The 259275-nt window shown below is 26.8% G+C and overlaps 5 protein-coding genes, 1 long non-coding RNA gene and 1 pseudogene across 20 annotated transcripts; 3 read left to right on the forward strand and 4 right to left on the reverse strand.

The window, feature by feature from the left end:
* The first annotated feature begins 13223 nt into the window (after positions 1-13223).
* On the forward strand, positions 13224-20172 carry LOC107065358 (uncharacterized). The gene is made up of 5 exons (XM_015318976.2): positions 13224-13320; positions 14276-14506; positions 15490-15759; positions 16434-16527; positions 16913-20172. Exons 1-5 carry the CDS (start codon positions 13240-13242, stop codon positions 18271-18273), a joined length of 2037 nt encoding a protein of 678 aa, XP_015174462.2. The 5' UTR covers positions 13224-13239; the 3' UTR covers positions 18274-20172.
* Atg17 (autophagy-related 17) lies at positions 18856-132279 on the reverse strand. Of its 5 annotated transcripts, none has more exons than XM_089176093.1 (11): positions 131818-132279; positions 127253-128386; positions 76237-76445; positions 32448-32736; positions 31171-32113; positions 30873-31090; positions 30138-30774; positions 28278-29018; positions 27913-28212; positions 27037-27819; positions 18856-26848 (listed from the first exon to the last, which is right to left on the reverse strand). In XM_089176093.1, the coding sequence occupies exons 2-11, from the start codon at positions 127318-127320 to the stop codon at positions 26726-26728; spliced, it is 4311 nt and encodes a 1436-aa protein (XP_089032219.1). In that variant the 5' UTR covers positions 127321-128386; positions 131818-132279; the 3' UTR covers positions 18856-26725. The 5 variants fall into 5 exon arrangements, with proteins under 5 accessions (XP_089032219.1, XP_015174449.1, XP_015174450.1 ...); XM_015318963.2 differs by lacking the exon at positions 131818-132279 and adding an exon at positions 131507-131809; XM_015318964.2 differs by lacking the exon at positions 131818-132279 and adding an exon at positions 131507-131807 and having other exon boundaries at positions 30657-30774.
* Positions 71037-71231, reverse strand: LOC149031420 (small nucleolar RNA U3; annotated as a pseudogene).
* Positions 132280-132328: 49 nt separating the features above from the next.
* Positions 132329-138610, forward strand: LOC107065364 (uncharacterized). Its single transcript, XR_016177799.1, has 2 exons — positions 132329-135621; positions 137828-138610. It is a non-coding gene; the product is annotated as an uncharacterized LOC107065364 (long non-coding RNA).
* Positions 138611-157435: 18825 nt separating this feature from the next.
* On the reverse strand, positions 157436-181101 carry LOC149031421 (uncharacterized). Its single transcript, XM_015318968.2, has 3 exons — positions 180448-181101; positions 178859-179068; positions 157436-162473 (listed from the first exon to the last, which is right to left on the reverse strand). The coding sequence occupies exons 1-3, from the start codon at positions 180550-180552 to the stop codon at positions 162387-162389; spliced, it is 402 nt and encodes a 133-aa protein (XP_015174454.1). The 5' UTR covers positions 180553-181101; the 3' UTR covers positions 157436-162386.
* Positions 167867-170336, forward strand: LOC149031422 (uncharacterized). Its single transcript, XM_089176063.1, is given in 2 exon segments — positions 167867-168293; positions 168296-170336. Coding segments are annotated over 2 exon segments (621 nt in total). The 3' UTR covers positions 168490-170336.
* A 10596-nt stretch (positions 181102-191697) lies between the features above and the next one.
* On the reverse strand, positions 191698-259042 carry LOC107065355 (uncharacterized). 11 transcript variants are annotated; one of them, XM_089176096.1, is made up of 13 exons: positions 252321-252914; positions 251831-252162; positions 251545-251700; positions 250098-250899; positions 244004-244215; positions 201766-202061; positions 200409-200576; positions 199020-200123; positions 198741-198821; positions 197733-198010; positions 196316-196453; positions 195070-195370; positions 191698-193565 (listed from the first exon to the last, which is right to left on the reverse strand). In XM_089176096.1, the coding sequence occupies exons 4-13, from the start codon at positions 250409-250411 to the stop codon at positions 193506-193508; spliced, it is 2952 nt and encodes a 983-aa protein (XP_089032222.1). In that variant the 5' UTR covers positions 250412-250899; positions 251545-251700; positions 251831-252162; positions 252321-252914; the 3' UTR covers positions 191698-193505. The 11 variants fall into 11 exon arrangements, with proteins under 11 accessions (XP_089032222.1, XP_089032223.1, XP_089032221.1 ...); XM_089176097.1 differs by lacking the exons at positions 251831-252162; positions 252321-252914 and adding an exon at positions 257356-257945; XM_089176095.1 differs by having other exon boundaries at positions 250098-250856; positions 251545-252162.
* Between the last annotated feature and the right edge of the window lie 233 nt (positions 259043-259275).

The raw sequence follows: 259275 nt of genomic DNA on the forward strand, positions 1-259275 counted from the left end.
AGAAAATACTCAGAAGGATTTTGAAATTGATATTAGTTTAATAATAATTTTAAAATAAGTTGGTTCAAGAAAGTTCTTATTGTATAATTCTTTGTTTCTTATTTTGGAAGTTAATTTTCTTACTTAATGTTAAATACTTGTTTTCAATTAATCAGTTGAAGACATTCTTTATTTTTTTACAATATTCGAAAAATAAAAAAAAATAAAAATAATATAGAAAATGTTTTAATTAACTCATTACGCGCCACAATATGAAAATGCAAACAAAAATTAAATTAACTGTATAATAATATTCATACTAATCAAATAGAACTATTTTTCTAACGATTGTTTATTTTTACAATATTTAAATATAAGAATTATTTTATATCATTAATTATCTATTTAAAATAAAATAGTGAGAATTTTTAATATTTTCATGTCGCGAGAGGTACGATCTCATGATTTTAACGAATATATTTCATTGTAAAGTTGCAATTCTTAAAAAAAAATTTTTAAATGCGTCCCAAAAAAGACTATCAGCGAGTAATGGGTTAAGACTAATTTTAAAAATATTTTTGGGGATTCTTAAATGGTATTAACGAACTAGAAATAAATTTGGCAATTTAAAAATTGGTAAATTGAATAAAATTCTGAATTTTTATTAATTATATCACTATAATAATAAAACTGGTATAGGCTTAATTTAGAAATGTAATGAATGATCCTGAAATTAATTTATTGAACTTGAAATAAATATGAAAATTCAAAATTTGATCTGTTGAACAAAGTTCGTAATTTTTTTTCAACCGTGTTGAAATATAAAATAGAAATTTTATATAATAATATTTCAATTGAATCTAATTTTTTTAATATTCATAAAGATCATAAAATTTGTGACTAAATTTAAAATTAGATTAAAAGTCCTAAAATTTTTGTGTAATAAATAAATTCCTATGCGTTTTCCATATCAGTCGAATAAAAATAAAAATTATTATACATTTGAAATGTTTGAAATTAATTTAAAATTTAAAATATATGCATAAAAATCATAACATTAATTACAAAATTTAGAATAAGTTTGTAGATTTTGAAAATTAATTGTTTAATTGAAGTCCCGTATTTTTTTTATTTTACAGTGTCCAAATAAAAATTAACATTATATATGAAAAACATTTCAATTAAATTTAATTCTTAAGATATTCATACAAATCATAAAATTGCTAATTAAATTTCAACTAAATTCGATAGTTTTAAATATAGTGTGTTACAGAAAATTATTATGTATCCGAATAAAAAAGTAGAAACTGCATAAAAAAACATTTGAATTGCTAATTAAATTTCAACTAAATTCGATAGTTTTAAATATAGTGTGTTACAGAAAATTGTTATGTATCCGAATAAAAAAGTAGAAACTGCATAAAAAAACGTTTGAATTAATTGTAATTCTTACGATATGCATGAGAATTCTGTAAATTCGTTAACGAGTTTAAAACAGTCTAAATACTTTCTTTCCTAAAGAAAATTGTGTACTATTTTCTATTCTATTTGATAATCGTCTTAACACACCTGTGGGCACGTGGTAGGAAGTAACGCTAGGGTTATCAAGAGCACACGTGCCATCATATCAAAAAGCACGTGTACGCGAACTAAGGGAACACGTCGTTAAGACGTTATTACGTTAACATCGTTGTTACATTAACAAAAACGCAAATATTCAGAATATTTTAAAATTCCATATGTACATGAAAATTCATCATCATTTTTAACATTTCTTCTATCCATTATATGCACATGTATAATTCAAAATGTAAAAAAAAGTTATATAATATTTGATCAAAAAAAAATTTATTTTTAAAATTAAGAAAAAGGGTTGCACAATTTTAATAAAAACAAAATAAAAAATTGAACTTCACAATTTGATTATCTCTTATCTTTTAGATCAAAATCGTATATTATTCCTTAAAAGCATGAAATGATGAGTTAGTTTCTATTCTATAAACCATCCTCTATATATTTCTTTTTTTAAACGAGAATCGTAGGAACCCGACAATTTTGAGGACGTGTTCACCTCGACGGATATGTTTGCGTCGTGGGTTCAGGTTCGATCGAAGCGTAACGGGCCGTTGTCTTGAATGCGGGTACCTGGGGTTGGGGGAGGCAGAAGGGATGAAGAAAAGGTAGGAGGTAGGTGGTACTTACAAGGGACATCCCGACCCTATTTCGAACTCGTAAATATGTGATGTAATATATCCATGTATGTTAAACTCATATATTTATATTCACTTACCTAACATAATAAACATTACATTTTTAGAAACATATTTTTTTCTTCGATCAATTTATTCCAGTGTATTAAATAAAAAAATTGTCTAATCATTACATTTTTAATAATTATAATTAATATACGTATTTTTTTCTTCAATCAATTTAATTCGTTGTTTTAAATTTAAAAAAACTGTCAAACGTATATTAATTATAATTATTAAATTTTTAAAAGTATTCTGAAATTAACAATTACAGTAACCAAAACAAAAAAAACAAATGTGTGTGATACGATCAATAATAGTGACTTTTTTTAACTCTTTAGGGCACGGGTGGACATTTTTAGTCTTACCCCGATATATTGCAACAGTTATGCTCTTAAATTTATATTTCGTCTTATTTACGTAAAACAAATGGTAGAAATATTTTCAACAAATATAACAAATGTAATTAAATTATTACTCTTTTTTCTTCATGTTTTTACATCATGTAATACCCCTATTTAATAAAAATATACCAATTTTGTTTCATTTAAAACTCAATAACATTTCTATGCAACACAGAGCTATGTTTATTATTCAAAATTCTGTGCTGCAAAGAATTAATCGATTTAAATGAAAATTTTGATTTTATAAGAAAGAAGATTCTCTCTCAACACAGAAAGGAAATTTACCGATATTATAGACAATTTGATAGCTCAACGTTGCGACCTCTTTTAGGTGAGGAAAAAGAGAGATGTAGGAGGAGTACGAAAGGATCGATTGATGCAGAGGTCGAGAGGGGTGTACTACCAACGATTAGATACACTCGAAAACGTAAGCAGACGTTTATTGGTTAAGTTAAACTCCACCCATGGGCGGAGCTACGTATATACTCGTCAGAGAAAGGGCAACTGAGGTGGATTCTCGAGAAGCTTGGAGTATGCAACGTGCTGCCTGTCTCCAGCCTAGCCTGTTTCAACTATGTAAAAGCACATTCAGTTCACGACGTGACTTCGTGTCGTACGCATCGACACACATATGTGTAAACATATACATATAATACATGTACATATATATATAGATACATAGATACATATAGATATGTATAGATATACATATATGTACATATATTTAATTTATATTCGCTGAATAAAGTCAACGAGAAGAATAGAAAATACGTATAATATAAATACGTAGGATTTATTTTTTTGTTTGTTTTTAAAAAAAAAAAGTATTTTTAATTTATCAGACTGTGTAGATACTGTGATATATACATAAATATATATTGGTTATAATATACGCTGGTGTAGTTTTAAAAAAAATTTAAGTACCATAAGAAAATCGTGGTTTTATCTTTCCTATGATACTTTTGGTTTATCAGTCAGTGAAGTGTCTCTTATTAACTATCGAATGAACAAATTTCAAACGATATCAACGAAGAAGAGTAAACAATCTGATTAGATTTTTCTGTAAGGTCATTGCGACATCATTTACGAAACAACCTCGACTATGGTGGTGTTGTAAGTATGATAAAGTGTAAATATATAATTAAACTTTTGACGATTTTTAAAAAATATTTTAAAAGTTTTTATATTTTGATTTACATATATAAATGAGGTACGAACTTTTTGAATAAAAATGTCATTTTTGTATGAATTACTATACGTTCAAATTTTTCTGACAAGTAAACTCTCTCCCTCTATTTTGAATAATTTAGAGTTTTATTTTTGACATTAGCTAATTCAATAATGACATTTATGAAAATTGAATTTATGGTCGAAATCGATGATTTAAAAGCAAACGTCAACCATTGTCAGCATCGATCTCTTTTCGCGAAAAAAAAGAGAGAATTTCCATGGTATCTAATCAGTGGGCGTATTGCGGGTTTCTCATTGGCGTGTGGGCGTTATCACGTAACCTGATTGGTCGGTCGGTTTTCTATAGAAAGCTTCCTATGTGCATGCGCACAGCCTTCGTTAAACTTTATTAATTTTGAGATTGCGTACACGTACGTTCGATAATTTTTATCATAATTAAAGAATATTTCGATAAAAATCAAACTTCATTTAATATTCTTTTATATTATCAGCAGTGAATTCAATTTAATAAACGTTCTTAAATATATTACCTGATCTAAATTATATTTTTTTACGAATAAAACTTTATAAAATTGATTTCAATTCGAATTGTCGTAATACCTATTTAAATGACGTTAAATAATTGCTTTAAGGTTATTATTTTTGTTTAAAAAATATTTAACCAAAAAAAATTAAACAGTGAAAGATTTGTCTTTTGAATTCGTAAAATACCGATTACGAATATACTTAAAGTCTCACCATTGATCACGACCCAACACCCCAGAAGACAGATTTAAATGAATGTTCGTGAGTAAGACGATCCTCTTTTATCTCGAATCTCGAGAGTATTTCTTTCTCATTCTCTCTTTTTGTGTCCTTTCGAAAAGAGGAACTCTTTGAGCAAACGATTCACCTCGTTCACGTCGTACCAGCCCTTTTATAACGATTTAATAGGACATCCGAATTGGATCAGACAATTTACCGTGTACTAATTTTTTTCTTTCGAATGAATCATTGTATAACAATTATGACGTAAGATCAAATAATTATTCGTCTAACGATTATATTATTTTATAATGATTCAGAATAAGATAATTATACTAATAAGATATATTTATTAGAATATATCTTATAGAAATATTAGATAATTAGAATTAACAGAATAAGATAATTATTTATTCTACTACAATACGATTGACAACATTATTTTTATTCCAATTAATAATATATAAAATTATATGTAAAAAATACAGAAAGTTAGGTTAGTTGTTTCAAAAAGATGTGACGTGAAACAAATTGAAGTAATTGAATTGTAATACACCATCATCTATTGAAAACTTACAGAACCTAGAAACTTATATAACCTCTAAATAATAAATATTTAAATTAGCAATACAAAATAAAAAATAATCTTGATAAAAACTATCCTACATTCTAAGTTGGAAAAAATCACACGAAATAAAGAAAAAATGTCATTAAGATCAGTTGAGTAGTTTCGAGTAGTCCATATCAAACAAACAAATGTGACACACAATTTTTATATAAAAAAAAACTAGGATGATCTGGCCAAGCGTTTATGTGAGTTTGTTATAAAACTTTGATTTAATATAATTCTAAACTATTTAATATACACACGAAAACATACCAAAATTAAAATGGAATACATAAAATAATAATATTTGAAAAAATATAAAAAAACAATGTTAGGTTATTCCATATATAAATCTGAAAAAAAAACGTATGACGGGAATATATCGAAATAATTGAATTGTAATATAGAGCCATCTATTGAAAGCTTACAGAACCTAGAAATTTAGATAACCTCTAAATAACAAATCTTTAAATTAGCAATACAAAATAAAAAATAATCTTGATAAAAACTATTTTATATTCTAAGTTGGAAAAAATCCCATAAAAAAAAAAAGAAAAATTTCATTAAGATAGGTTGAGTAGTTTCAAAGAATATAGCAAAGCAACAAATGTGACACTGAATTTTTATATATAAAGAAGATATATATATATATATATATATATATATACACAATTCTGCGGCACAGAATCTAAAAAGACCTTACGAGAAAAAGAATTAAAATAAAAACAAAGAGAGAAAGAGAGAGAGAGAGAGAATGAGTGAGAGAAAAGAAAAAAAAGGATTGGATAGGAAGAAGGTAAATAAAGGGTTAACAAAAAAAGAAAAAAACGTAAAGAAAGGGAAAGAGATAAAGCAAAAGAGACATAGAGATAGAAAGAGATAGAAAAAGAAATTTCTTTCTCCTTTTCATCGGTACCTTTCGTGATATTTAATCGCTTCACCGCGTCTCGTATCTCCCTTAATATCTGAATGCACCCATACCAACAGGAACCAACAGTTCTTCCTTCATTCTCTCTCTCTCTCTCTCTCTCTCCCTTTTTCTTCGAGTTCAGGATAACTTTAAAAATATTCTCTTGGGGTGTTTTCACTGTTTCTCTCTCTTTCTCTCTTTTTGTCTGTTTCTTTATTTGTTTCTTTTCTTTATTTATCTACCTCGGTTTTGGTGTCGCTCTCAATCTACCTCATTTTTCTGTTTCTCTCTCTCTCTCTAACTGTCTCTTTCTTTATTCTTATTTCTCTCTCTCTCTCTCTCTCTCTCTCTCTCTCTCTCTCTAACTATTTAATTTTTCTGTTTCTCTTATTCTTCTTCCTTTCTCTCTCTTTCAGTATTCTTTTCCTTGCGCTTTTTTTTCCTCTTACAATCTCACTCTTTTTCTTTCCTCCTCTTTCTATTTTTTAATTTTTCTTTCTTTTTCTATTTTTCTCTTCTCTTTTTTTTACTTTCGTACTCTTTTAATCTATTTCACTTTCTCTCTTTCTGTTTTTTATTTCTTCTCTCACTCTCTTTCTCTCTTTCTTTCTAATTCACTTTCTAGTTCTAACTTTTTCCATTTTTTTCTTCACACTTTCTGACTTTTATTCTTCGTCTCTCTTTCTCTCTCTCTCTCTCTCTCACACACACACACACACACACACATACACACATTAACACATTCTCTTTTGTTTTTCATTTTTATTTTTATGTTTCTTTTTTTCACTCTTTCAGTCTCACTTTGAGTATGCCTACGTCTTCGACTTGGGACAATCTCGACGCAGCATCGTCCGCCGATGTATCATCTTACTCGGTGCTAAAGGCGATGACTTTATCGCCGATCCGGGCAATCATTCACCTAAGCCGACTCTTCTCTCTATCTCTTTTACTCTTTACTTACTCAAGTACGGCTTTCTCTCTTACTCGCGTCGTTCTTCTCAAAGGTGTCGACGTAACATATAGTAAACGCCCGCGTGCCTGACTCTCTCTCTCACTCTCTCACTATGTTACTTGTTCTGTCTCCCTCTCTCATACTTTCTCTCTTTCTCTCTCATTCTTTCTCTTTTTCATTTTACTCTTGTTTTAAAATAATAGAATAGTAAACAAAAATGAGTATATAGTTATTATACTTTTTCATTCTTCCTTATCAAAGAAATTTGATCAAAAATTTGCATGATAAAAGAAGCTAGTGATATCATAGTAATTAATAATGTTGATGTATATACAATGAGTTTTACTTAAAATCGTAAAACGTAACTCTTTACTAGATTTGTGCTTGAAAACTATTAATGTTGTTCTAATATTTAATTTAGAATGAAAATGATTTAGAAATAGATACATTATTATATATTAATTACATATTTTTATTAAGTTTAATTTGATAATTTTACTTTTCATTTAATTTAATACGAAAATAATATACAGAAAAAGCCTGTACTTTAAAATTGTTCATGTTTGTATACCCGTAAAAATAGAAGGAATACTCCGTTTTTTCGACATGTTATTCTTTGTTTTTACTGTTATTTAAATTTTTAATATCAATATTAGTTTAATACCAGTTAAAGTAAAAATAATACAAATTACATTTATTTCAAAAATTTATATATATATATATATATATATATATATATATATATATATATATATATATATATATATATATATAATTAGAATATTAAACAATCTCTATCTGATATTTTATTAGATGCAAATTTTCAATTAAAATCATCATTGGTGAGGAGTGTTAAAATAAGTATATTTTAATCTAAACAATTCAAAATATTATTAGAAGCATATTAGAATATTCTATATACCTTAAATAATTGATAATATTGATAATTAATTGAAAGAAATGTGTATTATAATCTAAAAACACAGAGTAAAAGTAAGACGCACCCGTTCTCTTCGAAATCCAACGTTAGACTGGTTATTTGTCCTTTATGAAAGCCAGTTCAAATGTTTATGTTTTTTGATCCTTGTTTATATGATTTCCCGAAAGAGGGTTACATTTATATATAAAGAAAACAAATATACATAATTAATAGAATTTATTCTTCTTAAAGTCATATAAACAACAATCAATAAAAGAAATTTAACCGATCTTGATAAGTGAAAAAAAAGTTTCAGTCTAACGGTGGATGTCACGTTGAACTCATACTCCGTGTTTCTAGACAGCAATAATTATTTTCTTTTATTTATTATTAATCAATTAAGGTATACATTTAACATTTTAATATACTTTACTGATATTTCGAATTTTTTTAATTAAAATATAATACATTTATTTTAACGTTCCTGACTAGTAATGATTTTGAGTTAAAAATCTTCATATAATTAAATATCTGATTGAAATTGTTTAGTATTGTAAGTATATTAATTGATATGTAATTATTAAAGAATTGTTATTTTGCATTAATCTTACTCTATTGATTTTAAACGTATTCTTCTCCTAAAAAACAGGTATTCCCCTTATTATTACAGTTATACTAACGTATTATTTTAAGGTACTAGTGTTTCCAGTACATTATTTTTATATTTGCTTAATTCACCTGTTATAAATAAACGTTTCAAATTAAGCTCATTAAAATATATAGTTAAAATATACTAATGTATTTATTTCTAAATTTGCTTCATCCTAACTACATTTATCAATAATTTTCAAACAAAAATCTTGTATAAACATAATGTTGCACAATTTTAAGAGACACTCACTGTATATGTAAATTATTTGAAATATAATTAAATGTGACTTTTATATCTACATTATGAAATTAATAAATTTTTAGGTTAATAAGTTCATAAGGTTCTTGTCGTTGTACTTAGAAAAAATATCAGAAAATTATTAGATTAATAGTTTACAGTAATTTCAATATTAATTCAAAAATATACTGATATAGAATTGAAGAAAGTATCACGATTAAAAATGAATTATGGTATGGTATAATATTTAATGTATTTAAATATCATTGAAAATGCGATTGAGCAAAATTTTATGAGTCGAAAACGTGCACGCGAAGTGGTCTGATCGTTTTTACGAGAAAAGAAAAACCACCTCACGAGTAGGTGTCCAAGGATCGTAAACATCCGAATAAGTGTGCGACTCGATAAAACCCACGGAAAGTAAACGTAACACGTAATTCATACTTAGATACCTACAAGCTCGCTCCGTAGGTGTAGAGAACGTGAAAAGCTTCGGAACAACCGTACCACAAACGGTTCTTCTTCTTTTCAAATATATTTAAATCGCAAGAGAAATGACCAAATGAAGAAAACGAAAAGAAATTCAAATATATTTTAACCAAATAGTTTAATATCGATGACTAAGACTAGTAACAAAAAGAAAAACATTTCATTTTTACCAAAAATTAATAAAATTAGGAACAAATTTTAATTATACAAAAATCACAACTTTTCTTTTAAAATACTCTATGATACTTCAACTTTTTAATATATTCAATTATTGTCAAATCTATTTAATATTATCAAAATTATGAGTATAATTTTTGAAATTATTTATCAAATAATTTTCTGCAAAATTATATAATTTATTGTGTATACCTTATTTTTAATATAAAAAGAACAAAAATACAAAAAATTATTGCTAGATAGAAAAATTAATGTACTAAAATCAGTCAATTTATTATATATTAAAATATAATAAATAATATATTAATTATATTTTGAAAAATTCAATAAAAATAATATGTTCTTATTTGGAAAATAATAATAACATTTATCTAACTTAGAAATTTAGCACCGTACATGAAGATCCTTGCTTATCCTCCACCACATCTTATTTTGATTCTGAATTAAGAAATAGTCGGCTTTTCTTCCTGTCTGTAATCTTAGCCAGCAGGTTGAGCACGTGGGTGTCTCACTACAATCTCTTCTATGGGTATTGCTCTCGTGTCGTTGACACGTTACCTCGCTACGAATAACACGTTAACCATATGAAAATTTCAATATATATATATATATATATACTAGGATGCTTCGGACACGCATTGCTGTGGCTTTGTTATAAAATGTTGACTTAATATAATTCTAAACAATTTAGTAAATTATAACAACGCACAAAATAATACCACAATTATAATGGAAAACATAAAATAATAATTCTCAAAAAAATATAAAAAGCAAGGTTAGTTATGTCATATGAAAACCTGAAAAAATGTACGACGTGAATATATCAAAATAATTGAATTGTAATATAGAGCCATCTATTGAAGACTTATAGTACCTAGAGAGCTAGATAACCTTTAAATAATAAATCCCTAAATTAGCAATAAAACATAAAAAAATAATTGCGATAAAAACTATCCTATATTTTAAGTTAAAGAACACCAAGTTCATTTTTATTCAGAGGAATACAACCCCATAATAATAACATAGATAAAATTTGTTGGAAATAAATAATACTAAATAAAATGTAAAACGTATTTACTGATCAAATTTTTCTATAAAAATTCAATATACAGTTAAATAAATAAAATGTTCAATTTACTCATCGTTAAAATTAAGGAAATGTGATATAATGTTCTGTACCTTCAAGGTACGGACATATACTAATCGAATAATTACATCTGTAGTTGAAAAATTATCTTGATCAGTGACAAATCGTTTCTTAAATTAAATTTAAATATCGTGTATATTTTATTAATTATTTATCAGTGAAGTATCAGACCAATCAATTATATTTAATTAATTATATTTAACATCACAATATCAGTTGTGTATCTGACTATTTGTCAAACATAATTAGAGCAGATAACAGCATCATAAATAAATTGAGAGATTCAAGAGATATATAGGAGGACAAGAAGAGTAAAAGGTAATATAAGAAAAAGAGAAAATAACAGATAAAGATTCGAGAAGAAAAAGAACGAAGGTAGGTATAAAACAAAAACAGTAATTTTAGCAGATAAAATAATTGTAATAAGAATAAGAATTCTATTTTTCTGTTTATAATATAAAATATTGCATTTTTATTATAACCAATTACTACGATTGTTAATTTCAATACCATTCTCAAAAACAATTGTTAATATCTAATATCTTTGAATCCTAGCAACATTTCTCTCCTAATCTTTAATATAAAATAAATATAAGATAATTAATTTTCTAAACTAAATTACAACGTAATATAAAAAGTTTGTATAAATGAGAACAATATTTTCCACGTGTAAAAAATTATAAATATAAAAAATACCGTGTAATTCGAAAAATGATTCATTTGTTATAAAAATATATATGTATTGCTCGTAATAAAAGAAGTTGCATGAAACAGATAACTCGCATAAATCAAAAGACAGGTTTTTGTATTAAACTCGTTTATGACATTAATATCAATTGTAATTATCAAATAATTTCTCTATTGGTATTTTAAAATTAATTCAAATTACCAAAACTTTGTAAAGAAATTTAATTAATAAATAATATATCGACAATTTTCTATTTATTAAACAATAATTAAATTTTTCCAATTAAAACAATATTTTTCTTTTCTTTGTAAACGTAAAAAAAAATCAGAAAACCCATAATAAAAAACATTCTATAACTAGTTAATATTTTTGATAACAAATCAGTTTTGTATTATCGACGTATTTTCCTGCTCGGTTGGCAAAGACATATCAGTAAAAAGAGTTCGAAACGAACGAACGAACGAACGAAGGAAGGAAGGAAAGATTCCGGAAAGAGAGGCTGCGAGCGTGCCCGTTGTCAGGCCACCCACGGGCTCCCATAACTATGGTGGACAAGGTACTGCCAGGAACGTACCATAAATCGGGATTTTATCTCGAGGCTGCCGTGCTCTCCTGGCGAATGCCGCGGACTATTGCGCAACACTAAATTGGTTCTCAGTTTCGATTCGACGAGATTCCGATTTCAGGGTCTTCAAGGTCACACGACCACGACGATTTGTCTCGCCAAGTTTTTTTTATTTTAACCTCCCCCTTCTCTTCAACCTTTTCCATTTCTTTGCTCATCGTATTTTCTTCCTCTTCTTCTCCTTCTTCTTCTTTTCATTATTATTATTATTATTATTTCACTAAGATTGTCACACTGATCAACAACGTTCCATAGTTACGGTCCTGTTCTCTGAGAAGATAAAGATTGCAGGTGTCAACGCATCTTAATACTTGTGTACCACAATTTAATTCTTACTATTTTTATGCGTCACATGTTTTGCTACCTACGTGCATCAAATTTCTACTCTTACGATACAAATAACATGCTCATTTTAAAGAAACAAGGTCGAATTTTGAGTACTTGTTCGAAAAAAAATAAAATAAAAGAAACTAATTTGAAAATCAAAACTAACGTCACGATCAATGAAATATCATTCTATTAAATATAACATACGATAATGTAATAATTTTGTAAAGCGTTTCGAAAACGAACTATAAAATTAGGATCGCTATTGTGAATGAAAATACCAGGGTGGGAGAGCTGGGAGAGGGGAGGGGTTGTAATCGTTCATTTGTACCGTTCAAGGAGAATGATTTTTCTCGTTGTTATCGAAATACCAAAGGGCCAGTCTCTGAGGGTTATTGCTTTTTATAAAATGATCTACGATTATATATCGTTGTGGTAATAGATCCAAAGAAAAAGAAAACGATGAAATTGTGATTCTTTTGCAGAAACCATGTACGACATGGCAAGGGCAAGCTTCCATTTACGTGTAAACCTGACGTTTACTGTCGTTCACCTTAGAGTCAATTAAATTTTGAATAACAACGCATCTGTATAAGTGAATATATATGTATATATACTCATATAATGTTCAATCGGTAGGCGTTGCTCGTATCCATTGTCGATTTTACCTTGACGCCTACCCCTTTTATTTACTAATAGATTTTCAAAGGGTGATGTGATTTTACTGCGAACCTAAGGAAATCTTCAATGCGAATAAATCGACTTCGTCTGTAAAATTTGTGAAAAAAAAGAATATATATGTGAGAGAGAGAGAGAGAGAGAGAGAGAGAGAGAGAGAGAGAGAGAGAAAATAATCATCAATAGAATAAATCTAAGTTATATTTATGGTAATAATAAAATATTCATCGATATTTTTTCAGGAGTCGCGTTGGGTCGCCGACGATGTCAGCGACTGTCGCCGGCAATCAGCAACAACAACATCCCCATCAGGAATGGGATATCAATGATTCTAATGTTCCAAGGGTAATTATATAATTCTTATATTCTTAATATTAGAATTAACGATTAAATGTTTAATAAAAATTATTCAATTAACACTTGATCTGTTCATGTATAATGTGATCCAATTACATTCTGTTAGATTAGTCATATGACTGATCATTGATAAAAATATGTTATGCAAATAAATTAAATCATTATTCATATTTTTTGATAATTTTTATTTTGAAAATAGTAATAATAAAAAAAAATCACTTTATTTTATTACTATAACCAGTCATTTTGACCAGTTTTAGTAGTTTTACTTTTAATGATGTTTTTATTATTGTGATACTTCAACCCTTTCACTGACGAGAAATTTATGGAAACTTTGCGTTAGGTGCTAAATTTATTTTTAAATTTATTTAAATAGAACGTTAATTTAATCTAAATATAATCCTTGAATGATATTTATAATGATTTTCAAAATAACATACAAAATATTTCGCAGTTGATACACCAATGAATAAAATAAAATCCAAAAATCTTGATGCAACCAAACAAGGTTTCTCGTAGTTTGCAGTGAATGGGTTAACACATCATATACCTGCCTAATTTTTTAAGCTACATGGGTAATATAAACTCTAACACATATGAAAAAAAAATATTTCAAATTACCCTAAATAGAAAATTCAGTTAAATATGCGATCCATGTAACACGAAAGGTTAACAAAATCAAATAAAGTCTTATATAATTATCAACAATCTTCTCAGAGAACTTACAATTAGATAAAAACGATTAAATGATTGAATTATATTGAATATTATTGAGTTTTGTTTCTAAACTTATTTGATATCTTACGATTAGCCAATAATTCGATCTCCTTCTTCTTTTTCTTCTTCTTTATTATTGTATTACTTTGGAACATTAACTTTGAACGAAAAGTTGTCCACGAGGGCACGTAAAAACATAAATCAATGACGCGAATACCGCTTTTAGGTCGTGGAATACGATCCTTGGTGCGAATGGGCGGATGGCCACGTAAGAAGGGTATATGGACCGGATTGCGAAGAAGCAAGAAGGCATGCATCTGGTTGGGCTATGAGAAATACAAACAATCACAACGTCAGCATACTGAAAAAGTCTTGCCTCGGAGTTTTGGTCTGCTCTCAGGAATGCATATTGCCTGGTGGCGGAAGGGTACACCTCCGACCGGCGATTTGCGACAAGGTACGAACCTTTTTGAGATCTCTACGATATATTTCCAAGCGGTTACTGATAAATCAGTAAAAGTATTTTACGAACTTGCTTCATTCAACACGCTATAAGTCTTCCCGCGATTTTTCGTAATTTTAAGATTTTACAAATTTGGAATTAACGGTGATAGTATTCTATTCTTATATTCAAATCTAAATAAAATCTAGCGCAATAGAATATTAGAGAATTATTATAATAATTATAAGTAATGAATTGTTTTTATTTTTAAAGTGGTATAAGTTCACTTGCGGCCCAATAAAATTTTTTCTTTTTTTATTATTTTATTTATTGTTATTTTGAATGATACAAAATATTTTTATTATTATCGATTTGATAATATTTTTTGATCAATTCTACAGTAAACTTTTATATATCTCCAAATAAAAATAAATGAATATATAAAACTTTGCACAAAATATGGACTCATATATTTATTTCTGCTAAATCTATTAAAATAATTGATTACTAATAAAATACATTAAGCAACAAAAAACAATTTTTATTCAATGTTAATTTCGAATTAAAATAATATTGTTAAAAAATATGGGCTTAATTCTCTACAAAGTATTTCTAAGATTTTTAGAAATTTAACTCTAAAAAATTCCAATAAAATAAAACTTTTGTAATATATAAAAAAATATTTAGTATATATAGTATAATAAATAATATGTTTTATTAAACAAGAAATAAATTTTAATTTTCTTTACTTTAATCAATCATTTTAATCGGTTTTAATAGTTCACATGTTCATTCGAAATATGAAACAATTAAATAATTAAAATATTACAAAACTATTATCATCTTAGCTAAAAAAAAAAAAAACAAATAGACCTAATAAATATTAAAAAAAAAGACCCCCCAACACAAATAAAATCACCCAGAATTTCATATGTGTTTACTCTTCAAATAAAAAATAAATAATCATGCTAGTATTAAACCTAGGATCATGTTTTCAGGCTAGAAAAAAGCAACAAGGTAAACCCTGCCCAAACAGACAATGCACCGGCCGTTTAGAAATTTTGTCCTGTCGTGGACATTGCGGTTATCCTGTTACACATTTTTGGCGACACACCGAACACGCAATATTCTTTCAAGCTAAAGGACAACACGATCATCCACGACCAGAAGCAAAATCCACTTCCGAAGCTAGAAGAAGCGTAGGTGCTGGTAAAAGAGTCAGAGGATTGGCTGTTTTACTCGCAAGAGAAGCTGCTTTAGGTTCCAAGGTTTGTTTCAATTAATAAATCATTTGTTGATATATATATGTCAACAAAACTTTTGATATTAAAGATTTTAATTAGAGATAACTACATTACCGACACTCGGATGTAAATGTTAAGATCAAGTAGAATTCTGTTACCGGTCGTTAAAGTAGTTACCTACAGAAAATAAATTAACTAAATCTAAATTAACTGTAAAAACGTAAATTGTCATTATCGATTATTTCCAATTAAAATATAAAATATAAATCTCTATCTATATATTTCATCGCGTATATTAAATACTATCTGTTATATATTACATATAAATAGGGTGGACCAAATAGAAGAAATGTTCGCGCCATCTAGTGACAAAAGTACAAACAACTTATAATTTGCTTTTATGATAATAGACAACTTCTTTTAAAATTAGACAACAATCTTCATAAATATACTACATATACATTATTATATTAAAATAATGCTAAACAGTAAAACATGATAGTTATTTATTCATTCATATAGCAAAATATTTTATCAGTTTAGTTTATAAGATAAAGAAAATTGATTACATTGTAAAATCTTACTTGGATAGATGAATTTAACTTGTCCAACGAATTCCTTCTTACTTTTCAACCTCTTTTAATAATGATGAATTACTGGAATTAAGAAATAACTTTCGTTGTTTCACTATTTTGCAGTTAATGTCATTGAGAGGAACAAAAAGATCGAATACTGAATCTACTGAACAACCTCCAAGAACTACAGCACCACCACCATTGATCTCAGATAAAGGTATGAAACTTATTCAAAGATAGTTAATAATTATTTAATTTTATATTCACTAATAATAATAAATAGTCACACTTTTTACTTAAAATACAAATATATTTACAACAAATTTCAAACTTTTTTCGCGTTAAATTTTGGTGCATATAGCGCGAACGAAACGAACAAAAATTTGAATGATCCAATTATTTTTAGCTACCAAAATTGGCCACATTGCGGCGCAATCGTTGCAACAGATCATATTGATTGGACGATTTACACGTTTTAAATTACTAACGCTGTTATTGGTCAAATGAAATAAAAGCGCGAATTTCATTTTATTTCAAAATTTCTAAGCATCTTATAGAACTTATAAATAATATATTATATATATATATTATTTCTTTTTTAGGATATTCCTGTTCATGTCCACCTTTCGAATGCATGTGTGGTATGCAAACGAACGTTTCATCGTATCAGCAACCACATCATCATCAAACTAATATATATAATCAACAAACATCATCGACTGAGTCATACTGGTTACCCGATACAGTACCAATGCAAGAAAATACCGTAGGATATTGTTTACCAAATCAAATACCTCAAGAAGCATCTTATCCAGAATTTCCATCATTTACAAGTGATCTCTTTCAACCTGAAGAAATTTTTCAATTGGATCAACCACTGCGACCAGACTTTCCAGTAAATTCCCAAGACGTAGCAAGGTCTCCACCCACTTTACTCGACCTTGGAAGTGGCACTATCAAATATGAAGTGAAACAACACAATCAAGAACAAACTTATTGGAACCAATTCTTGAGCGAAGATTCCAGTAGCAGTCATCTTAGCATGCAACAGGATGAAAGACTTCAATTTCCTGCTTTTGACACAGACAAAGATACGGGATTTGTCTCAAGAAAAACTATACATCAATACGTATCAGAAAAAGATCAAAATCAAGGTCATTCTCTGGAAGATGCATTGAATTTTCCGGGATACGATAGAACGCAAACTCCTAAACCCTTTACAAACGATCGCATTAAGAACGATCAGGATCATCAGCCTTATTGGACTCAACCTCAACAGGATGATCGACTTCATTTCCCTGGTTTCGATGGACACAAAGAAAACATTTTATCGTCCAGGAGGGACGTTGATTGTTTCAACAAAGACTGTCATCAAAATACCATGATCGACAGAACGAATTACGGAACTTATCAAAGACCCAAAAATGATATGGCATTAACTGATCCTGATCGTTCCGATCGAAGTCCCATATCCGAAAACAGACATCCTTATTCCTTCGACGGTTATCAACTATTTGACGACACGAACGCGAAAAATCATCAACCTATCGTTAGACAATCTCATCCAAGGCCGAATCACATGGTTCTTGAGGAAAGATCTCAAAATGCTTATGGAACGCACGAAACGAATCCTGAAGTGACCGAAAGACTTTTTTCAGATACCGCAACGATCGAATCCTCTGTACAACCTCAAAACAGTCCGGAACCATTTTTCTATCCCAATAACGATCGTTGTCATTACACGTGTGAGGTTCTTGATACTCGATTACCTCAAATGACGATGAACACAGCTCCCGTACATCATTCTGGACTTAACGGTTACAGTGACGTCCCTGATATCGATCTCCCACCTTTTGTAGACTATACATTAGTTGGAATGTTGTGCAGTTCTACGGAAGATAACTCAACAAGTATGATGACCGGTTGTCCTCCGAATTCTCAAACTTTCGTTCCTCATCATTAAAAAAGAAATTTTGAAATTTTAAATAAAGAAAAAGGAAAAATAATAACACTTTCCTTCGTCCGAAATATGAATTTGTATTATAAATAAATATATTACGTTAGTTGCACCACGAATAACTGTGCAATAGAAATTGAATCCTCTATTTAATCGAACACATCATCATATATGATAAGAAACTTAAAATATGTTAGATATAGCAATTAATTCGGTGCGTTAAAAAACAAATTTAGTTTATATATATATAAATTAATCATATATATGTATGTTATTATTCAAAATAGTTTTCATGATTTTCGATGATTTCGGTTCATCTTTCGGACAACTATTGAATTTCTTGATGAACAAAATATGACAATTTTGATTCAATGAATTTTACAATAATAATAATAATAATAATAATAATAATAATAATAATAATAATAATAATAATAATAATAATAATAATAATAATAATAATAATATAAAGAAGCACCGAATTAATTGTTACATCTAATACGTTATTGCGTAGTTAAATTAAGAAAAGTTTAGGAAAGGATTTTAAATGGAGGGATGGATGAGTTCCTAAACGAAAGTACACTCGAGTCCTCTATAACTTTGAAAAAAGTCACATAGTTTATTTGTAATTGTGTTTATTCGTAACAGATACTCTCACGATCACAATTGTATGTGTATATTATATAATATTATTGTATTACCTATATGGGTTACACTTTCTCGATTACATACGTAATATCTTTTTTTCATCATTTTTCTTTCTTTCTTTCTTTCTTTTTTCTTCTCTTTTTCTTCTTCTTATAATTTGTTTTGTTCATTTAAATCTCTATAATTATCGATAATTAGCAAAACGTAAATAAAAAAAAGAGGATGCACGAACGAAATGGGTGCGAATTAGTCTACGCAAACAACGCACGTCAACCAACGAGAGAGGATACCCCCCCATAAGAATATTTAAACCAATCATATATTTACTTGTATTTCATAGTTTTCTCGATATGAAAAAGTTCTACAACAACAACAAAAAATCTATCCAAGCAGATAGATTAAGAAAATAATTAAATAGAAAAAGTCACAGGTACGAAACAGGGTGTGCCTGTGTTTCATTTACAATTCTTCAATGACAATAAAGATAACGGACAAAAATAAATAGTATATATATTTTTATTCTCTCGTTGATACGTTTTCTCGTTACACTAATTGTGTTCGCTTATCATCATCATCATCATCATCATCATCATCATCATCATCATCATCATCATCATCATCATCATCATCATCATCATCATCATCATTATCATTATCATCATCATCATCATTGCGAACTTTCTTTTGTTATTTAAAATTTTGTAAATTGCCACAGCTCATGTCACAGATATAATTAACCTTTTAGGCACGGCTGAATTTTGCGCGGAGCTGTTTCTCTGTATGGCAGGGTTCAACAGACAATGTCGTTCTCTATGCGAGTACATTAAAATAAAATATTTAATGATTAAATTATAATTTTTCTTTAAAATATATTGCATATACTTTAACTTTAACAATTTACTTTAATAATTAATAATACAATTAGGTATGATATATTTTTAAAAATGTCATCCGCGAAAGCCACTATAGTGACGCGTCGTACTGGAAGATGGCATCCGCGAAAGTCACTATAGTGGCGCGTAGTGCCTAAGAGGTTAATCTTACTTTTCGTAAAGATTTCTTTTTACGAAATTATGATTTATTGTCAAAAAGAAAAAGAGACAAACAACAAATTAGTAAACTAATAGATTAATATATTAATCTGTCTCTCATCGATTTTCTATCCCTTATACTATTTAGAGTTCCTTTCTCGTGGTTTTTCTTTTCCAAAAATTTCAAGAGGAAAGAAAAAGAGAGAGAGAGAGAAAAAGAAAAAGAGTGAGAGAGAGAGAGAGGACGGGGGGGGGGGTTAATTAAAAATAGAACAAAAAAAGAAAGAAATAATCTTACATCAATCGAATAATATTCATAACACATTACGTCACAAACAAACACACACAACGTTATATATTTATCTCTACATACTTTTGTTGGATATTTAATCGTAAGTAAAAAATAAAAAAAAGTAAAAGACAAAAATTCAAACATTAGTAGTCGTAGGATCGCTAAAAAATAAAGAAAAAGTATGAGCGAGGGAATAGCTCTTTCTCCTATTTTTTAATCTAATTTATTTTATTTTATTTTATTTTATTTTATTTTATTCTTTTCTCGAACTTTACATCGGTCGGATTAAAAAAAATCGAGATTGCGTCGTTTTTTTTGTTTTTCTTTATTATTATTTATTTATTTAATTAGTTATTTACTTATTTATTTATTTTTGTTTAGAATTCACACTTCTCGTTTTGGGTCTTTACTTCTTTTTTCTCTTTGGAATATAAATATATCTATATTGTTTTGGTGTGTTTTATTTTTTTATTTGTTTTTTTTTTTTTTTATGTGTGTGTCCGTGCCTTTTTTTTTTACTATACGCAATGTCATTTACAAAATATTTCTGAAAACTGTGGCTCCGAGACCATACTTCGCACCCATCCACGCAATAACTTAATTTTCTTAATATTTTTTTTTCTTTTAAATAACTTATTTTACTATTTTTTTTTGTTTTTCTATAGGTTGGAAAGAAGATTCACAAAACTTTTTCCTCCGTGTATTTTATATAATTTTTGTTTATTTTTTTTTTTTTTTGTCATTTTATTACGAGAGTGTATCGTATATTTAACGATAAGGACAATACAATATTATTCTGATTTTATTATCGTCTCTCGTATTATGTGCCCTCCCCCCACCCCTCCTCTTTATTTTGTATTTTTAATAATCTTTTTTTTTCTTTTTCGTTTTAATTTTATCCTCGTTTAAATGGTCCACAACGTTGAATAATGATCGCGCTCGTAACACGTTAATTTTATTTTATTCTTTTTTTTTAAATTTAATTTTTGTTTATTTCTTGCTGATTAATTAAACTCGATTGATCGGCCATTTTTGATCAGGCACACGAGTCGTTGTCTCTCTCTCGACAATTTAGGAAATAATTCTACCTTTTTTTATTTTCATTTTCTTTTTTTTTTTCTTTTTTTTTCTTATCGGTAATGTAATACTCGTGCATTTACGTGCTCGTTACAGGCACGTTACTACGATATTCAAAATTTGATAAAACATGACTTTAATTAAAAAAGTCATTATTTTGTCTCGACGAGTTCGCGATCAAAGATTTATCAAGAAAACTAATGATAGCAGAATTACGAACGTTTGAATTGAAGTAAATAAAATAATAGTAGTAGTAATAGTAATAGTAATAATAATAATAATAATAATAATAATAATAATAATAATAATAATAGAAAGAAAGAGAAAATAAAAATACAAAAGCTTGTTATCAAACGTTCGTAATTCTCCTCGCAATGAAAATATCGATGTATCTTCGAAAAGCAAACAAACAAACAAACAAACAATCAAACAAAAACATCATTTGTTTTTCTCATTCATTCTTAATTAAATATTTCCGATTCGTTCAAATTATCTAATTTCCATTGGAAATATTCGTTAGTTTAGCGAGCTAACGTGTCGATAAAATTAAACAAAAAGAAAATAAATAAAAAAAAAAAAAAAAAAAAAAGAAAAGTCGAAGCGTAATCGAAATTTCTATTCGAAGAAAGAAAGAAAGAATTAACAAAAAAATAATAATAATATCTACTAATAAATAAATAACATTGAGAAGAGAGATAACGTTATTATTCAATAAGATTCATTCTCTTCGACATCGTTATTTTTTTCAACAATTTTTTCACAAAGTGATTGTATAGTGCATTAAAAATGATTATTATTATTTTAAAAAATTAATTCATTCGTTCCACGATGGAAAACGTAAAGCGCAACGACGAGTGACCGTCAACGACGTTGCGATTAAACGTTTGCCAAAGTGTATGTGTGTGTACGTATATTCTAATACGTGTGCGTGGTTGCAATGAAAATTTCGCACAATGCTATAATTAATCTAACAATGATTCCGTAATTATATGAAGGTTAAATACGTCATCAAATAAATATTATGGACCAGCAAAAGAAACCAACATTAAAAAAGAATCAAACAAACAAATAATGGCCTTGATGATCAACAACACATATTTAATTGCAATCGTCGAAGTGCAATTCCTCTTATTAAATAAATACATCTCTTGCTAATTGTAAATAATATAAATCAATAGAATGCAATCAATCCTATAGTTTGACGTATACTATTTCGATGAGATCCATTTAAAATAATACGATAAGAAGTGATTAGCAGACATTGAAAAGGAAACTAATGGAACAATGAAATATCTGCTCTTCGATCATCATAATTATCATTATTATCATCATCATCACTATCATCATCATTCTCTCCGATCAACTTTTTTTCCCCCTCTTTATTCAATTAATTTGTAATTAAGCTTATCATCGTCAGACGTACATATATCATTGACATCTAAACGGATCTATAAGCTAAATTAGTAAAGACCATCTTCTTTCAACCTTTAAAATATTACGTAGCATTTTGAATAAACCTTAGCCCGTAGCAGCGAGTTAAATTCTTTCGGAAAGTTAATATATTATTTAAACATAGATGAGAGAGAAGAGACGGTGTATGATAACGTGCGTGTCTGCGTATTTTCTACTTGTTAGAGGTTCTTTTTAATATTAATTATTATTATTATTATTGTTATTATTAGTATTATTATTATTAGTATTATTATTATTAATAATGTTAATATTATTTCAATAATAAAAGCCGAGCGAACGGTTGTCCTTTTTCTTTCTTTCTTTCTTTCTATTATTCTTTTTTTTCCCTTTTTATTATTTATTTATTTTTTTGCATTTTTTAACAGATCGAAAAAATAGGGCTAATAGGAACCGTAGATCGCGTGCACGTGAATAATCAACTATTTGTTTATAATATATATTCTCGTGCAACATCGATATTATAATTAATGATAGATTGTTTCTTTTTCTCATTTTCTTTTTTTTTTCTTTAAATGAAAGAAAAAAATATATATGTATATATAACAAAGCCTCGTTGTCAAATATTCATCTCAGCCACGACGAGAACAAGAGAGGAAAAATATTATTTTATTTTATAACGATTCGTTGAAGAGACTAAGAGTGTCGGAGATATAAATATGTATATATATATATTATATAATGTAATTGAAAATGTGATAGATAATGAAAGAATAGTGAAAGAAGAGAGAAATATAGGTCATCCATTGCTCCTCAACGAAATTCATACTAAATTCCTGCTATGCTATTCCATTTATTTAAGAATAAGCATTTATTATTCATGCTCGAGCACGAATATGTTTGTTTGTTTGTTTTTTATTTATTTTTTTATTCATTTATTTCTTTCTTTCTTCTTGACGAGTCGAGAGAGTGATTATGTAGCTATCATCATCATCATCATTATCTTCATCATTATCATCATTGTCATCATCATTATCTTCATCATCATCATCATCATTATCATCATTATCATCATCATTATCTTCATCATCATCATCATCGTTATCATCATCATTATCTTCATCATCATTATCATCGTTATCATTATCATTATCTTCATCATCATCATCATCATCATCATCATCATCATCATCAATGAGCTAAAAATCGAAGTCGACGAATCGTTTTTCTCGATTACAAATTCGAGCTTACGATTTTTAGGACAAACGGCGTCATTTTGAAATCTTTAGCACATATTTTTACAAACAATATGTCATTCATTTTCTACATCTACGTTTGCTTCGTTTAAAAAAAAAAAAAAATAATAATGATCCTTCGCTTATGTTTTTATATGTTTACATACGCAAAGAACACCTTCCCCCTCCCCACCGATACATTCGAATGAGTTTAATTGGTTCTTTCCTCTTGTACAAGAAATTAAAAAAAAAAAAAGAAAGAAAAATTACTTTGTTTAGTTTCATTTCTTTTTCTTTCTTTTTTTTCTATTCTTTTAAATCTAACTGTAAGGGAGAGAACAACGCACTCGAACGATCGATCAATTATGTTATTCTATTTTATTTTATTGTTTTTTTATTTTTATTTTTTTTCCTTTATTTCTGACAATTGGAATTAACGTTTAATTAATTATAATAATAAGAATAAGTAAGTAGAAGTGAAAATATTTTGAGAAACTAACGATCACAGCTACTTGTAGCGATACTACCAAGAATATCATCTTTTTTTTTTGTAAATGTGTACACGGACAAACAAATAATATAATCGACGGCAGGTAAGTAACGATAGGATAATTGTAATTAATAAAAAAAAAATACATATATGTTTTTATATATATTTATATATATATATATACGAGTTGCCAAGTGAGAAATTCCGCTTCTTTTTTCTCTAAGAGACTTAAATTTCATTTTGCAATTATCATCTATTTTTTTTATTATTAATATTATTATTATTATTATTATTATTATTATTATTATTAATATTAATATTATTATCATTATAATTATCATATAAGGTAAATGACCTCGATCGCATGGACATCGATCAGATTAATAGAAAAAAATATACGCGAATGTACGTGTGTATGTGTATACATACATACATTTATAAAATTCATTCTATAATGCGCACAATAGTTTTTTTTTCATTTTGTTTTTTTTTTCTTCTTTCTAGTATTTTCTGGTTTCATTTTTTTTTCTTTTTTTTTTCTTTTTTCATAGTTTAGTTTTTTATTTGCGTTCGTTATCAGAAAAATCCAGAAAAAAATTGCAAAAAACTCGCGCGTTGTTTAAGTTAAATTATCTTCTTCTATGAGTTTTCTTGTCTATCTTTTTTTTTTTTTTGTTCTCTTTTAAATAAACCTAAGGATATAACGATTGTAAGAGACATTGTAATTCTTTTCTTCTGTTCAAAAGAAGCAGTGGGAAATATTTCGCGATAAAAAAATTCACGAAACAGGCCGGTTATCGAAAGAGGTCGCGGGAAAGGAAAAGTAATAGAAAGAAAAAAAAGAGTAAAAAAAAGGAATAAAAAGAACGACTCTAATAGGTCATCTTATACGTAAAGAGTTACCGAAAATCTTTATGAAGAGAATATTACGAAATTGCATTGTGTATAAACACATTTACGAGAGAGGATTATTTTTGTTTACAAAATTTTTCTTTACTATATTCTCTTAGGACCTACTATGATGTTTTCGTATGCAAATATTGCACGTTTCTTACAACGTTATATGTATATGTATATATACATAAATAGATGTATATATGCATACGGACATACATACATACACGCATACATTATACATATATATATATACATATGTAATATTCGAGATATACTATTTTATTATACACACACACACATATAATTATAAATATAAACATACATATATATATATTATATATAGTATAATATATATAGTACAATATGTATATATATGTATAATATGTATGCATATATATATATATATATATATATATAAATTATGTAATGCGATAATGTATATAATATAAACTATATATACAAAATGTCTTCTTTGTAAAACTTACAACTAAGCTTTTCACATAGTGCAAAGATAATTTAATCGTTCGAATGCGGAAGTTTCAAAGCGAAATTACCGAACACTAATACAACTCTCGCTTTTTCACTTATATCCGCATCGGGTATTTGTTTCATTTTTGATGTTGTATTTCTTATTTTTTTTTTGTTTTTTGGTTTTTTTTTTATTTTTTTTTTTTTACTAAAGTTTTAAGCTCTAATTTTACTTTTCTTCCTATATATCGTCAAATTACAGAAAATTGTTATTGATGTCATTCATACAATATGCTGTTTTCTCCTTCTTTTTCTTATTCTTCTTTTTCTTCTTTTGCTATTTATTATGTTTATGAAGATGATAAATAAATGAAAGAAATAAAGAAGAAATTGAACAAACAAACAAATTAAAAAAGAAAATAATTCATTACTGGATAAGTTTAGGGACACAGAAGAATATTTAAATGTAGTGACATTTCATAGCTAATTCACCACCCACCACTGCATTTAGCAATTTATGTTTCACTTATTTAAAAATTATTTATATCACAGTGAAACTCCAATGCGCGGAGACGCACGCATCCATTCACGTTATAATAATAATTTTTTTTTCTTTTTTTCTCTTCCTGCTTTTTTTTTTTATTATTATCACATTCACTTATCCTTGCATGTGTAGTTTATATATATATATATTTATGTATCTATATGTTCACAAACGATGAGGATATATCCTTGAGACTCTGGTAAATTTAAATCTTGATTTGAGTTTTCACAGATACAGTTGGAGAATTTATTATCTCGCTTTCCTTCTTCTACTCATTAAACATGTAACGCACCACATCTGGTTGTATTTCATGCATAACCACAGCTTTATTAAAAACTGAGGACCAAAGGATGCGTTAAATTGAAATTATTCTGCTGCATTGCCTCTTTTCGACATCTGAGATTTAGATTTCTCAGCAGTCTCATCTACTGGCTTTATACGCACTTGGTAGAACTTAGTGCCTTGGGTTACACGATAACGATTGGTTGACTAAAACAAACAAATTTTTTTTATTAATATATAATTTATAAAAGATAGCAAACTTTGGAACAGTTTTAAATCTATTTTTTTAGATTATTAAAATTGTAATTTTTTTTATCTTGGAATAGATAAATTTCAAATAAATGCATTATAATTGTGAAATAAATCATGAAAATCCTATAAAAAGATTTATTTACCTTTCTTGCTATGCAGTATTCCTTATTGATAACTTCAGCGATAGCTTCGATTACTTGCGGAAGTCCATCGACAGTCCATCCTAGAGATTCTAGACAATCTGAATTTACAAAATAAAGTGTCGAAGATTCCTGAAGCAACGCATAACTCCAATGAAGGGGATCATAAATAACAAGAACCGTGTCACCGGGATTACACGAGGTTACCGTAATACGTCTCTGTTGAATTAATTTCGGAATGTTTCTCTTCTGACACAGTTGGATCAAGTGAAAGTAAGGTACGAGACCATCTCGACTGGTCGTAGATTCACGACAAGATGACGATCCAGAAACAATAGCAACGGATGTGTTCATATCTTTTTCACGAATATCGGAGGTGGAGGACGATGACTCAGCAAAATCTCTTCTGCTGCGTTCCTTAACTAATTCAATTTCCAAACGAACCTTATCGGCTTCCAATGCTTCGATCTTAGCATCTGAGACTATTTTACTTTCCATTATCATTTTTAATTCCGTGGATAATCTCTTATTGTCGTTTTCAAGAATTTCGAGTCTTCTTGATAAACGCGAATAATCATCGTCAGTTTCCAAACGTACTTTTTTTGATTCCGATGCTTCAGCTTCGTCCTTATCACTTTCCAAACTTTTCATAGCTTCTCCTAAATTACTTTGACTCATATCCAAACAATCTTGATCAAATTCCTTATGCGATGATGAATCCATTAAAAGAACTACCTTCTCTTTTTGATCTCGACTCTTCTTATCTGCTTCTACTAAATTTTCTACCTATTTTTAAATAAAATAATAATAACGTTTAATTTATTAAGTATTGATTTTAATCTAAAATAATGGAATCTATTTAGTATCTTAATTTATTACCTTTTCATTGAGCGCATGCCTGGATACATTTTTTGATTTGGCTAATTGTTTAATCGTACGTTTCTGCCATTCGTATTCGTCTGATAAATTTGTGAACTTTTGTCTTAGAAACTCGAGCTCTCTTTCCCTACCTTCTATCACTTGCCTGGCCATTAAAAGTTCGTGATCTAATTTAGCCTCGCAATCGGCACGTTCTTTTTCAATTGCATTACGTATGGCTGCTGTGTTTTCTAATTTCATTTCTTCTTTTGCTTTTGCTAATATAGCTTCGTGATTAACAAGTTTGATGAAATCAGGTCGCTGAAAAATAATAACGATAAAACGTGACCGAACCGATGATACTTATATAACTAAAATGAAATTACCTCTATCTTTTCCAAACTGGAATCACTAGGACTCCTTTCCATAGTATTACCCGCAGTTGATTTTAAACGTGTTCTAATAGAATCTAATTCCTTTTTATACTCCAATTCCAATTTTTCCGTAGCTTCCTTTACCATTCTGTGTTGTTCCACACGAGCAGAGCTCAAACTATCTTCGAGTTCTTTTATACGTTTCTGACATTGATTTAATGAATTGGTAAGAGAAGCTATTTTCACATACTTCTCATCATTTACCTTTTCAACAGCCGTTTCCTTGTCGATACGAGCCTGTTCCAAAGTCTCATCCATTTGTTGATGATAACGCGATTGCAAATTCCTTAAGTCGGTTTGTTCGGTATCCATTTTTTGACGCATTGTACTAATCAAATGTTGTTGTTCCGCTACTTCGGTTTCCTTCTCAAAGAGTTTTTCTTTTACAATACGTATCTCTTCATCTTGGGTATGCATTATTTTTTTTATATCACTCATTTCAAGCTCGTGACTAACGGTTAGTTCTTGTTCGCGTTCTTGCAAACGATGATCGTATTCGTTCGAGTACAATGTTAAAGCTTGACGAATACGTTCGGTTAATTCTGTAATACCGCTGTTTTCAAAATCTGATCGATTTCGTAAAACTGTTAATTCTTCTCGAACGGATGTTAAGGCTTCGTTTACGACCACTTTCATACTCCTCAAAATCGAACGTAATCTTTCCACCTCTTCGCGTGCGTTCCCAAGACTTTCCTGAAATAATTGATGTCATGGAAAATCCAATTTATATTTTTACCATAAATTCATATTACTTTTTAACATAAAGAATCCATAATACCCAATTAAATAAATATATATATAAAAAATGTAATAGTTCTCTATTAATTTGTTAATCAAGAATAGGATTTGTTTTGGAGGATAATGTCTAATGTCATGAAAATTTATTTTATTTCATTGATAAATGTTGTTAATATAACAAATGTCATATTTATATGAAAAGCAACCGTGTTTTTGATCTCTGAATATATATATACGTGTATGTATATATGTATATATGTATATGTGTATGTATATAAATATATATACATTTATGTATATATATATATATATATATATATATTCAGTGTTCTGAACAAGGTAAGGAATTAGGATACGAGAGTGCGACGGCAGCTATCCTGAAAAATTGAAAAGATGCACGTACCCACGCACAGATATCCGACCATTACTATTTCTTCAAGCTACATACATGACACAAACAGACAGACAGACAGACAGACAGACAGACAGACAGACAGACAGACAGACAGACAGACAAACAGACAGACATACACACATTCCTCGATTAAAAGCAAATTTAAATTTTAATAAAACACAAAATTATAATAACGACTGCATTACATATTTAGGATAAAATAATTAGGATAAAAATAAGATCAAACATCAATTTTCTATATTTCATAAATTTACCCTTAACGGTCGTAAGTCACCTCTCACGTGACAACAGTACTTTGTCGTTGCGGTCGCATGTCACGTGGGAGGTGACAACCAGTGAACCAGTCAAAATTGCAACAGAAAATCATTCCTTCATGTTGGAGATTGTTTCAAAAAATAGATAATTTCTAATAAAAATGTTTTTCTGCATATTTACCGAAACCATCTACAAATAATCGTATTTGAAACGTTACCTATGGAATGGATCAAAATGTAAAACAAGAACCAACGTAAAATAAATGAGAACATAAAAGATTGTACAGAATATAATTCAGATGAGGGCACTTTTTTTGCTTTTCCGGGATGATGGAATGGGTTGAGTAATGAAAAGTTTACGGCTACGACTACAAGGTCTTTTTTGAGCTGTGAGTCGTCCCGTACCTGAAGAAAGGAAACGACAGCCGGATGCCCGTCGACGGGAGGTTCGCTGAGGCTGCTCGGCAAAGAATCGTCCATGTAAAACTCGGTACCCACGAAGTCAGTAGCACCAACTCCGATGGAAGGGCTGCTAGCCCCGCTACCAGAGAATGACTGTAGTTGCTGTTGCTGGCCGTCGCACACCACGGAGTTAGAAGGTAAGGTAGGAGGATTCGGACTCAAGGAATTAGATGCCTCGGTCTTGTCAGAGGATACGGACGGAGTTATTGTAGGATTCTTTGGGTACCCGTTTGCAGCAGCAGCACTTTGCAACTGACTGGAAGAAGATTCACCGTTTTCCGCGCACTCGGTGAGAGGACTTAGCTGAGTGGGTCGTTCACTGACGGTAAGACTAGGAAAATGGAAGGAACTGGGTTCGTTCGATGTACATAATCGACTTGTTAGATCTGCGATCTTCGTGTTTAATGGTGAGACGTTAGTCGAACTGGAAGAAGCAGGGGACACGCTTCGCGAGGCACCAACCTCCAATTGTTTCTGCTTTTTCTGTTGGGTGCCATCGAAGGAACTAGGTTTAGAATCTGTCGCGCCTTGTCCTATTTTCTCGAACTCTTCCGTATCCGTTTCCGATTCAAATCCACCTCTGAAATAATGCAAACATATTCATAACACCTTGCACAAATTAAATCTTGATTGGAAATAGATTAAAGTATTTATATATAGCAAATGTTATATATTTACCTGTCACCCAGCGCAGGTGCTCTAATACGGTCTTGCTCTTTAGAAGAATCCTCTACGCGAGTCGACATAATTTTTTTCTCTTGGTTCCCTTCCGTGCTTGCTTCAGTCAAATTTTTAGATAAAAAGAATTCCGTTATACTGTTTAAATCTGGCATAGAGATACTAAGTGCTATATCAGGTAATTGTGATCTAAGGGACTCCATATCGCTCGCAGTTAACTGAAACGATGTTAACCATGGTAACAATGTAGTCTTTATTTTTTTCTATTATAAAAAGAAATTGTATATAAACGTTTTACCTTTGGTAATGCGTTGTCAAAAACCGAAGGTGCTTCGGTTGCAAAAGGCGGTGGGGTGTCATCTAAACCAGGAAATAGCGTGTTCAAGAAATGACCTTCAAATTTATTATGAAACTCGCGTCTACGAGCTAGTTCTTCAGTATGGGCGGTCAACAACTGGCAAGCAAGATTACTGGCCCATACAAGAAAAGATTGAGAAAAGGTTCGCCTCCTGACAACCTCGGCGACAGCATTTATATACATTTGGGGTGCCAAGTGAATTTGCTGCAATACTTCGAGATGACGTCTTAAACGTTTCAGACTTTCGTGATACATAACAAGTTTGCTATCAACCTCCATCATTTTATTTTCCACGTACATTACCCATTTTAAACGTACGTGAATATTACCGGACAATTCTTCTTTTGCTTTGGTACACTTGCGCCTAATGTCACGTATTTGATTATGATTGCTAAGCATTACCGCTAATTGATTTTGATGCGACCTGCAGAGATCGGGTAAAATACTCTTATCACCGATATGCTTTGCGCGTTTTTCATTTTGAAGAAATCCTTGTGAGAGCTCGCTTTGATCGACCACACATCTCCTCGCTGTTGTCAGTAGGGTTTCCAAAGCAAAAAGCCTCTGACCAAGACCCTTTATTTCTTTCATGTCCGTTTTGTTCGAATTCGTAATAGCTGTAGTTATTTCAGCCTTTAACGAAGCCATTGCCTTTTCATCGAATTGTTCCAAACCTCGACTACATTGCTCAGCCACTTGTTCTAAACTACTCTGATTGTCCTTCGCGGAAATCCATCTAAGCAGACTCAAAACTTCCTCATTCTTCTCCAACTGCTGTTCCAAGTTGTCTTCTTGATCTTCCGGACTCAAAAGACCTTCCGCGTGAGCCCTTAACGCAGGTAATATTGGAATTTTTGCCAAAGTTTCCAAATCTTGTTGGAAGCTATATCAACAAAGTTTTTATTTTTAAAATAATATTTTTGTTAAATCCACGTATATTATTATTATTATTATTATTATTATTATTATTATTATTATTATTATTATTATTATTATTATTATTATTATTATTATTATTATTATTATTAAATGGTGTTAGGAACTGAAAAATCCATTGCTACAAATATAAAATTTTAATAATGATTTCATCCCTGAACAAGATTCAATTCGTCACTATTTAACCTTATTTCGTTAACCCTTCAATTCTAAGTGTTATTATTAATTATTAGTGTTTTTATTAACACATATTAGCAATTTCAAATTATAAGTTAACTTACTTATTAAGAAGCTGCATATGTTGTTGCCTCTCGGCAAGGTAAACATCGAAACTTTGTTGCAATATTTCGGCTCTTGTTTGAAACATTTTTGTAATATCCTCAAGATTGGCAACAACCGCAAACCAACCCTGTTGCTGGAGATGTTGATCGTGAACCAATTTCTCACAAATTCTCGTTTGTTCGCGTGCCAATGCGCAACAATGTTGTGCAAGTTGAGCACGTGCAGTGACAGTACCTTGAGAAGGTGGCATTCCCATAGATACTTCGATTTGCTGCTGAAGATCGACATCTAAAACAAACAAAACATTGTCACAATTATAGTATTATTACATACGAATGTAAAATATGTCAATTGCATATATATAAGTGTATGTTAAGTTTTATACAAATTCTCGAATTATTTACTATACTCGGCATGATTGTAACATTACATGAAGTTGATAGTACAATATAGTACATGTGAAAAAAATCACACATATTTGTTCATTTAAATTATTATAATAAATAAAGACAAGTAACCTATTTCAGACAAATATATAAGAAAGATTTTGTTAAGTGTATTTTTTATTTAATATTCTTTAAATGAATGTACTTGTTCATCTTCGGTTGTTGGAATTTCGTTGTTTGATATTAAAAATTCGTTGGTAGAATTATTTAATTAAAGTTAATTCAATCGTAAAATTTAGTACAATCTATAATCTTACAATTGTTACAATTTTTTAAAGTAGATGAAGTAATTAAATATATGTAGGGGAAATATTTATATTATTGGATTTATGAAAAGTTTATGTTGGTTTATAAATATACAGACTCAAATTTTATTTAAATATATTGAATATATTTTTATTCAAATATATGTAAAAAAATTTCAGAAAATCATAAAATTATGCATTTGAATGCTTGGAAAGTTTTTGCCGATTTAGAGAAAAACTCTGTGTACCTAGACTAATTTTTTCAATTACGCTAATTCACTTTAACGTGCCTAAGTTACTAGAAGAACCCAGATATTTCATCAAGATTTGTTATGTGAAAACAACAATTCAGGAATTCCTTACTATTAGTATAATTTTTAATCGTGATTGTATAAATTTATCAGCAGGTTTATAATGAAAATTAATAGTGCAATAAAAAAGATGTCATATCAATAAATAATGACATAAGCAAACTGTTAATAAAATGATTAACTAAAGTGCAAGAATCAAGGATAAGTTTAAAAGTTAAATTTATAATATTCCAGACATATTAGACCCGTCATTTTTTTACGACATTCAAAAACAGTATAATGTTATTCGATTGTATTATTTAAATGAAACTACAATTCACACGATTAAAAAATATTCTGACAACTCTCCATGGTTCCTTTTACGCGTTTAAGGGGGAAATTGAGGGATTACTAAATATTAAAAATATCAATCAGATGGCAGAAACTTTTCATGCTACTCAAAATATTTTTAAATCAGTAAAGAAAAATTATTCAAGTTATTTTATTGTATATTTATAAATATATATTTATTGAATATATAATTTAATATGTATGTATGTATTCGAAATGTCATTTTTCAATATACAATCAAAATTTATATTAATATCAATTATATATTTTTAGATATTTAACGCATTAAATTTAAACTATCTCCTTTAAATTATAAATATACCCCTAAATTTATCCTAATTTTGAGCATAGTACATAAAATACGATTAGATTGAATTCATAATGTACCACATATTTCAATGACAATTTTTATTACAGTAAAGAAAAAACATAAAATTTTTTTTTTCATAATTTTATAATTATAAAATTAAAAAAAAAAAAAGAACAAAAAAGAATTGTTACAAAAATCGTTAATACTTAAGAGGAAAATGAAGAAAAAGAGTAAGAGGAAAAAGAAGAAGAAGAAAAAGAAGAAGAAGAAAAAGAAGAAGTAGCTATATATAATTGTTTGAGACTCGAACGTAATGGACGTAATCTTGGCACGCGAGGAAAATTCAAGGTCACTAGCATGCCTCAAGCTGTTTCAGTGCACTTACGTCACAGATGATCGTGGATCTCAAGATCAAGAAAGGAATTATGTTATCGAGACTCTCATCGTCTTCTCCTTCTTCTTTTTCTTTTTCTTCGTATCGTGATAATTACCCCGGAATTGCAATGAACAAAAAATATATGACAAACATAACGAGAAGAAAACGGACAGAGAGATAGACAGACAGACAGACAGATAGACAAACAAACAATCAGATAAGGAAGGGTGTTGATGTTGTAAAAGGAAACGTAAACATCAAACTTATCTGACGACTTTTCAGATGTAATCAAGTATGTCATAGTTATAACAAAAAAAAATATTATACAATAATATCAACCATTTGAATATTATCAACATACATACGAGATTATGTATATTTTCCGATTAATATGTAAACGTTATTATTGGTTCACGACTCTTTTGACCACGACCAACTGACCTTTTCGTGATTTGCAAATTAACAAAAAAATAATAAATGCAACATAAAAACTGTAGATGGAATAGTTTCATTAAACATTACTATTTTGCGTTGTTTAAAAATGTTTCCACGGTCGAAATCTATTTCTTCATTTCCTTATGCGATTATGTTGTTATCGGTATAAGATAACGGGAGGTTATACTCGACCAATTAAACTTCTTTGTGGAAAAATAAACGCTATTGTAAACAAAAATTATAATAAATTGTATATATATATATATATATGTATTAGGGTGAATCAAAAGTTCGTGAGTTTATTGTGTTATAAATTTTGGTAAAAGATTGTTTTTGTATATGATTTACTTTTGAAAATATTAATTTAAAAATTCACGAACTTTTGATTGACCTTAAAATACATTTATAAAATATATATTTAATATATAATTATAAATATAAATATAATACATATTTTTTTATTGTAATATATATATATATATATATATATATATATATATATATATATATATATATATATATATATAATAAATAATATAAAAATAAATATATAATATAATTAACATATATATATGAGAGCATTCATGAGATCTGTTTGCTTGCGTATGAATTAAAATCGTACAGTAGAGTGTGGCGTAAGTTAACAATGAATATAATATGAAAATTATATAAGGAGCGAATTTGCCACGCGTCGAAACGGGCCAAGAATTTCAAAACACGGCACTGAATTCCCAGAATATCTTAACTTAGCCTAATGTGTTCCCTTTTTCTAATTATATACGATCTTCGTGCAACAAGTTACATGTATTATACTCTGTACACATTTTTTATCATTGTATAATGATGTGCCAATATTGTAAATGATTTTATTATCATCATCATTTTTAAGAACGATGAGATTTTTCACCCTTTTTAAAAGTAAACGAACGAATGATAATAAATAGTTTTATTTTCACTGAAATAGATTAATAAATTGCATCATGTGGTTGGTTAGATTTATCATATGTGCATTTATTGCATCATCATTAATATATTATACAAGACTTTATCACGAAATCGTTGGAATCATAGTTAAAAATTGCACAGGAAGATTATATTAATAGTCATATATGTATGTAGAAATTGCATTTATATTATTAACCATGTCGCAATGTATCGCGGAAGCGAGAATATCTTAACACTAAATTAACCAACAGTTTGTGCATAACTATGTTATACTGTAATTATAATCGAATGATAAGTATTCGATAAAAGATAATATAGTTTTTGTGTGTGTCTTTTTAATTGAAATGTAAATAATAATTAACTTCTTAATGGTTTTGATCGAATAAGCAAATTATTTTTTTTATTTTTACTTTTCACAAAATAATAAAATAATATTTATAATTTTAATCATATAATAAAAATCTAATTAATGGAAAACAACAAATTATATGTTTTACAATTCTATCAAAATATAATAATTAATTTGGTACTGAATAATAAATAAAATATATAATTTCTTTTTTATATATCAAATTAATATTCGTAATCATAATTGGAAAGTAAAATCTAACGATGAAAAGTTAAAATTTATATTTCCCATAATTTAATTCAAATAATAATTGATTATGTATTCGTTTGAATAATAAATAAAATAGATCTTGTTTTTTCTAAGAAAACAATAAAATCAATATTTATAATTACAATCGTACAATAAAAGAAAATGAAACAAAAAAAGACCAATATAAAATACAAAGTAAAATTTTAATTAAAAAAAAAAAAAAAAAAGAAATATCGAACCATTTCTTTGATATAGTCCTTATTAAAATTTATGTATTTCTATCAAAAAAAAAAAAAAAAAAAAAAAAAAAAAAAAATTATGTTTAACTAAACGTCAAAATAATGAGAATTAATGAATAAAACGAGACAAAATTTCTACAATACGTTGTCTGAATTATGATGAATTATTAAAAGCTCGTGCGAGGTTAAAATGAACTTCACAGTTGATCGAATTACCTTTTCTATGTTGAGTTGTTGTAATAAACGCGTGCATACAATGTTACACTTCGCGAGAATGCACACACACACACACACAAACACATATACACACATAGTAGTAGACATTTATACGTATTTCTTTAAGAGCAAGAAATAAACTATCAGTTAAAATAATTTAACAACTGGTAGAAAACTTCATAACTTTTCGAAATAAATGGAGAAAATAAATTGACGGTAATATATATTTTCGTGACAAATTTACAAAAACAAATCGGTTTTACTAGAAATCTAAATTTAGAAAATTAGAAAATTAAAATTAAAAAAAATATATGAAACTTACAGAATATTTATATAATATTAAAATCTTTGTTTCATTGAAATAGTCACCATTTCTTACTTTCAGTGCAGTTATACATATTTTTTTGCATTTGTAATAAAAATTTCTGCAATATTGTAAAAATAATTCATTTTATAAAGTAATTATTAGTGAATAGAGAATTAGGATTAATTATAATAATTAATAGAAATATATATTTACGTTATTATGCACATTATAATATATAGAATTAAAATATTTAATATAAATATTATAAATAAAATATAAATAAATTATGTATATTACAAAATATATATTAATATATGCTCAATTTTTTAAGTTACTATTACCAGAGATAAATTACTATTTTATATAATTAATTTAATTTGATCAATTTATATTAATTATATTTATATTAATTATTAATAAATTAAATAATATAATTTTACGTTCAATTATATATAAATATATTTATTTACTTTACTATGCAAATTATAATATATATCATTAAAATAGTATAAATAAAATAATATAAATAAAAATATATATATATATATATATATATATATATATATTAATTGTATATATTGTATATATTTATACGTATTCCTAATTTTAAATTACTATTACTAAAGAGTATAAATACGTTCAATTTTATTATTTTTTATAAAAAAAAATAGAATTGAGCGTTACATGAAATTTAATGATAAAAAATTTATTTTTCTCTTTCTTCTTTATAATGCAAATGAGTTAACGAATCAATATCAAATTTGTTTGTTCAATTTTTTCTGTTCTCTGTGAATCAACTTTTGAGACACATTCTATATGATTTTATATCATCCTATAGTCGGTGAGTACTTTCGATAACATTGTCAAACGAAAAGTGATGCGACGACAAGTTTCGCATATTTTTTCGAGTTTCCCTCCCGTTTAAAGGCAAACACGCTTTAATCGAAAGCTCGTACTGAAATGTCACGCTTTTGAATTTCGATATGATACATGCAATTGAATACATTCTTTCCTTTATTCTATTCTCTCTCAATGTGTCGTTTATTCGTCTCGTTGAAAGAACAATTTTTATTCTTCAAAAGGTTAAAGTTATTTTTTTTTCTTTTTCCCTGTTTATTTTTTTTATTTTTTTTTTTTATTAGCAAATTGATAAATAATCCACGACTTTTGTACAGTATTTATTTTTTTCAACAATTTGGATATATTGCACAATATAAATAATTAATCATAATAATTTAAATTAAAATACGATCAAATTTGGAAGAGATAGTGTAATATTTTTAAGTTAACATAAGTTTCATCACATCAGGTTGGATACTTAATGCTTATTAACAGACTTTCGAATACAAATTTGTAATTAAAATAAAAACACAATTTATTTTAAAATCTTTTTAAATTCTTCATCCTCAACAATAATTACTGGACTTTAATTCCATAAAAAATAACTTATAGGATGAATTAGATAAGAAGATTCGGAAATTTTCAATTGTGTGTTTCAATAGTTGAATTAAAATAAACATTTGCAAATGAATAGACAAACATATCACTAAGATATTTTTAAAAATTATAAATAATGAGGTAAACTAATTAAGAAATTATCTAAAACAAAATGTTTATGTCAGAAAGTATTAGAAGTGTTTTTTTTTTTACTATTAAATTAAATTTAATTAACATTATATTCGATTATTTATGTAAGCAACAATAAAACAATATTTACTCATTATGCAATATACGTAAATTTGGAAAATAAATAATTTTTATATATAAAAATTTAGTGTCACATTGTTGGTTTACAATAAATTTCGAAACTATTGAACTGATGAATTTAATTATTAATGAAATTAATTAAATTTTTTATTTATTTTGTGTGATTTTTTTCAATTTAGTATATAGGATTATTTAAAGGTTATCTAGATCTCTAGATATTATAAATTTTCAATAGATAACTCAGTATTACAATTCAATTATTTTGAACATTGTACATTTTTTTCAGGTTTTTATATGACATAACAAACTTTGCTTTTTCTATTTTTTTCGTGTATTATTATTTTATATATTCCATTGTAATTATGATATTATTTTGTGTGTTGTTATTTCTATATTATATATTATATATATTAAAAATTTATGTTGTTTTATGCCAAATTTGAATTCCCAAAAATTATTAGGGGTACAGAAAAGTATTCAAAATTTCTTCGATGAGTATACTCACATTGAGTTTGTGTCAATAAAAAATTAAAAGATTTTTTAGAAAGAAAATTGAACAATTTCTTTTACGTAAGATAAAAAAATATTAGAAAATGATGAAAAAATTTTTTGTTGATTACCATTTAAAATTTCTTTAATAAATTAATGTTTTTCGTCAGTAAAGAAAAATTTTGATTACTTTTCGGTCTCCCTAATATTAGTGAATATTAATTTGACTGCATTAAATATTTTACAATTATATTAAATCAACGTTTTATATATAAACGCAAATATATATAAATCAATTGCTTTATAAACAATCGACATATGAAATTATAAAACTGATTATACTGTAATATTGAAATATTTTTTGGAAGTCACTTAATATATTAGCATTATAAGAAATATATTGCTTATATATATATATATATATAATTTGGAATGAATCTTATTGACTTGTAGAGAATATAAAAAAAAAAAAAACGATAGAAAATATATCTTTACGACGTGGTGAGACAATAAGCTTATTGTCGATCGATTGAAGTAGAGGGAGAAAGAGAAATAGAAAGTAAGAGAGATAGAAAAAATAATAAAATAAAAAAGTAGAGAAAAATAAATGCTTCCACAAGACTAACATTATTTTTTTTTTTTTTTTTTTATATTTTTCCTCTTTTACAAAGATAGAAAATCACTCGCACGAAGGTGAACGATTAAGAGAAGAACATTATTAAAAAAACATATTTTTCAGTCGAATAATCTTCGAGAGACATAATCGATGAAAAGGGGGGCAAAATACTTACTCTAAATATTGATAAAATTTCATAAAAAAAAGAAAAGATAAAAAAAAAGGATTGATATTATTGAATTTTTTTCCCCTATTTTCTCAAGAAAGAAACACGTTTTTAAATGGCAATCGTCGATAATAGGAGAAAAAAGGAAAAAAAAAAGGTTTTGATATCAGGCTTGAAATAAAAGACGTCGTGTATAATAAACTGATATCGAATTCTAAATAAGGAATATATCGTGTAGCTTCTTGAACCGATAAAATAATACTCGCGTATGATCATCACAAGTAACAAATAATTCGTAGCAAGTATTTTCTGGGGGTTTTTTTTTCTTTTTTATCCCTTTCGTACAATCATTAATCTCTTGTAAATATCATTAACACCGAAGCAGTTTAAACGATTTACCGTTATTTGTAACGGGGCTTTTAATTAGCAGAATTTGATGCAAAAAAAGAAATAATAATAATAAAAGGAAGAATTAAAATGGAAAGTAGAACGAGTTAATACGTTTTATATATATTTTCTTTTCTCCTTTGAACCTAACACAAAACGGTGTGTTAAAAAGTCTTGAACCTAACTAAAGACTATGAAAAGTTTTGAAGTTTAATAAAAGGATGGCTGAAAAGTTTTGAATCTAAGACGGGAATGAGATTGAAAAATTTGGAGTCATCCTTTTGTTCAAGATTCTTTAATAAAAAAAAAAAAATAAAAAAAAAACAAATGTTAATATTTTGTGAAAATATCAATTGTATTAATTGCTCTATTAATTTGTTTTTTTACATTAAATTATACAAAATTTATTGTTTTCATCTAAAACGAATTGATATACAAGAATGCAAATTTAATATGTGAGAATGCAACTTCTTCTTTTAACAATTTTTTTTATACAGTCAATTATTTGGTTTTATTGTTCGAACTGTATATTGTCTTAATGGAACCTTACTATTGTATAGAATTTAAGAAAAATTGGTATTAACGTTTGACGATGATGCCCTTGTAAGTAAAAATTACCGTGAAGTCCTTATTTATTTATTTATTTATTAAGTCTTATTTATTTATCGTAAATGTAAAAATAGAAAATTTGTATTTCCATTTAATCGGAATAAGAAATTACAAATCAATCAACGTAACAATTAATGCATAATTAGATAATTATATTGAATTCATTTTTCATTTTTTAACGGAAAAAACGTATTAATTATGTAAAAATAGAAAATTTATATTTCCATTTAATCAGAATAAGAAATTACAAATTAATCAATGTAACAATTAATGCATAATTAGATTATTACATTGAATTCATTTTTCATTTTTTAACAAAGAAAACGTATTAACCTACTTCAAAAACACTCTTATATGCAAAATTAATAATACAATAGAAATTTACACAAGTAAACAATATAAAAACATATAAATAATATTTTCTAATATAAATATTAATTACAATAAATTTATAGGTATAAAGATTTATATTATTATAAAATAAGACTGAAAAAAATAAGCTTATTTTGCAAATTCAGAAACATATTTAATAAAATTTGTATTCTAATATCGATTATCCATCGAACCTCGATTTAAAAAAGTTTATTCATTAAAGATCTTACAAATAGAAAAAAAAAACAAGAAGAATATTATTTACTTTGTTTAATTTTAAAATAAAATGATTAAATAACAATTGTTATTATCATGAACTAACGTTACAAATAGATATATAAGAAAAAAGTAAACTTACATTAGAATAATTAATAAATGATCAATTTATTTACATATACTTTACATATACACGGTGAATAAATAAATTTCAATGTATCAACATTCCCTTGGTATCCTTTAATGAATACTTTCATCAAAATGGATTGTAGTTAATTCAGCATATGCCAACGGTATATTGAATCAAATACCAAAATAGTTTGAGACATGCGCCCCTGCATGATACAGTGTTGAACAAAATCGCAATTTACTCGCGAGTTCGCATATATCCACGTCCCCGTCATATATATCTATATATATATAGAGAGAGAGGGAGAGAAAGAGAGAGAGAGAGAGAGAGAGAGAGAGATAAAAACCAGTGCACATATGTGCATTCCCCGATATGTCACTATGTGTTAATATAATCGTGACAGAGAAATGTATCCAGCATCCGAGTTGAGTAATATCGTTATGTAATTTATTTGAATTTTATCTATCGTATTAAAATAGACTATTAGATTGGTTTATTAGTTTTTCAAATTTTGTAAAAATTCTCCTTCAATATTTTAATATAAAATCATTTATATTAATATATATTACATTATAATATCAATAGATTATTCATATTGTTATAGTTTACATTATATTATAATAATATTATAAAAATATAATATTATTATCATAGTATTGGTATTATATATATATATAATACAAATTAATATTATATATAATAAATATTAATAGTGTATAATATTAAATTTAGCAATTAATTCGATGCTTTTTAAATAAATTGAATATTTATTTTGAAGTAATTATACTTCTATTATTCTTCAAAATGATATCAATTATGTTCAATGACTTGGATGAATCTTTTAGACAACTGCTAAATTCCTTGGAAAAAAAAAAAAAAAAAAAAAAGAAAAAAAAACTATACCAATTTTGATGCAATGAATAATCAAATATTACGAAACCGAAAAATAATTGCTATATTTAATATTAAAATATAAATTAATTATTAAACATATTTCATTCTAATTGTCTTATCTAATCGTTATTTTATTTAACACAAAATATATAAAAAATAAAAAAGAAAAGGATTATTAATAAACAAAGAAATAAAATTATCATGCTGCGTGTGGTTTCATTGTTAAAACAAAGTCAGATTATGCGACCTAATGTAAAATCATTGCTATTTAATGAACTTTGATTCGCAAATATACTTAGAGAAGGAGAAGAATTATGATTCATTCGTTAGGAAAAAAAAATAAAATAAAATAAAAAAAGGAAGAAAAGAAAACGACCTCTAACTCTTGGCAAATCGATAAAATCGAAAAAAATGCAATTCGACTTGGTAACTCATACACGGTAAACGTTGTAACGGTTACACGCCTTTCTATCGATTACTTTTTATCGAGTGCATCTACGTGAAAGTTCGTCTTTTAAAGTGGATCATCAGGGAGTTCTCTGGAGGGTCGTAGTAAATTCAACCTAAGCTATTACCACTATTACTAATACTAACACTATTCTAATATCACTTACACATACAATTCTGTGAGAGTTAATGGACGAGCAAACATCATTGATGTGAGGAGCCATTAAAATACTCCACCAATTCTTTTCCTAGATAATCGTTAAAGATGATGAGATATCAGGGAATACATTTTTTTTTTATAATTAACAAAAGAAATAAACAAATATATAAATAAAGTGATCGAACAATAAATCAAATTTTAAAATGTTATTTTAATATTTTAATAATTTACCAAGGGAAATCGTTTTGAAATATTGTTTGCATTTTTTCTTTCTTTTTTTTTTACAATAATTCTATTTATCTGTATATCTACTTATATATCTATCCATTTATTTATATGTATTTATTATAATGACTAGTAAAGTATAGCATATCATTGAAATAAATATATTTTATATTAAGATTATTTGTATTATAAATTAAATGATAAAATAAATTTGTATAATTTGTTTATCTTTCTATATTTGTATATTTGTTTAATTTATCTATTTATTTATATGTATCGGTTATAATGACAATGAAGCATATAAAAAAATTGAAAAAACAAAAAGAATTCTTTTTCCTGATTAATTTTATATTACGATTATTTGTATTATAAAATAAATAATAAAATATAAATTTATATACTTCATTGACTTACAATTAAGTAGCCTTCACAGTTATATTTTGTTCTTTTCATTTGTATTTTTAATTTAATTTGATTTCATTTCTTTTACTTCGATTAAAATCAACCTTGAACCTCTGACAACTATTTCTATGACAAATCGATTGCTTCGATTAAACCGGAAATAGAGATAACGAATTAACAATCGATCCTGCAAGGAATTTAGTTTAACCGATGTGGGAAATTATTGATGGCAATGGTGTTAATTAAAATTGATGTGTGGATCTTGAATAAATAATTAATTATTTAACTTTCTTCTATTTAAATTTGTTTTTAGATTTACGATTAGTCACAGGAGTATTCGTACTTGTTCTAAATCTCAATTGTAAATAATTAATATTTGCTCATAATACAAAACTCCATAATTTTTATAAATATTTATATATTATTTTTTTAATTGATATAAATTTTATTACAGAGAAGAATATTATATTTATACTGACAATTAAAACAATTATAATGTAATTCATTTACAATTACAAAAAAAATAAAATCAATACATTTCAGGGTTGGACTTAAAAGCGTGGAAACCCTCTTTGATTGTTCGATATAATTTCAAATAATCATTTATTCTCATTTAATTATTATTTAGAAGTTAATAAAAGCTTCTTTTCAAAATTTCACGTTATTATTTTAAATATGTTTATAACGAATTGAAAGAAAAAAAATCCCCAAGAAAATATCAAATTTGTGGAGGCTTAAAAATAGATAAATTTTGGAAACCCCTGGGGATTCTTCTCATGTTACTCTTCTCTAAATCCATCCATAATTTTTTTTATAAATGATATTTAGTCCTTCTTTGAATGTTATCATATTTTTTGGTTTATACTCTTGTGAGAGACACATTTTCTTATATTTTATTTTAAATTATACTTTTCTTAAAAGAAAATAATTTTTAACAATAAAACATATATACATATATATATATATATATATATATATATATATATATATATATATATCAATTTAATAATATTAATAATAATTAATTACTAATTATTAATAAATTGAACCTACTATGTGAAGTCAAATGACCGAGTACAGTAATTTTTTTTTAAATATTTTGCAATTTGTGTAAAAAAGAATGCATAAATGTACATTACTGACTTAACAACAAAAACAAAAATATTTTATTCATTATCCTAAATTAGTTAAAAAAATATCATTCTATATTAAAATATATATATATATATATTTTTTTAAAACGATCAAAATAGGAATAAGTATACATGAAATTAATTTAATAAGTTTTTATTTTATAAAAGAAAGTGAAAAGCGTTGCATTATAAGAAAATTCTTTTTAAATTGACAGTATTAGTACGAATACTTCTGTGATTCATTGAATATTTTTTCTATAACTGGAGTTTACTATTTTATAATAGTATTATTTAATATGTTGTTTTTTTTTTGGTATTTCTTACACAACATAATCATGTAGATCTTGTTACTTAACATATAACTAGATCATTGTTGCTTTACTTCAACTTAACAAAAAAAAAATCATAGCTAGATGAGCGAGTATGAATAATCGTTTTTTTTTTTTTTTAATTCATTTCTACGTAACGAATGTAACTCACATTTGAACTCTTTTGACACAGAATATATGAAAGATATATCATTTCCTATATTGAACGGGATAAAAAATAATTTTTTATATAATATTACATAATTTTTTGGCATTAATATTATACAACACGCTCGTTAAATATTTAGCGATGCAAATATTATATTTTTTTTTTATTTTAAAACTTACGCATAGATATTTAATTGAGTCAAATTTAATACAAAAATAACAGTATTTTAAAAATAAAATATAAAGAGATATTAATGAATTATGAATTATTCGATTTTTATGTTGATATCTTTTGTATATTTTATTCATTTTTTTTTTTAAACAAAATTGTGTTTGGTTAATTTCATGTAAATATATATATTTGTGACATATTGAGATATTGAGATATATGTGTGACATTTACATATAGGAAATATTAATATATATGCAATAATATTGTCAAAGAATCTTCTTCAAGGTTTTCAAGGTTTTCAAGGTTTTCCACTTGTTAACACCTTCGCGACCAGTAAACGCATTTCTACCTCATTTTAAAGTTTAAACGAGAGTACTGGAAACCTAGTTCTACGTTATTAAAAAATTCTTTCTTGCAGATGAGGTAAGTTAATCTCTCGTGTGTTATATTTAAAATACGTAAACGAGTTGAATTATAAACAGGAAATAATTATAAAATATACATATTATTTACGTTTATTTAAATAGAATGAAAAAAAAACCATAGCAGTATCAAGCTATGTAAATTAAAAAAAAAAATAAATAAATAAAAATCGTACGCAAAGGTTTAAGTTAAATGATAATAAATTGTCATGCACCAATGCACTCGTAATCAACATTGTATATATGTATATCTGTATATTTATACAAGTTTAGATATAATCAAATCAGTTTAATTTATGTTTTATACTTTAAGAGAAACGAGTTTTCTTTAATCGTTGATAAAACATTGAAATAAATCATATTACGTATGAAAATAATATGATGTTGCTAGTAACAAAAGTAAACTTTGAAAAATTCATACGAGACTTTCTTGGATTAAACTGTAAAAAAATTATGACAATTTTTGGAAATATTTTTGGAAGATTTATTAAGGTAAACCACAAATTCGTGCATTTATTGTTTATTGTTTCACATAGTGCAATTTTTTTTTTTTATTGAAAATTACTTTATATGCGAGTGAAATATTTACTTTAAAAAAACGCACGAATTTTGTGTTCACCCTAACAGTAACGAGAGTAGAAAAATAGTTCTTTTTTTTTTCTTTTTTTTTTTTTTTTTGAGTTAAAGGCATAGCTTGACGAGACAACACAACATCCGACGAACGATACGGATTTTAATTCAAAGCGGATGAGTCGGCTACCGCAATCAGCTGCCACTTGTCACCGTGAATTCGCATACGTATACGTATACATACACATACACGCGCGCACACGCATTTATTTCACCGTACGAACTGGATTCTACGTTTGTATGTAAGTATACCCATAACTGCGAGTATAGTATTTTATACAATCTCTCGTTCGTGATATTTCAAAGCAGCTGCACGTGTACACCTACATTAGGTGTTCGTATATATATCTACATATGTATACAGGATGTTCCACAAATTATTTTTGTTGTAAAAAAAAGAGTAAAATAATATTAATTTTATATACTGTTATTAATAACAGTAATATAATATTTTGTATTTCATTTAAATAGATAAATTGATGTTGCTAATTTAAATATTGTGTTGGTTGAAAAATCTGTGTGCAGATTTTTAAATAAATTTTTTTACATATTATTATCCTATATATTATATTTTTTTATTATATTATTTTATAATAAATATAAATATATAAAAAAAATATTATAATTTATATAAAATATCTTTTATTATAAAATATTTAATATATTTTAATTAAATAATAATATAGATAATATTAATAATAAATTTAATTTCATAAATTTTAATACATACACGTTTAAAAATACATATCCATAATCCAATTCTAAAATGTTGTTTTAATAATTTACTAAAATATAAGTGAAATAATACGAAACATTGTTTGACTTCGAAATACAATATCTATTTATCTTTATATTCATTTATCATTTGTTCTGTATATATATATAATTATATAGAATGAAGGAGATTTCGGTACGAAATTTTAGAACAATCCTATAACTATTTAAAAAAATATATATTTTTTCAGTTTGGTAAAAACAAATTTTGAAGTAACCTGTATATATTGTATATATATATGAAATACGGTATATATACGGTTAATGCTGCGATGGAAAAAAGATTATCTACTTCGTACGCTTCTCAATATCTCTACTACTACTACTACTACTACTACTACTACTACTACTACTACTACTACTACTACTACTACTACTACTATTACTACTACACTACTACTACTACTATTACAACTATTACCACTACTACTACTACTATTGCCATTTACAGCGTGACTCTTTCGTTTATAACCATGTTCTATTCAATCTAACGATGAACCGTTGTAATACAAATTTTTCTATATGTCTAAATTTCTTTTTCTGGTAATAAATTGATTATTATTACTATTTATTCTTAGTAATAATAAAGGAATATTCACAAATTTATTTCTCTTATGTTTTGATAATTCGCTATGCTTTCTATTTCTCTCTCTCTATGTGTGTCTCTCTCTCTCTCTCTCTCTCTCTCTCTCTCTGTCTCTCTTTTTCTCTTTTCAATTTTCTCTTCTTCGTATTATATTCATTATAGTTTATTTTGAAGTATATATTTAATCACAATGACTATTACAATAATTTTTTTTCCTTATATTTCGCAAAAAATATTGCTAGATATATTCATTTCTATTATCATAAAAAGAAAATAAAATAAAACGCGATGTTAACTTAATTTTGGTAATTGTTATGCAATACATTATCTACAGGAAGTTTATTGTTTATTCTGTTTTATCGCGACCACTAATGCTACCAATTAATCTTTCCTTATCATTCCGACAAAACTTTTATCGCGTAATGAATGAAAAAGAAAGAAAGAAAGAAAAAAAGAAAGAAGAAAAGGAAAAAAAAGGAAAAACCACACGCATTTCCTTGCAGAGACAGTCATCATCAACAGTTCGAAAAAATTAAAAGAACTTCTAGAGAGTGAGATTGGGTGGAAGGATTAAGGAGAGGACAGGGAAAAAATAATTAATGCAGTTGCAAAGTTGTAAGTTTGTTTTATATCGATCATTTGTTATAAATAACAATAAAAGAAAAGATATAGAAAGAGAAAGATATATTTGGATGTTCGGAAAGTTCATTAAAAAAAAAATAAAAAAAAACATTTAAAAACATTGGATAATTCAATATTTAAATGTTTATATTTATTTATATTTCGATAAGACTTTTCTGAACGTATAAATAGATGTAATTTTGAACGATAAAATCTCACAAAGCTTACATTGTTCTTTTGTTATGCAACTTTGTTTACTAAAAAAAAAAAAAAAATGAGAGGAAAAGAAAAGAAAGAGAAAGAAGATTGTGTACTCATACGATTTACGATATATTAACTTTACCAGTATGCAATTATTGTGTAAACGAGGCCAAACCACAGCGGTTCTTCTCTTTGTTCTTTCAAAGTTCTACTATTAAATGATATATCTTTCTTTCTCTCTTTCTCTTTCTTTATTCGTGTTTTCAGATTGGAAGAAACATCGGACAACAAGAACGATGGAAAGTCACTGTACTTTAAATTTGTATATTAGTTGTGTCACGTACTATTTCCAACTGATTCTTTTGTGTATGTTATTTAGTTCAACACGTTTCGCGTATTGAAGTGATTTTCGGTGATTTTTCGTTGAAGTTACATGGGTTGTATGTGACCCACGTATAAATAAAATGAATGTGTAGTGCTATGAATGAAAAGTTCATAGTTGAACGTATATTTTAACCAATGTGACATGGAAGAAAAATTCTTCTTTTTAAAACTTTTAATATTTAATATTTAAAATGTCAATGTATCTTGTTATATAACAATGAAAAAAAAAATAGAATAATGTATATAGCATAACATATACTATATATAGTAAATAAATAATAGTAAGTTGATCGTGCAATAATAAAATTTATTTAGAAATAAGAAAAATAATATATTCGAGATGAAGAATTGTTTGATAGTTTAATTTGTTCTTTTAACAATTATTGGTAAATAATCAATTTACCTCAAATTCGAGTAATAATCAAAAATTTTTAATAAAATCTCATCATTTGAATTTTATTATTTACCATTATTTATATACAATATATATTATACTATATAAATTATTCTATTTTTTTCTTGTTATTATAACGAGTTACGTGTACATCTTAAATATTAAATATTACAAGTTAAAGAATAAAAATTTGTTAATAAATATAAAATTTGTTAGAATACTATTGGGTTTTATATTGCACGATCGAATTATTATTATTTATATATTATATATAGAATATATAAAATTAAATAATAATTCTAATTTAAATACTATACAAATTATGATATATATATATATATATATATCATACTCGTTGCTATGACGAGTTACGTTTATACATTAAATATTAAAAATTTTTACGTTTGTCGAGTAAAACGTATAAGTATAAGATAAAAAAAAAAATCTTTCGACGCACATATGCGTCCATAATCCATACAGATAACTTTCACTAGACGCTTATGTGTCCATAGCAATTAAATGGTTATATCTAAAAATAACTTTATTGTAAACATTATTCAGAATATATCATTTAATATATATATTATTCATAATAAAAAATTAAGAGCATGGTTTGAAAATGTTTTCCTTGTACTTTTCGCGTAGCAGTAACGTTAATATTTAATTCGTGTTGAAAAAGTAATTTCTTTCTGAGATTCTGTCAGGGACCTTCAAAGAAAAACAAACATCTCATTTATATTATATCTTTTGAGATAGACTTATCCAATTCGAGAGAAATAAGATAGAAATGAAAAAATAACGTAGTAAATGAGAAACTAGGAAAAAGAACAAACGAAAAGAAGTGAAATCGAAAAAAGAAAAAAAACATAACTATTAAGTTAAATAAACAATAGCAAAGTAAATAATGTGACAGATAATTTGTCTATGAAGTTGTCACGTAATATTCTTTTTTTACTTTTATTACATTTCTTAATATATGAAATATTTCAATCGCAAATATGTGCTTTTTATTAAATTCATTAGATTGAAATAGTTAATATTGTATAAGAAAACTAGAAATATTTATATGAATTTTATATTTTTATGATTTAATTTCGAAAAAATGTAGTAAGAAAGTAACTTATGATTGTTTCAGAATCTTGTTGCCAACCAATGAAAAAAATCAAGAAAGAAAGAAATAAAGATTACAAGAAAGAAACATCTTCCATTCTTTGAAACACGTTCACACGGATACCTTATTCGCTCATATGTGTGATAAACTATAAGATTGTATCAGTGAAAACTAGTCTTTCTCGTTTTCACGAAGTGCAGACGATGAGTTTGTTGGTAATCTGGCCCACTAGTTTTATATATATATTTTTTTTTCTACTAAAATCTGATTCACACACACATAATATAAATTGTTTAAAATTTTTTTTATTAATATGTAATAAAGTAATAAATATAATAAATAAAAATTATTTGAAAACTTTTTCGAAAAGTTTGGCAAACATAAAGGATTCAAATAAATGAATACAATTTCTATTGTTTATTAACAAAAGTCACAAAGTAATCTTTCTTCTTTAAATGAAATATTTAAAATATATTTCATTATAGTGTTTTATTATAATCTTTTTCATGTTTAAGTTGATACACACCATTTTTTTTTGTAGGTCATAAAAAGTGAAACCGTAATATTTATTTTCATAAACAATAAATATTTATAATAAGTTTTTATTTTTTATTATTACAACTTCTTATATTGGATTTCTCAACAAATAATTTCCTTTTTTACGTTTATTCATATCTAACTTTACTTTAAAATTCAAAATCATTTTACAATACAGAAGAAAATAATTTCAAACGCGATTTAAAATCCTATTGATTTTCAATTTGTCAAGTATAATTTTTGTTGGTATCAAGTTAGTAAATACAAAATCAAAGGTACTATTTTCGTCATATTTTATTTTCTTTTTAGTACACACATATTCCATACACCAATTTTCAAATTATTATGAATTTATCTCGAAAAACAAAGCTTTATTTATACATGTGAATAAATTGTATTCTACATTTTAAACGTCAGTGTTTTTTTTTTTTAACATAAAATTACTTTCTGTTCACTTATAGCACCATTTACAGACCACCCAGTGTATTTTATCTATTGTGAAAAAAATAATATATTCCTTAACGTATACAGTAAAGTAGACGCAACAGATGACATAATAAATTCGTTATGTATATCTTTTTCGTATAATGAAAATCGTGAGGAGATCAAATTACCCTCAGGGAAGCCATAATACTATTACCATTTTCCCTATATATTTCACAAGTTACTAACACAAAATCTGAACAAAAGAACTAAACTATGGACCCTACTACTAAAAGCTCGTAGACCAAATAATAATAAAAATAAAAAAAATAATAATAAAAATATAGAAAGAAGGAAACTCCTGTCAGATTATAAGAAGAAAAAAACTGTCTACAATTTTTTACAATACGTTTCCCACCCCCCACCCTATACAGCTTCGTGACTAACGTACATGAATGATAAACTATACGATAAAAGTGAACAATAGTTTTTCTCATTTTCACGAAAAGTAAGTAACCAACAAACATCGATCTATGGGTTTTTCCAATCCTCTCATTTTCTATTTTGGCTCATGTTTTCATACTTAACATCATAGAAACGTCAAGTTTACGCTCTCTTTCGTTTTTTTCTCTTTTTTTTTCTTATCTCGTATTCCGTGCCTACCGGACTTTCATATAACAGCACGCAACTATTACTCACACTTTTAAAATTGTATGCAAAACAAAGATATATAAATACAATGAAAGAGAAACAGAGAAAGAGAAAGAGAGAGATAAATAGAGAGAAATGAAAAGGAAATGTGGGGGAAGAGAAGGGAGGGGGAAGTTCCAACACAGTTACCTTTTTACTTCTTCCCTTTTACCATTTTCTCACTTTCTCTATTTCTTATTCGTGCGCATGAATAATAGGAAGAGTTCAGATCGATAACGAAAAGACAAACGATTAAAGGTAACAACACAACTGAAGTTGAATTTATTTCTATAGTTTCGGTATACTATATATAATACTCTTGGGAAATCAATCTTATGATATACGTCAAATCTACTTTTAAGAGACTAACAACAAAACGTATCTTATAGTCCAAATGTACTCAACCTGCGACCCATCACGCATAGTCATGAATTTATTATTATTATTATTATTATTATTATTATTATTATTATTATTTTGTGGAAATGGGTATTACTTTCTCAGCATTAAGATGGTATTTAATAATAATACCAATGGTAATTAATTATAATGTTATTATTAATATTTTTTTTGAACTAAAATTCACTGATGACCAATTAATCCCCTTTCCATAACACCCTGCTACTCTTGGGACCGGTTGTTTTTATAAACAAAACCAAAAATCGCATTATTTTATAAATACATCTATTGTTTTCCAACCAGATGATTTTTTTTTCTTTTTGGTCATCAATTTTCAATACAGGAAATGAATGTATGCAGCACACGAAAGTTGAGCAGCCCTGGTTTTGCAGTGTTATTCAAATTAAATATATCACTATATATTAATATATATTTATAAATTGTTTATCACGATAAATTTGTAGAATTACAGTACCATTTTTAACTAACGAATAGACACAAAGATCACAGTGACAATAGTCGCACTCTGACTAAATCCCGTTATTATTATTATTATATTCATTTTTGTGTAATCTGTGAATATTGTAGGTTGTATTCAACCAACCGTAAACTACCAAAACATTTGTTTGTATATTTTACTCTATTTTGCAATAAAATGACAAGACCAAAATAACCAAGTTCAACCTGACTAGATGGTATTGTAAAAATACATATCAACAATATTAACAATTCTAACGCAAAATTAAAATAAAAACAACGAGAAAAAAATTAAAAGACAAAAAACAATTATGAATAATTAACTCAACAAAAAATCAATATATTTTTTATTATTGTTTATTTTATCTCATTTATATTGCAAAAATATTAAGATGAACGCAAAGTTAATGCAATTATTGTATTATAAATTATGTTAACAAACTTGAATAATGAATTGTTTTTTGTAAAATTTAATTTTGAAATATTAATTTAAAAACGCACGCGCGAACTTTTGATTAACCTCAAAATTGCAAAAGTTCCAAAATGTTACGAAGACGCTAACTAGGCGGCGCTGAATGTCGTATACATTTCCTGTAGTAAGAACTATATTTTCTTCACACAGTGGCACTCGATCGTGCGCCAGATCGTCAGCTTTAAATTAAAGCTAAACCGAGCACACACACACACACACATATATATACTGTGTGTGTAGGTAGTACCGTTAGCAGCAGTACCGACCGTTTTCTCCTTCCTCTTTACCTCTCTTTCTCTGTCTTCCTCTTTCGATAGCAAACTAACATAAGAGAAGTCCTATAGTTCCGCCATGAAACCATCTTCGTTCGACGATTATCTTTCCTACCTAGACTCGATCGATATTTTCTTTTTGATATATTTTAACGTTCCCGTACTGAGATTTATTGAAAAAAAAAAAAAAATTACATTAGATTGATAAGATTATTATGATTATATTATTATTATTATTCGTATAATTTAATTATTTGATTAGAGTCAATTATGTTAGATGTAATATGATTTTTCGTGAGAAACTGTATATATATTCGAAACTTTCTGTAAGTAAACAATGCAATATTGCGATATGTGTCGGATAATGCTTATCAATAAGCAAGTACGTTAGAACAGTGTTTCTCAACCAGCAATCTGTTGAAAAATTGTAATGGTTATTAAAAAGTATAACTCAACTTTTTAGGTTCTAATTATAAAATTATACGAAAATGTTTTAACCCTGTGCAATCCCATTTATTTTTATTCAATATTATTACTATTTCTTATTACTTATTATTTACTATCTATTATTATGTTTATTATATTATTTATTTTGTATTTTGAATTATATTATTGAATTCGTTTAATTTATTGTCAGAATTTTGGAACAAACATGAATATAATGAATATGACTCGTTGTTTTAATTTCAGACAAGATATGATTATTAATATAATATAATTTTTATCATTTTCTCTTTTAAAATAACCAATATATTTTGTTATGGCAAAGAAAAAAAACCAGTAAGGATTAATTTAACTGAAGAATAGTTTCAATAGTATTTCACCGCAATTTTGGTTCCTTTGTTGAACATTTCTGATCGTCACTTTGGTTCAAATTTATCCCATTTGAATGATACGGTAATGAGTTTGGAGTATTATTACAGTTTTCGATTACATACTTATATGAATCGATATTTTCGGAAATGTTGCTTGCAAATGAATAACAAAGAAAGGGTTTTTTAATGTTTGAATTTAGTTTTGAACTTATTGTTAGCGATAACAAATATATTTTTAAGACTTTGAAAATTAATTATGAAACAACCGTATATATTAGTTTATGATTTCATAATTATAATTATATTTCGTTCAATTATTTAAATATTATAATTAATTATTTTTCAGAATTTTTATATTAAAACTTTAATATTTTACTAGTTAATTTATTTTAATATTGTTTTGTCGATTATTATTATATATTTCTTTTATCATCTCAAATCGAAACTAGCGTGTGAAAAAAACGTTTCATTTCCAACTGTTCTACGATCTTCCACTTCTTCAAATTTTCATTTATCTCATCACGTGTTATTCTCATTCCAATAATTTAATATTACATTAATAAATAATCTGTATATTACGCTACAAAATATTTCTTATGAAACAATATTCGTTCTGTTATGCGAAAAATGCGGACACGTTTATATTCTCGAGAAATTCCTCTTTAATTAAGAATTTAATTTAATAAATTTTTATTTAACACCGTATTAGAGATAGACGAAAAAATAATGAAAAATATTTTAAATAAATATTTAAGTATATATAAAAAACTACAAAATAAATAATAATAATAAGAACAACAATAGTTACTACATAATAAGTAATAATAAATACTAATAATATTGGAACAAAATAAATAATAAATAAAAAATACGTAATAATCAAGAAGTAAATAAGATAAATAATATGTAATAATAAATAATAATAATATTGAAAAAAAAATAATGAAAAAATACGTAATAATCCGGAAGTAAATATAAGAGTTTCATTATTAAAAAAAAAAAAGGAAAACTAAACAAATTAAAGGAAGAATTTTTTACAACCGAACAATTTATTAGGTATCTTGATATTTATCTTAAGAATTTAGAGCCTAAGATCATAAGATATGAAGTTTCAGGTATATCCTAACAATACAAAAAAAAACACATTCCACAAAAAGGGTCTAAAGGGTCCAAGTGGTTTTCAAACTGTACACCTTGATGCATTTGAGTTTCTTTACTTCTTCACAAGAATACCGCGAAATATTACACAATTTTCATCATTTCAATTCCACTAGCAAATTCTCATCTCATTCGAAACTACATTTTCGACAATTGCTGTGATAAAATCTAACTATAGAGTGAAAAATCATTAAGAAAAATAAAATGAGAACGACTGTGTCACAGTTTAATTACACCATATGAGAAAATAATAAAACAATCAACAAGATCATTCATTTCACTAATTGTTACAATTAATTAAATTTGTTAACTTATTCGCGATCTGCAATGTGTTTTAATTAATTTTACTTAAATAAACTCTATTGTCTATTTCGCAAAATATACTTGTTTAAATTTGACATAGATTTGAATTATTTTTATTTAACATTTGCAAATAATTATTGACTATATTTCGCAAAATGTACTCGTTAAAATATGTCATAGAACGGAAAATTTGAAAAAAAAAAAAAAAAATAATAAAATTGAATAAATACAATAAAAAACAAAAAACAAATGTAGATTCAACGAAAGTTAAAATGTAAATTGGAAAAATTTTGGGAACCACTGGTTTAAAGAATTCTTTCCGTAACTAAAGATTAGGATCTACAGCTGTGTAAACTCTGAATGTTAGGGAAGGTTAAGGTTTCGAATTTATCGTTGAGAAACTTTAGAAAATAGTATTTGTGGCCTTGGGTTCTGGTGCACTAGACGAGAAGCGCCAATTCGTCGGATACGAGAGAATTAGGACAGCTATTCCTATATATTTTAAAGGAGAGAGGGCCAGAAGGAAAAATAAATTTATCTCGAACGCAGGATCTCTTCTACGTTTATATTTTTCTGTATTCTATATACTTCAGGTGAAGAAACGAACCTCTGGAAAACGAAAATATAAGGGTGCGTGGGATAACGTCACAGTTGGACGATTATCCTCGTACATAGGAGACCGATCAATACTTTGATATATCAACGATTCCATATGTGCTCGTCAAAGTATAGAAAATCCCCATGAATAACAAGATTTATATATAATAACTAGGATGATCCAGCCACTCGTTGCTGTTGCTTTGTTATAAAATGTTGATTTAATTTAATTCTAGACTATTTAGTAAATTATAACAACAAACAAAATAGCACCACAATTAGAATGAAATACATAATATAATAATACTCGAAAAAATATAAAAAGCATGGTTAGTTATGTCATATGTAAATGTGAAAGAAACGTATGACGTGAATACATCGAAATAATTGAATTGTAATAAAGCGCCATCTACTGAAAATGTACAATACCTAGAGACCTAGATCACCTTTAAATAATAAATCCTTAAATTGGCAATAAAAAATTGAAATAATCGCGATGGAAACAATCCTATGTACTAAGTTGAAAATATTCACACAAATTTTACACAAAACAAATTTCATTAAGTTCGGTTCAGTAGTTTCGAAGTTCATTGGAAATCAACAATGAAATTTTATATATAAAGATGTTATTTAATATATATATATATTATATAATCAATTGTAGGATTAGTTACGTTTACAATTAAAAAAATGAATGACGAGTAGTATATTAAAAGTTATTTTACGAAGTTGGAAAATTCGAAATTTTGTTTATTGGTAGTTATATTTAAAATAGGATAATTATAAACCTATATTTTCATAACGACACACTAATTAGAGATTTATATTTGAAATAATAAATAAAATATTGTAATTGAGTGGCTGAAGAAAGATATAAGTACAAGTAAAATTTTTTGTTTAATTTGAGATAAGTTTTTAATGTTAATGTTAACCTGTTAAAGTTATCATACAAATTAAAATAAAAAATAAAGTTAATTAATTTTTTATGTTGTAATTATCTATTTATTTTTGAAAAAGCGATTTTTGCGATATTTTTATTGTATGAAATATTAGAAAAATTAATAAAACCATGATGAAACTTCTTCAATAAAAAAAAAATGTATATATAAACTAATAGGTCATTTAATGATACCAAAAATTATTATAATGGTAAAAGATCGTTAATTTGCGATATAAATTGTAAATAAAAAAGTACAATTATACTTTTTTTTTGTATAATCTAATAAATCGATTAATTTATTACATTCCAAGTTTTAAAGTAAATAGAAGTAACAACGACAACAAGAACAACACGAGTTAGTTTTCAAATATAATAAATAATTAAGAAACTTATAAGTTTAGATGTGTATTTTGTTTCGTTCAAAAAGTAAAAGTTAGCGTGAAAGAAAATTTTGTTCTAACAATAAGTTTAGTAGAGTAGATATTTGAGTAGTATAGTTTGGTTGAAAATCGAAATGTATCATCTCTCTGGTTTTTGGACAAAGGGAAACTAATGCAATGGAAGAGTTTGTTTAGGGAGTTAGTGAGGGTTAGAAAAGAAGAGGGTTGTGAAAGAAAGCGAGAAAGTATAGGGAGAGATAAGAAGGGTTCTGTGATAGGAAAAAGGGGATGTCAATCTTACCATGATATATTATAACTTGGGTCAAAAATAATGATCAAAATAATAATAACAATAAAAATAATGATGGTGATGATGATAATACTAACAATACGATGAAAATAACCCTATTATATTGATAATGATACTACGTTATTGATATACTATGAACAATTGGTGAAAATCATAAATTCATTTGGTATTAAATGTTTGCAGAAGTATTTATAAATAAAGTATGTTTTATTTATTTTCTACTAATCTTTTAATACAACAAATCCTTTTACTTCTTTGCAAGGTGATGAATTTGTTTGATTTTCACATAGGGCAAAGAGAATAAAAGGTTTGAGAACCACTGTACTAAAGTATAAACAACTATATGGCTTCATATTTCTGTTATTTATAAATCAATAAGCCTGATTGTTATTTCTAATAATAGATTATTTATTAATCTTGATAAGAATAAATTAAATTATTTTCAACATTTATTTACATTGCCTAATAAAAATTATTAAACGAAATAATGTTCCATTTTTGTTTACATATATTATTTAATCTAATATTAAAAAAAAAAAAAAAAAAAAAAAACAATTTTAATACTTCATTACGTAAACATTTTGTTTTAAAATACGTCTTGATTTGCTTAACATATTTAGAAATATAGATTTAGAATATTATAACTTTTCCAAATTTTACTACATCATAATTTTATATTATTTTGTTTAATCATTTTTATTACACAATATATGCAAATTGTTAAAACAAATTATATTATATATAATATATAAAATATGTAATATATAAAATATAATATATATATAATAATATATAAAATACATAAAATAATAATATTAATTATATAATATTTAATATAAAATTTATTTTTTAACAATTTGTGTGTATTGTTTATTATTTTTATTAATCGCGCGATAATATTGTTTTATTATTTATTGCATATTATGTTTACCAAATGACCAATTACTGAAACCAATAAACAATCGAAATATATGAATTAGAAAAATTCTATCTAATCATACTATATAATGTTTGAATATTTGTGTCATTATATAAAAAACATGATAAACACAACTATGTAGAATTAACATAAAGGAAAAAATCAATTCTGTTCAAGTGCTGATAAGAGGGGTCAACGAACTCTAGCTCAGAGATAAACTTTATCCTAAACACATCGGAGATCTGTCTTGAACAAGGAAAAAGAAAAGAAATAATAAAATGGGGAGAAAAAAGCTTAGAATAAAATGGAAGGGAGAAACTAAGAGAAGGAGCAAAAGAAAAAACATAGGAAGTAAATAAATAGTTTCGAGAAACAGAAAATTGGTGATTTTCGGAAGGGTCGAAATGAGAAAGAGAGAGAGAGAGAGAGAGAAATAGAGAGAGTGAAAATCCAATTTCGTTCCCATGTTGTTGTGCCAAAAAAAAAAAAATAAATAAAAAGAAGGAAAATCAAATCGATCGTGAACGGAACGGAAAGCAATCAAATTCAATCGATCGGATATACAAAAAATATTTTTAAAGATCGTGATAGTAAATCCGTGAGAAACGATTTCGATATATCTCGTATAAAAATATGGATTGAAAAATTTCGAAAATTAACCAAATAAAAGTAGAAATAAAGAAATTCATTGAGAAAAGTAAAATTCAAATTATTTAATGGAATAAGTTCCTATAAAAAATATCAAATTCAATCGATCTTATCAATTACCATTTTTAGCGAATAGAAAAAAAAAATTATTAAAGAAATATATCAACATAAATGATATTAAAGATCGAATTATTAAAGATGTCGAATGAAATTCGTTTAAATATTGACATATTTATAAATAACATAACCCAGTTAGCAACGAATTGTTCGTAAATTATTCATTCGTTAGTATTAAAATCAAATTAAAATAAAATGAATTGAAAATACATTTTGTTCGCCTAAAAACATAAATCATTTTGTTCAAATTGTGTCAAAAATTTAAACTTTCGATGGAATACGAATGTGGGATGCATTAAAAGTCAGATAATTTGCACGAAATGGAATGGATTTATCTATCTAACGACAGATAATAAATTCAATTTTGGAAATGTCCAAATTCGGTGAGTGGAATTGATAGGATGACTATTATTATATTCAATGCGTGTATGTATGTATGTGTATATCTGCATATATATATGGGGTGAGTTGAAGAATGTCCTAGAGAGATTACATATACTTTCACACAGAAGACAACAAACACATCTCAACGACGCACGTACGATCGATTGACGAGTTCATTTCTGAAGTTTCCCGACAGCTGACGATGAAAACGTCACTGCTGCTACTACTACTACTACCAATGTGACACGGATTTTTTTATATATAACACGACACGACACGACACGATATGATACAACATACGACAACATAACGCAACAATTTGATAATCTTCTTTCTTATTGTATTGTATTTAGAACGTGATGACTTTTGGTTAACACTAACCTACCTAAACACTTTATATAAGGCCCCGAGATATTCGAAAGTATGCTTTGGTTGACCTTCAGATCAGTTTCATTATTATCATTTGATTATAATTTTTTATATATATTTTTATATTTATATAAATAGTATTACACCATTACGTGAACTAAAATAAGTAAACTGAAGATAAATATTTAAAAATTGATAGAAAAATATTATTAGAATATTTTAAATTATTATAAATCGAAGACAAATATTTAAAAATTATTAAAATATTTAAAATTATTATAAACTAATAGACAATTATTTAAAAATTATTAGACTATACAATATGACTTTTAGAGGAAACAGATTTTGAATGGTTTTATTCTTTTCATATTTTTTAAATATTATTACTTTGTTTTATAATGTTGTTATTTTAAAGCTATTACTAGCCTAAGTTATAACAAACAATGATCGTAGAACCGTACTTTTGAGTGTCCCTGTACTTATTTATAATTTAATTGGTCAAATGATTAATTTTTAACGAAAGATTCCTTTTGACATTTGAATGTTAATATTACACAATTTTACAATATAGATTAATAATATAAATAGATTTATATTTGTAATTAAAATTGTGAAGTAAAATCAAATAATGGAAAAAAAGACAAAAGTAATAATATCGAATGTACCGATTTGTTTGAATTTTTAATTAACACTAAACCTATTTACAGTTTTTATTGAGTCCCGAGATATACTCCTAGGTATGTGCTGACCTTAGACCAGTTTCATTATTAACGTTTGATTATAATTTTTAATATATATATTTTTTTTCATTTTATTCAAAATAGTACACTATACGGTAAGCAAAATTAAATAGGTTAACTATTATTATTATTAGGTAGCATTAAGAACTCGAATGCTAGTTGGCGTAGATACCAAATTTCGCCAATTTTCCCGTTGTTTCTGCGCAAAATTAAATAGGTTAATTGAAAACAAAAATTAAATTGTTTAAAACAACAATGCAATATGACTTTTAGGAAAAACACGAATTCCAAATGGTATAACTTTCTCCGTTTTTTTTTTTATTTTTATTTTTAATAATATTACTTTATTTTATGATGTTGGTACCCTTTTAAAACTATTGCGAGTTTAGATTAACTGTGCAATATGGCTTTTAAAAAAACACGAATTGGTCAAACCAAATGATTTGACTTTCTCAGTTTCTTTTTATTTTTTTATTTTTTTAATAATATTACTTTGTTTTATGATGTTGGTACCTTACAACTGTTACGATTGTAGGTTAATAACATTTGTGACTAACAATGAGAGTTTAAAATCAGTCATGAGTGTAACTATACCAATTTATACTCGAAGCGTTCAAATGTGTTCAATCTTTAACAAAAATTATTTCTCTTGCAATTGAATATTAATATTACTCACATCAATATTAAAAGATAGATTTTTAAATTATAAATAAAATAATATTTATAAATAAAATTGTAAAAAATATAATCTCAAAAAAAGAACAAAAGTAATATTATTGAATGCAAAATTTGTATTTCAAATTTATAATCTGCCATTTTATCCAATATAATCGTACATTTACTCTTAAATAATATACACGTATATTTTTAAACAAATATTACTTAAAGCTCTAAATCGAAATGCTTTTTACTTATTCTTTTTTATAACATTTAAAATTATTTGAAATTAAGAAATGATGAGTATTTGTGTACGCATTAAACGAATTAAATTCGTTGCAATCAGACAAATCATGACCAAATAAGTAATGATTAAAATGAGTTCGAGTATTAAAAGAAAAAAAAAAAAAAGACAACCGCAAGGACGACATATAAAGAAGAAGAAATGAATTGCAGATTAGAAGGATACAATTACGAATCCATCAACCGAGCGAGTATAATTTTAAATTGCTGATCAGCTAGAGCGGTTTACCACATCTACATATGACTTTACCAAGGTTAAAAAGAAAGTTCTACTACTAGTTCTTAGATGTTACTCGTTTCGTAACTATGAAAATAAAAATAGTAAGATAAAAAGAGAGGGGGAGATAAAGATAAAGAGACAAAGAGACAGACAGAGAGAGAGAGAGAGAGAGAGAGAGAGAGTGGGAGAGGGAGTAGGAAGGAAAAGAAAGAAAATAAATAGAAAGATAGTTTTCTCACAGATAAGATAATCAAATCATTACGGTAAGATCTTAAGACTCGTTGGAATAGGTCAAAGTTTTTTCTTACATCTAAAAGAATAAAATTAAAAAAAGAAAAAACAATAATGAAAGTAATTTCGTTTTGTGGAATAATTATGGGAATTGTCATAATAAAAGTGTTACAACTGTTACAGTTATAACGGTTCTCTCTCGTATTAGTTTCGGTTTGGATTAATTAGAACTGATATTAAATTGGTTTTATACACGTACTATAATATAATTGTTATTTTTTTCTCTTTTGTATTACGAATCGATTTTATATAAAAGCAATACGATACAGTAGTAACATAAAACGATTATATAAACAATATGGAATTGAGATAATATATAATGGGTTTTTTGTTTTAAGTATTACAATGGAAACTGATATAGAATGGATAAATAACAATAGTTATAGAGAATTTTATTTTGAAATCCACAGAATATTGGTTATAAAGAGTTAAAATCGTAATTGATATTCATACCAACTACAAAGAGATAATAATAATTTCCGTTTATTTTAATAGGATCCTAAAAATCATTGAAATTGATTTTCTACTGCGATTCTGAATTTGCAAGTTAACGATTATATATTATTATCTTTATTATATAACATATTATTATTCAACCTTATTTTTTTAACTGCAATCCACTTAACACTTTTTGTATTGATAACAGTAATCAAATTTGAAACCGATACAGAACCAAAAACACGAGCAATTATATAGAAACAATATGAAACTGATTTAATAACGAAATCTTAAGAATTGAAAACGATACAGTATAAAAGCGAAATATAATAATTATATTAATTAGGACTAATTATATTAATTGGAACTAATATAAAAATCGATTTTTAAGAATTAAAATTGTACCCGATATACTTGAGCAGGACAAACAATAAATATTAAACATTTATATTACGTATATATCGATATAAATCGATATAATATTAATTTAAAAGAACCGAAATTGAAACTGATACAAAACTGAAACATATATTATTATTTTATATTTATTATTTATAATATAATATTATATTTTTAATATTGTTTTTATTATTCTCTGCCCTTTGATGGGGTTTGAGGGGTCCTCTCATTCCCTTTATAATCGTGTAACAGAAATGATTACAATCTATCCTGACATTATTGCTATACAATAATATTTTTGTTAATATAAAACTGTAATATATATATACCAAAATCAAAAATAAATAATATATGAAAAAATTGGAGCTGCTGGAATTAGACTGAACCAGAATTTGAAACCCAGGATCTTTCGATTTATATGCAACTGCTTTATCCATTGAGCTATTCATTGCTCATAGTCAACCCACTCACAAATATCTATTTATATATTTGAAATGGAGGCAATCAATCATACATTTAATATACATATATTATTATATTACGGATATGGAATTGATGTAATATTCATTTGAAAGAATAAAAAAAATAAATAATAGATTAAGTGAATGAAAATGATATAAATTTGAATTAAAATAAAAATTAAAATGGAAACTCGTACAAAGTCAAGTAATAAAAATGAAAATAAAATCAATATATATATATATGGAACTAATATATAAAACCGATTTTAATATTTATTCTAAAAAAGTGAAATTTTTCGATACAGAACAAAAAATTAACAATCATACAATCAATATGAAACCGATATATTAAATATTGGTATAATATAAAAAATAAAACATATATCAAAAAAAAATATGAAACCAAAATCGAAACCGATAGAGAATCAAACAATAATTTCATGGTAGAATTAATATAATTTCGTTCTTAGACAAATTAAAATTGAAAATAAATACAATAATTTAAAAATCCCTTTTATTCATACCAATTATACCATTTTTTCACTATTCCTAACTATTTTAAAACAAGATCTTTAAAAATATAATAAATGTGTAAAACAATTGTAAAACTTAATAGTATAAATAATTTTTCTAACAAAGGTAAAATTAACTTAAATCGTTTCTCGTTTATTTTATCAATCTTTTGTAACTTTATCCGAATACAAAAGATTTCAAATAATAGGAAAATCGAACATGCTTCGTAACAAAAGCAAAGAATATTAAACATCTTCTTCCTACTTATTCACAGAACTTAAATACTTATTCGTTATATTTAAACTTTAAAGCGTGAGAAAATGAATGCTGAATGGACTATGCAACTTGAGAAACGTTGCAAAGCCTAAAGGATTTGATTTCTCGTGAAGATTAATCACATTCTTAGTTTCCAAGTTTCATCTTCTTCCTGACTAAATGACGAAAGAAACTGTTTCGTTATTCCAAAGAATGAGTCTAATTAAGAACGTTGTTGTTGTTGTTGTTGTTGTTATTGATGCATACATGTGCACACATGTGCAACTTTTGTCGATTATTAGAACTTTCTCTTAAGAACTCATATATCATTAGAAAAGACAATTTATCTTCGAGAGATTTATTCATGGTAACAACATATTGTATTACAAAGATATACTTCACTTATGATTATTTTTTTTGTTCCTACGAACATCTTAAAATTAACAAAATTAATTATTTCTGTGCGAAAGTTTATTATTACATTATTATTTTCATTATATAAAATTTTATTAAATTATTTATCAATAATTTAAATTATATTACATTATATTAAATAATTTTAAATTAAGTATTTAATTAGTATTTAATTATATTACATAATTTTAAATTATATTAAATTATATTAAATAATTTTAAATTATATTAGATTATATTAGATTATATAATATAATTTTGTTTAAATTATATATTAAATTATATTAAATAATTGAAACATTTTTGGTACCAATGTACCCTATAAAGTTTGATGAACATGTAAAAATTATATAATTTTAGCTTTGTTTTTTAATATATTTTTTTGTTTACTAGCAATTTATTTATTGGTAGAATATATGTTGAAATTACGTAATGTATTATATAATAAACAAGAAACATTATAGATAACAGTAAACAAAACACTTTATTTTCGTAATTTTGTTTTTTTTTCTTTTACGAGCTTCTTAAGATCAAAGTTCATTATTTAGTAATTTTTTAAATAATTTTAAAATAGAATCTTTTTCAACAGCACTTCATGAAATATTTTTTTTTTTGTTTTTCAGTCGTTTTTAAACCAATTTTATTACAGAATTCAATAAATATACAAGTGATACAAAATGAGGGAGTGAGGTGAGAATTTGAAAAACAAAATTATTTCGTATTTTTCAAAATAGATTAACTTTAGTATCGTATAATATATTATAAAATAATTAAAATAATAAATCGTGATATTTGTTAGATCAGTTAAAAGTTATTGTCTTTTAAAAATGAATGAAAATAAAGAAGAAATTCGATAAATTTTGAAAATAATGCAGATCAATAGGTTTCACGCAAAACTGTATAAAACGTTTTCAATCTTGAAATTTATATGTCACTTTAGTCGACTGGCCAATGAAAAAGTCGATGAAATGATGGATTACAGAGAGTGACGGGTTTTACATTAAAAACGTTAAAAATAAAAAGTGGTAAAATAATACTGGGATATATGTTTGATTTAATAAATTTCATTCAAAATATAGAAAAAAAAAATAACTAAATTATTCTCTTATTTTTACATTAAAATAATTTTTTCGTTATCAATACGTATTTATTCGTAGAATAATTGTTGTAAGTATAATAACATACATTTGAAAACATTTAAATAACATTATTTATATCCAATTATAAATGTTAACGATTGTTTTTAATGTATCTTATATGTCACTGATAAAAATATTACTTATTAATCAGTAAAGACAAAAAGAAGATGCAGATATCCATTAAAAATTTATATACGTATTACGAAACGTGTAAAGCGAAAAAGAAAGAGAAGAGAAAAATAATATTTCACCATAAAAAGCAGTAGGTATTACGTGAATCTTTCAACTTGAAATATCTTTTGAAGAAAAGAAAAAAATTAAAAAGAAAAAAATTACTCTCATGATCAAAAATATCGAATAAAAAATGCTATCACTCGTTGGATACATTTTGTAACGCGAGTTATACTCGAACATGACTATGAAGGGAAAAAAGGAAAAAAAAAAGAAAAATAATGAAATTATTAAGCTTAAGGTTTTAATAATGTGTGTTTGTTAACATAAAACACGTGCAAAAGTTCAACACGCGTGAAGTTCATGAAATCTGCTAGACCTCTGAGCTGCGGTTGCGTTACCGGTGTGATGGAAACGTAAATTACCGCAGGAAATATGAAACAGGAGATTTAAAAAAAAAAAAAAAAAAAAAAAGAAAAATATAGTAAAGGAATAAAAATCAAGGAAACGTATATAAATAAGAAAAAAAAAACCTCTTGCACTTTCTCGTGAATATTATTCTTATGGTTGGTCGAACATTACTTAAACATTTCTGTTATTATTGAACAACTACTACAAATTACTCGCATTAAAACATTGTTAATATATAACACGCAATTGATTAATTAGAAATGCAAATATATGATTATTAATTATAATGAATTGAAATCAGCATGCTAATGTATTATTTAAATATATATATATATATATATAAGTACATAATGGTAATACAAAATTAAGTATATTTTAATAAAGGTGACTATTAAATAAAGAATTTAATATAAAAAGAATATATAAATGTTTACTCGTGAATTTTATTTATAACATATTATTCATTGTTTTATTATTCTTTTATTTTCCATGACCTTTATTTTAATTATTTTATGAAAATAATTTTCTTCAAAGATGTAAAATACAATTGTTTTTTCAACAAATTTTATGCTACATGGATTTATTGATGCATTAATAATTTATTTTATGTATATTATTGATTTTTTTATGTTCTTCTTTTTTGATCTTTATAACCGTGATTTTAATTTTTATTATCAAAGAAACTCTCCCCATGGGGAATGACAATTTTTTATGAAAACATGTAAACAAAATTTAATACTACGCGTATTAATTGTTGTATCAATACTTTATCCTTTAATATTCCCATTGATTAGAGGATTTTTATTGCATTATCCATTAAACAATATTATTTATTTTTAATACAAAATATTCTTTTCAATAACGTAAAAAGAATTGTCGAGAAGTATTTTTTCTATTATGGCAAAAACCTTCGTTCAGAAGTTCTTCCGTTAGTATTGCATGATGATTAATAATGCAGTTGTAAATACGTTAACTCATAACTCGCACACAAACACACACATATAATTCCCATCATAAAAAGTCAGCAGGTAATATTTCAAAATATAAAAATCTCACACAACACGTCGACTTTAACCATTTTTAAATAAAACATGAATATTCCGTTTAAGAAAATTACATTGACCTTGATATGACTCAGACCTTTTTAAAACGAGAACACAGTAGTATATATCTTCGTTTGACAGATCTTTCAAAATAATATAAAATTAATTTGAAATATTTTCTGTATTATTGTATTATTTAAATATATATATATATATATATAACAAATAATATAAGTAATCGTAATATAAAATTAGATACATTTAGTAAAGAATCTATAAAAAGTTGTTTTATTATCCTTTTTCTTTATGACCATTATTTTAATCATTTTACGAAAGAAATTTTCTTCAAAGACGTAAGAAAAACTCATTTTTCAAAAAATTCTGTACTGTTTCTTTTTTTGTTTTGTAATATTTTATTTAACATCAAAATTGTCGAAATAATAAATAATAAAATAATAATATTGTTGATTTTCTATTTTTGTTTTATTTTTTTACTTTTATCAGAATTTATCGATTGAACTCGATCATAGATTCGCAATATTTATTCACAACACTTGTCATTACCGATAATCAATGAATTATATAACTAACGTAATCAATTGTTCATTGATGTAATTGTAAAAAAAAAAAACGTTTACGAATCAGCTGGAAAACAAAAGGAATTCTCCGATCAAATTTGAAATACGTTTCTGTTAATCTTTATGAATTTTTCTATTCGTCTTTACGTTTCCGATCATATATACATAAAATTGTGCATAGGAAAGCACACACAACGGTACGTACCACTTCGTGACACGCGTTGGTTGGATGAATTTGCGGTCGAACACACGACTGTGCTCCAGAAAATCGAATTACCGCAAGGAATACGCGAGTAATTTAAATTGTAGAACTTATAGGCATGAACTAAACTCATTTTCAGTGGTGAATCGAATCAAAAGGGGTGGGGAAAGGGGACTATAAACTGTAAATATTGCGAGGCCCTTCGAACTCAAGTTAGAAAAAAAAAAGAAAAGAAAAAAACAAAAACCTTCCAGTTATTAACAATAGATTAACCTACTGAGTCAATTAATTTCAAATTTTTTTACTACACATGAATATATAAAGTTTAAATATTATTTTTTAAAAGTATATGTTGATTTTTTTAATGCTATAATGAAATATACGTTAATATTAATTTCTCCTCTCTAATCATTTCTTCATTTCAAGTATATTTGTAAGTTTTTAAGAAATACAGTGAACAAAACTAAATAAAAATAAATAAACTAATAACATAACTCCTTCCGCAGTTTGTGATATGATTTTTACAATATTTTGTTTTTAAAATGTTTATAATATTTACAATATTACACACACACACATATATATGAATAAATATATATTCATAAAAATATTCATAAAATGACTATAAGAAAATAGATTTATATTTATTAAAAAGTAACATTTTTAAAGGAATAAAATGTTAAAGGATGGTGTTAAAGCATAAAATTGGTTACCAATAAATAATGTATGTGTTATGTCATGTTTCGCATGGATAACGTGTTTATTTATCATGGGGCACATACGACTCACGCAATCTAAATGGAAAATATGGTTAGAATGGGAAAAAAATGGGAAGAATGGGTACATGCATAATTTTTATTTCTTTTTATATTAATTAGATGCAATACGAATGAAAAATAAATTATTTACATTGTATTATTATATAATAAATTGAAAGACCAATTTTCACTTTAACATTACATTTTCACTTAACATAACCTCTCCGTAAACTGCACATAATTTTATTCTCGCTTTCACTGTATTTTTAGCCTAACAGTAATAAAATAAAATATCATGTGTACAGATCACACATGTTAGAAGTGAAACCTTCAAAAATCCAAGCTTCGAAAGAATGAGACAAATGCACAGTATCAAAAGTAGAATAATTTAGGGTTTATTTATTATAATATTGTTACCATATGTAACAAAGAGCACCAATATGATCTTGGAGTGATCAAACTATGACTGCTAGCTGACAAAAACTACCACTTTTCAAATTTTAGCAATCAAAATGGAATACTGAATTCAATAACCACAGGTAGACACAAAAATCGTAGAATGTTTGAAGGAAAGGTACTCCGTCCTCTAACCTATGTAAATATAAAATATCCTTTTGTGAAACTCAGGTATATGCGAACCTTTCTGTGAATTTGAAATATTTTAATGATGGGTCAACACAACCAGGTATTTTTTTTTTTGTTGGAAATAATCTTTTCTTTAGATGTCTTGACAAAGAACGCAAAAATTTTGGTCGTATTTTGTTCATTTCATCAAGTATTGAATAAAAACGATTCTAACGAAATTTTCTCTTCTAAAAACCATTGTAAAAGACACATATTATTATTCAATATTATTATTTATTAAAAATGTGTGTGTATTAAATTTTAAATGTTCGTTTAATATCTACTGTAAAAGCTCCGTTTCTCCTACTTCCCAATTAGTAAAAGATGCGAACGACCATTTACCAATAAAATTCTGAATCTTCGTGACATTTACAAAAGAGAGCTACAACTCCTCATTGCAGTTGCATTGACTCAGCCTTACGCTGCAAATATTTGAAGATATATTACAGATATGATCCTGTAAATGGAGATCTTAAATTCTTCTGATGCTCAAATCTTATGTAGAGAATATAATACAGTTTTGCATGTGAAAAATGTGAATAGTTTAGTGGCCAGTCGAAAAACTAACTTATATTTGTAAGTGTATCTATTGAAATAATGTGAGTCTACGTTTCGTAGTATGCAGTAGCACACAAACACCCATTGATACAAAGCTTAGCATCCAAGAGTGGGGACTAAAAAGCACCGTACAAAGGGGAGACCGAGAATAGGAAAAATTGTATAACTATATTCTGTCTCATTCTCTCGCAGACACAATCCTATAAATGTATATATGCTTGTCTCTTTTTCTCTTCAATACAGTAGCCGTTTCATCATTTATGTCCCGTTTCATGAAAAAAACCTCTGGATTTTTGTTCGCTTTTTTCAAATCACCCCCATTCTAAATGAAGTTACTTGACAGATCGAAACACAAAGGAGTTTGAAACGTCCGTTGTTGGAATGTAAAGTGATTTTGAGATTAGTTATTACTAAAATCTTTTCGTAGAATACAAAATAATTTTCCGTATGGGTAATATACAAATGTATAATATACAATGTATAATATATAAATGTATAAAAAAAAAAAAAAAAAAATCGAGATAACTTTAATAACTTCTGTACACACTTTCATCTACTTAAAAAATATTTACACAACCTTATCTTTTCACGCCATATACGTTTCGTATATAATTATTTTATATATTATAACAATTATCGGAAATATTTAGATACTGATAATAGGTGGTTAACCCTGTATACTATGATGTATAAGTTTCGGATGAAAGATATCGTTTCTCTAGACGGGAATATATGTGTTTGTTTGGTTATCCACTTGAAAGAGTCTGTCGTCTGATGTCTCGTCGCACCATAACCTCTCAAATATTCCTTATCGAAAGTTAATGTTTGAGAATCGTCGAAAAGTTTCGAGAAGAACAGAAAAAAAAAAAGAAAAACGTTTCGTAATATAAGGGTGTTAGCGACAGTTCTGTTTAAATCAATTCTAACTAATAAATGGTAAGCTAATAGATTTGTAGAATTATATTTGTGTAATAAAATAATATAATATTTGTGTAAAAAAATCTTACTTTTTACTATCACTTTTATCATATAATCAAACAAGAGTAAATAAAATATTTCAAAAAATGTTTCCTATATGTTTAAATAAATTTGTTATATAATTAATAACAGCAATTTTTAATAACATCGTGTTGTTTTTTGTTATATTTTATGCTAGGATTTTTTCTTTTTTTTTTATACGATCTCTATTCATCGTATGAACAATTTTTTTTAATTTTTTTTTTAATATATTGCGAACGATATTTTTTTTTATAGCTACTTACGAAGTTTCGAAATATTTCCTTTTTTTTGTGCATTTTAATTTATAAGGTTCCTATCATTCGCACATAAAAAAAAATAACAGGTTCCAGTATATTTCTTTTATTTTTGTCCTACATAGAATAATATTAAAAGCTACGACGATTAAAAATGCTCGATGAAAAATAGTTAAATTCAGGACCTTAAAAAAAAGTCGAGCAAAAAAACGAATTGAAACGGTTGAAAGTACTCGTTTTTCTCTAACCTTCGTAAAGTTAAATAATAGATAAGAAGTAGTCATTGTGTAAAGATGATACTAGGTACATTACGTATTATTTAAAATACGAATGATACTGTACCGCCACTGCGTAATGTATGAATTATTCATGCAGAATAGCAGCAGCTTTTTAAATTTTCCTTTTTTTTTTTCATTTCTCATCTTTCTTTTGTTAACAATTTTTCTTTTTTTTTCTCTCCGTTTCTTTTAATCCTACAAATTATTTATACAATCCACGACAATAGGTATTGTGATCTATTAATTATTATATCGTTCACAAATTTTCAAATAGCCTTTTAAGTTTTTTTGTTTTCCTTTTCTTTTGTGCTTATTTTACCTTTATGGTAATAAAAGGGGAATAGAAAAACAAAAAAGTTGAATTTGATTTTTTTTCTCCTACTATGCCTTAAAAAATCTGTTTTATAGATCTAAACACAAAAAACGTTTCATAAAATAAGTCTGAAATGTCTGTTGTTAGAATGTAAAATGATTTTGAAATTTAGAATAAGGTCGGGTATTGGTAAATGTGGACTAATGTAATATCTATATGCATAAAATGATATTACTTTCCAAGTAAATCTAATAATTATCCTAAAGCCATGTTGAAATCAAAAATTCTACTAAGAAACGTTTGAAATTCTAATAATATAATAAATAGTTTAATTATAACTAAATTATAATATAAAATAACAAAAAAAAAAACATATTTTTAATGATAAAAATAGTTCTAATTATATCACGCTAAAAGGTATTTCAAACATCTATCAATTTGTTTTATAGTGAAACAAATTCATAAAAGTTGGTTTAAACAAGTAAATATTTTCTCATTTATTTTATATGAATTTTTTCCGAAAATTTAATTACGATGTATAAAAGGAAAAAATCAAAATATATATATATATATATATATATATAAATTTTTTTTATTAAATTATTAATTAATATTAAAATAGAGAATGAATTTATTCTAATTTCTCTTATTCCGTAATTTTGTAGGTTAGAGTGGTGTTCGTTATTTGGCTTTTTGAAGAAATTTTGACGAGTACATCTCTCTTTCTCTCAGTTAATCCCAAAAATAAATAAAAATAAAAATCATCTTTTTATATTTCAGTCGTTTCCTTTAATATTAAAACCGTGCTAATGAGAACGTACGTTTTTTCTCTTCATTCGCGTAACGTAAAAATTTAAAAATATTTTTTAAACAAGCCACGAGAAACCAGACAAAAAATTTTAACTCCTCCACACCAATGACGTAAAGTGGTGGTATTGTTATACCATATATTCTTAAACTCGGAAAATAATTTTTGTTATGTGAAAAAACAAACAAATCGACGAATTAGAATAGATGAAATTTATTATAATAATCATGTAAACATTTCCCGTGTATTTGAATTTTATTTGTTTGTCAAATATTATGAAAGATTTTCTTTAAACTATTGTTTTTCGATAAACTCTCAAAATATTTATTAAAATAGAATTATAGTCTCTATGCGATTTTAGTTCAAAACTGATGAATGTTTTGTTTAACATTGCGAAAATTTAACAACAACAACAACAAAAACAATAAATTTAACAAATTACAAAATTTAATTTACCTTAAATATACGTCATATTTATACAGCAATGAAATTGTTAATATTTTATTTTCTTATTGTAATAAACAATATCTCGTAATATTTGATAAGTTAATTAATTTTAAATGTAACAAAGTAATATATACACTTGGATATGTTTCAAATTAAAATAAATTATAATTAATCCAACAAATTCCAACTGCATAATTGTATCAAATTCTAAAATAGTTGCAGAAACACGCATCATGCGTATTAGAAATGCAATAAATAAATAAATGGTAAATGAACCTAACAATTCATCTACTAGTGACCTAGTTACATATACACGGTGTTCAAATAATTCACTTTATTAACCTACCCCAGTTACATCTACAAAATACATAAACATAATACAACTGCATAAACAAAAAATAGTAAAAAAAATTATTGAATTAAAATAACTTCGTTTTTGATCGTTTTCAAACGCAATAAACTGGTTTCTTGAACACTCCTTCCAGGATAATGATTAATGAGACACACGTTTTTCGAGATTTAAAATGGTCAGTTTCGGTTAAAAAGAAGAACCCATTGTCAGGGTTGACTTTTTTTTTCCTTTTCGTTTGGATACGTTAAATCACAGTCAGCGTTATATAAGAAAAACCACAGAAAAGTAAAAAAAGAAAAAGAAAAAGGAGAAAGAGCAGATGGACGACAGGCGTGGGTTTGAGAAAAAGAAAGAGGGACAGAAAAATACAGAAAAGAAAAAGGAAAAAAAGCATGAAAAATATTCGAAATAGTGCCCTGTCACTTGTCATTGTATTTCTTTGGGACAACGTGTATCCTTCGGATCATGGTTACATACAAAAGATAGGATCCCAACGATATCTGCCCTTTTTTCTTCTCCTTTTCATCCTACCCCTTCTTCTAGCCCCACCCTCACAATTTTTCCATATTATTCTTTTTTCCACTACAACTCACGAATATCATTGGCTACACAGCTTTATTTTGCTGACATCATCTCATTATTTTGTTTCTTTTCCTTTTTCTCGTCCCAATCATAGGAACATTTTGCGAGTCACCGATAAGGATCGTTATTAACATGATTTTCCAGGTAAAAATAATAATACAATGGAAACTATAATAGCCAACAAAGTGTCACGAAAGATTTCTCATCGGTGATTTAAGAATCATAAAAGAATATTATTGTGTGAAAAATGTAATACAATTTAAAAAAAATATACCTGGATCGCATGATCTAGTTGTTGTTAATAAATTGTATGTTTCGATGTTTGTTTGATATCTCTATAAAAAAAAAAAAAAAAAAAAAAAAAATTAAGCACTTTACGACTAAATTTTTTATTATTTTATCTTATTTTTTTATGATAAATAACTACCAGCATTTATCTTATTCAAGAATAATAAAGATTTATATTCTGGTTAGAAAATTTAATAAAATTTGTATTGCATATTTAACTTTAGTCAGAGATATTTGATAAGCAAATAGATTGTTTTTGTTTTAAATAAAATTTATAAATGTATATATATATATATATATATTTTATTTTTTTAAAAATATATTATTTTTTTAAAAATTAAATTTTTTATTGCCGTAATAAAATATATGTAAATAATAATTCTTTCCGTCTAACCATTTTTTCATTCAAACACGATTTTTATATGTCTTTAAAAAATAGCAAACAGAACATCCACGTAAATTTAATATTAAATAAGAATAACATAGAAAAATATTTAAAATTATTATAAAGTCCCGGAATGCGGTAAAATTGAATTAAATGATCCTTTCTTACCGACGGTAGGTAAATAAAATGTACAAATAATAATATTTATCACTTACCACAACCGTAGTCTATGCTTGGTGTTGGTTGAACGTTGCTCTCGATCATAGCCTTACTGAATAAATAAATCGGATTTGTATCGGTTCCAACTGAATAAGTACCCACAAGGGCATTTGGTTCTAAACTATCACCTCCGCTCATCAGGAGCACCTGATGGCACGCCATAACCCCACATTCCCTCTCAATTGCCTCCTTCAAAGAAGAGACACTGAAAAATATACAAATAATAACAAATCAATTATATTTTCATATTTAAAAAAGAAACTTTATAAAAAAAAAAAATTACGTACTATTACATTTTATTATTCTTTTTAAACTACTGTTACTACTATTATTATTATTACTATTATTTAATTGTAAGTAAACCGGTAAGGAACTAAAATTTGACTAAAATACAGTATTGAAATATTTGGAAAAAGCTGGATATAAAATGTGAACAAAATTTATTTAACTTTTACGGTAAAATATGAAGAAAGTTTCTATTCAACTTGAATTATTATTATTACTATTATCATATTTATTGTTGTTATCATACAGATTTTGTATCCCAAATATAACACGGATATTGGGTTCCTAAAAAATACTATGTAATGCGAATAAAATGTTATGTTATATGAAAAATATGTATATATTTATATATGTTATATGAAAGATGAATTAGTATAAAAAAATGAATTAAGTTTTAAAAATTAAAAATCTTTTCTAAAACAACTTCTTTTAGTTAGTTGGTGTGTGACACGAATATCCAAATAGTTCGAAAAATTATAATATAATACTAGTATTATGATATATAATATTAGGTTGTTCCGAAAGTAATTTTTTTTTTTTTTTGAGAAAATGAAGATAAGTTTTGCTTCGAGGTTTAAACCTAGGCCTTTCAAGTACGCATAAATAGTTGAATTTAATAAATTTTACTTCTCACCAATTGTCTCACATGTTGTCCTTTGTCGGTTTGTATCAACTAATGTTTTTATTGTGTCAGGAAAATACGAAATTACTTTCCGAACAACACAATAAAATTAGAAAAATTATAGATTACATTTTTAAAAAACTTTGATATTTGAAATTATTTTTAATATTTAAAGTAAAAATATTTCATTCTTTTCTATTATTAAAATAACATAATTAATATATTATAAAAAATATTATAATTAAAATAGCGTGATTTTTTTTTGCTAACATTTAAGAAACTGAATTTCAAAATTCAAACTTTATTCAAAAAAAATTAAATTTTACTTTAAATATTTACTGATATTTAAAGTAATAATATTTCAATCCATTTGGATTGATAATTACTATTTAGTATGATTTTGTTTTTATTAACATTCAAGAAAACATTTGTTCCCAATTTAATCATCAATAGGGATTAAATTTTGTAAGGGTATATTTAATCCATAGTAATAATAATTAAAAAATAGTGTGTTGGAATACTCAAATATAAATCAGTAAAATTATAAAACTTTTTCCAGAAAAATATGTAAAATATGATTAACCCTGTTTTACTGTGGTATATTTTTATATGGTATCGTTGTTTCATTAATTATCACAATTATATACATATCTGTCTCATTTTATCTAACTGAACAGTATATATTAAGTATAAGCAAAAAAATGTAATATAAATACAGGATCTCGTAAATGTTTTATTAAAAAATTAACAACGAAACGTTTCCATTTATTTGACTTGGCAACGAAACTATGTCAAGTTTTTATTTACAAAAACGGATGACTCTTTTTAAATAAGAACTTTAATATTGATTTAACAAGAATCCAGTCGTGTATAAACTTCATATCTTTTTTTATATGTAAAGATATGAGTAAAATTTTATGAATAAAATATTTACAACCTTAATTTGATATTATTGCATCATTTAATCTTCTTTTTATTTTATATTATAGAATTGATAATATTAATTAGAACAATAAATATAATAATTAAAATAATTAAATATAATATAATATATTTAAATAATAATATAATATAATTTAAATTAATATATTTTTAATATAATAATATTAAATAATATATTATTACAAATAATAATAATAATAATAATAATAATAATAATAATAATAATAATAATAATAATATTTTATATTGAAGAGATTATTTGACTGTATTAAATGAAACACTCTGTATATATTTATGAATAATTCATTAATTGTAAATGTTTCGAGTTTATCATGAACTATACGATCAACATTGTTTGAATACTTGAACACGAAACGACGTAAACTTTGATCTATCAGACGACTGTTACAACACTAAAACGTGATTTACTAACGTGAAGATATTACATGAAATGTGATATAATAACATCGACTGTATCATTAATTTGTAAAATGTTCGAACAATATTCAAAACACGAAGTAATTTATAATTATTTCTTCGGTTTCCTGAATACTATTTAATTATCGGATTTGAGAAAATTTCACAAATTTTGGATACTTCATTATTTGAATTAAACTTACGATATAAAGGAAGTATTATGTTAATTAATGGCTATTCAAATTTAATTAAATTTTCAATTATTCGAACAAATCTAACGTTCAATGTTTCATCTATTTTCTTTTCATTATCTTTCTCTTATCTTTTACTAACAATAAAACTTGACTGTTAGATATAGATATTTTTTTTTAATTTGTCCCTAAAGCATAAGAATTCATTAAAAAAAAAAAAATAGGGTAGTAGAAAAAAAATGTTTTGCGATAATTAACGGTTAATTAGAATTTAATTAAATGTTTAAATGTACAAAGTATCCATTACGTTCTATTTTCCACCTATATTTTATTTTTAAATTTTTGTTTTGAATCTCTTACTCGTTGAAAAAACTGACGTATGACAGATTGTTTTTCTTTTTGTTATTTTTTTTTTTACAAAAACATAAAAAAGTCATGCACAAACGTTTGTTAATCATTATAGATTTGGATAAATAGTAAATGTTAAAATAAAAATCTCTTTTAAAAGAGTTCAGCGACACAAAGAATGTTTCATCGATCTCTCGTTTCGTTTTGTACGAAATAAAAGGAAATTCAAGGAATCCGGAAACGTGCTTGAACCTTATAATCACAAAGATACTCTACCATTTACAATTCCTTACAATTTCTTACAATTCTTTAGAATTCCTTACAATTCCTTACAAATTCCATGCAATCCTGCAATCGTTTATTATAGTATAAAATTTATATATCGAAAAAATACTTTTTGACATAAAATAAATTATTGTATATACGTAATTTGATTTATTAATTGAATAACATGAAATTTTAAAATAACTCGATAAGTGTAAAAAACATCGATACATTTTTAAATTTAAAATTAATACTAATAAAACAATTAAACACAGTATTTTATTATAACATTATTAAAGTCACGAATGATAATCCTAATCTTGTAATAAAGTCATGTTTCTATAGTTTGATTCTAATTTTACAATTGTTTAATAATTTGTTCTCTTTTACATTAGAATATAAATTCTTTTGGAACAAAAATTCATATATAATACAAAACCACATGTTTCCAAATAAAAAGAATATATAAAGAATATAAATTTTTTTGGAAAAAAAAATTCACATATGTAGGGAAATTTATTTAGGGTGAGAGGTGCGAGGTGAACATATACCCAGTTTAATCCTACTAATAAGATATATTTAAAACAGGTATTAAAAAAGTACAATAATAGTTTCACAATCTTATGACTACAACTTAGATAAGCGACTGCGTTCTGATAACAACTTATAATGCAACTGCGATTGATACGACTGGTGACTAACCGAATACTCCTGAACCGACCGACTGACTGCCCTTCTCCTTAAATCTGTGTCCTTTTATATTCGTCTGCGTCGTTCTCGAATTTACCAAACATCTGTTTCGAGAACCTTCTAGATTTTACCGATTCTCACGTCACTTTGATAATTTACAAAGAACAGACCACGCATCGTATTTCTTTATTTCGACCATTGGGTCCTTTCCCTTTAGTCTTTCGTCGCCTACCTACTTATCTATGTTTACTCCTCGATACTTAGAACTCTCCTATATCTATCTTTGACACTTAAAACTCTCCTACATATATAATGAAAAACCACATACTTCCAAAATATTCATTACGAACATACCGACTAAAGATAAATAATACGATGCCTGATTTCAGATTTGCTATGTGCCGTATCAAAATAATAAATAATTAAATAAATTTACAATAAAATAATCAAATAAAATCAAGTTAACCCATTAACTGCCAAATTATTTTTGGTTTCAGAAATATTTAAATTTTTTTTAAAGTCTTAAATGGGGATTGTGGCTGGTTGCACGAAAAAAAAAAACCAATAACAGACTATTACTTATTTCTTTTATTATTATCCTATACATACAAAATAGTTATTATTATACCATTTTTCCATACAGTCCACATAAAACCAAGTGGTGTACGTAAAATTCCAAAATCCCTAAATGGGGATCGTGGCAGCTAATGGGTTAAATGGATACGTTTTACTTATGATTCGCGTAATTTTTGATATTTTTGTTCAAATAACCCTATAATAAATATGCAAAAGCATACTAAATTCCTTTTTTCTTGATTTATTATTTAAAAAATGGAAACTACAAAAAGTTAATGTTTTTTTTTTTCATTAATTACTTTTTAATAAAAATTTTGCTAAAATATAATTCTGGTATTTTCTATTTTATTTATCATAAGTATTAAAATAGAAAATGTGTGTGTGTGTATTTCTATTTAATCGACATAATGAAGAATTTAAAATTTATCCACATAACAATAATTCACAATGCATAATTAGAATATATATAAAAATATTATCTTATATTACATATCCAATACAATGTATTCTTTAACATAAATATGTGTTATTATAAAAATGAAATATAGAATGAAATCGTATTTGACTCAAGAAAAACGTGTTTTAAAAAAATTAAAATCTTTATAATTCTATTCTCGATTAGGTGGATCCTCGAACACACTGATTAATCAAGAAACTATTGTATATATATTTTTATTAATTTTTTATTAACTCTAAATGTTGTTGATGCTACGTTAAATTACCAAAACAAAATATAAAGTAATATTTTTCGTATAATTAATTATTTTTCTATACGTAAAATATATTCAATAAAATTATGTATATATGTAAATTATTTTTTTATAGTATATATATTATTTTTTTATTAAATATATTATTATTATATATATTATATTTATTATATCTGCATATATATAATAATTATAATTAATTATATATAATATAATATATTAACTAATTTTAATTACATTTTATATAAATATATAAAGTATATTAATAAATATATAATGTATATATTTATATATAATATTATATATTATATATAAATATGTAAATTATTATAATAATAAAATACATTACTTATAAATTATTATATTAGAATATATATTAATAATTAAAATTACATATAGATATATAATTTTAATATATAATATATATATTAGAAAATACGTATGCGTAAACGCAAAATATAAATAATAATCGATCAAATAAAATCAATTATAATAGTAATTCATATAAGTTTTATAGAATTTCACATATCTTAAATGGACCACACCCTATTTTTCCGATAAATTCCTTTGTTAAAGGAAACCACCCTTAAGTAATATTGGATCGAAATATAAAAAGGGAAAAAAGATAGAGAGAGAGAAAAAAAGCAAACGATGGCAAGTGAATTCTTCCTCTTCTTTAGATTCTATCATCAGATAAACAGTATTATACTTCGGAGGGAACTTACATCGGTGCTTTTTGAAGTCTCAAATTTCACGAAAGCTTTTGAGTATGATATATGTTACTCTAACACTGCTAAAAATATCGATTTTCTTCGGGAAAATAGGTCAAGACGAATAGAACGAAACGGTTCGAAGAAGCGTAATTAGAAGCATAAGAGGAAAAATCATTTCAGCCCGTAATCGGACGTTGGTAAACTATTACACGACACTGACAAAAATTTTTTAAAGCATGATACAGGTTTTTTTTTATTTACAGGCTCTTTCAAAAGTCGTAAAAAGAAAAAATAAATCAGATGACAATATTGATTTAATAAAATTAGAATATTTTGTTTATCACTTTAAGATACAGTTAGTGTTAATTACAATGATACCCTGGTATATTTAGAAGATTATTATTTGAAAACTATTAATATAGTATGTTTAGGGTAAATACAATTCAGAGATAAATTATTATTATTATTATTATTATTATTATTATTATTATTATTATTATTATTATTATTATTATTATTATTAGTATTATTATTAATTGGCATTAGGAACTTGGAAGTTTATTGCCGCCAATAGCAAATCCCGCCAATGTTCCTGACCCAGAACGAAATCCTTCCATTCGCGGTCTTCGTATCCTATTTCTTTTAGGTCTCTTCTAATATTATCCTCTCGGTCTACCTAGCGGTCTTTTCCCGTTCGGCATACCGACCAATATTTTGTGCGCTGCTCGATCCTTCCCCATGCGTGCCACGTGACCAGTCCATCTTAATCGGCGTGATTTTATGAGGTTAACAATGTCCGGTTTGTTGTACAATCGATGTACTTCTACGTTATGTAGTTTTCTCCATTCGCCCGTTTCCTCATCGCGTTCTGCACCAAAGATTTTACAAAGAACTTTATTCACGAAAACCCTAAATTTCTTTTCGTCCCGTAACGTAAGCGACTACGATTCGCTACCATAAAGGACTACCGGCAGGATGATTGTCCTATATATCCTGATTTTTAATCGTCTAGACAGCAACCGCGAGCTGAGTAATTTGTTAACCGAATAAAAACATGAATTGCCTAAATTGATTCTTTTCTTAAGCTCTTCGTTAATTTCGTTCGTCTGGTTTATGATCGATCCTAAATAGACCTAAAGTTGCTGACCCGTTCGAAAATTTTATCCAGTACGACCAAAGTCCCAGTACTAGGCATATTCTGAACTCTATCGGTTATCATATATCTGGTTTTCTCCACGCTTATTTGCAGTCCCAGATCTTTAGTATTATCTATTAATATTTTTGCGTTATTAATTAATGCCTCTTAATTGTCCCCTAATAAAGCAATATCGTCTGCGTATGTCAACAATTGTGTTGTCCCGTTCAACTGCAGACCATCTTTACCTTTTTGCAATTCTTTGACAGCGAATTCCAGTACTAAATTGAACAAAAGGGATGACAATGCGTCCCCCTGTTTTAACCCGCTATGGATATTAAAATCTTCCGACATTTGGTTACCTAACCTCACTTTACCTCTAGTTTCCTTTAGGCAAAGTTGAACAAGGTTGACCAATTTTCTTGATATCCCGTGTCGTATTAGGATTTCGAGCATTTTTTCTCGTTTTACCGAGTCGTACGCTTTTTGAAAATCTATATAAAGTTGATGTACCGGCTGATTAAATTCCCATTTTTTCTCTAAGATCGGCCGAATAGCAAAGATTTGGTCTGTAGTCGATCTATTTCTCCTAAAACCGCACTGGTGATCTCCTATTATCTCGTTCAGAAATAAATACATTAGTATATATTAATTACATACTTATTAAGTTTCATTTGAAAGTTTTACTATACTGAATTAATTTAATAAGAAAATAATATACAGAAGAAGCGTGTATCTTGAAATTGTTTGTATTACTATAACCGTAAAAATGAAGGGAATACTCAGTTTTTTCGTATCTAACGATATGTCATTATTTGTTTCTACTATTATTTAAATTTTTAATATCAAAATTAGTTTAAGCTCTTATTAGCGGACGGGACGGTTCGAAGTTCGTAGAACCGAGCGCCTATCGCGATAATCACTCAAAAGAGCCTGCGCATATTTTTGTTTAACGCGTTCACGCCGCCGCCGATTTTCAGTGTCTCTGCGCTGTGGGGGGCGCTCGAATCTATGGTGCGCTTCATCTGGCGGCGCGCGATTGTTGCTTGTTCAAACCTGTATACGCGTTGTATATTTGCTCATTTGTACATTGAGTGCTTATTATGCAAGTTGTTTAACTCGTGCAGTCTTTTTATTCTGTTCAGTATTGAACCCTCCGTAGACGATAAACCTTATATTTTGTTATTTTTTTTTTAATATTCAATTTCTGTTAAACAAATCCTGTGATAAGCCTATAAAATAAAACATCATAAAATACGCGATAGGTAGTAGATATAAGGTATCGTTTACTTAAAGTTTAAGAAATTCTGAAGGACCATAAAATCCGAAGCCATCTCAATGATCATAAAAAAATATTGGTTATAAATGTTTTCAATGAATATACGTTAAATTTTCATTAATTTAATTTTCAGCGTCAAGTAGCACTGTCCAATAGCACAATCGAATGCGTAGTACTGGTAGTACACACTGCCCAATGAGAAAATCTAGCGCGGACCACTGGTGGTACGCGACGCCTGATGAAAAAATCTAGTGCTGGGCGGTGGTACGAGCCAGCGTGAACATGTTAAACGTGGTTCAATATCCAATATATGCCTCAATAGCGTGGAAATCCACGCATTTACGTAGGACACATACATGTATATGTGTTTCTCAGCCCTATCAACTGTTTTTCGCGGAACGCATATATGAAATATTCGGCCAATTTGATGATTTACGAAAAACTCATATATGCGGCGCTCGTCCGCAAAGGGTTAATACTTATTAAAGTAAAAATAATCCAAACTACATTTGTTTCAAACATTACATATCTATTATTATCCTTAAAATATTAAACAAACTCTATCTGATATTTTATTACATGCCAATTTTCAATTGAAAATCATCATTGATCAACAGTAATAAGACAAATGTACGTTGATCTAAACAATCTCAAATATTATTTAAAGTATATTACAACACTCGATATACCTGAAACCACTGGTTCCCACGTCCAAGGAGGCGATGATGTCAGGCAAATAATAGAGGAGGGAATAAGATGGATGAAAATTCATTTCTGAGTTACTAAAAAAAAACCAAAAAAAAAGGAAAACCAAGAAATTAATTTTTAGGGGGTAATAAGTAATATTAGGATATTCGATATACCTTAACTGATTGATAATTAATAGAAAGAAATGTGTATTATAATCTAAAAACACAGAGTTAGTCCGAGAGCTAGCAACTGATTTTGGAAAATTTCTTATGGACAGAATTTTTTACCAGAAAAAGGTTGGAACGGTGTCGGGAAAAGTGTAGCCCGATCGTCAGAAGGCGGTCAGGAAGATTAAAGGGTGGTTCAGGCCCCCAAAATTGTTAATTTTGGTAATGAAATAAATGACTAGGAAATGGCTGAAAATTTACGTAGATATCCAGACACATGAGAGAAAGCACGGGGAAAATGTCAGAAGAAAAAGTGGAGGCATTCGTGAGAAATTGTGGTGCAAAGTATAAGAGCGCGAAACATGGTGCGGCGCGCCGGCTAAGGGCTGCTCCAGTTTTCACCCTGTACATGACTCATGCCATTTCTGACGATTTACCAGAATGTTTATAGAGGTACAAAGAACGTATTATTAACATATCAGAAGTCAATTGAGAAGAATTCATACATATATTGTACTTTTAATTTGAACTTTGACAAAATTTTACAAAAATTATTAATCATATTAATTATTTTCTTATACTTTTGAAGTGTAAGAAAATATGAATATATTAAAATAAAAATTTGAATAAGAAATCTTTGTATGAGAAAAGTAGAGATGTACAAATTTCGTTTAGACGTTTACTTGAGTTTAAGGTATACCGAGCGTGCGTTGTACCTGAGCCAGCGCGCCGCGCTGCGTAAGGCATTGTCGTATATTGTAGCTACCTGAATTGCTCACGCAGTATTTATGTGCTCTTCCAAATATCTGATCCTTCGTTTGCTGCCTATTTATTTTTATATTTTTCATCGTTTGCTTCGAAATGAAAGTATCTTATACGTATGTACTATTGGGATCTCTGGCAGGTCGAATAATTAGAATGAGTTGTTCATACAAGGCTGGTTTAAGTGGTTTTGTAAACATGTTTTGGCAGTATTGCAATATCATTAACTGTCACTAATTCAATTGATCTTCTACGTATTCTTTTTTCTCGAGAATCTATTTGATCTACAAGACAAGCACATTCTTTGGATGATCCTAAAGGAAGATTTTGACTAGGAATACTTGTTTTTTTTTTTAAATAAGTTCGAGTTGAATCAATAGCTATAACAATACACAAAAACAATATAAGCATGAATAAATTTATTGATTTAACAATTTATAATAACCAGAAAAAATAATTGTTGAAAATACTCACGTGAAGCTAAAAAATCATCTTTAATAAAATGGAGTGAACAGACTTTCATACTGGGAATTATACTTTTTCCAATTTTTAGCGCTTGTACTCAAGCTATGTGTCTATCAATTATTTCTTTACCACCAAATTTGTTTATTTCATAAACTAATTGTTTTTTACGAGATGTAATTTGAAAAAACCTAATTTTTTCATCACGACAAGCTATGCGTCAGCGATTTCCTAGTCATTTATTTTATTATAAAAATTAACAATTTTGGAGGCCCGACCCCCCCCCCGCCCTTTAATCTTCCTGACTGCCTTCTGACGATCGGGCTACACTTTTGCCGACACCGTTCCAACCTTTTTCAGGTAAAAAATTCGTAAGAAATTTTCCAAAATCGGTTGCTAGCTCTCAGACTATTACCTCGAAGGGGTTACATTTATATATATAAAGAAAATAAATATACGTAATAAATAGAATTTATTCTTCCTAAAGTCAATAAACAACAATCAATAAAAAAAAGTTAGCCGATCTTGATAAGTGAAAAAGTTTCAGTCTAACGGTGGATATCACATTAAACTCATACTCCGTGTTTCTAAATGGAGATAAATATGTTCTTTCATTTATTATTATTCAATTAAGGTATACATTTAACATTTTAATATACTTTACTGATATTTCAAATTTTTTTAATTAAAATACATTTGTTTTAAAGTTCCTGATTAGTGATAGTTTCGAGTTAAAAATCTTCAACTAATAAAATATTTGACTGAAATTATTCAAATTATTCAGTATTGCAAGTATATTAATATATATAATTAATAAGAAAATATATTTTGCAATTATCTTATTCTATTGATTTAAAACGTATTCTGATACTAAAAAAGGGTTATTTCCTTCATTTTTACAGTCATATTAACATGTATACTAGTGTTTCCAGTACATTATTTACATATTTGTTGAATACACTTGTTCTAAGTAATAGTTAAAAATTAAGCTCACTGAAATATATAATTAAATTATACTAATGTATTTATTTCTAAATTGTATTCACTCTAAATAAATCATATCAATAGTTTACAAATAAAAATTTAGTATAAACATAATATTGCACAATTTTAAGGGACACTCACTGTATAAATATCAAATTATAGTGCTGTTGAAAAAGAATATAACACATGGGCTGAAAAGTCCCGGGCCTAACAAAGAAAACACGGTTTTTTTTCGTTCAAAATTGGCTTTATTCATCAATATAATCTCTATCAAGAGCAACCCAATTATTCCAGCGCCGCTCTAACATTTCAATATCACTTTTGTAGAACGATTTATCTTGTACCTCAAAATAGGCCTCAGTTTCAACGATAACCTCTTCATTCAAGCGAAATTTCTTACCGGTTAGTATTTTTTTGAGATCTGCGAACAACCAGTAGACACTGGGAGCCAAATCTGGAGAATACGGTGGATGCGGGAGCAATTCGAAGTTCAATTCATGTAGTTTTTCCATTGTTTTGATTGACTTGTGATACGGTGCGTTGTCTTGATGAAACAAAATTTTTTTCTTTGCCATATGCGGTCGTTTTTTTGCAATTTCAGCCTTCAAACACTCCAATAACGCTATATAATATTCACCGTTGATGTTATTTCCTTTCTCAAGATAGTCGATGAATATTGTACCACGCACATCCCAAAATATCGAGGCCATAACTTTTCCAGCTGATTGTTGTGCTTTCGGGCGCTTTGGATGAGGTTCACCAGTTGCTGTCCACTCAGACGACGATCGTTTTGATTCCGGAGTGAAGTGATGGATCCATGTTTCATCCTTTGTCACATATCGACGCAAAAATTCCGGTTTGTTACGTTTAAACATGGCCAAACACTGCTCAGAATCATCAACACGTTGTTGCTTTTGGTCAACAGTGAGCAAACGCGGCATCCACTTTGAACAGAGCTTTCTCCTGGACAAATACTCATGCAATATAAAGCCAACATGTTCTTTTAATATCTTTACAATGTCAGCTAATTCACACAACTTCACTTTCCGATTATTCAAAATGATTTTGTGGATTTTTTTGATGTTTTCAGGTGTTACCGCCTCATTTGAACGTCCACTACGTTCTGCATCATCGGTGTTTCTACGACCACGTTTGAAGTCAGCAAACCAACGTTTTTTTGTTGTTTCTGATGGAGCGTAGTCCCCATAACACTTTTCAGGCCATTGTGCTTCGCTTGATCGGTATTTTTTCCCATCAAGAAGCAGTGTAAAATTAAAACACAAAATTGCTTTTGATCCATTGTTTTAAAAATAACAAAAGTAGCATCACTCTTAGCACAATAACTCACAAACTAATTAATAGAATATCATGAAATTTTAACAGCTTTCTTTTGAAGGTTAGTACTAACAGAAAATGAGGTGAATGCAATAAAACTAGCGGCATTTATGTGCGAGGCCCGGGACTTTACAACCCATGTGTAATATCGCCATTCTAAATATTTATCAAAAAAACGAATATTTAATTTTTTTTTATTAAATCAAATATCCTTTAAAACAATAATCCATTTAAATTATTAAATTCGGGAAAAAATTTGATTAAATTTATTCTAAGGATCAAAATCAAATGTATACATCATTTCCGAATAAAAAATAATTAAAACAGAAAAAAAGCAATGAAATCAATTGATATTTACGAGAAAATACATTGCATCGTCTCTCTGTAGTAAGTACAAACTTTACGAGCTTTGTAAAAGCACGAGTTATAAGCAGAAATTAACCCTAATTGGTTAATAAGCGTTCATACGTCGACCCTTCCTGATTCAGCATATATGTTACGATCAATGTATTATTGTATAAGCATTGTATACATTGCCCAGAAAATTTTGGGGCCAATCTATAAAATATTTTTCAGTTTGTAGTGTGATTAAAACACGTAGATTTGTGTGTGTATGTGTGTTTTAAAACTTTTTGTAAGTGAACATAATCATGGAAATTAAAGAATTTGTATAAAATATTTCTAACAAGTTTCAATTAATCTATAAAATATACTTCAAAGGGTTTGTTAACAGCATGGAGGTTGGGGAGCGAGGGAGAGGGGATAAAGAGTGAAGCGATCTTAGAAGAAAGAACAGTTAAACTTTTAATTGAGACCGAACACTACGTTGATATTTATAGTAAAGGAATAATAGAATATATCTTTAATTATTAATAATTAAATTCGTGTTTTTTTTTATTCTTTTTTTTTAATTACATATTTCTGTCGTTACAATGTTGTAAGTTTGGAAAATCAAGTTTGTAATAGTACGGAAAGTACTATTAACAATAATATAAGATATACTATAATAATATAATAATATAAGTAAATATAAAATAATATAAGTAATATATTAATATAATTAAAAATAATAGTAATTAAGTAGTAATAGTAGTAAGTAAATTAAGTAAGTAAAAATTAAGTAAGTAAATAGTAGTAATGAAAAGTAGTAATAAGTAAAAATAAAAGAAAGTAAAATAAGAAAATAAAATACTTTAAAATAATAGTTGATATTTGTGAATGAAATGTATTAAAACAATTCTTGAAATATGTAATTATTATTCACAATAAAAAGATTACCAGAAAGAAAACCAAAAAAAAGAAAAAGTGAGAAATTAATTAGATAAAATAAAAGAAACTAAAATAAAGAAAGAAAATATTTTAAAAGACTGATTTGATTTTTGTGAATGAAAGATATTAAAACAATTCTTGAACTATGTAATAATTAACAGATCACAATGTTGTCATAGTGGAATATAAATGACGTGTATGACTAATAGAAACTGAGAGACAAAAAAAAAAGAGAAATTGACAACAAAAGAAAGATGAGAAATGAAAAAAAAAGAACTTGAAAAGCTGTTACTATTCTGCATGAATAATTCATAGATCACGCAGCACCATAGTATATCACTCGTTTTTTTAATTAATACATGATACACCAAGTATCGTTTTAACAAAGACTATTTTTTATCTATTGTTTAACTTTGCGAAAGGTTACAAAAACAAATATTTGAACCATTTTAATTCATTTTATGCCAGACTTTGGGGTCCTGAACTTGTCAGTTTTCTAGCAAACATTTTAATCATTGATGATTTTAATACTAATTGTAAGGTACCTATGGATGTTATGGCTCAATTAAAAACTGTTTTAGAATTTTGGATTAAACAAAAAATTGTTTTTCCTTAACATTTTATGTCCAGTTATCTGACTATCAGGAAAAGGTGGTCCCTCTATAAAAAAAACTATTTTCAATATTCATAAATTGTAATTTGCCAAAAATTTATCTCTACGTCATAACACCTTTAGATACTTTATTTTTCATAGGGAAGAAAAAATACAAGAAATCTATAAAACCAATACTGGTTGACTAATTTTTAACGTAGAAATAATTTCCTACTGGTCATGGGGTGCATCTGAATAATTCATTTTGAAATGTTTAAGAAAATATTCTAATATGCCTGTTCATAAAAATTGATTTATTTTGACATATACTTATAGTTAATGGTTTTAAAAATAAGCTTTCAAAATTTCAAAGTGAAATATATTAAAATAATCTACATACAAATGTTTAGTAAACACCAATCCATATAAACTACGATTGCATGTAAAACTTTAAACGTGTTTTTCTCAAAAAAACATATTTCAAAACTGACATACATTTTTCTCAGAAACTACTAAACCGATGCACTTTTAATTTCGCATACATGTAAAGTACACATCAGGCTATCGTTAAACGTGCTTTTTTTTAGATTATGTCAATATTAATAATTTTTCAGGATGCCATAAGTGAAAGTTTTTTCGTAAAATTTCAAGTTTCCTATTTTAAGCACTACCAATTTGTCAAATTTTATTTCCTTCTAATTTTCCTTTTTTCCTACAATAAACGCATTCGTTATGAATAAAAGAAAAAAAAGTATCATGTGTGTAGATCACACGTGTTAGAAGTGAAACCTTCAAAAAAAACTAAGTTTCGAGAGAATGAGACGAATGCACAGTTTCAAGAGTAAGATAATTGTCGGATTTATTTAATATAATATTATTACCATATATAGCAAAGGGCACCGGTACGATATCTGGGTAGAATAGCTGATAAAAACTACACTTTTCCAAATTCAAGCAATAAAAATGGAATGTTGAATGTGATAGTCATAAATAGATACCAAAATTGTAGGATGTTTTTATCGAGGGAAATATAATTCCTCGTAAACTAAGTAAATATAAAATATCCTTTTGGTGAAACTCAGGTATAAAATTTTATTGGTTACGATGGTTTTCGAATTCTCACTTTCATCTATATTTTTGCGCTGTCTAACCAACATTTTAGGCATGACGAAATAAAGACGTTACGAAAAACATATGAAAAAAACTGCTGGACTGAACGAAGGTTCTGGTAAAGATGTAATGAGAGATCTAATAGAGATCTTTCCGAGAAATGCTTTTTCAACTGCATATCTTGCCACACTTCGAGACCCTTATTATTTACAGGTCTCCCTCGAACAACATGGTAGATAGGTTCCTAGAAAATGCCGTGTTATTTGAAACCGTGTTGTTTGAGACCCAGAGCCAATGTAAAAAGGGGGGTTGCGTTCCGAAAACTTTTTAAAAACAAATATTTTTTTTTTTTAAATGACCAACTTAATTTTTATTAAAAATATAAATGTATGAACAATATAAAACAAAAAATGTTATTTTAATTTAACGCAACTTAAATTTAATAAATTTCTTCATCGTCACTGCTCATTGTCAGTTTAATCAACCGAGAACGTTTTTTCGGTGGAATGATAGAGTCTTCACTTTCAGAACGTTTTTCTTCACTTGAACTTCTTGCATCTTCTTCCCTCTTTAAAAAATCTGTAATTTTACTTTGCTTGTTGTTTCTTACCAGGTCATTGTAAATTTCATGGTATGGAGCTAGACAGTTTTGATGCTCTCTTTTGAATTTTAGGCTTCTTTCTGCGGAAAGGTCTGCATTCAAGACAAATGACTCGAGATTTTCAGCTAAGCTTAGGATTTCTTTTAATTTTTGTAATGTTAATTTATTAATTGCATAATCTTCATCAGTGCTAATGTCCTCAAGATCGATTTGATTTTCAATTTCGGATATCATTTCCATCAAATCTGCTTCATCAACTTCTTCTTTCACTAATAAACCTTGAACGTCCACAATAGCCATTTCCACAAAACCTTCGCTTCCGATTGATTTAGCAAGTTCTGATATGCAACCAATTTCATTTTGTGACAATTCACGCACGTTTTCTATTTCAACTGAAGAGGGCCCTATCTTCTTCCAACACGCATTTAACGTTGATGTTTTCAGTTCATAACAACGTGAGACACTTTTGTTTTCAGGCCATGGAGATGAAAAGAAATACTTTCCGCAACACTGTATCTTTAACCCTTTCGCTACGGGACGGATCTCCGCCTAGGTACTCCCGCAGTACGGCGCGCTACACCGAAACAGTGCACGGTGCACGCAACGTTCGAGCCGGTGTCGTAAGACTTATGATCGAGGCATTTGGTTTATTATTGAAGCCCGTAAAAAACAAATGATGCAAAACGAAAGACTCATGCGGCATGTTTAGAGTGAGATACTCTGTGCATAGCAACTGCAGGCGCTTATCATATATACAATTACGCGACATCTTTAGCGGGAACGACTATAGTCGCCCGTAGTACCTGAGCGGCATCACATGGAAAGCGACTATAGTCGCCCGTAGTACCTGAGTGGCATCACATGGAGAGCGACTATAGTCGCTCGTAGTAGCAAAAAGGGTTAAGACGGTAAGCCTCGCCGCGGCTGTAGAAGTACAGTGTTGTACAAAGGTATTTTAAAAGAAAACAGTTTTATAGAATGCCGTGTTGTAGGAGGGTTCCCGCAATTATGAATCGTGTTATAGCGAAATCGCCTTAGGAAAAACCGGTGTTGTTAGAGGGATTGCCGCAAATTGTAAATCGTGTAATTGCGAAACCGTGTTAGGAGAAACCGTGTTGTTGGAGGGATACCTGTATAACATATCTCGTCTTTATTCTTTGAACCACAAATTTATCTCTTCTCTAAATACTCTTCTCTAAATAAATATCTGAATAATACAACGAGTCTCAAATTTGGGTCCCATAGTAAACTCCACCAATTTACGCTGGGCGTTCAGCGTGTTAAAAATGTTTTTATTTGATTAAAAAATTAACATCAATTTCTTTATTACATACTTTATACATACACTAGAACGCACTCTAAAAGCAAACGCACGTGTGATCGTCCTTTGCATATGGTGATCACATTTACTTTAAAAAAAAAAAATAGTTATTTTAAGGACAGCCTCCAGACAAACCATGCCTTCATTTTGTCTAGGAAATGATATTTTGTGTCTCATTTATTACCCGCTTAACGAATTTCCCGTAAACTATGTGTTTCGTTAAAGTCTAAAAATCCTGACTCTGAGGGGTGACCAATATGATATTTTTCTACAAATTCTCATTCACTTCACGAAAATATAACTAATCCTTAAAACTATATGTATATATATGTATATATAACTAATATAAAATATAATAATTATTATAACATAAATATTATAGTATAAAAAATTATAGTATAATATAAATTTTATTATTGTAATTATAGTCTAAACACATATATAATTTTTATGATTTTAATTATTTTTTTCAGATGAAACATTAATTAGTAAAAAAAAAAACTTATAAAAGAAAAATAATAATAATAATACGTAATTAGCTAGATAATGTTATAATGTGTAGTTATGCACTTGTCTCAAATTATATAATAATATATAATTATATCTATGTATTATTATCTATAATGTAAAAAATTTATATAACTATATACATTAATATTTTGTGTTGTAGAAACAAAATTTTAACAAGTACAAAAAGTGCGAACGTGTGTATATATATATATATCATAAAATTATTATTAGAATTATTTTAAAGGACCGGGCACTTTCTTCATGCCTTCATGCATAAAAGAATAAAAATGATTAATTTACATTTTAAATAACAATTTTAACAAATTATTTCCACTTGATAAATTCGCAGATTCTTTTTTTTTATGTAGAGTAATTAATTCATATATAATTTAATACAAATGTTAATGAATCATTAGTTAAAACAATTTTAAAAATGAGAATCTAATTAATTTTATACAAAGTACATTCTTAAAGTGAAAATAAGAAAAGAAAAAAAATATGCATAAAAATTACGAATTACCAGTTATAATAATTTTGATCTTGACATATGTTAAGATCATTATAGTTTGTTACAATTAAAAGATTTTATTAGTTATTTCATTTTTCCATTACTAAAAAAAGAAATATTAACATATATGTTTACCAAATAGAATGTAATTTTTATTAACATCACTTACGCGTTAAACAAGCGTACTTTGGTATATTAATTTATTTATGTATAGTTTAATAGAACCCTCGAGGCCAGTATTCTCACCTTGGAGTAAAATATGACCCTAGCCCAAAGCATAAATAATTAAATTCCTATTATAACAGGAAGTCATGTTTGATACACACACACATAAAGACATCAGGATTCATTATTTATTCAAATTACTATATTGTATATGTAACGAGGATATAGCAAATGTTTTATTACAACCATGAGTGTGTTGTTTATTCCGGATAATATTTCGTTAATCCTATCATAAGTGTTTAGAAGGAAACCATAGAACGTTTCTGACGTCAAATAAAAATCAGTAATACTATACTACAAAACACATAAGTATATCAATAGTATTTAATTATTATTAAGTAATTAATAATAATTTTATTATTATTGTTATTTAATTTATATTATTATTAAATAATCTTTTTTTTAAATTTAAATTACATTTTATTATTATTAATTTCATGCCATTTTTATTCATTCAAAAAATATGTTTAAACCTATTTCGTATTTTTATTTAATTTTTTCCATAGCAAATAAAACTTTTTGAAAATACCATTAGAGTAACGTTTAACATTTGTGAAAATTCTAAAAACATTTGAAATGAATTTTTATGGAATAATTGTTGATTTGAATATTTCTAATTGTTTTTTTTCAGCTATTTAGAAAGTTTTCCTTGTTTCTTACGTCAAAATCATCGTTTCGAAGGCATTCAAAACAAACTTCACCATGTTTCTTTAAATTCAATTTTATCATTTATACACTTCGAATAATAAACAATGCGTTCGATGTGAGGTTTTCTTGAAATTGAAGTAGTAAAGAATCATATGTTGGAAAAACGGTTTATCGAAGTTTATTTACAATCGATTGATCAATTTCTGTGGCATTCAAAAATCTAATCTGCTGCGAGGATTGAATTCCTTTAGGCGATGTTTAAATTACAAAAGACATGTAATTTTATTACGAAAAGTTGCCAATGTTAAAACCGATAGCTTGAAGAATTATGTTTACTACGAAATAAACGTGAATAATAAAAATTAACACTTATTGAAAATATATTTGTATCTTTTTCGAAATATAAAGTCACAAAGAAAAATTATTCTTGGAAATTTTTTTTATAATTCAGAAATTTTTCTAAAATTAATTTATCAAACTACACGCACAATAATTTATTTTATATATTATAATAATTTATTATATATCTTATTTTTATATTTAAAATTTCTTTTTTAATTTATTATATATTATATTATAAAAATATAAAAATAACTAAAAATTATTTTTATTAACTTTGGAGATTATTAAAAAAAAAAATTCGTACAAAATATATTTGATTAATTTTATTACCAATATATATTATTTATATAAAGAATTTATTTATAATTTATGCAAAATTTTTGATTTATTATTTTAATTTTTTAATAGTCAACGTAAAGTGGTAAAAATAAAACATTTCGATTTATTATTCGAATTTTCATTTTATTTTAACGGTAAGAAGGTACTAGTGGGGGGTCTTTATATGCATTTAAGTTAATTTACATAAATCCATGAACTTGTGTTCAGATATGTTCTATTAAATTAACATATGTCAAGCTCAAAGCCATTAGTACTTGTTCCCCTTGAATTTACACTAGAATTCTTTTGTGTTAATAAATTACTAAGAAACAAGTGACAGGTGTGCATATTTTTTACAAAATTATCTCAGGGTAATGACTTGATAACGTATTTGAAGTTCAAGGTCATTGTTATTAGTTCCTCGTATTCAAAGTTCTTTACTATTGTGAAGATATCACAAATAGCTTTAGAATAGTTTTCTTTTTCTTTTTTTTTTTTTTTTTTTTTACTTTTACTATACTTTATACCCTACATATTATGTAATTATTTTATAAACAATATTATATTAATTTTAAATATAATTTTATCTTTAAATAAAATAATACCTATTAATAATAAACTTAATTTCTTTCTTTTTTTACTATATTTAAACTTATTTCTCATATTACTTTCAAGTACATATTAGTAATATGTATTACAAATTAAACAAATCAAATTATATAAGTAAATAAATTTATTTAAATGAATAATTCAAACATCAATAATATTTATTACAAATTAAACAAATCAAATATATAAGTAAGTAAATTTATTTAAATTAATCATTCAGACATTTAAGAAGTTTCTCAAATATCTTATGTCAATAATTCTGTAGGAACGAAAATAATCATACACCAAAATAAAAAAATAAAAAACTTTAAGATATTGAATATACTCGTCTGTTTTTTAAAATCTATAAAAAAAAAACTCTCAAGACTTTCCAATCTATGATTATTCAAACTTAAAAAAGAGTTTTAAGAGCCGAATCATGTTCGAAATTACAATACTTCATTTTCAATCGAGTAAAGAAACTAACAAAAAAAATTACAGATTTATACTTGGCTGTTAAGGTACTTGAATTTTGATTCGTGAATCGAATCAGCTTTGAAGTGATTCGAATTTGTCATCAGAAAAAAAAAAGAAAAAAAAATTGTAAGTGATTCAAAGTGTTTATGATCCAATAACTGTACACCATGACAATGATGATTTCATGAACGGTTTGATGAATTTTACGAATAATAAGTAAAAAATCTTTTCTTAAATTAATTAATTAATTAATTAAAATTAAAATAATTTTTTTCTTTTCCTAAATTATTTCTGATTAAAAAGTTAATTATTAAATATAAATCATTATTGTATAAATAGAAAAAATTATTTTACAACATTATTATTTTTTAATTGCTACAATGAAGCTTTTAGAATCAAAAAAATGTAAAAAAAAACATTAATTATTTAATCAAAAATGTAAACATTATGATTTGTGTTAGCATCAGGCAAAATATATTCTTGTAAAATTATCTAAAAAATTTTTATTTATTATATATATATATATTTTATTGTTAATATAATACTTATAGATTTTATTAATTCTACATAAAATTATATACAAAAAAAAAGTATAATATTATCATTACTACAAATAAAAATTGTTTTATTTTATATTTTCAAAATATATTATTATAAAAATATATAATTAAATATATTTATTGCAATATGTATTTTTTTAAATATATCAATTTATTTAATGTCATAAATGATAAATAAATTGTGATATTTTAAATTAAAATATAAAAATTTTATCATTGTTTTATTCTTATTTTTTTTTTTTTCTTTAAATGCACAGTCATATGAATTGAAATTTATTTTTTATGTAACATAAAAATAAATAATCTCGAAATAGCAGCAACAATTGATAACTTGTTTTACGTGACATCAATTTTACAGCCCACTTAATGTAACAAACAAATGTATGTCGCCCGAGATAAAAAAAAAGATTGAGTATGACTGGTCTAAATTGAGTGACTGAAAATAAAAAAAGGTAAAAGTAACATTTTTATTAAATTTGAGACAAGTACATAACTATACAATATAACATTGTCTAATTAATAACTTATTATAATTATTATTTTTTTGTTATGAGACTTCTTTTTACTAATTAATGTTTAAAATGAAAAAAGAAATAATTAAAATCATACCAATTAATTCATAAAATCCGATGGTAAAACATCAACACGGTAATTAAAATTATTTTAATTATATGTATTCACGTAAAAAAAGCACACAATTAATAGAATTTTAATGAATCACATTTAATGAAATAAAATTAACACTAATTTTGAACAATGTTTATCAGTTAAAATAAATATCGTCTAATTTGTATTATAGTTATGCATTTATTATAAATTGGAGAAAGAATGTTACACATATCCTTTTTTATTTTCAATCATTCAATTGTAATGTTAATAAATAACAAGATTCAATAAAAATATTATTCTCCTTCTCTCACTCTATATACATATATATAAAATATTAATATTAAATTCATTTTAAATAATATTATATATAATATATAATACATATACTATATATATATGTATATACTATTAAAAAATAATATATATAATTTAATAATAACATATATATATATATATAGACATATAGAATATCTATAATAAATCTTTATAAATATATAGAATAATATATGTATATATTTACAAAGAAATATAAATTTATATATATATATATATATATATATATATATATATATATATATATATAGAGAGAGAGAGAGAGACAGAAAGACAGAGAGAGAAATATATATAAAAAAAACATTTCTAGTTTCTAGTATTATAACATATACTTCCTGAAAAGCATACACGATACACGTCTAATACCTAACTAATACGAACATAACTATCAAGAGAAAAAGATATAAAACAAAAATAAATTATCTTCGTGACGTTAGTTAAACGAAGAAAAAGAAGAAGAAATAAAGAAAAAGAAAAAAATAATTAACTTCCTAAAAATGTGATATCGTAGTTTTCGTAAAATTGGACGTAAATGTGCAATATGAAAAGTGATTAGAGTACATATTTAAGGTTAAAGGTGATCTTTTAGTAAGAAAATGAGAAGCAGTTAGTGTCAGATGAAGGAGAGTAGAGAAACGGCTCACCTCTTATTGCGATTTCGTCATACATTAGTGCGCATTAAAAGCTTGGCCGTGCGGTAGCACACAGACTTCCAAAGGCTCGTGTATAAGCAATAGTGTATATATATATATTCTACGTACGCATGTTTATCTATATATGTATGCATATATGTATGTATGTAAGTAGAAGTAAGAGAATATAGAACACCCACGTGTCGTATGCCAATTATGTACATTATCCTTTATATCGATGTCGCTTGTAACAGAAGTATTGAAACTCGTGCTACGCAATATAACGGTAAATATCAAGTGAACTGTAGGATGAATGTACATATATATGACTTTTTACTCATGGTCAGTACAAATTATACTATATACAATATAAATATTGAATGGTTTTTTTTCGAACACCCTGTATATAATTCGTGTATAATAACTGCTCTAATAAAAAAGTGCATATTAGAGTATTAAAATAATTGTTAATTAAACAAAAGAAATGTTTATTGATGCCCAAAAGCACGAAATATATGTTCCGTGCACCATTTTCTTCTAAATTCACCTTCAGACTGGCACGTTTTCTTCTATGAAAATATTTGAATTTAATATTGTGTTTATATGATTTTCGAAACGTTGCGCATGTGTACTACGGTAGTAATATTAAAGAGAATTTAAGATTATAAAGTTCTGATTTTAACATTTTTGTCATTCTAATGAAATTATTTTATCGCTCCTGTGCAGCGATGAGTTGGAGGGTAAAATTTTCATGTAATGTAAGTAGAGTGCATTAGAATATAAAAATAATTATTAATTTATCAATGAAAATGTCTATTGTTGTGTAATACCTCGGAGTATATGATTTTATATACTGTCTTCCTCGAAATTCACCTTCAGACTGACTGTTTGTCCTCTATGAAATAACTTTTATTAAAATGTTGTTTATACGACTTTCTGAATATTGCGCATTTGTGCAACGGTAATGATATTCGTAATAAATAAAATGGAAGATTAAAACATTTTGATTTTAGTATTTGTTTACCTTTTTATGTAATTCTTTCAACGAAGATATATTTATTTCAATGTATCTGGGCAGAGATGACTTCATGGGTAAAATTTTCATTTAATGAAAGATACGATCAAAATTAATTAATATTCAAAGTATGGTAATAGGTATGTAATGTTTAAAACAATATATATATATATATATATATATATATATATATATATATATATATATATATGTTTAAATAATTATAAGTACTATTAGAAAATAATACTGAGTTCGATATACTTTAATCAATTAATTAATGTAAAAAAATAAATAGAAGTGTATTGTATGTTGTTATATTGTTCGATATATACTATAATAAATTAATTAATATAAAAAGTTCATAAATGTGTATTGTAATTCGGAAACACTTAGTATATGTTCGAAAAACTGTACCTACTCCTCGAAATTCAACTTCAGACTAGCACATTGTTCTGTATCTAAATAATTCTATTAAATGTTGTTTACTTGACTTTCCGAATGTTGTGCATGTGTATAACGATAATACTGTTACTAATAAAGAGAATTTAAGATTAAAATGTTCAAATTTTAACATTTTTTTTATTCTAATGTAATTATTTTATCGCTCCTGTACAGTATTTCTGGGTAAAATATTCCTGTAATATAAGTAAATTGCATTAAAATATTAAAATAATTGTTAATTAATCAAAAGAAATGTCTATTATTGTTTAAAAGCAAAGAATTTATGTTTGGAGCACCGTCCTCTTCGAAATTCACTTTCAGACTGGTACGTTGTTCTGTATGCAAATTATTATATAAAATGTTTACATGACTTTCCGAATATTGCGCATGCGTACTTCAGTAATAATATTCCTATTAAATAGAATTTAGGATTATAACGTTCCAATTTTAGTATTTTTGCACTTGAAATCATTACTGCGCAAATGTGATATAACATTTATATTAGAATGTAAAAAATGCAAAAAATCAGAACATTATAATCCTAATTTCTATTTATTACATATAATATTTCCGTTTTACATATGTGCAACATTCGGAAAGGTATATGGACAATATTTAATAAATGAATTTTCATGCAGGAGAATATGCTAGTCTGAATGTGAATTTTGAAGAGGATGGTACATAGATGATATATTCTGTGCTTCTAAACAACAATATACAATTCTATCGATTAATTAACAATCATTTAAATGTTCTAATACACTCTTTTTATATTAGAATAGTTATTATACATGAATCATATACATGGTGTTCAAAAAAAAGCATTTAATGTTTATATGGTATATAGGATACACCGTAGTGAGTAAAATAATTTTAGTAAACATTTTTCGAAAAGTCAATCGTTTCTGAGATCTCAACATTTTTGTTTGTTGTTATTAATAAAATATTATAATTCCAATTTATTATAACAAAGGAGTACGAGATTATAAAGTGAATCCTTTAAATCATTTTAAAATTTCTATATAAATAAACTAATCCGATTATTTTTACGAGGTCCGAATTATTTGGATTAGTAATATTTTTTGTTTCTATAATATTACGTATACATTCTTGTAAAATGATATTTATTGTTTTAAATTAAAATTTAATTAAAACTAATCACAGATATGATTAAAGGCATGTTTCTGTTGGATATACATATGAGATATTTTATTTATTACAAATTACTTTTATCAGTCTCATGATAATACATAATTATTTATTAAATTAAATAAAGAATTATTTTTTATATATGTGCTCATAATTATGAAAGTGAGTCATGTATCTCTTGTTTCAAGATATTTAAAGATTTCTATTTGAACATTATATGAATTCTATGTATTTAATATTGAAAAAAAAACATTATCAAACGATTCATTTTTGACAATATCGTAAAAATTACATTGAATATATTTAGTTTAAAATAATGTGGTGCTTAATAATTAATAAACTCATTTTTTTTTTAATTTTGACTTAGACCACTTTCATAATTATGGGCACACATATGTTTTTTAGTAATATTTAATTTTCTTTAAATTAAAAGTTGAACAAAAAGTGATAAAAAAACATGAATAAGCCCTTGCATTTCATTAGTCTGATAAAACTAGGTAAACATAAATTATATATAATGTTAAATAATTAATCAGCAATAAAATTTATCGTTTACAAATGTTTCTAGAACATTTTTAGCTTAAAAAAAGAGATATTGATATTATGCCAATAATATTCATTCGTTGTTTCGTATTTAAATGCGTTAAACGTGTTTCAACAACTTTGTACAACCCAGTAACAGGTGAGCTATAGTTATTATTTTTCATCTACGTCACATTGTTATCATTGAATCATCATCGTCATTATCGTCAAAGTTAGTTTAGATTGTTTTGAAGAAATTATCATCTGGGTGCGTCGACATTTATGTTTGTACTCTTGTATAATATTCTATAGTTAGATAACCTCGAACATACACATACATATATATATGTCTGACGTATAAAATACTTGATTATAATTTTGTAATAAAATTGTTATCAAACATATTGTATATCGCTTTAACATCGAGCATTTTCTTTTCTTTTTTTGATCACGTAAAAACAATCTCTTTCCGAATCATTTCTATCGATGATCTAATCATTTTAATCGCAGTTAAACATGTATTTATATTGTATTAGTAATTTCTATTATAATCAATGATTACAAATATGTTATTTTGTACCGGTTGGTTTAGTTTGTAACTTTAAATTGTTAAATTGTACCTTCAACTTTTACAATAGAAATATTTGCACGCTGTAAATTACTTAAGTGTTTGAATTAACACGTTAAATGACAAGTAAATTTTGCACGGCTTGCATGTGACATCTCAACAGGATTTTATTATTATACGTTTAAATATTATATTGAAATATTATTTAGATCAGAAAAATTAACCCTTTACGAAGCTATGTTGCATTTTTACAATATACCATGTTCAGTATCAAATACATTTGTAGACGATAAGCTTTTTTTATTTAGTTCTTTTAATTTATACTTAATTTTCTGTTTGAATACACTTTCGATCTTAGTTCAAAACCCTGCGATAAACATATGAAATAAAATATCATAGTATACGATAAGCAGTACGTATAAAGGTTTCGTTTACAGTTAAGCATGTTTGACGACTATATCCGTCATAGAGATGTAGCAGAATTTTGTGTCATGACGACTATATCCGTTATGCGTAAAAGTTTCTTACAATTTGATGTTTAAATTGTAATTTTGGCGAAAACTAAATTATATTCGTAAATTTTAATATGTTTAAAATGTTTAGAGATCAAGACGAAATGAAACAAGGAAATAAAAATTATAAATAATTTCAGTTGGATTCATAACTTCCTGAGAGCTAACTCGTAAACAGTGCAGTAACACTGGATCTTTGATTATCCTTTAAGAAGATGCACTGTTTGCTATAAAAAAAAAAGATTAAAAAAGAGTCGCGGTATTGGTGTCCAACATGCAAAGTGCTACTATGCGTTGTTCCTTGTTTTCATGAATATCACACGACAGCAACAGTTTAAATTTATAACTTCTATAAATATTCAATTTTTTCTCTAAGTTTTCCGTTTATTATGTATAAATATATGTTCATATTAAGAGACTGTGTGTACATTACTAACAAAATTGTTCATTTTCTAAAATAAAGTCGTCTTTTTGACGATATATTTCAACAGCGCCACTTACTCTGTGTTTGATGACTGTATCCGTCATCGCTTGATTATCGCAACACAAACCGGAGCGCGCTTTGCGCACAAATCGCCACGCTTAACTGGTTAAGAGAAACCGCTAGGCGATAAAATTCGTCACAAGACGATACCGACGATCAAAGACTGCCACTTCCAAAAAGGTTCCGATCTTTTCCGATTTTCAGCCCTACCTCCAATGATACTGGAGACCAATAAGATTCATATATGTGTCGCTTATTTTGAAAGTGGCCTACCTCCATTTTCCAAAAAAATCGAGTTAGCTACCGTAATAGTTACATTTTTACATGTTCTTTTTATTCTGAAGCAATTTGGTACAAATATATTTAAAATCATGAAGATATTGTAACAAGAAAATTTGCCGATCAACAAAATGATGAAAAGTTTATTTTGAAAGTGACTTATCTCCATTCGTCATTTATTATTTTCCGGTTGCACCTGGTTATTATACAACTTTATGTTATGTATCAATAAAGCATTTGATTTTGCATATATTCCGAGTAAATACGATAAAACTTTATTGTAAATAAAATGAGATAAAAAGATTTTGTAGTAACAAAATTATTAGAAGACGCAATTTTTAAAAGAATCAAGAATTCTGATGAAGAATCAATAAAGTGGTTAAAAATATGTTTGATAAGTTTTTTTTTAGAAATAAACCATATCAAATTTTCTATAAGACATCAATGAATGAGAATGAAAATTCGAAAATCCTGAATTTATTACCACGTCGGGGTAGACCAAAAAAGTTCGAAAATATTGTATTGACACCACTATATAAAATATCAGACAAATTACAACAGCAAAATTCAAGGACATAATTGACCTATTACGATATATATCACCAGAACATCATGATCTCTTCAAATCCCTTTCACACACACAAAATGTAGATGAGTATAGTAAATTGTTTCGTAAGTTATATTTGTAATTTTGTACGTTATGTAGTTAAAAAATGTTTTGAATCGCATAAATTATGTTTCTAAAGTGTTTTAAAGATATGTCAAATAAATTGAGTATTGTTTTTTTTTCAATTTGAAGCATCTTAAATTATGTTTAATGGAGTTGGGTCCCTTCGAAATTTTATAACAAATCAGATTGTTAATTTTGAAAGTGGCCTATATCAATTAGTGGTTAGAAAACGCATATTTTATTCAATTAATAATTACTACTGTTTTAATAGGAAATATAAATTTAAAGCCTTTAGATACATTTAAGCAGTATAACTTGTTAGTATCTTGTACGTATATTTTTCATTGCATTGAAATGCAAACCCTTTAATATCTCAATTCGAATATAAATAGAGATAGGCCACTTTCAAAATAGTAATAAAAAATATATTCTATTATACATATTGTGTTTTTTTATGAATTATATATTATTTAATATAATATAATATTTATATTATATTTAAATAATTATTTATTTATTATCTTTTGTAAAAGAAGAAGTTATTTTTTAAATTTATTTTCTTGTCATTTTTATGCGTTATTTGCTAAATGCTACCGAAAAAAAATCACAATTAACGTTTTTGCACCGTAAAGGATTAAAATTTGTAATCATCTGCAACGCATTTATCTTGTTAAAGGCCACCAGTGACCCTCGCGATGCTATGAACAAATTTATTGACGATAAAATAATAGAAATGATTGTTCACGTAGAGAAATATTGATTCTCAAAAATCAATAAGTCAAATTGAATGGTTTAAAGTAAGCAAATATGTTTTTGATAGTAAATACAATTGTAATTCTATTGTCAATAATAGTATTTAAAAAGAACACCTTTTTTTGCTTGTATCACTCTATACAAATATCGGATAATATCGGTGGATAGATAAAATATTTATATTAGGAGATTAATTTTAGAAATATACAATATTTATTTAATAACTACCAATGTATGCTTATTAGTGTGTAAAAGTAAATGAAAGTGATAATGAAAGTGATAATGTATGTGTATTTTTCGTATTAGTGAAATTTTGAGATAATAGATTTAACAAATGTATATAAAAATTGCATTAAAAAACATAATATAAATCTTATCTTTACAAAAAAAAAATGCATTTCTTAATGAAGTAGAGTATAGTATTTAATTTCAACGTCAGTAGAATTAATTATCATAAATTTTATAATGAATTTATTTATGGTAATTTATATATCATTTCTATATCACGTAATATTTTTATAATAGCGAGATTTTTTTTTAGGATTACAAAAAATATACATTTAAACAAAAACAAAAAAAAGCAAGTCAAAACAGAGTCGTAATTTCAGTTTTTATAATTGAAAAATGAAGATTTTTATTTTATTCATTTTTATTTGACTATAACATTTGCGTATATTTTTATATTTCCAATTATTTTTAAATATTAAAAAATAGAAATACTTATTATATAATAATCATTTATACAATTTAAATAAAAAAAAAAATAAAAAGAAAAACAATTTTGTTGATATAATGTAAAAATAAAAAATCAGCCTAAACTTTAAGTTGAATCAACATCCAAGGGTCAAAGTCACGTGAAACAAAACAAAAAAAAAGTAACGTTAGCAAACTTTCTTGAATATTTTTAACAATTATCTACTTTTAAACCACAGGAGTACAATCCTGAAAAAGTTTCATCATATTTCGCGTGAGAAAATTCTTTTCACCAACCCATACCCAACAACTATCTTTTATCTTTTTTATCTTCAAATGTTTACTTTAAATTCTAAGGAATATATATATATATTTATTTATTTATTTATTTATTTACTTATTTATTATTATCATTAATTATTATTTTTTTAAATCTATCATTAATCATTTAGCACATTTATTTCAAATTGATCGAATCTTATGAATAATAATAAATGAATAAAGTAGTACTTTGATTAGCCAACGTGATTGGTTGGTTCAGCGGAACGCGGAACGTGGAATGCGAAACGACGCACTATAGATCTAAATTCCGGAAATGAAGGATGCATATGAAAATGTAGTTTAATTTTTATGAAAATTGATATTTAAAGGTATTTGAGATCGCTTAATATTAATTTAAAGTTATTTTTGTTTTTTAACCAAATGGCGGACAGGAAATGGCTGAGTATTTTTATTAAAAATTAATATCTTTTTAAAAATTAGTATTTAAGGATTTTTGAGATCGTTGATTATTAATCTAATATTATTTTTGTTTTTTAACAAAATGGCGGATAGGAAATGGCTGAGTATTTTTATTAAAAATTGATATCTTTTTAAAAATTAGTATTTAAAGATTTTTGATGTCATAGACTATGAATCTGAAATTACATTTTTTTTTTAAAACATAATAAAATATGGAAATTATTATTAGAATTATTATAAAATAGAAATTTTGTGTTTTAACATAATAATAAGTTCAAAATCAAATTTAATTTTAATTTTTAAAAAACAGATTGAGATAATCGTGATTAAGATTGAATTTTTTAAAACACGTTTCTCATATACAAAAAAAAAAGATTTTTTTTTATAGTTTTTTCTTTCCTTTTTATAATAATATGAATGAATATATATGCAAATATTGTATTGAATACGTATTATAAAATAATATTTGATATGTTTTCATATTATTATCTGTATAAATATTTATTGCAATATTGCTTATTTATGCAAACTTTTCATACATAATTCATAATAAATCTCGTTTTGTTACATCGTTGAATTTTTCTAGATATTATAAAATATGATTTTAAATAACATTATCCTTATGATTCATCTTTTTCCATTTCCCCAGTATTTTCTTCCATTTCTTTGCGATAAAATTTCCTACCTTAAAAATAAAATCAACAAAAATTGAATTGAAGAAGTTGCTTTAATCTATTTTTCTTAACGTTTCAACTTGTTATTCTATCAAAATTACAGATTTGTTTCTTTTTAGAATTCATTTCTGTGTTTTAAATAATATTTTAGTAACAGTAGATATCACTACAGATAACCAAAAGTAAAATAACACTAGAAACAAAATTTAAAAAAAATATAGTTTTTTATTAACATTTTGTTATAAAAAAACATAAGATAACATATAATTTAGGTTAATCGAAGAGGATTCTACATGTGACTAATAAACAAAGTAGAAAATTTACATCTTTGATTTATATCACCCGAATAAATAAATATAATTAAAATATAATTAAGATCTAGTTTATAACATATAAATATATAACCACCCATATTTATTAACTTATATAAGGTTCAATTTTTTATTTTATTATCTATAATATTTGTGTATTTTTTTTTTTTTTTTTATTAATTTCAATTATTTTAAAATGTAAACTTCATTTTTTTTATCATTTGTTTTCTTCATTTACCAGAAAACAAATGTAATAAAAATATTTTAGTAATAATGAAACCTTATTTTCTTATTATTTTACATACAATAAGTTAAAAAATAAAAATATAAAAAGAAATAAAAATTTCACATTGTAGAATTTTGAAAACATCCATATGAAATTTAAAGAAAAATCTTTTTACAAATATATTAATATAATTATATAATAACAATAAAAAAAGACATTTTATTTTAAATTTTATTTGATTCATGTTAAATGGAAAAAAAATTAAATTAAAAGAAACAAAAGTTAACATTTTATTATAAATTTTGTCAGAATAATCTTTAAAAAAAATATTTTAAAAAATAACACGAATATTATAGTAAATAACAGAACAATAAATTAAATACAATTACATATTCGCATATTCAGCAGAAATTCGGAAGAAATTAAATTAGAGATTAAATTTATCGTCGTAATTTTAAGAAATTATATTTGTTCAAAAATAAAATATAAAAAATATTTTTAAAAAATGACAAAATACGTGAAAATAATTTTAAGAAATCGTTTAGGAACAATGCGCTAAAAAAAATATTAAGGAAGATATATTTCTTTAGCGACCAATTTGACCATGGTCATGAATTAGCATAACGAATACACACGTTCTCTACTCCTTTATGACAATCACATTAACCCTCTACGTTCCTGACTCATCGTTGAGACGACATTAGCAATGCAATATATAGCACATTGTGATAAAAATACTTTGGAATATATACTGAATAATATGAGACTTATTAGTTCTTCCATATAAAATAAACATACACTAAACGTCAAAATTATTTCACCATCTTACAAAATTATAAAAAAAAAAAAAAAAGTTAAAAAATTATGCTTAAATTTATCGTATCCGATTGTTCTGAATTATTTTTTATATCAAAATGCAAAATGTAAAATGTTCGTTAAAAAATATAATTATTATTATCTTGTTATTCATCAACAAATATATTTTCATTTGTGTTAAACGTAATTTAAAATACATTGATTACACATATTTTTGATAAAGTTTATAATTCATTTTGAACTATTTCTTACAACAAATGACTTTTATATAATATCAAGAATACTGAAAAACAAGATTTCGATGAAACAAAATTTATAATATTTTATTAACATTTTGTAGATTTTTGTCTCTTTTTTATTTTTCATTTTATCGTGAAATTTCTAATAATACTGATATATTTTGATATAATTTAATTGTTTTTTTATAAATTAACGACTGGTAAATTATTTAATTTAATTTTTCTAAATATCTGTGAATTTTTATACAGAGTAAAATAATTTTGACCGATAATGTACACATTTATTTTCTTTACGTATTATATCACCTTGAAAAATCAATCTTCAAAGAAACGTTTTTCAATTTATGGCTGTGGAATGATACTTGATAATTATCCAATATAATAAAAAAAAGTAATTAATATGTAAAAGATTTCCAGAACATTTTAATAAAATGTTCTTACGAGTGTAGAAAAATATTATGGAACAAAATGATATTTTGAAAATATAATCCACTATGACTCGAATATATTCGATTTTTAAAAGCTATTCTATGAGTCATCCATTTATGAAACTCATTGACACTAAACCTATTGTGCGAAGACTGTAATTTGTAAAAAAAAAAACAAAATGCTGTAAAAAGGCATAAAATGTACATTATCCATTTCTAAATAAAAGTAAATATATTGATTACTATCATCCCATGTAAAGATGTATGATTATTTTTTTTTTTTTTATAATAAATTAATAGAAATAAGTATACATAAAATGTCAGTAAATTTAATGTTAAATCAAATAAAAAATAAAAGGAAATTAATTGAGTTGTACAAATTTCCATATAATTTATTATTCGATGACCAATAAAAATGATTAATGTTTCGTTACGTAAAATGTAATTATTAAGAAATATTATTTTAAATATAAAAAAAAGTTAATTATCGATCAACATCTCTTTGATTATTAAAATTCTTTTATAAATCCATTAATTATTTCGAATTTTCCTTTGAAATATAAAAAAAAAAATTAAATAATCGATTAAGCGCATCGATCATAAACTTTCTAAACAAAACTTTCCAAATAATTAAAGAAAATATTATTTAACAAAAAAATTAAAGTAAAAATATTTGCCGAATACTTCGATAATACAATTTTTAAAACGATATCTAAATTATTACAGAAATTTATTTTAAATAAAAAAATTAAGAAAAAAAAACCAATCCCAAATTAAACTTACAATTGTGACCATAATTATAAATGTATTTTAACAATAAATAATATATCTCTTGTTTGGAAATATTTTAGGGATTACAATAGAATAATACTCTAAATGAATTCTACATAATATTGAAATAACAAACACTATCATGAAAAATATATTGAATGTATTTAGTTTAAAATAATGTAGTTTGATATAACTGATAAATCCTTTTCTTTTTTAATTTGGACTTAGATCATTTTAATAATTATGGGCACAATTAAAAATTTAACACCCTGATAGACACATATCGAACTACGCAATTCATAGGAAAAAAAAAGAAGTTTGAAGATTAAATAATGTAACAAGCAAATAACCAATTTTACTTTAAATAATATAACAAGCAAATAACCAATACCATCCAACGTTAATATCATAACACAGATGCTAGAATATATAATGAAAAAGCCGGTTGTGTGTTAAAGTTTTTATTGTACTATCAATAAGGATAAACTAAAGTATAATATTACCGTGAAAATGAGTCTAACAGAAAATCATTTTCTAGCGAGCTGTTAGTGAGGATCAGGGGCAAGAAAACAAGAAGAAAAAAAAATACGGGAACACCATTACGATACTACCGTAACGGGAAGATTTAAGTACGCGTATCTTCTTAGAACAAAGAAAAGAAAGGGTGGTGTATGAGTAAAAGAAATAGGAAAAAAAAATAAGAAAAAAAAAAAAAGTATGTCGGTTCCAGTAGGCCGAGCAGGTTAAAACTTTCTTCCGTGAAAATTTAATACCTTAATATATATACACAAACACACACGCATATATATATATAGGCGAATGCATACACAGTTAACTAATTATATCCTTTTGCAAGTATATACATAAACACACATATATATATACTAACGATTTAACAGAACCACGAACTATACTCGTACGTTCTACATTCTCTCGATCACGATGAAAGAGAGAAATAGAAATAGAAAAAGAGAGAAAGAGAGATAAATAGACAGATAGATACTAAACAGTATTTCGTTCTCTTGTTTCAAGACTACGGGAAACTAATCGTAGTAAGCGAAAGTCGTTCAACGAAATAAACCGTTTAGTATGGCCAAACATCAGACCTAGACAAATGTTCAACTCGAATGAATAATACTTTAGAGATTGTATGTTACATGGAAGAACGTGTATTCCCCCTTTCTTCGAATTATCCATCTAATTTTCTAACGATTTTCGTAAACTTTGGATATTATTAGATTCAGTAAAAACTTTCTTTCTTGTTTTATCTCTTCCTTTTACAAGTTCGAATAATTTCTTTATTAATGTCTTCTAACGTATATATATTTAATGTTAATGAAGAATATTTTTATCATTTTTCTGAAATTAATGCATGATTTGTGTTTTCTTTTTTTTAAATTAGTCATCAATTCATTTTACTTAACGTGTCCACGTTATTCGATTTTAATGATATTTAACCCATTACACGCCACAATACGAGAATGCAAAAAAGAAATTAAATTACTGTATAACGATATTCATACTAACCAAATAAAAGTATTTTTATAACAATTGGTTTTTTTTATTTAAATATAAAAATGACTTTATATCATTAATTATTGATTTAGAATAAAATAGTGAGAATTTTTAATATTTTCATGAAGCACGATGTATTACCTCATGATTTTAACGAATATATTTTGTTTTGAAGTTACAGTTGTCAAAAAAAAAAAACTTTTAAAATGCGTCCCCAAAAAAGGCAATTAGCGGGTAATGGGTTAAAAGAAATCACTATTTCATATTTTTCTGGAATTAATAATACATGATTTTTGTTTTTTGCTTTAAATTAGTTTTTAATTCATTTTACTTAACGTATTCACGTTACTCGATTTTGCTGATATTTAAAAAATTATTTATTAATTTTATATATTTTATATTTGAATTCATTGTGGCTAGAATGTTGATAAAAAATAATGTTCTATTTTCTTGGTAAATAGATTTAGGATTATATTACTTATGGTAATAATAATAATGGAATAAAAATTAGGCTGTTGGACTAACTGGAATCTAAGTGTTCTGTATTAACCTTTCAAATATTACGAGCCCTCCGGTTAACTTTCTCATCAATGCTTATTTTATTTAACAGGGAAGTACTCGATCTTACATTAATCGAATCTGGCAATACTTGCGTGACTTTAAAAGCTCATATATCATAGTGTAATTAACCCTTTACACTCAAACTAATTTGTAAATATAACCTATCAATAATTCCGTACTATCTCAAATAGATATTAGAAAATGTAATTATATTAAAGAAAAATATCTATAAATTATAATTTGTTATTTTTTTACATTTGTTAAAAATCATAAATGTGAAATTTTATATATATATAATTAAAATATATTTCTATAATAAAATTTTATTATATATTATTTATTAAAAAATAAATGTATTATATAATATTTATTAAAAATAAATATAATAAAATAAAAATTTTATTATATATTATATTAATTATATATTATTAATAATTATTATGGTTACTATCGTAGTGGTATAATAGAGTAAATATGGGTTAAACAAAAAGATATAATATTTATTAATTCGATCAAAAATTATTGCATTTGGAAATAAGTGAACGCAAAGAAAAAATTCCATGCATTTGAATATTTTCTGAAAAAAATAAAAGAAAAAATTCGACTCTGGCTGTACAAAAATTTGTGACGTTTATGAACACGTGTTGAACAAAGCTGATTCAAACGTTTACAATCTGAAAATTGTGATGTCCAAGATGCTCTTTAGTCTGATAGACCAATTATTGGAAAAGCCCAATTAAAATGATGGAAAAAAATTGAACAAAACCAACACATTAACAGTAATGATATCATCAAGGAACTTAACATTGAACAAAAAACCATTCTTGAAAACCATTTGGAGAAGGATGAATGTAAAACATGAAAAAAGACTTGTTTCACTTGTGCATTTAAAATACAACGATGTTTTTTACTCAACTCAATTAATGACTAAATTATGCATAAGAAAGAAACTAATCTTTTTTTGTTTCTTTTTCTTCAGATCAAGGAAACATAATTATGATACGAAAACGTTGCGAACATGTTTCATAAGAATTCTAATCGAAATATAATAGTTTTAAAAGAAAAGTTATATAGTGAAACTTAGAAAAATTTAAAGAATGAAGTTATGATCGATGTGTACTAATTTATAAATGTAAATGTAAATGTAGGTTAAATGATTATTCGTTTCTATTATGTTATTATAATGTCTATACATTCTTACGTTCAACTATGATTATTGTATTATAAGCAGCAGAAATATCAAGGTTATGTGGCAGCAGTTAGATTCTGATAAAATCAATTTAAAAAAAAAAAAAGTAGAAAAAATCAATTATATAATTTTCATTGTACAAACAAATAATTTTAATTAAAAAATAGATTTAATGATTTATTTTTTAATATAATATAATTATAATTGATTAAATGAATTTTATAATGTATCTTATAATATAAATAATTGTAATGAAAAATTAAATCACAAAATTCATTTTATCAATTTATTGATTTATGATTGGTTTACTAATAGTTTTAGTAACAAACAAATTATTTGTAAAGATTGCATTAACAAATAGTAATGAGATTAACAATAAAGTTGTTTGTTTATTCTACAAGAATTTTTCCTAATAATTTACACGATGATCCATAAATTTTAAATTTAGTTTAATTGCGTTAAACAAGTTTTAATGCAAAAAATTGTATAGTTTTATCATTTTTTTTTTAAGCAATTTTTTGCAACTTTAGAACTACACGAAATAGCAATTTGGACATTATTTATTAATTTTCTAGAAAAACAATGTGAATAAGTTGTTTATATATTAATATTCTAACATTACAATCTATATATAAATAAAAATGTAGATTTTAGAAATGTTTGTGCCTAATTGGTAATCACCGAAAATATTTTACAGATTGTTTTGAAAATTTGACACAATGTTGCATTTGCAAACAGCTAGGTTTTTATTACATTAATTTATTTAAAAAATAATTAATTAATTTAAAAAAAAAAAGAAAAAAAGATACAGGTAAGTCCAGCGTCATTTGTTGGCCATAGATTTCGGTGAGTGCGCGAAACATTTGAACATAACCTAACCTTCATCTATACGATAACGTCATATTTTGGCTCATATGAACCACAGTAACGCGTGGCGGGACACAGATAGTCTACTATAATATTACAGACTATTATTATAATTACAATACAGTATAAAACATAAATAATGCAACTTTAATAAGCTTCAATTATCAATGATCCGATAATCATGTTATTATCTGATATACCATGATTCACAAAACAGTTTTACAATTAATTTTTTTTTAATTTTTTTTATCAATTGTTTTGTCTGGCTTTCGAAGATCCTTCGTGATTTTTAAAGTCATCAGTTTTATTCTTTTTTATTTTTTTGTTATATATAACCACATCATCTTTTTACGTCTATCATTTAACAGATATTTAAATTATTTCGACAAGTATAATATTTTCTTTCAATTGATAATGGAGAAAACATTCGTAAACAACTATCCTGATTAAAAAAAAAAAGCACTGAATGACTCATTTAATCAAAACTAACAAATAATACGCAGTTAAAAGCTTTCTAAAGTTGTTGTTAATGGAATAATATTAAATGTCATTGATTGATCTTTCTCACGTTACTGATTGTAAATATTTTCTTCTGTGTATTATGTATTACTAAAAATTTATTGCGATTATCACGAATATGACTCACACGTAAATATTGTTGAGATCTGTTATGAAGATTTTCTATAAAGTAAACCTTGATCTAGAAATCACAAGGTTATATTTGTTTCTATCGCATTACGTACTATTCATCACAAGGATAGAACTTTTCAACAACAAAAAATATAAGTTTTAGCATAATCATTGTACAAAAAATTAAAAAACAATAAAAAAATGAAAAAACTGAAACTGTGTTCTTAAAAATTAACGCAATGTTTATTATAATTACTTTAAAAATCTCTTTAAACAATTTTATACCAGACAAAAGAATTTTCAATAAACCCACTTAAAACTGAATACATCTTAATTGTAAGCTAATCACGTTGCACCAATAATCCTGTATATTTAAACATAATTAAATAATCGTTACTATTGTTCTCAAGAGAAAAAAAAAAGAAAAAGTACTTAATTGTTTTAAAAACGGCAAACAACTTTTAAAAACCGCAATTTGTCCATTTCTGTTATAAAACTTTTGTATCATCCCAAAATCAGATTAAAAATAAATGGAAAAAGATTATAGGTTTTATTAGAAGAAAAAAAAATGCAACAATCAAGGTGACCGTGAAAATTCCTACAAGGAAACATTACGAAAAACTTTGTCACCGCAAAATTTAAAACTTTCCTAAAACAATGTTATACTTAAAAAAAAAAAAAAAAAAAAGAGAAAAAATTTTCATGAACAAAAGAAAAGAAGAAAAGGAAAAAATTAATGAAATACTGTAGGGGCAAAGAAAATAATAAAATAATTATTTATATTCAACATAAATAACCGAATCATTGTAAAATTTTTATTTAATATTATTTATTGTTTATTTAATATTATTTAATATTTATTTAATATTTGTTAAATTTTTGAATATCTCACGTTTTCCATGTTTTATTATTATTAATAGTTTTTTTTTCAAAATCACAGCTTAGTCGGTTATTTTTTTTTTATTATTTATTTTATTTTTTTTATTATTATTATTATTATTATTATTATTATTATTATTATTATTTATGTTTATAATATCAAATTTTATATTTTTTTAAAATTATTATTGTTATTATTTTTTATATTTTTTATATAAAATTTTAAATTTTAAAAATTATTATTATATTATTTTTTTTATATTTATAATATCTAATTTTATATTTTACAAATTATTATTATTATTTTTTATATTTTTAAAATCAAATTTTATATCTTAAAAATTATTATTATGTTTTTTTTATTAGTAATATAAAAAAAAAAAGTAAAGAAAAAAAATATAACAAAAATATTCCGATATTATATCGAAAGATTAATCGTCAGACAACAAAAGAATTTTTTGGGTAGTCAGTTGTTAACTATACACCGAAAAATTTATGGGTTTTTGATCTGCGCATTATGGTCTGTGGAACTGTGTATACGTGTGAGCAGGAATGGTAGACAAAAGATTTTCTTTCTACCTGAAGAGAGCCCCGTTATGCCTTCTTCTCGTCTAACCGAACGAAAGAACCTTCTAAGACCACGACCTATCATCATCATCATCTTGCATACAGTTCGAAATAGGTATAAAATTTTTCTTTTCTCTTCCCCTTCCCTTTTTTCCTTGTTTCTACTCACAGCCTAACCCCTTCTTCTTCTTCTTCTCTTTCTTCACCGTACCTTTTTTTTTTTCCGTTGTTACACGAGAAGCTCCGTTACATTTTATTATTTCCTAGCAAATATCCTGGCAAACTCTATACAAGAGGCTTTTTTTTTTTCTTTTTCTCTCTTACTGGTAGAACAAATTAACGATAGGGAAAATTGGAAAAAAAGGATTAAAAAAAAAAAAAAGGATAACTTCACTTCACCGACCTCTTTTGTAGAAGACCTCTCGCATAAAGAAGCAATTTTATGAATTTTAAGAGATAAAGAAAAGAACGGAATGAGAGAGGAAACGAAAAAAGAAAAAAAAACAAAGAAAAGGAAAGAAAAAAAAAGGAGAAAAATATTAAAGAGAAAAACGTTGATTTATTCCTAACGATGATGAGAAGGAAGAGAAGGAGAAGGAGGAGGAGGGAAAGAGAGAGGAACTAATTAACGTCTTGTTGTATTTTCCGGACATTCAAACTACAGTCATCGTCTTTGGAAAGCTTAGACTTTAGAGTGATCATTATATAATCATTTGTTATATCCACGATTTAACCAAGGACGGTACTTTTGTTATTTTCAAATTAACTTTTGTGTCATTTCTTTTCTATTTTTTTTTTTTATTTTCTTTATATCTTACATCTAGTAATAAACACATATTATTAATGTTTATTAATAAATGATGAAAATTATTGAACAACTTGATAAAATATCGTTAACAATTTTAATGATATATTTTCTTATCTTATCTTTTCCTTTTTTTATCTCTTATAGTATATAGTAATAAACGAATATTATTGTTTATTATTAAATGAAGATAATTATTATTTAGCAATTTGATAAAATATTGATAAAATATCGTTAACAATTTTAAGTATTTTTCCATATTTTTTTTCTTTTCTTTTCTTTTCTTTATGTCTTATATCTAGTAATAAACAAATATTATTAATGTTTATTATTAAGTGATAACAATTATTTATCAATTTGATAAAATATCGTTAACAATTTTAATTATATATTTTTTTATCTTTATTTTTCTGTTAATCTTTTTTTCATAGTCGAATTGTAGAACTACAAGTTTCCGTAGTAGTTGAAAAATGTTGCGATGCATGTATTGATTCCTAAGTTTTATGATGCATGTTGCAATATACATATATACAGTCCTGCGTCAGATGTAACTTCCATCGATTCTGGGAAAAGGAAGGTTTTTCAACGTTGGTATGACACGATTTAACGAAAGGATTGTTAATGCGAAGGTAAAATAAAACTAATCGATGCTTTCATGAAATTTCAAATGTCGATAAATGCACACACGATTTTCTTAATTTTACGATACACACGTTGAAATATAATTATATTATATATTATTATATAAAAAAAATAAAAATATTAATTACTTTTTTCGTCGAATGATTTAATTAGTCGCATTTACTAATTAACTAATCTTTCTGTAAACTTCAAAATCAAGTTTGAATTTGTAAAAATGTAAAAAGAAAAATTTAAAAAAAAAAAGCATATTGTTATATTTCGTATTAAACAATTGACTAAAAAAAGAAAAATTGATAATGTAAATGAAAAATTAGACATGTAAATTTAAGAAAATCATTGATACGTATACCAATATCTAAATTCTTATGATAAATATTTCAATGAATATAAAAAGAACTCTTTACATTAAATTCAGACAAAAAAAAAATATTTCAACATTGATTTTACACGACAAATTGTAAGAGAGTAATATAAACATTTAGAACTTGAAGTATAGTAGAATACTTCTTGATTTCCTTACAATCGTACACACATACACACACATATCTGTGATACCTAAATAAACAAAAAAAGGGCCGCCCTAACAGCAAAGGTATCAGTTCAGCCCTTCAACGAAATGTATTCCGACCTGAGAAACCGATACCATGAATACATATACGCACACATTCATGCATTCATCGTTCTGTTTTTTAAGGACTCACATACTTCCAAACTCCCAGAAAACCGAGTAAATTTGAAACATTATTATGATTGTTATTTATTTTGTGAACCAAAAAATAAATTGTTGATTTTTTTTTTTATTAATTTTTATTAAATCAATTTTTGACATTTTTTTTTTTATTAATTTGTATTATATTTTTAATTAATTTTTATTAAATCAATTGTTGACATTTTTCATTAATTTTTCAACTATAAGAAAAAGAAATTATAAAAAAAAAATTTTATTTTTAAAATTAACATTATCTTTTACGACTTTTTCTCAAAACTATGGTTTTTTATAGACAATGTCAGCACGATAACTCAATGAATTTTTAATATTTTTTAATCTTTCTTTTTTATTGCATACTAAAATTTAAAATAGTGTAAAAAATGTAATTAGTGTTTAATAATTTAACAAAAATTATCCCACCGAAATATTTAAAAAAAAACTGTGGCGGCCGGCGTGGCAACGTCGGGTCAGTAAAGAAGTTAGGGGAAAACGATGAAAAAAATACGAAGGCAACCATAAATAAAATCGAACTCGATACGACGGAAAGTTCTTCTTAGGAAATAATTTTTCTCGACGATATTAGGGTAAGAGAGAGTGTTAGCGTTGAGAATATTCAATCTAAATATATATTTCGAGTTCTCGGTTTTACGAACGCATTGAAGGAGGCTTAACACTTAGCCGACCGATCGGGTAGACCTACCCATTTTGACCTGAGGAACGCTTCTTTCTCTATAGAGCTTCTTATTTCTATAGAGTACAATATATAATAAAATGCACCAATTTTTGAAGTCTTTTATTGCTCTTTATGTTCGGGATTTCCGAAGGTGCCTCTGCCAACCATAAAATTATTTTCTAGAACACTTAGCCGATCGATCGGTGGACAGCGCGGTGGAAACTGTACAGTTCTCTGTGGTGCGTGCGGTTAGCTAAGTGTTAAAAGACGAGAATAAGAGAAACTCAGAATAATAGAAGTCCAGTCGATCCTGAAAAGAGGAAAACGGTCTCGAACAAAATGTTGCACGGGTTACATCTCCCCCTTTCTAAATTAACATGTATCAAATATTAGTTCCTAAATAAATGAAAATTATTATTTATATATATACTATATATAAAAGTGCTATTTATGTATATATATTATATATTCCTATCCCCGCAATGGTGAACCCGACGTAATTTCGTTTAAATTAACGAATACATTACTTGTATGATGACAGAGCAATATGACGAAGACACAGGCGGCAGCGAACAATGCGAACGAAGTTTCTCGCGTAGGCGTTCGAATACCGCAATTTTTCGCGGAAGAACCCGAACTTTAATTTACGCAGTTAGAATCGCAGTTCGCGATCGGTAATATTACAGTGGATGTTATGAAATTCCACTATGCGTTATCGGGATTAGACAAGCGTGCAATGACAGAAGTTCGCGATATTTTGTAGAACCCTCCGATAACAGGCCGTTACGAGAAAAACGGAACTGACTCGACAACTCTGGACATCGCAAAAAGAGAAAATTCGTCAACTTTTAGCTCGCGAAGAAATGGAGGACAGAAAACCATCGTAATTCCCCAGACACCTGGCGAACCTCGCAGGCACGAGCGTACCGGAAACTTTACTTCACAAGATTGGGATCGATCGATTACCTCGCAATTTGTAAGCTATTCTCATTCGACAAACAAAAGGAAAGCTCGACAAAGCTGCAGTACTGGCGGATAGAATATACGACGCGACAACAAATCCGAAAATCGTCAGTTGCCTCTCCATCGTCTGAAATGACGAAGCTCAAGCAAGTAGTACATGAGTTGGTCCAGGAGATGAAACAAATGCGCCGACAAGCACGCCCTAGATTGCGAAGTTATTCTCGCAGCAAGAACGAGAGTAGGACTCGAAGCGCAGAAAAGAGGGCAGGTACGAGTTCATCAGTGGACTGCTAGTACCATCGTACTTTTGGCGATAAGGCTACGTAGTGCCGTTCTCCCTGTGCGCGAAAGTCGGAAAACGAAGTGAACCGTCAGCGAACGCGGCGATCATGGACGGATTGAAAACGCGCCGCATTTTTGTCACCGACCACGAGACGAAAATTCCGTTTCTTATCGCTATTTGGACTTTAAACTTCGGAAATTGGCATTAATTTCCTAGCACATTACAATTTGCTAGTTGATATGTGAAATCAACATTTGGTCGACATCGTGACGTCACTAACGACACAAGGACAAATAGTGCTCGGCGAAATCGGTTTCATTAAGACAGTTACTGGAGGTTCACGATATCTGCAGATATTATTTGAGTATCCCGAACTCACACGTCCACCTGGAATGAACCGTGAAATCAAGCATGGCACGGTGCACAGGATCGAGACGACGCCCGGTAAACCTTTATTTTGTCGGCCACGAAGATTACCACCGAAGCGTTAGCGATTGGTACGCTCTGAATTCGGGCTTATGCTGCAGCAAGGGATTATCAGGCCTTCTAAGAACCCATGGACTTCAGCATTAGATCTCGTCCTAAAGAAAAATGAACCTTTTGGCGATTATCGAGCATTAAATGCATGGACTATTCAAAATAGATATCCTGTGCCGCACATTGAGGATTTTTCGCATTCTCTGAAGAGAAGAAACGATCTTCTTGACTGTTAATTTGGTTAGAACATATCAAATACCGATAGTTGAGGAAGATATACCGAAAACCGCCGTGACGACGCCTTTCGGGTTTTACGAATTCTGCTAGATGCCCTTCGGCCTGTGAAACGCAGCTCAAACCTCTCAGTGGTTTATCGACGAAGCTCTCCGAGGACTAGACTTTTGTTACGTTTACATTGACAACATTCTCGTGGCTTTGAACGTCGACCAACTACACGATGACCACCTACGTACACTCTTCAAACGATTGAGCGAGTACGGAATCGTCGTAAACGCATCGAAGTGTGTATTTGGTCAAGCAAAGGTACAGTTTCTTGGAAACACGATGGATAAGATAGGAACTCGTACTTTAGAAGAAAAAGTGCAAACTATACGTGTGTTTCAGAAACCTCAAACCATCAAGGAGTTACGTCGATATCTCGGAATGATAAACTTTTATCGGAGATATTTATTCGTAATACAGTCTCCCTGCAGTAACCGCTTAACGCTTTATTAGCGGGCACGAAGAAAAAAGGAGACGCTCCCATTAGCTGGACTAAAACAGCAGAAGAAGCTTTCACGGATATAAAGGACACTACGATGCTCGCGCACCCGATACTCGGCGCGCCGTTAGCCATAATCGTGGATGCTTCAGATTTCGCTATCGAAGCAATGCTTCAACAAAGAGTGAACGACACATGGCAACCTCTTGCCTTCTTTACTAAATCTCTCACTGCGGCCCAGCGTAAGTATAGTGCGTACGATAGAGAGCTTTTAACTGTTTATGCTTCCGTTAAGAGATTCCGTTTTGCCGTGGAAGGACGCATTTTCACTGTTTACATAGACCATAAGCCATTGATCTTCGCGTTTAATCAAAAACCCGATAAATGCTCTCCAAGACAATTTCGCCATCTTGATTATATTAAACAATTCAAGACTAATATCCGACATATAGAAGGGTTGAACAATGTCGCTTCGGATGCTCTGTCTCGCATTGGGGAAGTCATGAAGGCAGTGAATCACAATACACAGAAATTGGATCACCAACAACTGCTACGAACCGACAAGTCCCTGCAACTGAAGAAGATCACGCTTCCAGGAACCAAAGCGGAGCTGTATTGCAACGTCTCAAAGGAAAAAGTTCAACCATACGTTCCATGAATTCTCCGCGAACAGATTTTTAACTCGCTTCATGGTTTTTTGCACCCAGGTGCCTGAGCGACGTATAAATTGGTCAGCGACAGATAACGTCTGGTAAGACATTCGTAAAGATTGCAGTACATAGGCAAGGGCTTGTGTACCATGTCAAGGATCGAAGATTGCACGACACACGAAAGCACGCATCGGCACATTCGCGGATACTTCGGGAAGATTCGAACATGTCCACATCAACATCGTGGGATCGTTGCCCGTTTTGCACGAGTACTGGTATTGCATGACTTCGTAGAGCGATTTTCACGTTGGCCAGCTTTTTCGTTCCGAGACATGGAACTGCAAGCGTTGCTCGCTCGTTCGTCAACGGATGGATAGCAAAATTCGGAACACCGTTACGAATAACGACTGATCAAGGTCGCCAATTTGAGTAAAACCTGTTTAAGGAGTTAACACGACTAATAGGAGCAACTCATATCAGAACGACAGTGTATCACCCAACGGTCAACGGTATGGTTCAACTATTTCATCGCCAACTTAAAGCTGCGATTAATTGCTATGAGACTGAAGTGTGGACTGATGTTTTGCCATTAGTCTTGCTGGGCGTAGGAACGGTTTACAAAGAGGATTTGTAATCAAGCCCGGCAGAATTAGTGTATGATACTACACTTCGTTTGCCAGGTGAATTCTTTTTATAGCAAAAAGGGCAAACAACATCTGACTTCGTCTCGAATTTAAGGACGCATTTACGAGCAGTTCGACCAATTTCGGCATCAAGGCACGGATAGGAAAAGACATTAGTGCACAAGGATTTGCAAACTTGCTCGTTCGTTTTTTTCCATCACGATGCAATGAGAGGACCGCGCCAGCCACCATATGACTGATCTTTCAGAGTGATTAACCAATCACCGAAGACTTTTGTTATTCGAGTAAACGAAAAAAACGTACGATTGTCAGTTGATCGTTTGAAACCTGCTCAACATTATGTGCGAACAAACTATACGATGTGATAACAGGGAGGTCGATAACAGGGGACACAAGGACAGAGGAACCTCAATGATTCTAAACTAGATCAGGACGACGTGTACGATTCCCTAAACGAATGCAGGCTGGATTTATTTATAAAAAAAAAAAATGATTAAAAAAAATTTTTGTAAATTAATGATTGTTCTGAACCCTTATCTAATATACCAACTCACACACACACGGCATACCGATACAAGACTGACAAAAATTGACAAAAAATCGAACTAAAACTGATTGCAGGTTTTACTTCAATGTGCAGTACAACAATATGTTTCAAAGTTCTCATAGGGGTTCTAATTGTAAATACTTTGGATTCTAACTTGGTCGATTTATCTCGTTCGACTTATTTTCCAAGTACCCTACCTTTCCTTTTATATTTAGAACCAATAGGGGACACAAAAGCACAAAGCACGTAAAGAAGATACAAAGTATTTCCTTTTAAGTTTCAAATAACTACACTTGTGTTCCAAATGTCATCATAATAATCTAAACGAAACTCGATAAATACGATATTATCAAATTTAATTGACATTTGAACGATTTCTTTCTTTCTTCAATTTTCCTTATTGTTTTTAAATAATTGAAAAACGATTCTATTATTCATTTATGACTAATACATTCATTTATATATATACACACACACAAATATATACCTAATCGATTTTCCTCGACGGCTGACCAACCGAGGCCCTTTAACCGTCTCTAAATCACATCATTGAACGTTATATATATATATATATAGATAGATATGTACTGTGTCCGGCTTTAATCGATCCGCGTTCACGTCATTAAAACCGTTTCTCGTTCGAAAGGCAAACGACACAAAGGAAAACACATTTTATGACTATTGTATAATCTGTTCTTTTCTTTTTCTTTGTATTTTTTTTTTCAAATAAAAATCATTCGAAATATTTTTACAGTTTTAAATCGTAATTGGAGTTTTAATTAATACACACCCAATTTATTGGATTAGTTCGAAAAGTAATTTTGTATTTTGTCAAAAAATTTATAGAGTTAACAAAGCTTATTTTTAAATATCAAAATAGTTTTATATTCCACAAATATTTCGGAAGACGTAGATGGGAAGATATTATTAAAAGAGATCTGAAAGGAATAGGATGGGAAGACCACGAATGGAAGGATCGTGCTCAGGTACGGGAACAATGGCGGGATTTGGTATTTGCGGCAATGAACTTTCAAGTTCCTAATGCCAACTAATAATAATAATAATAATAATAATAATAACAAATATTTCGGACATCATTTAGAACTTTGTTTATATTTTAAAAGTATAATCATTTCAATTCATCAAATTTGATCATTTTTGAACATTCACGATCTTTTCAAATGTCTTGGTTTCTGAAATATTTAATATTTAATATGAAAATAAAATTATTTATTGCAACAACGAAATTACTTTTCAAACAATCTAATAAATACATCCAGTTTATAATTACCCGCTACAATATAAAAATACCAACAAAAAATGAAATTTATTGTATAATAATTTTCATAATAATATACTGCAACTTTTTTGCCATAATTGTTGTTGTTTTTATTTAAATATGGAGCACGTGATACGATTTCATTTTTTTAACGACTATATATTGTTCTGAAGTTGCAGTTATTAAAAGAAAAAAAATTGGAAAATGTATCCATAGGCAGCTAATGGGTTAACATAACACATAAATATAAACAATTAACGCGTCTAATAAAAATATACAAAAAAAACAAAACAGGTTAGATAATAGTTACTCGTTTATCATATATTCATTAAAATTTACAAAATAAAATAGTTAACCGAAGATAAAAATCAGACTAAAGTTCTTTGTTTATTTTTCCGAGTGTGAGAATCTTCATTTTAAAAAGAAAATCTATCGTGATTCACTTATAATAACCTTGAGACATGAAAGTTTTGATAAGAATAAACAGCTGATAAAATTTCGAAAGAAAATAAAATATTATCATTATTAAACGCAAATTAATATCAATAATTGATATTTGTATAATTTAATATTTATCAAATATTGTTCACACTTATTTCAACATTTACGCGTTTATGTCATCTTTTTTTTTCATAACAACAATTTTCGAAAACAACATAAAAATTATCTTAAAAACTTATTAAGCGTTACTTATAAACGTCAAAACAAAGTATATTTACCTATTTTTTATGAATTCTTTATATGCAATTACGTAAAAGATAAAAAATATCTAATTTGGTGAAAAAAGAAAAAAGAAAGATTCGAATAAATGTTTCTTTTAGTAGGAATGCGTTAAATATTCTTATCATTTATTTCCTTTATAATAATTGTCTTGGAATTAATAATATCTATTAAAAATATTTAATTGATAAGGTTATTTTATTCATCAGAAATGGACCCCACTGTTATATAAAAAAATAGAAATATAGTATTTGCACTTCAAATTAATTCTTTTTTTACGTCACAACCACTTTTCCAAACTTTACTTGAACACTTTTGCAGATCACATTTATCTACATATATGCAAATCATGTTTCCCCTTAGCAACAATTAGGGAACGAAATGTTTCCCTAATTGCAGTAATATTAAAGGATTTAAGTGAGCGTTGGGTTACTCCGAATATTTCGTGACAATTTTTTTCGGAGATTACTGTAAAAATTGAGTTAACATAATCCCGGAGGAAGTCTAGTTAGTTTAGGACAATATAAGTTTCTACAAAACTCAGGAAATGCGTAATTTTATTGGTCACACAAAGCACACATAAAACTCACGGAATAAATTCTTTCGAAAATTCAATCTTTCACTTATAAGAAATATTTTTTTAACTCAACGAATAATAAAATAAAATAAACATTTAATCACTTTTTCTGATTTTTCATAATTATTATATGAAAATGTTTAAAAAAAAAAATTACTCGGAGCGTTAACGAAAGAACCTTCATAGATAAAATCACATCAATTTTTTATCGTTTCGAAAAAAAATATTATTATAGTAGAAAAACGCATGATTTTCTGAAAAAAAAGTTAAATTCCGGGATGGATTAACCCTTTGAGTGCTATGAACGTATATGCGTGTTTGTTAATATTAATGTAAAAAAATGTAATTTTTATATTAATTAATTAAATTATATTTTCAGAAAATAAAAACTTTATTATTAAATATAATTTATTATTAGAATCTGATTAATAATAAATTATTCCGTTTCTACAAAACACTTTAGGTAAAAGTATTTAGCACTCGAAAAGTTAAATATGATTTTTAAAACATAACGGAATATTATGTGCACAAAAAAAGCATCATTCGAAATAGAAAAAATGTGTAATAAGCATAATAAAAAATTAATAATAATAAAAAATAAACTTACGTTTCCATGGTTTGGTTGATATTAAAAGTGATGGTGGTGCCGGTATCCACATGAAACACGTAGAGCATCTTTATGCCGTCCAGGTAGAGATCAAAATGAATACTAAAAGTCTTCTTCTTCCTCTCGTTCTTTTTTCCTATTTTCAGGTATCCTCACCGATTTCGATTAGTTCGAAGCATGCGTGCTTTTCCTTTAACAATGATTTCCGAAAGGTTCTCCTAGAGGAAAAGCAGCAACAGCAACAAAAGCAACAGCAGCAGCAGGTACCTTTTTCCCTTTTGGTCCTCTCCCATAAACTACGTGACAGTTGTGTTGCTTTTCTCCTTTGACCTTTTTTCTTCCTTCCCCTCCTCCTCGAGGGACAAATTCCCCCAATAGTCAGCTCGATCGGGGCCGTACCCCAGGTTTCTCGAAGCTCGCGAGTACGGCCCCGGTTTGTCTATGCCGCATCGATCGTTGAAACGATCCCGTTGTTCCTCAAGGACGATGATTTCGACAACAATGACGATGACGATGAAGATGATGATAAAAAATAGGAGAAGGAAAGCCTTGACGAAGAATTTAAACACAACGAGGTGGATGATCTCGTCCCAAGACGAGGATTACAAGGACGATTATCTTGACTTATATTATTATTACTATTGTTATAACTTTTTATTCTATCGGTTCTACCTCGGTTACGACTTTTGATCGCGTCGTAGATCATTCAGAGATTACAGTTGCCTTCTACAACAGGCTCTTTTTTTATTTATAAACGAAAAGATCTCTTTTTAATTTCTTTTCGTAATTTTTTTTTTCGTGTTTTCTTATTATATTAATCTATTTTTATTATTCTTTTGATTTGTTTCTAGATTTGCGTTTGTGTGTATGTTTATTTTTTCTTTTTATTCTATATCTATTTTTATTTTTATTATTATTATTATTATTATTATTATTATTATTATTATTGTGTCTCTTCGTTTCTCTTTCTTTTTGTATTTCCTTTTTATCTAGTAGTAGTAATAGCAGCAGCAGTAATAGGTGATGTGCGATGATATATTATCTTCTTATTCTTTCTCGAGGTATTATCCTTGTATATTTAAATTATGTTTTAGAAGAAGACGTCGGCAACAGTCTGGGGTTCTTCCTCTGCTCCTTCAATCGAATATATACATTTAATTGTAAATTGTGAAGGTATGTAGAAAAAATTGTTGTAGGAGTAAGGATACAAATATAAGTATAATATAAATATATATGTATGTATGCATGTGTATGTGTGTGTATATGTGTGATGAGTGTGTATATATACATTCAAATAATGCGAATAGAAAAGGAGAAGAAAAAGGAGAAAGGTTGCGAACTCGGTAAGATCTTGGTGAACAAAGGCAAAGGATACACATCAGATATAATTCTTGTTTCTCTCTTAAACAACCAACCGGTTCCCTTCTCCTACTCCTCCTTCTCTTTTCCACCTATTTTTTTACTCGAAAACGAACGTCGTTTTAATGGAAGCCGAAAGAAAGATGACGACAACGACAACGACGACGACTAATGTAAGAAGACTAAGACAACTCGAAAGAGCGACGAACGGAAAGGAAAAGGAACAGAGTTGTATCACGCAAGATCATCTCATCTGGTGGCCGACAGAAAGGTCCACGGCCTCTCACGACGTGTTTTTCTGCTTGGGAACAAGTGCGAGAGAGAAAGAGAAAGAAAGAAAAAGAGAGAGAGAGAGAGAGAGTAACCAAGAAAACTGAGGGAGAAAGAAGATAAAGAGAAAAAGAAACTGTGAAACGAGTACGAGGGATAGAGAAAACGAAAAAGAAAATGAGTGAGAGAGAGAAAAGGAAAAAGAAAGAGAGAGAGAACGAAGAGAGTAAAGATAGTAAGAGTGAAAGAGACAGTGTGATAGTAAATAAATAGTAAATTTAAAAGGAGAATAAATAAATAATAAAAAAGAGAGAGAGAAGAGAGAATAAATGAAAAGAGAAATGAAAATAGTAAGAGAATGAGAAAGAGAAAAAGAAAATGAAGAGAGTAAAGATAGTAAGAGTGAAAGAGAAGAAAATAACAGAGAAAGAGAAAATAAATAAAATAGAGAAAGAGACAGAGTATTAGTAAATACATAATAAATTTAACAAGAAAATAAATAAATAAAAAAACAAAAAATAAGAGAGAAGGACGCGCGCACGTACACACCACACGTATATATCACACACACACCACACATAAACACGTAACCAGGGGTACTCGTTTCACGCCCCGAATCTTCGCGAGGGTTCCTTTGTGTTTCTTCGATTGATCGTAACTAACTACTCCATTTCGACCAAGTGAACGAGGACGTGCGAATAGAGTACAAAGAAAAAAAGAAAAAGAGAAAAAAAAATAAAACAAGACCGAACAAGCACACAATTTATTTATCATCTTCTTTTTCTTCACGTACATATGAACACGTACGTAACACACACTCACTCACGCGTGTACAGGAACACGTACACGCATTACTGCTTCATTTAATTTCTTTTCTCTTCGATCGACAACTAATTGTAAGACTATAATTTATTTTCTTTCTCTTTTCAAAGACATAACCTCAAAAATTCGATCCTCCCTTTCTCTTTGATTTCTTTATATATATGTAAAGTAAATAAATAAGAAAGTATATTAGTAAATAAGTAAATATGTGTATACCCGCGAAAACGAGTTTTTCTCGTCGAGAAAGACAAAAACCAGATTACAAAAACACACCTAACAACAACACACCACCAACTATGACGATAATAACAAAGCAAAGAGAGAAGAAGCAAGCAAGCAACTAACCAACCAACCGATCGATCGATTGTCTTTTCTTATCACTAACGTCTAACAGGGAAATTCGTGTAAACGTTTTTTCCAAGGTTGTCAAATCGCGTTAAAACAAAAAAACTTGAGGTATACATTAGACCTCACATTTAAGAATTCACCGTCGCGACGCTCAGCAAATAAAATGCAGTAGTAGTAACAGTCAGTAACAGCATCATCATTACTACCACCACCACCACCACCACCAATCAACACCACGAACCACCACGAACCACCACCAACTACCACCAACCAGCAACAGCAGCAGCAGTAGCAACAACAGCTGCAGGAGAGAAAAGACGACAATTCGCTTTACCAAGCTGTTCTAACAGCTGCTTTATCCTTCTTTTAAAATGCACTGACGTTAGTGTGACATCGTACGAAAAAGAATAAAAAGATCATTTTTAAAGAGAAAGAAAGAGAAAAACAAACATTCATAGCACGACACAGTACGGATCAGCTGCTCGTCAAAACAAAGCACTCGCGCACTCCGCGCGTTCTGATACACACTTCCTTTCTCTCTCTCTCTCTCGATATCTCTATCTTTCTCTTTCTCTTTCTCTTCTATCTGTTTCTCTTTCTAACTTACTCTTTCCCCTTCTCACTCACTCACTCACTCACTCACTCACTCACTCACTCACTCACTCACTCTTTTTCTCTATCCTTTGCACGTTTAATTTTTCTTTTTTTTTGTTTATTACTCCTCGTTACGCACACACACAACACATACATCATACTTATATCATCACATAAAAACAAATATATCACATAACATATATATATGTATGTATAATGTAAATTTCTCACTTTAAGATTGGTGTTTTATTTTGATTTCGTTTTTTCTCTCTTTCCTTTTAGGACATGAAAATGATTTCGGTATCGGATAATAACGTCACCAAAAAGCAAGACAACGACAACAACGATAAGTAACGACAGCGACGAAAACGAGAAAGATGACAACGATGACGGACCAGTGTATCATGCAACGTACAACATAACAAATCGGAGCTGCGCCATCGCACAGGAAACCTATGCGCGCGCGATGCCAATCACGGAACAAAGGGGCACCGCTCGCGCCCTTTTTTACGATTCACCGAGGACGATTCTCTATCTCTCTTTTATTTTCTCTATCTTTCTATTCCTTTTTTCTTTCTTGCTTTCAATCTCTCTCACTCTCACTCTCTCTCTCTCTCTCTCACCCACTCACTCACTTACTCACTCACTCACTCGCTTGCTTGCTTGCTTCTTTAATCCAACTATTCTCCTTTTCTAACATTCGACCCGTATAACATACTCTGGTTACCCATTTCTTTCTTTCTCTTTCTCTCTTTTTTTGTTTTCTGTTGTGCCACTATTCACAATATGATTATTTTATTTCACCGGGAAAAGAAATAATTTAACAACAATTTATTTTTCCATTGATTTGTTTTTCTTTACCTCTTGATTATTGTAATTAACGTATTATTTTATTTTTCGTAACTCCTTTTTGTAGCCAGCACAAGCAAGCGCACTAACCAAAGCAAAATGTTTCGCGATTACGCGCACACTGAACGCTCGACCGAACTGTCAGAGACTGGAGGACTGCTTGCTTCTCGGCTTTACAATACCTCTGCTAGTGCCAATAAGAAAAAGAGAGAAATAGTAGGAGAGAGAGAGAGAGAGAGGGAAAGAACTAGCTGTGGCCAATGGAGGGGGTGGAAAGTCGAAGAAGAAGGAAGAGGGAGAAGAGGACTACTAGCTCAACCCACCACTACTACACTACACCAACGTTGTTAGGTGCTAGCGTCCAATTCTGACGCATCGAGTCGCCAGCTGTTCTTTGTCGACAGTAGACGATTATCCACGGGCACGGCGAATGGAAGGTCCGTTCCTGCTCACCGATTGGTCGATCCTCCCGACTTGCTTTTGCTAAGCGTCGCCAGCGCTAGTAACGCACTAAATGATTGCAGCGACATCTTTAACAACAGCGCCTTCCTTCGAACTATCAAACAGGGACGTATCTAGATATATACGTATGTAGAACAAAGATGAATGATGTCTATGATTAAACCAATAAGAAATTATAAATAACAATTATTAGGATTTTAATATTTAATTGTATTCTATGTACACATTTTTACACATATTGTATATTTCCATTTACAACGAGTTTATCTTTAAACTTATTTTATTACAATTTGTTATTTCAATTTGAAAGAAACAAATCGATGTTTTGGAGCACATTTTTTTTACTTTATCCTTTATATATATATATATATATATATATATATATATTCAAGCTTAAAATTTAAACTAATTATTAATCTTTTTAGTTTTATCTTTTCTAGTAAGATTCAATAAATATGGATATTTGTGTAATAAGTATATCGAAAACAAACAAAAATGTTATAAAATTGAACTTTGATTTCTTTTTTAAATCGAAAACACAATTCTTGTTAATAAAAATCTTTAACCATTATCTTTCATCCCTAGTTTATGCATTTCAAATATATGGAAGCTAACAATAAATCTATAATATTTTTTGTTTATATTAAAGAAAAAGTACAAAATATTTTTTAAAAGACTAATAATACTTCAAAAATAATGTAAAGTTGAATTGTAAAATAAAAATTTTTTTTTATTAGTTATTAGAGATGCCATAGAGATCATTCGTTTTATATCGGTGGATGCTAGCAGACGCCATTAATTCAAGGTATCGTTTTAGTGGATATTTTTATTTAAATTAATTCATGTAGAACCAAAATTTGTAATTATTATACGTATATAATTATCATCTCGTTTTGTGAATTTTAACTTTCTCTTGTCTATGTTTGAAAGTAGTTTAGAAAATAAAATTAAAAAAAATTTAGATCATTCGTTCGATTGTCTGATCGTATGTATATATATTCTTGTATATAAATATGTACAATTGTAGGTATGTATGTCACAATAACAAGAATTTTTAGACATAAATACGCGCCACTGATTGGCCAAATTTGGTCGGCAGGGACGCTCTATTCGTCCATTGTTTTCGCGCCTGATATTCTGATTTTCACGACTCATCACACCGCAATAGTATACGTCTAACTTATTTCTTTTTTAATACGTCGTATTTGAGAATATTTTTCTACGCACAAAATAAACTCCCCTTCCATGTCTTAAATTTTGCGCAACTCAATTCTAATACGTAAAAAAAATTTTCTAAAAGCTTAAAAACAAATTTAAATTTTCATAATTTTGTGAAACAACTTTCAAAATACGATTGCAAGTGAACTGTGAATTCGTATAAAATATGATTATAGCTATTTTTAAAATATATAATTTTTAATTTATTATTTTCTCAATAAGAACAAAAGAGAGTAGCCTATAAGAATATTGTTATCTAATCGTTGGTAGCTTAAAGTATAGCTCCAGTATCTATGTTTATGGAAAAGAAGGGAGAAATAAAGGGGGGTAGATACATCATCACCCACTTGAAACGGGTAGACAAGCAGAAGTGCTGCCATCTTGCGCATGCGCGGAGAACTATCGCGTCTTGTGTCAACGTTCCGTTCACTGGGCGTTACTTCGTTTTTGTCTTACACGTACGGAGGTTATGGTATAGGTAGGAAGAGACCTGTGAATAGTCGATGGATTAAAGAGGTGTAGGATAAAGGGGGAATGTTTCGATTTAAGTAGCACAAAGGCGTGATGTAAGCAAAGTAAATCGTTTGTTTCTGTGTTTCTTCTTATCTTGTATATTTATATATTGTATACTAATACATGTATACTAACATTATATTTATAGAAAATAAGATGTATATTATACAGAGAAAGAATATACATATACAAAGTGTCCTAAAATGTGTTGTACTAAATAATAAATTTTTTTTTTGGACGCATTTGGAATTATAGGCAAGCTTTGTTTTTAAAAGCACAATTATTAAAGAATTATATTTTTTAAATGAGAAAGAAAAAATATCGTATTTCCATTCGATTTGCTTATATTGATTCTTTTGTTTTGTATCTTATCTCTCAGTAAAGAAAGTTTTTAGAACATTCTGTATATATTCACATTTTCTGGTGATTTTTATTTTATCGACTACTTTCTCAATTAAGCCTTCAAAATAATAAATTCCCCTTTTATTTTATTAGAAATTATGAAATTCGCTTTATGTTTTCATTCATATTGAACGATACGTTGAATTTTGTTTACTCTCTCTTTTGTCCCCCTTCTTTTTTGATTTTTTTGCGTACTTCAAAAATAAAATGACGTAATTACGATCAATCGCGTGGCCCAAAATACGAAACAAAGGCATGTCAGTAAAGATGTAAAATAGATTTCTAGTATGCGTATGAGTCATTGAATTTTAATGATACTTAAATCCACCTTATTCCGATAAGTCGTGCCAAGTTTTTCGGTTAATTTTCTACGACGTACATTATTACGTCTCGTTCTAGCAATTATCGTTCATTCGTTACGCTCGATGCGTATCGACGTTTCGTATATCGTGTTCTCGTAAAAAAAAAAAAAAAAAAAAAAAAACATTTATTTACTCGTTTATTTACTTTATATATATATTTTTTTTTAATTTTTTTTTTCAATCATGCTACTAACGTCATTTATGTCCAATAAAATTTTGTGATATTTACGTAAAAAAAAAGTTCTATGTTATTTAAAAAACAAATCGTAAAATCTATTTTCAAAAATAGCATTAGAGATAGTTTTAATAAAGCAATACAAAACTACGAAGAAATTTTACTACTCGCTCACGAAGTTGATAGAAGAAAACTCGTAACATCTGTTTATCATAAAAGAGAGAGAAAAAAAACTTTTCAAAACAAAGTGGGAGAGAGTATTCTGAAACAAATCTTAAAGCTTAAAAGTAAAACTGTCTATAATTAATGTATACTTATTTTTAATAAACCGATTAAAATGATTAGTTATTAATAAAATATATTGTTATAAAATAAAATCCTTGTTTTATATTTTATTTACTCAAGTTTATAATAAAACAAACAATATATTATTTTGAAACATAAATATTTATTATATATATATATATATATATATGAAATTAAATAATAAATAATAATAATGAAGACTCGTTTTATATTAGAACCAATTTAATTTTGAAAGGTAGTAGTGTAGTGTAATAACCGACCTCTTTTGATATTTTTCTTTGTAACCACTTAATATAATACTTTTATTTTAATAGATATTATCTCTTAAATATAATAAAACATTGAGGTTCACCTTGAAACAAGATTTCACTTGAAAAGAAAATAAATAGTCTTATTTTATAAAAGACAAGAGGTCACTTCGCGAACGGATGCACGTTAATTCTTTGAATTCGTAAACGTTCTACTAGATTACATCACGCTGCGTTGACACTTACAATTAGTACAGTGAACGAACGAACGAACGAACGAACGAACGAACGAACGAGCGAACGAACGAATACGCAAAATTTGCTTCGCGATATCGCAATAGAGATAATCAAAGCATAGCTTTTGCTATTCTATCGTTCGTATTGAAAGTTGTTACGACTTCGACATATCCGATGACAACGCTTTCTTGTTAAAAATTTAAGGTAAGACAACGCGAGAAATGAATAATTAAAACGAGTGTTTATTAGTTTTGTCTGCCTGGATACTTTTTCAACGTCGTCATAATAATAATATTATTAGGAAAGAAAAAAATGAAAATACAAACAAAACTTTCTATTCTGCGTCTTATTAAATACCAACAAAAAGCTACGAGTGTACGCGTGCGTATCTATATACGTAATTTTAAATGTAAATATACAATGTTCGTAAAAGTCGCTTATTTTTTTTTTTTTTTGAAAATAAAAACAAAACAATGAATAAATATTTTTTTTTTCACATAATGAATCTTTTCCACGGTTATATGTAAATTTGATATTATTTTAAACGTACGTATATTTATTTTTTAATACAAATTAATTAAATATTAAAATTATAACTTTGTAAAGTAATTAGGTTAAATTCAATAATCATAGAATTAAGTTATATATATAAAACAACTAGAAATAATCTTATTGGTTATTCAAAAATATGGGTTCATGATTTCGCTATTTGAACTATTTTAAATATACACCAAGTGGTAACACAAAATGAAAAAGATAAACAATAATAAGAAAAAAAAAATAAAAAAATTTTACTTCTTATTTATTTACCATTTTTATTTTACTTTCATTTGAAACAAAAAATAAATAAATAAAATATAGAAAGGAACAAACAATATCCGTTCTATCTTTATTTATTTATTTTTTATTTTTGTTTTTATTTTTATTTTTTTTATTTATTGTTAACTTACATGAAAGTCGAAATATTTACAAAATGCTTGAATCATATTGTAACTCATTATGCTGCATGAAGATAACGGTACTGAAGATATATGAAGGTTTTTACGTGTATTTATTACGTGACACAAATTGAATATAATACTGAAAATATAGTTTTTTTTTCTTCGTATTGGAATCATTTATTCACACATACACTTACTTACTCGAGATACTATATTAGTGTTTATCCGTATGTAAATCTTTTAAAATTAATCTTTGAAAATTGTATTATGAATTCGTAGAAACATTACGTGAGCTGAAATTTATTAAAAGTATTAATATTTCTCAGTTGGATAACATGTAATCAATCAAAAATTAATATGAAAATAGAATAGTTATACATGAAAAACGATTTATTATTTATCAAACATTTAATCTATCCAAATTGTCAATATAACTTTTTATGAGCAGTCAGATAATTGATTTTCTACCAAATTTTTTATAAAATGAATAAAAATAATAATAAATATTGCATTGTATTAAATAATAAATAAAATATTTGTATAGAAAAAAAATATAATAATACATATAATTCTAGTTGTAAAGAAACATTAAATAAACAATAGTAATAATATTTAATACAGCATTTGAATATCAAATTTATCCATAGTTTAGTTATACTTATTAATACAGCATCCGATTAAATGATTGATTTGATAAAATTTATATTTCTTATAATAGAATATAGATAATTTTTAATGTAACATTTAATTATGATTAATAATAAATTTAAGAAAGTGAAATCAAATAAAATGAATCAATGTATCATGAATCAATAATATTAAATAGAAAGAATTTAAATAACAAATTTAAAACCAGTCCCATGACATCGGTCTTACCATGCTTATGGTTAGTTAGTGTTAATAAGGTCCACCTGGATTAGCGTAGAATAGTTTTCTCCTTTGTAGGTTATGTTAATGTCTTCGCCATCGTTGAAAAATAAAAGAAATTTTTAACCTCGTTATTTAAGATCAGTTCTATCCTTTTCAAGAATCTAATTTTTTATGTTTTATGTTGTGGTTGTCATAACCAATAAATAGATGAAAAGATTAAACACATATGTACAATGTGTCCCTAAAATATTTGGATACTACGGTATGATTAGGTTTTTGATTGTATATTTCGGTTGTTTATAGAGCAATCATTTTTTTTAATTGTTTTTAGCAATCAAATATTTATCAATTTTTATAAAATAGTATATAATTTAATTTAATAAATTTATACATTTAACATTATTAAAAGAAATGATGTTAATTTACAATATTCTACTGTAAAATTCTTAGAAATCAGCGTAATGTTTTTAGGCCGCATTTCTTCATATGAATTTATATAGTTAGTCTTTGTTGATAAAGTTATAAACTTTTAATTTAAAAATTTGCTTTGAAGTGCTGAAACAATAAGGATTAATGATTGTTTTAAGTTTCTTTCACAGATAAAACACAAGGATAAGGCACCAATTTTACAAGAAAATTTGTTAAATAAATGCTTAGAAACTCTTCATCTTCAATCCCAATCATCGGACTTTAATCCTGTTAAAAATTTATCGTATAAATTAAATAAGAAAATCACCAATATTCGAATTTTTTTAATAACTTAATTAATACGAAAACTCACAAATGAATGCACAAATAAAACAATAGAACATTTTTAAAAAATTATAAATAATATAGCAAACAGATTAAGACATGTTCCAAAACAAAATATTTATCCCTTGAAATATTCAAAGTATTTTGCAAATATTAAATAACATTAAGTAAATGATAAATGAATATTTATCGAATATTTATTTAACCTAAAATGGAACATTGTTTCGTTGAATAAAATTAAGTATGTAATATAAATAAATTTTGAGAAATAAATTGCATACGTTTATCAAAAATAAATAAATAATAAATTGTTAAAAATAATAAATAGGTTTTCTTTGCTGAATTTAAATTTTTCCAGAAGGCTTTATGTCAAGTTCTAATAAGTACACTTTGCGAAATAGCAAATCATTTTTTGCAAAGGTTAGTTAAAAATAAATAAAACACATTTTAGATCACAAAAAAATGTAATTGAACAAGTTCAACAAGTTATAGTAATTAATGAGATAGATGACAATGTTGGTCACTGCACACTTTGGGAACCACTGTGTTATGGGGTCTGAATATTATACTTTGGGGAATCACTGTATATGAGAATGTGAAATAAAGAGAGAGAGAGACAGATAAATGAATCAACCGGTATTCCTTTCCTGTTTTTCTATTGAACCTCCTTCCTCTCTTTTTTCTCCCACTTCTCATTTCAATATCTCAATATCGGCAAGTTAGAAACGTAGGGCAGACAAAAAAAATAAACGCAGAAAATTTATAGGTGAAATTGATCACCGTTTTAATCGAAACGAATGATAAAACTTATCGTTAGAAAATATTTTTCTCTCTAATACATATAAAGTAAGTAAGTAAGTAAATATGAGTATATGTACATAAGTATCATGAGTAGAATGAATTATCGATCAATTGTATGTAAAAATGATGCGTTGTGAATTTAAACTATTAACGACGAATTCACCTCGCATGCATATACATAAAAAAAGTAATAGACGTATTTATGCGACGTATTTATTACTATACCTTCATCAATATCATTGGAAAAATAATATCTTTCATTCGATGAGACTTTTCTTCATTTTCATAAGATGTTAAAAGGTAAAACGTGTATACAAGTAAGTTTATAAATCTAAATAATATAAATAAGTTATGTATGATTGAGCACGCATTAAATTTACATACGTGCAACATTTCGTTATGATAATGCTGCATTGCAGTTAAATTATCAAACACACTGATCAAGAATTATTACCTGCGTATTTTGTATGTTTAATTTATACGAAGTAAATTTAAAGTGCAAAATTATTCGTATATCGAAGTAGATTGATAAAAAGCAAGAGAAAAAGTATATACGTACGTATATTTATTTATTTATTTATTTATTATTGGATTATCAGGAAAACTTTGGCCGAAATTAAAAACTTTTTATTTATATACCACAATCATTTTGATATATAATTTTATTCAAATTTTCTTTCTGTTTATATCAATATTTTTCTATATAATTCTTTTTAATTCTCATTCAATATTTATGAAGATTGGTCGAAAAATTTTAAACCTTGACGAGAAAAAAGTGTTTATATTTTTTATTGTAAATGTTAAAAAAGTTTTACTCACAAAAAAACTCTTTCTATGTCAAGTTCCAAACTTTTTATTCCACTCACGTATTTTAATTTCATTATTGTTTTATTTTTATTTTACTTTATATTTATTTTTATTTAATAAAGAATAAAATTTTATAAATAATTTTTGTATTTTTTCATTCATAGAATATTTACGAAGGTTGGTCGAAAAGTTTTAAACTTTGACGGGGGGAAAAAAAACGTTCACATTTTTTATTGTAAATAAAATGTATTCTTTCTATGTCAAGTTCCTGAACTTCTTAAAATTCACTTAAGTATTTTATTTTTCATATCTCTATTTTATTTTTTATTCTATTTCATATCTTATTTTCCATTTAATAAATGATAAGATATTTATTGAAAACAGTTTTATATACAAATATACTTTATTTATGTGTTTATAAATCGGCACGAGCTTTTTTGATAACACAATACATGAGTAGCATGCATAACTATCCACGTAAAATGAGCTTTTGGTATACCTAAAAATAAAAACTGTTCATTAAATTCTTCCGAACGATCCCCTAGAAATTATACAACGTTATGAGAATATATATATTTCTCATGAGACAAGAAAAAAAAGAAGAAAAATAAAAAAATAAAAAAAAATAAATAAATAAAAAAGAAAAGATAATAATTATTATGTTATTGCGAAAATTCGCTAATGGCCAATGATGTCACTGACATACTCACTTATCACGAGTTAGGTGTCAAGGAAGTATAAGAAATGATAATTAGTCTTTATCATATTTTACAGTCTCAACGAGTTTTCGATAAAAGAACAAAATTATTTCATAATTTTGGAAAAATTTGATAACGATCGAGTAGCTTCATTTGTCAGATCAATGAATTTTATAAACAAAACAAAAAACTATAAAGAACAATATTGCAAACATTGTCATATCATTAACAAAATTTTGTTAATTAGGCTGATTAAATTAAAAAAAAAAAAAAAAAAAAAAAAAAAACAGAAAATGTATTTTAAAGATGAAAGGTTAAGCATAAATTGAGTATTTCGTTATTTAAATATTAACATTCTAAAATTGGAATCAATCAATCGTTTTGGGCCGAATAGTAATTAATGAATCATTTCTTTTAATATTTATTTCTATTTTATTTTTTTTTCACAATTTTGTATCGAATAATCGAATCGTTCGTTAATTCCAACGATTGAAGGGAACTAACGGTTTTAATATAAACGACTCCAATTCATGGCAAATGAAAATTAGATATACTTGGGGTCATACCACTTTAGCCAATTCGCCCTAGGAGATACTGCACGGTTGGAGATCATTAACGATCATCGTTTTCCCCCTCGTGAAAACGCGAGGTTCATTGAGAACCTTGATCGATAACAACACTTTAGTAATCTTTCTTTCGCGAGTACTTCAAATACTTTTTTTCTTTTTTCTTAGTATCAACTCGTAATATAATATCATAAACGTGCCTGAAAGTCTGGTCGTTTTTATTTATCAATTTCCAAGTAAAATAAAAATAGAAAGTAATTTATTATTTTCATTTTTCAAATATGAAAATATGATTTACAAAATTTTACATATATATATATATTATAATTAATAATTTAATTTAATATAATTAATAATATATAAATATATAATAAATAATAAATAAATAAGTAATTATTAATTTTATATTATATATTATATATTACACATAATATTATAATTATATATAATATTAAATTTATATTATTATAAATTTGTTATTATCAATATATATTGATATTTATATACATTATTTTACTACAATTGTACTATTGTACTACAATATAGATTGATATTATAAATATATATATTAATTTATTTTAAAAATATATAATATTATAAATAATATTAAATTATATATATTATAATTAATTAATTATTTCGTATTTGTAATAACGCCTAAACACAAAGTAACTTAATTGCTTTCAATTTTAATTTCTAAGAAAATTATTTTTTAATAAAAATACATGGGTGTATTAAAAGTATAAAGAAGTAAGAGAAACATAATAAAAAATTAATTAATATTGACTTATCAATAGAATTACAATATTTCGTATTTCATTTGAAGATTGAAATATCAAGTTAGAAAGGTTGAAAAATTACAAAAATGTTATTAGAATGGGACCGAGATTTTTCTACTCTAAATTTATGTCCCAAAAAAAAGTACAATTTTTCTAATCGGTACATAAATATTTGGGACACACTATATATAAAAATATATGTCAATTTGTCTTCATAAATTTGAAATAAAAATTGTAATCATTTATTTTTACCATAAATTCAATAGTACGTATAATTACATACCTGTTGAATAATATACATAAAACGTAACTGATTGTAAATCGTATATTTAATAAAATGTAATAATGAAATAATAAATAAAAGAATAACAATTATACAAATATGTATAAATAAATTCAAATCAATTTTCAAAAATTTAGAATAAAAAAATTATTACTAGTTATATCTGTGATTAATCTACTTGGATCAATAATCTAACAATTTTTAAAATGATCTCTTATACACACAGATATTTATTCAAAAAAACAAAAAAAAAACAAAGAGATAAAAATATAATAAGATAACATGACCCATAAATACAATCTTCTTAAAAAACAGAAGTAAAAAAAAAAAGGAAATACCAGACAATACAAACGATTAAACGAAATCAAGTAAGAAGTATTAAAAAAATTAAATAGGCTTATTAAACATTAACGATATTACAACGATTCAATTCTCATTTTATTTTTCATAAAAGAATCGATTTGATTAAATCGTGATAGGAGAAACTCAAGTTAATTTATTATAGAAGTGAAGTGTATTTTCCGTTTATATTTTTTATTTTTTATAGCACGCAAATTACTCGAGCAAGTACGATCATGCACGATTATGTTCGAACCGTATGTATTCTAAATATATTACACATATACATATGTGTGTGTGTACGTGTGAGTGTATGAGAAAGAGAAGGGGAGAATGAGAGAGAGAGAGTGAGTGTGAAGGGGGTGAGGGGAGAGAAAGAAAGAGGCAGATAGAAGGAGAGAGTAAATAATAGTAAAATAGGAGAAGAAAAGTGTGAGGGGAAGGATAAGGAAGGTTGGAGGGGTATAGAAGGGTAACTTGTCGTGCGATTTATTGTTAGAAGGAAGAGAGAGCGTTTTCTACGTCACGATAGAAACGAAAGCGAGGTTTTGCGAGCACGTGGTTATCATTATGCGTTTATCCATATACATATATGTATTTGATTATACATATATATAGTGAGTCAGATAAATATTCTTACCTCTACTATCAATTTTAATTTAATAACGTAATGTAATGTATAAATGTTATGTATAAATTTAAAGTTTTAATTTAATGTTTTTCTTTAACAAGAATTACAAAATTTAATATAAAATCTAATTTAATTAAATTAATTAATTTCGAAAGTTAATGTGTGTACTTTAAACTTGTACAACGTAATGTTTTGCTAATTATTATATGAAGAAACATACTTTTATTTTTAGGATTATTTTAACATTTAAAAGCGAAAAGAATTTAATTTCAAATTTTCAAATGAGTATATTAATGTAAGAGTTTAATTTTACATATCATTATTATTCTCCCTTTTTCTAGGTTTTGAGGGGTCCGTTCTTTTTACAAGCATTTATTACATCCTCCCATTTCTCTGTATTAACACACGACTTAATACAGAAAGTTTAATTTTTACATGAATGTTTAAGAATATTAGTCTTACAAAAAATATATTATAAAATGTAAAGAGAGTAACACTTGAATGAAGTACATTAATATCATATTATTTGTTTACGTAAAGTAATATTTTTCTAAAAGTATAAAAAAATATTTTTTCTTTTGCAATAAAATTAATATCACAGTATGAAAGTTTAACAATCGTAAAAATAGAATTAAGGCGTAGAAAAATTTGAGAAACTTTGCACCATCAATACCAACAAATATAATATATATAAATGTATATTTTACATTTACAATTAGATCCAATACGAATAATTTTATGACATTTTTAATACGTTGTTCAATGTGTCAGTGCAGTCATTTTTTTGTCACGTTATTAGAAAAAAAAAAAAAAGAAAAATAGTAATAAAGTTTGCACGAACTTATTGGCCAACATAATACTGCGTAACTACGTTTGTTTGTATACATAGTATATATACATGTATATAAATATATATTTATATATATATATATATATATATATATATATATATATATATATATATATATATTGTCGTTGAAGGTCTTTCTATCTCTATCTCGATTTTCTTGGTTTCTCCCACTCTATACACAACTAACACTCTCAGTCAGTTGGTTGGAAGACGCGATTCGTTGAAGTAACATGCGGGAGGTGCGTGAACAGAGCGAGGTCAGAACACGCACGTGCACCTCGTGCGTGTCTATCCGTCTAGTAATAAGTATAGTTTGAGTATACGGTACAAGAAAGAACCAGTGGCGTAACAACTATAATTGATCGAACAGGAACACCCCCTTCCGCCTCTACCCCCTTTCGAGCATTTAACGATTTTACGCGAACTTTTTGTTGCTAATTTTTTTCTTTATTTATTCTCTTTTATTGCGTATTTACGAATGTGTATAAATTAATACTTGTTCTTTCATTTTTATTTGTTTATTTTTGCAACTTTATCTTTAATAATTTTTTTTTCTTTCTTTTTTTTTTTCATTGGTCGATTTAAAATGAATTTTGTAATGATAGTTTAATCTTATATTTTTGTATGTATTGTTTTAATTAATAGTTGAATTAATGGTACTAGAAAGACCAGGGGCGTAACACTGTAATCGATCGAACAGAAATTCCCCTTTCTCCTTTTGAACATTTAACGATTTTACACGGCCTTTTTTTTCTAATTTCCTTTTTATTATGTTTTGTTTCTTTTTTCTCTTTTATTACGTATTTACGAGTAAGTATAAATTAATACTTTGTTGATTCATTTTTTTTTGCTCTTTTTTTTCTTTTTCGCTGGTCAATTTAAAGTGAATTTTATAATGGTTTAATCTTATATTTTTTTTATATACATTGTTTCAGTTAATAGTCGAATTACTGAAAATTTATGAACACTTGTCTCTATTATTTAATGTAAGTCAGATTGATTGGTTAATTTAATCGTACATGTTATTGAAAAGGAATTAAATTTTTATTACAATTTTTCTCATTTGTTTTTATATAATGTTAAATTGACAAAAATATTATTTAAAAAATGTGTATCATAATATTATAAGTATTTTTATTATAAAAAAGAAAAATATTGGATACTCGCTTTGTTTTAAGATGTAATTTTTAATTGTCTTAATAATTATTTGAATACTGTCCTTATAGATTAATTAAAATACTTACTACATTGAATAGGCGTATTTATATGTACTTAATAAAAAATAAAATAAAATAAATATCTATCTTTAAATATTGATATATATAATTTTGTTATTTATACTTGAGTAAATTGATAAGTTTGTCAACAATTTTCTTTCGGTCAATTCCTATTTTAGTTAAAAAAAAAAAAGGAAAAAAAAATTAGAAGGTTTTGTTAATTTAAGAATAAAAAATTTGTCAACCCATCCTAGTATAATTTATACTATATATGTATAATAATAAATAAATCAAATTTTGAATTTGATTAGTTGAAATTAAATAAAATATTAAATACGTGAGAATAATATAGAAACATAAACTTACATTTAATTGAGTACTGCGATGTACTACGATAGAATGAATAAATCAAATTTTCAATTTGATTAGTTGAAATTAAATAAAATGTTAAATACGTGAGAATAATAAAGAAACATTAACAAACTTAGATTTAATTGAGCACGTAGAGGTATTAGAATAAAATTCTACTTTGTAGTAATTAGAATGTGATTTCTTGTTGAAACAAATTTTCAACAACTTTAAATATTTTAACCTTTTCCATTATAATGATACTACTTTAACTACGTTACGTTAGAAGTCGTCTAACGGATGTCTTTACAACGATCTTCCCACAACGCACATAAAATCCGTCACGTTTAATTAATTCCGAGGTCGATATATCCTAGACACGAAATTTGTACCATCACGATTTAACGTTCCGTTATTTACATTCTCACTTTACGCCTATGCGATAAAGTATTAGGAATCGGCCTTCCACACGTATAATCGTGTGCAAATACAAACACTTACACACTCGTTAGAAAACTCGGGTTATCGGCCGTTCCTTTTTATCGTTTATTTATTTTATTTTTTTTTTCTGTGTTGTCCCGATAAAATTTCTAAACGTAAAATGTGATCTCCTTTTCATGATAGTCAAACTTATTGTAAAGAAATAGTTTTCTTTTTTTTTTTCTATCTGACATCTCAATCAATTTTTAAATTAATACAAAAATTTAATCTACGTTGTACAGAAGGTATATATTTTTTTTTGTTACTGAAATTTGTTTATTATTTAAATAAATTTATTAATGATCTTCCAAAAAAAAATTTTTTTTCTGAAAAAGAAATTATATTTAATATACAAACTTTTATATGATATTATTTATAATGATATAAAAAGATAGAAAAATAATATTTGTAATCAAATTTTGAAGATGTTATTTTTGATCATGACATAAACACTCGACGCTAAAATTAATTTTATAATAGGAGGATTTGATTAAATTTCACTTTTTATTTTTATTTTTTGTTGCGTTGTGTTATCTTTTTCTATCTTATTTTCCGTATGATGCATACGTAAAGAAAGACTTCCTTGACACTCGATACTATGAAACATAATATTCTTTGTAATCATTTTAAAAGAGATAAGAAGAGACAGCGAGGAGTCTTGTCCGACGATGTTTGACATGATAAGAACGACAACTATTCGTCATGTTCTTATATGATGACCTTAAGAAATTGAGAAACATTTGAAAATACTCTTCGAATATTACGTTGTGATTAACAGGTACGGCTTGTTCATAGACACTTTGGAGAATACACATCAATTTCTTTTTATTTATAAATACTTTTAAAAATTTTTGTTTGTATTATCAAATCTCATCGTTAAAAAATTTTATACGATTTTTTTATTTTATTCAAAAAAAAAATAATAAAAATTTATCCTACATGACTCCCAATTTTATTCTAAATAAGAATACATTTATTATGTTTGTTAAGTATTATGATATTAATTAATTGTATCATTAATAATTTTATATAATTTTTCTATTTAATATGATTTTGTTATTTTCTATAAAAAAATAATAAAAATTTATCCTGCAGTACCCTCAATTTTTCCTTTCATTTATAAATATGTCTACTATTTTTGTTATATTTAGTTGCAATATTTATATTTTATAGTTAACAAATTCAATACAATTTTCTCATTTTGCAAAAAATAAATGATAATAATAAAAATCCATCTTCCAGCACCTATTACTTTTATCTAAATAAAATATAAGTATATTTATTATTATTTTTATGCTTATCTAAGTATAATTAGTAATAATTAATGTTATCGTTAACAATTTCCAATGATTCTTTTATTTTATATAACAAACATACAAAAATTATTTTGAAACAATTAGGATTGCTAATGTTGTTCGTAGTAAATACTATTGTTAACATAGTGTCATATTGCTATATGGGCAAGCATGGATGCGTCAGAGTGAGGTGCACTAACGTCATTCGGTGCAGTATGTTGCGCAATGCTACTATTTTTTTTTTTTTTTATTTGCAGATTTATATGCAGGAAGAAAAGATAAGACATAAAAATTAAATACAACATTTTTTTTGCAATATTTTACTATCTATCGATCACGTATTTAAAAGCAAATTTTTATTACAAAGGAATATTTAGACTCGTTTAAAAGATCGATCATTTGAGTTGATTCTTTTATAAATATAAATATATAATAATATAAACAATAATAATTCTTCAAATAAATTCATTCGAAAAAAAAAAATTAACGGTAATTGGACGAATTGTAAAGATAGAAAATTAAATACAAAATTTTGATAAACACTCATTGATTCATTGGTTTTTTTTATTGATCTCGTTTTATAATGAAAATAGTAAAAAGCACAAGATTTATTCTATAGAAAAATAAATTCGTTCGAGAATGCGTTACTATTAATCAACTCTTTATAAGATTACGAACTCAAAGAACTTATCTTATATAAAAAACTAAAAAATTAAAAAGAAAAATGAACGTCACATCCATTTAAAAAAAGTTCATGCTACTTTGCAAACAATAGTATAAAAAATATCATAGTATTATGTAAATTTCAAATTCCGATCATTAATCCAACTCATGTGACTTCATTTCTGTGAAATTGTTTATTAGAATTTAATGATTTTATATAAGCATTTGTACATGTATTCTTTTTACAATATCATGTAATTCAATATTCAATACAATCTCTCATTAGTTTTAATCAGATTATTCACATATTACATACGTTTGATTCATTAATTTTGATACTTAATGGTAATTATTTATTTGAATTTATACATAAGAGTTTTTTAAATCATTTAATCGTAGTAAAACAATAAAATATGTGAAATAATCAAAATTATTATCAACATTTGACCTTCCTACTGTAATTTAATTTTTGGAAAAGCAAATCTGGCTAAACCTCAAAGTAACATCGAAAATAATTATGATGATTCTTCCTAAATTTCTTTAAGCTTATATCAATTGTGTCTCGTATAATAATGCATATTAATAAGAACGAGGGTTTTTAAGTATTATTACGTATAGTAAAAATAGTGAAAACTATTAAAATTCTAGTCTCTTGGATCGTAACAAATCGTAAGTTCTTACCTTTTTTTAGGTTAGGTAGGACACCAAAAAACACCAGCGTAAAAGTTTGCAAAAATAACATCAAAAACAATTGTGTTTGAGTATTGTTAAGTATAATGAGAATAGCAAAATCTATTAAAATTCTAGTCTCTTGAATCATCCCTAGTAGCACAAAATATTGAAAAATATTGAATAAATGTGTATTTAATATTAAAAAGAGATTCATAATGTCTTTTTATTATTAAATACATATGTATTCAATATTTTTCAATATTTTGTGCTACTAGGGGTGACACATCGTAAGTTCTATGGTAAGTTTTTAGGTTAAGTACAACACCAGAAAATATCAACGTGTCAATTTGCAGAAATAACATCTACAACAATTGTGTTAATTCCTCCTCATTTTCTTTTAATCTTACATCAATCGCATCTAGTATAATAATGTATTGTAATAAACACGAAGGTTTGAGTATTGTTGCGCATAGTGAAAATAGGTTAGAATTAGGTCGATTTAGCTGCGGAACGATTTTATTCATCTGATATAATTTACTAAAGTATATCAATTGTTGTGAATGTGTTTTTTTAACGGTAGGATGGTTTTTGATTTTTTATCTTGTCTTGATTCTAATTTAGGAGTGCTTTATTGCAGTGGTGAAGGTCAAAGAAGCAAAGAAGTTTGTTAAATGCCGAAAAGGATTCCATTAAATTTTGATTCAAGAGGACAACTATATACTATAAATTATTTTTTCACAAATCTTATTGATTACCCATTAATCAATGATTTGTGGTCTTAAAAAACTTTTTTTTTACTTTTTATTATATTGTTTCTTATGTTCATGGGAGTCTTACCTTAGCTGTAATTTGTTCCTGAAAAGAGATGATGAACCATTTTATTTCCTTGTTATGGCGTTTCGTACTTGTGTTTGCTAAAAATTGGGATCCTTTGAATATTAGAATTTGCTATTTCTGTTTAATTAATAGATCATCGCATTATTCTTATTATATTAAATTAAAAGTCGAGTTTTTGTATTTGTTGAAATATAATAATAAAAACTTGGTCACATTGTTTCACATTTTTTATTTAAAAAATTGTTTAAATTGTGTTAACCTCTATGGCTTGCTGTAACTTGCATACAAGGGTGCATTTTAATACCCAAACATGTAGAGTTTTTAATCACAATAATCATGTATTTTTGAATTTTTTAGTGCATCTTTAAATATATTTATTATTTTTAATATCAGCATCTTTTTATTTAGAAGAATTAAGTTTACTCTGATTATTCTAATTATATTGATCATTTAACAAAAATTCAGTTAAAAGAATTTTAAGAATAGGTAAAAATAAAATTATTTATTGAAAACTCGAACGAAGAATTGGCATAAAAAAATGTGAAGTTAAAAGACAAAGTATCCTTACCTTTTTTTATTCAGAAAGAAAAATATATTTTTTCGATTAACCTACAAAATTAATTTTTGTTTAAAGATTATCCACATTAGGAATATCAATCATTGTTTCTAATTTGTGTCTCATAGTAGTTGTGGATAGTGTTGATTTTTGTGTTTAAATGCATGAATATATATTTATGTGTGAACACATATTTCGAATTAATTTAATACGACACTTATACATTTATTTCTAGGATATTTTTATTTAAGTATCGTTGGTAGCTGCTAATTTTTATTGATTCTTATTTAATTTTAAATCTTTTAGATTTTTTCTATTCACAGGTAGTAGTGTTGTTAATAGCATCTGAAGAGGATAAGTCGTAGATAGAATTATATATTAGATGATAAGATGATAAGATGATAAGATAGGTTATCGGTGTATGATGATATGATAATAAGATGAGTAATTGAATAAAAATTTTTTTAACTATTTTACGGAAGATGAAAATGTAAATTTAATGTAATTTTAAATATGATTAAATTATAATAAATATTGTAATATTTTAATATCACGAGAAATTAAAATATTTTTATTTTGTTGTAAATAATATAATGATTATTTTTTATAACATTATATAAATTCTTGTTATTTTTAAAATAATACTCAAAGAAAGTAAGTGTACATCAATGTGTGTTAATGTCAATCAAAATGTTTATATCATTGCATTTGTCATGATGAATGAAAATGAAATGATTATGAATTTGTTAGAAAAATAAACTTACAATTAGATGTAGAATTCAAATCAAATAGTAAATATGACGCTTTATAAATTGAACAAAAATTTTGATTAATTGATTGATTGAACAAAAAAAGTTTATTTGAATTATTGAATATACTTGATTAAAATGATTTCTTAATACGTTCCGTGCCACGTGTACCATCGGTGGTACACTTACCATTAGACATATTTATTTAATGTACTAAAAATATATGTTTATAACAAATTTGATTGTATACAAAAATATTCCTATTAAAATATTATAAACATAATATAAAAAAAGCACATAAGTTTGTTTAATTGTTATATTTAAAATAATTAATAATTACAATTAATGATTGATTTTGTTAAAGCCAATTTTAAATGGCTTGTATGACATGTCAGGTAAAAAAGGCTTGACACGAAATGTGTTAAGTAATTAAAAATAAAACAAAATTGTACAATTTAATCAGATAATTAATAATATTCTTTCATAGAACAATAATAAAGAAGAATATATTTATATTTCTAGATTAATTTTTTAATTATATCAAATTTTATCAGACAATAAATATAATTTTATTTTAATAAATTTTGTTATTTTTTTTTTTATTCAAACACGTATAAATCGTATTTGTAAATGAATATTTGCAAAATTGCAGAATCCCGTAAGATTTTCAGTCACGAGCCGTCACTGATGTATATATATATATAATCATACTATCACTCATGGTTGTATTCTGTTATCAATCAAGATGAACTTTACGTTATATGATAAAATTAAACAAGTGCAAAAAATAGGGGGTGGGGAATAAAAAAAATCAAAAAAAAGAAAAAGCAATGAAGAGATAACGTATGTGGTATATTAATCTACGTATAGTTCTTGAGTGAGAAATCATATCACTTAAGTTTACATTAGATTTCGTATAAGAGAAATAGAATGCTTAGAGAAGAGTTTAGTATAGTATACATACATTCTATATATTCATGGTTATATATGAGTGTATATTTTTGGATCGAAAGACCAATCTGAGAATAGAGCAAACTTACTGCGTATACGAAAGACCAGAAAACTTTCATCTTCTATATTCTATGATATTATATTTATCATTTGTAAATTATAGCAATCGCAGCTGTAGCAATCACTTCCTTCTTTTCTTTCGCTTAAAATATTATCAGATTTGATTTTCTTTTTTTTTCAATTCATTTGTTCTTTTTTTTTTTTAGTTTAGTTTTTAATCGGTTTTAATGTAGAATAATATTGAAAAAATATATTTTAATATTGTACATATCTATATGATACTAAAAAGTAATAAAATAGAACAAAAGAAATTTTAATAGTTGAGATCAAGGTATTTAAAAATGATAGATAATGTAAGAATTGTGTATAAAGAAAAATAAATCAAATATTTTTTTGAATTTTTATACTTTTTGATAAACAGAAGTCATTATACAAGATATTTATTGAAATTTAAAAACACTAGAAATTCAAATATTTATTAATGACATATAAATTGATAATTATTTAAATGAAAAGCAAAATTAAAATTAAAAAACCAAATGTTTTCTTAAAACTCTCGTATCTTTATACAAAAGTAATTGTACACGAAATTAATGTAAATGAAAAAAAAAACGGACGAATTTTGGTATTTATAAACGAAAGATAACGTGATAATTTTTAATGAATAAAAAGAAAAAAATTAAATTAAATTTTTTTTCTGATAATTTTTATACCTTCTGAAAAAAAAAAAAACCAAAACAAAACAAAGATAATTATATCAGATATTTATTTAAATGACGATTACTGGGTGGTATTCATGTATTTGTAAATCACAGATAACAGGGGAAAAAAGTTGTATTAAAAACAAAGAATAAAAGAAATAAAAGGTTAAAAAAAGATTTTGAGTGGGTTAACAATGATTAACTGATAATAAATCATAAGATCACTGATAACATGTGCAGATGTTGAATCACGTGTTTAATCGTCTTTTTTTTTCCTTTGATCATTCCTTTGAAAAAAAAAAAATAGATAACAAAGTTCTTGGTTATAATAATTTGTACCTTTGCCAATAACGAATCAATGTGAGCCCACGATTGTCGACTATAGAAAATTAGAATAAAAATATTTTATACTTTCGTTACATACGTCATATTGCATTATCACACGCCAACTAACACTCAATTGCGATAAAACGATAATACTTTCTGAAGTTTTTCATGATTGTTGTTTTTTATTGTTTTTCCATTATTTTTCTTTTTCTTATGTTTTTTTTTTCGTTTATTCAAAAGTTACTTATTTCAACAACAAAAAATCTTCATGGATGATTTTAAATTCGTCGGTAATAAAATGTTTGGTGTTTGATTGCAAATGTACACGTGCGCGAATAAACGTGCGAGAGAATGTAAAAAGAAAAAAAAAAGAATTAAAAGGATCCAAAAAAAAAAAAAAAGAAACAGGTGATCAAACCGATCGAAAATATGTTGTTTTTATGTTATTAACAAAAATTCACATATACACATATTATCGACATTAATTTTGAATAAAATATTGGACACCAATTATAAGAGACGATATTTATAAACTTAACATCTTTTTTCTTTCATTATTCGATCGTAAAAAATTTATTTCAATCGATCTTATTAAAGTGTGAATTTTATCACAAAAAAAAAAAAGAAAAATAATTCACCTTATCTTTCGACACACGCGAAATAACAGATTATTCGAAATAGTCTAATCTTTGTTTAGAAATAAGGCGTAGAATTCGAAGAAATCGATCGTTTATAGAATAAAGAAGAAATTGTTTTCTTTTTTTTATTTATGTTCTCTTCTCTGGTAACTCATATTTTATTCATGCTTACTGGAAATGTTTTTTCTTCTTTCTTTCTTCTTATTATATAAATAAATAAATAAATACTTCCTTTATTAAACGGCAAGTTTCTTGTTTTACTAATTTTCATAATTACGTGTTAATTATTATTGTTGTACGTTTGTACACAGACCAAAAAAAAAAACAAAAAAACAAAAAATAAAAGAAAATAAGAGAAATTAAAGCAAAAATTGTTTTTATTTATTCTAATTGAAATGTAACGCGTACGTGAGTGAGTGCATGCATTTATGCGCTCGTGCGCACGTACGTTGATCGTACGCGCATCTAATCAAAGTTGTCGCAATTAAATTGATCGTACATTTCATCATGCGAAACTTAAGACTTTATCGTTGGCGACCTTGATTTTTATTTTTTATTTCCTTTCGTCTTTTTTAATCGTACACGGATCAATGAGCGAACGCAACGAGATCATTTCATGATACAAGTTTTATTCAATCATTGCTCTTTTGCAAATCAACAATTGTCACTTATGAACTGATATCAGTTCCGATTTCACATTGGATTGTGTCATTTTTCTTTTTTTTTCTTTTTTTATTCTTCGTTTAGTCATTATTATTATTATTATTATTATTATTATTAGTAATATTATTTTATTTTTTGAGATTATTTTTCTCCTATTTTTTTTATTTTTCTTCTTTTTTTTTTTAATGCTTTATCGAGGTACCAAAATTTTCATTTTGTTTTTAATTATACTCGCACATTGATGGTAATAATGATGATGATGATGATGATGATAATGATAATGATATAGTTTGGTGGTAGTGGTAATTAATTATGGTAATAATCAATAATAGCAATAATAATAGTAATAATTAATCGTAATAATGGTAATATACAATAATAACGAGATATACTAACTGCTATAATAGTCAGAGTCATAACAAGTAAAATATACATATTTTTAATGTGTGTTTGTGTGTATGTGTGTATATATATATTATATATAAATATAATCATATATATATATATATATAAAGATTTGATATAGCAAGTAAACAACAAAATCAATGATTTTTTTTCTTCTTTCCTTTTTTCACATATTCGAGATAAACAATCGAGATAAACCTATAATACATATACATACAATAGGAAAATTTTCTTTGATTAGTGATATGACTCTTTTTGTAATGAAACAGAGTAGTAACGATTTCAACGCTTAGCATGGTTCTGATTTATTTGTTTCTTATTTATTTTATCTCTCTCTCTCTCTCACACACACTCTCTTTTTTTATTTCTTATACATGAACACACTATATGCATACATTTCATTCGCACCCCTTCATGGATAAAAATTGTATAGCTGTTGTTTCTGTTATTATTAACTAATTTTATATATTAGATATATATATATGTATTTATATGTATATACACAATGCAAGATTCGGCACAACATGAGTGTGATACTTGTGCTCGTACATAAATGTGTGTGTGTGTACGTAATTTATATATATAATATTATATATATAATATATAATATATAATATATAATATTGTATATACATTAATATACAATATATATTATATATTATAAATTATATATATAATTATTTATATGTAAATATATGTTTATACTGGGTGTTTTGTAATATTTAGAATCTACTTCTAGAATGAATACGAAATACAAAAATAATGAAAACAATTCATACAAACGTGTTTTATTTTATCTCATATTAAAGTAATAGTGACAGGAAAGTTTATCTTCATAGTAATTGTTTGAAATGATCACCCTTGATTAGTATTCAAGTTTGTAGTAGTGTCTTATCATCAATTTTCATAACTTTTTTCAAAATTCCAAATATCTGTTGACTTTTAAAATTTTCCAATACTAGCAATGGGAGTTGAATACATTCAATAGTGTTCAATTGAACTCAAGAGATCCAAAGAAAATTTAATTATCTACTTGTTAGTTTTTACAGATAACAGATAAAAAATAATAAAGCAATTCTAATAAAATATAACTGAACATTGAAATTGGACTGATTAAGGCAGAAATGATCTAAATTTAATTAACGGAATGTGTACTATTAACAAAGACAACAAATATTTACAAGAAACATTGCAACAATTAAAAATATTAGTCAAAACAAAATCATATCGAACACTTTCTATGAAGATAATCTTTCGTAATAATTAAAATACGACATTTACTATAACTTTAAAAAATGATAAAAAACGATACATATTGATATGAATTTTTGTTTTTAAATATTTTTGTGTTTTCAATTCATTGTTGATGTCGGATACAAATATTACGAAACACATTGTATATACATATATATTTACGAATATGCATATGTGTGTATGCATGAACTTGGCTTATAAGGAAAAAAAAGTCAATTATTCGAATCGTATTACCAATTTTTTCAATACACATACTCTTTATTTTATATTATTTTCACACACATCATTCCACGAAAACACACACACAGACACGCACCATACATACATACGCGCTCGCTCGTACGTTAAACTCATCTTTTTTTTATATTTCTTTTTGCATTCCTATCAATACTCGTGTTCCCACATATGTTTTGTTGTTTCACTTTATTATTCTTAGATTTACAAATCCGAAGAGTCATTAGTGCAAATTGACGCGTTCGGTAAAAAGAAAAACAAGATCGTTTCCTCTATTAAAACTTTTTCATGTTTCCTTTTAAAGTTAGTCTATTTTCTTGTTTTCTCTTTTTCTTTCCTTATCATCACCTATAACTTGTTTTGTTTTTTGTTTTTTTTTTTTCTATAGAAAATGACAACTTTATTAGCGCTTACATTTAAAAGCTATACCATCGAAAATATTCTATATATTATTTATTATTTTACGAATTCAAATTTCCTTTTTATTTTATTTTATTTTTTTTTTTTACTCCAAAATGTTCCGTTCGAGGTGCTCGTCTTGGCAAAACGAGATCATACTCGAAAAAATTATACTAATCTCTTGTGTATAATATCAAATATTAAGTTGGTGTAAAAATAATGATGATTTTTCTTATTCTAATTTTGGCATTAATTTTTCTAAATTTTTTTTTTTAATTTAGTTATCATGGTATTATTAATTCTTGTTTAAATTATAGTTGTTTTTATCTAAAATTATCGAATTTAAGTATTTTAATTAATTATTAAGAAAAAAAATGTTCTAATGATTTTATTGTACAAGTTATGGCTGTTTAAAATGTTACTGAGTGTTTTAAAAGTTGTTTTATTCTACTACATGCTCAGAATCTTATTTTGTACAAATATTTGGATTAATTGCATAGTTGAGCTGTATTTCTTTTTTATCCAAACTATAGTAAATTATAATACAATTTGTATTTTAAAATGAAAAACAATATATTACGATTCTATTCATTGCTCAACATTAATTGTTTTCTTTTTCCTCAGAAAAACAATTTTTGAGATATGAAGTATAAATCATGCTTTTGGAATATAATTGAAAAATAATTAGCTAGGGTAAAATTAAAAATAAGTATAATCAATTTTCTGATTAAAATGAAAATTTTGAAAGTGAAACTAATAGCGAATAGCCTTGAACCATTGAAAGTAATGATATAAAAAATATAATCCATATAAAAAATATGGTCTACGATAAAGTAAATTGACAAATTCCAAAAAAACTAAAGATTGATCATCAAACAGTTATTTAACTTTTAAATCAGTGGTTCCTAATATGTGTAGTAAAATTTTACACAATTTTTATTATTTTAATTAAATTTGAGATTTCTTTGTTATGTAAATCTGAATTGAAGTGTTGCATAAAAAAAATCAATGGTTCAAGAAATAAATGATAAATTATTTGAGAAAACTCGTAGTTGAATGTGTGAAAACCGTTGAATGTGTGAAAACCGTTGAATGTGTTTAATTGCATTTTTTTTTATTTAAAATTAGTTTTATTCATTTTGATGCAACCCTTGGCACAAAATGATTGATTATTTCTTAAAGAATTAAAATAATTTAAAATATAGCATTTTGGGGCAATCTGTATCCAATAAGAGTATCAAGAATTCCAAATTTTTGGTTACCACTGATTTAAAACACAATTTAAAAACTATTCTTTAAGTATTTATATTTAATTAATTATTGTTACACCAACCTAATATTTCTTAATTATTTTTTGTATCTTTAAATACTCAACAATGTTTACATTATCTCTCTATCTCTTCTTTCTCTTTTTTCTTTTTTTTATATCTATTCTGTTTTATGTGTAAGTTTTTTCTTCCTTCAAGAAAATTGATAAATTATGTGCCCGTCGTGTAACATGTTGATCTTTCAACGGTACTAATTAAAATATATTTTAAGATGCGTTTAGGGTGCTCGTTATATTTGTCGAAGAGTCAACCAAATATATATATATAAATATATTATTTTTAAAACACTTCGTGAAAAGATCGATAGATCGAATAACGAGCACAATTTTAAAATATATATGTTAATTTTTTTTTATTTCTTACTTGTTATATCTAAATTTAAATATCTATCGTTTTTAAATATCTCTCAGTTAATACATTCAAAGCTAGAAAAAATGTAATCGCACAAGAAATGGTAGAAAAAAAATTGAATTTAAATTTATCGACATTTTGAAATGATTTACGTAAATGTCGTATTAAAAAAAAAAAAGAGAGACAATATAATTCGTATCGTTTCACTTTTATCTTTTTGTTATATATATATTATATTATATTATATTAATTATTAACTTATCACTGCAAGAGCACGGCGGAGCATATTTTGAAGTAACTATACATATATATATGTACATATATATATATATATATATATATGTTTATTTATTTATCATTGGTTACAAAAAATTGGCGCATTAATTAATTATTTTATTATTTTAATCTTTTTATTTTTATTATTATAATAATAATAATAATAATAATAATAATAATAATAATAATAATAATAGTAATAATATATATAATTATAATATATATATTAATATAATAATATATATATATATATATATATATATATATATATATATATATATATTATTAAATATATATAGAGATATATATAACTCAATATTTCTTTTTTTCTCCTTTTTTTCTTTCTTCTTCTTCTTCTTCTTCTTATTCTTCTTATATCTTCTTTTATTGAGTTCATTTAATTTATTTTGACTTGAGTAACCCAAAGTCAATTTCTTAAACGATCCACACGATAACAAATTAATTCTATTTCGAATTTGACTATCTGAAACATCACGTTGACAAATCGGGATGGACACTTTTACGAGATATTAAATCACGAAACTTATCTGAGCTCGACTGTCTGTCAGTTTAGCCAATAACATTTCTTTCTCTCCTTCTAACATTCAATTTCTTATTTTTTTTTTTTTTAATAATAATTCTTTTATCGTTTTTTTTTTCATTCCCTTGGAAATGTAAACAATCAGATACGCGTATCTATAGAAATTTTTTATTTTATTTTTTTTGTTTATTTTTAAACGCTATTCTCGAAACTAGGAAATTTCGCGTTTGTTTTTGTTTCTTTTCTCAACATATTTAATAAAATTTTCTTTCAAAATACATACGCATGAACAATCGTACCGATATTTTTTAATGTTCTATCAAATTAACAATATTTTTCTATTTTCTTCTGTTCTATCATTTTTTTTTTTATTTTTCTATTTTTTTTTTCATTTTTTCATTTTTTTTTTTTAACAATTTCGTACGATGAGTTTTAACCAGTGGTGTTTTCAAAGTTTTCGTTCGTTTCACGGTAAACCGTGTTACATTTCAGAATTTTCATTTTTTTTTTTCGGAACTTTTTATATTTGGGATTTTAGGTTTTCAACAATTGTTGGGACAAAATCTAAACACATCGTATGAAAATCAATATGGAAAAATGTAATTTTATGATTTAAGAAAATCTATGATTGACCAAAAGGCTCATTTAACTCCATTAATTATTAGAATTATTATTTAATTATTAATTACAATTAATATTTCTTAAATTATATAGTTTTGTGTTCTAAAATTTATTTTATTTATTTATTTTTTTTAATCTTTGCAAAAAAAAATTATTGATTATATCGCAAAATATAGGGCGTCTTGGAAAAATATGGTTTCAGTAAGGACACCAATAATCAAAAAAGTTTAGTCACCACTGGTTAAACAATAACTTTTTTTTTTCTCTCTCTCTCTCTCTTTTTTTTTATTTATTAATAATTCATCTCTCGTTTCTTTATTCCGTCAAGAAATAAATAATCCAGATACGCGTATCAACGAGTTATAAATTTAATTTACAACTTCAAAACGCTATTCTCTTCTTTTGCCTAGAAATTTACGCGTTTTCTTTTATTATTTTTTATTATTTTTTTTTTTTTTTGACAAATTTGACACACGTTTATCAAAATACATTGCACACCGGTGGTTTTGAGACGTTTTATCAGAAGGAAGAAGCAGAATAATTATGTTCTATTTCGTTCTTTCCATTTCTTTTTATCTTTAACGCGTTCTTTTTGTTCTTTTTAATCTTTTGTCTTCTTTTTCAAGCCAGTTCGTACGATTCAAACGACAAAATTATGCAAATGTTTTGCATACATGTGTATATGTATATTTATATATACCAATTGATTAGTTCTCGAATATTATCGACGAATCAGCTCGATAAGTCACGAAAAAAACTTACAAATATGACTAGTGACAATTTTTTTTTCGAAGCACGTATGTTACTCCTAATCATTTTCATTCCATTTCTTTTTCCTATTTTTACAAAATTTGTCTAAATTTCGCGAAAACGCGTTAATCTAATCTTTTTGTTTGTTTTTTTTTTTCGTTTCTAAACGCGTTTCGCTATATTATCATATTTATTTTCATTCAATTACATTTACACGCATTCTCTCTCTCTCTCTCTGTTTTTTTTCTCCGATCGTGTCGTACACGACCGATTGTTTAAAATCTAGCAAAGCTACAAGATAGAAAAACATGTTCGCATTTTTTAATTACGTCCGTATTTTGTATTGATTTCTTTTTTATTTGTTTCTTGTTAAAAAAGATATGACGCTTATGCGATAGCTTTTCAAAAAGTTCGATCGTCTGGCGTTTGCAATATTTCGTTTAAAAAAAAAAATGTTTGTCCGGTTTAACTGTAAAAATATTTTTTTTTTCATTGATAAACCTCGCTCTTGATAATAATAATAATAATAATAATAATAATATTAATAATAATAATAATAATAATTATAATAATAGTAATAACAATAATAATAATAACATTAATATTAATAATAATAATTATTATAATTATAATAATTATAATTTTCTTAATATTTCATACAAATAACGATGCAAAATTTTCTTCATTGCACGTAACGATAAAATTTTTATTTTTTCTTCGATAATTTCTAAAATCCATTTAACAATCTCATCAAATTTGTTTTCCTTCCACTTTCACTCCACTCGTAAATTTTTATTTCTTTTTTTTTTAATTCCTCAAAATTATTTTTTTTTTTTTAATCATAGGAACGTCCAACTCGTTCATCGGTTAAAATGAATTCTAAATATTTTGTTTGTTTCGAATCGATTTGAAATCGTTATGTTTCCAAATGTATATATACACGTATTTACGCGTACATATACGGTACATACACATACAACATAACATACATAGCATACATACATACTTACATACATACATATATACATACAAGATTTATTATCATCATTTTAGCCAATATCTCGCGTATTTAATAATTAAAAGAATAAAATGGAGCTGGAGGAGAGGGGTAGGGGTGTTGAAGAAAAAAATAAAACGACATGTATTTTAGGTTATGTATAATAATTAATTTTAAACGAAGGAGGAATTTGTTTGTTCTTTTTTTTTTTTTTGTTCGTTCGTGTGCGCATAATGGTTCGGCCGCGTATTATTCGGCTTAACTATTATTATTATTACTTTTTTTTTTATAAACAAGACTCGACCCCTACTCTTATAATAATTAGAAGTAGCAGTTGTGTAGTAATAGTAAGTAATCGTAGTAGTAGTAGTAGTAGTAGTAGTAGTAGTAGTAGTAGTAGTAGTAGTAGTAGTAGTAGTAGTAGTAGTAGTAGTAGTAGTCTTATTATTAAAATATCGGTGTAAAAATAGGTATGATAATGGCGCCGAGGGAGGGTGGGGAGATCGCGTTGACGCGACCAATCAAATCGATCTTTCATTTCTATTTTATTATATTATTTTTTTTTTCCATTCCATCATAAATCTCAACGCGCTTGATAAATTATAATATACTTCTCTCTCTCTCTCTCTCTTTCTCTTTCTTTCTTTCTTATTTTTTTTGTTTTTCTCTATTAATCCATTCGTTTGTAATTTTTATTATTTTTATTCCTTTTTTGAAATCTGGACCTCGTGTCTTCGTAAATTCTACCGGGTGTAAAAATAATAATAAGCCCGGAAATTGTTCCTCTATCTCGTATTATCCTCATTTTCGGTATCTCTTTGTATTTATACTTGTATTGTTTGTTTGTTTCTTTGTTTTTTCTATCGACTAGATTGGACAATCTTTCATTAATCGAAAAATTATCCTTTTTTAAATATATAGTTTATCGTTTCGTTTGTTTCAACATCTTCTTTTTTTTCTGTGTGTGGTTTTATTCGTTCTTATTTTCGTAGAAGTTCAAAATTCCTACGATAAAAATTGTCTCACAAAATCGTTCCTCCTCAAGGACACGAAAGGTGAGATACATACTTCTTCCTCGTTTTCATTTATCCATTTCTTAGTTTTCCCTTTTTTTCTTTTATTTCTTTCATTCTCGTCTACTTTTCAGTAACTCGAAAAAAAAACCGTTTTCAACGGTCGGTTGTGTGGCATCGTAAATTTGATTTACCATACTTTCTTGATATTTTCCTTTCTCTTGAAAATTTATGCCACGTTTGATGACGACCCAGGGCGTCAGAATACCCTTTGGTCTCAGGTCACGTCCACCACGAGTCCGTGAACCCGATCATTGGCTGGCTGCTACGTCAGCAACTTGAAGAACATCAGGGCTAGGGATATGTTGATAAAAAGTACCAGCATCACCAACTGTTGCCGGGAGAACCAGTCCTGAAAAAAAAAAAACAATTATAATCATAATTAATTCCATTAATTAACTCGTAGGATTTTTATTTTATTTATCTTTAGCATCTACTTTATATTATTTGCAATATTTAATGGTTAATCAGTATTGTGTCAATTTAATTTAATATTTATAGTAAAACCCTTTAAATTATTAAGCAAGTAATTATTGTATATTTGTATATTGGTATTAAGTGGTATTTGTATTTTGGATTTTTTTACATATTTTAATATCTACATTGTATCATTTGCAATATTTAATGGTTAATCAGAATTGTGTCAATTTAATTTAATATTTATAGTAAAACCCTTTAAATTATTAAGCAAGTAATTATTGTATATTTGTATATTGGTATTAAGTGGTATTTGTATTTTGGATTTTTTTACATATTTTAATATCTACATTGTATCATTTGCAATATTTAATGGTTAATCAGAATTGTGTCAATTTAATTTAATATTTATAGTAAAACCCTTTAAATTATTAAGCAAGTAATTATTGTATATTTGTATATTGGTATTAAGTGGTATTTGTATTTTGGATTTTTTTACATATTTTAATATCTACATTATATGATTTGCAATATTTAATGGTTAAACAGGATTATATTTTAATGTTAATTTAATTTTTATTATTTAACTCCCTATATTTTATCTTCGATGATAAACCTAATTTTTTTCAATTGCCATTGCTAATTCTGGCATGTTGTAATACTAAAGTTTTATGTCTTTTGTAGGTTAGACGTTGCTTATAGGGACAATTAATCTTTATAGGTTAAGTTTTCTTGGTAAAATTCAAATCGTAAGCTTTAGGAACTGTCGAATATATTAAATGTTATTTCAATGATTGTTTTAAGATGCTTGTATGCTATGGGCATAATTTATAAGGATAAAAAATGGTTACTACATATTTTACAGACGAAAAAAAATAGTAGAAATTACGTTTACTGTATAATATATAGATAAGGAAAAATAGAAAGAGAAATAATTAAACAACTTAAAGGTGAGAGGGAGGAGGTATTCGAGTGTAAGCACTCATTTTTAAGTTGATTTTTGAGAATTTAATTTAAAGAAATGTTTTCTTATCTACATTGTTGTTTGCTTGAAGTTATATTAATACATGTTCGAAGTAACATTTGATATTTTTTCAAAACATTTTATTGCAAATTGGTCATATTAGAAAATGTTGAACAAGTCATGTAACGAAAAATGTTTATTATCAGGCATACTGATTACAGCCGTCCTTGGTATACTAAAAAAACATATTTTTAAAAAATTTTTTTCATAACAAATGTATTTATCGTTGGATGGAGAGAAATAAATAAAACAAGAAATATTAACCAAATGGCAGCGCTTGAAATATGGAATTTGAACTTTTGTGAAAAAATGTTCATTTCTTCCGCGACCCAAAAAAATATTAATATTTAAACAATCGAAAAAAATAGCCCATTCAACGATACTCTGTGTGTGTGCGTGCATGACGTACTTTACATGTCTTCTAAATTGCAAGTACATTGGTTAAGTAGTTTCTGTAAAAAATGTATAGCAGTTTTGAAATATATTGTTTTGAGAAAAACACGTTGTAGGTTTTACATGAAGTCATAGTTTCTATGGAATTGTGTCTGATAAATTTTCATATCTTGATTATTATAATGAATTTCACTTTGAAGTTTTTAGAACTCATTTTTGAAGATTACAAGCTAAAAGAATATGCAGAAAAATGAATTTTTATGAATAGATACACTAGAATTTTTTGTTATAATAGAACGATAGAAACAATAATACAGGAACAAACATAATCATTGATAAAAAAAAGGCCAAAATTGAATTTGTATTTGGTAGGTTAATTCGTATACAATTGGTGCTAAAAGTTTAGATGGATTTTCTTGGATTTCTTCTGACATTCGTTAATTCATAAAAGAACCAGCTATTATATGAAATATTTTGTAATAAATTTTATGTTGAAGCAGATGTAATATACATATGCAATAAATATATATATATCATGGTCATCTTCATGGTCACTTAATACGTTAACGAATCATTAGAGAACAAATGTTCCTAGATAAAAATATATTTTTCCTATAAGATATATGGTTCATTAAAGTTCTTTTTACAAATGTTTTGAAATATCCTGTATAATGTGATTTGATGACGATATTCTATTCTTTGTTTCTATTGTTTCTACCTCAACAGTTTATTACTGCATTGATACAGAAAGGTAAGCAGACCTTGGTTTTAATATGAGAAAGATACTCCTAGTATGACATATTCTCTATGACTCATTTTCAAATGAAACACGTAATATATATATACATACATACGTATATATGTATACATATATAATATATACATAATATATACATATGGGGCATTCTACGTCAAATCGATCACCTTAGATCCCGACCCCTTTCGATTTTGTTGAAACTTTTTTATCATTTTTAACTATATTAAAAAGCTTTTTGAGAATTTTTTTAAATTTTTTTGCTCAACACAGAAAAATTTAGGAATTTTTCAAAAATTCAAAATTTTCGTTCCATAACTTTGTCAAAAATAGACTTATCGGAACTCTTCTTTGTTTACATTTTTTTTTTAAATCTACTTTTTGAAAAAAATATTAAAAACATATTTGAACTTAAATTCTATAAAAAATTCCGTTTTTTTGGAAAAAAATCTTAAATTTTTCAAATTTTGGTATTTTTAATTTTTTTTTCTTCCTTTTAAACTTTCGTTCATTTCGAACCTAATACTTTTTCCAGATGAGTCGAACTTATTTTCTATTTTTTTTTTTTTTAATTTAAAAATTATTTCTTTCATTATTTCGGCATTTAATTTTGTTTTAATACTAAAACAAACCTAATTAGGTAAATATAAATATTTCTAAATGTATTTAATGACCTATTTTTTATTATATACTATCGAAAATTATAAATGCAAAAAGATTGCAGTGCATTATTGGTCAATTTTTTAAATAAATATAATTAACAATTTATTAGGATTTTATTGGTCACTTAAATAATTTAAAAATAGTATATTTTTCAAAATAAGAGAATAATATTGTGGGGAGTGTTGAATATCAAAGAGTAAACACAGATAAGTAGGCAGGCAACGAAAGACTATCGAAATAAAGAAAGACGGTGTTTGGACTGCTCTTTTGTAAGCGAAGAAGTTGTGTGTGTAAGTCGGTGTGAGCTGGAAGGTTCTCGAGCGATATCAGTGATTTGTTTATTGGACCGAGCTGCACGTTGGGAAAATTCGAGAACGATTCGAAAATGTTTTGTCCTTTGGGGATGCAGGGTAGGGGAGAAACCTCTTAAGGAGAGGACGGTCACGCGTGCAGTGCGTTTTCGGGTGGAGGGTAGAGAGAACTGAGCGACGGTAGCGAACGATTCGATACGAACGTGATTAGCGAGTGAATAGTGAAAGAATAGCGAGTGAATAGTGACTGTGTGAGGTCTGAGTGAGTGTGAGAAGTTGCGAAGCGTACTTATATTGTAACTGTAATAAACAATAACTTGTGAAAATAAAGAATATCTTTTGTATCTCAAGTAGTGTTGGCAATACGGGAAGATTAGATATCCTTAGCCGGATACAGAACGATTGATTTCCCTACAAATTGGGGGCTCGTCCGGGATTTACATCAAAAGTCCGGTGCTACGGAGATACAGAAGATATAGAGATAGCGGTGAACTTTATAGTGAAATCTTGAGTTTGAAAATGGATACCAATTCATACGGTGAATTAACAGTGATGCAGCTTAAAGAGCGGCTTCGGGAATTGAACCAACCCACGGTAGGCTCAAAGGCGGAGTTGATTTCAAGGCTAATAGACATTGAGTTAAGCGGTGTGCGAGTTTCAAGGAATTTGGAAGAGGAGCTTCAGGATGAAGCGCATACAATCTTTTCGAGAAAGGATAAGAACAACGGGGCTGCTCTCTGCGGCGCAACCACGAGCGCTGAGGAACGAGAAAGTTTGCTTCGTCAGGAGATAAAACAGTTGCAGCAGAAGATTGAGGAGCTCTCTCAACAATCAATGACTGCTCCGGTCGAGAACAGAGTTACAGTGGAACGCAATTCAGTCGCGATGAGGCGTGAGGAATTAAGTCGCCCGCAGATAGGATTGACGACGGTCGCGGAGATGCTAAATTATTACGACGGTGAGACTCCCTACGATCACTGGGAACGGCAGTTCCTTGCCTTAAAAAGGATACACCATTTATCGGACGGAGAAGCTACAGTGCTGTTTAGGCTACGTTTAAAAGGGAAAGCTGCAGAGTGGTTTCACTCGAGAGCGGAGTATGCTGACATGACGAACGAGGAACTGCTATATGAAATAAGGAAGATGTTTCAACATCTCCCTTCTTGTGTCGATAGGAAAAGGGAGTTCATGCGACGACGGTGGAAGCATGGTGAACGCTTCAGTGAATATTTCCATGATATGGTGATCCTGGGGAACTGTGCGTCCGTCAGTGAGGAAGAACTGATCGAATATCTGATCGACGGAATCCCTGACACGACCTTGCAGAACACGGCGAGGATCAGGGGATTCCGAGACAGATCCGAACTTTTTACTGCATTTGAGAAGATACAGCTGCCGACAGGGCCCGAGGCTAACCGGGCATGGAGGAGGTCGGAAGAAGCCGAAGGAAAGTCAACAGGGCGCAGACCTATGGGAATGGTGGGGCAGCAAAGACCGGGTGGACAACAACGAGTCTTCGACGACTGTCACAATTGCGGAGAGAGAGGACATCGAGCGGCATTCTGTCCGTCGAGGGAGAGGGGCATGAGATGTTACAGCTGCCAGGGTTTCGGTCACATTTCTGCTGGGTGTCCTAAAAGGGCACCATCGGTGACGATAGTTCGGGTCGGTGGGGATTTCTCGGGAGATAAGCAGTATGTGAAAAAGGTTGTTATGATAAACAATGCGGAAATTTCTGCGCTAATAAATACGGGTAGTCAGATCACGTTAATAAGGGAAAGCGCCTACGCTGAGATCGGAACTCCGCGAATAATAAATGAACGCGTCAATTTCAGAGGTGTGGGTTCAGGATTGTTTAAAACGCTAGGTCATTTTACGGCCGCTATCGAGGTTGACGGGGAAGCATATGAAACTAAAATACATTTGGTATCTGATTCGTGTGTGCGACATGATCTTATCTTAGAGGAAAATTTCCTAAAAGGCGTGAGATTGGTGATAGACTCTGGAGACATTGAGGTCGGCGTTCGAGTAAAGCGCAACCAACGGATGGTGATCTACCGAACGTATATAACGTAAATGTTTGCGACTCAGAGGGCCGCGTAGGTCTATCTTATTTAGAAGCTTCTAAAATTAAGGAGAGCGTGGTTTCGTCGGTGACAGTACGCACGACGGGAGAAACTGTCATGACTGATATCTCGAAGGACAAGGTTCGTAGGGAAGTCACAGCGATTTTAAAAGATGCAGACTTCATTACAATGTTAACGGAGAAAGTACGACAACGGATAGAAAAAAAATTAGATGTCGATCTCACAGCAAGGAGAGAGGAAGTAGATGATTTAGTCATAGAGTGCTTACAAGACAAGCAAGACAACGAAAAGAAAAGGAACAAGGCCGCCAGTGAAGGATCAGATGACGCAGAGGATGAAGAGGAAGAAGATGCAGAGGAAGAAGAAAGGGAAGAGGAAAAGAAGCCCGCAAGGAGAAGTCCAACTAAGAAAACATCCAGTAAGCGTAAGGAGGATTTTTCTGCTAGTAAGGAAAGTGCTAGTGATAGTGATATTGACAAGGATTGGGATGAAAACAGAAAAGCTCCTGGAAGCGGTGATAAGAAAGTGGCGGTAAGGACAAGGGTGGAGGATATACTAGTGCTATTACTTTGTCCCCTGAAGTAGTAGTGAGAGATAAAAATAGGCAAAACATTGCGAAATGGCCTTTACGTAGTACAAAGTGGGTGAAAGCACTAAGAAATAATACTGTTAGTAGCTTAGTGGTAATTTTCGTTCTTCTTGAGTTAATATTTGATTGACAATTTTTGTTTGCGTAGTAATATAAGTTTTTGCATGATTTAATTATAAGGTTAATTCGATTTATTATTATTAATAGTAGCATTGTGTAGTTGGGTAAGACTTCGTACGATTTTATTGTAAGATGGGAGTGATTGAATGAATTAGAAGTGTATTATGTGGGTGAGAGTCGAAGAACGCGAAGCGAGAAAAGTATGTGAGTATGTATGTGTAGCGTTAACTGTTGTGCCGACAAGGAGGAACGAATATCTGAGGCCAGATATCCTTTTTCAAGGGGAGTGAGTGTGGGGAGTGTTGAATATCAAAGAGTAAACACAGATAAGTAGGCAGGCAACGAAAGACTATCGAAATAAAGAAAGACGGTGTTGGACTGCTCTTTTGTAAGCGAAGAAGTTGTGTGTGTAAGTCGGTGTGAGCTGGAAGGTTCTCGAGCGATATCAGTGATTTTGTTTATTGGACCGAGCTGGACGTTGGGAAAATTCGAGAACGATTCGAAAATGTTTTGTCCCTCGGGGCTGCAGGGTAGGGGAGAAACCTCTTCAGGAGAGGACGGTCACGCGTGCAGTGCGTTTTCGGGTGGAGAGTAGAGAGAACTGAGCGACGATAGCGAGCGATTCGATACGAACGTGATTAGCGAGTGAATAGTGAAAGAATAGCGAGTGAGTAGTGACTGTGTGAGGTCTGAGTGAGTGTGAGAAGTTGCGAAGCGTACTTATATTGTAACTGTAATAAACAATAACTTGTGAAAATAAAGAATATCTTTTGTATCTCAAGTAGTGTCGGTAATACGGGGAGATTAGAAATCCTTAGCCGGATACAGAACGATTGATTTCCCTACAATATCTTACAAATAAATATCCTCTGCAAAAATAACCGTGAAGTTTTCGCCAATTGATAACTACAATAAAGTCACCAATGATCTAGAAAAGCGGTCGCCAAACTTTTTGACCTTACGAATCAGTAAATTCACAATTTAAATCCCACGGATCCGTAATAGGATTTTTTAAGTGTTAAATATATTAATAAAAAAAATTGTGATCTAAGAACACATAAAATGTACCTAGTTAATAAAATGAAACTATTAATTGTAACCAAACTATGAAAGCTATGTATTGTTATGAATTGAATTATGTTTCAATGCATCTTAAAACATAACTTAACGTGATCAGTTAGTATATTCCACATTTTTCTGGGAACCAGTGAAATTTTCTCGCGGACCACCATTTTGGTAACCGCTGATCTAGAAGACCGATTTTTAAAAACACCCATCATTACTTGGTATAAAGCTATACAACTGCTGAGTTCCAGCAATCCTCTTTGTATAATATATATATATATATATTTACAGTGTACCATACAGTTATGTATTTAAGATTTTCCAAGTACTTGCGATAATCTGACAAAAAAATAGTTTAAACAAAAGTTGATCTGTTTTTGATTGACTATACTATGCAATAAAAAAATGGTATACAAGTTCGTTGAATTCATATTAATACAGGCTATACTACTGTAATGACTATGATACTGTAAATAAGAGGGTCATTTAACTCTTTCAATACGGCGAAAAATCAGTCCGAGTGCGCCCCATTACCGGGACCAGTTATTTCCCCCCAAGCGATTTTTTAAATAAATTAACTTTTATGCCTAAAAGGTCGAAGGTCTTGGAGACGCATAAACGCCCCCGTAACAGCGCACCATCTACAATAATGATTTTTCAAGCTTCATTGATGGGACAGCATATGTCCCGCCGTAAACCCAAAGTATCTGAATCCCGGGACAGGGTATGTCCCGGCCGTAATCCTAGACTCAATAGCTCATTTTTATTGACATTTTACTTAACATTTTGATGATTATTCTAGGCAACGTTTTTTTTTATTAACATTTTCATGTACATTTGCGTTAACATATTTATTAACATATTTATTTATAAACATTTTTCAGAATTAACAGTTATAAAATAAGAACGGAAAAAAAATTTTTTAAATTGAAAGCAATGGAGGAGCAACACTATCTAAAGTCTGGGTTTCTTGAGGGTGTGGTAGGGCTGGAAACAGTTCTTGCACAGTGCTACGTTACAAGAGGTACACACTATTTTTGACGTAAAAAATGAGAATTATCAACTGAGCAACCTTGACAGTTTTCGCTTGCTTGATTAGATCGCGAACGATTGAGATGAGAAATTTATGGATTTAGAACAATTGAGACGGCCTTAGAATCAGTTTGGAGGCCTAACTTGGCGTTATTTTTTGTCCTAGATGTTTTACAGTAATTGGGACATATGTTGTCCCAGCCGTAATATCAAAAATTGTCTAGACTGGGACAGCATATGTCCCATCCGGTGCGAAAAGGTTAAAAAAACAAAGGTAGCTTTAAAAAACATGAAAAAAAGTTTTTTTTTATTGCAATGTATAGTTAATCAAAAACAGATTAACTTTTGTTTAAACAATTTTTTTGTCAGATTATTGCAAGTATTTGAAAAATCATGAATACAGTTATGTGAGACACCCTGTATATAAGTTACCATGAAATTACCGAAATTAAAGTATGTCTAGATTCATATTCATCATATCGATATAATATATATAACAATAGGTATTTATATAGTCCTTGATACGTGACATCGTACATGTTCAGTATCAAATCCTTTATAAACGATAAACTTTATATTTAGTTATTTTTCTTTATATTCAATTTCTGTTGAACAAAATCCTGCGATAAACTTATGAAATAAAATATCATAGAATACGATAGGAAGAAGGTATAAGGTATCGTTTACTTAAAGATTAAGAAAATTCTGGAGGGCCTTAAATTCCCAAACCAACTCAACGATCATCGAAACATATTGGTACGACGAAAACCTTTGTGCAGTGTCGTGTCCTTCGAGTGGTATACGATACCTACGTAAGCATGAGATAACACAGAGAAAAAGGACATTACTCGTAAAAAAAATTCTTTATGCTTAACCCCCACTATAACCCTATATATATATATATATATAGGTCTAGAACATCTGAAGCATTATTAATACAGATTGTATTCTAAATTCATATAGAATCTACAGTGATAATCTTATAAAAGAAAACCATCGAAGAAGTAAGGAAAATTATCACAAATTTACATAATAAGTGACGATGGATAATTCAAACTGTAGAACCAAATTTAAAGATAAGTTCAGTTAATATAGATACTAAAATGAAAAATAATCATAATATTAATGTATACATTAGTACAGTGAGTAATTTTTTACGAGTTGCAGGATAGCAATAACAGAGTAGCTTCTAGAAAATATTTCATAAATAAAGTTAATAAAAAGAAACGATTAGAATTTATTAAAAAGTATGTCAATGTTTCTAGTGACTGCAAGAATCGTGTTATATATTATATTTACTATACAATTACAAAAGTAAATTTCAAATATTTAGGTTAGATAAACGATGAACTGTATGGAGAAAAAAAATACCGAATATGAGAAAAAACAATTTGTAAGAATCCGTAAAGCATGAAAGATATTCGGTCACAATTGAGGTTGCATGAATAAAAATGGGAGTTGGATATCTCAATTTGATCGATGGTATAGTGAATCATAAATTGTATAATAATATTTTAAAATAACATTTATAATGTAGTTCAAATAAAATTGGATAATATAGAATAATTATGTGTTTTTACAAGATAATGATTCAAAGTACAATGCTTACAATAAGTGACAATGGATTTTGTATAGTATACTAAATCAAATAAATCTATCCCCTCCCGTTTCTAAATTTAAATGTTTCAGAACACATATGGTATTATCTTGAAAAACAAAATGCATGATTATCACATTTGTTCAAAGAAAGATTTTAAATATGCATTTTTAGAAGTGTAACAATAGTATATTTATAGTAATATTTATAATAATAATATTACTAATATAGTAATATTTATAATAATATAGCAACGTTTATAATAGAGAAATAACATTTATTTTAGAAATTTCTAAGGTATATATATATTTGTTATTAAGTATGTTTTTTAATAAACAAAGTTCAAATTAATAACAATATTTACTGTATATATCATGAATAAATAGTACCTATTAGTAAACGTAAAAAAAAAAACAAGTTAATTTCATACTGTTTAATATTTTGCTCAATACGGGTATATTTCCGAAAGGTCAATGAACTCAATGATAAGTTAAATAAACATATTTTTATACTTAATAAATTCCTATTCCATTTCCTAAACATTTCGTGTAAGATTTTTTGACATGTCATTGTTGATACCTGAACTTATCGTTGATTAAATATTTGTACAAAAATACGTTCGGTTTTTACCTATTGTCAATTATATAAGAGATTTTTTTTTTTTATTATTATTATTATTATTAATGCGTTATTTGTTGCGAAAGAAAAAAAATGTTAATATTATGCGCCGTATAAACAATAGACATTTACGTTTCTTCTTCGTATAAGTTTGTATGTCTAATTAATTATTATTAGCATTGCTAGACATACCCTATTGTTAGCTACAAATAAGATCGCCATTTCTTTTCCAATATGTTCTCACGGTCGAGCCTATATTTGCATTCGTTCGAACGGATATCACGATAACCTTGTCAACGAAATATCTATAGAACTTTGTAATCACATACGTGATACTCGTGATAATGGTGAAGTAGTAAAAAAAAAAAAAAAACAAAATGTAAAAAAAAAAAAATGTAAAACAAAACAAAAGTAAACATCCTGTAGCCAATCAAATTTCAACTAACGAATCTTGATATTCCATAGTTTTATTCGAAAATCTGTTGTTTTTATTTTTTTTTCTAATTATCTAGATAAATAATCTATGATTGACTAATTAGAGGAAATTCAAATACTGAACACATTAATTACGCATACTCGATTAACGATAATTATCGTTAAATTTATTTAAAATAATTTTTTGTTTCTTTTTTATTTTTATATATATATATATATACAAATTTCTATCAAAATTTTTAATGAAATTAGATTAATAATTTTTTTCTTATTTTATTTTAGAATTATTTTCACGATTTGATTAATAAGAGATTTTAATACAAAATTTATAAAATACAATCAATCGATTTTACTTCAAATGAGATTCAAATATTAGCTAATTTAAACTAATTACATGACTTATTAATAATATATTTGATTGAATTACCTTCTAATAATATTCACATAATAATTAATTCGAATCAAATTGTAGTATAATTCTCGAAGTTTAGCAATAAAAATAATTACAAAATATTACCAAAACATATAATCAATTACGACTTAACTTCTAATTGTATTCAAATATAAACTCATTCGTAAAAGTGTATATAATTACATTACAAAATTCAATCGCGATCAATGTTTCTAATGGAATTTTAAATTACGATGACTTTTTTAAAATTTACACAACTGACGACAAAATAAAATAAAATGAAATAAAATAGATCAATTTTATTTCTAATGAAATTCAAATAAGAATTCATATGCCTATATCCGATTCTAGAATTATTTTCGAAACTTGGCAAGGTAAATTAAATCGGAATATGCTTAAAGTTGACGTTAATTGACAAAGTGCATCCTTCAGACTGGCAAACTAGCACATACCGATTCGATTTTGAATCGAAAGATCACACGTTCTAGAAACCGAACGAACATTAGTTACACTTCCTTTCGTAATGTTGCATCATTTCTATTCTCGATATCTTTCGTTATATTATTGCAACGATTACTTTCATGTTTCACAGTCTTCATTTTTACATTTCGTTATTTATTTTTATTATTTATTTAATATTTTTTTTTTTCAACTATTCACATAGCAAAGGCGAGTGACATGTTCCAATTGATAATAATTTCTTTTTTTCTTTTTTACGCACATATATATACTACATATGTATTATGTAAGGTATCTGATTACGTTTGTTTTGATTTACTCCGAACCCCTCACTTCTCTTTCTCCATAAATTTTAACGTCGTAGATTATTTTTTTTCCGTTCTATTGGACTACAGTCAATGATTCCGTATAATTCTATCAATAAAAATGTTTTCGTATCGATTGACGATCATTTATTTTTTAGTACAAAATACACGTATACGTAAACTTGACGTAAGATTTTTGATTATGTTTGTTACGATAATCCCCACCATTTTATAACGTCATAGACCCATTTTTTCTGTTTACATTCTATAAAGGTCAATGATTTTATATGATGAAATTAATAAAAATTTTTTCGAATCAATTGACGATCCTTTTTTAAGTATTACGCATGTTCACGTAAACTTGACGTAAAATTTTTGATTACGCGAGTTATGATAACATCCATCACTTTATAACGTCAAGAATCCTTTTCTTTTATATGTTGAATTACAGTCAGTAAATCAGTGTGATTAGAAAGAAAAAACTTTATTATCACATTTATGTTGATAATAAATATTCCTTTTCTCCTATCATTTTCTGTTTTTCCTTCTTTTACTTTTTCTTATAATAAGACTATAAATTTGAAGTCGTTCAAATGACTATGCAAAATGTTGTGACGATTAGATGAATAAAAATGATTTTACTGTTTCTTAAACTGTTTTTTTTTTTTAAATTAAATTAATTTACCTTCATAATTATGAGTACGAGTTGTTAATGAATGTTTCGATTTGTTTACTTTTAAGTTGCACATATTTAAGTATAGTATAAATATGTTTATACCGAAATATTTGGTCGAGTAAAAATAAAAAGTAAAAAAATAGAATCGTATTTCTTTTATTAATTAATAAATTTATTTAACGATTTATTTTTACTTTTACCACTTTGTGCATAAAACGATAATATTCGATTGGGGAAAGGATATTTTCGTATTTTTTCGATAAATAATTTTAGATAATATTTATTTTAATCTACCAATATTCGAATAAATTTCAAAACTGAATAATTGTATAGTAATTTAAAAATAATTTGTTTATTAATTTACTTAGTCAAAAGTTATTGCGTTTTCAAAATAAATGAAAATAAAGAAAAAATTTGATATATATTTTGAAATTTGTTTACAAAAAAAGAAAGAATGCAAATCAGGCTGATTAAGAAATTTGTGATGTTTATTATTGACATGATGCGCGTAGTTAGTATGCGTAGTATAAAACTGGTTCAAGCGATTTCAATTTGGCAATTTTTATATCAAAGATGAGTTTTGCTCTGATTTATCGATTACTAAAAAAATCGATGAATTGTGAAAAAAATTGAACAAGACCAGCACATTAATATTTATGAAATTGGTAAAGAAATTAAAACAAAACGATTTTAAATACTTCAGAAATAAATTTCGAGCATATTATTTTATTTAAACTATTGATTGATTTAAATAATAGATGATTAAAATATGTATAAGAAAGAAATTGATCTATTTTTGAGATCGAAAAATCATGTCTATGATACGAGCACTTTGATGAATATGTTTTATAAGAGTTTAAATTAAAATGTAATAGTTAAATAAGTTATCTCCTAAGACATTGAGAAAGTTAAAAATAAATTAGGATTAACATGTAATAATTTAATTCATAAATATCGGTTATATGATATTGTAAATTATTAATTTATTATAAGTAATATTATAATAATATAAATTATAATATATATTTTTTTATTTAAAAATAGAATTGTTTATATTATATTTATTTATATTTATAATATATTTAATTATATGTATATGTATTTCTTATATATTTTTTAATATATTTGTCTGTAATACCTAACTGTTATGAATAATGTCAAACAAAATTGGACACCATACTAAATTTCATGTCATCAAGTATTATTTATCATATTGACGGTTCAATAGGTATACTGTTATCATCTGATCGAGTAAAGTGATAATAATGATACCTTTTCGGCAACTTTAGATTGAGTTTAGAAGAGAAGGAATGAAGTATGATACCCAATAAGGTTACGTCATGGCTGAACATTGTGATTAATATTAATGTGACAAATAATTAATCTTGTGGCATATTGGAATTTTATTTCATCTATAAAAAACTTAGTTTTATCAAATTTGTTTATTCTATTGTTTTATATATATACAAACAGATCAAATTTTGAATTCTTTGATTATTTTTTTTTATATAAGCAAACCATAAAGTTTAATTTAAGTAAATAAATAAAAGTATTATTACAAAAAGTAATATTATAATATAAATTGTGATATTATTAAATTAATAATAATTATTCTAATCTTAATATATATAAATTACGTGTCTCGTTGTTTGTCCACAATGGACTCCTAAATTACTGAATCGATTTTAATAGAATTTTGCACATTGTGTGCAGTTCCATCCAACTTGAAAGATAGGATAGTTTATATCTCAATTTCTAATCGCAATATTATTTTAGTGCGAATTATTTGTTTATTAACAAAGAGTCATGATTATCTCGCTTAGTTCGATAAGATTCTAACAGATGGCGGTATAAGGTAGTTCGTTGACTTAAAGACGTGTGTATCGGACTGATTGTGAGCCACAGCAACGTGTGGCGGGGCACCCCTAGATATATATATCAAAAAATACCAAACAAAGTGACTTGAATAAAACTTCATTCAGTTCATTTTTGACGAGTATACTTGTTATCATTGAATTTTTTCTACACAAGTTTTTGTAAACATTTTTTATCTTTGCAAAAAATATATTTTTAAGAACAACTGACTTGTTAATGAAAAGTTGTACCTTTCTATTTTTTAAATCAAATTATTCGAAGAGGAAGTATAGTTTTCCTTATAGTATCTATTAATAAATTAATCAATATTTATCAGGTTATTTTGCTATTCAAGTCATCATTCATAATAGCCGGACATTGTAAATAATAACCTATTAGTCACTTGGCCCATTCAATATATATATAGCTGTATCTGTTTTGAAAGTTATGCAGTTATGCACATTGCGAGATGCCAAGAAAGTGAATTAGCATTTTGTTTTAAAAGCGAACCACCAATGCTCGTAACGATTTGCCTGAGGATAACTTCATTTTCTTCAAGATCTTAGTATAATGATAAACTCTCAAAGAATTATACCTCAGTATTCGCACTTTCATGATTTATGATAAGTATTCAACTATTAATTGCACGAGCATTTAATTTTACCTGTTAACTCGGAAATTTAGAAAAAGAATCTTTTTAATTTTACACAACAACAACAAAATAAAAAAATAAATGTTGTTCCAATATCAATTAAAAAATGTAATGAAAAATGTAAAAAAGTCCATTAGAAAATGTTTAGAATGCAATGGAGGAACATTCGAACACTTATTGTAATAAAATACATTGCTGATATAAAACATCAAATATCTCCTAAACTATTGACATTTTGATGACCTTCATTTGATACTTTTTTACGCACAATAAAAAAAGGAATCGAATAGTGTAAATAAAAAAATAAAGTTCCATTTAAAAAAAAAGTGCAACTGCATCTAGCGGGTGCATCGATGCATTTTCGAAAAAAGTAAGGTCATAGAAAGTTGACATTTTTTATGCCATATAACTTTTTCCTTTATAATTTTTTTTCTATTGTTACTTAACAAAAAGTTATTACTCGTCCTCGTTACAAGAATTACCCTGTATAATTACATATATTATGTAAATAAACATATATATAATATTATACAATTGTATATAAAAAATACATAATATTAGTTATATATGTATAATTAAATTAGTATTATTGATAATAATTTAGTAACATATATATATACTATACCAAAAAAAATATATACATATATGTATGGGATGCTCCTACCACGTGTTGCTGTCGCTTTGTTATAAAATGTTGATCTAATGTAATTCTAAATTATTTATTAAACTATAAAAATAAACAAAATAATACCACAATTAGAATGGAATACATAAAATAATAATACTCGAATTAATATAAAGGATAATGTTAGTTATGTCACATGTAAATCTGAAAAGAACCTATGACGTAAATATATCGAAATAATTGAATTGTAATACAGCGCTATATATTGAAAACTTACAGTATTTAAAGACCTATATAATCTTTATATTAATAAATCATAAAATTAGCAATAAAAAATAAAAATAATTGCGATAAAAACTGTCCTATATACTAAGTTGACAAAAATTACACAAAATAACAAAAATTTCATTAAAATCGATTCAATAGTTTAGAAGTTCATTGGAAATAAACAATGTGGCATTGAATTTTAATATATAAAGATATTTTTAAGATGATAACAATAACTATGTATATATATGTAAATATACACACATATAGTTATCATTTTTTTCTAAGCAGAAGAATATGTTTTTTATTTCAAGATACTTTCTGCCCTCCCTTAAAAAAACTGACACGTACATGACATAGAAAAGATTGAAAAGATACTTACTTTGACCTGAGGACTGACCAGGTAGAGAAAAGGATTGGCCCTGAGCCTTTCTCTCTCATCGATCTGCCTACGGATTTCTTCTCTCCTCATACTACTTAGAACACTAACTTCTTCCCTCGACAATGGTGCTGTTGCCGTTAATTGAATACCTTGTGCCACATCCGGCAGTGACTTCTTTCGTTGAAGGGTCATCGCTGCAACTGGCATCGCCTATTGAAAAGGAAAAGAAAAAAAAGAAAAAAAAAAACGAAAAAACAAAGAGAAAAAGATGAATTATAACTTTAATTACAACAACATACTCGTAACATTAAACTTAATTTAAATTATTTAACAGAATTATTGATTGTTGAATTTTAAAAAGATTGAATCGTATTTTTAATCTTGTTTGTTTTTTCTTTTTGTTGTATATTATTATATTTTGTTTAATTGTTTATTTATGTATGCTACAAATGAGAAGAAATTTAAACGTGTTATAAAAAAGAACAATTACTGGTTAAAGATTTAGTTCTTTTTACTGATTGAAAAAATTATAAAAAACAAAAGAAACATTTATTTTTAATATTTTGTTCAATTATTTATATTTATGTTATTAATGAGAACGTAGATCTGATAAATGAAGATACTTAAATGTGTTAGAAAAAAGATATGCTCGAGGAAGTTTAAAAGAGGCCATCTGGAACAATTCCAGAATCCAAAGTTGGCCTCTTATAAACGTAACACTGGTTGTTCAAGGTCGAGTACTTCGAGCCAGGCTAAAATCATTCCGTTGACCTTCGAAGCCCGTTCGTTCTTCTTACTGATTGACAATAGGAATCGTATACTTTCCTTTTTTTTTTTTAATAAAAAATTGTTAATCATTCCAAAATAGTTTATTATCCTTGTTGGTGTATCATTTTAATTATTAAAAAAAAAAGACAAAATAAATTAAAAAGTAATATTTGTAATATAAATTTTAAATTATATTCGACGATGCTATTTCATTTTAATAATCTTAAATTTATTCTAATAAGTATATTAACATTATCTTATAAGATATAATAAATTATATTTACATACGACGCATATATGTAAATTAATTAACGTTCCCGTTCAAGAAATATTTTCAATCTAGAGAGTGAGTATATAAATTACCACCGGTAATTAAAACAGTATAATGAATGAAAACAAATTAAAGAAAAAAAAATCATCATCATCCTATGATTTACATTTTTAATATGAACACTTGTAAAAAAAAAAAACAGAATAAAAAAAGAATAAATAAATAAATCGTAAAATGAATTTAACGAAATTCTTTACTCACGATCTGTTCACTGTTATATTACTGGGTATTAGAAAAAATATGTGTGAATAGAAAAGATAAAATAAGATAAATAATATTAATAATAATAATAATAAAATTAGAGTGAGCCAAAAAGTCGATGAGTTTATTGCGTTAAAATTTTACTTTGAAACTGCGTAATGTTTTTTGTAGAATTTATGAAATTTTAATAAAAAAAAAAAACCACACGAACTCTTTTGGTTCATCCTAATTATAATAATAATAATAATGTCGTGTCGAAGGGACGAAGGGACATGGGTCCTTTTCGTACCTCGACAGGGGGCGCAACAATCCAGGACTCGGACGCCCTCCTGGCCATTAAAGCCGGGCTGCAAAGAAGCGCTTCCTCCTCCTCGTCGGGTTCGGACCAAAACATTTTTTATTCTCAAAAAAAAAATTGTCATAAAATGAAAAAAAAAAGAAAACCAACACCAAGGAATCCTTACACAATTGTCTAATTACTTATTTAATTAATTTTGTTCTTATTTCATTTTTGCAGTATCATATTAACCTCTCATTTTTGTTTCAATCTATTTAAATTGGTAATTGTTTTTTTTTTTTTAATAATATTTTACATATTTATATTCCGAGATAATTTTGTTATTTATCTTTTCCCTACACCATGTCTTCTCGATTTCAATAACTTCATTTCTTTTTTTATTTCTTTGTAGTATCGTTTTTACCTCTCATTTTTTTCATCTATTTAAATTGGTATTTATTTTAAATATGTATTATTTAAAAAAATAATATTTCACCGATATTTACTCCGAGATAGTTTTTGTCAATTTATCTTTTCCCTACACCAGAGTTCTTTTCGATTTTAATTATTTCATTCCTTTTATTTTGTTGTAGTATAGTTTTAACCTCTCATTTCTGTTTTCATCTATTTAAATTAGTATTTAATTTAAATTTAATTTTTTTTAATTTATTTAAATAATTAATAATAATATTTCACCGATATTTATATTACGAGATAATTTGTGTTATCTTTTTCCTACACCATATCTTCTCGATTTCAGAACTTTCTTGTTTTCTTTTTCTTTTGTCAAATAATTTTAATCAATCTTTCTATTTGAAATCTTTATCTTATCTCATCGAGATACGACGAAATTCGTTTGGAAAACGCGATAAATAAACGATTGGAAAATGCGGATCCACGGGCTCTTGGTTTGAAAGCCAGGCCGCAGACTGATCGGCCCTGGCTCAACGGACCGAAATAGAGCGATGCCCCACTATTTTTGAGTCGAAATAACTTCGACGCGTCCGCGTCGCGACGTACGCATCGTTTCTTTTTTTGCTTTTAGCTTCGATCATTATTTAGCCAACATTTTTCTTTTTTTTTCTTTTTTTTTTTAATTTTTTTCTTTTTTTTCATTTATTTCTTTTTCCTTCTCTTTTTAATCAACGATTAATTACGAATTTTTTTTTTAATTCATTATAATCTAAAATATACAATTTTAATTTTTGTTTATATCGCAAAAATCATGTTTACACTTATTTCCTTTATTTTCTATCATATTCATTGTTATTGTTTTGATGAATTGCGTAGAATTATGCCGTTTCCTGTTTTCCTCCCAGAGTATTTTCACGATCACGAAGGTTATGCGTTAGGCGTAACGATCTCGTATATCACGTTCTGTTAACTTCACGAATTAATGTGTCGTTAATCTTGACTTATATGCGTGTAAGGTATTAATACAATGGGGATAATTATAGTAAATCATAGTTATTAGAAATCTAAGCAAGAATTATTTGGAAATACGTCGAACGTGTTAACATCATATTACAGAAGTGAGTTAATTTGATTCATTTACGGATTTTATTTAGAAAAAATGAAATAATTTTTGTGTTTTATATATAACAAAATTATGAAATTTGTTTATAAATATTAATTCTTCTCCTTCCCCGCTCCTTAATTGTAAGAATTATTATGTGCTATACCTATTTTGACAGATGTGAGTTATTGTAAATTGACGCATTTTTAAAGTTACTCGTTTTATACGTATCTATTGCTTGTGCATAGAAATGAAACTGAAAATACTTTCACGGCTCTATCCAATATTCAAAATCTTGAAAAACGATTGAATAGTCAAGTTCAAGTATCATGGAATAGAAATAGAAGTATGAACGTCTGTGCTAAATATAATAAAACAAATCTACGAAAAAATGTATTTTAAAGACAGAATATATATTTAAAAATTGTTTCTAATAAAAATTTCTTTAAAATAAAATTTTATTTATAAAAAAAAAAAACTTCAATTTTAATTTTTCAGTCAAATTGACTCATTACAGGAAAAATATGAATATATTTTTATATATTATTTATCGAATATAATTTTATATATTATAATTTTATATATTATTTATTAATATAGATTATATATTATAATCTAATGTTAAATATTATTTACAAGAATCAATGTTTATTTATTAAAACGGTTATCTCGAAATATTAAAACTTTTTCTTTAGTTTTTATATGATTTACAATTTCTTTAAATATCACTGTTTAAACCGGAAATACATTTGGGTGGATCCTTGGAGATGTAAAAATTAAAATTGTAAATTCTTATCGAATGATTCACGTTTTTTGGCAAGCAAATGAAGTCATATAGCGATTTTCATGATTCTTCAACTCGTAATTCTCATTTTGTCTCGAGATACTTGAAATGAGCAATAAGAAGAACATGCGAACGATTTAAGGTCTCGACCTTGTATTAAACAAATTTTTTTTCTTTATGAGGTCAATTCAATCGTTTGACCTTACAAGATCGTTGCATACATATTTTCTTTTTTTTTTTTTTATTTTATTATCAAACAATAATAATTGACGATTTGCATTGATAACGAAATTATTTACAAAGACGTAGAGTACTAATTAGGCTTAAAATAATCGACAAAGTTTTATTAACGTGATATCTTGACCTCTTAAAGTTCATTGATATTTACAGATAAATAATATGTTTGATAAATTGTTCGTGTCATTTTTTAGATCGTAATTTTCAGAGGTTCGTTTAAAACAGTGGTTGTCAACCTGTTCCCTACCACCCACTTATGGGCGTTTTGGTTTTCATAATGGGCAATTTGTTTATTGTTCAATATTGAAATACTTTCCTCTTTTCTTTGATTTAATTGATCTTTTAAAAACATTGACAGAAAAATTTCTTTTTATTTTAAACAGGATGTGTCAAGTAATTAGGATATTTTTTAACTTTGTTTTCTTGTTTAACCCTTTCAATATGGCGAAAAATCAGTCCGAGTGCGTTTCATTACAAAGATCTGTTCAATTCTCCTCCAAAAATTATTTGATAATATAACTTTTATGCCTAAAAGATTAAAGGACTTGGAGACGCACAAACGTCCTCATAACAGTGCATCATCAACAACAATGATTTCACAATTGAGTTTTGAATTGATTAAAAGATTTTCTTGACTGGGACAGCATATCTCCCAGCCGGTGCGAAAGGGTTAAAGATTAAAAAAAAATTGTGAATGAAAAGAATTTTTTTCTTCACTTTGTAAATGCACTTTGATATTCTTATAAAAAAAACTCGAAGTACTCGTTAAATAGTACAATATTTTGTTTTAACAATTTTGTTTTAATTTGCAAAAGAAACAAAACTAGAAACCTATATAGTTATTAGACAAACTTTGTATTCATTGAATGATTTCAATTCATGGATTAGATTTAAACAATGATGATTTCATGTATTTAATTCATAGAAATATTAGTTTGTAATTTCAAAGTAAAACAAAAATTAGAAAAATAAATATTTTTATTGCTTTTCTATTTGCAGAAGGAACAGAATTATAATCCGACCAAGTTATTAAATACACTCTTTTATTTGTTGAATAGTTTCAATTTTTGCGTGAAATTAACTGTACGAGTTTTGCTAATTATCTTATTTATGAATTAAATAATTATTTTATATATATATATATATATATATTTTATATGTTTATTCTGTAGTATTATATTTTTATATATTCATCAGTACAAATTATTGTTTGTAATTTAAAAATATGAAAAAATAAAAAATGAACGATATAATAATTATTTTTCTATCTGCTAAAAGACTAAGTTAAATTTTAATTCAGTTAATCTAACTTCACCTTTCATTCGTTAAAGGGTTCTTGGGTATTAAATGATAAACTTAATTCCTGTCGTTTGATACTAAAAGGTGCTAGTTTTAATACTGACAAGTTTCGTCGGTAAGATCACATGTCTTTTATAATTTTAACATTGTTGAAATAAATTCAAACTTCACAAGTAAAATTTCTCAACGCTCTAAAAAGATCGATTAAAAATGAACTGTGATAAACTATTGTTCCGATATATGTTTCTCCAACACTTTGATCTCAATAAAACTGAAGTTGAAATTCATCGTTTATTGTTCGAAGTGCATGCTGATGAAACTACATCGGAAATAACACGAGGAATTCGATTTGGACGCTTTTAAAATTGTGATTTTAAAGTAAGAAACAAAGAAAAGAGTAAAAAATCGAGAAAACTTTGAATTGCAAGAATTGTTCAATGGAAACCTAACTCAAACGCTTTTATAATTATTGAACGTGTTAAATGTTATTTCAATAGCTGTTTTAGGATGCTTACATGTTGTGGAAAAAATTTAAATGAAAGAGAAATAGTTATCACGATAGGAATTAAGTTTACCATCTAAATTTATTCGAAATATGTTTCAAATCAATTTTGTAGAAATTATTTTCTATAATTACAAAAAATAATAAAAAATAGAAAAAGAAAATAAATGAACTGTAAGATTTGTTTCTACATGTTATCTAAAATTAAAAAATTCTACAATAAATTTACGCTCAATATGTTTCACATCAATTTCTTAGAAATTATTTTTTGTAATTGTAACGTAACGAAAAGTAAAAAAAGAAATAAATAAGATGTATAAAATTTTTTTCAATATGTTATCTAAAATTAAAAAACTCTAAAATAAATTTATTCTCAATGTGTTTCACATAAATTTCGTAGAAATTATTTTCTATAATTTAGAAGTAATAAACAATAGAAAAAGAAAAAAAATTAACAGTAAAATTTGGTTTAATGTGTTATTTAAAAGTTGTAGTCAAACTAATTTATAAGATAAATTCAGCATTCGTTAAACGAATTTTTAAACTTCTGTACGAAATTTAAAATACTCGATGTGTTTATCACGTAGACATTTTTTTGATTACATTATGAGGTAAAGAAAAATAAAAGAAATTTATGGTAGATATAAATTAGTAGAAAGAAACACGAGCACGGGCTTTTCTCATTTTGATTGTTCTTTGACTTTCTTGGAACTCAGTCAAGGCTCGATTAAACGATGTTACTTTCTTGCGTAAAGTACAGTTTGGCACAATCATTTCTAACACGATCACGTAACAATGCAGAGCTTCCCAATTCAAAAACACGTGCATAAAGTTTACACAAATTGAGGAATATGTAAACGTAATTATTTGTCGACTAGAAGACAACCCTCTCGGATTCAACTTTGTTTATTTCATTTCATTGCCAAATTTATGTTTATCATTTCTCTTTTGATGAAATTAAATTTAATAAAAGATTTTTCTGATATAAAGTTTTGGATAAATCGATTTTTCTGAAATTTTCTGAGAAAAATTTGGACAAAAAACTATCATTATTTTGACTTTCTTCAATGCATTTTTCTTGGAACATGATTATTCAAATTTGCACAATTACAAATTAAAGAATTAAAAAGCCGAAATTTAAAGAAACTGAAACTTTTGTGAATTGTTTTGTACATCATTATCCATAATCAGGATAAAATTATAGTAATAGATACACAATTAAAAATTTTAAAATATAAAAATATGTTTAGAAAAAGTTACAAATTGTGATATTTTAATTTTAAACGGGAATTATTATTTTTTCAATTTTTAAAGTAATTGTTTTATATGTAATTTTAAACCACAGCTGTGCGATCATACTGTGTAAAGTGTGCTTAAGTTTCACATTTTACATCAATGAAACTGGAGACATCACTTATACGAGTAACAGAAATTTTTTCAGTGTAGTTTCGTTAAATGCATAACTATTTTTGTCTAAAAAAAAAATTAATTTCCTTACAAATTTGTTTTTTTTTTTTTAATTAAAAGTATTATAATGAAACACGAAAAAATTGCAAACTAAAATTCGTTATTTACATTAACAAAATAATTCACGACAATATTCACATGAATAAAAATTCCTGTTATTTCTAATAACGATCTTAGGATTTCGAAGTTGAACGAAATTAAATTCTTGAAATACAATCGATATACTTTAATATCTGTTTTTTTAAACAACAACTCACACACATCGTATACATAAATACATTCAATACATCGAATCAACATTTGGTAACTTCGTTGTCTGATCAAATAAAATTCCGTTAATTATTAATAATCATTTTATTATAATAATCGCTACGCGAAATGTTGATCTGGAATGTTTTAGCTGAAGTGAAAAGTTTCTTTTAGGTTATTTCGTGTCGTTCGCAATGATTTTTAAAAATAATACTTCAATCGAAATAAAATGAAGATTTGTTTTTAGTTTATTTCTTTCTTTTTTTTTGAGTTTTCTTTTTATTTTTGTTAAAATATATTATATTATTATATTATTCTGCCACCCGCACGAGTTTGAAAAAATGTTTATGTTTCAATTCCAACGAGGTTGAAAGACGAGAGAGAGAGTTTCGAGAGAGAAACTTTGGCACTTGAGTAATTATCTTCGTACAATAATTAATTCGTTATTATCAACAACAAGGAGCTTATCCAAATTTTATTTGTAAGCTTGTTACGTAGAGTAGAAAAAAAAAATTCATTGAAAATTACGTAGACTTCGATTTGAATTTTTACGACAATTTTTTTTTCATCCCTCGTTTAAGCTTATTTGTTTTTTTTCTGTTATTATTTCTGTTCTTTTTTTTTTTGTTCTTTTTTATATATTAGAATGCTTCTCCTTTTTTCCCCAGTTATTATCGATCAACTGTATTTATCGTTGGTCCTTGTATGCGCATACAATTTTTTTTAGGCACGACCGTATTTATTTATTTCACGAGTTTAAACTGTGCCACGTTGAATCTAACCTCAAATCAAATCAATTTATATCACGTTTCTATTTTATTTTTTATTATTTTTATTTCTGACTTTGATTCGCAAGAAAAAAAAAGAAAAACATTGTTCGAACGATATTTAATTTTATTTTCTTGACGTAATATACAAAATGCAATAGAAATATTGCATCAAAATTGTAAAATGTTGAAAAAGGTTCAACGTGGCTAACGTATTATTATTATCAATAAACATTGTTATCGATTTATTAATAAAATATATTATAACGCAAAAAGAACATTTCGTGCAGGTGTCAGAAAATCGATGAAAGGAATGAGATGGTTCATGTAAGAATAGCAAAAAATTCATTTCTTTCATCATCCTTAGCACATTTTGATATTTTTCTCGTTTAAAAATTACTCCTTAAATACACATTACTGGAATATATAGGCCTTGATAATTAGAACCAATGGTTATTTATCATTATTAATTAATTAGTTAACAATATCGACCTTTTTGAAAAGTGTCTACCTAAATTGTGTCATTGAAATGAATTGTTATGACTAGTATACTCGTCAATAAACTAATAGTTGTTTTTGTAATATTATAATTAAATTTTTAATTAAATAACTGTTATATATATATATTTGTTATAAAATTAATTGATTTTATATTTTGCTAAAATTTATTAATTTACTTCATTTAAACGTGTAGTTGAAATAGTATTATGTAAATAAAATATCAAAAATCAATTATTTATTGTTAGAAAAATGATTAATTAGAAAATTTAATCTTTCGTTGACGAATGGTATTCAATAAAGAAAGGTACAATACATAATGGCACTTTATAAATCGAACACCAATATCTTCATTCTTTCCGAATATTATTTTAAATAACAATTTAAAAGTCTTCGTGTATGTTTGCTATATCGTTTATGTTCAGTTAAAAGTTATTAACTATTATTTATGCTAATTTGTGTTATAGCTAGTGAAATAAATTTTTCATAAAACAACATTTTTCAAAATTGTGTTCGGAAAAAGTATGCTTTCTAATTTTTAATGGAATAGATAGGAAACTTATCTTGAATTTTTGTATAATTATTAACTTTTGATTGAACATTGACGATATACACAATATTGTCATAATAATTATTTATATATTTTTTCTTCATTTTTTTTCATCATTCATTCATCTTCAAATATTTTCAACATTGTGAAATTTACGAATTTACGAATATAATTAATAACTTTCATAAATTTTTTGATAAATAATTTAAACGCGTGACGTCTACACACGTTATAACACAAAATATTAACATTTCTTCATGACGAGTGTACTCGTCAATTACAACCAATAATATAATCCATCAAATAAATGACTTATTTCGTGAATAGCGTATTTCATCAATTTCCTTCTGTTTTATTCTCTTTTTTATTTATTTTTTATTAAAAAAGTTAATTGGCACGTACTCAAGTACCATAGAGTTGATTTATGCATTTTAATAATCATAATGCATTGAAATAATAATAATAATAATAATAGTAGTAGTAATAGAAGCAGTAGTAGTAGTAGTAGTAGTAGTAGTAGTAGTAACAGTATTAATAATAGTAACAGTGGTAGTAATACTATTAGCAGTAAAAAGCAAACGCGTTAGAAAAATAATGTCTCTGATTTAAAAAACAGGAAAAATAATAAGCGGCGTGGAGGTGGAGGGTTTACGAGATTTATTTGAGAATTTTCTTTTCTTTTTTTTTGATTTATTTTAATTTCATCGATATCGATGTAAATCGTAATATTACGAAAAGAAGATGATATTATCGAAAATAAATATAATAATCAATTGAAATTATTTTTAAGATGAAAGATAATATGATCGAACGTTATATTCCTTAAATGTTGTTTTACTTTTTTTTTTTTTTTCAAGAATTACGAAGAGATGATTGGTGGGGTGTCAACAATTTTACGAAAATAAATTAAGAAAAATCTATGATAAAATGAATGAAATTATTAATAATAAAGTAAAAAACAGAAAAGATAGATAGAAAAAGAAGTAAGAAAAATGGGAATTGTGAATTGGGGTAGGGGGAAGGGGTAGTGGGAGGAAGTTTAAGGATAGGAAAAATGTGTGTGTGTGTGTGTGTGTATGTCAGAGAAAGAAAGAGACAGACAGATAGACAGACAGACAGATAGATAGACAGAAAGAAAGAATTTAAAGTACGGGTAAAAAATCTGGTCCCCGCCTCCACACCGCACCCCTCAATTATTTTCCTTACCTTTTTTTTTTTTTTTAATTTTCTCCTATCTTAATTTTAATTAACGTACATAAGAACAATGAAATCGTGTTTTTATATACGTGTGTGTGTGTGTTTTCTTAAATGTTTCCATTTCTTTTTTGTGCTTGCGACAAAATTCTTTTTTTGTGTAATTTATCGTGTACGTGTATGTGTGTGTGTGTGTGTGTGTGCGTACGTGAGCACGTTTATAATATACGATCATCGGTTTACATACAACAAATTTCTAAAGGTATCTTCTTTCTTTTTAATTTAAGTTCTTTCTTTTTCTTTTTTTTTTTGTCTTTTTACGTTGAAAAAGATGAACGCACAAGAAGAAGACGATACAACGGAAGTCTACTTTTGTTAGTTTATTTTTTTTTTTTTTTTGAAACACATTCGAGACCGGTTAACGTTAATTCAATTTGATCTGTAAAAATTATTTTTATGGGTGAATGTTGGTGTGATAATTTTCAAAATTGATAATTGAATCGTTCGTTAGTATAGTTAGTTCAATTTTGTTTTATTCCGATTAAATTTGATCGTCAATTTGTAGTATTGTTTGTTCATTTAATATTGTCTATTTTATATTTTTATATATATTATTAGATAACACGTGTTATTTAATACAAATTTGTAAAAATGTTATTAAATTTTACGTTAAGGTCAATTTATTATATTTAATTTGGAAAAATATATATATATATATATATATATATATATTGTTTTATTTAAACAGCTCTTGTGCAATTTTTATATCTGCAGAAATTTTTAATCAAATATTTCATTTGTTTATGAATTTTTTTTTTTTAAATAAATGATTATAAACGCGATATTAAGAAGCAATATTTTTAATATTCATACACGTTTAAATAATTTGTTAAAATTATATTCGATTTTCGGTTATTTTATGCTGTTCAACAAACGCCAGTCGCGAATGTGTTTTCATAAATTTAAACTAATTTATAACGAATGTGTGATCCTAAAATATATTTTGTTTCCTTCGTTAAACTATTTAATACGTTATTGTAATTACATTCAGGTAGACATAAAATACAGACACTCGTTTATATTACTTTAACGTTTTATATATATTCTTTAATTATTATTAATATTATTATTATTATTATTATTATTATTATTATTATTATTATTATTATTATTGTTATTGTTATTATTATTATTATTATTTATTCTCGGCAGCAGTCTCTAAAATATTATTTACTTTAATTTATATTTTATAATTATTTATTTCTAAAACCGACCTCTCCTGTTTTATTACTTTCAAGCCAAAAAAATAAATCGGAGGGTATTTTATTGTTTCCTCTTTTGTTTGTTTTTTCTTTTACAAAAGGAACTGTCCAGTATTTATGTTCATATTTCATATAAATATTTCAATTCTCAGCACATTTTTATCTTAGAGAATTAAATACGTGAATATTCATTTTGTTTTATTCCTTATTTTTATTTTTTATTTTTTTGCGACATTATCATAACCTACAACGAATTATAATATAGTACAGATCAGTGGTTCTCAAAGTGTACACTTTGGCGCTCTAGATAGCCGCCATTTTTCTTACAAGTGTATTGCGAAATATTACACAATTTTCATCATTTCAATTCCATTTGCGATTTCTTATTTGTGTGAGATTGGATTTTGATAAAATTAAAGCATCGCATGAAAATCAATATAAAGAAGAAAATCAATATGAAGAAAAAACTGTGTTCAGTAATAAATTTAATTCCACGATTTAAAAAAATGTATACCAATCAATATGATCAATTCATGTCTCTAATTTATATAATTAATTAAATTTATTTATTTTTTTGTGATTTAAAATGTATTTCATTTATGTTAACCTTAACCTAGCATATAATTATTGATTATTTCATAAAGAGTACTCATTAAAACAGCCATATTTAATTTGCGACCTAGAAACCTCTCCAGTATAATCTGACACACCTATTCATGAATTTACAATTTTTTTTAGTCACTAAAATTAACTATTTATCCCTTCCTAAACAGCCACTTATCCCTCATCTTAGAACCCCTTGCCCTCAGAACCGAAAGTTTTAAATACAACAATAGTTTTCCTATCCGATGACCTTCTTTTCACTTTTTTTTAGGTTATCAGCATCAATGTGGGAATCATTTGATACTGAAAATGGATCTTTGAAGTCCTCAAAGTCAAAAAATTGAGTACATTTGCATTAAAATATCATACAAAGTACTTTGGAAAAATTTAGATTCAGCATGGTCGCTAAGAATCGAAAAATTTTAAGAACCACTGCCATTAAGATGGTTACGATTTGTCGCATCCTTTCATTATTATTAATAGAAAAATACGTCTGGTTTTTGTTTATCGGACAAGAAGGCATTTATAAATGGCGTAAATATTATATTTGAGCTTCGTTGCATAAAATAAAATAATTTATCTTTTATGACATTTTGCAAAATACGCATTTTTGTGCCTTCTTTCCTTTATTTCTTCATTTCTTTCATATAAGATAAACGACTAATAACGAACTACAAACAGGTACGTGCGTTCTCTTATATTTTCTTTTTCTTTTTTTTTTTCTTTTTTCTTTTTTCTTTTTTCTTTTTTCACCACAAATAACTCTCGCTAATTAAAATATGGCGAGATTAAGTTTTTCTTTAGCTAAGGCCTCGGTCTAATAACAGCCGTTTAGAAGCAACCTGTCAAAAACATCTAATCTAAAGCATTATCGGAAATATCTTTCATTGTAAGTGTCTTTTTTGTTGTTGTTGTTGATCATTCGATCGTTTGGTTGATCCTTATTTCATATTTTTTTTTTTAATAATTATTTATCAAACTAAATATTTTTATATTTCATTTAATTTTTTCTTCTTGTTTTCCTTGACACATAATTAAAAGTGCCTTTCATCAAAATCGTGATTATAACGAGACAATGAATGAAACAAGTTCATTTTATTTGATCAGTAAATAGATATTTTTCTTTTGTACGTATGGTGTTCAATGTGAACCGTAATTTGCATAAGAAATAACATATAAGTATTTAAGGTATATATATATATGTATATATATTATAATAACATTGGAAAAGCTTCAAAATAAATATGTGTAAGAAATGGATGGATAGTTTATCACGATATTTTAATATGCTTTCAATTACTAATTGTTTTTCAAAATTCGTTCAATGTTTGGTTCAAATAACGCATAACAGGTTTTGCAATATAAATTTGTACCCCTTTTGCATATCATATTCAACATTTTCCATTCCAAATTAACATCTTTCGACAGATTATATTGTGAGCATATTATTTTTAATATTTAAAAAATAATATTTCAAAAAATAGCTTATTTAAAATTTTAAACGTAACAATCAATAATTAATTGTTATGAATTTATATGTATTTCGTTGTTTCTTCAAATTACGTGTTATTTATCTGTAAGAATTTTAATCCTGAGTCTTTTACAGAGATTATAATTTAAAAAAAAATTAAGTCCTTTAATTTTAATTTATTACACAGACAAAAAGAAAAGAGAAATAATAAATAAATAATTAAATATAATATAATTATTATTAGTAAAGAAAATACTGCAATGAATCGAAGATATTCCATGTATAGTAAATAATTAATAATTATAATAATTATAATATATGTAATAATTATAATTATTAATTATTTATTATGGAATAAAGATATTTTGAATTTTGAATTCCCTAATAATAGATTTACATATAATTGTGTTATAATAAAAAAGAAAACATAAAAATACAACAAAAATTCATTTACAAGAGGATAAATTTGATTTTGCGCAAAGATTATGGTTTGGTTGGCAAACGTGCGAATTTGATTAGCAAAAAAGTTTGAATTAAAAGTGTAAAACCTGTATTAACAACGATAATCGTTTGATAATAGTAATGATGTTTTTCCTTTTTTTTTTTTTATACAAATCATATTCTGTAGTATTGTATGTAATACCTACAGCAGATTATTATAATACTTATACTCATAGAGTTGCGCGGCTCTTTGACGTTTCAGCGAAGGCGGGGACCGTCCGGCTTGCGTCCTGGGATGGCATGCACAGAACACAGCACCAAACGCCACACGGTTACACAGAGAAAGACAAAATCCACAAATAGAAGAAAAGATAGAGAAACTTTTGCTAGGATCACATGGGAAAAATGATGGTTTTGTTAAAGGGTTTTAAAATGGATTATAAGAAAAGTTTAGATTGAGAGAAAGAGTAAAAGATCAAAAAAGAAGGAGAAAGAGAGAAAAATAGAAAGAGAGCGAAAGAGAGAGAGAGACAAATGACAAGTGTTTAACATAGACAAAAATTAGGATTAAAAATAAGAAGTATGATAGAATGATTCGATCAACTAAATAAAGTGTTTATCGTTTCGTTAAAACTTTATAATTTAATTTCATTTTAATATTGATGATATTATCCTAATTTGTATCGTTAATTTATTGCAAATTTTTTTATGTTTAATAAAGAAATTATTTTTAATTTCCAAATTGTATAATATACAATTAAATTGGTTATCTTAAATGTCGGGCAATTATGTTTGATTCTTTTGATTATTGGATGATAATATTAAAAATGATTATAATGTTAATAATTTTTTTATTAATTTGAACGATAACACAGTTTAGAATTGATTCTAGTTTTTGAAAGAAAAAATTGTCTTATCTCATAATGTTAATTCGTGATCTTTCTTTTTTTACAGAAGCGAATTTGTCAGAATGGTTTTGATATAATTTTATAAATTAATGAGAGTAATTTTAATGTAATATACTAATAGACAAAAGAATATTTGAATGAATTTATGTTAAAAAAGTGTTTTAACTTTGATTTATGTAAGTTTTAGAAAAATGATCGTATCTGTACGAAACATTTTTTTTTCGATAAGTAAAATTAATTTTTTTCTTATTGTTCATATCGTTTAAATTATTTGTGCATTATTTGATTCTATGGAATTTTTTATTTAATTTTTTCTTGATTTAAGAACATTTTTCCGAGAAAATTCTTATTATTTATCCGAGGATGATGAAACATTAAAGATATTTGTTATATCGACAATAAATTTGTATGTGCTATTAGATCTGATGATCTTAAATAAATTATGCTATAAAATAAATGAAATCCTATAAAAATCGCAATAATATTGTCAATTGTTTCAAACAAAAAATTTCAACGGAAATTTAAAAATTTAAAGAATTGAATCTGTTAAAAAAAGAATCGATATAACAAAATAATTAAAACTGACTAAAATATAAAAATGGAATAATAGTGTATTTCAATGCAGATATAAAATACATTTGATCGTAATGTATTAGACATAAAAATAATAAAAAATAAAAAATATAACAAAACGATTAATTTCAATGTACGAAACAATGTTTGACAATATTTATGTACGATAACCTTTGACTTGTATGAACGACGCAAACAAAAGTAAATGCCATGATTCCTTTTCAAAACCAGATGAATATATTCTCAACAAGTGTAATAATATGTGTGAGAAAGATAGAAAAAAAAGGATAAAATTAATTTGAAAAAAACTCACTTTAGATGCACCGCCTCCTCCAACACCTCCTCCACCACCCCCACCACCACCACCACCTCCACCTCCACCTCCACCACCGGAAATGTTAGGAGTACGTGCTGGTGTAACATAGAGGCTCTCGGTTCGTTTAGGTTGGCCAGGACTCGGTAGGATGTCTTGACCAAGGTTGCGGTTCTTTAGAAGTGCTCCTTCAAATTGACCGGAAGTTGATGCCGCATAAGTCGGTGTCGCCGTTCCGCTTCCTATTACCGAGCCATTCAATGGTGTGCCGGATCGCATAACACTGGGTGCCCTCGTTGATCTTAAATTACAACATTTTATTCATTTTATAATATTATCGTTTAATTATTATTGTCAATAAAATGTTGTTTTCACACACACACACACACACGCACACAATGGAATTGTAAATTTTTACTTAATCCATTCGAAACCAAATGACTTTTTTTGAACACAGTTCCTTAGAGTCATTTTTCTTTTTTTATATTGTTAATTTTTAATAAAAAAAAATAGTGTTTACTATGAAAATTACACAATTCGTAAGTGAATTTGCATAAATAAGTTGATTGCATACCGTGTGAGCAATTCGCTTATCAAAAAAATTTTATTACGAGGAGCTAATTGAACACAATGTGTGCAGTTTAATGTAAAATAAAAATACATCATTTAAAATTGATAAACATTTATTTCTGACATAGTTAGATAGTATAATATCGTTATTGTGCTTTCAATAAAGAAAAACAGAATATAATCTAAAGAATATTTTTAAATACTAGCAAGAAGTAAAAAAAATAAGTTGAATAATAAAAAAAAAATAATATAAATAAAAAATCAAATATTAGAAAAATGTCTAAAGGTAATAAAGTAATGTAACTCAGTAATAAAATAAAAAATATAATTTATAAATAGATTTTTAAGAAATAGTACACTGATTATAAAGTAAATTTGCATTGATATTTTGTAAAAATTTAGATTCCGATAATCTAAACAAAATTTATTGTTTTTTTTTTGGTATGCATGAAAACCAGTACCAAATTTTGTCTTTCTATATTTTAAAGATACTATTCATATAAAAAATTTACTTTGAAAATATTAATTTAAAAAGCACCAACTTTTGGTTAACCCTAATATTAAATGTTAAGTTAATCATTAAATTTAATAAAAGAATTAAATAAGTGTTAAATTAAACAATAATACCTAATTATAACTATTAAATTATTATTGATTAATAATATTAATTGTTTACCTGTCGATTAAATCCGTGGATGGATTTGTTATGGTTTTATCAACAGACGGCTGTCTTGATCCAGTTAATCGGGAATGAGCTCTGGCATAACGATCTACGGAACTGTCACGACTTGGTGGCCTTTTGTAATGATCCAATCTATAATAAATAATAATATTTTATGTTAAAATTATAAATATAAAAAAAACACTTATATCATATATAACAATAATTACGACAATAAACTAAATAAAAATTGGAAAAAAGAATTCATTTCATTATTTATTTTACAATACAATGATTTTAAAAAATAAAATACAAATAAAATATTTATAGAATAAAATCGTGAGATTGTTAGTTAATTAAATGATTGGTAATATATATTAAAATTATTTATATTAAAAAATAAATAAAGAAACAAATTGTTTCAATTCTATTTGAATGAATAAATTGTTTATAATTAATATCATATTTTTAACGATGAATTTTGTTTATCTTATATGATTTAATATGACAATGATAGTATTACTTCCAAGAAAATCATTCTCCCTTGATTGCACGGGAAATTATTTGAACACATTTATTTTTGTTCCTTGACTCATGTAAGTTGAACGTAACGAATAGTGACTTTCTCGAAACCATGAGAGGATACATTTAAGAAGGAACAATTTGACAATTATAACATCGTACGTGGGCATATGTATGTCGATCATTTCTCTGAATTTCATAGACTCAAAATATTTCTTCGAATTCAAACTGAAGAAACTTAGCAACGTTCTAAACACTGTTTCCTTTATAACCACTTTGAATATTTCTAATAATTTCTTTTTTGTCTTTATTAAACTTTGTTTTATTGACTGCCATTAAAATGGCTTTGGATGTATGTCATCTTTTGAAACAGTAAACCATTATAAGAATTCATTTAGTTCTTATATATTATACAATTGTATTATTAACAATTTGTTTTTGTATTTTCACTAGACATATGGATGTCTTATTAATCAGAATTATTTATCGATTGCATTAACTAAAAAGTTATTAATTATCTAAAAATTATAATTAATACTTTTAATATGCAACTATAATTTTACATGCCTTGCTCGTAGCTCTAATATTAATTTGTTAATATGCGGTTAACATTATGTTGCAAATATTGTTTAAAATATAAAAATAAAATGAATGTGTATAATGATATTAAGCGCAATTATCTAACTGTGGAGGGGGAGGGTCATTTGTAACCCCCGTGGCGCTACGATCAAACTTAATATCAGTCATTGATGACCCTCGTGTCATATTTTTTTACTGCATTGTTATTTGACATTTAGAAACAACCATCAAACACAAATCACAGTACTACATCTTATGAAACTTAAAAAGTTAAAAAAAATGGACAACCATAAATAAAAATTCTATAACAATTTAAATAAAAATGTAACACCTGTCGTTCAAAGTTTGTCCAATATTTCCTGGTCTGTCCTGCGGACTTAAAATTCTGCTATTCCTTCGTATACTCGTTGAACTTGGTGGCCTTTGAATATCAGCAATCCCATCAGTATATTGTTGCATAGATTGTTGCGTTTGTTGTGATTGTTGCTGCTGTTGTTGTTGCTGCTGTTGCTGTTGTTGTTGTTGTTGTTGTTGCTGTTGTTGAGATAACATTGACTGTGAATTGTATTGATTCATCGGATTGGGTCCGTACTGATTCGGCACCGTCGTCTGAAAAACAGAAATCAAATCATTTTATACTGCATCAATTCGAAGATAATTTGAAAATCAGTCAATTCAATAGTAAAAAAAGGAACTTTGGGATTCTATCAGAGATCTGTTTACATCGAGTGTAAAGGTTTTAGAAGTACACTTTTGGACATATTTTCAATGACTTCCATCATAGTTTTGTATTTGGTGGAAGAATATCAGAGGGGTGTTGTGTTTTTTTTATGGAAAGACATCTAGCATGATCAGTCATAATGTTGTATCGTTAATACATGTTAATAAAACGTTAAATATTAATTTCAAAAAAAAAAGGTAGGGAATTTAAAAGGGGAAATTTCATTTGTCCATTATAAACCAATTAGAGTCGGACATTTTGTTGTGCAGTGAGGAGCTACGATTACCTAATTAAAAATAGATCAGTGCAAAAGTTTTCAATAACATTATTTCAAAATGCACAGGACGATGAGAGTGGCATCACAAAAATACACGAAACTGACGAGGATTTTTTTTACGAGGTCGGAAAACTGACGCGCAGTAATAAAAATAATATTTTCTGATAGGTTTGAGTAATTATTTTTATCTTTTTATCTTGTCTGTTTTCTTTGTTGTTATTGTTGTTTTCTTTTTTTATACAAAATTATGAATGCATCTCGAAAGCGACAAATAGATGCACAAGTCGATGGATGTGATAACCTAAAAAAAGGTTCAATCGGGGACTCGTCAAGTCGCTTACACCATAAGGCTGAGCTTCGTATTGATTGATTTGGGCGTATGTCATTGGACCGTACATAACCGGGGCTTGCGGATACATGATCTAGAAAGAAACAGAGAAACATAGAGCTTTGACGTTGATGTTTCAAAATCAAAGAATAAACTTTCAAGGATAATCGTCTTTAAATCGTAACATACACACATATTTCCGGAATGAATACGTAACCTAAAATGGTTCCTAACCTTAAAGTTAAATGTATATGTTAAATAATAGCAACAAATATACGTTGATTACAATTACCTGTTGATTTAAATAAGGTTGCATGTTTTGGAATCCTTGTGATTTAGCCGGCGTCTGTTGCTGCTGATATCCAGTATACCCAGGATCCAGCTGGGCTGGGTTAGCAGAAGGAGGATATTGAGCCGGGTTATATGCGTTAGGCTGATTGGTATATTGATTTGGTTGATAAGGACTTTGGGGATACTGATTTGGTATGCTATTAGGATATGGTTGATTCTGTTGAGGCGAGTTTTGTGTCATTGTTGGAACGTATTGCGTCTGATAAGGATTTTGCATTGGAAGAGAAGTATTTTGAGCATTGACCATTTGTGGAATCTGATTGGAAATTTGATTAGGTGTGATCTGATTGGGTATTTGATTCTGCATCATATTTTGCGGCTTCATGCTAGCCCTTCTTATCGACTGCATCACGTTGCTCGCTGTCATCGAGGTAGATGGCATCGTCGTTGTTGTTGCTGTCGTAGTCGTCGTGGTCGTTGTTGTCGTCGTCGTTGCGGTCAAATCGACGTTAGAAATGGCTGACTTCGTAGGGGTCGATCCAATCGTTTGATCAAACGTCGTGCTCTTATGAAGAATACTTTTACCAGGTACAGTGTCCTGAGGTGGCGGTACGTATTTAGGAATTTCCCGATTTTTCAGTCTCTCCAAACCGGGTTGTCTGAAATCTGGAGCAAACTGTTTAGCTGTTTGTTGAGCTAATTCGGAATCGTCTCTAGCATGATCGGCAGCGTGGTCAGCTGACTCGGCTTTCCCTCGTGCCGTTGCTGTCCTTGAAATTGCTATATCCGCTTTTTGTAATGCTATTTTACTCGCCCTTTGAGCTGCACTAACAGCAGCTTCTATCCTTTCGCGAAATTTGGCCGATCTTATCAGAAATAAATGTTTTTTCTTTTGACTAGTAATCAACACGTTGTTCTTGTACTTTCCTTCTTCTTTGGTACCGTCCCTAAATGTTGTCACTCCATAACCGTACTTTCGATTGTTGAACCATTCCCCCTCATAACGCAAACCATCGCTTCTTTCCGATATACCGAAACCAGTTCTCTTGTCGTTTTTCCATTCGCCAAGATAAGTCTCGGTTACAGATGCGTCCATCTGTTCATCCTGTAGAATTAAATTTTCTTATTAGACCACGTTTCATCATCGTTTTCAAATCGTTTGATGTTTCGAATTTAACTTAATGTTTTTAAAATAATTTCATTAGTTTATTTATCGCGAAATCAGCTAGCAAACATCTTGCAATCCGTGTTTAAATGTTAAGCCAATTGTACAGTACTATATTATTTGATAATAAATTATATAGCTTATTTACTTATGTACCTACGTATAGTTTATTTATATATATTTATATGTTCGACAAAATACGATCAAAGTAAGAAGATGATTCACCTCGATGACAAAAGACGCATTACTGTCGGTATGGACGGACGCTGAAGCTTGGCTCTGTGAACTTTCTGTTGACATCCATGATGCTGAACTAGCATTACTTCGAATACTTCCTCCTGTTCCACGTTTTTCCAAATCACCCGTGCTCTTTTGTTTTCGAATCTTTAAACCCTGAACATAAAAATGATTTTGTCAGAAATCTTTTCAATTTTTAAATGAGTTGCTGACATGAAAAAGAGACAAGTAATATTTTTATTCAACGGTATAATCAAATAAAATAAATATCATTAGCGAGTTGTTGAATAACACTCACAATCAGCCTATAATATTCTTACTAAAAGAACAATTTTTGCAATAAATTTCAACTCTGGTTTTTGTTTGTTTTTTTCAAATTGGATATTTATGATAGACTCTTGTTGATTTCCTTTTTAATTACAAAACGTATAAATCAAATAGGTTTTTAAATTAGATATTTTAGAAGTAAATTTGAATTTTTACAAAAAAAAACAAAAAAAAATACAATTAAAAGTTGTTATTTCAATGTGTTCCTTTCGAAGTATAATTATGAAATTTTTATAAAATATTTGTTTTCTAAATATCTTCATTTTCCATTTTTGTTAATTTTATCGACTTAATGCAACATTATGAAAAATTTTTTTATTTAAGCTATAAAATATATGTAAAAAACAAATAATAATACTGGAAAAATAACCTATATTTATGCTTTTTACAATACTACACTAAATCAATAAAATTAAAAAACTGAGAGTAAATAAAAAAATTAATAAACTTATGAAGCCAGTATTTTGCAAAAATTTTATAATTATATCTCGAAAGGAACTCATTGGAAAATGACCATTTTTAATTTTCTTTCCTGTATGAAAATTCAAGCGTAGCTTCGAAATAATTGAAAATGTCTTTGATTCATGTATTTTGTCCATAATTAATTATAAAAAAAGTCAATAAGAGTCGATCACAAATATCCAAATTGAAAACAAATTAAAAACTAGAAATCAAATGTTTTTCCTGACTTCTCAAATAATTGGATTAGAGAGTTAAAATTTTTAACAAAATTTATTCTTTTAGTATAAATATTATAAGATGAATATTATTCTTTTTATTAAAATGATGAATTAATGATGAATTAATTCTTTTTTCTTTTAGTATAAATATTATAAGATGAATATTATTCAACAACTCACTGAAAATATGATCAGTAATTTTACTTGACTTGCCATTCTACATCAAATTAAATTAGAAATTGTTAAAATTTTTGATTATGAACTTATCTGACATAAAATTAAAACAAATAAATGTTACTTGAAAAAAGAATTTTGAATAGAATGCAATAGAAATTTACCGAAAGAATTCCTTTTTTCAATGATTTTTCTGTTAAACTCTTTCTTCGTGCTGGAGGATCATCGCTCCTGGCTTTCAATACAAATCCTCCTCTACTATCGTCCACTCGACGATCTCTTTTATCGGTTGGATCAGGTGTTGGTGCAGTCACTGGACCACCATCCGCACTTCTTAAGGACGTTAAAGATGCTCTTACTTGTTTTGGTGGTTTGTAGTGACTCGCCAAACCAAATGGTGCACTTGCTCTTACTCCATATCCGTGTCTCATACCTCGAAGCCATTGTCCTTGATAGGTACCTATTGGTAAAATAGAAATCATTATAAATTTGTCTCATATATATATTTTATAGAATTAATTATAGAAATATTTTTAATAATCTTAGAATTAGAATTATTTGTTACATTAAGAATTATTTGTTCCCTGTTGTTGTTTTTTTTACATGGAAAAAATATTAAAGAAATTTTAATGATTAATACATTAAAATTATCTCTACAAAAATATATATTATAATTCTTATTTCAATATATTTTATTTTTATATATCAATATATATACACTAAGATGTTCCGGTCATCCATCCGTTGCTGTGGTTTTGTTATAAAATGTTGATCTAATATAATTCTAAATTATTTAGTAAACTATAAGAATAAACAAAATAATACCACAATTAGAATGGAATACATAAAATAATAATACTCGAAAAAATATAAAACGCAAGATTAGTTATGTCATATGTAAATCAGAAAAAAACGTATGACGTGAATATATCGAAATAATTGAATTATAATACAGCGCCATCTATTAGAAACTTACAGTACCTAGAGACTTAGATAACCTCTAAATAGTAAATTTAAATCCTAATTTAAATCCTTAAATTAGCAATAAAAAATGATAATAATCGCGATAATAACTATTCTATATCTTTTGTTGAAAAAAATCACACAAAATAAAAAAATTTCATTAAAATCGGTTTAATAGTTTCGAAGTTCATTGGAAATCAACAATGTAACACTGAAATTTATATATAAATTTATTTATTATTTATTATATATATTATATTTCACACACACACAAATATATTTTATTAAAATAATAATAATTATGGTGAAAAATTGTAATAAATTAATATTATGTCCTAAACAATTTCCTTTTTTTTTTATTTGCTAAGTTCAATATTGTTCTCATCGAAGACTTATATCAAATAACCCAATATTATTTTATTGCTAAATTAAAAAAAACAGATTACCAACATTTCCCACTCATGTGCGGTATTGTTCACGAATAAAAGATACGAATAATCTTAGATAAATATTCTGGAGATTACGTATATTTATTATCATATTTAGGAAATATAAGAAAATTCAATAAAGGATCAGTTTTCTTATCTATAGGAGTAGACTCATAGAAATTCATGAGTCCGAAATCGTTTGAATTTTACCTCTAGTAGATATACTCTTTGTCAATTCTTTAAATCAGTGGTTCCCAAAGTGGGCGACATCGCTTCCTGGTGGGCGATGAAGCGGTCCAGGGGGGCGATGACAAGATCATCACAGGTAAAAACTGGAATTTTAGGTGTACAGGTGTGCAATTAAAAAAAGATCATGAGTGCAATGAGTACAAAATTTTTCTCATTTCTCAGTTTCACCACAGTTTCAGTTATTAAAAAAAACAGGTCACAAATTAAGAAATTAAGAAATTAAATTTTCAAGAGGGCGATTAGCAATATTTTTTCAGGAATGGGGGCGATAAGAGAAAAAAGTTTGAGAACCACTGCTTTAAATTAATGAACCTTGTAGGGGTCAACGTAACTATCCAATAAGGATCTAATTGTAAGTTTTATATTCTATTAACTGATTTGATGTAACGAAGTAATTGGTCTAAGAAGTGAAAGTAGGAATAGGTCTATAAAAAAAATCAGGAAGATAGGTAGATCATTATTGTTATTCATAATTTTTTGTTTTAGCTAGTAAGTCTGTATTTGTTAATAATTCTACATTAGTTAATAAGTTTGTATTAGTTAACACGTTTTGTGTCGTGTGAGGTGTATACGACCTCCAATTTCCGTTCAGGCTACTTGAAAATATCATTGAAAAACAAAAAACTATTATAAAGTCAAATATAGGCAACTTCACACCATTATTGGTTTGTTGCCTAATGCATATTAAAATTTATATCTTTTCCTGCTAATTATAGCTTTGTAATATCGAAAAAATGTAAGGCATGTGTCCTAAACAACTTTTTTAATCTTTAAAGTGTGAGTCATATATGTCCCACGCAGGCTGAATAGAAAATCTTCAATAAGATATTAACAATAAGACTGCATTCAGTTTATGTAATTAAAAACTAGAATTATTCTATTTGTGTTGATCGAAACACAACCAGAAGCCTATCCCACCAATAGCAGAAAAAGATAAATATCTTATTTTAATTCTTAATTATCTATCTTCACTGTAATAGAATTATAATATTCAATAAATTTCATATTTTAACTACTCTACTCCATTCGAGTTTTCACATTCGAATCTCATCACTCGTTAAGTTACTCACAATTCTTTAGGTTCTTTAGGTCATTCTCTGATAAAAGCTTAATTGCTTCACTAAAAACTTACAACACCTTTTATTACATTACATGGCGTAACAATATGTGTATAAATTATAATATTGTAACCCAATTATAATAAGTTTGTTTTTTCTACTTTTTAATACTAGTCACATACACACACGCACATCTTTAATTGTTTGAATGAGAGGTTAATGTAAATAATTTAATTTTCTGTTCGCTTATAAATTAATGTTATACGAATTGTGAATTAAAAGTAATTTAAAGATGTCCTTACAACGAATTAATGGAGCATGAAAAAGAATGTTAATCTTTCTAATTCTATTAATTGAATCAATTTCGTTAGTAGAAAGAGAGAGTGTGTGAGAGAGAGAGAGAGAGAGAGAGAGTTTAAATCAATGTAAATCGACTGTGCAGTCTTATTTAACAATATGCACAATTATTTGTATATATTGTTGACCTAGTTCGCGTTCTTGGCGACACGACGTAACGACGTTTTCTCTAGGAATACTTGATCAAAGTACGATCTCAAATATCCGGCATTAATTCGGTACTACATTTACATATTCGATACATTTATTCTACTTTTTGTTGTTGTTCCTTTCTTTTATTTTTTTTTTATTTGAAAAGAAAGACGACTTTCATGAATCTTAATTTTTATTTTCAACTTTATTGTAAAAAGATGACAAAAACATAGACGGATTTCTTTTTTTTTTTTTTTTTACGTTAATAATACGATAGAAAAAGAAATAGTATATTACATACCTAGGGCGATAAAGTAAGAAATGTCTTGGAGCACATGTAATTGGTTGCCACTTTCCGCCCGGAGGGAAGAAAAATAAATTTATAAGATGGACGATTGTAAGAAAAGAAAAAAAAAATAATGAAAAATACAATAGAAAAAGGAATTATCATTGAATAAGAAATTCTGAAGATTTTCTATTATTCAGTAATAAGTCGTATTGTTTTTGCCAACACGTGACTGGGTTTCAACATATCTTCTATGACTCACTACGTTGTATACGACATACATACGAGCGTAACGTTATGCATGCTCTTCAGGGATGGAATGCAGCCACAACGCGTGGGTTCTACACTGCTAATACAAATGATTCTCTCAGGTCAACACAAAATTTTAATAAAAAATAATCAAACGATTAAACGTTATTAATTTATTTTTAATTGTTTTTTTATTTTTATTTATAAATTAAATGAAATGACATTTTTGGGTTAATACAAAATTTAAATAAAGTATTATAAAACTATTCTCTCAATTGTTTTTTTTAATAAAATTTTAAATTATATTTTTTGTTTGTTTCAAATTAGGTGAATTATTATTGCGAATAATTCTGTCGAATGAATAAGAAAATTCTAATAGAAATTTATCAAATGATTAGACGTTCTTAAAACAGTTTTTATTATGTTCTTTTTTTAAATTGTAAATTAAATGAAATGAATTGAAATATTGTTTAGACATAAAATAACGATTCCAATAAAATCTAATCTTCAAAACTAAAGCTAATATCATTTTTCTTAATTAAAAAAAATATGATTTTTCTCTCAGAAATAAACTTTTGATTTAGTTGGAAAGATTAAACCTTAGAAACTAGAAAGTAATATATCAATACAAATAATTAATCTTTGATCATTTTCAATAACTTTAAAACTTATTTCTCTTTTTAAATAAAATTAATATTAATAACGAAATTCTGTTCATAATTGTAGTCGAATGAATGATAAAAGTTAAAAATTATTTATTTCTATTATTGAAATTACTGAAATAGCATCGCTAATAACTACAGTGAACTAAGTAAAAAAATTAAAAAAAATTTATAATGTAATTCATTTTATAGTGTAAATAATGTTCATATTTTACAATTTATTTAATACATTCGTGATGCATTTTAAATAATATATTATACTATAAATGATAATAATATAAGCACAATTGTAATATACTAATTATAATTTATGTCATAATTTAATAATATATTCTATACTCTATTGTATAATTAATTGTCACATTAAATATGATTGAATTAATGTACTTACGATGCATTCAAAAAGAAATACAAATAATAACAATATAATAATTACAATTAATATTAATATTAATTATATATTATAATAAATATTATATTAATTATAATTTATATCATAATATAATAATTTATAATATAATAGAAATAATAGAGATTTAAATAAAATAAATCACAAAATCAATATTTTCCATTTATTCGATTTACATTAGTCCTATTGTTCTAATTATCAGCAAACACGTAAGAAACACATATATAGAAAAAAAAATCGTTAAATATCACAACAATTCCTATTCCCCTAGTATACTGCTCATTGTCTTATTCGTGCAACAATAAAATCGCGTGTTCGTACTTTTTTTTGCTTATATGAAGGATGAAACTTTCGTTTCTAGTCGAATTCTTTTCTCTATTCGCGTAGCTTACAAACAAAAGATATTTTGCCACGCTTTTTAACGAAGTACTTCTACTTGACAATGTTCCATTACGGTTTTTGATGTGCAACGACGACGATGCATCAAGAGTCAGCTTCTTTTTCATAAACCCCCTCCTCCCCCCTCCCGAACACCCTCACACACCCTGTCATTCCTCTTCATACTCTGCCACCCACTCCAACTATTACTTTTCTTCTTTTTCTTCCCTTTCCGTCACGTTTTCCACCACACGTATGTATAAATGTATATATTTACGTGTGTATATGTGTGTCTGTTTTCGAATTCCCTCCACCCTTTTACTCGCACGGGAGACGACAGAATATTATTTCACCAGCGTTTAAGCAAGTGGGTCACCAACGTGGTTCACGAGCCGTCAAATGTATACAATATGTGTATGTATGCGTATACTCGAAATTGCTACCAACGGTTAGGTGGTTTTCAATTTTTGATGCTTATAGAATTGTTCATGTATTTCTTCTTATTATTTTAATTTTTACATCGATACCATTTTTCTCTTGTCATGTTCCAAAAGAATTATTTTTATTTGTTAATTAAAGTTATAAATAAATAATGAGATATAATATTAGATATAATATTTTAGAGACCTTAAAGATTATTAATAAATCTTTTTAGATTTTAAAAATAAGAATAATATTGAAATTAACCACCCCAGTAGCGTTAGTAAAATTCATCATGCTGAAAAGGGGTTTGAATTAATAATTAAGAGGTATGTTAGTATGTCCAAAATTAGTACACATGTTTGTTAAAATAAAAATAAATATGTTTTTGTTTATTCTTGAAATTGTTACTAACAGTTACGTAGTTTTTAATTTTAATACACATAAAATTGTTAATTTATTTCTTTTTATTATTTTATTTTTTCTATTTGTACCACTGATTTTACATAAAACTACCCCGGCAACGTTGGTAAAATTCGTCATGCTAAAGGAGGATTAAAATTCATAATTAAGAGATATTATGTTCATATGTACGAAATTAGTACACGTGTTTCAAAAAAGAAGTATTTTAGTACCTATATGTTTTTACTTTTTATTTTTAGCTGAATAATTTTGAGTCATATGAAGAAGATATAAAGTTTAAAATAAATACTATATTCATTTGTAATATATTATGGAACCACATTTTGAAGTACATGATTACGATTAAAAGGAAAAGAAACCTAGAAAATTGAATTGACATAAGAACATAAAATACTAGTATTAAATTCATTTCGAGATTAAAACAAAAATTAATAATACAGACAATGTATACCTAGAGATTGATAATTCTGTGTAATGTAAAGTAAATAAAAAATAGTTAAATATAATAATTACCAACTTTCGTATTATATGTAAAAATACTTTAAACTATGCAAAAAAATGTTTATTTCAAGATAAAACAAATTCTTCTTAAATGGATAAGTTGAGCTCAATAATTTTGAGTTATGTGAAAAATATAAACCAATTTTAAATAAATTATTAACTTTTGTGTTCTATGTTAAAATGTTTTAAGGCAAAAGGTTCTGAAAATTTATCAGTTCTTGAAGACCTTGCTGAATTCAGATTTTTCCAAGATATACTACGTCAAATTTTGACAATAACATTTTTTGAAATATCCAATAGTTTTTCCTAAAAATTAAGTAACAATAAATAACAGATATTTTAAATCACAAAAAAAATGTCTGAATAAATACAGTAGTAATTATAATAATAATTGAAATGAATGAACTTTCTGATCAACCGCACATTTTCTCAAATCATGGAAATATACTGAACAGAACTACCCTTATTTAAATAATAAATATATAAACAATTACTTTAAGTAAAAACGATTACCGAAAAAAAATTCAAAAAATTAATAATGAACTAACAAAATTATTTATCAACTTTGTTTTTCAAAATAAATAAAATAATCATCTCAATAAAGAGAATTATTTCACGTGTTGTGTTCAATAAATTTGATTTATCTATATTAAGAATAAACGATTTTTTAATGAACAACTTTCACATTGTAATACTAAAAGAAAAAAGAAAAATGCCTCGAGGTAATAAAGCTTAACGAGAGGAAACTAGAAAAAAAAAACAATTGAAAAAAAGGTACAGAATAAATGTTGAGTTTGTGTTTCGAGATGTTAAATGTTTATTTTAAAATAGAGACCATTCACATCGAGATAAATAATGTTGATTCATGCTCGATAATAAAAAGAAATTTTTAAGTAATTAGAAGCTTTCGCGTAGCAAGTAAAAAAAAAAAAAAAAGAAGAGAATGCTTTTGAAGTAATAACGATTTAAAAAGAAAATGTGAGTCGAAAATCAAACGAATTTTCATCGTTTTTATTTTTCTGGAGGATCGTCGTTTCCTTTGATTAAATTGGACGTTACAAGGGTATCTGTATAAGTGAAATAATACGAGGTTGCAAAGCGAGCTTAAAAGCTGCGCGTAGCAACGATGCATTATACACGTTCGCACATGCTATCCGCGAATACGTATGTTAGCTATTCAGGTCAACTCTTGCTCGTCTCTTGGAAACGCCTCTGTACAAAAAGTTACTCGTCGTCGATATTTCGATGTATGTTTCTAAGTAAACACACACACAAATACAAACATATGCGATACACATATACAAAATTAATATAATATATGTATATTTTATAATACATATATTATATATATACTATAATATATTTTAGAATATATAATATTATAAAAATAACATATATATATATATATATATATATATATATATATATATATATATATATATATATATACAATAATAATATATAATAATAATAACTAATATAAATATATAATACGTATATAAATATGTATATGTAAATACTTGTATTAGCTAACAATTTTAAATCAAACAAAGTATAATAATAATAATTAAATAATAATGATATATAATAATATTTAAATTATATACATACATAATACACATATAAATATTTATATGTAAATACTTGTATTAGCTAATAATTTCGAATCAGACAATGTATAGCACCGTCTCGTTTCGAGTCTGAAAAAATATGCAACGCAAGCTTTTTCTCTCGAAGAAACCTTTCTTAGGGAATTAAAGAAAATGAAACATTTAGAAAATAATTAGATATTCAATTGTTTTATACAATCCAATAGAATTTTTTATCGTTCGAATATAAATGACTTTAAAAAACAATTTAAGTTTCGTTTATATTAGGTGGTTTGGAAAGTCGTTTCGTTTTTCTTTTGTAAAAATGAAGATAATTTTTGCTTCGAGGTTAAACCTAAACCTTTCAAGTGGTCATAAATAGTTGAATTTGATAAATTTAACCTCTCATCGATCTTATGTGTTACTATTTGTCGGTTTGCATCAACTAATGCCATTATTGCGTCAGCAAAAAAAGAAACGACTTTCCGAACCACCTAATAGAATAATCATTTACAATATTCATTATAAAAATGATAAAATCTTTGTTGAATGATATTATTACTTTTATATAAAATAATATGAACTAAGTATGTTAAAGTAATACGAATAATTGTTACATTTAATTATCTAGAGTGTTAAATATCTTGTCGTTCATTGAATTAAAGTGATTCTAAGAAAATATCGTCAAAATGGAAATGAAATAGGGAGTTAGGATATTTACTTAGTCAGTCAAACACCGTTATTTCTCTTTCGTTAAATTCAACGTAAATTTTATGTGTAGAAGGTATATACAAATATACAGATCATCCTAGCGGATTATAAATGTTTTATCATTTTAAGAGATTTTAAGTCATAGAGATACACGATGGTTATTAAACTCGAAATAAAGTGATTTGTGAGATTATACATCGAGATGAAGAATGAATTCATTTAAAATATAATCTTTTATACAAGCTTTTGAATTGTTCAATTTATCGACTATATTTGTTCATTATTTTTCGTTAATAATATGAAATATTTTTACTAGAATCATCATTAACATTCTTTATTCCATATTTAATCTCTTCCAATTAAAATGTTTTCAAAATATTCGTCGCAATTTTTACGTTCTTTTGCAATTTGTTTATCCCTTTTAATTAGTAACATCAAATATTTTTGCTAGAATTACTTTAACTATTTTTTATTTGATCCTTCTAAAATCGTTCTCAAAATAATTATTAAAAATTTGTCACGAAACATTTTCATTTTCAAAATTTATCAACAACATTTGTTCATCTCTACTCGTAATAAAATACCTAATATAATTATTAGATATAGTTATAAAAAGATAATTTGACAAATATATTATCAAATATAAATATATTTATCCCAAAAATTTCTATAAAATATTCGTAACATTTATCTCACATCCCATTATGATTAAAAAAATATGCACAGAATTTTAAATAAAATTACTAAACTTTTACTCGTTCGTATTTATTTATAAGATACGAGTTTGAAAAGAAATGAGAAAGTTTTTAAAATCGTTTCATGTTTCAGTAGTTAGTTAGGAAATATGGTGAAAAAAAAGTACTATATGAATAATAGATTCGAAAAAGAATAAAGCATTAGAAAACAAGGTGGATCGAACTTGAGATACGTTCCTGATTCGCTACATGGCACTGGCTGGCCCTCCTGAAATAGCGCGGCCACTTTCTGGGGTGATGCTTGGCTGCACATGCATTGGAAATTAGATTCGTGTTAGTGAGAATTGGCCGTGCGAGTGTATTTCGGTCCTCAGCTTCCAACAGATCGTCACTAACCACCCCACAGACCTGTCGTTCCTCGCATTCGTCTTTTCAATACATTCTTACAATATATTACCTGAATTTCATAATTTTTTTTTCCTTTATCTAAACCTCCCACCCCCAACCCTATCCCCTCCTTCCCACTTTTTCTATATTACATCTCTTTGTTATTCTTATGAACTTGATCTATTTATTATTTATGATTTAAACAATTTAAACGATTACATGAATTACACGATGTTTTAGTTTAATCGATTATTGTTATCATTAAACAATCTGAATCTGTGTGACGTAATGACGAACGGTAATGCAATTAACCTCTTTAGAAACTCTGACACATACGACAACCGGCCAAATGTTTGATATCACTTAAGTAAATTTCAGAGAGAGAGAGAGAGATAGAAATAGAGATATTGTATTTATTTAAAAAAGAAAATATTTATCTATTCCTTTAGTGTCTAACGTCGTGTTGAATTTATTTGTCAATAAAATTATCTTAGGAGTATTTTATACTACATTTTGTATTTATTTTTCTTTGAATTGTTCTTTTTTAAATAAAGGAACTAATTTTATTTTAAACGACATTCTCTGCAGACGTATTTTGACAATCCTGGTTATTACATTATTCAATGTGTTTCTAATCTATTATTTTTTTTTATCAAAGTTGCCAAATAATTTGTGAGTTAGGTATGTTCATTTCGAGAATTGGTTTAAAGCGGGTGTAGGAATTGTACAAGAACATTATGGTTGTAAGATAATGTTGATATTTCTTAAAACATAATTCCATTTGTTAACGTTTGATTCATAACAATAGATTATTTTAAAATTAATTGGTGATTTTGAATTTTTATAGAAATTAACTTGTTATTATAAACTTTTGATCGATAGTGTAGGTATTTGATTATATTTTTATTTTATTTACTACAACATTTACGTATATTTTATGTAGAATTATTTATATTAGTTTTAAAACGTTAATTTTTATTTTTTATATTCATTTCGTCTTTATTGAAATCAAGAATTTGTTTGTGAAGTTCAAAATTCTAATCAAAGATGAAACTTAAGGGGCTAATACGAGTAGTATCGCAAATTTTGTTTCCAATGAAAATGAGTTATTTTTAAAAATTTTTCGATTATTAATATAATCACATTTTTAATTATTAAAAAAAAATTTATAAACAGAAAAATATTTTCCTTTTTTAACAAAACTAATTATCTACCTTTGATATGATATCCATGATAAATTGCCGAAGTGATTTTTCCTTATTTGTTTAAAAAAATATATTAGAGTTAATTCCTTATTTTGTATGGTTGCAGTTATAGTTTAAATTTTGATGAAAAAAATTTGGTGTAATAATTAAAAAAAACTGGTATAAGTTAAAAATTAAAGTATCTCAAATTCTTATTTCTTTTCAATGTTTTTTATTTATTTTAATTGCTGATTATGTAGCTATTAGTGTTATTTAATCTTAACTATTGTCTAACTGATATACAGAACAACATGTAAAAATTTAAGTTTAATCGGTTTTGTAAATCTCTTTCTTTTTTTTCTTATACAAATTCGAAAAATCGTATTTGAGAATAACTCATTCAAAGTTTACAATATATAAAAGTCAAATTAATCGAAGCTTTCAGTCAGAATTTGTGTATTAAATCCTTCAAAGTATGTACAATCTGTATATGCAAATTAAAATTAATTTCACCAAAATATTTGACAAGAATGACCCGTTTAAAGTATTTATTAATGTAAAGTAATTAATTCTTTTATTAATCGAACCACAACGATTAAAATTTAGTATAAAATAAAAGGAATGTTTTCAATCAGAATTTTTGTAAAAATATGTACAATCTATATATGTAAAATAAAATTCATGTCACCCAAATTTTTGATAAAAATGACCCACTTAAAGTAATTATAAGTAACGTAAACGAATTTATACTCTTGTTAATCATAACGATTAAAATTTAGTATCAAAGAAAAAGAAAGTTGAAAAATAACGTATATAAAGGTTGAGTGTAAGAAGTAGGTAACGCTGTCGTCTTATCAAGTTTCCACTTTGGAAAAAAGGGTGGAAAGAAGGTAAGCTGTTAACGGTGCAATATTAACTGCAGTAAAGGCTGTTCCGTATGCTGTTATTTGCATAAAAGCTTGCGACACGTACGCACCAAGAGAATGAAAGCAAGTGAGAAAAAGAGAGAAAAGAAGAGAAAAAGAGAGAGAGAGAGAATGAGGGAGAAGAAGAGAAAAGGGGTGGGTGCGTGGAGAGGAAAAAAAAAGTGGATCGCTCGGGCTTTCATTAACAGCGCGTAAATTATTTACTTCTTTATTAATCCCGTTTAATATGTAAAAGATCTCCATATACCATTCTAGCTTACCTCAAGTAAAATGGAATAAGATTAATATTAAAAAGTTCATGGTTTGAATCTAATATATAGGTTAATTGTAATTCAAATTATAAAGAAGAAGAATACTCTAATTTTAGAAAAGAATTAAATGAGTTTTTATATACTATTTTAACTTACGTGGGGACGAGAGGGAAAGGGGAGGGATAATATTAATAAAATAACAATTATTCATTTTTTGTAATATAATATAGGTTAATTGTAATTGAAATTATGGAGAAAATAAAATTCTTTAGTTTTAGAAAAGAATTAAATGAGTTTTTATATACTACTTTAACTTACGTGGTGAGGGGAGGGGGAGGGATAATATTAATATAATAACAATTACAAGAAGAGAAATACTATTTTAACTTACGTAGAGGGGTAATATTAATAATAACAATTATTCATTTCTTTGTAATATAATATAGGTTAATTGTAATTGAAATTATGGAGAAAATAAAACATTAGGTCTATCTGAAAATTTTTTCCATTTTTTAAATAAAATAAAATAATAAATTATTCATAATTAGAATAATTAATTAATTTAATTTTTTTTATAACTCTTGCCAACATGGTGGCAATTTGTATATTTCATTTTAGGAAATGGGGCCTTATCCCTAGTGACGAAAAATTGAACTAATGTTTGTTTGAACGGACAGAATTTTCCGGTAGACCTAATACTTTTATTTTAGAGAAGTATTAAGTGAGTTTTTATAATATTTAAGCTTACCCGAGTATAATATTAATTAATAGACTTTTATGTTTCGCAATACAATATGAGTTAATTGTAAGATAAACTCTATAAATAAGTATACATTAGATTCACAAAAAAATTCAATGAGTTTTTTGTTGAAGAAATTAACTCTATATCAGTGGGAAAATATAAGTAAAAAATTAATATTTTATCCAGATTAAAAAAGCTGGTTTTATACTTTTGATTAAAACTTCTGCATTCAATGTTATTGTATCATTTAATTTAATATTACAATAATTAAAATTAAATTAATTATTATTTTATTCTTATTTATATATTGTTTTACTTATTATTTTAGCAAATACCAAATTGATTAATATCTGTACTCATAATTATATAAAAAATAACTATTATTTAAGATATTGGTTATGGCAATGGTTGCAAAAGTCTGTGAGAAATCGTGATTTATGGTTTAAATGATTATGTACTAATTGTTAGTAGATTTAATGTTAAAACATATTCCACTTTCGTATTTAGAATATATTCATGATTATTTTTAAGTTTATTGTATTCTAATGGGTTTTACGATTTATTTTACAAAAAATAAAAAATAAATTATATTATTTATTTCATTTAATATTTTCAACAAATTAAATTTGATTTTTTATACGACTGAATTGTTGAAGTTTTGTTAAACTCCAAAATGGTTTGAACAGTGATAAAAGCTTTATTATACGTTGAAACGTTTTGTGAAGTATGCATTGACACTTTTGGTTACAGTTTGGATTGACATTAAGGATTTTTCACAGTTTGTCATGTATAATAATACCATTATTGAAAAACATGTTTTTTATATTGTATTGATGTAAGATATTTCTGATGCCAAATTACATAAAGATGTTACATGTATAATAAAATTTAAAAAATTAATACATTCATCCAAACTTTTTTATTCCTTATTACCGATTTTTCATACAATTAATAAGTTGTATGATAGATAAAAACACATGGTTTTCTTTTATTATGGATACAAGTTGTTTTCGATGCCGATTTATCGATCCTCAATCACATACATTGCAACAAGTAGCATAAAACTTAAATTCATATGTGTGAATAAACTTCTAAGTTTTATAAAGTCCACATTATTTTGTATTTACTTCCACATTGTCGATTTTTCATAGTCAGTTTCATAATATCAAAGTTGAAAAAGGTGATCTTTATCTTACACAAGTTGTTTCTAAAACCGATTTACCGATACCCAATTACATGCATTGTATCACGTAATTTATAACTTAAGCAAATCGATTTGTAAGTAAAATACCCAATTACATACATTGTGTCACGTAATTTGCAACTTTAGCAAATCGATTCATAAGTATTACATAATCTATATCATTTTCACTTTACTTCCACATTAATGATTTCATTATATTGCGTAATAACAAAATTCAAAAACTTTCTTCTTTTTTTATATGAATGCAAGTTGCTTTTGATATTGCTTTACCGATACTTAATTACATACATTGCAATAAGTGCCATAAAATTTAAAAATCAGTACATACAGAAACTTCGATTTCACAAAACCTGCATTAGTTTTGGTTTGTTTTTGCACTGTCAATTTTTCATAGTCAGTTTCATAATATCAAAGTTGAAAGACGTGATCCTAGTTTCTTCTAATACCGATCTACCGATACCCAATTACATACATTGCAACATGTGCCATGAAACTTAAGTTGATCTGTGAATCAATTTCTATATTTGCAAAATTCGCATAATTTTGTATTTACTTTCACGTAACCGATTTTTAATAGTCAATTTCATAATATCAAAGTTAAAAGAGACGTGGTCTTCATCTTACATTTATCCAAGTTTCTTCTAATACCGATTTACTGATACCCAATTACGTACATTACATCACGTATTATATTTTGCAACTTAAGCATCAATGCATGCATCTATTCATAAGTATTACATAACCCATATCATTTTTACTTTGCTTTTACATTAATGATTCTTTTCATTATCATTATATTATTTAATATCAAAATTCAGACGTTTTCCTTTTTTTTTACATCTACGCTATTTTTTTCTAGTATCACTTTACCGATACTCAATTACATACATGGCAGCATGTATCATGAAACTTAAGAATTGATGAATGCACAGCAACACGTTTGAAAGTGTATAGTAGCCTAGAAGACGAGGTCATTCTTGTTGTTTTCAACTGAACGAGAACAAGTAGCACAAACGTTCATGATCCTCATTGTAGAGGTATATCTATTGTTAAAACCACGCGTGCGCGAGCAACTATGATGTAGTCTCCAAGGCTTGCATATGAGTATGTATATGTGTTTGTCTTTGTATCCATTTATTCGTTCCGTGTCTCGTATTTCTTTCTCTTTCCCTATCTCTTTCTCTCTTGTGCGCGCGTGCTCGCGCGCGCAACAGTCGGTATTTATAAATAAATGCCTCGGCCACGTGCTATGGGAGAAATGGAATGGCGTTTGGAGAGTGCTTTAACTCGAGCAAAAAGTATCAAACAGTTAGTAAAGGATAAAATAGAATAAACGAAGATACAAAATGCTTACTTTAAGTTATATACGCAAATCAAAATCATTTATTAATTTTAACAATGATTTATCTTATCCATCTCTAATGTTTTTATTATTTTTAATAGATTTGAGCAAATGTATTTTTGTTCTCGTGTTTGTAATTGTTGATCTAATATCATTCGTTCTTCATTATTTTCATTTATTTAAAACTCGAATTATAGGAAATTAATTTATTTGATAAATTTTTTTTTATTGAATTGAGTTTAATAATTTGTGTCGATTTAGTGTAAATATTTAAGTATATTAAATACATATAAAAATTAGTAATAAATTAATGTTATATATACAAGATGGCTCAAAAGTCGTTTTATCTAAAGAAAATATTTTAAAAAATTTATTATTATATATATGTATGTATTTTATAAGTTTATGTGTAAGATATTGTATGTAGGGTTGCATTAGGATTTTTCTTTTCTTGGTAAAGCTGCTTTTTAAATATACTTTATGTAAGTTTAGTAAAGTGTAAAAAGGAAAGACAAATCGATGAATTTATTTCCGTAGAAATTGCAATAGAAGGCTTGGGGAAAAAAATTCTTAATTTGCGAAATCACATAAATCAGAATAATTTTAAAAATAAAATTGTTCCAAAGAATCCATTTGAGTTTTCTATGCGTTAATATTAATCACCGATAAATTCACGACTAATGATACCTACTTAAATCTCGACCAATATAGCACATTTTTTTTCATGTCCGAAAAGAATTCGAATATCTTCAATCTTTCTAGCAATTTTAATTTGAAGAATGTTGAAAAGAAAGAGAGAGAGAGAGAGAGAGAGAGAGAGAAAGAGAAAGAGAAAGAGACAGAGATATGTTCAGCAGTAATTTCGGATACATTTTTCAATGTAAAAAATCGTCATTTGATAGACGTTTTTCGTGTAACGAGAACAGGGAGTAGAAATTTTTTAAGACGATTTAATAAATCTTAGGGATAATTTGTTCTCAGTAGAATGCACATTTGTCAAGAAATCGTGTTCGAGGAGGGAAGATCTATTTAGTATCTCAAAATCCATATACCTCTCTTCTAACCAGAGACGCGTTACGTTATTTAAGCAAACGACGTGAATTTCCTTTTCAAAGACGCAGTTTCCTCCTTTAAATATTTATGAGACTGCAAAAGAAGGGTTGAATATTTAAACTTCAAGTTGAAATTATTTGGTAACAAACGTAGCCCATTCTGTAAGATTTTCTTTACTTCTTTAATAATCGCAATATTTCACAATAATATTTTATATTCAAAGTTCCTTTTTTTTTAATATTTAAATATGCCACCAATGATAATAATAGAAATATAAAAAAATTTTTTTTCAAAAGTTTCAAGAAAAGTTTATAAATTTGCTATTTTGAAATTTAATAATCATTACTGTTTGTTTGATTAATAATTAATTCATATTTCGTTAACGTGAAATGTTTAAAATTTTAAATATTTTCGTTATTTTTCAAATTTATAAAAAAATATTTTAAATAAAGTTGCATTATTTTAATAAGTTAGCTCTGACGACAATTTTGAAAATGTTTAAATAAATTATCTTGCTAAAATGAAGTGATAATAAATATACTTATCAAACACATAGCATGTGTAGCTTTTTTAATATTGAATTAAGTTGAAATTACGTTTTAAATTTTGTATAAAATTAATAAGATTATTACTAAAATTTATATTGTCGTATAAAAGAGAATATATCGTATAAAAAAATGGGCCCTTATTTACGAAAATTAATTTATTTTTTTAAATTAATTATTTTTTAATAATTATTTATATTTTTATTGGTTTTATTTCGTCTTGGTTTGCGAATATTTAAATCCTCTTGAAATTTACGAATATGTATATATTAGCTTTTATTACAATTCTAATTTTAATAGCAAATGGTAATTACATTTTGTTTATAACGAATATCGGTACTCGTCGTAATACGAAATATTACCACTTCTGCATAACGAGTATACTTATCAATTACAGTTAACTGGTTACTTTTATAAGACAAGTGTTTAAATAAAAAGTCATACTGTATCAAAAGATGTATTTGATAGTGCATTAATATTTGTTTTAAAGATCATTTATTTTTAATGTCAAAATTATTGATATTTAAAAAAAAATAAAATTCTATAATTTTTTGTATGAAGTGTTTGCTACATTCTAAATAAAATAATATTAGTATATAAAGAGAGAGTAGAAAAATAATCGGTTAGTGTGGTATTTTACAAAATGTCTGGTAAATAACACTACTGTAACAAACAATATCATTATTTTAATTAAAGATAAAAAAAAATGTCAAAAGAAAAAGATTAATTGTTTAAAGAGAATTACGTAATTGTAATAATTGTCATTTTATTGTGATTGCACACATGCAATTCTTTCCTGTCCTTCATAAAATCAAAAATAACGAGATATTTTAAGTGAACGTAATTTTTGAACAATTACTTATAAAATACAATAATTAAACGAAGACTAGAGAACGCTCATTAAATCACTCGTTCGGTCCTTGAGGACGACACCCTCAACCATTCGATCGATAAATTTCAATAAACAATCATCCATTGTATCCAAAAATATATCACGGAATAATTTCATTAACATTCTTACATCTCAGTATTAATTCACCGAAAAAATCATTCACAGAAAAAAGTACAATATCCGTTTATTGTTAGAAATTTACCAACAGTAACTATAAAATGAATAAATAATATTATTTATAAATCTTCTTGTCTTAATTCTCAGTTGGTAAGGTAGATATTATTAATGCTACCGTTTGTGGGTTTGTTTTATCACAATGTGATTGTTATTTAAAAAATCAAACATAAATCATTAGATTTATTAATTATATTAATAATTCATAAATAACTAATTTTTTTATTTATTATTATTATTATTCCATATTATATATATTATATTATTATTTCATTATTATACTATTATTATAATAATAATTAATAAATAATTAATAAATAATAATTTATCATTTACATTATAGTATTAGAATATTGTTGAATAATATTTTTGTTTCATGTTTATTTAAAAATTTATATTAATTTACAAGATATATATATTTATATAAATAATTATTAAATAATTAATAAATAATAATTTATAATTTAAATGATTGTATTAGAATATTGTTTAATAGCATTTTTTGTTTAACGGTTATTTACAAATTTAAATTAAAAATAAACATATTTATTCGAATTTGATTCCAGATTCTAATGATATCCCACGTTATTGATGAAGGTTTAAAAATAAATCCAAACATTTTATTTTACTCAATATTTTTCCCGTTATCTCGTTTTCTATCTCACTTGGATGACAATCGTAAGAAATAAAAAAGGAAAATAAAAAAAAAAACGAAGAAAAGGACAAGAAATTGCTCGAAGTATGTTTGAACAGGAAGAAGATAGTAGCATGACATAGAGGGGTTAGAGAGCGTGCCGATGACCTTGACCCGGAGACAGGAGGTCGTGAACCAAGGCGTAGTGACAGCTCGATTGCGAAAGGTGGACGAGCCCAAAGGAAGATATTTCTGCTTGGTTTAGAGAAAAGGACGAGTCCAATTCATGAGAGGAAGAACTTAAGATCCTGTCTAGATGCGATTTACTTTGCTTTTCATATTTTTTTTTTCTTTTTTGGAAGCTCCCTCATAAATTATTTAGTCTTTCGTTATGAGAGATGGTGGAAGAGAGAAAGAAAAAAAGAAAGGGAAGAAAAAAAAACGATAAGAGAGACAATAAGGAAATGAGAAAAAAGGGTGAGAGAGATAATAAAAAAAAGAAAAAGAAAATAAAAGTGGGGGTAAATATAGTCAGGAAATAGAATGAGAGAAATAAAAGGAGATTCAAAGAGAAAGTAAGTGAGAGAGAGAGAGAGAGAGAGAGAGAGAGAGAGAGAGAGAGAAACAGGGTGGTAAATAAAGTGAGGAAAAAAATGAGAGAGAGAGAGAGAGAGAGAGTGTGTGAATAAGAGAAATAATAAGATAGAAAGAGAAAGCAAATAAGAAAGAGAATAGGAAAGAGAGTGAAAAGAGAGAGATTGAAGGAAAGAGTTGGTAGGGATTGGGATATTAAAAGGGCTAAAGAGATAAAGAGAAAGAGAGACAGAGAAAATAAGAGCTTTTATTGTACACGTGCAAATATATCATCGTGTAGGTATTCCCAGTGTCGAGAGTTACCACGAGACTATGGAAATATTGTTCCACGTTTTGACGCTGAGGGATATACTTTGTTTTGAGAAAGAAAGAGAAAGAGAAAGAGTGAGAGACAGGAATAGATAACGAATAACATGCATATGCATTTTAATTGTGAATGAATTTATAACATTACTTATATCAACGATAAATTTCTGAATCATAAACTCGATCTATTTTATCGTGTAAAATAACATCAGTGTGTAGGATTAATGTAATATTATTATGATTATGATTATGATTATGATTATGATTATTATTATTATTATTATTATTATTATTATTATTATTATTATTATTATTATTATTATTATTAAAAGCGTTATCGAGTTAAGAGGGATGAAACCCCTTGCGAGGTGTGAACAAGGATGATCAACGAGGTAGAAAAATTGTCGATTAAGCACGAGCAACCGAGTTCACGCTCACGTATATAGAAATACGTATACATACGTTCTTATATATTACTAATACAAACGCAAACTCCGTTCGCTTTCCTGTCGCAAAAGAGTAATCCGGTACTGACCGTGGCTTCTATCTCTGTATACATCGACTAGATACACGCATGTATAATACTACGCTTCAGAGTACAGGGGTGCTTTGATTATTCATTGCTAGATGCTCTAAAAAACCTTCTCAAACCTCCCTCTCTCTCTTTTCTCTTTCTCTATTTCTTTCCACTTCGAGGTCAACAATTTATCAACATATTTACATGAGAATCATGAGAATGTTCTAATCAATGTAAACATTTTCTCGATTACTTGGTTATTTATTGAACATAAGTATCTTCGTTCTAACCGAATGGGTTCAAAAGTAGTATTGTTAAAAATATGGTAAATAACATGAATATGAATGTAATTATATAAGTCTATGAACGAATAAGATCGTGAATAAATAAAATTATAGGGTAAGTAAAAATAGATCAAAATATGTCGAAATAACGAATAAAAAAGTACAAGTAAAAATTAGCTTATAGATAGTACAAGTATATATTTATTATATAATATTGATGTTCAGTAAAATAGTATACGTATATTACGGTGGGTCAAAAAAATCAATTATTTTTTTTTTACAAGTGGTACGGAAAAATAGGTTACTAGACACCTTAAAAAAATTCTCACCAAATATGAGCTCTTAATTTTAAGAGGAAGATCCTCCGCATCGTAGTTTTTTATTTTTTTCTCAATCCAATAGAATAAAATTCATACCTCATCATTAAGTGATTGTACAGAAAAATGTTCTAGAAGAATTTTGTAGGAAATTTAATGCTCTACAAAAAAGGTATTTTATATTTTTTCCGTAAACCTCACCATTTGAATGATATTGAAGATTTATGTTTGATTATTTTAATTTCATTTTTGTTTATAAATTTTATAACTCGACAATAAATGACTATTATAAAATGCGCAATACAAATTTTTGTAGGAAATTAACAGCTCTATAAAAATGGTGTCTTATGATTTGGCGATTAAATTAAGCGTTCAAAAGATATTCATCATCAAACTTTCACGTGTACTGATTTCTGTCTCTGAATATCATATATAAATAAATATTACATATATGAAATATTATATGTTATTTTTATAATATTATATAATCTAAAATATATTATAGTATATATATAATATATGTATTATAAAATATACATATATTATATTAATATATGTATCTATCTTAAAATAATCAAACATAAATCTTCAATATCATTCAAATGGTGAGGTTTACGGAAAAAATATAAAATACCTTTTTTGTAGAGCATTAAATTTCCTACAAAATTCTTCTAGAACATTTTTCTGTACAATCACTTAATGATGAGGTATGAATTTTATTCTATTGGATTGAGAAAAAAATAAAAAACTACGATGCGGAGGATCTTCCTCTTAAAATTAAGAGCTCATATTTGGTGAGAATTTTTTTAAGGTGTCTAGTAACCCATTTTTCCGTACCACTTGTATAAAAAAAATAATTGATTTTTTTGACCCACCCTAATGTATATATATGTATATAGTGTCTAGAAAGAATTAATATTAATAAACAGTAGCCTCTCTTCTACCTGAAATCATTTCGTAACATTATAACGAAACTTTAAATGGTACATATATCTCAATTTGATTGACACTTTAACGATATAATCTAAAGAATTATATCAACGTTATTATTAGGTATGGAAATGAATTCGATATATTGATATGAAATTATAAGATCATTAAGTATAATATATACAACGTTCAATTACTCTAAATACTTTCAGTTTGTACTTGAATGAATTGTAATTTCATCCTTTTAATGATATAATATATATAACTATGGTTTGAATGTAAATAATTGTCCGTTATTTTATAATACTTAAGTAGCAACATTTTATAGTTATGAAACATTTGATAACTAATCAAAACAAGAAACCATTAATTAGCAAGAGATGGCAATTCTTATATTATATATTTGGTTTAAAATTAATTTCTACATCTAATTTTATTTCTATAGGTATTGTGTAATATCTTTATTATTATATTATAATTTATTTAATATATTATAATTATATTATAATTATATCATAATACAATACGTATATGAAATATATTAATATTTATATTAATTAATTTTTTTTCAAGAGCTTAAGAAAAGAATCAATCTAGGCAATTCATGTTTCCATTCGGTTAACAAATTATTCAGCTCGCGGTTGCTGTCTATGCGAATTAAAATCAGGATATACAGGACAATCATCTTGCCGGTAGTTTTTTATGGTAGTGAATCGTGGTCGCTCACTTTACGGGACGAAAAAATATTTAGGATTTTCGAAAATAAAGTTCTTCGTAAAATCTTCGGTGCAAAACGCGATGAGGAAACGGGCGAATGGAGAAAACTCCATAACGTTGAAGTACATCGATTGTACAACAAACTAGACATTAATAACGTCGTAAAATCATGCCGATTAAGATGGGCTGGTCACGTGGCGCGCATGAGGGAGGATCGAACGGCGCACAAAATATTGGTCGATTTATCAAACGGGAAAAGACCACTAGGTAGACCGAGGCGTAGATGGGAGGATAATATTAGAAGGGACCTGAAAGAAATAGGAAGGACCGCGAATGGAAGGATCACGCTCAGGGACGGGAACAATGGCGGGATTTGGTATTTGCGGCAATGAACTTTCGAGTTCCTAATGTCAGTTAATAATAATAATAATATTATTTTCATTGTAAGTATTCACTTTCGTGTGTCACTGTATAAAAATTTCTACATAAAAATTTCGCAAACGATTCGAAAACTTTTTCTTGAGATGATATACATATTTATTAAAAAGTAATGAAAAGCAAAAACACTTTGAATCCATTTAAATATTCTTTCTTATTTACATGATTATTTTATGAGACCTTTATAATATATTATTTAAATAGTTATTTTAATTCTTGTTGCTGGTTACTTATATATTACTTGCTCCAAAGTGGGTAAGTTTTGATGGTAAAGTCAAATAACTTTTGTAGTTTAGATATTGCTTAAAGGAATATAGTTTACACAAGTTAGATTACTCGACATCAAAGAGATTTATCAATTGATTGAAAATGATCTACACGATAAGCTGTTTTTCCGATTCGTGCATTTTCAATATTTCGAACTTAAAATACCTAATTGTAGATGAAACTTATTACTCATTATTCGAAGTCTATGCCGATTAAACTTAATCGAAGAAAACGTGTTAAATTCGGTTTGAGACTTTTCGAAACAATGGTTTTGACGTGAGAAACTAGAAATGTTCTCGGACAGTTTAAAAAATTTGAAGAAGTTGATTAACACGGATTGATTTCTCTGAAAATTCAGTTCAATCGCATTTAGAGTTGTCGAATATGTTAAATGTTATTCGAATGGTCGTTTCAAAACGCTTGCATGCAATTTTTTCATTTCTTTTTTTAATTTTAATGAATTTAATAAAATCGTTAAAATGTAACTTATCACTAAATGTAAAACATTTGACAAAGAATTTTCAGACGATTTGAAGATTTTTCTTTAAAATTTTTGAAGAAAAATTTTATTCGTTTAATTTTATTAAATTATTTTAAGATCATACACAATTCTGGTAATATCAAATTTAACAATACTTAAGTGTGTGTGATTTCTCACAGAAAAATTAAAACAAAAATTCGTGTTATTTGTTTAATTAATTAAAAGTTATTGAGTTTTAAGAATGATCTGGAGAAAAAAGGTATATTCAATACATTTAAGGCGTTATACGCAGTTAGAATTTTCAAAAAATCGATTTTTTTTGCATTTTCGTAATATACATATATTTAAGTATATTTCCTGAAATTTTGAAGCCAATCCGATAAATATTATCGGAGATATACCTGAATTTGTAAGGCCACGTCAGAGTGTAAAGTCGTGCGTTCAGTACCAAATCTTTCGTCGTACCAAATAAGCTTTATATTTAGTTATTTTTTTTTATATTAAATTTCTATTGTGGAATGTGCTTTCGAATTTAGTTGAACAAAACCCTGCGATAAACATATGAAATAAAATATTATAGAATACGCTAATCAATAGTTATAAGGTATCGTTTACTTAGGAAAGAATTTCACTCAAAGATTAAGGCTAAGTTCATATTAGGCGTTTTTAAACGTGCGCTTTGCTAATGCGCGTATTGAGAACTAGGAGTTCTATTGAAGTTTTCACATGCAAGCGCGCGCCTCGGGTCAATCGTGCGTCAAACGTGCGTTCACATTTTTTCCTTTGAACGCGCGTTCAGCAAGCGTCAGCTGCGCGCTTCGAAATACATGAAGCGCCATAAAGTTGTACATTTGATCGCGTGATTTTGTTTTTGTTTGACACACATAAGCAAACACTTCGATGTCCATTCCCGAACTGAGCCACGTATATTCTTCTTTACTAACGCACGTCGTACCCCGTGCTAAGCGCGGTGTGTGTACCGCGATCAATGCTCGCTCAACGCAACGCTGAGCGCCCAGTGTGAACTTACCCTAAGAAGAATATTCTGGAGGGCCAAAAATTCCCAAACAAACTCAACAATCATCAAAACATAGTGGTGCGACGAAAATCTTTGTGTAGTGTCGGTCCCTTCGGGTGGTTTCGGGTTCCTATGTAAACACATGCGACACCATAAGGAGAAATAATATTTCTTATTCTAGACAAAGTTCCTTTATGCATAATTTCCACTACAATCTTTATCAAATACATAAGCTGTTCCCATCGATGGACTATGGGGTGTGGACTCTCCGACAATTGGTTAATTAGATTCATATATTTCCTTCCCTCTTCAAAGGGGTGTAATTCATTTTGGATATAAATATGTGAAATAAAATAAGAAAGGGTCTGTCTGTTATAGAATCTGTCAGTCAGCATACATTCATACAGTCAACATCAAGCATTCAAATAATTGTAATATAGTCGCCAAGATTCAAATAATAAATTCATTGTTCACTAAAGAACTGCCTTTAGTATTACTACAAAATCACTCACACCGTAATAATTTACTGTCGTGAGATTTTCGTACAAAACGTACGTATAATATCAATGTAAAGAATTTGTACGTCAGTTTGAAAAGGATTCACGTTAGCATAACATACAGTGCGCGTGAACAATTACAAAAAAAAAGAAGAATGTGATTCAGGTGGATAAAAAAATGTGCAAAAAAAATGTTCATAAAAATGATACGTGTGCCACAGGTTGAAGAGTTTTCTATTGGGATATTTTGCCAAAAATGACAATTAATTGTCAAAAATGAATCGCGTTTCGGTAGACTAATCAGTGGAAAAGTTAATGAAATTATAAAAAATATTAATTAAAACCGGTTCATTAGAAATCACGATATCGGAAAGAAGTAAACATCCATCATAAAACAGTTTTAACACATTTATAGTAGGTTAGGTAAAAAATATGGAAAATAGCTTATTTCACATTTGCAATAAAATATTCCGAAATTTTTTCTTGATCTAATATTTATTTGCAACTACTATACAGTGTTTCTATAAAAAATTATAACAAAAAAAAACACTTCAAATCGATTGAAACATTTTCTCGATTGTTTTATTATGGTTAGAAATTTCAAACCATAATAAATCTGAAAATGAATTTCTAAATGATTCTCATAAATTTTTACGAGAGATAATCTAAATATTTATTAAAAAAAAGTGCAAAGCTTTTACGTTACAAGATAAAACCAGAAACACTCTTGATTAATCTAAAGAATCTTTGAATTACTTTAAAGGATAAATCTAAAAATAGTGCAATGCGCTTTCGTAAAAGTTAAAACCGAAACACTTGTATTCCATCTAAAACTTACATGATTATTACGAAACTTTAAGTCATAAATCTGAAAAAGAATTTCTTGAAGATTTGAAAATACTCTCAATCGATCTAAATAATCTTTCGATTATCCAAATGATTATTACATAATTCTGAACTATAATAAATTAGAAAAAGAATTTTAAAACGATTGGAACACTTTTACTTGAGATAATTTAAATATGTATCTAAAAATAATATAAACAATTTACGTAAAGGGTAAAATCGAAAACTCTCTTAATCAGTCTAAACATTCTGTCGATTATCCAAATGATTATTACGTAACTCTGAACTATAATAAATTAGAAAAAGAATTTTTCTAACGACTGGAACACTATTACTAGAGATAATTTAAATATCTATCTAAAAATAATACAAGGAATTTACGTAAAGGGTAAAACCCGAAAACAGTATTTATCAGTCTAAGTATTATACAAATGATTATTACGTAAATTTGAACTAGAATAAATTAGAAAAAGAATTTTTCAACAATTGGAAGATTTTTGCTTGAGATGATTAATGTATTTAAAAAAATGTAAACAATTTACGTAAAGGGTAAAACCGAGAAAAATCTTTATTTAAGCTTCGCTTAAACATTCTGTCGATTATCCAAATAATTATTAGGTAAATTTGAACTAGAATAAATTAGAAAAAAAATTTTCAGACGATTGTATGACTTTAAGACTCAAGATGATTCAAAAAATATATATCTAAAAATAATGTAAACAATTTAAGTAAAATGTACAATCAAAAACTCTCCTAATCAATCTAAATATTATGTCGATTATCAAAATTATTATTACGTAACTTTGAACTATAATAAATTAGGAAAAAAATTTTCAAACGGTTGGAACACATTTACTCAAAATAATTTAAAACATAATATGTGTCTAAAAATAATATAAAAAAATTTACGTAAAGATTAAAACCAAAAACAATTTTTTATCAGTTTGAACATTATACAAATGATTATTACGTAACATTGAACTATAATAAATTAGAAAAAGAATTTTGAAACAATTTAAAGACTTTTACTTGAGATGGTTTAAACCGAAGGCACGTGTTACAAGCAATAAACCGCCCTCGTTGCCAACACTTGCCATAAACAGGCCCGACATCCGGCTGATTTGCGGTAGGAAGCTGCTGCTCGTTCTCTGCTTCTTTTTCTTTCTTCATTCAGAATGGAAATAGCGCCTTAGCTTTAGTTATCTCGGGTGTGTTCGGCAAAAAAAAAGAAATTCTGATAGACAGAGAAAGAGAAAGAAAGAGAGAAAGAAAGAGAAAGAGAAAGAGAGAGAGAGAGAGAGAGAGAGAGAGAGAAAGAAGAAGTCTAGAAAGACAAGCATACTTCGGTAAGTGAGAGAGAAGTCGAAGAGAAACTGTAGTAGATAAGTTTTATTGCATTTCATTTTGCTCGGTGCTCTTGAGCAACTATATTTATATCGCCGAACAAACTTCGTTCGGGTGTGTTTTCGGGGTCTTAGGCCGCCACTTCTCTCCTCCCGAAGGTAGGAAAAGCACAAGACGACGAATGACGTACGGTGCTTCGTAAAACGGTTACTCGGTTATTCGAAAATCGTTGGTTGCATCGAAAAAACAAAAAACAAAAAAGAAATGTAAAAGTACGAAATAAAAGAAAATATAGAAGAAGAAGAAGAAGAAGAAGAAGAGGAAAAAGAAGAAAAAAAACGACTTATTCGAAAAATGTATGCAATTTCCGTCTGTGTGAATGAATTTAGTGAAGAATCGTGCCAGATGTAACCGTTGTAATCATTAGTTTACTCTTAATTAAGACCATATTGAATTACATAGTGATTTATAGTTGTATATGCAAACGGTTATGTTGCAGCCATTTAAGAGATTCATACAAGTCATTTTGATAAAAGTTATGGAACACGTGGGCTTTATAGTGACTCATAAACGGATCCTTAGATTTGCTCTTGTAATTTACTAATCTTTCAAACAAATTGACGTTTGATTATCGTTTGTTTCTCGTATATTATAATTGTTACAGGGGTGGAGTGGTAAGGGTGAGAATAAAGATTTTACATTTGTTTTATCTATGTTAAAATTCTTTTTCGTGTTTTTTTTTTTCTTCTATCTACATTGTAACATTCGAGTATTTATTATTTTAATTATGTTATATTAGAACCGAGAGAAAGTGATTAATGCGTGTATAGGTAGTCCTGGTTTTTTTTTTGTTTTTTTAGAATAATCCTAAACCAAAAATAATGAAAAATTGATATACTCGAGGAGAGAAAATCACCAAATGTGGTCTAGATTCTTTTAAAAATAACTTCACCTAGTCTCGGCCATGTTCGTTGGCACGTGCGTGTACCGGTTGGTAAAATCTCGTGTGTGCTTTCTAAAGATCAGCCGGAATACGGTGAAATATCGGCGTAGGTGCTCGAATCCCGTGGCGAATAATCAGCCGTGCTATTTTCGTAACAAGTAGAAGTAACGTGCGTGCGTGAGTGAGTGAGTGAGTGAGTGTGCGTGTTATACGCACGACGGAGAGATGACGTGGCCCTTTCAGGATCTCCTGACATCTACAGAAACATAGATAGAGAGAGAGGGTGAGGGGGAGAAGGAGGAGGGGTGGAAAGAAACTTTGTCGAAAAGTTAACTCTCCTTTTTTCTTCGGCAACGTTTATAACACTAAACGTACTACAATCGGTTCAAATAATTCATTTTTTTATATTTCCAATTTTATAATTCTGCATTCGATGTTTTTATTAATTTTGCTTTACATTCGACTTTATGAAAATTATTATCTGAAATATCGTTTTATTTATAATATTATGTAACCCGACACTATGTTAATTATAATTCGAATTTATCTCAAAAAAATAATATGCATTATTTTTTTTTTAGAAATTGATAATGATATGATTCATTTTTTTATTTTCTTTGTCTCTTTTTTTTTTTTTTTAATTATTTAACTTGGCGTAAAATTGATATTACGTTTGTGCACTTGTAAAACAATGTTAACCTTTATTAAAGATCGATAGAAAGAATTGTTTTAAATTTAGAATGAAAATTATACATTCAATGTTATTGATCGGTGTTTTCATACGACTTTATGAAAATTATTATTTTATATATTATATATAAATATCCTTTAATTTATTATGTAACACAACATTAAATTATTTACCATTTGAATTCATTTATATAAAATATTTTTATATATATTAACGTAGAAGGAAATGACCGACTTTTAATTCATAATTAAATTTATGCATTCGATATTATATTGATTTTTTTAAAATTAAAATTTACGAGTAATATAATTATAAATATTATTTTATTATTACCTAAAAATTTTTATTTTTTCTTTATTCTGTTCAGTACAATTAGTTATTATATTCGCGTAATTGTAAAAAATTATAAGTTATTATAAAGAAAGATAAACAGAACAATATTATAATTTTATAATGTAAATATTATATTCTATCTTGTTGATTATTTTCATTTAACTTCAGGAATATTATTATATTTCTTTCGCAAGTATATAACTATAAATACCGTTTTATTTATAATATATTATTATATTCAATTATTTAAAAAAAGAATAATAATTTTAAAAATCGATTAAAATTCGTTCTGTAACCTGTATTTTAGAATTGAAAAAATTTCTTGTTTGATGATCAACTTTACAATAAACTTAAAAGAACTTAAAAAATATTTTGTTTTATTGGTTATTTGAGAGCTTATATTTGTGTTTTTTAGATTTACAAACTTATTTTATGGTCTGAAAGAAAATTGGAATTTTATAAAATTAGAGATTTTTTAAGTTATCAATCAAAATGTTTTATTAGAATTAGATATTTATAGAAAAATAATAAAATTTTTGACTATGCAATATTTGTGCAAATATATAGGATATTTTGTAATAGGTTGGACCCACTTCAGGAATGGGCACGACAAACAAAAACAATGAAAAAAATTCATATAAACATATGTTCGATTTGACCTTGTTACAAAATTATAGTCACTTTTGTGTTCCAATAATCCGCGTCAGTTTATCTTTAAAGATAGTGCTCGAAATAATCACTTTCAGCTTATATTTAAGTTTGAAGTCGTTGTATTATTAAATTTAACGGTCTGTCAAAAATTCCAGGTTCGCTTGGAATCCATTGAAATCTGTTGACTTTTTATAAATGACTTCATAAATGAAACTCTAATTACACATTTGTAATTCTTAAAACAAAGGAAATAGAAAATAATGAGATACTTTAAATAAGAAAATTGAACATTGAAATTATACTGATTGATCTAATTTAACTTATTTCAAATTTTTCTACTATCTTTATATATAAAAATTCAATGTCACATTGTTGATTTCTTATAAACTTCGAAACTACTAAACTGATCTTAATGAAATTTTTTTTATTTTATGTGATTTTTTCAACAAAAGATATAGAATAGTTATTATCGCGATTATTATTATTTTTTATTGCTAATTTAAGGATTTACTATTTAGAGGTTATCTAAGTCTCTAGGTACTGTAAGTTTCTAATAGATGGCGCTGTATTACAATTCAATTATTTCGATATATTCACGTTTTTTTTCGTGATAAAATATATTTTATCATTTAGATTTACATATGACATAACTAATCCTGAATTTTGTATTTTTTCCTGTATTATTATTTTATGCACTCCATTCTAATTGTGGCATTATTTTGTGTGTTGTTATAATTTACTAAATAGTTTAGAATTATATTAAATCATTATTTAATAACAAAACCACAGGAACGCGTGGCCGGAGCATCCGTTTGTAATATTATATACATATATATGTATAAATCTTAAATATTATTTTTTAAAAACATATATTGGTTTTTTTAGCGCTCTAATGAAACATACGTAAATATTAATTCCTCCCCTCTACTCACGCTTTCATTTCAACTATGTTTGTAAATTCTTAAAAAATAGTGAACAAAACATGCGTTAATTTAGTGTTAAATAAAAATGGCCAAATTTAATTAACAGAATACATGACATCAACGAAGACAAAAAATATTCACAAAATACATAGACACTGTTTATAAATAAAAACTGAGGGTGATCATTTTGAGCACTTTCTATGAAGATAAGCTATGGTTGATTATTGAAATACAAAAGACAAACATGTTTAAATATGACACATGTTTCTATGAACTTTTTATTATCTTTGTATCAGCTGTTCATACTTAAAATGAATTCTACATATACATATTTCGAAATAAATTGTATATACAGATAATAAAATAATCGTTTATAAAAAAATTCGACTTTTTTTTTCATCCAACTCGCATCGTTATTAACATTTGAATCTGTCATTAACAATATTTCTTTAATAAACGAGTAATTTTAATTAAATTTAATAATTTATTAACTGAAATAAAGGTTTATGATATCAAACAAACATAATTACTTTATAAACCGTCAATGAAATTTTGGATCACGTTATTTTTTTCCATACATGTACAAAATTACTTTATTGTTTAGTTAAAGTAAATTTCAAATGAAACATTTTAAAACGTTTAAGGACTGTTGGCATCAAAATTACAATGTAATTAAGAATGCGAAGGGGTTAAATTGAAGTATATTCTTTTTTGTACGTTACATAAAAACATAACGTTTTTTCTTTTTTAACTTTTGCTTCCCACCCTTCTTGGAGTAATATGCTTACCAGACCCGGGTCCTTTGGACCCGGGCGAAAAAAATCGTTGTAAAAAAAGAAACTATTGCCTAAATTTATTTCAACATTTTTTGAGACTTCTTTAATACTTACTTAAAAAGACTATATAGGCTTTATAGCTTTAAATTAAATTTAAATATGTTTAAAAAATTACTAAAGTTGAACAATTGAGAAAAATGACTCAAGTTGCAAAAAAGGTCTGGGTCCTTTGGACCAAGTGTGGTATGCAAAGGTTAAGAAATACTATACTATTTATAATTTCACAATAATATAATATAATTGTATAAATACTTAAAAATAAAATATCTTCGTTTTTATTAAGATTCAAGAGTTTAAAAATGTGAGTCAGATATGCTTTGAAAAAGAAGAAGTATGCTAGTGATATGGAGTATAATAATTACATATCCGCATAAATATTCCAGTCACAAGTGGATGAATTTTAAGATACGCTCAAGGAACAACCGAATCGTAACTTCAATTGAAATATGATCGGATTCGACCTTGCGATACTCACTACCAAAGGAATCGATTTTCCGTCGATCATTTCTCCTCATACGTGATTCTATATCGAATAGGGGGTCATTATGAAACCGTTGTGAATCGCTGACTTTCCGATAACGTATCACTATTTCCGTATTATCAAATGATGTCATTCGCGAAGTCTCATCGATCGCCCAATTTTAAGTACAAATTTTTATTATGGCATTGAGATTAGTGAACAATAATTTCTAAATAAAAACCATTCGATGCATCAACGTGAAACAGTAGTATGATACGAGTATACAAATTGTTTAAAAAAATTTATATTTAAATATTACGTAAGCATAAATTATTTTTAATTATTGCTGAAAATTGATAGTACTTTCTTCAATAAAAAGCAAATATAAAATATTTAATAAATCGAATATTATAAGTAATTGAAAGTTATAGAAGTAAAGCATATGTAACAGTATGTTTTTGTAATACTATTAAATATATTTACAATAACATTACTTTTAGAATGTTTAATATTTTTTTACCTAAAAATTGAAATGTTTTTTAAAACTGTTATTATAAAATTGGACATTTAATTTTAAAAAACTAAAATTTATTTTCAAATTTATTTTCAAATCTTCTAAATATCTCCACATTTAAACAAATCATATATATCAGATTATGTCACTTTTGATATCAAGCAATCTCTGTAGAAATTATTTGTTATCTAATGTACAGTTTACAAGTTTCTCAAGCTTATCAAGTAAAGTACATTATACAGTATAACAATTATAACGTTATATAAATTTTAATATTAATTATATATAATTAACACTACACCAATAACGTGAATCTTTTAGAGCAAGTGCTTTGTTTAAACAATTATTTTTATTTTAAAGTGAAATTATAAATAGTAAAATAAACTATTAAACAATATATTTTAAAAACATTAAAGTGTATTTATAAATTTTTTTCAGATTTTTTTAATAACAAAAACATTGAAAACAATCAATTCACAATTGTATTATTGTATTTAACCTTGTAACCCTTGAAGGGTTAATTATTTCTCTTTAATATTACATATCTATAATTAGCATCTTATTACTGCCAAATATTAGAAATAAAAATGAATATATTGTATATTTTATTTCATTGTCAGAGTGTCATACAAATAACAGCAAAGATTCTATCCCAAACATATGTTTTCTTTTAACGTTTATAACTGCAGCTTGAAAACAATATTTCTTGGAATGATTAATTTAGGAACAAATATCTCCTTTGAAGTAACAGATGGTAGTTAAAACAAAAAATCGTTTATTCCGAACCGTATCGAACACGTTTAAAACTTCTAAAACTCTTTAAATTGATTTCGATCAATGGTCTTTTCTTTTTTTGGCATTCGACTAAAAAAAAAAAAAAAGAAATTCTACAAAGGAGAACGCTTTTATCTCGTTGAAGTAAAACGAGACTCGAACTTGGCATCACTTGTGTACTTGTGAACGAATCTCAGAGGAGTAGTTGTTGAGTTGGATTAATATAATTATATGACCATTGTTGCCAAATTGAGATACAAATCGTTCCAATAGAAAGGAAGCCGGTTGTACGTTTAAATTTTAAAACTTTTTGAACTTTAATCAATTGATTTCTAAATTAATTGAAATTAAAAATTAAAAATATTCGGTTCGCTTATATAAATACGGTTTAAAAAAAATGATAAGTTATTATCTATTATTAAGTACCAGGTATTTTTTTAATAAGTTAAACAAAAATTTATTTTTTTAAATGTAAAATACGTTTAAATTAATCATTTTGTAAAAATATAAAATTATTACGAAGCATTGTAAACAGGATGTTTTAGAAATTTTTTAGGGACGAATTTCTCACACACACACAAAAAAAGACAAAAATTTTAGCATAAATATTTGCCAGGAAATGACTGGTTTATGAGTTATGATCGAAAGATTGCATTCTTAGAAAAAAGTGACTAATGCATAAGAAATGTTCAAAATATCCTGCACATGATTCAACGCACGCATGGATAAGTCATATTAAGAATTGTCGTATTCCTTGCACAGATTTTATTACCGTTGCTTATCATTTTAAAAATATTCAAAAATTGATTAATCATATTTTTCATTTCATTATATTTATTTATTCGTTTCATTTATTCATATTTTTATTCATTCATTTTTTCATTACTGACATAAAACTTCAAATATCTTGTAAACTATTGACATTTCGATGACCTTCACTTTATACTTTTTTGCGCAACATAAAAAAAGGAATCAAATGGTATAAAACAAAAAAATATAAAGTTCCATTTAAAAAAAAAGTGCAACTGCATCTGACAAGTGCATCGATGCATTTTCAAAAAAAGTAATTTCATAGAAAGTTGACATTTGTTGTGCCATATAACTTTTTCCTTTATGATTTTTTTCTATTGTTACTTGAAAAAAAGTTATTACCCGTCCCCGTTACAAGAATCACCCTGTATAGAAACAATTATTTTCCACTTCGCTTAATGTGAATATTCATTGAATGTATTATATAAAGAAAAATGATGCGCATGAATAATTTTTTAGTATTATAAATATCAAAGTTAAATGAAATAAAATAGTGAAGGAATATTTTCAATCGAAATATCGTATAGATGCCTGTACAATTATATGCAACAGTCATAAAATTCATCGAAGAAATATAATATTGTATTATTCGACATTTTCATGTACTCATTTAATTAAATGTCAGATATTTTTAGACATTTGCTATAAATCTGTTAAATAATGTTGGAATGCAATTTTTTAATTTTGATTCATATATCAAGCATTTACGTATATATACTGTTTATATACAATTTTTGAATAATATTTATTTAAATATTTCATTTTCAAAATTATCTGAAATATTTCTGAAACATTCTAGGAAATTATTATACATAGAATTATAAATTACAGAAAGATCTTAATTAACTAGCAAATGAAGAGGATAAATTGATAGCTACTCCAGAATAGAACGAAGTTCTTTTAAAACACGTTCCTTCTATGCAAAATAAAATATTATTTTGTGTTATTTTTTTTTAATAATAACATATAATAAATATATGTATATACTCGTGTATACATTGTATAGAACATATTGTATTAAAAAATAATATTTATATGTTATTATATTTTAAACTATGTTTATTTGTATTACTTTATTAGTCGTACATTTAAAAGTGCTTTTTTTAGAAAACTTTTCATCTATACTAAATCTACTTTTGTTATAATGTCATGTTAGTTTAGGTATTGTAAACATCAATTTAAAATTGTAACACTATTTTATGATTAATTTTTTCATTTTCCTCGGTGGTTTCTTTCTTTTCATTGCGGTAGATTTTGTACATTAAAAACAAACTCGACAAAAATTGACTTTACGAAATTGCTTGAATCTATATTTCATAATGTTTCAACTTGTTGTTCAATCAAAACTACAATTCATTTTCTTTTTAACTTGTAAATAATATTTCAATAATAGTAAACACTACTATCAGTAATGAAAAGTAAAAGTAGTATAATGGCAATGAGATCAAAATTTGAAAGAAAAATGAATACATGTAAATTTGATTCGAATGTGTGTCAGCAAACATAAAATAACGGATAACCGAGATCTTGATTAGTCAATCCCTATTCAAATATTTATATATTATTGAATATATATGAATATTTATATATTTAACGGTCTAGTCACGTTGAATAGTAATTTATGTAAACACAGTAGAGGTTCTGTACTTGTTTGGAGCTCCATGAGTGTAGCTTGTGTTGACATGACCATGATACCCTTCATTTGACGAAAAATTACGTACAGTACTACCGGATATATCAATATTTACATTATTTTTAAGATGTTCAATTATTTTTATAGCACTTATCTTTGGATTTTGTTTTATCATTCTTGTTATAACTCGTCCAGTGTACTGATTAATTTTCCGTAGACGTGCATTTCTTGAGTTATTTTGCAGTTTCTTTCTTAATCCATACCTATTAATGATACTTTGTATAGTCGTTCGAGGTCTGTTTATAATTCGCGATATTTCTAATAAACTTTTATATTGATTATGTAAAATTAATAACAATTTTTTTTCTTCTATCGTTGTTTCAACACGTTTTTGTCCTATTTTTCAACAATAATTTTCGATCTTAAATAATTTTGAACTCTACTGATGCCGATAACGGTTACAAACATACTGACAAAGTCAATTATAACTAGAAAGCAATCACACACATACATTATGTGTTTATATTATGGTTTATATACAAACTCTTTTGTAAATAGTTCAAAATAAGAATTGTATGAATATTTATGTTTTTATGTTATGTTTCTGTCGATTTTTTCGTTTTCCTAGTCAATTTTATAATTTATTCAAAAAAATTATTTTTTATTTCATTATATTTATTGTAGAAACTTTTTAAAATATGTATAAATACATTTTTTATAAGAAATTAGTTAATAAATTACAATTTTACAAGATTTTATTTCAAATTGATCGGTTTACGAATACTTTCTACACCCACTGTGTATACAATAAAATAATAATAATAGGAATTATAGTTCTCATCAGATCACTGAAGTCAAGGAACGCAAGAATGGTTTATAAAATGGATGAGTAAAAAAATTCCGAGAAAAAATCGTGTGGTGTTGACTCCGACGATAAAATAAAAAAATGACCTCTTCCTCTGTAGTATTGGATAAATATTAGAAGGTGTTAAATAAATAAATGATTCGAAACCGTAAAACAATATTATTTGGATTATTGTATTATTGATAAGAAAAATGATTTAATACTTAATAACATTTTAAATCAGTTAACAATAAAGTTTATAAAATGTGATACATTGACTAAAATTTTCTATTATAATAAAAGCTTTTTACACTAAACCTACCAAATTTTTATCACTCATAAAAATTTTCTATATAAATCAATCATTTTAAATAGTCATAGTAGATTTATTGTTATTATAGTAATTTTCAAATATTTTACATTCTCGGTGATTTTTCTATTGTGTCTGTGTAAAATTCTAATAAGCACAATTTGCAAAATAGCTAATAATTTGTTTTATAAGAGTTAAGTTAAAATAAATAAAACACATTTAAGTTTATTAAATAATGTAATTGAACAAATTTAACTAATTATAATAATAATGGATGGATGAGCCAATTGGTAATTGCACATTTTCACTAATCGTGGAATTAAATTGGTAATAGTCAATAATTTTTGTAAAAATTTGGTAAAAATAAATAAAAAAAATATTTTAGATCACAAAAAATGTAATTAAACAAATTTAATTAATAATAATAGTTAAAGGGATGGATGAGTCTGTTGATAAATGTACATTTTCTCAAAACAAATTATTAAATCAAACATAGCTACCATCAGTTCGTTTTTCAAAATAATTTTTACACTTTTACCTTAAATTTTATTATAGGAACTGTCGAGAATCTTCGCTCACACAAATAAGAACTCGAAAATGAATTAAAAATAGTAACAATTGTGTAATAGTTTGTGGTGTTACTGTGAAAACGTTGCTGATTCCCAGAACACCGAAAAAACTATTTCTATAATTTATAAATTATAAGAACCATTTATTTTCCACCACTTTGATTTTTCCGCCCCTTTCCACCCCTTAAAATTTACAAATTAATTACATGTGTTGTAAAAAAAAAATACATTATCTTTTAATAACTACAAATAATAAAAATAAATGAAATTTTACTTGTTAGTATATGAAATTAAAAATAATCGAAATGACAATAGGATAATTCGTATTGTTAATATTCGTTAACATATTTTAAGTTTCAAAATATTAACTTATTATGAATAGAAAACAAAATTAACGATTTATTTGTAATCTATGAAAATATAAAAATCAAATAAAAAATGAAATACAAATTATAGCGATATTTACAAAACATCAAACTATAAATTTTATGTAGCTTATATATTTCATAAATACAAATTGTATTTTACTTTTATTATAGTCCGACAATAGTTTTATTTTAATATTTTCAGTTAAAAATTTATTTTCCTTATGTATACGTATATGCATAAAATGATTGCGCAATCATATGGGAATTAAAGTTTTATATACAAAAACTTTCTCGAATTCGTGTTTGCTGTGCGTCATTATGATTTCTATGAACATCATGAATGAATTTCAAAATATAATACTTTAATAATTTTAAAAAGGTAATAAACACACACACACACACACACACATTGTATGATATAAAAACACTCGTATAAAGCAAAATGTGCGAATGAATAATAGATAAAAGAAAAAGAAAAAAAAAGAAAGACGGATATTACGTGAAAAGTATTGTGTGAGAAAAATCACGTAAGATTTTTATCTAATAATAAAGAGAACAATGCTGTCATAATAATTTAATGTTAATGTAAAACAATTTCTCGACCAGCGAGTAAGCAAAAAACGACTACAAATATTTATTCAAAAATTAATTCCATATAAATAATAAAACTCGATATATTAAATAAGTTAAAACTTGTAAATTGAGGTTAAAAGTTAACAAAGTGGAAGAGATAATTAAATAAGTAAGTTACAGGAAAAATAATTAAATATATAAGTACTTATGGATTTAAGTTATAGGTTAAAAAAAGTCAATAAAGAAAGTGTAATTAAATAATTTGCATGACCACGATGTTATTTACATCAAACGTGCATATCTTATACTTTATTAAATATATTACAGTCTTATCAACCCCCACGGGGAGATGTTATAATTTCATTCGTAGTATGTTTTACTGTTATACATACAGATCGCATCACGTTTGTTTATAATTTCAAAATAAATTTGAACTGAAGAAAAAACGAGAATTATAAAAAATAAATATATTTATAAGATTTTTTGACAATAAATTAATTGAATAAATGGATTCTTTTATGATTTCTTTAATAATATAAATAATTGCAATATATAAAACAAATCATCAAATTCATTTTATTAATATTACACACATTATAATTACTTATATTGAAAAATTAATTTTTTTTAAATTATTGATCTACTCTATTGTTATAATTGCAGATATATATATATTATTGAAATTTGGTTGGACTTTTTATCTACTATTCTAATAAATAAACAATTTATTTAAGTGTTATAAGTTCAATTTGGAAAAAAAGGAGTTGTGATTGGTTATAAATAAATACAGTAGCGTTTTTCATATTTGTAATAACAAAACAATTATAATAAAAATATTTTTATAAAATGATTAATGGAAAAGTAACTGTTAAAAACTGTTATTTAAATGTTTGATCTTAAGAATGTATTGAATTCAATTAAAATAAGTAAATGTAAAATAGAGTCTTCTGATAAATATTTATAGGAATATAATAAAACAATTTATAGTACTTCTATCTATAACACTGTTATATTAATTTCATTTGCAATTTTTTATTTGTGCGAGGCTGGGTTCTCATAAAATTTAAGTATTACATAAAAATCAATATGAAATACGAAATGAGGGTTACTGTGTCCAGTTTAATTCCACGACTTAAGAAAATGTGCTGTAATCAACATAATCATCCATCCCTCTAATTACTAAAATTAATTAAATTAATTGAATTATATTTGACAATTAAATAAAAGTTCAAATTAACCATATATAATTTTTCATTGAAATAATTTTTATTTAAATTCCATTACGTCTAATTATTATTACTGTTCCTTTAACATCTTGTTTTTTTTTCTTTATCGAAATTTATTTACGAGTTTCCTTGAGGCAAACCGAAAAAGAAATTCTATGTGTCACGGTCATGTGTTCAACGCACTTCGAATATTTTTACCATAGATTTTGTATGTACCTATAACTCAACTAAATGTGAGGGTGTGTCAAGGGTTCGATCTACTATTAGCAAATTCGACTTGGTTATAAGTCATTCTCTTATTATATTAATAATTTTCATACTTCTAATTTTTATATCTTCGATTGAAAGTATTAGTTTAATGAAGAGAATAATAAATGAAAAAGTAAAAAGATGATTTGAAATTTCAGATCGAACAAATTTTTCGTCCTACTTTGATATAACCTTTAATAATTATTATCAGATAATATGCCACTTTCAAGAGAAGTATATTAATTTTGGAAAATATATAATTAAAATTAACATTTGGAAACTTAATCATCAAAATAACTGGATATAGTAAAGTTTGTTCAATTTCATATAAATATGTATGTGCATATATATAATAGGATTATAATTAATCAATATAATCAGGAAACAAACCATGTATATAAATCGAAATTCAAGAAATAGTCGAAACCAGAGTGAAATTTTGTAAAACACGTTTCTTCTATGCAAAATAAGATTTTATTTTGTGACCAGTTTTAATAGTACTATAAATATGTATACTCATGCATACATTGTATAAAATACGTATTAAAATATAGTATTTATATGTTCTCATATTTTTTCCTATGTTCTTTTTGATTGCTTTATTAATCTGCATGATTAATAAAAAGGTATTATACCTTAGAGATGTTTTTTTTTTTTTACGGAAACTTTTCAACAAAATGAAATCTTCTTCTATTACAATGTAATGTTAGTTTAGATATAGTAAACCCTAATTTAAAGTTGTAACACTATTCTTATGATTTATTTTTTCATTTTCTTCAAAATTTTCTTCCTTTCTCATACGGTAAATTTTCCTATATTAAATTCGACAGCAACCAACTTTAAGAAATCGACTGACATGAATCTATTTTTCATAAAACTTTTTGTTTTATCAAAGTTAAAACTTTTTTCTTTTTAGAATTTATTTCTACGTTCTAAATAATTTTTTAGTAGCAGTAGACAAACTAGTGAAGGTAACAGAAAAGATACTAACAAGACAAAAATTTGAAAGAAACAAGAATACATTTCGATTTAATTTGAATGTTTGTCGACAATGTTTTCTCTTGATAAAAAACAAAAACTTTTATTTATTCTTTATACAGTTTTATTTCAATGGCATATAAACTTTATAAAACTTGATACGTTGACTAAAGTATTCTATTACGGAAGAATATAATATGGAAATCCTAAAAGTCACTTTTTTCTTTACCTTTTAACTCGAGTATTAATTAAATATATTATGTTATACAAAAAGAAATAATGCATTTATCTATTACAACAAATAATAAAGATTAATGAAATTTTATTTATTAACCATAAAATTATAAATAATTGAAAATAATCAGATCTTTTTTAAGAATATAATTCGTTATTTTAATCCTATATATATGTAATACTAGCTTTTTATGTTAAAAAAAAAAATAAAATTAGTTTCATCGATATTTATAATATAAAACATCTATCAATAAATTTTACTTCATGATTAGTTAATTAAGACCCCACTGTATTTTAAAGATAACATTTTTTTGTATTCTTAATTGACATTGAATAAAATTAGAAAAAAAGTTTAAAAATTATATTTATTTCCATAGATTTTTATGCATAAGTAAAACCTGATTCTATTATCTTTTATTTTTGACTTTTTGAATATAAATACTACGTATAATATTTTCTACCATTATTTCTTTTATTTTATACTTACATTAAGTAAAAAATTAAAAAAAAAAAAATCAAAAACAGAAAAATTATATTTATTTCTACAGATTTTTATACTTAAAATAAAGCAAATGTGTTTATTATACTTCATTAAATTTTATCAGTATAAATATGTATAATATTATATAAAATTTATATCATGAATTCTATTTAATTTTTATTTTGAATTTGCTTTATAAATTATCATTGAATAAAAATTCAAAAATATAAATCAACATTTATTTTTATCACATAACGCATTTTATCGATAACCAGTAATTGTGATTAATTAAGTAAAAATAATTGTATAAAATTATTTAACTTATATATATTAATATTTTATATTTATAGATTTAATTTATTAATATATATATTGTATTATATAATATTACAATTATACATATATTGTATTAATATAATATTGTATTCAATATATAATAAATATATATAAATAAATATTATATTAAATTATAAAAATAATATTATTTAAATAAATCTATACACAAATTGTGTCCGAATTTTAAGAATATTTATTATTGATAATTATATTACGGTTAGAATAAATGAAAATAAAAGAAATGAATGAATTTTATTTAGACTTACCGCTATCAGCGTAGGTCTCGGAACCATAACCATCTTGAAGACCACTGGCCCATGTACCTTCGTATCTTGCCGTAGATGTGGTAGATTGTCTGACACCATAACGACCCTTGAATCCCTGAGTCCATTCTCCACGATAAATCCAACGTCCACGGGTTTCCATTCCGAGACCGTGCCTTTTGCCATTTTGCCATTGTCCCTCGTAAGCCGACCCACTGTGAAATAAGATATTTTATTAATAAAAGATATCACTATAATATAATATTTCTTGAAGTGAAATTTTATTTTTTCGTAAATCAAAATAATTAGAGACCTAATCAATGATATTTACATTTTTAAATTCGTTTTTTTTTCAAAATAAATACTTACGTACTTTATTATCCATTTTCTCTCTCTCGAAAAAAATAAAATAAAATATATAATTAATAAATAATATAAATTGTTGTTAATTATTAGTAGATTATAAATCAATCAATTGAGCAAGTAATAATTGCTTGATTTTATTTATCTTGTATTATTAATAATTATTATTATATTAATAAAAATTTTTGTATATCACGTTTAGAATATAAGAGGGAATACGGTTCTCGATTATCTTGACGTAATTTATACATCCTCGGTAAACAACGATTAAATTTTAATTACTATGAGCTATTATTCAAATGTATTTAACAGCGGCGCCGTTGCTTACCATGTGATCTCGTGTTATTCAAATTAAAGATGCAAAAGAGAATTCAATCATCGTTCTTATCATTCAGTATTTTTGTTTGAATTTATAGAACGAATTTATTATTAATTGGTAATATGTCAAGTTCATTTACGCTTGACTTAAAAAACGGGTTTTTTCTTTTTTAACCCTTTGAGTGCTATGGACGCATATATGCGTTTAGTAACAATTACTAACCTTATCGTTCGAAGCATATACGTGTTTGTTAATATTTATGTAAAATACTTTAATATTTATATTAATTAATTAAATTATATTCCAAAACTTTAATTAATAAACATAATTTATTATGAAAATTTGGTTAATAATAAATTATTCTGTTCCTACAAGACATTGTAGGTAAAAGTATTCAACACTCAAAGGGTTAAAAACGAAATCTTTTCATTTGAATTTGTTACGAAAAAAGAGTGAAAAATCTAAACATAACAAATAGATTGTTATGTCTATATTTTATATATAATAGATTGTTATGTTTATATTTTCTTCAAGAATATTTTTTTTTAAATTCAAATTACTGTCAAAGTTTTCGACAAAGTTGTAAGGAGGATTTTGTAAGGTAAAATTCATGAAGTTTCACAATACCGTATTTTTAAAACTAATCATAACGATTTATAAAATTTGCTTACTGATTTTGTAGGTTAAAAAATTTTTATTTAACATTTTTATTAAAATTAAACTACGAGCTGAAATAAATTCAAAATATGTTTTTTTTTCTTTTCATTTTCGTTTACTTAGGATACAAAAAATAAGAAAATTAATAATCAATTTTCAAAGTGTTCATTATTTCTTTTATTAACGATTATTTTCTCTTATTTATTTACTAGATGGACTAAAATCATAGAAGTAATAGGAAAATATTTATTTAGCGAAGAAGAAAAACTTTTATTCTGTTATAAATCTGTATTTTAAATGAAATGTTTAAAAATCTTTTTGATATATGAATAAATGTATGAATTAATTGTTGACATTAAAAAAACAATAATAAATAAGTTATGAAAGATTTATAAAGAAATGAACTTAAAACCAAAATACCTTTATATTTTAATACTATTAAAAAAAAAAAAAATGTTTTCATAGTAAAATAACCTATAAATATGCAAAAGGATTTTTAAAAAAAGATGATAATATATAGATTCGCATTAGAAAGAAAAATTATTGAAAAATGCTTTCACCGAAAGAATGGCAAGATGTTATTATTTTTTATTAATCTATTGATTTTTTCCTTTCTTTCATTGTCGAGTTCATCAGTCGAATCTTTTTCTAGAACACATTTCGTTCAACAAAAAGCGTAGAAGGCTACGACTCGTGTGCTTTCCTAGCATTAAAAGAGAAAATAAACTGGTATGATATGCCAAGCTCAATATTACATTAGGGTCACCATTTGAACGTCAAATGTTTTCAAGCGATTAACAATCTGCCTTTGACGTCGTTGGAAACGCAAAATTCGAAAAAAAAAAATAGAAATAAACTAGATGTAAAATATTCGCTTACGACGTAACAATAAAATTTAGATTATTCATTGGTGCTATCTTATCTTCATCTTGAGTTAGGAAAAAAATATTTAATGGTCGGAATAAAAAGGATCATTATGACGGACATAAAAATAAAAAATATTTTTATTAGCAAATTCAATGATTCTTTTTCTTGATATTCGTAATTATAAAATAACGATTTACAGAAAATTTTTTTAGAATGTTTTATGCTCGTGAAATACTTCTGATAATGAAACAAACAAATTCTAATTATTCAATAATATTATCTTATCTGTATCTTTTCTATTTGAGCTGTAAAAAATTTGATTATTTGATAAAAAGTAATAAATGTTTCTATTGGTTAAATAATTGATACCACTTCTTGATACTCGTTAAAATTAAAAATAAAGAATCCTTAATTGCGAGATTATTCATAAATAATTTATTAAACTACTAATAAGAAATATATTTTTATCAAATCAGTTAAAATAATTGATTAATAATTATATGTATAATACAAGAAAAACAATGCTTGATTAATAATATTGTTAAATTTTTATATAATCCTAAAAGCAGAAAACATAAAATATTATTTACAAGAATATAAATATTTACACTATAAAAATTTTTTTTTTAATTTAAAAAAAAATAATAATTTACCTGACAATCAGATATTTTTTTATATTCGAAATAAATTAATACTAATGAAAATTCTAAATTTTATTACATAAACGTCAGGAATATTTTGAAAAATAAAACAAAAAATAAAAATGTTAGTAATAAACTAATCAATCGTTTGAAAATTTTAATATAATCAAAAAATATGATCTTAAATCGTAAATATTTCGTTTGCTAGGATTAGAACGCAAAAAAAGTTTTTCTTGATTTTCAATTCTGAACGATGAAGAAGAAGAAGAGAAACGAGAGAAGATTTATCGGACGCTCTCCCTAGGAAAACGTGGAACGACGACCTTGCTCCAGTTAAAACGGAAACGAAACGACGGATTCCCCTCGGCCTAGATACGACGCGACGTTCTTCTTTCCCCCTTTTCTCCTTCACTCCCCGTTCTTTTACTCCCCTTTTTTCTTTTATTATTTTATTTTATTTCTCCGTTCATCTTCATCCTTCTCCCGCCAAAACCCTCTGTGCACCCTATTTTTCTTTTTTCTTTTTTTTCACCTTCTTCTTCTTCTTTTTTTACTTCGAACAAGGAGGAAACCGGAAATGCTAAGATTTTCAACAATTTTAAATAATTTTCGGTTTAACTTAAACATGTAGATTTAAAACCATTTACATCAAGATTTTAATTAAAAGCTTAAATTTTATATAATTTAAAATTTAACACTCAACGGGCCCCTTTTACCTCGCATTTTATTTGAAAATTATAAAATATGTGGTTTCATTTTTTCTTTTCATTTAATTTTTGTTAATATCTGAATCAAATTTTGACTCTAAAAGTTATACAGTTATTTTATAAATAATTGTTAACCCAAATAAAAATTGTCTTTTTTTTTTCTTTACATCAACAATTATGCCGTTCACAAAAAAAAAACGTTTTAAAAATTGTTTTCTTTTTTTCTAATTTTATTGTCAGTGCATTTAAATTAATCTTCAAATTTTGATTAATTTGATCACATTTTGCGTAACTATTGAACAAACATATATGTGTTCTTATCGATTTTATTTACGTTTAGTTTTATGGAGAAAAATCAATTTGACAAGTGAACGGCTCAACTGAAAATCTAATTTTAAGACGATGAACTAAAAGCTTCAAATTTTGTTTACGTATTGTTCACAAACACTTACGCGGATTATTTCCAGTCCTTGGTGTTAAATGAAAATTCTTCACTAGTTAGATTATTCCACCAAGAACGATGATAAATGACAGTCATCGTGCTTGGATTATTCCACTTTGCTAATGCAAATGGGTTAACAGTTACATCTCGTTTCTTTTTCAATGCGATTTTTTTTCTACCTAACTGAGGTTTGAGGAATGGAATCGAGGATTATGGGGGAGAGAGGGTGGCTGCAAGAGATGACGAGGATAGAAGAAAAGGAAGAAGAAAAATCGATCTTATCTTTCATATCACGATAGTAATCTCGCCCTTCTTCTAACTCGTTTTCTAAACTATCTTTCTTCCATTTATCCCATTTCGTAGGATTTTCAACGTTCTAGTGCGTGACCTGAGTACTTATATACAATATCTCGTATTAGTATTTGTGTCGCATACAAACGAAGATATCATCTAACGTTATCCTGTTAATTGCTAACGGTTTATATGACGTCGTATTTAATGGTATCACTTGCAGGAAAAGGGGATGATTTACAATTACAAAAGATATACCGTAATTTGCATACATCGATGTAAATATCACGATAAGAATTTGTTAAACTGTAAGTCATTAATTACCACGATTTGTATCGTAACTTCGTGATATTTTTCTCTAATAATTCGTTTCTCATTTTTTTTTCTTTTTTACTCGTCGAATAATTATTCGAAGTATTCTTACGATTTAAAAGAAAAAAAAAAGAAAAAAAAAGAGAGAGGTCTTCATTGTTGTTCCAATTAATTTAACCGAGAACGTAAAAAATCTTTTCCCCAAGTAGTATCATCCATTAGTAATAATTTATTTTCTTCATTGATCTTCGGTTTGTATTTGTTATATTCGAGTGGTGGTGGTAAGATTTAACAAGGATTCATCGTTATACGAAATACGAGTTGTATATAAAGTGAGTATAATTTTTTTTTGTTATTTTCTTTTTCACTATGACAGCTAATCATCGGTCTAAATATAATTAGCATCGTGTGGTGCATTCTTCCGTCGTTCAAGCTGGCCAATTTCGGTGGAAGAAAAGTGAGTGGTATATTTTTTAGTCGATGACTAGTTCGTATACACGTTACTCGGAAAGCTTAATCATTTAGGTCGAACTTATTACAAACGTTTCAGTCGTGATGTCGTGGAAAAAAAAATTTTATTTAAAATTTTAATTTATCGATATCGTTGCATGCCAATAGAAAAATTTCATTTTCTTTTTCAACCTTTTTTCTTTGTCTACTTTATTCCTAGTATTCTTCTTTATTTTTTCTCCCTATTTTATTTTTTTTTCAATCAATTAAAAAGAATCTTAGATATTTACAAGAAATTTATTCGACGTTCAAATCAAACTATTTAAAAGCTTCAAATTTAACTACATTTAAAATAAAATAGAAAAAGAGATAGATAAATAGAAATAATCCTATTTTGTTGCGAATGAAATCCTACTGGTCTGGATGCTGTGTCCTTGTACTTTATGACCCACTTTCAGGATCAGGAGATTGCCCGTGGTTCAGGTATATACAGAGATATGTGTCAAGGTCGCACATCTCGAACGAACGAAGAAGTATCTTCGTTCTGCTTCGAAACACGCTGCTATTGTGTCATTTCGTCACGGTTTTTACACTATATTCCGTCTACTAATTAAAGTTAGCTAATGGAAAATGAGAAACGCTCCTTTAACTTTTAACGACTATAACGATATTCTAGAAGCATAACAATTTTCAATCTAGTTAGAACTAGTCCAATAAGCATAGTGATTGATAATAAAAATTCTTAAAAAGAAGAAAGATCCATAAAAGCTTTCCAACAACGAGTATGTTATCGCTTATACACACATACGTAAAGTGGAATTTCGTAAGCTAATACTATTTCCAAAGAAAACCTATTCAACTTAATTCTATTATTCTATCAGGATAAAAACTAACGTAAGATAAACCAAGCAAAAAAAAAAGAATCCACGATGAAAAATGAGTCAGATTTATAAAATCTAAAACGTTCAAAATGTTATTCAACAAAAATACACGTGTGAATGTTTTGACGAAAAGTTAAAGAAAAGAATAAGAAAAAAGAATATCATACCTTGGCCAAGTGTAAACGCCGGAGACTTCGAATCCATAATGCCAGCTACCGGAATAAGCACCTTGTCCCTTGGGTCCGGTACAAACACCGTGTCCATGAGCCTTGCCATCGTCCCATCCACCGCAATAAGTACCACCATCATCGAAGTCGAATCTACCACCGTTCACCTGTGGCCTAGTAGCAGTAGTCGTGCCAGTTGCACCAGGCTGAGCAGGACTGACGCCACCTGTTTGAGGCAATTGGGCACCACCCGCCACCCCGTTCGGTGCTCCGGATTGCTGTTGCTGCTGTCCGGACTGTTGCTGTTGCTGCATGTCTCGTGACTTTCGCACGCACCGTCGTTCGTCGTTGTAATTTCGTCTCTTTCGTTTTCTTCTTCTTTTTCTTCTTCTTCTTCGTCGTCAGCGTCGTCAGCGTCCTCGTTGTTGTTGTAGTCGTCGTCGTCGTCTTCGTCGTCGTTATAGTTGTAGTAGTTATAGTTATGTTTTCCTTTTTCTTCCTTTTCTTCTTTTTCCTCTCTCCCTCCTGCTTCTCCTCCTCCTCCTCTTCTCGCACCTTCCTCGTCAGCAACGTCCGTACGCTCCCCGTCTCCTTGGACGTTGCTCCATTCTTCTCCACCTCCACCACCACCAACACCTATTAGCACTAATACTACTATCGCTATCCCTTCTTTTCTCTCTCTCTCTCTCTCTTTCTCTCCTCTTCTCTTCCTTATTTTCTTCCTCTTCTTCCTCTTCGCTAAATCCCCTTCTTAAATATCTGTGGGATAACACCGAACAACAACCACCCCCGTTTACGATACCTAAACATGAGAATTATTACCCTATTTTGCTTTTATTACTTAATCTCCTTTTAATACTTAATCTTTTTTTTTTTGTACAAATATTGATCAATTGTCTAGTCTACACAATCTTCAAATATTTTATTCTATTCGAAATAATGCAAAAATTATATAATAATAAAAAGTTTGATTAACCGACGTTAGATTATCACGTGCCATCAGGTGTAGTTTATTAATCACGCCGTAAGATAACACGAACGATATCATTCTGATATTACTCTGCTAAAGTGATCAACATAATATATCGATACGAAATAAGAACAATCGATCGAGAATAAAATTAACAAAATTGACAATTCTATCTATACCTATGGGTGCGCGCGTTAATTTTCGTTTCGAGTGTGTATTTTACGATGTGCTTGTGTCAATAAATGTGTGGTAGATCTAGCGACCGAGATTTGGCCTTGAAACGCTTCGAGACATCAGTAGAATCGATACTACCAAAGGAATATATTCTTTCTCTCTCATTTCCTTTCTATTTCATTTTAAACGAAACAACATGTTGTTTCACTGCTAATATTTAACACCCCAATCTTTTCTACCTGTCCACTTATAGAACATCCCCCCCCCCGTCCCCACACCTCGGAGCTAGCTAATCCAACATACCCTAGCAACTTGAAGAAAGCTTTTTTCGTGTTCTTCTTGGACGACGACAGGTCGTTGCTCACTCACTCGCGCACTCTCACACGCGGCCAGGGTTCTCTCTCTCCTTTCCTCTCCTCGATCCCTGATCGAGATCACGAGAACACCTTGTATCCGATCCTGTTTTAGGTGACACCAATGATAATAATGATGATGACGATGATAATGATAATGATGATGATGATGATGATGATCCACTTTTAACTCGCACAAAATCCTTTTTTTTCCACCTTCTTCTTCTTCTACCTACTCGAATTTTATTATTTTTCTTTCGTATGGACACCACCAGCACCACCACCACCACCAACTTATGGACACCGTATGACAATGATGATGATGATCTATAATTTTTTTCGATCTTGGCGATGTTCGACGCGTTTCGGTAGCTGCTGCTGCTGCTGCTGCTGCTGCCGCAGCCGCCGCAATTTCGCTGTTCGTCTGACGCCGTTACGCAACGCTTCTATAAGCATCCGTGATCCGCTCGGAATGTGCCTCTTTCTCTCTCTCTCTCTTTTTCTCTCTCTTTTTTCTCTCTTTCTTTCTCTCTCACTAGCGCGCTCTCTATGTTTCTCGATTATCTATCTATAACATATATATATATATATATATATATATACACATACATACACATATGTATATGTATATATATATATATATATTTCTTTATCAAAATGGTTCACATAATCTTCATTAGAAGCACCAACACTAATTATAAAAGAAAAAGGAAAAGATAAAACCACCTTCAAAAGCCTTTTTTAAAAGAAAACTCCAATTGATATAAATCATTAATTTAACTATTCCCACCCTAATTTAATCAATCATTTCTATTTTCTTTTCAAAACCATTCTACATTTGGGAATGTAAATTTGAAGCGACAGGCAGGTACGTAAATTGTTTAACGCCGGCGTTAATGACGAATTAATGTAAGACAGAACTTAGGGGCGAGGTTTATTACTAATTTTTTCGCGTGTGCTTCGCCAAAGAAACGGGACACGCACTTTCTTCGCGTCTAAGACGACGGATGACGAAGAACTGAAAGCTCTCGGCTGAAAGAGAAAGAAATAGAGAGAGAGAGAGCGAGAGAGAGGGATAGAAAAAGACGGCACCGAAACGTGCCAGTAGCAGCAGCAGCAGCAGCATTGGCTACCACCGGTGCGCCACACCGGTGCGTCGTCTTCGTTTCATCGTCAACGTCGTTTATGTTGGATCTTACCAAACGTTTTTTCCGATCTATCGATTTTTAACTATACCCATATTCTACACACTATCTTTTTTATTCTGAGTATCATTATTTATTCGATTTCTTTTCTAGTTTTTCATTATTATTATTATTTTTATAATTATTTTAATCATATATTCATTGTTCTATCAATATCTTTAAATTTTGTGTGTATTATTTATTTATTATTTACTTTATTTTATCCTCTTTTAAATATCTTCTGGTTTTTCATTATTATTATTATTATTATTATTATTATTATTATTATTAATTTTATAATTCTTTTAATCATATATTCATTGTTCTATCTATATCCGTAGCTTTTGTATTATTACTTTATTATTTATCTTTATCCTTTTTTGAATATCGTTGTTTTTCTTTCTCTATTCTACTAATACAATTATACTCGTATTCAGTATAGTTTTCTCTTTCTCTTTTACTCGAACACTTAGTCGTACTCGCATTCACTAGTTTTCCCTCTCTCTCTCTCTCTCTTTCTCTCTCTCTTTTCCTTTCCTCTCTTTCCTAGGTCGGAGCTTGGACTAGCTGGCTAGGAGCTTCTATTTTTATCATGGGGTGGCGAATTGTTCCCCACGCGAGGTTCCACGAGGCAGCACGAGCAGCTCGGGACCGAAGGCTTAGCCCGTTTGCTTGAACCGCACCAGAACGCGCCGCGCAACACGACGAGGATCGCCAATGCGACCGGGTTCAAACTAATTTATAAATAGTAGGAGTTCTTCTCTTACTCTCGAGACGCGCTCGGAAAATCGGCGAGAATGTTTCTGAATACGCGATACTAACTACCTTTAGTTATTTCATGTTAAAAAACTGATCATTTTTAATGTTTATTTAATCATTAATATTAATTATTATTATATGTTATTAATATTATATCATTGCTTAGAAGACTATATTACAATGATCATAATTATTGCATTTTTTGTATTTATTTCTGAATTTAAGTAATGGTACTTTTTTTTCATTATTTTTTGTTTCTTTTTTTAATATTAAAATAAATTAAATTCCACGTTAGAAGGCTGATCACTTTTTATGTTTATTAAACCATTAATATTTATATTAATTTTTATTAATATTTATATATTTTACAACAATTATTATTATATGCCATTATCGATAAACTGATATTATACTATTGTTTTAAAAACTTTGTTACAATTTTCTATTTCTTTATTGTATTAACAACATTTGCATTATTTCGAGTTTAATTTTTAATATTTAATTTAAACTACACTATTTTCTTTTTTTCTTTTTTTTTTATCTCGCTTCGCCCTCTTAGATACATACAAATATATATATACACACACACACACAGTCAATTGAAACATACTGTATGCGCACTCTTCTTCTTAACACTTCTCTTAACACTTTTTTTTTATTATTCATAACTTTTTTATCGCTCATTATTTCGTTTCTACTCAGGATTAAATGAAACTTTATAGATGATCCCATTAGATGCTTTGTTTAATAAAATAAATTAATTGATAACAAATTAAAAAAAAATAAAAACGCGATATTATCGATAAACAGTTTTGTAGAATTAGACAAAATTACAACGAATGATACTTATGAATGGAATTGTTTTAATATTATTACGAACAGTTTATTCTGTATAGTATAATACTTGTCGATAAGATGGAACCGTACAATAAGATAATAGACCATCACAATTTCGTTCAATAATTCTCTCCGTTTTCGTGTATTATATTTCACTAAAATTGTATGTTAATTAGTTGTGTCTGTCGTTTAATTAAAAACTTTAATCATTTTCCCCAAGTTACTTATTGTATTATATTCTTTTTTTAAGTATCACACGCACAAGTCTTCTATATTTTCTTAGGTTTTTATTTATTTACATCAGAAATCAATTAATCGATCCTCAACTATTAATATACGAAAAAAATAATGTCGGAGCTAGGCAAGCATCTCTTCCCCGTCCCCTCCACACCCTCCTCGCACCCTTCTTTCTTTCACTCTCTTTGTTTCCCCTTCGTGTGGAGATTCAGGTGGATAGGGAGTAAAGACGAGATTAAAAAAGACCAACGAGGTAACCATCTACGTTAATATATTGTATATACGTTAGCTTTATTAAAATAAACTCGAAATGAGAGAGAGAGAGAGAGAGAGAGAGAGAGAGAGAAAGAGAGATCGAGAGAAAAGTTATTTTTCTAACAATTAATAAATTGAAACTCCTTAATATTATTAATCGTTACAATAAATTAACTAGACAAGAAAAGATCGATTGTTATTACTAAAAATTTTTTCAAGAAATATTTTGCAGATGTTGTCGTGGAAAATTCACCCGTTTCATTTAAATTGTTTTTCTTGTTTATACATGTGTACGCTCATTTTATTAAAAAAGAAACAATAAAAATTTTGAAATAATTTAGAAAGAAAATACTCTTTACGAAAAATTAATTAAGAAATCGAAATATTGTATAATTTTTTCAATGTAACAATAAAATATCAAAACGAAAAAGATCCGTTAAACTAATATTATTTACAATTTTATAATACAAATTTGGCACGTGTTTTCTTGAAAATCTATGCGTCTAGTTAAAAATTATTATTTCGATAATACGAACACTCTAAGTGTATTAAAAGAAATACTCGAAACGATCAAAAGAAAAACAATAACCTTAAAAAATAATTCTAAAAATTTAGGACCACAATATTTGAATCTTATTATAATAAATCACCAAGACAACGTATCATCATAGATATCAAATGATTTCAAACACACGTTGTCCAATAAAAATGTAATATTATTTCACAATAATATTTATACAAAACGATAAATAATATTTTTTTTACGATTTCATGGATCAAAAAATCTAAACTCAGCAAACAAATTATATAGGTGGTATCTATTGTAATTTTTTTTTCTTTTTCTTTTCATTTTCGTTTCAACAAAGATTCGAGCGAAAAGGAAGAAATGCCGAAATAGAAAAGGCCGTGTCGGAGAAGCAAGCGCGACGAGCTCGTTCTACGTACGCATTATTAAAATAAACTTTACGCGGTTCTTCGGTCCCGAAAAGGTGACGAGGTCTGTGCCAACCAAGATAGTTACGACGATTTTGCACGTCTCTTTTTACGATGCACGATAGTGTGTATAATATACATACATACATACATACATACAATATATATATATATATATATATATATATATATATATATATATATCTTATAAGATTGAAAAAGAATAATCGTATTGGACACAATTTCCGATCGAGACAAATGTTATCCCTCCTCCCACCCCCAACTCTGAGTTCCCCTTTCTCTTCCCGCTTTCTTCATTCTCCCAGTTAAACCCCCTACCACCCCTACCCTCACCCCCACCCCCACACCTCGTTCAAATGAATATTCGAACGATCCGGAGCAACGTGCGCGGGAGCGTGCGCCACTGACGACACAGCTGACTGACTTACTACCGATATTAACCCACGTTACTTGCATATCATACCACGAAGCCGAATATTAGATCACGATAAATAAACATAATCCACGTTTTCTTTACGACGACGACCTTCGTACGCACGCTTAGGACAAGATTTTTACACCCAATTGCTAAATATCCCAAATCATTGTTTAGTCTGTTGTTCCCTTTACCCCCTACCCTCTACTCATCCCACTCCCACCACGGACCGCAACCGATTCGAAGAAAAATATACGCATCTTTTCCTTTTATTCTTTCAACGCTTCCTCTCTTTCCCTCCTCCCACCATCAAGTTACTACAAAGCGAGAAAAGTTGTTAGAATATCGTGTTAATTATGATTTTTTTTTCTTTCGTCGATTATTTTTCTTTTTTCTTGTTTTTTTATCATGCAAGGATGTACTAGAAAAAATAAATTTTGATTTTATATATCGAGAAGAAAGGATTAAATAATTGTTAATTATATTTTTCTTTGTACGAACAAATTGCAAAATTAAATTTGTCGAGGAGACCTGTCGTTATGATAAGAATCGAATAGCATAAATGTAATTACAATAATGTTCTACTTGACATAGTTTAACAAATTTTAAGCCAACATTTACTTTTTCTGTTGATTTGTATTTGACTTGTATTATAGTTTATTGTTTCATTTGCAAATTATAATGAATATTTTGAAATGAAATTAGATTACTCGATAAAAATGAAATGACAAAATCAAATGAACGAATTCGTGGACGATTCTACTTTTCGTGATTCAGACTTTTGCTTAGACTCGTAAATGAAAATACATAGTCGATGCAGAACGCATAAACATTCTTAGTTTGGAGATTGGAACACGCACTGTAACACGTTTCGCATCGTACGAGAAAATATATATGTGAATGTTTTAATATCAAATAAAAAAAGAATTTTTCTCATAAAATATGAACAAATAATATCCAATTTTACGTAGTTATCAATAAAAAATAACTGCACTAAAAACCAAGAATATTTTCTCGATATAATATCTTTAAAATAAGTCGGATCGATCGAAAACTTAATTTAAATGATTATCACATTTGTAACACAATTGAAAAAATAATTCATGCCATGTGCGCATACCTATAAAATTCTCAAGTTAACCCCATGAATATAAAATTTCACTCGATTGTGTAAGACCATCGTACGTTCGTCTTACGATGAACGAATCATTTTCTTTACGTTTAAAAAAAAAATCCTTCAAGTTGAATCTCGTAGAAAATAAAAACACGTTTTTAAACGATCACTTCACATCACTGTATTATTATCAATAAACAATTGGATGAATACACCGAAGATTCATTTCAACGATAATTAACCTTTTCTAACACAATTCTTTTTTGTATGAAAATATCCAAATTAGTGGACAGGTAGAATTCGATTGGTGGTTTTTACGGACGGATACCGATCGAAAGTAGAAAAGAATCGTTTCGTTGATTTATAATATTATTTATAAATATGAATGGAAATGTGGAAGAATAATAATATATTTTTCATCACGCGTGTTAACACAGATCATATCCTTGTGGCAGGTAGGTAACACACGCGTGTACTAGAGAACGACGAGAACTATTCTCTCGTATAACTTCCGGACGATCGATACGACTCAGTTGGAGTAACACGTGCAGCTTGCACTGCTTTCACCACTTTACCACCTCTCTCTCATTCTCTCTCACTCACTCACTCACTCACTCACTCTCTCTCTTCTCTCTCTCTCTCTTTCAACCTGTATTCGCTGAACGTGTACAAGGAAGAAGAAGAAGAAGAAGAAGAACAAGAAGAACAAGAAGAAGAAGAAGAAGAAACGGAAGAAGAAGAAAAAAATACGATTTGACACGTGTCCCTATTTTTTCGAACACTCGCGTGTCCACGCGAAAAAGAAAGTTAAAAAGAAAAAAAAAAGAATGAAAAAGAATGAGAGAAAGAGAGTGAGAGAGAGAGAGAGAGAGAGAGAGAGAAAAAGAACGAGAAATAGAAAAAAGAGTGGGAAGAAAGTGTAGGTTGTTTCTCACGCATGCGAAAGAGCTTGCGCGTAACATCGCAAGCTTTCAATCGAAGAAGAAGAAGAAGACATTACTTCTTGTACCGTCCGATATCAAACAAGAACCACTAACGTGTTTTTGTGTTTTGACATATTTTTTTTCTTTCTTTATTTTTTTTTTTTGGAAAAACTTCTCTCTCTCTTTCTCTATTTTTATTATTTTCTTATTAATTCTCTTTCTCTCATTAATTATTATTTCTTTTTAATAGATTTACTTATCGACGCACTCGCGAGTTTCTTGTTGATTTAATTTTCACTTCTTCTTCTCGATCAAACGTTCGATTCACGTTTCACGTTTTTTCTTTTCGTTCATTCGATGCACGGTTAATTATTATTATTATTTATTTCTCTCTTTCTTTCTTCCTTTCTTAAGTTTCTTTTCTCGTTAATGAGCAATGAGAGAGAAAAAGAGAGAAAGAGAGATAAAGAGAGAAAGAGAGAGAGAGAGAGAGAGAGAGAGAGAGAGTAAGATAATAATGAAAATAAAAAAAAAAATAAAAGAAAATGGTTTATTTATCCTACGTTTATCTATTCTGTATATGATTTCTTTTTCTTAATGGTTAAAATCGCGAATTTAATTTCTCTTTTTCTTGTTTCTCGAGACGCACCGTAGTAGATACGGGAACGTGGTGCGTCAGGGTGGTGGCATGATTGCGACTATCCACCTCGTCTTTGGACTAAATCGGCGCTGCCCTCGACGCCATTCGACGCCGTTCGACGCTGTTCGACGCCGTTCGACGCCGTCGCGGCGCCCCGATACTTCTTTCTCTATCTCACTTTCTCCCACTTTACCTAGAACACATGCGCTGTTCGATAACAACCAAACGTATTTTCTCTCTTACCGTTCAAACCTGAAATCCGTTAATTGATGAAATATTTGGCTGTTATATTAAATAACTATAACGAATAGTTAAAGTATAAAAAAAAAGGCAGAATTGCACATTTTAACTAATTGTATATTA

Source organism: Polistes dominula, unplaced genomic scaffold (genome assembly GCF_049000335.1).
Source record: "Polistes dominula isolate Pdom_NZ unplaced genomic scaffold, Pdom_raw_medaka contig_21, whole genome shotgun sequence".
In the NCBI taxonomy this organism is placed as follows: Eukaryota; Metazoa; Arthropoda; class Insecta; order Hymenoptera; family Vespidae; genus Polistes; species Polistes dominula.

Coding starts and splice junctions, on each gene's coding strand:
- LOC107065358 (XM_015318976.2), top strand. CDS start 13,240: ATGTCAGCGACTGTCGCCGGCAATCAGCAACAACAACATCCCCATCAG. Junction 14,507..15,489: donor GACCGGCGATTTGCGACAAG/GTACGAACCTTT, acceptor TCATGTTTTCAG/GCTAGAAAAAAGCAACAAGG. Junction 15,760..16,433: donor AAGCTGCTTTAGGTTCCAAG/GTTTGTTTCAAT, acceptor ACTATTTTGCAG/TTAATGTCATTGAGAGGAAC.
- Atg17 (XM_089176093.1), bottom strand. CDS start 127,320: ATGCTCTACGTGTTTCATGTGGATACCGGCACCACCATCACTTTTAAT. Junction 32,737..76,236: donor AAGCATAGACTACGGTTGTG/GTAAGTGATAAA, acceptor TGTTTGTTTTAG/ATGTCGATCTTCAGCAGCAA. Junction 29,019..30,137: donor CTGTCGTTTCCTTTCTTCAG/GTACGGGACGAC, acceptor CAATTATTTCAG/GAAAGTCTTGGGAACGCACG.
- LOC149031421 (XM_015318968.2), bottom strand. CDS start 180,552: ATGTTTTGGTCCGAACCCGACGAGGAGGAGGAAGCGCTTCTTTGCAGC. Junction 179,069..180,447: donor TTGTTGCGCCCCCTGTCGAG/GTACGAAAAGGA, acceptor CCTTTTCAATAG/GCGATGCCAGTTGCAGCGAT. Junction 162,474..178,858: donor TGGTCAGTCCTCAGGTCAAA/GTAAGTATCTTT, acceptor TTTTTTTTTCAG/GACTGGTTCTCCCGGCAACA.
- LOC107065355 (XM_089176103.1), bottom strand. CDS start 250,411: ATGCAGCAACAGCAACAGTCCGGACAGCAGCAACAGCAATCCGGAGCA. Junction 200,577..201,765: donor TGAAAAAAGGAATTCTTTCG/GTAAATTTCTAT, acceptor TTTTATGTTCAG/GGTTTAAAGATTCGAAAACA. Junction 195,371..196,315: donor TCCACGGATTTAATCGACAG/GTAAACAATTAA, acceptor TTGTAATTTAAG/ATCAACGAGGGCACCCAGTG.